The sequence below is a fragment of the Prionailurus bengalensis genome, chromosome E2 (genome assembly GCF_016509475.1).
Source record: "Prionailurus bengalensis isolate Pbe53 chromosome E2, Fcat_Pben_1.1_paternal_pri, whole genome shotgun sequence".
NCBI lineage: Eukaryota > Metazoa > Chordata > Mammalia > Carnivora > Felidae > Prionailurus > Prionailurus bengalensis.
Genome location: NC_057352.1, coordinates 28,669,842 through 28,924,122, shown reverse-complemented (window position 1 = coordinate 28,924,122; position 254,281 = coordinate 28,669,842). Strand labels below are relative to the sequence as shown.

The window sequence follows — 254,281 nt, the reverse complement described above, 5'->3', positions numbered from 1 at the left end:
CTGCAGCAACGCTGTTGTGACATGATGGTGGCTTACACCTGAGTGATAGCAGCCAAGGAGGTGAGACAGAGGGTATGACTGTATTTGGAAGTCAGAGGCAATGAGGTTAGCTAATACAGTGGACACGGGGGGTGGGGGAGAGAAAGAGGAGTTGTGTAAGATGCCAGAGCTCCTGTCCTGATCCCTGGGAAGGAGGGAGCCTGCAGATGGAGCTGTGCGCAGGGCAGGGAACCCCGGGGGCTCCGTCTGAGCAGCTACTTGGAAGAGGCCTGTTGCATAGCCAAGCAGCAAGGTCAAGTAGGCAGGTGGATCCAAGAGCCTAGGGTTCAGAAGCAAGCTGCAGGCTAGAGAGATACACCTGGGCATCACGAGCATCTAGAAGCAATTTAAAGCCTGACAGTGGGCGTGATCCCCTGGGGAGGGAGTGGAGACAGAGAACAGAACAGAACCCTGGGACCCTGCCAAGTCTAAGGGTCAGCAGGTGTCTTCTTAGAATCTCAGCACCCCCGCGACCTCTTGGACTCCATTCGGTCCTCGTGGGCTCCCCTCCTAGAGAAACCCCCTCTCTTCTCGGTAATCCTTCTCGTACCTGCTCACCACCGCCCGCCCCGCCCCCCAGGCTGGCAGATTCCTGGCTCAGCAGCTGAACTCTCAAAGTACTTCTTTGTTCCAACCAGCCCTAGAGATAAACGAGACAACGTGTGTGAAACGCTTAGGGCCTCCAGCGCAGGACCCTGGCGGATGCCAGCTCTCCCTGATGCCCTGGTCACAGCAGAGAAGCCGGCTCTCTGCGTGGGGGCCTGAGCCTGAGTTCGTCGGGTCTGTGCCGGCCTCACCTCTCCATGCCTGGCCCACAGTACGGGCTTTAGAAATGTTGGGGCGCCTGGGTGGCTCAGGCGTTTAAGCGTCCGACGTGGGCTCAGGTCATGATCTCCCAGTTCGTGGGTTCGAGCCCCACTTCAGGTTCTGTGCTGACAGCTCGGAGCCTGGAGCCTGCTTCGGATTTTGTGTCTCCCTCTCTCTCTTCCCCTCCCTGACTTGTGCTCTCTCTCTCTCTCTCTCTCTCTCAGAAACAAGCAAACATAGGGGAGCCGGGGTGGCTCAGTCAGGTAAGCATCTAACTTAGGCTGGAGTCATGATCTCGTGGTTCATGAGTTCAAGCCCTGCATCGGACTTTGTGCTGACAGCTCAGAGCCTGGGGCCACTTCAGATTCTGTGTCCCCTTCTCTCTCTGCTCCTCCCCCGCTCATGCTCTGTCTCTCTCTCTCTCTCTCTCTCTCTCTCTCTCTCTCTCTCTCTCTGTCTCAAAAATAGATAAAACGTTAAAAACAATAGTAAGTTGGGGCACCTGGGTGGCTCAGTCGGTTAAGCACCTGACTTTGTCTCTGGTCATGATCTCACAGTTCATGAGTTCAGGCCCCGCATCAGGCTCTGGGCTGACAGCTCAGAGCTGGGAGCCTGCTTCAGATTCTGTGTCTCCCTCCCTCTCTGCCCCTTCCCCACTCGCACTCTGTCTCTCTCTCTTTCTCTCTCAAAAGTGAATAAACATTAAAAAATAATAATAAGTAAACATGAAAACGAGTTTATTTTTCTATAATTTATTTACTTTTTAAAATTTACATCCAAGTTAGTTAGCATATAGTGGAACAATGATTTTTTTTTTAATTTTTTTTTCAACGTTTATTTATTTTTGGGACAGAGAGAGACAGAGCATGAACGGGGGAGGGGCAGAGAGAGAGAGGGAGACACAGAATCAGAAACAGGCTCCAGGCTCTGAGCCATCAGCCCAGAGCCTGACGCGGGGCTCGAACTCACGGACCGCGAGATCGTGACCTGGCTGAAGTCAGTGCTTAACCGACTGCACCACCCAGGCGCCCCAACAATGATTTATTTTTTTTTAAAAATGTCTGCTGTAGACAGGAATGACAGCACATGAACCCATCTGACCGGAGGGGACACTGTCCCCCATGGCCTCTTCGGGTCTTCTCCAGGCCCCTCCCACATCATTTTTGTTTCTTCTGACTCTGTGCCCAATGGGTCACTGCCACCCAATCGCTCCAAGCAGCTTCCGCTCCCAGCCAGGGCAGGGGGACAGATGGGGGCCATGCACTGGGCCACGGGCCGCGGCTGTCCTCCCCTCTGAAACCACAGGGATGGGTGTTTTCTCCTCTGTTTGCATCTTCCCACAGCTACTGGGGGTGCATCCTCCACCTGGCGCCCCTTTTAGCTTCATGATCTGCGGACTTCTCTGGGTGACAAATATCTTTGTACTGAGCGCCCCCCTCCCCAGCCCCTCCCTCTGTCCCTGGGTTCTGACTTTGTGCAGGCTTCTGTCTGCACAAAGGGACCATTGAGAGGCAGGCTGTGGGATGCCGCCTTTGATCTGGGGTTCTAATAACGTGTGTATGTTTGCGTCCCAAAACAATGCAGCAGCCTGGCTGACTGGAGGGAGGCAGGGAGGGCGGCGGGGGCGGGGGGGGGGGGGGGGGGAGAGAAGGTCCACAGGATGGTTACAACGCAGGCTGGGTTGTGAGCGTTGGCCAGCTCATTTGGAGAGCACCTCCACATTCTCGCTAGTAAGGTACACACATCACACGGAGGAAGCCCCGGCACAGTTTGGTATGCCAAACCAAGGTCTGAGAGGTCACTGGGACTGCACAGGAGCTCCATAAGGCCGGGGGAGTGGGGGGGCGCTGGTCACAGGTTCACCGGGGAAGCGCAGGAAACACAAGGGAAGTGCAGGGGCCAGGGAGGTCTGGTGGCATATACCCAGCCTTAAGAGACAGCCGCAGCTCAACACCAGCTACCGCCCGAGGGCCCGGAGCTGCTAGATCTTTGGATTTTTCAAAAGGAGCTGTGAATCCAGGTTTCTAAATGAAATCTTCGAAATTTTTTAAGTTGGCCATGAGTTGTAAAAAAAAAAAAAAAAAAAAATTAAGTGTATTTATTTATTTTCGAGAGAGACAGAGACAGCACGAGTGGGGAGGGAGGCAGAGAGAAAAGGGGAGAGAGAGAATCCCAAGCAGGCTCCACGCCATCAGCGTGGAGCACGACATGGGGCTCGAACTCACGAAACCGTGAGACCATGATCTGAGCCGAAACCAAGAGTCGGAGGCCGAACTGACTCAGCCACCCAGGTGCCCCACGAACTGTAAAGATTTTAAGTGTGGCGCAGGCCATAGGGAGCATGCATCCCTACGGGAACCCAGCCTGTGGTCACTAGTTTCACCCTCTGCTTAGGTAAACTCATCCAGAGACAATGAACACTGGAGAGGGAAGGTAATAATTCAGACCCGGTCCCAGGCTCTCTCCAAAAGGGAAAACTAGGGGTGGCAATGCCAGCCCGGTGCCTGATGCTCCAGTGTCCCCCCAATTAATGTTATTCCTTCAGTTCCTTGGCAAAGGGGTACCCAGTTTCTCCAATGTGCCGGGACCAGGCTGGGCAGGAAGGATGCAGGAATTAATCAGGTGGGGCTCCTGCCTGCCCTCGACCAGGCAAGGAGACAAGTGTGAGAAGCTAAATTGTACTGAGAGCCCACTGTTGCCAGGCCCTGTGTGGAGGGCTATGGGCATTTTGTCATCCCACACGATCCTTACAACCCCCTGGAAATGAAGGGACTCTGATTATCATTTCCACTTTGTAGATGGGGATACAGGTTCAAGGAGAGGAATGGAGCTTCTCAACACAGTTGCAGAGACTGGACTTCCCACTGCTTGCCAGCCAAGCCCTTGCGTACTGCAAGATGGTTCGTCCAGGTTTATGCCCACATAACGCTTCAAGTTGGTCAGTGTGTACACTGTGCAACTGTACATGCCAACCAGTGGTAGAAAAAATTATGACAAATTAAGTGTTTATCAACGTCTGTGTAAAGGCCTGGGGCTCAGCCAAGGAATGTTGAGTCTGAGGCCTCCCCTGAGACCCTTCTTCCCGGCACAAATCTTGCTTCTGGTGAAGAAACGAGTCCCTCCTTTACCCAGACCTTCTGCCTTCCGTGGGTACCCGAGGGAAACCAAGACCATGCAGAGCATCAGTACTTCCTGTCTCCCATATCTGCCCTCGGTTTTCTCATCTGTGTATGGGGATTACAGCTAAGAAAGGAACATGCTGAAACGATTGGAGAGGGATTCTAGGCTATTCGAGATGGCTCTGCCTTCCTCACCTGCCAGCTGAGCGGCCTTGGCTGGATACTTGGCCTCACTTCCTCCGTCTGTAAAATGGTCTGCAGTTCCCCCGCTGAGGGTGGGCTTTCCACAGACGTTATCCATCATTCATGCTGCCTTGTCGTCAAGAACATCACCTCTGTGACCTCCCACCATGGGAACCATGCTCAGGATGGGCCAGGCCTCCCTCCTGCATAGACACTCGCATGGCTCTCAGTTTCATCGGGCATCAGACCATCTTTCAAGAATTCACCAGGCTGCACATCACTGTCGACCTTTGGTGTTTACGACCTAGGAGGAAGGTGACCGAGGTCCCACACTGTGTGAGGTGAGGTGGGGCCCACACTACCTGCTGTCCTCTGTCGTCACATGCTGAGTCTTGGATGTCTGGGGGGGGGCAGGTACGGGGAAGGAGGAAGGAGGGACTGAGAATGGGGCCTGGGAGCCCCGCCCCATCTTCTTCCTTCTCGTCCCCTAAACATTAACCTGTCTACATAAGAGCATGCAGGGGGCCTAGATGGTCCAGGGGGGCAGACAGAGGACTAGCAAACCGCTGAAAAGCTCTTGGGCCTCACCAAAAACCCAGACAATGGGCACAAGATCACAATAAATAAGGTTTTAAACAGAGGAAAGCTGTGGTCCCTCTGGAAAGTCAAGGTAACCTTGGCTCTCCATTCAAGTTAGCAGGTTTTTCTGTCTTTTTTTTTTTTAATTTTTTTTTTCAACGTTTATTTATTTTGGGGACAGAGAGAGACAGAGCATGAACGGGCGAGGGGCAGAGAGAGAGGGAGACACAGAATTGGAAACAGGCTCCAGGCTCTGAGCCATCAGCCCAGAGCCCAACGCGGGGCTCGAACTCACGGACCGCAAGATCGTGACCTGGCTGAAGTCGGACGCTTAACCGACTGCGCCACCCAGGCGCCCCGTGGTTTTTCTGTCTTTTAAGTTTACCTATATCTGGAGGAGGAGGGCAGAGAGAGCGGGAGAGAGAGAGAGAGTCCCAAGCAGGCTCCTGAGGCCATGCCCTCTCTCTGCTGTTCTGCCCCCTACTCTCTCCACTCCGGGCCCCTGCTCATCCTTCAGGGCCGGTGTAGATGTCACCTCTTCCTCCACGTGCCAACTGTCCAGCCTCCATGTGAACCCCCAGCTGGAGCCCTGGGGAGGTCTTGCCTCCAGCCCAAGTGACTTAGTAGAAATGAACAGTTCCTCACGGTTCCTCACCGTCCCCAGAAGGAATTCTGGAGCCAGCTGTCAACATACTAATAGGGAAGGAGGAACTGAGGCTTGGGTTTGCAGGAGGCGCTGGAGGCGGGGTCCTTCCCACTTTTAGGCAGCCACCTCCCGAAGATCAGGCCCCACACAACTTCTGGCCAGAGGACCAAACCCAGGTGGCCTGTGGAATCTGTGCGGTAACAGAACGTCTGCACTGACCACCCCGTTCACGTCACACCGAACGCTAAGTCAGAGGTGACCCACTGAGGGGCTGTCATCAGGCTGCCCTACACCTCGTGCAGGACAGGCACCAAGCTGGGTGTCCTACACAGTGTTGGGACAAACCCAATCTCGAAGAGAGGAGATTAGGTTCATGGGAAGTGTCACCGTGCATGCAAATAACCACAGACCAAGGTGAATCACTAGCCAATGTGTGCAAACACTTGTCACAGAGCCTGCAAATAACAGACCTGTGATAAAAGGGACCATCGTATCGTCATCGCCGTCATCATTGTCATTCATGAAAACACCAAAAAATAATGTTTTCTTTAGCACTTTTTGGTTGTAAACGGCAGTGACAAAACCCAACTGAAAGTAGCCCAAGCAGAAAGGAAATGTATGGGCTTGGGGCGCCTGGGTGGCTCAGTAGGTTAAACGACCGACTCTCGGTTTCGGCTCAGGTAAATATCCCACGGTCCATGAGTTTGATCGAGCCTGGCGTCAGGCTCCACAGCAGTCCAGAGCCTGCTTGGGATTGTCTCTCTCTCTCCCTCTCTCTCTGCCCCTCCCCTGCTCATGCTGTCTGTCTCAAGATAAATAAAAGAAAGAAAGAAAGAAAGAAAGAAAGAAAGAAAGAAAGAAAAAAGTTTATGAGGTCACATAACCCAGGTACTGGGAAGACAGATCATGAGCAGCTTCAGACTTATAACCAAACAACCTTGTGTTCAGCGTGAAAACAGAATTATTCTTCCCCAGCTCAGGAGAGAAAAATCCTGGGGAAGGACTCTGATTGGTCCAGGGTGGGTCATGTGCACATTTCTGAACCAATCACTACAGGCGTTTGGTTGGTCCAACTTGAGTCAGGTGCCCAACCAACCCTGTGGCCTGATGGAGTTGAGTGGTGGCTCCACCCCCAACCACAGCATTGGATGGGAAGGAACAAGGCCCCCAAAGGAAGCAGGGAACGGGAGTCATTATCTTACCTGAGGAAGGCAGAATATCCTCCTAACTGCACCCTCCAATGCACAAATGGGTAGACTTGACCCCATGAAATTGGCCCCGGGGAAAGGGAAATAGAAAACAGTAGAGACACAGGAATGAGAGACTGAACAATCTGAGTGCCAGAAAGCAACCGTCCTTGGTGACACGGGTGAACATGGAGACCAGAAGCCACAGATCTGAAGGAAAGCTGTGAGGGAGCCAGAGGTTGAGAAAGGAAAAAGAAAAGTCTGCATCATACTCTGATCCGGGGCTGCCCTCCGAGGCCTGGTCTCAGTGTTCAGGAAGATGATTTTTGGATTGTCTCCTGGTGACTAGAACCAGAAGACCCCCTTCTCCAGATGGCCCTGGGCCTCCAAGGATAAAGGAAAACCGTTGCCATCCCTCCCGGGAACATAACACATGACAGAGGGGCCACTCCACATGAGATCCCCATAGCCACCCTGACAAACCCCCAGGGCCAGGCTTTCTGGGCATCTCCGTTCTTCCTTCCATGACCCATGAGGTGCCACGTTGCGTCCATTCTCTTAGATCTGCAGCCCCTCCCTCCACACTGCCGCTGCCCAGGTGTGACTGATTGAAGATGGCCACTCTTATGTGTCACTGTCCCTACTTGTCACTGTCCCTGTTAAGCAGAGCTGCTTATTTCCCCCTGAGTCTGGGCTGGCCTGTGACCATTGAACCAACAGAGTATATGGTGGCAGCGGTGAGCCGCTCTTGTTTTCTTCCACTTGGAATGTTTGCTTCTGGAACATTCCCTCTCAGAACCTAGCCGCGATGCCAGAAGCCCAAGCCACATGGAGAGGGCATGTTTGCGTGCCAGCAGACAGCCCCGGCTGAGTGTCCAGCCGGCAGCCAGCAACAACGGTCATTGTGGGTGTCTAACATAAGAGAGTCCCCAGATGACTGGGGTCCCTGTCGACATCACGTCGAGCAAGACTGTCCCCGCTGAGCCCGGCGAACCCCTCAAATCACCAGAGACAATGAAACGGTGGCTGCGTTGAGCCACGGAGTTTTATGGTGCCTCGTGACACAGCAGACGTACCTGAACTCCAGGCCCAAGACTTCATCGTCTCCTCTGGCTCAGAGGCGACCACACACTCACCGACTGATGTCCCCGCCTCCACATCCGTCTATTGCCCAAAGCCGTTTCCCACGCGCAGGACTGATGATGTCCTGCTTCTGCTCAAAGCCTTCAATGGCTTCTCATTGTCCCCATAAGGAGGACATACCCCACGGGAGTGCGCATCAGAGTGACCGGGACGGCTTTTTCAAAATACAGATATTCCACTCGAGGGCTTGGAATCAGGGTATCAGATTGTGGAAACACCGCTGGTGTGGTAGATGAAACGATTTGTCCATGGCTCTTCCTTGTCTACTTCTGAACGATTCACAGTGAGCGGAGGAGGCTCTCCCATACCCAGGAGGCAGGACTTGGCCGTGGGATTTATCTTGCCCCGTCGAATAGGGGCAGAGGTGATGCGGTGCCAGTTCCAAGCCAAGGCCGTAAGAGGCATTTCATATTTCCACCCCTTCCTCTCACACTTCTACTATTCACCGTGAAGGATTTGCCCCAAATAGCCTTTCAGCCTGGGTCCCCAAATGAGAGATACGCAGAGCAGATATGAACCCAACCCCTAGTCTGGCTCAGGCAATTCTACTCAGATTCATCAGTCACCCCAGTTGGTTTTCAGACCTGTACTGAGAAAAAGAAATCTTTGCTGTCATATGCCTCATGGACTCACTTGTTATGCAGCATTATTGCAGCCATATCTAACTAATGCATCAGGTGATTCTGAAGCATATCCCCGATTAAGAACCACGGGCCTACGGGCACCTGCCTGGCTCAGTCGGTAGAGTACGTGATTCTCAATCTCAAGGCCGTGAGTTTAATTTAAGCCTCACGTCGGGCATGGAGCCTACTTAAAAAAAAAAAAAAAAAAGAACGACTGGCCAAAAGGATGCTTAGCCTGGCATTCAAGGCCTTCATCAGTCAGTCTCCCATTTCTCTCTCCGGCCTTATCCTCTCACTTTCTCTTCTGGACCTGTCAGGACTCTGCGTGCCAAAGCAGAATCTAACCTTGATTAATCCTAACAGAGAAGGGACTCACAGGTAGCTGTAAAATCAGACTGAGAAAATAGGCAGGAAGCAAGAAGCGTCAGGCAGCTGGGACCAGGGTCAGAAGACACATAGGTGAGAAACAGACCACCACTGGCTACCTGGACTCTGGGTGCTGGATCCTTAGGCCGCTGCTGGCAGGGTGGGCATCTCTGGCTCCCCCTGCTTCTCTGAAGGGGGAAGCATCCCATTGGCCCAGTCATGCCTTAGCCATTAGAAGAGAAAGAACAGATATATGACTCCTGAAGAGGATAGGGTCAGATGCTAGGGAGCCCAAATCCCCAACATCCCTTGAACCTTCATACTTTTTACAAATATAAAAACTCCTGAACTTGTCCTAGAACATACAAGTGCCCTGGTAATGTTTCTCAATAAATAGTAAGATATTCTAGAATATTCTAGAATATTCTAAAACATTGCTCTAGGCCGTGAGTGAACTCAGGCCCTTTTGATTTCCCTTTCCCAATTCAGTGAGTTCAGATCCTTTCTTAGGGCAGCTCAAAATCTATCCCTTCCCTGAGGCCTCCCCCCCTCTCCAGGTGGGAAGTGGCATCCTCTCCTTGACACTCCAACACACGTGGTCTGCCTGTCTTTTCTGAGCCGCAACTGGAGTCACTGATGAATTTGTGAGGCCTGAGGTCTTCCCAGGGCTGAGGCCAGTGCCTGGTGCCTGGTAGGTGCTTAGGAGACACTGGGAGGACACCTGAGCAGGGAGGCCTTTTGCCAATTGACAAATTCCAGCATCTCTCTATACCCTCAAAATTCGAGCAGCGGGAATACGAGTTGAGCTTGGGCTGATATATATGTATATATATATGCCTGGCCCAGATTAGCGCCTGCTGGTGCAAGGCCACAGTGCGAAGGGCCTCTGGGGTCGAAATCCCTCATTCCTCAGGTCGGTATTTCAAATTACCACCTCCAGCTTTTGAGCTGAGCACGTTGATTCTCCTGTTTGGAAGTGCTTTGCAATTTGGCAGCTCCAAGGGGTGCACCCTGGAGCCAGAGTGGGTGAGCTCTGATCCAGAGAACGGAGGCTGCTGGGCCTGCCCCTGGGCCTTCTTTAACTCTGGCCTCACCATGAAAATCATTCCCGGCTTCAGGTTTCCTGGGCGAGTATGAAAGAGCCGCTGAGGCCGGTAGGTCCGCCCACGTCTCCTCGGACCCCTCTGCCTGACCCCGATGTCCGCCCTGAGTCCCGATCGCCAGAACCTGTGTCTCGTTGTTGGCAAGCTCCCTTCAGGCGACTGGAGAACTCGGCCAACACCCAGCAGAGTGAGGGCATCGCTACCCCTGTTCCCTTGCTCCTCTGCAACTCTGAGGCATGACGCATACATCTCCGGGGCACCCAGGTGGAAGGGAGCCCCCGTGACCCTCCGGCAGGTCTTTGCATGACAGCCCATCCTTGCTTTGCTTGATGCCCTATCCTTGCTTGATATCACATCACATCCTTGATATCAAATTTATCCTTGCTTGACCCGCCACCCTTTCTTGATATGACATCCTTGCTCAATACCCCAGGCTTGCTTGAGATCACTTCCCTGCTTTGCTGGCTATCACGGCCTCGATATCACATGCTTGCTTGGGTATCTGTGCCCTAACTGATACTTTCCCTTCCTGGCCCCGCTTCCCCACCTCCTACACATTCCCTCCTCTTGGGAGCTGCTCCCGGGAACCCAACCTAAGAGAGCAGAGAGGGGGGGAGACCGCAGTGATAAATGTCGCCACTGTTGATTGACTGCCACTCCACTTCAAGATCCTTCGGTGCCTTCTGTCTTTCGTTATCTCGACAGCAGGGAGTTTTCACCCCCGTTTCACAGAGGAAGAAATGGAATCTCAGAGAAGTTGAATAACCTGCCCAAGGTTATATGGTTACTGAATGTTGGGTCAAGATTTTCTCACTACACACTGCCTCCTGTTCGACAGAGGCTGTGTGTGTATCTGTAAGTTAAAACTTGAGAATAAAAGCCATAACCGTATGGCATGACCCCATAAACGCAGGGAATGACAGTGTCCCCCCACGGGGAGATGGGAGGTTGTGATCACCGTGTTTTTGTCTATCGGGCACGTCTCCCCCTCTTCGCCGCACCGTTTTGTGACCTCAGACGGGTCGGCATGCCATCAGAATTTCTTTCCCCAGACCTGGCCCTTGATCTCAGGGGTGGAAGTTGGCTGCGATCAAAGCATAAGTTGACAGATCCCCTGTTCTGACATCCTCTGAGATACAGCCTCCAGATCAAATTGTCCAGTCCTTTCTCCAGCCCTCTGTGGGGGGTTCCAATGGAAGGCCCAAATGGCTCAGGTGAGTCAGCGCCTGGGGCTGCCACTGGTCAACAAGACACCTCACGTGATCTGGAAATTGGTACCGGAAGTGGCGTGTGGAAAGCGACCCAGCCCAAAAATACGGAATTGTTGGGTACGTAAGCCAATAAATTCCCCCTTAATTGTGTCAGCAGGGTTGAGTGGGATTTTTGCTCCTACTGCCAAAAGGATCTCGAGGGATCTACACGCGAGAAGGGATGGAAAACCCCTCCTCAGGATGAAGCTTCCGTCAGCTACATCCTTCTGTTTGTTCTTCTCTTCGTGTGCTTAACTCCTTTCCCGGTGCTTTTCAAGGTCACACAGGAGAAGGAATTGGGTGGTCAGCTCGGGCACGGAGTCACGTGGAGCACCCAGGGGCAAGCAGGCGGGGTGCAACATGGCGGAGGGGTGCACGGTGCGGCAGGAAGGCCATGGGTCAGGGGAAGGAGAGTTGGTTCTGGTAGCACCCCTGACTCACGGTATACCACTGGGCAAGAGTCTCCCCCCTCTCTGGGGCTCAGTTCCCCTTTTATAGAATGAGGGTGCATCTCTAAGGTCCCTTCTAGGTCTAACAAGGTCAGGTGCTTGGGGTACGCGTGAGGGCACGTGGCCCACATCACCTGCACAGACTGACAAGGTGGGAAGAGGCATCAGTGCCAGGGTGCTGAGTCCTTGTGAGCCTCTCTTTGAAGTGGGAGCCTAGAGATGCCACGTCCTGCTCTCTCCACATTCTCCTCTCCCGTCCTGCACCACGCCCATCATGGCAGAAAGAGCTAACCCCGCCCCAGCATCTCTGTCCGTATTTGTTTTAGAAATAGAAAGGCCACACAGCGAGAGCCTCCGCTTTCCGGCCTCCCTTGCAGCTAAGTGTGGCCCTGCTTGCCGGGGATGCGTGCACCTGCCCTCTGTTGGCGGGTTAGAGCACACACAGGGGGCCAAGATCCAGCTTCAGCCATGCGGGGTGGGCAGAGAGCCAGATGGAAGTGGCCTGGGCCCCTGACCCACTTGACGGAGTCCACTTGCCCTCCACTTCCAGACTACTCCCCATCTTGGTGTTTTTTACGTAGGCAGAAGAGCCTTCTGTCTTATCTAAGTCGCTGTACTTGGAGACACTATTCTTCTGGCAATTTATCCTGTGCCCTAACTGACACCTCCTCTCCCTGCTCACACTAAATTCTCAGAGGTCTTGCCATCCAGGGCCGAGGAGCTAATCTCCACCATGAAGAGAGGGAAGGGAGGAAGGAAGGAAGGAAGGAAGCAATGAAGGAAAGAAGGAAGGAAGGAAGGAAGGAAGGAAAGAAAAAAGGAAGGAAGGAAAGAAGGAAGGAAGGAAGGAAGGAGGGAAGGAAAGAAGGAAGGAAGGAAGGAAGGAAGGAAGGAAGGAAAGAAGCAGGGGAGAGAGGGAGAGGGACAGAAGCATTTATCAGACACTCATTCCGTTCCAGGTATTTGAAAGCTTGAATTTTATCATTGGCAGCAAATACTCTCCATTATTTTCCTTGAAGTGACACGCGTTTCATTTACTGGCTGCCAGGACTCAAGTCGGAATGACCATAATTTCTCGGTTAGGTTTTTTTTTTTTTTTTCTCGAAGTAAAAGCGGTGTTCAGTTAGGTCAGCTCACAACTCAGCCTACCATGCAAAGACTTCTCCTTAAGACAATTACCGTATTTCAGTCTGTAGGAGGAATGTTTTATGCATTTGGTGACCGACAATATTAAAATGGCTGTCTCGAGGGTCAAGAAATTAATACATATTAATCCATGTCCCCACCTCAAGGGCCTTCCTCAGTGATACTGTCTCTTCTGTGTTGTTGTCATTGTTAATGGTTGCTTATGTATTTATTTATTTTGAGAGAGAGAGAGAGCACTCAAGCCGGGGAGGGGGAATGAGAAAGGGAGAGAGAAAATCCCAAGCAGGCTCTCTACTGACAGCCCCATTTCGGGGCTGGAACTCACAAACCGTGAGATCAGGACCTGAGCCGAGATAAGAGTTGGACGCCTAACCACCCGCGCCCCCAGGCGCCCCTCGGTGTTTTGTGTTAACTGTGGGGGCATCATGCTCCAGCGTCAGTGGGTCTACCCACCATTGCTCCTGCACCATTGGTGTGGAAAGGGAAAACAACAGCTCAGAATCATTAGGAAAATAGTCCTGACCTTGCAGACCCCCGAAAGGGTCCTAGGGAGATCTCCGGGCGTTCTCAGACTGTGCTTCGATAACGCTCTGCCTTTTGCCATTCTGCTTTTATATGTGTATATATATATATATATATATGTAAACACACGTGCACGTGCACACGTGCCCACACACGCCCGGCGTCTATCGTTTGATTTTTAAAAGGGCATTTAAATCTCAAAAAAGAAGAAGGGCGTCCTCTCAGAAGAAAGGCAAGTCCGTTAAACGGAATGCATTTAGATGTACGAACAACCCACTGCATTGTCCTCCCTTTTCTGGTTTTGCCAGGGCCAGGGGGCAGATGCTGGCAGGGAAAACTGAGGTTTGGAAACCGCCTCCAGCCGGACACACCCCTTCCTGTCCAGATGACAGAAATTAGGCCCTGAAGGGCGCGTGCGTGCGAGCGGGGCAGGGGCACACGGCAAGAAATGGTTCAAGAGAGCCGGACCCTGGCTTTGCCTGCAGACAGGGCACTGACTGGCAGGAGGACCCTGGGTGAGCTGTCACAGCCACCTGCTCCCTCCCCCTCCCCCACCCAGGAGAGCTAGGAGCAGAATGCCCCGGTTCAAGCCCCCTCCGGGCCTCCACCAACCTCCCCGGTAACACATGCGTGGAAGTGGGATGTGTCTGGAGTGGGCGGAGCTCTCGTTCTCTTAATGAAGATCCTGGAGAATCGATTTTATTCTTCAGCTAGCTCACCCTGCTTGGCCCCTGCCCAGCTCCTTTGCCCCCCACCCCACGCAATCCGGCATCCGCTGCCTGGGGGTCCTTCGCTAGAAGGCGCACGTGCTCACATACCTCCCTATGGGCGCAGCACACCCCTATGTGTCACCCCCCACACACACAACTCACTCTCACTCTGGAGGTCTCTGACAAAGGAGAGCACCCACCCGGCGGGATGGGGAGGCCGGAGCTGCCCAGGTGTCAGCCTTGAGGTAGAGGTAGCCGGGACCCGGGACCGGATGTGCCGGTGAAGGAGCAAACCTGGAGGGGACGGGGCCTGAGCGGTGTGTGTGCATGTGCAGTTTAGGGGGTACCAGGCGCTCACCGCCGGGAGGGCAAGACCCGAATACAGTCAGATTTACCCTGGAAGACCCCTGCCGTGGCCCGCGGAGTGGCCTATGTCTTTCTACGCGCTCAAACCTTCCCCCCAGGATGCCAAGCCAGTGGGGTAAGGGGCAGATCTCCACCTCTTCTCCGAGGAGCTGGCTTCTGTGACCGGTGGCGATTGTGAAATTTGAACCTAACTCAAGAGCTTCCAAAGTCTGGCGGATTTTAAGTCTGCAGCCCGCCAGGAGGAAACTACACATGTGTGGCTCTAGAGCTGACTCCAGAGGGGCGTTCTGGATTTGCTTGTCCTTGCTCTGAGGGGGACCCGCCCGACCTTGCAGGCTCAGTGACCTCCTCTGTTTTAAGGGCTAAATCCAAGTCCTGGTTCCACAGCCACCTGCCTTGTCCCTCTCCCTTGGAACCACCAGGAGGGTGGGAGCCTGCTGCTCCCTGGGAGTCCTCCCGTCTTCTTCAAAAGGCGTGTCTCGTGTCCTTGAACACACAGGAACGAGGCTAATGTCCCCCCATGACGTCTACTCACTGCTAGTTGGGAGGCAACCCATGTCAAGTCATACCAGGTTAGTTGAAACTACTAATAAGAAACAGAAAAAATAAAATAAAAGCTAAAAGGACTTCCATGTCGAGGCAAGAGCTGCCCTCCGGGGGGCACCTGGGTGGCTCAGTCGGTTGAGTGTCTGACTTCGGCTCAGGTCGCGATCTCATGGTTCGTGGGCTCAAGCCCCGCGTCCGGCTCTGTGCTGGACAGCGTGGGGCCTGGAACCTGCTTTGGATTCCGTGTCTCCTTCTCTCTCTGTCCCTCCCCCGCTCACACTCTGTCTCTCAAAAATAAATAAATGTAAAAAAAATTTTTTTAAAAAAAAGAGCTGCCTTCTGCTTCATACATGGTCGATAAATCCGGGTGTACTCAGGCAGTTTCCCCAGAAGCAGGAGCCCCTTGAGGGAGGAGGAGAGAGCGGGACTGATGTCTGCTGCCTCCGGATAGAGCAGGGAGAGGGGTGCTGGATGATGTGGTCAAGAAGGAGCAAGACCCCATCGCCCCCAGAAACTTCTGTTCAGGGATCCCTGCCGTCGTGGAGGGGGACAAGTGTGGTCAGGGATGGAATTCATATTCTCCCCCCAGGCTTTCTCAGACGAATGGAATCACCAGTTTGGAAGGGGATAGAAACCACGTCGGACCAAGGAGCCGGAAATAGGGTCACGATGATGGCAAGATAGTACAGTGGGTAACATCACGGGCTTTGAGCACCCAGCCCGTTGCCTTCAAGTACCCACAGCTCTGCTTACTAAATGTCCTCGGGCAAGCTACCTCCAGCCCAACCTCTGCCCCGGCTTCCTCATTTGGAAAATGGAGATGACAATCACTTACCACCTCACCAGGATGTGGAAGGATTCAAGGAATTAGTAAAGATACAGCCCGAGAAGCGTGCCTTCTAAATTCCTATTCTGGGCCATCACCTTCAGTGTCGTATCCTGATGTGGTAACACAAGGACTTCATTGGCCAGCAGGACCCACATTCTTAGCTTACTTGTCTTGCCTAGAGAATATCATGCAACCCCTCCGAGCCTCAATTTCCTTATCTGGAAACCAAAATGACTGCCTTGAGCCTTATCATGAAGAGAAATGGAATTATGGAAATAGTTACTCCCTAAACTATAAATGGCATCCTCTAGGATTGTGCAGTGCACCATCCGGGCAACCATACATAGCAGCCCCGATGACGAACATAAAGCAGTTGATGTGTTGTGCCTCTGTCTGTGTAAGCTTACATATCAAACCATTGACTTCAGCTCAGTCTTTTCCATGCACCTTCCTCCATCCTTACAGTGGACGTCAGCACGGGAGGAAGAACTGCCATCCCCAATCTGCAAGTGCCTCTGCCCTCAACAAAAGTTTCCAGCAAGAAATAGCCCAAGCCCTGCTATATTGCAGGACCAAACCCCATGGATCAGCTTCCAGAGTGTGAAGCAACTCACAGCAGGATAAGGAGAAGAAAGGCCGAGACAGCAGGGACGTCTTCCCGGTAGGAAGGTCTCTGGGGAAGGTCTTCACTCGCATGTCTCGAAGGAAGGAGGGTGGTCACCCCTGGGTGATAGTGGCAATGTCCGCAAAGGTGAGGAGGGACATGCTTCCGCAAACACGGCCATGCCGTCTCTCCCGGTGGCCCTTTTACGTGCACCCAGAGCGGGGGTGAGGGCGAAGGCAGGGAGAGACTGGCGGACCGGCCCTTTGTCCCGTCTCCTGCACCAGTCGGTTCATCCACTTCGAATGGGACAGCTCAGGGGGAATCCTGAGTGACACCATTTTTCTATTACCCTTCATTACCGTCACTTAGATCTTTTATTTTATTACAAACATTCTTTAGCCCAGGCACGGGCTGATCTCCTAATTGGAGCTGCCGCTTCCACCCCCACCCAGATCAAAGCCTCCCTGTTTGTTTGTGGAGGACTGAGGATGAACCGTCTTGCCGGCCTTTGAACATGAAGGCCCCTTTGTCTTCCAGCTGAAGTCATCCCTGGCCCCAGGCAGGGAGGAGGCTGGGGGAAGGCCGCCTCTGTAGCCTGGCCAGAGGCTTGGACCAGAGCTTGAGTGGGGGGACAGCTTTCGCAGCGAGGCCCCGAACCCCCTGCCTGCCTTGATGTGGGAGGGGGTGGGGGGAGGGGACTCAAACTGGTGGCCCCGGGGAGTGTCTTATTTGACCCCCATGATGATTTTTGATATGAATACTAATTCAAATGTTAAATGATTTTTAAAATAGACCAGATACTCAAGTATTCCTTAAATCAAGTATTTTCCTTCTAATTTCTCCTTAAAATCAGATGATCTGGCAATACTGGGCATCTATAGCTGAAATGAGATAACCAGTTTTCTGAAGGTTTTTCCTGATCCTTGGGGCATAGGGGTTTTCAAGTCTCTTCAGGTACCTTAAAAAATAAGAAGAACCTGTTGCTGTAAAGTATCGATTCCCCTGAAGTGCCTTCTTGTGCATCCCTGGGCCTGCAGGAACCTCTGCGTTGCTGTTGGAGATGGTAGGGGGTGGTGAGGAAATAATTGTGCCCATTTGGCAGACGAGAAAACTGAGGCCCTGTGCCATTCAAATAGCCAGCCTGAGGTCCCCCCAGAGGTTAATGATAGACGCAAAGAATCAAGAAGTACAAGACACAGGGAATTAGCACTTATCTGTCCTCTTCTATTTGGATATTTTGGTACTAGAGCTATTTTGGAAAAGAAACAGCCCCAAAGGTGCCTTCCTATACGTAGGGATGTGTGATGTTAACACTAAAGGTCTATTACCTGCAAGGAGCAAGACATTACCCACTCTTCACAAAGATCCTATGAGATGGTTACAGTTTCTACATTTTACAGTTGAGAAAACCAAGGCTTTAGGGGCTCCAGAACTTGTCCGAGTGTACACAGTGGGGCCAAGGGATCCACCCCCGTCTGCCTGGCTCAAAACCCAGTAAGCAGCCTTCATTCCCAGTGCATCGCGAGCTGGGTGATTAGTCTCACAGCCTTGGGTTTTCCTATACAACACGGGGGCCACCTGCTCAGAGGACAGCTGTTTCACCCAAGGCTACACTTCCTTCCCCTGACCACCACGTCCTCCCTTGAAACAGCCAGTTGGACCAGTGGGAGACACCTGACCCCAGCTGGACCCATCAGCTCCTTCCTCCTGGGGAGTAGGGACTGGGATCCAGTCTGTTAAACCATGCTAGGGCTGACCAAGACTGGACCACAGGCAAGCCGGATGATGCAGTGTCCAAAGGAAAGAAGGATGAAATTGATGTGCGGGGAGAAATAGACACAGAGGCCAGATGGCCCCAGAGAGCCAGGGAGAAACCTGCTGAGGTCCAGTCCACCCCCAGCCCTTGCCCTTTGCCATCACCCCGTACCCTTCCTGTGGAGCGCCATTTTATGTTTAAGGTGATTTGAGAGATTATCCGATCCCACAGCGTATAATCCACAACGTAAATCGTAAGACAGATCTGGGTTCTAATCCCACCTTTGCCCCTGGCTGTGTGCTTTCAGACACAGTGCTTTTTACTGACTTCAGTTTCCCCTTTATAAAGTGGGAGCAATAGATCCCTACCTCACAGGGCTGTGGGGAGATTCAAAATATGTAATGTACTTGGAAATTCTTGCCCATAGTGCCCGATACAGCAGACCCTCGGCACCTGGCTCGTGCTTTGATCACCTCTGCACCTTTGATCACTACTATATTACACAGATTCCGAGGTAGGGAGAACGAGCAATAGTTTCAACCACCTCTTAACGGTTCTACTTTGCAGGCTATTTACAAACTGATTTTCATCATCTGTTGACTTCTTTCCACCATGGGTTTCTGCAGGCTTAAGAAAGAATTGTTTTATCTTTCCATTAATTTCTTTTTAATGTTTATTCATTTTTGAGAGAGAGCGAGAGAGAGAGCAGGGGAGGGGCAGAGAGAGAGGGAGACACAGAATCTGAAACAGCCTCCATCCAGGCTCCCAGCTGTCAGCACAGAGCCCGACGTAGAGCCCAAACCCAAAAACTGAGATCATGACCTTGAGCCAAAGCTGGACTCCCAGGCACCCCGGAATTATTTTATCCTTGGCTAAAACCCCTGCAGTTGTGAAGGCAGAGGCGCTCACAGTGAAATCATGGACGGCAGCTATGAATTTTACTCCATGATCTCGATGTGTAAAATAAAGTCCTTATTTTGGTTTTCTAAAATCAAATTAAACAAGATTCCAAGCACTCTCCCAGCAGCCTGACTAGACACGGGGTCCTGATCACTTCTGACAGGTCTCCAGCCCAAGGCAGAGCCTGACAGCCCTGCAGGGCCCCCCCACCCCCTCCTCCCCCCTTCTCTCCCCTTCCTCCCCCTACCCCCTCCTCCCCCCACCCCTCCTCCCTTCACCCCCTCCTCCCCCCACCCCCTCTTCCCCCCACTCCCCCAAGGCTGCACCTCTGCCGCCTTGAGCCTCACCTGGGTGCAGCACCTTTGCGAAGGCCCGGGGCCGCGATCCAGCCAGCCCAGGTGTAGCCATGTCACTCAGAGGGACTGCCACAGCCTTCTCCCCTGGTTCTGTCCTTTAGGGACCTGAGAATCCCATACATCCCTTTCCTCTCTCAGGGCATTTCATTTTCTTCTCATGACCTCCTCTCCCTAAATTAACCTCTCCCACTCAGAATCACTCTTCTCTCTCTCCTTCCCTCTGGAATGATCTAGAACAGTGGTTCCCAAAACATGGTTCTGGACCAGGAGCATCTACATCACCTGAGAATTTGTTAGAAATGCAATTTCTTGGAGCTTAGCAAAGCATGTTTTGTTGTTGTTTGTTGTTTATTTTGAGAGAGAGAGAATAGGAGGAGAGAGGCAGAAAGAAAAGGGAGAGAGAGAATCCCAAGCAGGTTCCGAGCTGTCAGCACAGAGCCCAATGCGGGCTTGAACTCATGAACCATGAGATCATGACCTGAACTGAAATCAGAAGTCAGGTGCTCAACCCACTGAGTCACCCAGGAACCCTGGCAATCCGTGTTTTAGCCAGGCTTCCAAGAGATTCTAGCAAATGCTAAAGTTTAAGAACCACTCATCCTGTATAATCCTCTTTGTGAATTTATAAGTTTAAAACCAAAGGCCGAGAAGGTAGGGTGTCTTGAGACAACTTCAGGTTCCAGTACATGCTACATAGCATCCTCCCGTCTGGTGAGCAAACAATAAACACCTGAGGCCTGGGCTAGGGCGCGACAAAGGCCTCGGCTGGCATGTATGGTAATGTGGGTTGTGCACTGCACAACTCCAGGGGGCACCAGCCACATAAGCTACCATGTGAATGAACCACATGGTGGCCAGGTGGGGAACATCAAGGGTCCAAGGAGCATCAGCCTTGTGTTCTTTTGAAAAAGTAGGTTTTGGGGATTCAATCTCAGACAAGGGGTCATTGGGAAGATGGGAAGAAAAACGGTGCAAGGCCTGAACTCAGCCCTAGGGGGCGCTGTCTATGTGGCCAACCCCCAGGACAAGCCTTAAACGCACCATTCAGAGGGTCTGGAACTCCAAAGCCTGCGGGAGCCAGGCTGGCGTGTAAACAGGCAGGAGGCTGGGGAAGGGAGCCAATATGAAGACGCAGGCACCACCCTGCCTCAGCCACTGCTGTCACATGGGATGCTGGCCTCAACCTTGTCAGATCTTCCCTTTTTTTTTTTTAAACCAGAAAGCCAACTTTGACGTGAAATCTCCTGGAATCTCTTTGAATATTACAAACAGATTCCGATTTTTAAAAACCCCTTTATATTGTATCCAGAATATATAAATTACCCTCAAAGCCTAATTAAAAACAAACTGAACGAAAGATGTGGACACATCACCAAAGACAATACACAGATGGCAAACAAGCACATGAAAAGATGTTCGACACCGTTAGTCATCACGGAAATGCAAATTAAAACCACACGAAGATAACACTAGGCACCTATTGGCATAGCTAAATTCTTAAAAAACAAAACCAAAAAAACAGAAAAACTGACAATACCAAGTGCTGGCAAGTAGGTAGAGCAACCAGAAGAGTCTGGCATTGCTAGAGGGGATGCAAAACAGTACTGCTATATGGCACGCAGTTTGACAGTTTCTTATAAAGTTAAACATATGCTCAGCTGTGCAGCCCAGCAACCCAACTCCTTGGGGTTACTCAAGAGAGAGAAATATTTATGACAGGCGCCTCAGTCGGGTAAGTGGCCAACTCTTGGCTTCAGCTCAGGGCACGATCTCACAGTTGGTGGTTTCGAGCCCCTGGTCAGGCTCAGTGCTGTCAGCATGGAACCTGCTTGGGATTCTCTCTCTCTCCCTCTGTCTTGCCCTGCCTCCGCTCTCTCTCTCTCTCTCAAAAATACATAAATAAACTTTAAAAAAATCTACGTCCACACAAAAATCTGGAAGGATATGTTTATGACAGCTTTGCTCGTAATCACCAAAAACTGGAAATAACCCACGCGTCCCTCAACCAGGTGATGGATAAATAGTGGTACATTCAATGAAATGGAACACCAATCAGCAATAAGAGGAATAAACCACCTCCTCGTGCAGCAAAATTACTGAATCTCATATGCATTCTGCTAAGTTATAGAGCACTGAATCAAAAGACCCTTCCGTGTCAGGTTCCATTTCTATGACATTCTGGAAAAGGCAAAAACCATAGGGACAGAAAACAGGTCGGTGATTGCCAGGGGCTGGGGATGCGGGCAGGGATAGATCGAGAAGGGCATTCTGGGTATTTTGGGGAGCGATGGAGATTATCTATATGTCGCTGTGGTGACAGTTGGTCAAAACTCACAGCACCGAATACCGAAAAGGGTGAATTTTCCTACAGAGAAGTTATACAATAAAATTACACCTCAGGAAAAAGCATACCTTAATAAAACATGAAAAATAAAATAAAAATCACCCTGTGGGCCAAACAAAGCAGCACTATGAGTGGCACCTGTGGAATCCCACCGGTGGCTGGGACTGCCCGGGCATCACTGGGGATACAAGGAAGTTTGGAAGACCCAGCCCCTGTCCTCAGGGGACAGAGCTGCAGGGGACAGACCTTACACCCAGATCCTCAGGGACAGGCCTTTCTCCTGCTCTCTACTTGGGGTTATATGTAAGATGTCAAAAGAAACTTCCTTACCTAAAATGTTTTCGAAGCTCTTGGCGTCCTGGAAACAGAGACGAACCTAAGTATAAAGACCTCAGTGTGAGCTCACCTCTGCCTCTTATCCGCTGCGCGTCCTGGGGTCCTTCCTGGGCCTTGATGTCCATTTCTCCACAGTGGGAAATGGGCCCCACCTTACCGTCTGTCCTCCGAGGCCTCTAGGAGACCCAGTGAGACAGGATAATGGAAGGGCCCCGGCTCTGTGAGGGACAGAGACAGGCAGGAGTGTGGGGAAACAATCCTGGGGTAGGGAGCACCAATGAGTAATGAGCATCCCCAAAGATACCCATCCTCCAGAGTAACCAGGGAAATGCCAATGAGAACAGCAGCGAGGGACTGTTTCCCGTTTCTCAGACGGGCAAAAATGAAGCTAATACTGAGCGTTGGCCGGGGTAGCAGGGGGGGCGTAAACGGGCTCAGGGAACTTTTTGTTCAGTCTTCAACCCGAGCTGCCTATTGGAATCTCCTGGGCAACTGCCAGCAATCCTGAAGCCCAGGTGAGACCCGACCAACTAAACGCAATCTCAGCGGTGGCACCAGTATCAGAATTCAATAATATTAAAATAGGTGCTTTAAAGATGAAACAGACATCAGTGTACATATATATGCACACAAACGCGTATTTACACAGAGATTTAAGGGAAACGTGTTTGAATGCCTGTTGCCAGAATTCCCTCCTCCACCTCGTTAACATTTTGCTCAGGTCCAAAGTAATGGGTTTTGGAGGGAGTCTAGACTCTGTCCCCGGGATGAATCCTGACTGGTCAAAACTCCTCATGGCAATGGTGTCCTCTGGCCAGTGAGAGGAAAGGGGTGAGCTGGGGGTGCTTCCCGCAGGGGGTCTATTGCCCTCGAAGAGAGACACATGAGAGAAAGCTGGCCGTCTCCTCCCCACTGGATAGTGCCCATGGGCATGCAATCCTGCAGCCATCTTGAGGCCATGAGGATGGCCGAGCCAAGAGGTCACGCTCACGCTAGGAACAGTGGAGGGAACAGAGGGACAGAAGCGAGTGCGCGAGAGACTGTGGAACCACCATGGAGCTACCCTGTCCCTGGGCTTCTCTTGTGTGAGATAATAAATGACCTGGTGGTAGAAATCTCTAGTTGTTGGGATCTCTGTGCCTTAAAACTGGCAGCAATTCCGTGGCCTCCGAAGCAGAGGTCCAAGAAAGCTGAGCAGCCAGACTGCGGCTGATGACAGGCGGCTGTGGGTGCCTGGCTGAGCGGGACTTGCAAGCCCTTTGCGGACCTGGCCTGGCCTGACCACTTCCCAGGACTCAAGACCTCTGGCTCCACGAAGCTGCCTGTGTCCAACTCATTCGGATCCTATACCTTTAGGGGGATGGGTGGGTGTATGGAGTCACGGTCTTCTGGGAGCTCACAGGTGACAGAAGGCCCAGAGTTCTCTGAGGCCTCACCTTCCTGGGGGTGAGGCAAGACCGGTTTGAGTTTCCTCTGGCCTCACAGACCCGGCAGGGAGGTACAAGAGAGCAGGAGGGTGATTTCAAGGCCCAGGCTCCATAAGGAAACTGAGGGCCACCCAGCTGGAGGGCAGAGCTGCTAGGAAAACAGCAGTACAAGGCCCCACCACAGAGTTGCCTTCACTCCCCTGGGCCGCAGGCAGGCCTCCTGCGCCGAGAAGGCTAGGATGTGCACCCAGGAAATGCCCTGGCTTCCCCGTCGCCTCCTAACTGGGAACCCACAGAGTTGCTGCCAGCCAAAAGCCTGCCCAGCTCCCAAGCCAGAGGGCACCCAGCCCTGCCCCTGAGGTACCCGGTCACGGCGAGGAGCAGGACAGAGCTCGAGCTCCTGGCCTGGAGGATTTAGGCCACACGGAGGCAGAACGTCCAAAGCAAAGTGATTCTGGCCCACTGGACCTCAGTTTCCTCATCTGCAAAACGGTAACAGATACCGTGAACATCACAGGCCTTTTGTGAGGCTTAAATGATTATCACACATCAGGCACATACGTGGTTGGTGCACAGAGACGCCGGTCGCCTTGCGGAGGCCACCCCCATTCTCGGCAGCCAGTAACCCAGGGGACACGTCAGACGGGTTCCTGGGAAGCTGTGCTCCCTGTCTCCTTTGCCGATCGGCCGTGCCCGGAACTGGGAGAAAGGCCTTTGTCCCAGCCATCTGTTCTTAAAGGATAACCTCAAGGAATGTAGGAGAGAACGGGGACCTGGGCTCATCCTCGTCTGGGCACCGGGGGGCCAAACACGGAGAACAGAGCAAGAACAGGTGTCCTCAAGTAGCTGAACAGAGGAGCCAGGAGCAGGCTGTAAGGGGCCTTGAGGATCCAGCAGGAGCCCGGAGACTAGATTTAAGAGTCGGTTATAAATAGCAGCTAAAAACTGTCCATGACATGTTAGCCAGCCTCCTGCACGAGCTCCGTGGGGAGCTGTATTTTTCAGACGGAGTAGCTGAGGCCCCAGGGCTCATACATGCACCTACTAAGTGACCAACCTGGGTCTCAAACCCCAGTCCCCAGAGTCCTCTGGATTAAGGTCCCGGCTCTGCCGCTAACTCACTAAGGGAGCTCAGGAGAGTCCCTGCTCCTCTCTGGGCATTGGTTTCCCCACACTGTGGATGACGGGAAGGCCTTCCCCGTCCTAAAGCCCCAGATCCCAGGACTGCATGGTGGGCCAGCACCAGCTCTCCCTCCCCTTTGGGACTAGCCACTCCCACGGGGAACCCTCCAGCCATGCTTTGGCACTGATCCCCAGACCATCCTGCTCTGGGCAAACAGCAGCCAGGACCCCCTGCCCTTGGGGAGTTACCCCAGCTCTGAGCGCTCAGCTTTCTGGAAGAATGACCCCATTCTTCTCACTCATCGCTGTCCCCAGCGATGCCCCCAGGCCACTTCCTCTCCCTGCCCCTGGAGACAATGCCCCAGGCCCAAGCGAGACCCCTGCTCCCCTCCCAGCCCCCCGCTCCACACACCCCGGCACACACACGCTCACTCTCCCCAGGCTTTCGGCATCAGGCATCTGCTGCCCTTCTGGAATCTGTGTCAGGCAGAGCAGGGGCGGGCAGGCCTCCAGCCTCAGAGGCCCAGGGCCCCTGCATGCCCTCTGGACCCCCCAGGGTCTACCCAGGTTGCTTGGGAAACCATTTCAGGTCATTTGAGATGATTAGGAGTCTTAACTCCGTTCTGAGCTAACCAACATGAAGAAACAAACCCCTGCCTGTCAAAGTCTGGCCGAAAGAGCTCTCCGGGGGGCCTGGGAGTGGAGGCCCACCTCTCAGGGGCTGGCTCTTCTCCACTGCCTTTTCATTCAGCTCCACAAACATTTATCAGGGGAGCTCCTACTGGGCTGGCATCAGCGTCTGGGGAGGTTAGAGGGAACGGGTGGGTCGTGTGGAAGAGAGAGGAACCCCAAGAGGGAACAGCCAATTGTGTCCTCTGTTTCTGCATGGTCCTAGGATGGAAAGGAAGGACCCAAAATGTTGGCCATCACTCTCTCGTGGGAGGCAGACATTCTCATTGTCCTTCCCTGGGTGTTCCAATTTAGTGCCATGAGCAATTATGACTTTAAAATTGGACGACAAGGGTGCCTGGGTAGCCCAGTCGGTTAAGCGTCCAACTCTTGATCTTGACTCAGGTCATGATCTCATGGTTCATGAGTTCGAGCCCCGAGTCCGGCTCTGTGCTGAGCGGAGCCTGCTTGAGATTCCCTCTCCCTCTCTCTCTCTGCCCTTCCCCCACGCATGCTTGCTTGCTCACTCTCTCTCCAAATAAATAAATAAACTTTAAGAAAATGGAGGACAGGGGCGCCTGGGTGGCTCAGTCGGTTAAGCGTCCGACTTCAGCTCAGGTCATGATCTCACGGTCTGTGAGTTCGAGCCCCGCGTCGGACTCTGGGCTGACAGCTCTAAGCCTGGAGCCTGCTTCAGATTCTGTGTCTCCCCCTCTCTCTGCCCCTCCCCTGCTCATGTTCTGTCTCTGTCTCAAAAATAAATAAAAACATTACAAAAAATTTTTTAAAAAAAGGAAAATGGAAGACAAAGGTTTGCGGGCTTGTATTTCTCCAATGTAGAGAGGATTTGTTGGAGGTGGCTATAAAAGTTATTCTGCTGCCTGTAAAAATTCAGACAAAAGTGAAAACAGTAAAGAAAGTGAAACATCACCCATAATCGCTGATTGGGCAGGAGAAACCTTGGCCTGCGTTTTCTGGCCCACAGCAACATAAGGCCTCAGGAACCAATGTGGCAAGGACCTGACTGTGACCTCCCTCCCACAGTAGGGCTCTGGCCCAGGCCAGTGGGGTGCTGTGAGCCTTGGCTTCCCTAAGTCTGTGCTCCTCAGAACCACCTCCCAGGGGAGGTAGGGAGCTCTCCACCAGGAGAGGAGTGTAACAAACGCTGGCCTGTGCCTTCTCCTGATGCTAGGAGGCACACGTTCCCAGACATTGGCCATCAGGCAACAGTCAAATTTCACCCAAATCTGGCTTATCAATTTGATATTGCCAATTTTTAAAATTTGTGTCTTATGCCAAGCAAGGATTTTTTTAATATTTATTTATGTATTTTGAGAGAGAGAGAGAGATGACCGTGCATAAGCAGGTGGGGGGGGGGGGGAGAGAGAGAGAGGGAGAGAGAGAATCCCAAGCAGGCTCTGCTCTGTGAGCCCAGAACCCGACACGGCAATCAATCCCACGAACCGTGAGATCATGACCGGAGCCAAAATCAAGAGTCAGATGCTTAACTGACTGAGCCACCCAGGTGCCCCCATGCAAAAGGATATTTAAAAAGAAAATCAGCAACTATGCGTTATCACCACAATGTCATAAAAGAGTGGATATTTAAACAACAAAAGTAGGAAGGACTAACTCTCAGAAGAAAAAGCTTTATGAAAAACTCAGGGGCGCCCGGATGTCTCAGTCGGTTAAGTGTCCGACTCTTAATCTCAGCTCAGGCCTTGATCTCAGGGTCACGAGTTCAAGCCCTGCACTGGGCTCCGCACTGGGAGTGAACCCTACTTCAAAAAGAAAAAAACCAAAACAAAACTCAGTAAACTGCCTCGGCTTGCTTTATCTTGCCGTGGGGGACGCAAGCCTTAGAGGAAGCACTACATTGAGGAGCCACCCCTTTCTTTGGGCCTCAGTTCTCCCATTTGTCTAGCATTCTTTTTGCTTAAAGTTTCTGAGTCCCTTCACCCCGCTGTGATTTCTCTCTCTTCTTTTTTTTCTCTTTTCGGTGACAAACTGTGTTGTCCCAGTGATCACCTTCCAACACACTGTACCTAGCAGGTTGTTTGAAAGTGCCAGCACCTGGACAGACCAATAGAGTGACAACCTGGCAGGAGCAGACGGTGACACGTTCACGCACAGCAGGGGGCAGAGAGCTGGAAGGGAGGGAGAGGGAAGGTGATAGGTAGAGGGAAAGGCAGAACCCACTGGGGGTGAGAGCCTCTGTGATGTTCTAGAAAGAGGTGTAAGGTGTAGAAGAGGCCGTGAGAACATTTCCAGAGGTAGAGTCATTTTCTAGATGGTCTTTCTGAGCATAGAAGCCAGATGATGTCTGCCAGCGAGGTTGGTTCACAGGAGGGGCCCCACTAGGAACCCCACATGGAGGATGGAAGGAGGGAGAAGATTCTCCAGCTTGCCTAAGTTGCCCAGCACCGTTCCTCCCCTAGGAAGACCATGGGACACGCTCTGAATGCCCCCAGCCGAGGCCTGGCCTCCTGGGGCTGAGGTCTCATTAGGAACGCGTGACGGGAGCCGAGAAGCTTCCAGTCCCTACTTGTGCCTTCAGCACCCTCTCCTCCTTCAGCACCCATGCACGCTCTTCCCAGGGTCTCCCCATCCGAAAACTCTGGCCACCCAAATCAGGGGGAAGCACCGGGCGGTGGAAGTCAGGGCCAAAGGGGGTCTGGATCCTCTCATTCATCCCTCACAGGGGGAACTGAGGCCGGAGGAGTAAAGCCAACCCCATGCCAACAAGTTAGGGCTGAACCGAAACAATAATATTTCTATCCCTAATAATAATGATGATGATACATGTGTGTTGAATCCCAGTCCCCCGTGTCTCACTCCAGGATGTAAGCTGCAGGAACGGATATTGGAGCTGGTGCGCTTTCAGATCCTGTGGCCTGAGGTGAGGAAGAACCTGGGAAGAGAGGAGCTTCGGGCGCCTCTCGGATCGTCCCACGTGGGCGCCCTCACCGACGCGCGAAGCCTGCCGCGTGCAGACAGCTGAGCGCCTCCCGACGTGGACATTTCTAAGCGGTTAGATTTTCTCTTCTTCCCAACCCTCCGCCCCACCCCCACCCCTCCCCGCAAATGGATAACAGGAAACAGCCAAAGCTTCTTAACTTTTCTTTAATCTTCCCCTCTCTGGCAAACGGAAAAATCAAACGGTAATTGTCTGGGTGATCTCATTATTGTCAACAAAATCCCCGCCTTGAAGTCAGAATCTGCTGAAACGCTGACACATTAGACACAAAAGGAAACCGTGCTTGCATCTTGTTCAATAAATAAATAAGGCTGGCGGGAGCTCGGCGCGGGCCTGGCACGCGGAGGGGCCGGGCTGTCGGAAATGCCGGGACCGCCAGGCAGAGCGGTAGGACCTGGGAACCGCGGCCTCCGGGAAAGACGGGGGCCGCGGGGGTGGACGTCCTACCCCTTCTGCCTGGGTCAGTCCAGGCCCCGGCGGCAAACAGATGGCATCTCCCAGAGGCACGGCGAGGGGACTTTGTGACGGGGCCATGCACGCGGGAAGGGGAACGGACGTGGGCCGCGAGGCACCCTGAGAGGACCGAGCACTAGTGGTGGGCGGTTACCCCAGCGAGGCCCGAAAGCACTAGGATTCGGAGCGGGTACCAGAACCCAGAAGGGGTGAGCTCTGGAGAGGCCGCCAGGTAGGAGCTGAGGCCTGGCAGGGAGAGAAGCAGGGAATGAACGGCTTGACTGATCCGTGGGTGCCACGACCCGTTAGCCAAACACAAGCCAAAAGGGGGGGGGGAGCCCTCCCATCCCCCCTGGGACACCACCCACAGCATGCCACACCGGGCAGCCCATCCACGTTTGAAACATTCCACACCCCAGTTCCCGGCAAAACCAAGTTCAGGATGTGGGGAGCAAGGCACACACACATACTAGGGCGTGAGCTGTAGTTTAAGGTCAGGAGGGGGAGTCTGGGAAGGCCGGGGCCCAGCTGGCTAGGAGGCCTGCTTCCCTGGTCAAGGCAGAAAAAAATAAGGGTATCCCCCGTTTGATCCCCTTTTGATGCCTCCTGGTCTTGATTTTTCTGCCCTCGTATCAGAATCCTAAAAAAAAATAACAACAATGTCACGGCAACAGATTGCTGATCACCCTTATGGAAAACGAGATACTTTAGGGGACTGAGGTATGATGGGGGTGTCACCTCCCTGCTCCCTTCCTCTCTGGGACGTTGCCAGGTTTGCGGGGATAGACCAGGCCTCAGGAGAGGTCCCACGTCCTGCCTGCACACAGGGCTCGGTGTTGACTTTGTGCCCTCTGACCTCCATTTCGCTCTGCCCCGCGAGGCAGCCGTGGAGGGGGTGGCGGGAGGGACAGGCATCCGGAGACCCGAGTTCCCACCTGTCTCTGCCACTTCCTGGTTGTGTGACCCTGAACAAACCTTTCCCTGCTCTCAGCCTCAGTGTCCCCATCTTACAAGGGAAGGACACTTTGATTCAGATCTCCACCAGCTTAAGGCCCCAACGTGGAGAAGAGTGCCCTCCCTCACTCTGCAGAATCCCCCTCCCTCCCCCAACTCCCTTCTATCCAAAAAGGAGCCGCTGGCTGCTTCTATACTGAAAAGTCTCATCTTATTTTTTGTGAAAAAATTCCCGCGAGCGCTTTGGATTTTTGCAAAGAGCCTCTTGCGTGTTTCACATTTGGCAATTTGCAGACAACGCCCCCTGTCTTGCCTGCTCAGCCGGAGCCCGTGCAGAAAGAACGAGGGAGGACCCAGGCATCCCTGACCCACTCCTCAGCCCAGAGACTTTCCGGATCCCCGCCCCCCCCCATCCCTCCTCCCTTGTGCCATCGCTGCATGTCTTTGGCAAGATGGTTCACCTCTCTGAGCCTCAGTTTCCTCATCTGTAAAATTGGGGTACTCATAGTAACTACATGACTGACAGTACGTATAGCACTGGCTTGATGCCTGGCTCACGGTCTGTCCTTCTGTCCGTCCACAGACAGCTACTGAGTTACCAGCCTCAAGTTCTGCCCTCCTGGGAGGCTTGGTGCACTTGGATTTCCTCCGCAAAACCAGATGGTTCTGACGCTTGCCCGTCCAGTCCCTACATGGGCCTCCCACACGCCATTCCCCGTCTTCCTTCTCATACACCGGCAGGAAAAATCCTCCCCGGGAGACTATGGAAATGAGGCTGAAAAGCCTTCTACAAAATGCAAAGGACCTCATGCTTCTAAGGAACTAAGAAAATATGTTTATCTTTTCATCTATCTATGCCTTGTCACCTTGAACAGGTTCTAAACTCTTTGAGGGTAGAAAATAAAGGCAGGAAACTAATGTTTATTGAACACTGTGGGAGACACTGAGTTCTCCCCGGTACCTGGTTCACTTTTCCTCCCCAAACATACAGAAAACTGTATATCCCAATGTCCTTGTTGTTAGATGAAGCCATGTAAGTAGTTCTGTGCAATTAATTGAGGGCAAAAGGGCTCTTCCCAATTCTTTAGCTAAACTCTTCCCCTGCCACAGTGAACATGGGGGCTTCTTGTTGAAATGGGGGAACCAGAATTTGATCTTCTGGATCATGTATCACACGCATGGGGGAAAGCTGCCCTGGGGAGTGGCCTAGGTCTACAGCAAACCTTATAAGAGTGAAAAATAAACTCAGTCTGTTGCGCATCCAACATTGGCTCAGGTCATGATCTCACAGTTTGTGAGTTTGAGCCCCGAATTGGGCTGTTGTCAGTGCAGAGCCCACTTCAGATCATCTGTCCCCCTCGGCTCTGTCCCTCCCCCACTCATATTCTCTCTTTCAAAAATAAATAAGCATTAAAAAGAAAAAAAAAACTTCTGTTGTGTTAAGCTACTGAGCTTTGGGGGATGTTTGTTACTGCAGCATAATTTCACCTGGACTGACTGATACAAACATTATTAGGTGCAAGTATATTCATATACATTATTACCTCACTTAATTCTCACCACTCTTAAAGTAGGTATCTTATTATTATTATCATCATCATCATCTCTGTTTTCCAGATGAAGAAACAGACAGACTCAGACATGTTAGGTCACTGGCCCAAAGTCAATAAGAGGTAGGTAGACCCAGGGGTAGAACCAGGTTTGTTTGCCTCCTGAGCTCTGGGTCTTAACAAGTAGGTTCCACCACCCAGAATGGGGAAACTGGGGAGGCAGGCATGTAAATGGCTAACTTGATATAGAAATGCCCCTGGTCAGTTTGGGGTCTTTGGTGAGTAAATCATCATCCTTCAAGTGTGGCCTTCAAGAGTCTGGGAAAAAATGTTCCCAGCTAAAAGTAGCTACAGCAGAGGGTCCCAGCCAAAGTCCAGCCAGAGGCTGGCAGACTTCTCCGATGGCTTGAAATTCCTGCTGGCCGGGGTTCCACTGGCATGGAAGTGTTTATGCTTGCCTCAAATTAGTTCTCCCACGCCTTCCAGGGCCCTAGCCCGTATTTGGGATGGAAAAGGGAAAATGAATCCCGGTGGGGATTCAAAGGCATCAGAAAAATTCCACAGGGGCCGCAGCATCTCCACACGGGGACCAGGGCTCCAAGCAGTAGCATCTCTGGGGCTTCATACCTGGACTCTTTGCACAGCAGGGCAGCCGGCCCGCAGGACAGGAATGCCCTCACACACTAGTTCAGAAGAAAGGCACTTTTGGAAGGACCCTTATGAGGGCGAGCACACTTCCACGGCCAAATTAAGTGCAGGAATCGAGAAAGAAGAGAAGATCTAACTGTTGTTTCTTGTCCGTTGAAAGTGGGCCTTTCTTTCTCCCTTTGAGAAGGTGCTATGGGATTGGATTCCTTTGGCTGTGAGAAGCAGACACCCCAAATAAAAGCATCTCCATGGAAAGAAAAATTCCCAGAAGACCATGCCGCATGTACCCTTTTATGATGCCTAAAAGCAGGCAAAACAAAGTAACGTACTGTTTGGCCGTACATTTATATCGGACAAAACCACACACACACACACACACACACACACACACACAGGAATAATAAATATAAAATTCAGGGCACTACTCAACAGGGGGGCTCCGGGGTGGGGTGATCAGGGGGCTAGTTTGAGAGAGAAACACATACCAGGGAGTAACTACAATGGGCAATATTCGAGTTCTTGAGTTTTGAGTTGAGCGACGGGTTCCTGGATGTTCGTTATATTAATAAATATACCAGTGGCATGTCATAAACCAAGGCTTGTGATTAATCCAATTCTGTCTACCTGTTAACTTAGGTCTGTCCTTAAAGGGGGCCTAAATAACAACACTAATATACCACTTCCTGGGTGCTAGATGCTATAATAATCGCTTCACACATGCAAACCCATTTACACCTCCCAGCAGCCTTACAAGGTGGATCTTATTCTACACTCATTACAGACGAGGAAACTGAGGCAAGAGAGGTTAAGCATCTCGCCCGGGGTCACACACCTAATGAGTGGCAGGTAGCTAGGCTTCAGAGGCGTCACTCTTGGTCGCTACACCGATAAGGATGTTGACACCTCGTATAACCACAAGCCCAGAGTGGAGCCATTTGCAGGGCGGGCCAGTTCCGTGGCTCGGTGACATCATCAAAGATGCCGCCGTCACCGCATCCCGCACGGCCACGATGTCCTTGTGTTTTCAGGCAGTCACGTGCAGTTTGGTAAAAAGAGTAATTTCCTCTGGTGTGCGGCGTTTCATTGGGGAGGAAATCCTTTTCCAGATCTAACTTTTGGGACTGAGCTGAGTCCCACGCCCAGACTCAAACCGATCATGGGCCACACTAATGGGGTTAGAACATTCACAGTTCACCCCCTGAGACCGCGAGGGTAGGAGGGAACGGCTGATGGGGGAGGGCAGTCAAGAGTGTTGGCCTCCGCCTCTGCTTGGGGTCGTCCCCAAGGGCTCTGAGAGGAAAAGCTGGGTGACCCCACTTGGACTGTGAGCCACCTGGACAGAATCCTTGTCTGTTGCCCTGCACTGCCTGTCTCCTGCCCAGTCGAGGCCCATTAAATAGCAGACACGCAGGTGTAGTGGATGCGTCAGTCCTGGAGACCATCCCCCTCACAGTCCCCTGCTGAGGGAAGAGGGGACGCACCGTCCCTGGAGCACAGGTAGCTGACGTCTGTCTCACCCTGCCTCTGACCAGAGACAATTGGTCGAGGGTCGATCACCTGACCTAAGGAAAGCTATCCCACAGACTAGCAAATAGTCTGTGGTACATCGCAACACAAAGATCTCCCAAAAAGGGGGACTAGTGGGTGTCCGAGCCCAGATTCCCCAGAAAGCTGAGCCTGCGTCAAAGCTTACCTGCTAACGTTGACTGACAGACACAATCCCGGGGAAGCAAGAATGACGGGCAAGGGTAAGTGAAGCCGGGAAGGGGGGTGAGTGGATCCCCCTTCGGAAGTGGAGAACTTACTCCCCAGCTCTGGGAGTGCGGGGGGCAGGTGGCCCCCAACTGCCCGCCCTCTTAGGAATTGCTCTCCTGAAGTCCCCTGTCCCCTGGTTACACCCCCTTCCGGGAGCAGCCCCATCACTGGCTGATCAGCAGAGGGGCAGAGAGGCCCTGTCCCTCACTCACCCCGACTCAGGACAACTCCGAAGGGTGCCACCAGCCTCGGGTCTCCCACTGAGACTGCATCACCCCCCACTTCTCCTTGAGTCTCACCTGCTGGTCCACAGGCCGGGATCCCGAGTGCACGTCCAGTAAACTTCCCGCAGAGGGAAGGGAACCCAGAGGGGCAGAAGGAAAGCAAAATTCAAACGTGAGCGTGACCTAGCTGGTCCCGGCTTCCTGAAAAATCCAGCGGAGTGACATCTTCACAGAGGACCCGTGGAAGAAGACCCATCTCAGAAAAGTCTGTGGAAGCGAGGACGGTGGGAAACTTCTGCCTCCTGACTCTCACTCGTCCAGGTTTGCCTCTTCCGTGTGCCACTCGGCCCCTCCAGGCAGCTGCCAGCGCCTCCGTGGGCACCGTTGGATCCGCGCGGGAGCTGCTCCCTTCCCCACCTGGGCAAGTACAGAGGAGGCCATGCCACAGCCCGAGCTTTGCCCCCAGGGTCGCCGAGATAGCTAGTGGTGCCAAGAGATGCGATGACAAGAGATGGTGGCCGGGGCTTCCCATGCGCCAGAGCGGCTGGGGCCACTCCGGCTGGGGACGGAGCAAGGGACCCAGGGCCAAGAGCAGACAGGGTCATATGGATCTGGTCGAGGCCTGGTACACGGAGCCAATCTGAGTCCCTGCTCTGGACTGGGGGCATGAGGGGAAAGTCCGCGAAGAGCAGGAGAGTCGCCTTCAGGGTATTTCTTCTGGGCTGAGGAGCCTGGGCCCCATGCTGAGGGGACAGACAGACAGCCCTATGGGACAGCTACCTGGCACCCTGAATGCCCTTCCTGTCCCAAGGCACTCAGCAGAGCAGCGACCGTTCCTATTCTTAGAGCGTCACGAGATTTTATTGAGGTCACTTGAGGGCCTCTATCTCTTGTGGCCACAGCAGCCTCGTGCAGAAAGCAGGGGGGCCTGAGTCTCCACCTCCTGCTTCTAGAGGAGTCCAGTGAGAGCCAGGCCCCGGATTTAAGTTGGACGGTTGGGGAAAGAGACTCGCTTCGCAGAGTGTGCCGTGAAGTTTTTCCTCCAAGCGCGGCTCCGTCTATCTTGGCGACCCCTGAGGCGGCCCTGAAGCCACTGGGGTTGGGTGGGAGAGGAGACCACTGGAAAGCCAGGAAGGAAGCCACCACCGCGGCAGCCACAGTGAAGAGAGCACTGGAGAAAGAACCCAGATGAAGAGGGAAACCAGACTCAGTATAAGAGTCGCCCCTTATCCACGGGGAAGATGTTCCAAGACCCCCCGTGGACGCCCGGAACCGTGGAGATACCGAACCCTACGTACTCAGTTGGGTGTCTGACTTCGGCTCAGGTCATGATCTCACAGCTTGTGAGTTCGAGCCCCACGTCAGGCTCTGTGCTGCCAGCTCGAAGCCTGGAGCCTGCTTCCGATTCTGTGTCTCCCTCTCTCTCTGCCCCTCATGCTCTCTCTCTCTCTCTCTCTTCTTCAAAAATAAATAAACATGAAAAAAAATAGAAGTTAGGCACAGTAAGAGATTAGCAACCATAACTAATGATCAAATAGAACAATTATAACAGTTTACTGTAATAAAAGTTATGTGAAGGTGCTCTCTCTCTCTCTCTCTCAAAATATCTATTGTGCTGGGTTCTCACCCTTCCTGTGATGATGTGAGATGATAAAATGCCTACTGATGAGAAGAAGTGAGGTGACTGATGTAGGCATTGTGAGCTAGTGTTAGGCTAACTATCGACCTTCCTGTGACATGTCAGGAGGAGGACCATTTGCTTGCAGAACGTGGTTGACCGCGAGTAACTGATACCGCAGAAAGCAAAACTGACGATGAGGGGTGGGGGGTGGGGGGATGCGTTTCAGCCTTGAGCCTTTTTATCTACATTCCTTCTTCCGTCAAAAATTACCCTTCCGAACCCTTGTGCACTGTGGGTGGGAATGTGAATGGCGCAGCCGCTCTGGAAAACAATACGGAGGTTCCTCAAGCAATGAAAAATAGAACTACCCTATAATCCAGCAATCCCACTTCTGTGTACCTACCCAAAGGAAACGAAATCACTATCTGGAAGGGATATCTGCACTCCCATGTTCACTAAAGCGTGATTCACAGTAGCCAAGACACGGAGGTAACATAGGCATCAGTCAACAGGTAAATGGATAGAGAAAACATGAATGTTAGTGAGAAGGCATAAACTTTTGGTCATTAAGATGAGCAAGTTCCGAGGATCTAATGTATAGCATGGTGGTTCTAGTTGATCAAACTGTGTAATATATCTGAAATTTGCCAAGAAAGGAGATCTTAACCATTCTCATACACACATGCACAGACACACACATGCACAGGTGACCATGTGAGGTGATGGACCTATGAATTAACTTGATGGTGGGGATCTTTTCACAGTACACACATATCAAATCATCATGTTGTACACTTTAAATATCTTACATTTGTTGTCAATTATACCTCAGTAAGGCTGGAAAAAAAAATTACCCTTCCTCAGCACCTGTCCTTTGGGGCCCTCATAGGAGATTAAAACCAAGCTAGAAATAAACAATCCAATTTATTTCTTTAAAACAATCCACTTTGGGGGCACCTGGGTGGCTCAGTCGGTTAAGCGTCAGACTTCGGCTCAGGTCATGATCTCGCGGTCCGTGGGTTCGAGCCCCGTGTCGGGCCCTGTGCTGACAGCTCAGACCCTGGAGCTTGCTTCGGATTCTGTGTCTCCCTCACGTCTCTGCCCCTCCCCGCCTCGCCCTCTGTCTCTCTCTATCTCTCAAAAATGAATAGACGTTAAAAAAAGTTTTTAAACGATCGACTTCAAAAATGAGTTAAGGGCTTGAGTAGTTATTTCTCGAAAGAATATGTGCAAATAGCCAATAAGCACACAAAGAGATGCTCAACATCACCAATCATTAGGGAACTGCAAATCAAGACCACAACGACATGCTACTTGATATTATTAGAATGGCTGTTATCAAAAATATATAAAAAAAAGAGAAGTAAAACAAGTGTGGTAGGGATGGGGTAAAACAGGAGGCCGTGCGCATTGCTGTTGGCAATGTAAAAACAGTGCAGCTGCTTTGCAAGACGGTAGGAAAATCCTCAAAAATTAAACATAGAATGACCATATGATCCACCAATTCTACTTCCGGGTATTTCCCCAAGAGAAGTGAACACAGAGACTCAAACAGACGTTGGGACACCCATGTTCATAGCAGCAATATTTACCATAGCAAAATGCAGAAGCGACCCCAGTGTCCTTCAGCAGACAAATGGATAAGCAAAATGGGGAATGTGTGTACAATGGAATGTTATTCAGCCTTAGAAAAGAAATTCTGACACCTGCTACAACATGGGTGAATCTTGAAGACACAGGCACTATGGTAAGTGAAACTAGCGAGTCACAACAGGACAAATGCTCTAGGTTCCTACTCATATGAGGTACTTAGAGTAGTCAGATTCATAGAGACAGAAAGAATGATGGTTTCCAGGAGATGAGGAGGGGAAGGTGAGAAAGGGGAGTTAGTGTTCCATCGGGACAGAGTGTTGCTTAGGTAAGATGAAAAAGTTTTGGAGACCGATGGTGGGGATGGTGGTGTGTGTATCGAATACCACAGAACTGTGCACTTAAAAATGGTTGTCATGGGCGCCCCTGGGTGGCTCTATCGGTTGAGAGTCTGACTTCGGCTCAGGTCATGATCTCTCGGTCCAAGAGTTCGAGCCCCGCGTCAGGCTCTGTGCTGACAGCTCAGAGCCTGGAGCCTGCTTCGGATTCTGTCTCTGTCTCTGTCTCTGTCTCTCTCTGTCTCTCTGTCTCTCTCTCTCTCTCTGTCTCTCTCTCTGGCCTTCCTCCACTGATACTCTGTCTCTCTTTCTCAAAAATAAATAAACATAAAACAATTTTTTTAATGGTTGTCATGGTACATTTTATGTTATGTGCCTTTTACCACACACACCAAAAAAGGAGACTATTTGGTCAAGTGCGAGGCCACTGTGCCCTCATTCATTGTGTAGATGAGGCTGAGCAGAGAAAGAACAGCTGTGACAGCAGAGGCAAGAGGAGAACTTAGGTGTCCTGACACTCCAACCTTCAGCCCTGGCCCTTCAATTCAAGATTCTGAACTCCGTGACCAGCATCCCGACACACGTCTCTACACAAGACCCTGCCCTTCCAAGGCTCTGGAGATCCACCACCTGGATCACTGACCCATATTCCCATAAAGAAAGGGACAGGCGTAGGAGATTCCCAGCTCCAGGCGGTAGGTAGGTATGCCAAGACATAGCCCAAGCTTTACCAGAATGTTCCTTAACGTGAAAAACCTTGGAAGTTCCCCTGTTGCAATTCTGACCACAAATCCTTCATGGCACCCTGTTGGCAATTCATCGAGGAGTTGCGTGGATTTCACGCCTGTCTCAGCAAATGTGGTCTGACTCTCGGCTTCTCTAGCCAGCCAAAACCCTGCAAGACTGCCTGCTTTCAGAACCTATCTCAGAGCATCTCTCTGACATCTACACTGGGATGGCAAAAAGTTGGCACATGGACCACTATACACCCTCCGCTGCCCATGGTAGGCATCACTAATCAATCAAGAGTCTATTCCCCACAGAGCAAGGTAAATGCCCCTGAATCGTATCGTCATAGCCTCCAGCTGTCCAATCACTCAGCAGTGGCACCTGAGGTAAGATCCAGTTGCCAGTCACCATCTATGCCAATCGAACACATTCTAGGCTTTTGGGAAGATCCCTTCTATCTTGACCTCAATTTCTTCACCTCTAATGTGAAATGATTTTTATGTCCCTGCCAGTCCTGCCATCCAATGAATTCTATTAATGATGGACTGAACAATTCTATATTGTGGATGGCAGAGAGAAATTCCATAGGTTTCAAATGAAATTCTATGGTGTTTTTACTTTTGGGGGGGGGGGGGGGGCAATAGATCTGGCCTCCCCATTTTATTTGCATCAGGGTAGGTCGTGAAGCCAGACATTGGGACCTGATTGTGCTCCTAGCCAGCGAGGTCACCAGTGCTTTCTGGGAGCCATTTCCCAATTCCTGGAAGGCCCCAGAGCCAAGTTGGTTCCTAACACTTCTCTTCGAAAACCTCCCAGAAGGAGAGAGTTAGGATTAACATTTCTGTCCCTCACATTGCCTCCCACATGGCACCCGACTTGTCCTTTGTCCTGGAAGGGCGGCTATGTCCCTGCAATGGCGCACACATAGTGTTTCTCATTTGCCTGCCGGCCAGCCAGCCAACCAGCCAGGCGGCCCTCTCCACCCAGCCCCTGGCCAGCCAGCCAGGCTGCATCAGAGGGAGGGGAGAGGACAGGGCCGCCACTTGCCACCGCGCACTATAAAAGAGAGAGTATTAAATCTTGGCCCCCATCAGAGAACTGCCTTAATTAGGGTGGCGCCGAGCAGGACGCTGTAATTAACTGTGTGTCTGCGTTTCCATTTGAAACATCCATTTCCAGATCTTTGTGATCCAGTCTTCCAAGCGAAGCTCAGCCAGAAGCTCGGCACCCGCAGCCTCAGACGGGAGGGATGGCCGCTTTCCCTGCTCTTTCCCCTCCTTGCCCCCCTCAGGGTGAGTCTCTGGAGGTGGGAGCCGAGGGTCCTTCTGATAAGGGTGTTTATTGTGGGCTCAGCGCTACTGGCTCCCAAAGCGAGGGAACGGTGTCAGCGCAGGTAAGATGTCCGTTAGTTTTGTTTGGCCAGCAACCATCATTCCAGTAACTTTTATTTTCTTTGCAACAACAGCTCTGGGGACGGGCCATCTGTAGCTCTAGGTCCATGATCTAGGCCGGCCAATCAGAGTGTACATCCCCTGGCCAATCAGAGTGTACCTCCTCTGGCCACAGTGATTGGTTCAGAATTGGTCATGTGACCGATGCTGAGCCAATAAGTGTCTGTGGCAGGACTCTGGCTGGAATAATTGAGGAAATGGGTATTTGGTGCTGGGGGCATGTTTGCTGCCTCGATGGGAGAGTCCGCCTGAAGATAAGGCCAAATTGGAAAAGGTATTTTTAAAAGATGAAGGGTGACAGAGAGAGAGAGAGAGAGAGAGAGAACTCATGACATCCTTTTAAATAACTGAATTCAGCCATACCTGAAGCAAAATACTCGGCAGAATTTTAATTATGTGAGAGGCAATACATTCCCCCATTTTTGTTCATGGCGACTAGAACAGAACGTCACTTGCAAGGTAAAGAGATCTGGTTAAAACAGGTCACTACATGGGCTCCATGAAATGCGGTCAACACGGATGTACTACACATCCGTGGTATGCCAGGCAGCATGGAGAATACACCAGTAGACAAGAGTGGGCACCCAACCTTAGGGAGCTTCTGGCCTCATGGGGATGAGGAGACGTTAAGGGTAAAACCAGACTCACTGTTCTAGTGCCCCCCACGCATTGACGGCTTATCTTCCTTCTGGGTAACTTGAAGCACCGCCTGTAGAGGAGAGTGTCGTCTCTTTATTGGACAGCTGCTCTTGTGTCTACCCAGAAAGCAGTCCCTCTTAATCTGACCACAGTTGCTTGTGCCCGAGTGACTGGTGTGGAGTCACTTGTATGAATCGGCCCCTGGTTCCTAGAGTGGCCACATAACCAGATCTGAATCCTTAAGACGCTATGCCCCCAGCCACAGTGACTAATGTAGGAATGAGCACAGGAATCAAAGTAGACTCATCATCATCATCAATCCTGGAGCTTTTTCTGGAATTGGTGGGGAAAAGATATTTTCCCTGGAGGTGCTAAGTAGGATATGGGCCTGATGCTACGGTTAGGGAGCACTCTCTGAGAATGAAGACAACAGAGAGCAAATTAGAGCCAAGAGAAAGACAATCAGAGAGTCTCTGTCCTGGTAGCAAATATAGTTTGAGCACCTAGAACCAGCTGTGCCTGAAATCCAAACTTTTGGATAGTTTGAATGGGACTTCTGTAAGTACAAACCTAAATAATGTTGACTAATGCCCTAGGACTGAAGCTCCTGTCTATCAAGCCTCAGCCAAGCTTTTCATTCTTATCTCTAATAATGAGCTTCATACCTCAACTGACTGAACTGCTCCTCGTGCTGCAATACACCCAGCACTTTGTAGCACTTTTTGCTCCGCAGAGAAACTCTTTTCTCTAACTGCCCATGAGAATCCTGCCCATCATTCAAGACTCACCTCATGGCTTCCTCCTCTGAGAAGCCCTCTGGGGGCCCCTCTTCTGCACCATATAGCAGCTCTGGTCCCTTGGGCCTATAGATACACACCCCTGGCTCTCACCTTTCTTGTTGGCCAACGAACTCCAAGAGGGCTGAGAAATGGGTGGGACAATTTCCCCATGACCTCTTTCGAGCTTGGTTCCAAGCCTGAAACCAAATCCATTGCCAAAATTTTCAGCCACAGGCCAATGAATTACATTTTTTTTTCTTTCCATAAGACTGAGTTGGATTTTTGACTCTTAGAACAAAGAGTCCTAACGGTAAAGGTGTTTTTCCCTTGTTACAAAAGTAATACATACCATTGAAGACAAGCAGAAAATTTGATACACACACAAAAGAAACTAAAAATTACTCCTAGTCCCCCCACCCAGAAACGACTCTGAGTACAATAGAGTAAATGTCCCTTTAGACTTATTTCTGTACATATACATGTAGTATTTATTTAGATGAGATCCCACGTTAGTGCTGGTGGGTGCTTTTTATGTGTTTTACTCTTTTAAGGTTTTATTTATTTATTTTGAGAGAGACAGGGACAGCGTGAGTGGGGGAAGGGCAGAGAGAGAGAGAGGGAGAGTGAGAATCCCAAGCAGACTCCACACTGTCAGCACAGAGCGCGACGCGGGGCTCGAACTCACGAAACCATGAGATTGTGACCTGAGCAGAAACCAAGAGTGGGGCGCTTAACGAATGAGCCACCCAGACGCCCCTATGTTTTTTTTACTCTTCATTGAAATAGAACATGTATACAGAAAAGAGCCCAAATCACAAGGATGCAACTTCATCAACTTCACAAAGCGAACACATCTGTGACCAGTGTCAGCCAAGGACCTTCAGCTCTTTTCCAGTTCAGCCTGCAACTGCAGAAGGCATGGCTCTCCTGGAAATCGCCTCCTTGCCTCTCTTGAGGAACAATCCATTTGTTTCCAGTGTTTCGCTATTGCAAACAATGCTGCAGGGAACATCCGCTGTACTCACGTCATTTTGCACATGGGAGCTTATATCCCAGGATACATTGCTAATAATAGCTAACATTTCTGAAGCCCTTTCTGCCAGGCACTGTGTTAAATGCTTTTAATGGCTTAGCTCACTTGAGCCTTTTAACAATTAACTGAAATAGGGAGTCTCATTGTCCCCATTTTACAGAAGTGGGACCGCAGGGTCAAAGGGCAGGCACAGTTTGCATCTTGACTCACATTTTCTAGCTGCCCTCCATACGACTGTACCAATTAATTCTCCCTCCAGCGGCGCAAAGGGTCAATTTTCCTTCCACGCTTGCCAGAGCTGGATACTATCAATTATTTTAATTGCCAGTCGTGGCCAAACAGATAGGTGAAAAATTATAGCTCATTATAGACATTTGGTCATTTCTTTCATTTCTTTTTTTTTTTTTTTTTAGCGAGACTGTTTATTTTTGAGAGAGAAGAAGTGGGAGAGGGGCAGAGAGAGAGGGAGACACAGAATCCAAAGCAGGCTCCAGGCTCTGAGCGGTCAGCACAGAGCCCGATGAGGGGCTCAAACTCACAGACCGCGAGATCATGACCTGAGCGGAAGTCTGACACTTCACCGATGAGCCACCCAGGTACCCCGAGGTGGTTTTTTTTTTTCCATTCTTAAGGTGATTTTTTGTGACCTAAAAGCCTGTGGGGGTTTTGTGGAGGGTTTTTGTTTTGGTTTGGTTTGGTTTGGGTTTTTTTTTTTTGCATTGGTATCACGTGACAATCATCAGCCATTCTCTTTATGATTTCCCATTTGTAGAGTGAGGAGGGAGGGATTAATCTGTTTTAAATGTGATCCACTTGCCTTAGGGGTTCTGGGACTCCTCATGGGCCGCTTGGGGGGGTGGCACCTGCAAAAGGGTCTCGCCCATCTCTTTCCTGGGCTCCTGGTCCCACTCAACCCAATCACTTGGATATTGGTTAAGGGTGCCCGTCCTTTGAGCTGCGAAGCTCATCCACTTTTGCCGACCAAGCAGCGAGGCTACTCTCTCACACAGACTTGAAGATGGGAACCCCTCTCTCTCACAATCTTGGGGGTGTCTCTTAGATTTTCTCCAGCACCCCTGCCCTCTGAGTTCTTATCTGACCTGGTCAGTGTGGGGTCATGTCACCATCCTGCCTGCCACATCCTGTCTTGTAACTGCCTCAGATAGGAGCCCCAGCCGCTGCTTCCCTGGACTGTCCCTCTCTCCACCGGCATCAGCATCATTCACGCAGAGCTCTTGGTGAATATCAGCCTGGATCAGTTTTCAGGCACTGGAGGGGGGAGGGGGGGTGGCGGGGGTCATAGCATGGCACCACACAGGAACAACCCCGAACTAGGCATTCCTGTACTTAGAAGCCCTTGGCCTGCCATCTTCCTCCCCATCTGTGGTCTTCCACTGGCCCCGGTCCTCCCTCACACACTGGACACCTCTCGTTCCCCTTTGCTGGAATCTTCCCTCTAGGACTCTATCTAGAAATTTTATTTTCATTGGATTATTAGGCTACGTGTATCTGGCCCTCCTTCCACCATCTGCCTACTTATGTATGTGTGGAAGTCATAGATCCCTGGTTTCCAAAGTGTGACCCCAGGGGTCCCCACGACTCTTTCAGGGGTTCCACAGGCTGAATTATTTTTGTAATAATACTGTAGTGGGTTGAATGGTGGTCCCCAAAATGATAGGCCCATGTCCTAATCCCCAGAAACTGAATAGAAACTTCTCTGCAAAAAAAAAAAAAACAAAAAAAAAAAAACAAAAAAAAAGTCTTTGCAGATACAATTAAGGATTTTGAGTTGAGGAGACAAGCCCAGATGATCTGGGTGGGCCCTGAATCCAATGACAAATGTCATAAGATAAACACAGTGCTATGAAAATGGAGGCAGAGAATGAAGTGACACAGCCACAAGCCTAGGGACATGGACAGCCACCAGAAGCCAGCAGAGGGAAGGGCCAGGTTCTCCCCTAGAGTCTCTGGGAACCGCACAGCTCTGGTAACTCCTGGACGTCAGGCTCGCGGCCTCCAGAACTGGGAGAATACACTTCTGCTGTCAGTCACCAAGGTTACAGTCATTTGTTACAGCAGCCACAGAAAACTAATACAAATCCCGCGATGGCCAGTGCTTTTCTCCCTCTCGTTCTCCCAGGATTTGCACAGCGGAGTTTTCCAGGGGCTTCATGACACGGGATATTGGAACAAATTGAACGCAGAAGCCAAAATGAGAACCCAGCTGTCTTCTATTAAGCCAGACATTAGGAGACCTGCAAAAACAGAAACAGTGCCACTCTTCTTACCAAATCTCTTTTGTTTTGGAAAATCGGGTTCTTTTTCATTTAAAAAAAAAAAAGTTACTTATGTTAACCTAAGGTGGAACTTTTTAAGATTTAATACATAAATCTTTTTCAGCATTCTCAGTTTGAATTTCAAATATAGTAAATATTGATAGCTCCATGCCACAAAAAAACAAGTTCTTTGGAGTCCTCGATAAATCTAAGAGTGCAAAGCCGTCCTGAGATGAAAGCACTTGATTATGATCTTAAGTAGATCGTATCTCCCTCACTCTCTGGTCCTACCCCTGCAAAATGTGCAAAGACAGCCTGCATTTGACTGCAATGGACAGAACACCCAACTCGAAGTGACTTACACAGCAAGAAAAATGTGTCATCTCACAGGCCAATGAGTCCAAAGGGTGGGCCTTCTGGGTTTGGTCAGTTCATTGGTTCAAGTGCATCACCACTTCCAACCACCATGTTTCTGCTGGTTCTGCTCTGCCACCCTTAGAGACCTGTCACCTCATGGTTACAGAATGGCTGCAGCTGCGCCAAGTATCATGACCTCACACAGTAATAGCCAAAGCAGGAAAAAGGAGATATCCTGTTAACCTTAAAAGTAAAACTGCCAGTTATTTTACAAGTAAAAATGAGTTTATTTTTAGGGAATAAATGGGAAGAGCAGAGAATTGCAATTTGGGACAAGAAAGCTATAGCAAAGCCATAAACAAGTCCAGAGAACAAAGGAAAGGTACCCTCAAAGGAAAACAAAGGGGGAAGTAGGGAGGGCTATTATAAATAAGAAGTCTATGGGAGTACACTGGGAGTTCAAAGTCTAGTGGCTTTTCATTGGCTGAGTTGTGACAGTCTCCCATTGGCTGGGCTGTTGTCAAGATAAGAGGAAACCTTCCTCCTGCTGCAACAGCGAAAACAGTATTGACCTGCAGGGTCCTTCTCAGGCCTGCTGTGTCTACAATTGGCCCAAGTGGCAGGGCACAAGAGCTCCCCCTACTGGCGTCCCAATTCCATTGTTTTAAGTTTATTTATTTTGAGAGACAAAGAGAGCCAGGGAGGGGCAGAGAGAGAGAGAGGGAGAGAGAGAATCCTAAGCAGGATGTGGGGCTTGATCTCACAAACCATGAGATCATGACATGAGCCAAAACCAAGAGTCGGATGCTTAACCGACTGAGCCACCCAGGTGCCCCCTCCAAATTCCACTTTAAATAAGGTTTCCTTTATTCAGTTTCATAATCCTTACCTTGAGCCTCATTTTAAGCCAAGGAGGGCCCCTTCCCTGATTTTTTCTCATGCTTCACTGGCCAGAATCGCAACACAGGCCCATCTCTGCCAGGAGAAAGGCATTATTGTGATTGGCTTAGTCTGGTCAAGACTGACCTCTTCAGAAAGATAGTCTCCCACGAAGACTGGAGTTTTATTAACAAAGAAAGGGGAGTCAGGCTGTAGGAGATGGTCATGACACCCACCATCGTGACACAGGGATTTAGAGTCTGTGGAAACAGGCAGCCACATTCATATCAACCTGGTCCTCCACTCATCAGGTATTTAGGCCACAGCCAGACATGAGCCCCGCTAAGGCCCTGCCCTCACTCCCATCCCCCACAGCAACACCAGCCCATGAGCCCCAGACCCACGGTACCTTAGTGCCTCTCACAGCGAATTAGTTCTCCGTGCCCTCAGCCAGTGACCAGCCCTCCGGTCCTGCCCCCTTCCTCTGGGGACAACTATATCAGAGGCCTCATGCACCCTTCCTGGCCCCAGTCTTGCTTGGAGGCCACTCTTGTCTGTTTTGACAGGTTTTAAGAACTTTGAATGTCAGGAAGGTGGTCCTCCCAGGAAACACCCAGAGTGTTTTAGAAAATGTCCCATGTTTTTCACATTAACCTTAAGCTCTGCAGTCTTTATATATATATATATATTTTTTTTTTAGCTCTGCAGTCTTTAAAATACTGTAAAGTTCTCCTTACCAGCCTATCACACACACAAACAGGTGCACACACACACAGACACACACACATACACAGAAACACCCACACACACACACACACACACACACACACACACACACCAGGGTTAGGAATGACTCAGATTCTGGAATCTTTGTAATTTATCTGCTCGGCATCTTGGGCAGGTAACTTACCCAGTCAGAGTCTATGTTTCTTTATTTCTAAAAAGAGGGTTATGATACCTATGTTTTAGGATTACTGAGGATTAAATGAGATGATGTATGTAAAGTCACTCATTGTCAAGACTCAGAAACTGTCAGTTGTCACACTGTCATTGCAACTCAACATCTGTACAGTGTTTCTAAGCCCACAGAGTGCTCAACCCCATCTTATCATCTGAGATTCACCGCACCCTAGGAAGCCACCAGGGCAAGGGTTATGCCCCCATGTTACAGGTGGGGCGGTTGAGGGCCGGAGGGGCCAAGTGATTCCGCCAAAGTCACATAGGCAACTCATAACCAGTTCTAGTAGCCAGGCTCTCAGATTCCAAGCCTAGGGCCCCTCCCTGACCTCCAGCTGTGTGACCCGGATTGCTTAGCTCCCAAATGCCTGAAAAGTTGTGCAGGAATCAAGTCTGGGCTTTGGTGCCCACGTGGCCAGGAGTAGCAAGAGTGGCTGCAAATACCCGGGAGAGGGGAAGAGGGAAGTCGCTTCCAGTTCACAGCCCATGACAGGAGAGCAGTTTCTTAAAGGACCCAAGTAAGGAGAGACCTTCCAAGAATGCAAACCCAGAATACAGAAATTAAAAAGATGGCACATTTGACAACATAAAAATATTGATCTCTTGTGAGGCAAAAGATACTACAAGCCAAGTTAATAGACAAACAATAAATTCAGAAAAATATTCGTGATGCAGAGGACAAAGGGTTACCAGCTATAATATACAAAGAGCTCTTACAAATTGAAGAGAAAAGAGCAAACAACCCAAAAGAAATTATGGCAAAGGACATGAATAGGCAATTCACAAAAGAATGAAGCCAACTGGCCACAAACAAATGAAAAGATGCTCACACTCATTAGTGGTCAGGGAAATGCAAATTAAGCTGACAATGAGATATCACACAGGCAAATTTAAAAGAACAGTAACCAGTAATGCAATTGCTGGCAGGGATTTGGAGAAAGCTACATTCATCTGTTGTTACTGAACAGGCAAATTATTGTAATCTTTTTAAGAAGAAAGCTGGCTACAGGAATTAAAACTTCAGGAGTTGTATTAAAATTTTGCATTAAAAAAATATATATCTAGGGGCGCCTGGGTGGCTCAGTCAGTTGAGCTTCTCTTTTTTTTTTTTAATGTTTACTTATTTTTGAGAGAGAGAGACACACAGAATGCAACCAGGGAGGGGCTGAGAGAGAGGGAGACACAGAATCTGAAGCGGGCTCCAGGTTCTGAGCTGTCAGCACAGAGCTGGACGCAGGACTCGAACATGAACCATGAGATCATGACCTTAGCTGAAGTCAGACGCTTAACTGACTGAGCCACCCAGGCACCTGGAGTGTCTGATTCTTGATTTCAGCTCAGGTCATGATCCCAGGGTCATGAGGTCAAGCCCCACATTGAGCCCTGCACTGAGTGTGGAGCCTACTTAAGATTCTCATATTCTTTCTCTCTCTCTCTCTCTCTCTCTCTCTCTCTCTCTCTCTCTCAGTGTGCCTGGGTGGCTCAGTCAGTTAAGGTCCAACTTCTGCTCAGGTCATGATCTCCTGGTTTGTAAGTTCAAACCCTGCATGGGGCTCTGTGCTGACAGCTCAGAGCCCGGAGCCTGCTTCAGATTCCATGTCTCCCTCTCTCTCTGTCCTTCCCCCCCCCCCCCCCCCCCCCCACTCACTCTCTCTCTCTCTCAAAAATAAATAAACATTAAAAAAATTTTTTTAATTCTCTCTCTTTTCCCCCCTGCCCCTCTCCCCCACTTGTGCTCTCTCTTAAGTGTGTGTGTGTGTGTGTGTGTGTGTGTGTGTGTGTGTTTGACCCAGCAATCCATACCCTAGAAATCTATCTGATAGAAATGAAACTACCATATTCTAAGGACACATGACACATTATTATTCATAATAGCAAAAAAAAAAAACCCACCTTAAAACAAAGCATGGCAGAGACTGGCACACAAGGAAGACCTTGTTTTCCAGCCTCCCTGGCATTTTGGTTGGGACCACGTGACTGGGTCTTGGCTAACGGATTGAGGGGGAAAGAGATCTCCTCTGCCTCCCTGCTCCTGCAGTTAACTGAGGAGACCCCATGACTGGCCATGGAAGGAGCGGGAGCCCCGAGTCCCTGTCTGGAGGACACCACCCCAGGGCTGCCCGACCACGCTGCCCTGGGACAGAACAAGAAATAAACTCTGGTGGTGATAAGGCGCTGCAGTTTCTGGACGTCCACGTGGCAAAGCCTGGCACGCTTCAATGCGCAGGCTGGGTGTCCGTCAGTAGGAAATGACGGACCAAATGACGGCATAGGACACCCCAGACTCAGCCTGCACGAAGAATACATTCGAGCTTGACCCAGGGAAGGCCACAGCAGAGGAGGAGAAAAGCGACATGCAGGGAAGCGTCTGCAGTGCCTCCTTTTGGCAATCTACACAACAATCGAGGAAACCCTCTAACCGCGCATGCGTCCCGTGCACCTGCGCGCGTGTATTCTGCGTACGTGCGGCCCCCTGAGAACGGACAGGAACACGGAAGGATCCTTCTGGCTTGCAAGCATGAGTTGGAAGGGAGAGGGAGAAAAGAAGGCGGGGGAGGCCAGACAATAAAATGGAAAAAGCGCATTACCAGTTTGCACGACTACATTTTTGCATTTATGAATGGCAGATATAAACAACAACGACAATGTTTCCGTATTAGAGAACAAAACCAATCTTCTCTAGTTCAAGGGGAAAAAAGGTGCTCAGGTAGCTGGTGCATGTAGAAGAGAAAGGGCTATATAAGCACCAGGAGCGGGATTCAGGAAATCTAATCCCGGCCTCAAATCCAATCATGCCTCTCTGTCTGAAGGAGTCTGGTCCGGACATCTCCCGGTTTGAGAGGTGGCTAAAAACAAGGAGCGAGGAAGGTAACCAAACTCTAGGAACCATGCTGGTGTGGGAGCTGGAGCCAGAGGGTGGGGGCTGCCTCCCAGTCTTCTGAGAAAATAGGCAGCCTTCAAGTCAGCAGCACAAGAGTTTAGCCAGCATGTTGGGGAGAATCTTCTGGGACACAAAAGACCTTAGAAGTTACTAGAGTCCAAAGTCACAAACCAGGAGCCCAGAAGCCAAATCCAATCCATAGTCAGATTTTGTTTGATTTGCACAGTGATGTCCAAAGAATGCAAATTGATTGCCAATACACTTGAATTGGCAGATTTCTCTCTCTCTCTCTCTCTCCTTCTCTCTCTCTCTCTCACGCACACACACACTCCAAATTTAGTATCTCCAGCTTATAGTGAAAAAAGTCAGATTGTCTGGCCACATTCCTAAATGGCAGCACTGGCCCAGGAGCTGGGGAGTGGCTCCCCACTGCATACAGAGTGTGAGCTCTTCGGTTTGCTACAGTCCCCACAGTGCCCTGCTGCTGCACCCACTTATATATTAACCATCCAGCCCTGAAGTCACATTTGTGGGTGTGACTCCACACCTCCATCATGTGTGACCCCTCCTACCCACCCGCTCTGGCTAAACAAAGTGAAACTCACATTCTGTGGGCTTTGGCACCAGACAGACGGGTCCAGACTCTGGCTCTGATGCCCCTTAGTATCTGCAATGCCTGGGCACCCTGTCGGCTTGGCTAAGCTGAAACCACATCGCCCCCGAATTTCCAAATGGCTCTGAGTTAGCGTTGGCCGAAACAGACCTGTGGGTGAGCTGCAGAAGGTGGAAGTCTAGCATAGCCATGTTCTTCCTGCTCCCGAGGCCAGTGTAGGGCTCCGGGCCCTGTGGCCACTTAGCTGTGCTACCCCTGAGCCACTGCCCCACCCTGGCTTCTCCAGCAACTTCCAGACCTCCTCCAGCCTCTCCCAGTGCTGGCCAGGCTGTGGTGCAATTTTCTGGCGAAGGGCACCAGCTTCTCCTGTGGGTCATCCACGGCACCCAGGTTGGAGAGGATGAGAGACAGACCCTGCATCCAGTCTGTTCTTGCAGCCATCCGCACCCAGCTTTCCTTCCCGGGAGGCTCACAGAGAGGGACTCTGGGCTCAGCCCCAGACACAGACGCAGATGCAGATGCCTGCGTGATGCTTATGGTCCAACGCCCATAATAAATCCATTTTCTGTATCGCTCGTAGAGGTTCTGCTTCCCTGATCCAACCCTGACATATCTGGGTGATCTTCGACAAGTTACTTAACCTCTCTGAGCCTCACTGCCCTTGTGCTGAAATGCCAATGATAACACTACATATGATTATAGCGAGGACGAGACGGGCAAATGTATGCAAAGTGCTTTGCTGGCAGGTAGCAAGTGCTCAATAAATGCATGTACTTTAAAATGACTGTGTGTGTGTGTGTGTGTGTGTGTGTGTGTGTGTATGTATGTATGTATGTACTTTATTGTTTTTTAAAGTAGGCTCCAGGCCCGGTGCAGAGCCCAACCCAGGGCTCGAACTCAACAACTCTGGGGTTAAGACCGGAGCCAAGATCAAGAGTCAGACACTTAACTGATAGGTGCCCCCCACCTGAGTTTTTTTAAATGGGAGCTGTGCGTTTACCTGTATGACCCTGAGAAAGAAAGAAACTGAAGACACCTAGTCTGGTCTCTCATCATCTAAAGTAACAATACCTCTGGGGAGCCTGGATGGCTCAGTCAGATAAGCAACTGACTTCGGCTCAGGTCATGATCTCACGGTTCGTGGGTTCGAGCCCCGCCTCGGGCTCTGGGCTGACAGCTCAGCGCCTGGAGCCTGCTTCAGATTCTGTGTCTCCCTCTCACTCTGCCCCTCCCCACCCATGCACGGGCATGCACGTTCTCTCTCTCTCTCTCTCTCTCTCTCTTTCAAAAAGAAATAAACATTTTAAAAAATTACAAAATAGTTCTTTCATTTACATTTAGTACAGTCTCTCTTAGATAGGGTCCCCGGGGACCAGACAATGAAATGGAGATCTGTACAGGGGTCAGGAATCATCTCAGAACCCCCATCCTGAGGCTAGTGAGGTCAGGGTTGGGCAGAGGGAAGGCCGGGCTGCCGTGCCTGGAACAGAGGCTTCTGCCGACCCCCAAGGGAGCTTTGGAGTGCCAAAGGCCTTCAGAGCTGTCACAGACATAGGCGGGCCCTGGAGGCCTCATGGTACACTTGGACCACCCCCAGAGAGTGGGCAGAAGCAGGGGCAAGGGTGCTCCCCACGGTCAAGAGGAGGGACTCACCGGAGCCGGCGGCGCCAGCGCTCTGAAGCCGAGGGCATGAACCGCCATCCTGCAGGTGCTCTGGGCAGCACATCACAGCATCTTACTAGACCCGATGTCTTTTAATCTACTGACCATCAAACAAGATTAAGGGATGGCTGTTTATAAAGTCAGACTCACTGTCTTGCTTACTCTGCATCTCACTGCCTGGCAAGGAGGCACCTTGAAAACTTTGTGCCCTGAGTGGGAGATTCTGGTCCGTGGGGGGAACGGCTGAGAGGCAGATCCTCCTTGCAACAAGAATGTGGCACTGGTCACTGGGGTCCACAGTCACCCAGCTGAGGGTAATAAATAATCAGCATGGGAGACAGACATGGCCTGACCATCTGAGCCGGCCAGACCGTGGTACGTGCCACAGCAGAAGGTCGAGCCCGTGATCTTTTCCTCTCACCGGTGTGCCACGAGGGCACGGGCTTTGCTTTCCTTGTTGCTGGGTGGCCTGTGCATGGCACAAGACCGGCATAGAGTAGGTCCTCAAAATGCATCTGTGGAATTAATGACAGAACCACTGGATTCAGTCTTGAGCTGCATTTAAAAGCCCGTTCCTGGGGGGCCTGGGGGGCTCAGTCAGAGAAGCGACTGACTCTTGACTTTGGCTCAGGTCATGATGTCACAGTTCGCAAGGACGAGCCCTGCATCGGGCTCTGTGCTGACAGTGTGAGCCCGCTTGGGATTCTCTCTCTCCCTCTCTCTCTCTGTCCCTCTCCCGCTCGCATGCACTCTTAATCTCTCTCAAAGTAAATAAACGTTTTTCAAAAACTAAAAAAAAATAATAAATAGAAAATAAAATAAAAGCCCATTCCTCTTTTCCTCCTTATCTTTGTATCCTTGTACAGATAAAAGACACAACAGGTGCAACCAGCATTTTCTCTGCAGGATGTGAAAATGCCTCTGCTCATTCGGATCGCACCCTTTGCCCACGTTTCCCCCAAGTCCAGAAATGCGCTGCTTCTCTTCCTCCTGTAATGCTGAGTTCCCCTTCCTACAGGAAGTTTCCCACCACTATGTGACCCGCCCCCCAACACACACACACACACACACACACACACACACACACACCTCCCTAAAGAGCAACTGTGGTTTCTGAAGGTCAGAACAACCAGAAGGAAAGGCTCAGAGTCTCAGCTCCTCTCTTCCCACCTGTCTCCACAGGTGTCCGCCCCGCCCGTGTCGCCACAAACCCACACAAGGTGTTCTCCTCAGATCTGTTAGAGTCGTCCAACCAGCCGTAGTGACTGATTTCAGGATCTGCATGTGATACGATTCTGGCCAACGAGGCCTGAGGAAAGGAGGCTGGGCCTTTTGTGAAAAGTTTCCTCACTGATGAAATGAGATGTACAGGAAGAGACAGCCCCTTTCAGGGGCCAGATATTGTCACATTTGGAAGGGACCCAGGACCCGTGGCTGCCATCTCGTGCAGATGAGAGCAGCCAGCCTGAGCAAGCAGATACAGAAGAGGATTCTGAGTAACTCGACCCGACTGTAGGGACAGTGTGGCTACCCTTCTAGACCCCCTGGGTGCCTTCTGCCTTCCCGTGCAGCTGTGTCCCACTCTCGGCTTCTCTGCTTTGCTCCTAATGGTTTGCACCTGCAACTTCCTTCGGGGGCTTGCCTTTGCGCCACTGGAATCACTTGCTTGCAAAGGGAGGGCGCCATAGTCCGTGCCTGGGGCGGGGGGGGGGGGGGGGTGCTTTGCTCTGTCCTGCTGGACATGGCCAAAGAAGCCCATGGTCCCCCTGTCACCGGCAGTCTTCTTACAGTCATCTGGCTTTGTAGGTAGGAGGCAGCAGTAGTAGAAAGACAGAAAGAATGATATTGTTGAGCTGCTGATTATCATGGGCACAGCCCACCCTATTTCTAGACTTCTGGGTGGGTGAAAGAATAAAGCTCCTGGCTCTTGAAGCCAGCTTGCGGGGGGGGGGGGGCGGGGGGGGCGGGGGGGGGGTTCTGGGGCATGCAGCCAGAGAATTCTAAGTTACTAAAAGTCATACTCTTGTTAGCATGACTGCTACACACACACACACACACACACACACACACACACAATGCATGCACATACTCAACGATATACACAAAACTGCAAGATCAATTTTCCAAAATCCAACCACTTGCCTGCACACCAACCAAACCGATTTGAAGTACAATAGCACAACCACTGTGGAAACCAGTAGGTTCAAAAAATTAAACATGAGAATTATCATTTGATCCAGTAATTCCACTTCTGGGTATATACCCAAAAGAATTGAGAGCGGGGATTCAAATGCCTATTTGTCCACCAATGTTTACAGCAACATGACTCACAACAGCCAAGAGGTGAAAATAACCCAAATGCCCAACAACGGATGAATGGATAAAAAAAATGTGGTACATCCATACAGTAAAATTATTCAGCCTTAAAAAGGAATGAGATTCTCATACACCTGTTACAATACGAATCGATCTTGAAGACATTATGCTAATTGAAATAAGTCCGTCACAAAAGAACCAATATTGTCTGACTTCATTTATATGAGATACATATAATAGGCAAACTTATAGAGATAGAAAAGAGAGTAGTGGTTTCCAGGGACTGGGGGGAGAGGGGAACGGCGATCATGTTTAGAGGGTCAATTTGGGAAGAGGTAAACATCCGGGACATGAATGTGGTGATGTGGCAATGTGAATGCACTTAACACCACTGAGCTGTATACTTTAAAATGATTACAATGGCAAATTTTTATGTATTTTACCCCAATTTTTTCTAAAGATTTGAAAACCTATGAGAGAAAAAATATTCTCTTCACAGTAACAACACACAAGCCACCTTGGAATAAACCCAAAGCAGAAATTCACAGGACTCTGGAGAAAGCCATAAAACTTCACTGAGGAGATGTAAAAATTGATCTGAATAAGTGGGGATATACCATGTTCATGGAGGAAAAGACCCAATGTCATAAAGAGGACAAATCTTCCCAAATTAACCTATGATACAATGCAATTCCAACCCAACAGTATTTTTCATTGAACTCACTAAGCTGTTCTAAAAATTCCTATGGAGGACCATAACCCAAGAACAGCATACACCCAAACAAGTACACAAATTAGAAGTGAACAACTCAATGAAGTTTTACAAAGTGAACACACCCAGTCACCCAGACCCAGATCACGAAACAGAATACTGCCCCAGAAACTGCCCTTTTACCTCCCTGCAGTCACTACCATCTTTTTTTATTTACTCATTTTTAAGAGAGCGGGGAGGGGCAGAGAGAGAGAGTGACAGAGGATCCGAAGTGGGCTCCGTGCTGACAGCAGAGAGCCCAATGCAGGGCTCGAACTCACAAACCGCGAGATCATGACCTGAGCCGAAGTTGGATGTTCAACCAAGTGAGCCGCCCAGGCGCCCCAGTACCATATCTAAGGGTACTCCACTCTCCTGGCCTCTATCCTAATCAACAAGCTTTGCCTGGTTTTCAACTTTCTATACCTAGAATCATACCACATGTACTTTTTGTATCTGGTTTCCTTCACTCAACATATGATTGTGCAATTCATCCATATTGTTGCCTGAGTTGTTGATCGTATATTCTCACTTCTGTGTAATATCCCAACGTACGACTATCTCACCACATATTTATCCATTCTACTCTTCACAGGCATTTGGAGAGTTTCCAGCTTGGAGATTTCACAAAAAGCATTCTGATACTTGTCTTTTGATCGACATTTATGCACAAATTTGTTGAGCATATTCCTGAGATTGGAACTACTGAGTTAAAAAATTTTTTAACGTTTGTTTATTTTTGAGAGAGAGGCAGAGAGACAGAGTGCAAGTCGGGGAGGGGCAGAGAGAGAGGGAGACAGAATCCAAGACAGGCTCGGGGCTCTGAGCTGTCAGCTCAGAGCCCGATGCGGGGCTCAAACCCACGAACCGCAAGATCATGACTTGAGCCAGAGCCGGAGGCTTAACCGATTGAGCCACCCAGGCACCCCAAGAACAATTTTTAAAAGAGCAGAGGATGTTTGTGGAGGCCAGGGTGGGGGGGGTGGGTAGTAGGAATGGGGTGGTCTTGCCCTACTGGAGATCAAAGTAAATTATAAAGCTATAGTAATTAAAAGGCACACATACTAGCACATGCTCAGATACACACACACACACACACACACACACACACACACACGAGCACACGCAGGCATGCCTGAGGTACTCATGTACAGGCATACATCCATACACAGGCATGCACTCCCACCCCACATACTCCACGAGTCAGCAAAGACAACTCACGGCCGGACTTCCCAGACCAGATAACTGACTGTTGCGGTCCCTTTCAAGTGGTATCAGAGCACAGGCCTGCAAGTATCCAGGAGACGGCTGATGGAGAAGGGGAAGAAGAGAGAGCGCCCCCCCCAACCCGCCCACCGGCTTTAAAGGGAGAACAAAGTGAGCGGGATCAGAGGGTGCAAGGTGATGGCAGCGATGCTGAAGCCATTTATCACTGCCAGATGTGTGAAGGGTCAGGCTGCGGGGCCCACTGGGAGTGCCAGCGGGGGTGCACGGACCCCAGACACAGCGAGAAATAACCTGTCCAGTTGGCGAGGGACCAGAGAAGGGCTGCCAGGACTCTCTTCGTAACAAAATGACAATGTGCTTTCTTTTTCATCCAGGCCAAAAGGGGCCGGGGGCCAGGGCAGAGGCAGCGACAGCTTAATAAAGGGCCGTCAGTCAAAACTCTAAAAATACCCTCCCGCTGCCAGCAGGCTTACTCCTGCACCCGCCTGCGGGCTTCCTGCCGCCTGAGTGGTCCTTTGGGGACACATAAGGACAAACGTTTGCCCAGAGAGGCCTGGTGTCCAGCAGCACACATGGTCCCACTGTGGTATCTGCCCCCCTCCCCTGCCCCCACCCCTCCAGAACCCTCTAGCGGGCACTCCCCCGGCCAGAAAGGGGCTCACGAGGGTCCCGGAGAGAAGGCACACCTCCTCTCTGGCTTCTCCATCCTCTTGGAAAACGCGAACGGATACCTCTCCTTGCAGGTGGCTCTCGACCCCAAAGCCAGCCAAGTTTCACAGGGGATCCTGGGGACTGCCAGTCAGACGGGGGTGGCACCACAAGCTTCAGGCGAGCTTCCGGCCTGCGACCAAGAACCACCTCTGCTTCTGCCAGATTCCCAGTTTGATTGGGGAGGATCAATCCCTGTCCTCGGGAAGATCCCAGAAGCACAGCCTCTGCTCTGGAAGCATAGCTGGTCTGATGGAGAAGGCTCATCTCTTGCCAATCCGATGAAGGAGGTGCAGCTTCCCAAAGACAGGTTCCCACACAGTGGCAATAGCAGACTTTTAACCAGATGTTAGCGTCCTCAAACTTTATTGCGTGTCCAATTCACCAGGGATCTTTTAAAAAACAGATTTCACTCTGCAGGTCTGGGGAGGGGCCTGAGATTCCACATTTCTAATAAGATTCTGATGATGCCAGGGCTCCTGGTGGTACCTGAGTAACGAGATAAGAGATGAGATGTACCCAGGGTGTAGACAGCTAACTTGTATCGGCGGTTCTGCTGACAGAAAGAGCCCTGACCTGGGGCTACCGGGGAGGGCTCCTTGGAGGGAGTAGGGTAGAATCTGATGGATAGAGGGAGAACTCTGGAGCCAACTGGCCTTAGGTTCAAATCTTGCTTCTGGCATTTATTAGCTGTGTGGCTCTGGGCAAATTTCTTGACCTCTCTGAAGTGAGGGAAACGGCCACGCCCACCTCACAGAGTGGTGTGGGCAGACGAAGCACTAGCACACGCCTGGCACACGCCTGGCACATGGGAGGGGCTCGAGACACGCCAGCCACTGCTTCTATAATAAACTATAACCATTGTGCCCACAACGGGGAGGGCCGAGCTTCAGAAAGAGCTGGAAGAAGGCTGCTCCTAAAGGCAGGGATGCAGAGAGGCCCTGGGAGTCAGATGGCCATGGACGTGCCGGACCAGCCCTTGATCTTTGTGAGCCTCAGTTTCCTCCCCCTGTAAATGGGGATCCTAGCATCGCCGGTCTCTAGACACAATGAGAGGTCAGGAAATCACACACTGACAGCAGAGCACACAGTAGGCGCTCCATAAAGCGCCCTCCGGGGTGGGGGGCGGGGTGGGGGACCGCGGTGCGAGGGGCCGCCCGCCCCGGGCCTAGGGCCGGCCGAGTGCAGGAAGCCCGCGCGGCCGCCCCGCCCCCATCCCACCCCCACCCCCACCCCCACCCCGAGGCCGCCTTTGAGCCCGGCGCCGCGCTTTGAAGTCCCAGATGGGCCGGGAGGAAAGAGGATCCCCACGCCCATCCCCCAGCCCGCACCTGGATAAACACGCGCCGCCGGCCCCGCCGCCAGCCCCGGACCGACGGCCTGGCGGCAGGGACGGCCAGGCGGCCGGAGCGGCCCGGCAGCGGCTCACTTCAAAGCGCCCGCGGCCGCCAGCGGGAGGGGCCCTAATCAGGCCCGGCTGCCGCCGCGCGGGCGCTCCGCCCCGCCCACCCCGCCCCGCCCGCGCGGCCCGCGCCGCCCGCCATCTGCTCCGCGTTAGCGCGCACGCCGGTGGGGGCGGGGGCGCCGCGGCGCGGTCGCGGGCCGGCGGACCGGCGAGGCTGAGGCGGTCGGCGTCCCCTGCGAGTTCCTGACATCGCCACTGCATTCATTCCGTCGCGGATTCAGCAAGTACTCAGGGCGTGCCTGGTGCGGGTGGGGGGCAAAGGAAATACAGTTCGTTCATTCGTTCATTCATTCATTCATTCATTCAACGAATATTTATTGAACTCCTACTTCTAACAGAGCCTAGGGATACAATGCATTCATGCATGCACATGCATTCATTTATCCGATAAACAATTTTTGAGTGTCTACTATGTGCTGAATGCTGGCCTCAGGTTCATGTCCCTCCAGCCCCCCTCCCTGGCGGCACCGAGCTCTCTCTCACCTTCATGTGCTAGCACTTGTTCTCTTTGCCTCGAATGCCCTCCTCTGACCTGAACAAACTCCTACTCATCCTGCAAGAGCCCAATTTTTAGAAGTTTCCTCCCCATCTCTCCCAGTCCCCATCCTACACCCACAGCGTGCCTCGCTCCTACTAGAGAACATATAGCCTTGACTGACAGCGCTTTATTCCTTTGCAGGATCTGTGTGCCTTCCAGACTGACAGCTCCAACCTGGGCCCCACCAGTCACCAACTGTGTGGCTCTGTAACCTCTCTTTGCCTCAGTTTTCTCATCTAGACTGAAGAAAGGACAAGATCCCCTTCGCAGGGTTATGGGAAATAAGACAGGTCAAACACAAGGCCAGGCCTGGGCAACAGCCTGGGAAAAGGCAGGAGTGGTGATCTGATTCTCTCTACAGTCCTGTGGCTCCAAGGAATCAAAGCTCAGTTCATGCTCCCTCCTCCAGGAAGCCCTCCTGACCTCCTGAGAACAGGTTTCCTTCTGCTGAGATCCCTGCCAGTCTGACTCAGCCTGCTGGCTACTGGTATCCAGGCTCTTCTGGCTGCTTGGGACCTGCCAGGCCAGTAGGCTGAGCTCCATGCTCCAGAGAGCAGGGAGCTCACATTGTGCATCTTTTCTCCCCCTTCAGTGCCTGACACGTTATGTAGCATGTTGCACACACTAGATCCAGTAAATCAGGGTCCCTCTCAGGCTCCTGCTCTGCCCGGTAGGGAGCTCAGTCTAGTAGATAGGCCACTCAGGTACTGGGTTACAGCCCCTAGGAATGCAAGGAGGTGCCTGAAGCAGGAGCTTCACCCACCACAAGCAGGAGGTGGGGAGTCACAGGCTGTCTGCCCGTGCCAATCTGTAGGCTGCTAAGTGCCCAGGAGCTGAGAGTAACCAGACCTTTGGCTGTGAGAGCCACTGAGGACTTCTTGGAACCCTGGGGAATTCTAAAGAGGCAGCCTCAGAGATTGAGGGCGGGATGCCTGTCCAAGAGGCCAGCAAGCCAGAGCCACCAGAGTTCCCAAGGAGTCTGAATGAAAGGGACTGGTTACCCAGAGACACTGGCAGGCATACAGACAGTCAGAAAAAGCGCTGACAGCCTTGGGTCATGACCCATCTTGGGCTCTCAGGCCCTCTGCTTCCTGCCAGCTCACAGTCTCTGTCCCTGATGTGGCCTCTGTGTCTCTCTCGGCCTATTGCTCACCTGTAGGGCAGTGGGAAGGAAGTTGGTAGATGAGGTACTGGGAAAAGTCCCAGCACAGGGCCTGCAGGCCATGAATGTGCTGTGGGTGTTTGCGGGGGAAGGGGTGGTATTTGTTTTTAAGTCCTAGACTTATGGTGAAACGCCTGGGTTCAAGTCCTGACTCAGCCACTCTCTAGTGGAGGCGAAGTGAGGCTTCCCTGAGAGCATCAGAGAAGACAGGACAGCGAGTCCTCCGGAGGCCCCAGAAGCAGAGTGCACGGCCTTGGGCCACTTGCCCAGGCGCCCCAGATTGTCCTGTTGGATTCTGTCAGGGGAACGCCTCACTTTGGTAAGCTGGTTCCCATGCAAGATGGAGCAAAGCTGCATATTCTGGACTTTCTGTGGGTACAGGCTTCTTAAAGGGGTCAGCACCTTGGGGAGCAGATCCCAAGGTGAGCATTCTAGCCCATGCAATGCATTCAGGAAGTGAATCAGGGAAGCGGGGGGGGGAGGGGGGGCAGGACCAAGCAAGGTAATTTTTCAGGCCAGCCCCACAGAGGGCAGCTTCTACCTGATCCCACAGGGAACTCTGAAGGGCCCAGGCGAGGCGAGTGAGCTTTCACACACCTGCTCTAGCGGAGGACAAGCTCCCAGGCACTTCAGACTCTCCACGGTGTAGACAGAGAGCTGCCGCCCCTAGGAGTCCTCCAAAGGAGAGCCAGCACAGAAATGGGGCTTGGTGCCCAAAAATGATAAAAGGGACCCAGATGACTGTCCACTAACCCAAGATCTTCTTTGATTCTGGCCCCCTTTGAATACTTTCTGGAAAAAAAAAAAGCCTCTGGGGGCAAACCCAGGGCATGGCAAGCACAAAGAGTTCTCCAGATGTTCAGGGCAGGTCCAAAAGGTCTGATGGACCTGGGGCTCGAGGTCAGGGCACCTGATACTGTTGAGCAGGGGGCCTTGGCGCATGTGGCCTGAGGCGATGGTTCACAGAGCCATGATTTGACCCCGTTACTGCCCACTTGAAAGAGGCATCCTCTCAAAGTCAGGCGAGGCCAGGGCTGGAGGGCCCAAGAGTGGCACATCTAGCACTGCCATCTGCCAGCTGTGTGTGCTTGGGCAAGTTAATTCCCCTCTCTGAGCCTCCGCTTCCTCAGCAGGGAATAGGGATAATTATAACAATTACTGAGCACTCACCATACGCTAGACACTGTGCCGAGCTAGTGTTAGACTCCTGGGCTTCCCAGGACTTACATCTCATTTTTCACAGGGAGGGGGGCCTATCCAAGCTTACCAACCAACCAGCTATTTCAAATTCCATTCTCATCACCAATGAAAAAACTGCTTCTAACAGTCCTCACGCTAATACACAAATTCTTGATGTTGATTTTGATAACGATACTGGAAGTGTGGATTCCTGATGAGGACCCTTCATATATCACTTAACCATCCCTGGCAGGGGCACCATGTGCAGATGTACAAGTTGTACACTGTACAACTCCAGCAGGTACTGTGACAAAACCATAGGATGAATGGCGCCCTCTGGAACTTTGCACCTACTCCCCCACAGCCCGTAACCCAACAGGTTGGACTCGTGATTTTGGCAGCTCCTTTTTCTTTAATGTTTATTTATGTACTTTTGAGAGGAGAGGGAGGAAGAGGACCCCAACCATGCTCTGCGCTTGATGGAACCGTGAGATCATGATCTGAGCTGAAATCAAGAGTTGGACACTCAACCGACTGAGCCACCCAGGCACCCCCTGATTTAGGTAATTCTGATGCTGACCTCCACCCCCTAGGAAGTAGACTTATCTTGTGTTCGCACATTAATCACATGGATAAGAACAAAGCATTTTTAAGGTAATCACACAGGCAAGAAAGCAAGTACTTAACCCCAGGCTTGGCACAGGCCAAAGTCAGTAAACAGTACAGTTCTTATAGTTTGCCTCCAGCCTTTTTCTGCCCAAACGCCGGCACTGGAGTGGGCTTTCCGGGTCCTGGCTCCAGTTTGGGGAACTTGTAGGAGACCCCAGCAAGCTAGGACTCCCCAGCCCGGCCCCCAGCTCCCATTGAGAGTGACCCCCAGAAGTCAGTCACTTCCCCGGAGGGGAGATAGGGTTGGGTCACGATGTCCCTTCTCTTCTCAGGGTTCAAAGCTGCCGCCAGCCCCCACGTGGCCAGCTTGATTTGTTTCTTATCTTTAATTTTTTTTTTTTAATCGAGCAGATCCCCTCCGGTTACTTTTGGTCAGCATCTTACAGCATCTTTGGAGCGGGCAACAAAAGCATTCTTTTTGGAGCCTGCGGGGGGGCCCAGGGCAGAGCCACTTCAAAGGGAATGCAAAGCGGCAGGCAGCGATGTCCCTGTCATTGTCCGCCCCTGCGTGTCTGCCCCCCATTGTCCTGAGGCCGCCCTGAATAGGCAGGCACAAAGGCCACCGTTCAAAGTGGGCACCCCATGCTCCATCAGAAGGCCAGCCTTTGCCTCTGCTCTGTTCCCTGCACACACAGGTTTCCAGCCAGGGGAGGGGAACCGGCCTTGAAGTGGGCTTTCTTCTCCTCCCTCTCTCTCTCTCTCTCTCTCTCTCTCTAACCTCTCTCTCTTCCTCGCCACACACACCCCCACCTCAATCTCTCCTCCTAAGCCAAAACTTGTGATTACGTTTTCAAGTAGCCTCTGTTTGGCAACCTTTCCATCTTTTTCTACAGAACAAGGAGGATTCGCCCCAGGCTGCCGGGCCTTTCTTGCAGGGCAGGAGCCCAGGTGCGACTGTGTTGCCTTTTGATGGGGGCTCAAAGAGAGGGGCAAATCCCACTCCTGGCACCAGGGGGGTCTGAGACCTGCTAAGCTAAACGGGAATTTAGAAATAGACCATCCAGCCTCACTTTTATGGAAGAGGAAACTGAGGCCCAGGAAGGAGAAGCAACATGTTTATGATTATCCATATTTGAAGGCAGCTAAGGCTCAGAGAGTTTAAGTAACTTGCCTGGAGTCACATGGCCAGTAAGTGACAGAGCTGGCTGTCCCCGCTCTGCCAGACTCCGTGGGATTGGACCTCCACTCAAGGTTGGCTTGGGACACGGGGGAGGCGGCTTTAAAAAACCAAGCCTGAGCAAGTGGCACAGACTTGATGGAGCACGAACTCATCGTGCATTAACTGAGGGCCAGATTTTGATGAAAATTAATAAGAGCCATTCCCTGCCCTCAAGGAGCTTACAGTCTGGTGATGTGAGGGGACAAATACAGAGAGAAACTTGCAGGAAAATGGAGTGGCAGAGGCTGACTGGGGGCTGGGAAGGGCGGGGCCGGGGGCTCACGCTTGAGGGCACCTCAGGGTGCGTTGAGCTGACCTGTCTCCCTCTCTCGTTTTCTGTCTCTCTCTCTCTCCCAATCACACACACACACACACACACACACACACAGAGAGAGAAAAGGCCTGAAGCAATCCCTGAAACACCCCTCGGTGGCCCCAGAACCCACTCATACCCACCTGCCTGCCTGTGGTCAGAACCCACAGAATGAGCTTCTTCCAGAAGCGAAGGTGGAAAAATCCATACTTGGCACACACCAGGGTCATTTGTCTGGAACTCTGACCAAATTGTACCAAGAAGCCAATAAAAATGTTAAATGTCGGGGCGCCTGGGTGGCGCAGTCGGTTAAGCGTCCGACTTCAGCCAGGTCACGATCTCGCGGTCCATGAGTTCGAGCCCCGCGTCAGGCTCTGGGCTGACGGCTCAGAGCCTGGAGCCTGTTTCCGATTCTGTGTCTCCCTCTCTCTCTGCCCCTCCCCCGTTCATGCTCTGTCTCTCTCTGTCCCAAAAATAAATAAAACGTTGAAAAAAAAATTTAAAAAAAAAAAACCATCAAGAAAGTGTTGGGGGGCGCCTGAGTGGCTCAGTTGGTTAAGCCTCTGACTTCAGCTCAGGTCACGATCTCACGGTCTGTGAGTTAGAGCCCCACGTCGGCTCTGGGCTGATGGCTCAGAGCCTGGAGCCTGTTTCCGATTCTGTGTCTCCCTCTCTCTCTGCCCCTCCCCCGTTCATGCTCTGTCTCTCTCTGTCCCAAAAATAAATAAAACGTTGAAAAAAAAATTAAAAAAAAAAACCATCAAGAAAGTGTTGGGGGGCGCCTGAGTGGCTCAGTTGGTTAAGCCTCTGACTTCAGCCAGGTCACGATCTCGCGGTCCGTGAGTTCGAGCCCCGCGTCAGGCTCTGGGCTGATGGCTCAGAGCCTGCAGCCTGTTTCCGATTCTGTGTCTCCCTCTCTCTCTGCCCCTCCCCCGTTCATGCTCTGTCTCTCTCTGTCCCAAAAATAAATAAAACGTTGAAAAAAAAATTAAAAAAAAAATGTTAAATGTCAAAACCCGCTCATATTGACGGAGCACTTCCTGGGTGCCCAGCGCCGCCCTGTTCACCTTCCATCTGCCGTGTCACTCTCGTATCAACCCTGTGAGACAAGGACAGATATGAGGAAACAGATGAAAACAGTCGCCCTGGGCCTCAGGGAGTCCCCTCCAGGGCATCTTGTTCACAGGCTGGGCTCTAACCACTGCGCTGTGCCACTTGGGCCAGGCCGGCGGCTTCCTCGGGACAGCGCTAATTAATTTGCTAAGACGTGTGCAGAAAGCAATCAGCACTTCGAATGGGCTCCCCTTACCTTTGCCTCGTGGCCTCTTGACAGGTTCAGCTCCTGCTGGGAATCCCACCTCTGTGTGAGGCGCACACTCGCTCTGCTTAATCTCATTCCCCGCGACAAATCAGCCTAATGAAATCTTCTCTTTCTGTAAATTAATGCGTAGAGGAAACAGCTGAGTGTAAACAGAGTTGTAGCGTCGCCTGTTTAGACACCATTGACTTTCAAATCAGCCTGCTTCTCCAGCCCACACGGCAGAAATAGAGTCAAAATGCAAATGTAGCGTAAGCGACTCTATAATAAATGCTCATTCAACATTTATTCTTTTTCAAATCATCTCTTAAAGCCCTTTCATGCTAATGTCTAAGAGATGTGACATTAGAAAAATTGCTTTGACATGCTAAGGGGCTCCAAGATTAACAAAAAAAGAAAGGACAAGATAAAGCTTTCGGAAGACCTATTTCAGAGGAATTATTCCTGCCTTTGAAAGTGTTCCAAGGTTGCTGCACATTTCAGCTTGTTGGCATACATGTAAATGAAGTGCTACAAAAGTCCTCGGCTCAATTCCACTTGAATGAAAGCTCCCAGCCGCTGGCAGGGAGGGCAGCCAGCCTTCAGGATGAACACGGAAGGAGGCTGGAGGGGGCTTTCTTACCCTGAAGGCAGAAGAGGGCAGGCTCCAGCCCAAGCCACCGATGGAAATGGCAGGGGCCGCACGGTTGGTGTGGCCTTCACCCGGTGGCCATGTCAAAGAAGCCACGTCGGCGTCGTTCATCAAATGATCCGGCCAACCCACAGCCGCTGGCCCAACCCACCATCCTTGCTTCTCCCCTGCTGTGTGAACTTGAGCAAGCTGTCTACACTCTGGGCCTCTCTTCAAAGGGAGATAACCAGAGAACCCACTTAGAGAGCACTCAGTGACATAACGCACAGAGTGTGCTTAGCCAGGTGTCGAACACTTAGTAAGTGCTCGAGAAATTGTGGTTGATGTCATTATTATGGCTTGGTCTCTTAAAGCCCTGCCGAAGTACAGATGAAGTCAAGCCCGCAGGGTCAAGGCCGAGAGCACTGCATGGTCCATCTTGCTGCCCTGCCCCCCGCCAAGCCCAGCTTGGGCAACCCACTTCCCCAGTGGCCTCGCACTTGTCACATTTTATGTCATAGAGTCACAGTGTCTCTGATGTACTTCCATCAAACCATTAGACTTTGAACAAAGGGCCAGTGCGATATTCCTGGACACCACAGTTCAGAGCGAGTTGGGCATGCTGTGGACATCATTCTTAGTTACCGGAGTGTCTTAGAATTTCCTGGAGAGGAAGGGAAGGAACACTTCCTGAGCTTCTGCTATGGGCCAGATTGTGCCCCCCCCTCCAAATTCATAGTTTGAAGTCTTAAACCCCAGGACCTCGGAAGGTGACTGTATTTGGAGACAGGGTCTTTAAAGAGGTGATTCGGCCAAAACGAGGTCATTGGGGTGGGCCCAGATCCACATGACAGTGTCCTTATAAGAGGAGGGAATTTGAACGCAGGCACCCGGGGGCAAGACGAGGTGAAGATTCAGGGCGAAGGCAGACATCCACACGCCCAGGAGAAAGGCCTCAGAAGAAACCAATCCTGCCAGCACCTTGATCTGGGACTTCCAGCCCCTACAACTAAAAGAGGATGAATTTCTGCAGCTGAAGCCACCCCACCCCGAGGTCCTTTGTTATGGCTGCCCTAGGAAACTAATGTGGCATCTTCTGAGCAGGTTATATCATCAATGTTGGTGACAGCCCATTCATGTCGATATTATTCTCATTTTTAAATATTTCCACATTAGGGACGTCTGGAAGGTTCAGTCAATTAAGCATCCGACTCTTGATTTCGGCTCACGTCATCATCCCAGGGTCATGGGATTGAGCCCCGCGCCAGGCTCTGTGCTGAGCGTGGAGCCTGCTCAGGATTCTCTCTCTTCCCTCTCTCTCTGCTCCTCCCCCGCTCACACTCACTCTCTTTCAAAATAAGTAAATATTAGACAAGCAAATAAATATTTTCACATTAATCACAGTTAGATGGATGGCTACAGTTAACCTTACACTTGAGGGGCTTGCCACAGTAATACCCACACGGGAGCCCCACGGGGGTGTCCGTCTTCCCTGGTGCCAGTGGCCGGGCTCCTTCCACGTTTAGTGCAAGATGGAGAAGAGCCAGCGAAGGATGTGCCTCGGAGGGCTTACAAGACAAACCCCTGAGGTGGAGGCGTCACTTCTGCCACATTCCATCACTCGGTCACACGGCTGATCCCAACCACCAAGGATGCAGGAGAGTGTAGGTTCCCCGCGTTGCCAGGAGGAAAAGGGCACCATTTAAAACAACCAGCTAAAGGGTCTGTTACAAGAAAAGAGATTCGGAGAGATGATGTGAGCTGTCAGGAGAAACAGAGCAAGGGGTGGCTGGATGGCTCCGTCAGTGAGGCGTCGGGCTCTTGGGCTCAGGTCACGATCTCACGGTTTGTGAGTTTGAGCCCTGCATTGGACTCTGTCCTGACAGTGCAGAACCTGCTTGGGATTCTGTGTCTCTGCCCCTCTCTTGCTCGCACACACGTGTTCTCTCTCTCTCTCTCTCTCTCTCTCTCATTCAAAATAAACTTTAAAAAAAAAGAAGAAACAGAGCAAGTAGCTACAGAGTGAGACCCGTGACCTGCTCGTTGGCGACCTCGTCACCTTCACCACCACCATCCCCATGCCATCAACAAAAACAATAAGCGCTTACTGAGCACCTACTATGTGTCCGATGCTGTTCCAGGCATTGTGACCCAGAGCTGCATAAGACACAAGGGTGCTGCCTCTTCGAGGACACAAGCTACCCCAGCCAACCCAACCCGGGAAAGAGAACACCACCCTGACCCGAACTGTGTTAGGACAAAGTGAGCGGCACGGACGGTCAGGGCTCCCAGAAGCCTCCGGGGCACTAGCGCTGAGGTCCTGGCTGAAGGAGGAGGGGTTGGGGCTGCTGACCGTGCAGGAGAAGAAGTCAGGAGGAGGGACAGGAAAGGTGACGGGTGAGAGCAGAAATGACCGGGGCCCACTCTGAACAGGGCCGTGGGGTGAAGCGAGCCTGGCAAGGTGGCCGGGGCTGAGTTGTGTCCGAGCGGTGGCGAGGTTTGGGGCCGCAGTGTAGTAGAGGCTGGTGCTGCCCTGCCCGTAGCCTGTGCGTCTTTCCTACTGAGGGTTTCTCTGACAGCCAGAGTCCCACATGTCCACTCGGGCCACAGGCCAGCACGGCTGCAAAACCAGCAGTGCCCCAGGGCAGCCGCCCACCTGTGTCAGAGGGGCGGTGGTGTGGCAATACTCCGGGGGGGATAGCCCAGAGTGCATGTTCTACACTGGCTCCCAGGGCTCCCCTACCTCGCTTGAGAACATGTCCTTCCCTTTGTCACATTGCCACCCTCCCCTCCCCATCTTGCTATCCTGCTCTTTTGCTACAGTTTCCCGGGATCATCTTCCAGATAAGCCACTGGCAATCACAGTGTCACATGATTCTGTCCTCATCGTGAGAGATTGCCAGCAGATATCCAGCAGGTGACAGCCTTCTAAACTCACTCCTCATCACAGGAGCCCAATGGGCCCACAGATGCATGGTTGGGGGAGGTGAGCTCAGTCCCCCAGAGGGGACCCGGGGACCTTTCCAGCCCCCTTGCCTGCCCATCTTTTCAGAGCCCCCACTAGCTGTCCTGAGAAAGTCAGCATGACTTAGCCCTCTGGGCGGTGACCACTCAGTCTCTCCAGTCTGGCACCTTGCACATCTGTCCCATAACTCTTGAGGCCCAGGGGTCAAATATGGACATAGCCCCCTCCTCTCCTCCCATTCTGGACCCCCATGGAGCATCTCAAGACTTGTCCCAACTCTCTCCCGTGAGATCTCCACTCAGTTTTTTGCCAGCCTACAATTCATGTGCAAAGTCCTAGACTTGCCGACGGTCCATCTGGGAAGGATCTCCAGGCCAACCCCTCAAGGTCTCCCTGGGGCTCTCATCACCCCTGACTCTATAAGTCACCTTGTGCTGGCCCAGCTTGAGACAGTCACTTTCTGCAGATGAGGCCAGCCCTCCTTTGGGCCTGGGATGGGAAGAGGCGACAGGGGCTCCCTCTTGGGACAGCTTGATATAGCCTGGGGCAAGAGCGTGGGCAAACATAGCTTCAGGGGAACGCGCCCCTTCCCGATGTAGATACTGCAGACAGTTAAAACACACCAGAACTGTCAAACGCGTGTTGAAGCAGCTGGCAAAACTGTGAAACCCCAGACACGATTCTATGTTTTTATGGTGTGAAAATCACAAGTGGTTTATCAACAGGGGAAATGTAATTAAAAAAAAAAAAAAACAACTATGCGCCCAGGAGAGGAGGGCTGGATTCACTAGTGTCCCAGGGTTGGGCAATACAGTGAGGCTCTCTTGGTTTGGGGGTCATCTGTGAATAGCTTCTGCGGATTACACCCCCAAACCCATAATTTTTTAGTTCTGCTACAACTATTGTCTTAAGCGGGGCTTCCCAGAAGCAGACTCTGAAACCAGGATTTGAAACAGGGAGTGCATTCAGGGGGTGATCCTAGAAAGCACCTGCAATGTGTGGGGGGGCACAGAAGCTGGTCAGGGGGTGCGTTAGTGAGCAGGTCCCCTGTGGGCAGCCCAGGCTCACTCCTACTGGGGATTGCGTAGAGCCCACCTCAGGTATCCCACCAGTGGGGTAAGAGTGCTGTCAGACATTGCCTCCCCTGCACTTCCATTGCATAAGTCCCAGCAGCCAGAGGAAGCATCCAGAAAGAGCCACAGATGGTACAGAGTGGGGGGATTTGGAAGTAGTGAACAGGTGCAGGGTGGGGGGATTTGGAAGGAGCACGGGCTGCACCTGTTACATCTGTGGGAAGAAGGACAGAGCCTTGTGCCCCTACAAGTTCACCCAGCCCCGTGACCGCTGCCTGTGCCCCCTAAAGCAAAAGCCAAGGGTATTTTTCCGTGCAGGTGGCAGCTTCATCTTGCTCCTGAGGCCCTCACACAGTGCAAGGCGGGGCTCTCTCCCCTCTGCTCAACACCGGGACTGATGTCCAGCCTCATGCATCTTGAAGTGCTGAAATGAGCCCTTCTCCCAGGCATGGCACCCCCTAAGCACTTTGGGCTTCCTCTAACAGCACGAGACAGAGGGATCCATCCCCCTCCCAAGGTCACTGCAGGGAAGAAGAAGTCTAGGAGGAAGCTCCTGCCTGTCCTGCCTAAGACCCTGGACAAGGTCAGATGGCATGTCTCATCCATCCCTGTTGTGATGACTGTACCAAATCAGATCAGAGAGGCAGGTGACCAGACCTCCGGTTTGCTGTGACTTCCCACAACCTGCTCCCAGAACGGGGAAAGATGGGGAGAGGGCACCTCCTTTTCTGATCTTGAGTAAAAAGGGAGGGCCCCATTTTAGGGAATCTTCAGGGAACAGATTCTCAGAACCTGAAGACCAACTCACACCTTCCGGCCTCGAATCCTGAGAAAAACCTCACCCGGTGAGCTGAATGTTCCGTGGGGAATTCGGGTTGCGGGGGAGCCTGGGAGGGAAGCCAGGCCTGAGGGGAGGGCCAAGGAGGGCCTGTCAGAGCTCTACCACACTGTTCCTGGGCCACGCATTCCCTGGATCACGAGTGGACGGAGGGTCGTCTGATGCCTTGACTGCATGCTGGTCCCCAGGCAGGCTGCACCTGTTCAGATGCCCACGCCTAAGTATTTTGAGTCTTGCCCTGCTTCATCGGCCCTGTGAGTCACCTCTCTTGGGAATTGCCCATTCCTACCCTTTGCCTACTTTCTATTGGGTTGTTTGCCTTCTTTCTTATATTTGGTAGGCTGTTTGGATGGTGCAGGTAGGAACATATTTCTATTACGTGCTTACAAATATTTACTCCCAGTTTTATTTTTTTTTAATTTAAAATCCTTGTATTTTTTTAAGTTGATTTATCTTTGAGAGAGAGGGAGCAAGGGAAGGGGCGGGGGGGGGGGGGACAGAGAATCCCAAGTGGGCTCTGTGCTGACAGCAGAGAGCCAGATGCGGGGCTCGAACCCACGAACTGTGAGATCATGACTGGAGCCAAAGTCGGGCTCATAACCCACTGAGCCACCCAGGTGCCCCACTCCCCGTTTTGGCTACGATGCCTTTTGTCTCATGCATGGCCACTTGTTCTGACTCAGTCAAAGTCTGAGTGGTTCTTCAGCTGTCCTGTGGGGGTTGCATGGACTCTTGGGCTCTGAGCTAGGAGACCCATCACTGATCCAGAGGCTCACAGGCTGGTCTCCAGGTTCATCCACATGGTGCTAGAAACCACAGACAAGGCAGCATGGGGTGCTCAGAGGAGCACCAGTCATAAGTGAGTCCTCGCTGACAAACACACTGGGAGTGTCCTCTAAATCCGAGACATGAGAGCCTTGGTGACCCCAGGCAGATGTCCCGTGAGATTCGCCAGCCCAGACCTGTAACTTGACAAGGAATCTGCCAATGTGAGGCTGGGAAGGCCCAGTATGGGGAAATCAATCGATTACCGTCGTCTGCCGAGCCCCCTGCAGCCAGGTCTGGGCTCTGCCTCATGGGGGGCCAGTGGAACCAAAACCCTCCCCTGAGAAGCTTCAGTACAATTGGAAGCGAGGAGATAGTCCCATGGAGCTATTGCACAGTGGTGGAAGCCTTGGCCTCTGCATCTGACGTACCGCTGTGTTACCTTGGACTAGTTCCTTGACTTCTCTGAGCCCCGGCCTTCTCATTTGTAAAATGGGCCAATCATAGCATTTACACGATAGGATTGTTCTGGGGGCGAGATGAGATGGTACTTGTAGCACAATGCCTAGCACATGGGGTGGGTTGTACAAATTTCTTACTCTTGCCATGTGAAATCCAAGGGGGTAACAGGAGGCCACCTTTCATAGTAAAATCTAAATTTGGCGGAGTTCGGCTCGGGGAAGGGCTTGAATGGGGGGGGGGGGGGCGGGGATAGAAATGGGCCAAAGAAAGCTGAAGCGGCTGAGGCAGAAGTAAACCAAGGGATCAGCCCTGGTCCTAGACACCCAGGCTGACAGAGTGTAAATTTATATCCACGCTTGCCTTCCAGGGCAGGCCGAACAGTGCTGGCCGTGCTCAGCCTCTCCTCCTGCCACTGCTCCAAGCAGTTCAGCTCAAACTTGCACTTCTACTGAGCCATACCAAACCCTAATGTTAACAGCACTGTCCACTCCAGAGGGCAGTTTAGGGACCATCCCTTGTTACTCAAGCGGGGTCCTGAGGGGTCTTACCCCCCACCTCCAACTGGCTTATCGGAGAATTCCTTCAAGCCGTGCACGGTACACTCCTGCTTCGTTTCCAGAAAAAAACCCTACCCACTCCCTTAATAGGGCCACTTAAGCCCTATTAAGAAGCCTTTACTTTTCATGTTAGAGTAGAAGAAACAAAGACTCAGAGACTTAAGTGACTTGGCTGAGGCCACACAGCAGGTTAGAGGCAGGGCCGGGCCTCCCAGCTCTTCCCTCCCAAGAACCCATCGGGTCCCCTGCGGCTGCCCATTGTATGGCCAGTGCATCCCACGTAGGAGCGTTCACCCTCCAGGGCCCTGGAGCCGGCCATTGGGAGCTCCGATGAGGGAGCCCAAGGGTGGGCACCAGATTCTGAGGCTGGGGCCTGCACACCCAACCCCAAACACCCCCGCCCACCCCACCACCATCCCCACTAATACATATTTTATGGGGCTGGTCTCCCTTCCTCGCAAACGGTGTCATTAATCTGCTCCCTGGCTGTGCAGAATAACATCCCTCAAGAACAGACCGCTTTCTGAATATTTTATCATTCCTCATTCCTTCTCCCCAAACTAATATATATTTACACAGTCTACCTCCTGCAGGAGAACTATATTGTTTTCTCTCAGTGCCCGAGAACTTAGACACAGAATCGCGCATAAGTAAAAAAAAATATATGCCTTGCTATTGATGTTGAAAGCAAGAACCAATCACTTATCAAGCTGTGAGGAAAGCCAAGAGGAAGATTTGCATATGGTAAAAAATAAAAAAAGAAAATAAAAAAAGAAGAGGGGAGAGAATAAAACCGACCCTCTCCCCACAGAGGGACCAAATGAGAGGAGACAGACATCTTTTCTCCTCTCTAACAGGTAACCTCAGAGTTTCTGACCATCCTTCCAGCATTTGGCAAATCTCAGCAGTGGGGAGAGCAAAGTGCTATTTTGTCAGCAAGGTCAAAAACTTCCTACGTGGGGATCCAAACTGGAGAGACCAAAGTTCTTCCCAAGTTTTATAGAGCCATTTTCATCATCATGGAATATTTATTCCAAGGAGGATTCAACCATTTGTGCGGCCCTTTTGTTTCCTTGTGCATCAGTCTGTCTTGATCCAACACGACAGGGTCGTGGGATGGAAAGGTAGATACGGTGATCACCACAGACAAGGGAGGGAAGACAGACCCAGAGAGGGTGTGTACTAGGGTGCACGTTGATTGAGGGGGTGGGGGAAGCCATTTCATAGTTCCAGAATCCCATTTAAGGAGAAACTTCTGTTGAGAAAAATATCTTGCTGGGGCACTTGGTGTGTGAGGGTTAGGCTTTGATGTGCATGTTCGGAAGATGGTAATAAACTGAATTGCCCTGCATAAGGGTTTCGCAGGGATTAAGGGCTTGCTGGAGAAAACAGTAGGCGCATAGCAGGAGCTCACATAGAAAGGCATCGAGTGAAAAATGTCTATGGGGGCAAGGGCTAAGGGGCTTTTCCAGGGAAGGACGACCAACACGGATTTGAACCGGTCAGTTTCTAGAACGTGACCTTCCTCCTCCTGAAACCCCCAACCAGCTAAGTCTGCCGTGCCCGGGAATGACTAGTGTCAGTGGTGTTTGCAGGGCACATGGGGAAAGAGTCTGGGTCCGCTCTGGGGCTGGGACAGGGACAGGGAAGGATACAGTCATGGAGGAGAGAGAAAGTAAGAGAGGAGATGGGGCGGGGGACAGGGAGTCAGAGCCAGCAATGACCGTGAAACTGTCGACACCTTAACCTTGCAGAAATCTCGGGAGAGCTTGGTTGCCCACCCACCCCCCACTCCAAGATGTGAGTATAGGATCTGTTTTATGTGCATCTTATAAACGGAGTGCCCTCCGCTGACAGGTGGATTGCTCAAAGATGAATCAGGAAGCTTCAGCTCAAGGGAGCTCCCAGTTTACAGTTTAAAAATAGAGACGCAGGCAAGAGGTCAGGCGATGTCTTCCACATGAGGGGACTTGGCTCAGAACTCAGAGCTGGTGGGAAGTAGGGTAAGGATACAGCCTCCAGACGCCCAAAGCAGTGGCCATGCCCTCACCCGCCTCTCTCACGCCCTGGTGGAAGAGAAGCAGGCTGGTCTGCCTCAGCCTCTCCCTTCCCCGTCTAGGATCAGTCCTTGCCCTTGAAGGCCCTGTGCATCTAAAGGGCATGAAATAGGTCAGGACGCCTGCATTCCAAGCCTCTCAGCAACCCATGAGACTTCCGTCCCTGTCTGTCTCCAAGTGCCTCTTCTGACCAGTGAACCTCTCTCCTGTGGCCCTTATCAGTCTGTGGCTTGAGTCAGTTACAGCTGCTCACAAGAGCACCTGCCCATGTCCCCCCATCTTCCTCAGAGCCGCTGTGGATCTCTGTCCCACTCCCTGGGGTGTCTCCCCCAGCCCTGGCCTAAGCAACATGGCAGGGGCCACACAATTTGTGTCCAGGGTCCGTGGGGACGGACAGACAGCAGCCGCAGACCCACCACCAAATGGGTGAGTGGGGGCTGCTGCACAGTTGGAAGCTGAGTTCTTACAGAGGACCCCAAAAGTCATCACGACCAGCGCCCTTTCTGAAGTACTTAGTCTGCACCAGGCTGCAGGTGTCCTCACTGGATACCCGCAGTGAGGACTCAGTTAATGATGGTGGTACCATCATTATCCCCATTTTATGAATAGAGAAATGGAGGCTCAGAGAGGTGAAGCGGTTGCCCAAGGTCACGTAACTGGCCGGAGCTGGGATTTACATGGCAACTGTCTGACTACAAATCTTCCATGCTCTTCAATGCATTGAATTATAAACACTCCCTGGGGGTTTTCTCCTGCAAAGGAACCATAAATCTGGGTCGGGCTCACTTGGCCTGAAACCTTGTTCCTTTCCTACGGACAGGGTTTCTGTCACCTCCCCAGGGTCAGTACCAGGCAGGAGGGCTCCAGATGGAAGAGCAGATTTGTGTATAAAATGAAAGAGGGGGGGGGGAGCAAGGGAGGGAGCAGGTTCTCAGCAGTTTGGCAAGGTCACTGGCTGGATTGGCTTCCTGGGTTTTCCAAGCCCCAGGTTGGCATCAGGAGGGCAGTGCAGGGGGAGGAGGGGGAGGGAGAGGAGGAGGAGGAAGAGGGAGAGGGTGGGAGGAGGAAGAGAAGGAGGAGGAGAAGGAGGAGGAGAAGGGGGGAGAAAGAAAAAGAAGTAGGCAGAGCCGGTGGGGAGAGCCTGCCGCCCCAAATAACGTGTGTGCACCAGGGCACCAGCTCCCCCTTCACACACCCTCTGAGTCATCCTGGCGAGGAGGCAGGGGGCCCAGGAGGTCTGTGATGCTTGGGGGGTTCATGCCGCTTAGATGGACCAAAAGAGAAAAGAATTTTGTTCCGCCCACTTATCTCCTAACCTTATAAACTCAGGATTAGTAGATCAAAGGCGGATTTGGCACAGCTGAGGGACGATAGTCACTTCGGAGAACAGTTTGGGCTCCATCCTTCATGATCAAATGAACTTAAGTCATTGATAAATAAATGACGTTTTGAATTCCTCTAATTGGACGTGCAGATCAGGCCTGAGCCACGCCAGCCCGGCCATCCGGGCAGAGTTAATGAGCTAGAGACGGCTACAGGGGATCCCAACAGTGACCATTAGAAGGGATTTCAGGGAGCACCTTGGACAGGGGCAGGGGTCTCTCGCTCTGTGAAGGACCTGTGCTCTGAAACCAGAAGAGATGGGTGGAAACTCCCAGCACTGCCACCAATGAGCTAGGTGACCCAGAGGGTTCTTGTAACCTGTCTGCATTTCCTCAGCTGTAAGATCATGTTAACAACTAGCTTGTATTGAGGGGTTGCCACTCAACCCAAAGCGCACGCTCCCAAGCACGGCTGGAGCCCAGCCCAGGGTGGGGTGGGGGGTGCCTGCAGCAAGCAGAGTCTGAGCACTAGGCCAGCCTTTAAGCCAGTTCCCCCACTTCCTGGCTGAGCTACTTCATTACGTTGTGCCTCAGCGTCCTCATCTGTGAAAGGGTTACCATGGGAAAAAAACAGTTACCGCAGGTAGAGCCCCTGGGGAGCGCTTAACCAATGCTCGCTGTTACAGCCATAATGCCGGGTCAAGCTTGTGCTGGTCACTGCCTGCAGATCCCAGATCCTATCTCGGCTCTTCTGCTTGGCCCCGTCTTACAGGAACTACATTTCCCAGACTCCTTTGCCACCTGGCTTCGGGGTTGGTTTGGCCAATGCGAGGCATGGCAGAGAGTAGGAGGAGGGAAAAGCCGAGGAATTTCTCCCCTCTCCCACCATCTCTGTGTTTCCTATAGTGTTTCCAACAAAACCACCATCGGGTCTACGATCCTGCTCCCCCCAGATTGTCCCCGCCTAGATTCTAGCCCCTGCCCCAGCTCCCGGGCTCTGGTAACACCACCTCTGTCCCAGGCCCTGGGGTAGGAGCAGCTTCCGGCTCTTGCTAAGCTCCTGGCCGGCTTAACTTTCTCTGTTGGGCCCCTCAGCTCTCACATGTCTTACCTAGTCAATGCCCTCCGTGGAATTCTCTCTCACTGACATACCTAGAGACTGGACCTCGGTCATGTATCATTTATCAGTGCCGTGATGATCCAGCAACCTCTCCTGGCCATTTCAAATCGGGGGGGCCACACCCCCCCCCCACGTTGGATGGATGCCTACGTGAGGGGTTACTAGCCTGTGACCAATCTGCCAAACGCAGGGAGGGCTCACAGGTCCGGCACCGGGGAATTCGGCCGTCTCTTTGCCAAATACCTTCACATCCATGACAGCTTGTAAGTCGCGTTTGGATGGCTGGCCCTATTGACAGGCAGACAGAGGCCCAGGATGATGAGGTACTAGAAAATCTTGGGCTGGAGGAGGCCTGGAATAAGGTCAGCACATGGGGCAGTGCCCTTGGGCCAAGTGACCTCGAAGAAGTGCCCTCCTCCCTCTGGGCCTCCACTTCTCCATCTGAGAAATGAACAGCTTAGCTTGAAAGGAGTGCTCTCCACTGTTCCTTCCACGTCCACATTTTGTTGCTTCTGATTATTCAGCGAAAGGGAAAAAAGAGAAAAGACGAAACACCCCTGAGTTGTGGGTTTGGGCTCTTAGCCTAAACAAGTCACCAGGTCAGGCCTCAAAGTGTGCAGAGAATACTCCTTTGGGGCAGACAGGCTTGGGTCTGGGTCCTGGCTCTGCCGTAACTCCCTGTGTGGCCTCCAGCTAATCACTCTCTTCTGTGAGTTTCAGTTTCCCCATAAAAATGAGGCCCAAAGGTTGTGAGGACTAAGCAGTGATGGGCCACAAAGCTCTAAGCGCAGACTAGATGCTCCATGCACGTGAGCCACAGTGCGGCCGAAACTCATTTGGAAGCAAGGCAGGAGGGGGAGGGAACACCGGTGGGCACCTGACAGATAAAGATGGTCATTACCTAGGCTCCGGTGCCGATCCCCCTGCAATGGACATCCTACCAGGCGGAGACACTGCCCCTGGGAAGGACTGAAGCTGGCACCCCCAGCAGCCGGATTACGTTTTGCAGCAGCAGAGGGATTTCGAAAGGCTGACAAAAGTTCCATCCTCTCACAGAGTGTCAGGAACGTGCTCCCTCCCCTCCCCTCCCCAGGACTTAGCCTTACTCAGAGCCAATACCTGGACAGGGAGGGAGCTCCCCATGGGAGGTGGCCACACAGGTGTCTGAGACGGCCAGCTGCTTTATTTGGCCACACAACAGACAGCCTGGAATGATGAGACCCACACACGCACCCCCGCACCCCCAGCGGATGCGTGGCTCGGGCCGCTGCCCCCGGTGCTGGGCACAGAACGTGTTAACATTGCCTCCGGCCACCCAGCAAGGCAAGGAGTCGCTAGGTGAGGCGGCTGGACAGGTGGGTGACCAGCCTGCTTCTTTCAAGCTCCCAACTCCCTCGCATGGTCTGGCTAAAAATAATACCTCCCAAGAGACTTGCCGCTGTTGGCGCTGGCGGACCATGCATAAAACATATAAAACATCGGCCGCTCAGGTTTCCTCCTCTGAATGGCTCCATTCAGAGCATGCAGGGGTGAAAGGTTTATGGGAGGGATCACTTGGCTTCCTGGAAGGACTGGAGCAGACTGGCCTCTGCCTGGGCCCCAGCCTCCCCAGCACCTTGGCCCCAGTGGCAGCCTGCCCGGAAGGTTCCCAGGCAGGGGCTGGCTGGGGGCAGCTTTCTTCTCCCAATTGTCTTTTCCTGGACCCCCTTAATGAAGAAAGAGAACTGCCCTGGCAGGTGTCAGACAACCCTGAATTTGAATCCTGCTTCTTCCCCATTCCAGCTGTGTCCAAGCACACTCCACGTAGCAGGTGAGGAAATGCGCTCAGAGAGGTTGAGTGAGTTGCACAAAGACACACAGCCAAATGTCCGACTCTGAGCCATTTACTGCTGCACACTTCAGTCATGGTCCAAGAATAGAGTAATTTAAGGGAATGGGCCACGGAGGGAAGAAATGTCCAGAGGAAACTCATATGGGCTCCATGATTCCTGAGAGACGTGGAGTCAGGACCTTCCCACAAAAACGGTTCTCTGCTTCCTTTCTCCCTGCCTCTTTCTCTCTTCCCTTTTCTTTAATCCATGTTGTTTCCTTTCTTGACTTTCTCTTTTATTCACTCAACAAAAAAATCCTTATATGTTCTTAATAATAAAAATACATGCTCACCAATAAAAAAAACTTCAGGTTTCCAGAAAAGTAGAGTTAAAAGGATAAAAATTTCCCATAATCCCCCTGTCCCGGTTACCTGTCACCGTATAACAAACCACCTCAGATTTACTGGCAGAGAACGACCATGTAATCATGCTCACAGGCTCTCTGAGTCAGGAACTTGGACAGGGCACAGCAGGGATGGCTTGTCTCTGCTCCTTGATGTCTGAAGCCTCAGCTAGAAAGACTCAAACAGCTGGGGACGGGAACCATCTAGACCCTTCATTCACATGTCTGGCTCCTGGGCTGGGATGATTCAGCTGAAACTGTTGACCTAAGTGCCCATTCATGGCCTCTTTATGTGGCTTAGGCTTCCCCACAATATGGTGGCCTCCAAAGAGTTGTACTTGTTACCGAGAGGCTCAGGGCTCCAAGAGAGTAGGTTCTAGCAAATGAGGGAAACTCCATAACCTTTTATGACCTAGTCTTAAAAGCTGTATAGTAAAGGGGCACCTGGCTAGCTCAGTTGGCAGAGCATGTGACTCTTGATCTCAACGTTCTGAGTTGGAGCCCCCTGTGGGGTATAGACATTCCTTTAAATAAAGAAACGAGTTACATGGTGTCACTTCTGCCATATTCTAGCAGTTACAGCAGTCACGAGCCCTCCCGGATTCAAGGGAGAGAGGCCATAGGTTCTGATTCTCAGTAGGAGGAAGGTCAAAGGATATGAGGTCTCATTTTAAAATCACCACACCCCCAGGGTGCCTGGGTGGCTCAGTCAGGTAAGCATCCGACTCTTGGTTTTGGCTCAGGTCATGATCTCACCGTTCGTGGAATCGAGCCCCACGTCGAGCCCCGCGTCGGGCTCCATACTGAGTATGGAGCCTGCTTGGAATTTTCTCTCTCTGCCCCTCCCCTGCTCACACACTCTCTCTCTCTCTCAAAATAAATAAATAACATTTTTTTTAATAAAATAAAAATCACCACACCCTCGCTCCAAGATAACAAACAATGAGGTCATGGCATATTTATTTCCTTCTGGATACTTCATTTTGTGTAGGTGAGCCAAAACTGCATAAACTATTTATGACCTAATTTCTTTTTTTAACTTCACTTTGGATTACAAGCATGTTCCCTTGTCATCGAAAAGTCTTTATAAACATCCTACATAATAGTTTTTCAGACTCTAAAGTAAATACATGTTCATAATTGAAAATTTTTTAATATTTTCTTTTAGAAATTTTTTTTTAACATTTATTCATTTAGAGAGACAGAACCTGAGCAGGGGAGGGGCAGAGAGAGAGGGAGACACAGGATTGAAAGCAGGCTCCAGGCTCTGAGCTGTCAGCACAGAGCCCGACCCGGGGCCCGAACCCACAAACCGTGAGACCGTGACCCGAGCCGAAGTCAGACGCTCAACTGACTGAGCCACCCAGGTGCCCCATAATTGAAATTTTTGTTAATTATGAGAAGCCTAAACAAGAAATAAAATCACCACCCTCTCACCTACCACCCGAACAGTTTTGTGTCAGCCCGTTTGAGCTGCTGTAACAAAATACCACTTACAAACACCGGGATTGGAAACAACAGAAACCTGCTTCTCACAGCTCTGGAGGCTGAGAAGTCCAAGATCAGGGAGCCAGCCCGGGTGTGTTTTGGTGAGGACCTGCTTCCCGGTTCAGAGCCAGCACCTCCTCTTAGTGTCCTCACTGGTACAAGGGTTGCGGATCTCTCTAGGGTGGGGTCCACCCTCTGGACTCAAGTACCCTCCGAAGGCCCCGCCTCCTAACGCCATCACCTTTGGGGGTTAGGATTTCAACATTCGATCTTTACAGACATACGTTCGTACCATAGCAAGTTTTAATCCCAACTTCTTTTCCCTTAACATGATAGGACAAGGAAGCTCCGGCTTCGTTCTCCTGCAGCGTCCTTTCGAATAGCTCCCTCTCGTTCCGTGGTAGGAGTATCCAGAACTGACTGCAAAGATCGCAATTTGCTTTTTTTTTTTTTTAAGTTTATTTTGAGAGAGAGACAGAGTGCACAAGCAGGGGAGGGGCAGAGAGAGAGAGAGGGAGAGAGAGAATCGCCAGCGGGCTCCGTGCTCTCGGGGCACAGCCTGACGTGGGGCCCGACGCCATGAAACACAAGACCTGAGCGGAAATCAAGGGTCAGACGCTTCGCTGAGTGAGCGCCCCCCCCACCCCGGGCGCCCTGAAGCTGCTTCCGATTTAGCGCTGTTGTAAGGGTCGGCAACGTCGGACTCCTTGAGCACTGACCAGGTGCCAGGCACTGCAAAGAGCACTGTCTTCTCAACAGCCCTGTGATCACTGTCCCCACTTGAGAGCTGTAATAATAATATTTACTGGGCACCTGCTATGGGCCCAGGCTTTTTCTGAGTGCTTTATGTGGATAACTCATTTAAATCCTCACGACCACCCATGAGTCAGGTGCCCCTACGTGCCACAGACAAAGGAACAGTTCCAGTAACGGTGGAAACTGCACCCTCACCTGGGTCTCTCTGACTCCAAAACCGGGTCTAAACCCACTGCACCAAGCACGCCGGGACTGGCTTCTACCGGGAGAGGCTGGCCCTCAGTGCGGAGGAGAGCGGGTCAGCTCCCCGCAGTGCCCGGGAGGGAACAGAGGCAGGTCCGTCCTCGGGAGGCTTGACATGACCCCACCTGGGCATCTGGAGAGAGGCTGGGAGGTGTGGACACAAGAGGGGCTGTGTCCAGGACAGAGCTTTCTTGGCCTTTGGTGGCTTTTAGGGACAAAGAGGTGCAGAGAAGTATGGCTTGAACAGACCCAGCTTGTTCTTTGTCCCCTCTATAGGAATTTGGGGCCAGTGATAGTTTCCATCGCGGCAAGACCTTTCAGATGCACCCGCTCGGCCTCCAAAGCGCTGTAAGGCCTGGTCCCTGCCCACCTCTCCAGCCCCATCTTTCAGTTCCCTGTCACTCTGCACTCCAGCCTCACCCGCCTTAGCTCAGGTCCTTGGGGTCACGAGGCTTCCTCCTGCCACCAGGCCTTTGTAAGTGCTATTCCCTCTGCCTAGAAAGCTTGTCCCTCCCTTGTACACCCTCATAACTTCCTCCCTGTTCAGGTCTCAGCTCAGGCACCCCCCAAATCTCCCAGAGTGCCTTTCTCTGACTCCCCACGCAGTGAAATCCTATCATGGAGCTAGTTCGAGTGTCACAGGGGATCGTGTCACCCGACACCCCGCTGGACTGTAGCTCCATAAGGGCAGGGACCACATCTGCCCTCCTCGTCGGTGTGCACCTGGCAAGGCCTAGCAGGTGCCCCCAGAGATCTGTCTGGCTTGGGGGTAAGGGCTGACAGCTACAGAGCCCAAGGGTGTGCCACACTCAGCTCTCTGCGTTTGTATCAGCCTGTTTTAATCCTCACAAGCGCACCAGGGATCGTTATTATCGCCTTCACCGGTGAGGCTCAGCAAGGTTGTCGCTTCCTCAAAGTTCACAAGTCGCTGAGGTTGAGGGACAACAGCAGGCTTGGCAGAGTACGGCTTTAAAGCTGACGCGTGGAAGGGGCGCCTGGGTGGCTCAGTGGGTTAAGGGTCCGACTTCAGCTCAGGTCGTGATCTCACAGCCCGTAAATTCAAGCCCCGCATCAGGCTTTCTGCTGCCAGCACAGAGCCTGCTTCGGATCCTCTGTCTGCCTCTCTCTCTCTGCCCCTCCCCCCCACCTCCCTCAAAAGTAAGTAAACATTTAAAAACCTTTGTAGAGCTGGTGGGTGGAGCCATTGTCCTCAGTGGCCATCCCAGCTGGGCCCATGAGTGCCTGGAAATCCCAGCACCACCTGCCGCCAGCCGGCCACCGGAGTCAGGTGGCCGATGGCTTTGACGACGTGACTGTGGGGCCAGGGCGGCCCACACGTGGACAAGCCCTTCTTGTTTGCTTTGTCTCCGGTTCCCGCTCGGCAGCGCCTGCCAGAGCCTGCCAGGACTGCGCGTTTTCTATCTAATGGTTAAAATTCTTAGAAGTATTATTCTCTGCTTTGCTTGGCACGGCCACAGAACATACCTCTGATGCGGCAGGTAACTGGATAGGGTCTCGGTCACAGCAATTTGCTGAACACGAGGTTTTGTGCACAAAAACACATTACGGCACTCGGGGGTGTCACTCAGGAACACCGCCAGTCGTGGTCGGAATCTTGTGCATCAGAGAGGAGGGAGCAGGGCCAGGGGGCCCAGATAGAGGGAGGCTTGCACGGAGGATGTAGGAGTCCCAAAGATCTCAGCAAGGTGGGCCACAGGACCCACCCCAATATTAATATTCAGCCTAAGCCAGTCAGATGGGCTTGGGATGAGAACCCAGCCCTGACGTCAGAAGGGCCAGGGCTTGGGTCTAGCCTGACTGCCCCAGCTGTGTGACCTTTGAAAGACAATTAACCTCCCTGAACCTCAATTTCCTCAAATGTAAAATGAATAAAATCAGAGGCCTTACCTCCTAGGGCTTCTGCAAAATACACACAGGGTAAGAATTGTTTTTTTTTTTCAGTTTACTTATTTATTTTGAGACAGAGAGAGAGTGGGAGTCGAGGAGGAGCGGAGAGTGACAGGGGTGGAGAGAGAGAAGCACAGTGCAGAGCCTGATCCCACGAACCTCAAGATCATGACCTCAGCCAAAGTCAATGCTGAACCAGCTGAGCCACCTAGGTGCCCCAGCGTAAGATTTTTGACTTTCGGGTCACCGCTGTATCCTCCAGGCCCGGAGTAGTGCCTGACATGTAGTAGAGACTCAATAGATATGAGTTTACAGACTCGAATTGCTCAAAGCTGCGTTCCCAGTGCCTAGACCAGTATGCAGCACGTGGTGGGTGCTAAAAACATATTTGTCGAATTGACTTAATTATTCCCAGCTGTCCCCGAATACCAAGCAGAGCACAGGGCAGGTAGTCCTTACTCAAAAGCGTTTTCCGGGACACCTGGGTGGCTCAGTCGGTCAAGCGACTGACTTCAGCTCAGGTCACAATCTCACGGTCCGTGAGTTCGAGCCCCGCGTTGGGCTCTGGGCGGACGGCTCAGAGCCTGGAGCCTGCTTCGGATTCTGTGTCTCCCTCTCTCTCTGCCCCTCACGTTCTGTCTCTCTCTGTCGCTCGATAACAAGTAAACTTAAAAAAAAAAAAAAAACATTTTCCTGAATGACTGAATGGAAAGCATTCAGGAAAGGACGAAGGATATAGCGCTTAAACTACGTGAGCTGTTATTCATTGTCCATTCAGCAACTTTTCATTGAGGGCTTGTATGCGGTTGCTTTCTGACACCAACTGGGTGTACAACGGTTCCATGTAACTCTGACTCTGAGTGCCCAGAGTTGGCACCAGACTCCACAGGTTAAGGGCTCAGCCCCACGAGACCGCCCTCACTTCCGATGCCAGCCACCACTGGGGTCCCCCAGGGACCCACACTTCCACCCCAGCCACTAAAATTCAGCACAACCCCCTCCTCGGACTCTATAATTCACAGAAGTCAGGAAAGGGGGTTACTTCTGATCGCTGGTTTATTTTAAAGGACACAGCTCAGGAACAGTCAAATACAAGAGAGGCACAGGGCAAGGTGGGGGTGGGGGCAGGCACGGAGCTTCCAGGCCCCCTCTGGGCACACCACGGCCCCCCCTCCAAGCAGCTCAAGTTGTCTCCCAGCCCCGAAGCCCTCCGGAAGTTCTAGTTCAAGAGTTCTTATAAACCAGCCTCCAGTTCCCTCCCCAGAAGTCCGGGGGAGGGCTGAAAGTTCCCACTTCTAATCACTATTGGGTCTCTCTGGTGACCAGCCCCCCCCCCTCCTGAAGCCTCCTAGGGACCTCACCCTGCGTCACCTCATTAGCAGAAACTCAGGTGTGGTCAAAAGGGCCCATTAGGAAAAGACACTCCTGTCACTCAGGAAATAACAAGTTTCAGGAGCTCTGTGCCAGGAACCAGGGACAAAAACCAAATCTACCACAGCCTTTATTATACCACAGCCTGCCACACGCTGTCACCATCCTGGGCACTGGATGAACAAGCAGGAGCAGTGCGGGTGGGGGCAGCGGTGGGCGGGGGGGGGGGGAGGTCCAGCCTCCTATAGGTTACAGGCCATCAGACTTGATCCCCAGCTCCCACTCATCACAAAGCTTCTTGTCAGGGGCAAGTCTCTGCATTGCTGGCATTGAGAGAAAGACAAGAGAGGGACATTGTCCCTGCCCTTTCTGAGCTCACACCCCTTGGCTGGAGAGAAAAGACTGGCACAAAGGAAATCATCAGGAGAGGGGAGAAGAAAACCGAAAAGGAAGAGCAAAGACAGAGGAGATGCAGAGTCTCTCTGAGAGCCAGGAGATGACCATGGGTCAACCCCAGGGTCTGCCAGTTGGTGACTGAGGCTGTGGACCTGGAATGGGCTGCGGGTCCAACCGAGCCGGTCGGTCTCTGGAAAGCTCCATGGAAAGAAAACATATCTTGTTATGGGGCGGTTGCCATGGCGTGGTATCCAGCTGACATTTTTGTGCTTCTAATTGAAAGAATTGCAAACACTCTGGGCATCACCAGTGTGTTCCAGAAACTGTGGGCAAAAAGAAGGGCGTGACGACAGACAAAGAGACAGAGAGGAACCGAGGAAGAGAGAGACGTCGGCCCCTCCTTGACGCCCCACCCAATGTGCTCTCCATCTGTCCTGTTGCCAGCTGGGTTCTCTGGAAAGCAGGGCTGAGAAGTGAGAAACACAAAGTCATTATTCGGGCCAATAAACCCAGGAAAAGATGCTCGACCTCATTAGCCTGCAGGGAAATGCGAATCCAACCACAGCGAGAGATCACTTGACACCCACAAGGATGGCCAGCATGAAAAAGACGAATAAGAACAAGTCGGGGAGGAGGAGTGGGCAGAAATCCGAACCCTCCGGCATTGCTGGTGGGAACGTCAAAGGTTGCAGATGGAAAACAGTCTGGCAGTTTCTCGAAAGGTTAAGAGTTACCATACCACCCCGCCATCCTACTCCTCGAGAAACAAAACTTGGACATGAATGTCAGAGCCACCTTCTTCATAACTGAAGAAAAAGCAGACAGGGCACAAAGGCCCGTGGACTGGCGAATGGGTAAAGCGTGGCCGAGGCGGACGATGGAATATTACGCAGCCAGGAAAAGCGGCGTGGATGGAAACGCTAGGAGAAGGAAGCCGTGAAATGCCCAGAATAGGCAAATCTATAGACAAAGTACCGTCGCGGTTTCCAGGGGCTGGGAGGCTAGAGAGGGGAGGCGGGAGGGGGGTGTGACTGGTCACGAGTCCTAGGTTTCTTTTGGAGGTGATGAAAACGTTCTAAAATTAACTGTAGTGACCACCGCACCCCGGTTTGAACATACTACAAACCACTGAGGGGTTCCCCCGCCTGCAGAAGGAAAGGCAGGGCAGAGAAGCAGGACTGGGGGGCCGTCACTCCACAGTCCCGCCTGAGGAAGGCCCGCCAGCCCCCAGGGAGCTCCAGAGCAAAGACTGCCGGGTGTGACCAGGTTCCGGTACCACCCCCCTGCTCAGTCACTGGCGGGGTAGGGAGGGGGATCCCCAGAAAGGTGCGAGGTGGGCTGGAAAGCAGAGGCGGCGGCTGCGGGAGCTCACAGCTGGGGGCCCGTGATTCAACCCTGCTCCTTGCCACTGGGCCGGATCCCCCTTCCCCGCAGCCCATCATGAGCAGCGGCCCCGAGTCTGCCACACCACTGTGACGCCACACCCCGCGGAAAGGGGCACAAGGACCCCTCCCACGGGCACGGCGCCCCACAGCTCCCAAAGGACATTCCCAGGAAGTATTCGAGCCACGCGGTCGAGCCCCCGAGGCAGTCTGCAAGCATTCAGTGAGCCTCTGCTGCGTGCCAGGGTCCAGTCCTGACTCTGGGATACAGATGGGGTCCCCGCCCACACGGGGTTCACGTCTGTGGTGGTGCGGCAGCACCCACAAAATGTGTGGGCCCAGCAGCCACGGGCTGTGTGGCACCCGCCCTGCCCTTGCGTCCCAGCTCTGGCTCCCACCTGCCCACAAAGCCGCTGGAACTGCCTGAGGCCTGTACGCAGCCAAAGATGCCTCCTCTTATGTTCCTCCAAGGTCCCGTGATGGGGCTGGGCTCTGCGCAGGGGTGGGGGAGCCCTTTCTCCCCAGCCCAGTGACATCCTGAGTCCCATGGGCCCGAAGCCTCAGCCGGGCGCCCAGTCTCACAAACTCTCCCTTGGCGGCCTCGTCAGCTTGCACCTCCAACTTCTAGCTCCCCGCAAAACCCAGAACTCAGGACAGCCCAGAGGAGCAGACGGTGGGCAGCCCATCTTCCCCTCTTTCCTGGCTCCTGCTTCCTTCCAAATACCCCACACCCAGGCCAAACAGAAGTTTCCCTGTATATGTTAATGGAAACCTGGAAACCTGTGAGTGTGTGCATGTGTGTGTGCGTGCGTGTGTGTGTATGTGTGTGTGTGTGTGTGTGTGGTGTATATGTGCACCACGGGTATGTCTCCAGTCAAAAATGTCCCATTCTTCCCAAGGCCAAGACTACACTGTATACACTGTATGTTAGCTAACTAGACAAGAAATTATTTTTTTAAAATGCCCCATTCTTGGGGCGCCTGAGTGGCTCAGTCAGTGAAGCATCCCATGAACTTCGGCTCAGGTCACGATCTCACAGTTCATGGGTTTGAGCCCCGCGTCAGGCTCCACACTGCCAGCACAGAGCCTGCTTGGGATTCTCTCTCTCTCCCTCTGTCTCTCTCTCTGCCCTTCCCCCACTCTTTCTCTCTCTCAAAATAGACAAAGTTTAAAAAAAAAAAAATGCCCCATCCTCACCCATCAGACTGAGGGGCAACTAGAGCTCAGGAATCTGACTCTCATCCAGCGTCTGCCCCAGAATTATCAGGCGGGGAGGCACTGCTCATCCCACTGCTTATCTGGCCGGCCGCAGAGGTCACTCCTGGAGCACAGTGCTGGGGTGGAGGAGGGGTGCTGCCGACGTTGGGGAGTCTGTGTACGGGGAGCTGGGTGGCCGCAGCCCTCAATGGGGCCTTCTTGCCCCCAGACACAACCTGACTTGTCCCCCTCCCCTGGCTCACCCATCTACTTTATGAGCTAAGATCTGGTCTTTGGGCCCCAAGGACAGTGGCAGTCACTGGGGGGCAACTGGATGGCCTGGGAGGCTCCTTCCTGCCTTTTCCCAGGATGGATGTGAGGGCCACCCAGGCCTGTGCAAGGCTCAAACCCCCTGTTTCTGTGGTTCTGGACCGTATGTCCAATAGGGTCAAGAACATCACCTAGGGCAACCAGGAAGGGCTGTACTGAAAAGAGTCCAGCCCTTGGACTCTGACGTGGCCCCCCGAGTGCTGGGCCCCCACCCCAGTCTAGAGCCTCTGGATGCTGCCTGTGCAGCCCGGCTCTAACCCTGGTTAGGAGGAGTCCTCGCAGAAGACCATCTGGAACCAGGGTAGAGAGGGACCCAAGTGCCACACACTGCTGAGAAGGTAGGCTGGGGTCTGGCTGGGGTCAGGAGATCTGGGTTCAAGTCTCCAGCTTGCCCCAGGGCCCCGTCTCCCTCGCTAGGCCTCAGTTTTTCCCACCTGAACTATGAGACAGCTTGAAGTTCCCTGCAGCCCTTTGCAGCAGCGATGCTCTAGGATGATAAGTAGACCCACGGGACATCCTGGCCGTGACCAGTCCCCAGGGATAGGCCAGCCCAGTGAGCTCTCCAGGCTGGTGGTCTGCCTCTCAGCCTAGCAGGATCTCCCCCCCCCCCAAACACACCCAATGCATCAATCACTCCTGAGTCTCCAGTCTCTGAGAACCCCCACACTGCTCAAGCTCACAGAGGACAGGACACATGTACATCCGGGAATACTGACCAACAGTAACCTTGGGCTAACAGAGGGTTCCGTGCACCTCAACTGTTGCCACCCTCAGGGGCAGAGTAGGGTTCTGCCCAAGGGCACAGGGAGAGGATTCGGTAGGAGGAAGAGGAGACAAGCTTCAGACTTCTCAGAGATCCCCAGCCCCAGTGGCCCACTCTGCCCTTCCTGCCCTCCTGGCAGACGTTGCTGTTAGATCACCCTCTTTCCTGCAACCCTCCAGACTGTCACAGTCCGTCCATCACCCGCAGCACTTGAGATGAGACCTCAGCTTGTTCTCAGGGGTTGTCGCTTCGATAGGAGTTAGAGCCTAAAGTCCTCACACAAAAGGAAAATTCCACAGTGTCAAAGATCATCCTTGAAACCTCCTGAATCTCAGAGTACAGGGTAGGTCAGTTTTTGGTTTTTTTAAGTTTATTTATTTATTTTGAGAAAGAGTGTGTGTGCACGAAGCGGGGAAGGGCAGAGAGAGAGAGAATCCAAAGCGGGCTCTGCACCAGCAGTGCTGAACCTGACATGGGGCTCAAACTCACAGTCCATGAGATCATGACCTGAGCCAAAACCAAGAGCCACCCAGGCGCCCCAGGATAGGTCAGATTCTTAATGAAACTGACCCAGGTGGTTTTTCCTTCCAGCCTCGCCACGGATCGCTGTGCCATTGGTGGAGCACCGGATGATGGGCTCGAATGCAGTTGGTCGAGAGTCTGGAGCGTATGAAAATGCCTGTCTTTGAAAGCTACCCTCCCTCAGGGCTGTGGGAGAGGCACTAGGGGCCGAGATCAGCAAACAGACAGCAGAAACCAAGCCCTACGTCTTCCTGTTCTCTCCCTGGGACGAGCGTAGTCGCTGGTGGGGCAAACCCGCCTGATCCGGATGAGCTGTTAGCTTTCTCTCTTGCAACCAAGGAGCACAGCGCTGAGAGGGAGTGGGGAGTTTGCACGGGTTAAATGTCACATGATGCGAATCCACTTAATTGGCCATCCCCACAGTATCTCATGGCCACCTGCTGGGCACGCTTACATATTCCTTGTCTCAGGGACCTTGTGGTACAGACCTGTTAACACTGGAATAGATGTTTCTTGTTCTTAAAGGGGGGTTCCCAAGTCCGACGCCTCTCTGGGAAACTCCCCACCTTCTGGGACCCGGTGAGAAGCTGAGCCCACCGTCCACGACAGAAACAAGTGCCAGGTGCTTGCATTCCTAGACGCCCTTGCAGCAAAGGTGCAAGCGTGTGACTTGAACACTCTCTCAGGCAACCAGACATATGTCTCCAGGCATAAAGATGCAGAGATTTAGAGGCACCTAGGTGGCTCAGTCAGTTATGCGTCTGACTCTCGATTTCCGCTCAGGTTACAATCTCCCGGTTTGTGGGATGGAGCCCTGAGCTGGGCTCTGTGCTGACAGCGTGGAGCCTGCTTGGGATTTTCTCTCCTTCTCTCTCTCTCTCTCTTCCCCTCCCCAACTCACACGCACACACGTGCACTTTCTCTCTCAAAATAAACTTAAAAAAAAATCTTTAAAAAAAAAGATGCAGAGAATCAGAGACACTACTGGGTGGGGGCTGTGGTGATAGCAGGGGCACTGAATTTGCAGAGGCAGCCAGGAAGCAAAGCAGTGAACCCCACACATCAGTAAGAAAAAGACTGATGACCCAGCAGGAAAAGATAAAAATGAGCGGGCAAGTCATAGCAAAGGGAAGCAAATGCCCAAGAGTCGGGCAAAGAGATGCCCGACCACACTGGTAAGCAGGGAAGGAAAAATAGCGATGAGACGCTATTTCTCACTCGTCAGCTTAACAACAATGTGAAGGTCCAGATGCCGTGAAATGGCATCTCCTTAGAGTTCTGTAAAACAGATGCCAATATATAGACAGCTGGCAATGTCTATACCCTACAGCCAGCAGCTCCTCATCTAGGTATGTATGTACCAGATTGAGAGTTCCAGCCCTTGTGTGTAGGATGGAAATACTGATCCTTTCCGATCTGGGGGCAACCCTGGGGGAGAGGGTAACGGGGGCAGCCTGAGCCCCTGCCCACTGCAACTCAACCAGCCTACTTCTGTTCTAAACTCTGTCCCGTTTACCCCAACGAGACGTACATGTTCTGTTTATGCCGCATGATGCGCAACAGGCAGGACACCGAGATGGGCAAAGGTGGCCATGACCGCATTGTCATAATAGGGGGACATAGAAACCATTTGCGTCTCTGTAGTGGAGACTGTAGTGGGCTGCCTAGACCCCCTGCAGTCTGAGACACTCATTGCCCATCTCCTGGGATTGTTGGCTGCTAATGGCTCATAACTGAGTTCTTCTCTGAGAATGGCCTTCGGTGGAAGGGAGCTGCTTTGCTTATATGCCCTCCCTGAGGAAGCCTACCTCCAATGCCCAGCCGCTTTGTCTCAGTTCAGCACAAATCAGTAGGACTACCCCAGCTCCAGAACTCCCCACAGGACCCGTGGAAGCCTCTGAAGCATCTGTATTGCAGCCCACCTTCTCTTCCAGCCAAGCCTGCCTCCCACGGCCCCTCCTAGGTAGGAGTCCTGCGAGCACTCTCTCATGAACCACCTGCATGCAAATCTCCATCTCAAAGTCTGTTTCTCTGGAAACCTACTTGTAACAGACGTGGTCCAAGACTGGGCCCTCTAAATCGGGAGTTTAGAGCCAGATCACCCTACTTGGCAGATGGCAGTGAGGACCCCATCACTGGGGACGGGTGGAACACATAAGTACCTGGCATGGGGAAGTGTTAAAAATTTCACAGGGGGTGAAGTGGGATAGGAAAATGGTAGAAAGGGATGCACCAGTTGCTACAACACCTCACACATTCGGGAGAAACTGGATGGGTCTTGTTAGGTGCAGTAAATACACTGGAGAAAGCCAATGAAAGACTGAAGGTGATTACTTACCAACTTATAGTGAAGTGTACAACTCTCATCTCCTGCAGCAAGAGGGCATAAAAAGCTCAGAATCAAGCCCAGGACTTACTTATAAAAATAGCAGCACTCCAAAGAAAGTAGAATTCTCAACCAGTTCTGACAAATCTGTTAATGCCAAAATTAGCACCCTGGCTGGGCAGGGGTGGGACCTTGGCGCTTAAGATAGTGTCCGTGTGCTCAAGAATAATGAAATCCTAGGTCTTCCTGAGCCCTCTGGCCTCACAGAAGTGGCCCCTCCTCCCCTTTAAAGGTGCTTCCCTTTGCTTAAAGATGGTGCAGAGACCTCTATCTTATAAGATAGGATTTACACCTACCTCTCCTCCTGGCCCCCACCAATAACTAGAGCCTGGGTCGGGTGCTGGACCTGCTAAGGAGGGGAAAGTACTATACCCTGAAGGTGCTGCAGGATCTCGTCAGTCTACACTGGCAGGAGTAGATCCTGAGGGTTCTTAATTAAGGATGGGCTATAAAGTTGGCTAAAGGAGAGTGTAGTGATATGGGAGCACGGTCCCATGATCAGAGTGAACACCCTGGCACGGACCTTGGGAGATGGCACTAATGTGCTGCTAGAATAGATCTTATAACCCTGGAGAAAGTGATGGACCGTCCAAAGTGAAGGACAAATGCCAGAGCTGTCGTGGCAGGTGGTAGAGGAAGGAATCAGAATGCTCATAGACACCGGCATGCTAGAGAAGACATCCTAGGTAAAGATGGAACACCCACCAGCTGACTATGTTCCATGGAAAGCCCAGAGGGCACCACATTTTCCAACATGATAAAGAATAATATAATGAGGTGGCCCCAGCATCACTCAGAAGCTCACTGGTGGCAGACCTATGGAGACCAGGGCCAAAGGGAACGGACTCCCTCCTTGCAGTGGAGATGATGAGGTCTTGAGTAGATGCTTAACCAAAAGAAGCACAATGGTAATCATTGTAATGTAGAGCAAACCTGCAATGGCAAAGAAAGATTAAGGAAATTATTAATAGACTAAGACATCCCCAGGGGGAAGGTAGATGGGCAATTTATACAACCAAAAGAAATCAAGGGTGGATTATCAGAAAGCCGAGAGCTGCCATCCTAAGAAAGTCACAGTTCCTTGGCCAATTTCTGGACCTGAGCTAGTTCTCAGACCCAGAAACCACTGACTGAAGGAGAAGCCAGGTCACCGTGAGGAAGAATCCTGCAATGCCATGGCAAGAATAGATGGTAATTATTCCTCCAGATTTTCTCCAAAGGATCTATAGTCATTCACATGGATAACCATACACTCGAGGAAGAAGAATGCTCTGGGGTGCCTGGGTGGCTCAGACAATTGAGCATCTGACTCTTGATTTCTGCTCAGGTCATGATCCGCGATAAACATGGAACCCGCTTGGGATTCTCTCTCTCTCTCTCTCTCTCTCTCTCTCTCTCTCTCTGCCCTTCTCTCCTACATGTGATCTCTCTCTCTAAAATTAAAATTAAAATTAATTTTAAAAAGAGAAAGAAAAATGCCCTCACATTTCAGTGACTTTCATATATGGGATCTGAATTGACATTGATACTCAAGGAATTGAAGGGGTCTATCATGCCCCACCACCACCACCATTAAAGGACGTGTGGGGACCAGGCAATGAATGTGGCTTGATTCACATCTGGTTCACAGTGGATTCACTGAGCCCTAGACCCGACCAGTGGTCATTCCCCCAGCCCCAAATGTATGATGGGAAGAGACATACATGGTGGTTGTCACAGCCCCCCATTGGCTCCTTGGCCTATGATAAGAGCTAGCACAGTGGTGGGGGGCCAAGTGAGAAGCCCCTGACACCACCTTCCCATTCTAGCCAAGGATAGTAACTAGAAAACAAGACTGTGTCCCAGAGAGAATGGCAGAGATAGGTGCCACCCTAAAAACCTAAGGGATGTGTGATCTCCATCATAGTCCCATTCAATTCCCTCGTCTGGCTCCTAAATGACAGGTGGTCCTGGAAGATGACAGTGAACAATTGTAAACTCAAGCAAGTAGGAGCCTCCATTGCAGCTGCTTGATGATGTGCAGTCTCTGCTAAACACAGCCCCAAGTGCACGGTATGCAGCCTTTGATCTGGCAAATGCCTTCTTTTCCGTTCCTTTCAAGAAAAGGATCAGAAAGATTTCCCATTCGTGGAAGAAGAGCAATAGTATACATTTTCAGTCTTCCCAGGGCTAAGTTAACTCTCCTGCTGTCTATCATAATACAGTCCAAAGGGACAGGCTGGACATCCCACAGAAAATCACAACGATCTACTCTGTCAGTGACATCATGCTAATTGGATGAGCGAGCAATGGCATGCATTGTGGAGGCTTTTGTAAAATGTGTGTATTTCTGGGAGTAAGATACAAACCCTATCGTACATTCAGGATGCTGCCATACCAACGAAGTTTCTGAGAGGCCAGTGGTCTGGGACATCCCCTCCAAAGTTAAAAAGCAAATGAGGGGAACCTGGGAGGCTCAGTCAATTGAGCGTCTGACTTCAGGTCCTGATCTCAAGGTTTGTGGGTATGATCCCCATATCAGGCTTTGAGCTGATGGCATGGACCCTGCTTTGGATTCTCTGTCTCCTCTCTTTGCCCTCTCCCACTCAAGTGTGCACGGTCAATCTCTCTCTCTCTCTGTCTCTCTCTCTCTCTCAAAAATAAATAAACATTTTTTTAAAAAAGCTAATGAGTGCTACCTATACCTCCTACAAAGGATAATGTCTGATAGGACTTTCCAGGACATACCTGGGAATGTTGCATGATATGTTAGGTTGCTAGCCCCAAGTGGGACCCAGAGCAGGAAAATGCTCTACAGCAGATCCAGACTGTAGTGTAAGCAACTCTGCTTACAGTTGAGTCAAATAACTCAACAGACCCTATGGTACTAGAAGTGTTTGTGAGGGAAGAAAGACGCCATGTAGAGTTCATGGCAAGCCCCAGCAGAAGAGCAAGAGTGTACCATTTGCAACAGAGAAGTCTACACCTTTTATAAAATAGCTCCTGAAGTGCTACTGAGCCTAGTTAGAGATGCACCATCTGGCCTTGAACTTCAAATGACCATGCAGCCCATCATGAGCAGAGTTCCATCAGACCGGCTAGGTCAAAAGGTTACCTGGGCCCAACAGCAATTGGCCATACAATGGAATGGGACATCTCAGATCAGGAACAAGCAAGGCCTGAAGGTCTGAGGAAACTGCATGAGTGGGGAACCCACATGACCACGTCATTCACCTCTGTTGCACTGTTTCCTCTCTTTTGGCTCACATCAATGACCTCTTAGTTGGGGGGAAACTTGACCAGCTGATGGAGAAGGAAAAAGCCCGAGTTTGGTTCACAGATGGGTCATTTCTGCACGTGGCAGAAGCCGAAAATGATCGGTTGTTATTCTATAGCCTTGGAAGTGGTGACACTCTTCCCAGTGGCAGAGCTTTGGGGGCATGCCTGATCATTCCATTAGTGCTGGAAAAGAAGTCGCCTGAGGTTAGACTCTACATGGATCCACAGGCAGTGGTGAGTGGCCTGGCTAAGAGGCACTAAACAACTAAGCAGACAGAACAACTCGGCCAGTCGATGTCAGCCAGTCTCTGCAGTTGGCCACCCCAGTGCTGGTTAAATGGGCTCATGAATGGAGTGGCTGTAGTGGCAGGAATGGAGGCTGTTTATGGGCCCAAAACAAGCTTCCACTCGCCAAGGTGGCTCCAGCTACAGCCACTGCAGGATGTCCATTCTGCCGACAACAGAGACCAACACTGAGCCTTCAGGATGACACTATTGCTTAAACAAAACAGCCAGTCACTTGGTGACAAGTTGCCTACACTGGAGCCCTACCACCCTGAAAGAGTCAGCAAATCTTCTTGGCTGAAATCAATACATATTCTGCATATGGATTTGCCTTTCCTACCTACAGGGGCCAGTCAATACCACTATCCTGGGATGTGCAGAGTGGTTTGATCTACTGACATAGGATCTTGTATGACATCGCCTCGATCAAGAAACCCATTCAACAGCAGAGAAGGTCTAATGGTGGGCAAATGACCATTGGATCCCTATCACAAACTGCACCATTGAGAAGGTACTGGCCTGAAAGGTGTAGCCGAGATCTCATATCAGAGAGCACGTCCTGTGAGGATGGTACACCATCCTGCAAGATGGGAATAAACTCTAAAGCAGGGATCACCATGCATGGAATTCCCAACAGGTAAAGGAGGTGAGTCCAGGAACCACAGATGGAAGTAGGAGTGGCCCAATTACCATCATTTACCATAACCTAACTGGGGAATTTGGGTTTCTCATTCCTTCAACTTTAGACTTCGTGGATCTAGAAGTTCTGATTCCAAAGAGGGCATGCTCCCACCAGGGGACACTGTAAAGACCCCATTAAACTTAAAATTACAACCATCACCTGGTTACTTACGTTTCCTTATGCCAAGAGACCAACAGGCAAGAAGATGAGTCACTAAACTGACAAGTGTAATTTTGCTGTTAGCAGAAGGACGTAGGGCTGCCCTTGTATAGTGAGAACAAAGAAAAATACATTTGGAAGCCAGGTAATCTACTGAGCGTCCCTTAGTATTTCCCAATTCTGATAGCAAATGCACACGTATGGTAATTACGGCCAGGGAAGAATATGATGACCAAGCGTATAGTCCCCCAATGATGACAGTCAGGGTCATGCCAGCAGGAAAGCCACCTAGACCAGCGGAGGTGCTAACAGAGGATGAAATGGACATAGAATTGATATGAAATGAACACGAATGGACAGTAGACATGGGAGATGATGAGACCCTGATATAGCCTCAACCCTAGCCATGGTGGCAGGGGCTACAATTTGTCCCACTAACTTCCCTTTTGTCATTTCCCCTGGAAAAGTCCTGGAGGAGCCCCTCCCAGAGGCGGGGCTTTTACAATATGAAGCAGGTGGATCCAAGCAGCACAAGAGCTGGACTGTATTGGATGCTGTGGTCAGCTGAGCACAGAGGCGTTCACTCCCCCTCCCCAGCTGCCGGAAGTGTTGGCTGCAGATGGTCCCCTTATGAGTCCTCTCTGGGACTTGACCTTCAACAAACAGAGCTGCCTCACCCAATATCATGTCCCCTTCCTGAAGGCAGCCTTCATCCAATGACCAGACAATGAGGGGTCCAACCATCTGGAAACTTGTCTTGACGGAGGACAACTCTGAAAGTCTCTTCCGGCTCCAGCACTCCCCGTGGGGATCGGCCGAGGTCTCTCTCCCAACTATGTCACACTCCCACCTCTCTGTGCCCAGTTCTGCTGCCCTTGCTCCCTCCCACGTGGCGTTCCTGAGAACGCTCCCCGGGACTCTTGCTGCCACCAGTCTCTGTCTCCACATCCACCTCCTGGAGAACCTAGCCAAATGGATTCAATGGGGAAAATCTATGCACTGTGATTTATTCAGAAGTGGAAATCCATACAGATCTTAAGAGGAATGAACGAGAACCAGGTGAATCAACAACAATGTGAAAAATGTAATAAAAAAATGTGCATGAAGTTCCTGCCATGCAAGATGCGTAAGTTCTTAAGATCTGTTGGAGAGCATAGTGCCTGTGGTTGTAACAGTACGGTTTTATGAACTTGAAGGTATGTCAAGAAAAGATCTCATGATAAATGTTATTTTTAAACAACACACAAAAGAACATCAGGAAATTTTTGGAGGTGATGGATAAGTTTAATACCTCGGTTGTGATGATGGTGTCATGATGTGTGCATTTGCCCAAATTCATCAAGATTCACACACAATACGTGTGCTGTATTTTGTATAGCAAAGATACTTCAGTAAAGCTAAAACGAAATGAAACAAAACAAAAATCAGTTGGTGCCAGGAAGTCCCGTTTGCAGGGAGCCCTTATCCCAGATGATTTTACATTAAAACAGATTCTTCCCTCTAGGAAGAAACACCTTGCTTTGGCCTTGTGACACCCTGACCAGATGAACTGCACTGTGCTTGGACTTTTTCGGAAGAAACAGCAAGAAAATAAATGGCTGTTGTTTCAAACTGTATTAAATACGCACTAATTTGTTACGGCAAAAGAAAATGTAAAAAAAAATGAACTTGTGTGAAAAATAAACAAGAAACTGAAAGATATGAACATGTAAAAATGTCATACACGAGAAACAGTATTATATGCTATTTATTGCTGGACAAAACTGTAATAAAGGTATTAAAACACAGTCCGGCTCACCAAATTTATCATACTGGCAGCTTCTGCGGAGAAGAGGAAGAGACTAAATATAATGGACTTCAGAAAGGACTTTAATGTTTTAAGTGACATATTTTATGTTTTACTTTTTTTTTTATTCTTTTAATGTTTGTTTATTTTCTAGAGAGAGAAAGAGTGTGAGCAGAGGAGGGGCACAGAGAGAGGGAGACACAGAATCGGAAGCAGGCTCCAGACTCTGAGCTGTCAGCACAGAGCCTGACACGGGGCTCAAACTCACAAACTGTGAGATCGTGACCTGAGCCGAAGTCGGACGCTTAACTGACTGAGCCACCCAGGTGCCCCTTTATGTTTTACCTTTTAAAAAAGAAAATTGAAACAGAGATGTCAAAATTGTGTCATATGTTAGTTCTGGGTGGTGAGTATATTCGTTATATTGATTTACTATCGCTTTCTGTATTAAAATGGTTTCCAAGCTTAAAAAAGTGCAATGCAGTATGATCCGCATTCTGAAAAGTATGAAGGTATGCAGTGTTCACGTAATCGGAGTGATCCTTGTCTCTGGGGGATCAGGAGAGAAAGAGTCCATCAGGTGGAATCCCAAGGACAGCATTCCAGACCCGGCAGCATCCAAGCCCAGCAAATGCTCCCAGACCAAAACACACCATCTGGTGTGGCCAGACAGAAGGCATGGGTAAAACAGTGGCACGGGAGGCTGGGCAGCCCGAAAGGAACAGATCAGGCAGAGCCCCAAACACACACACACACACACACACACACACACACACACACACACCTTGGTTCTTCCTAGGAGCTGTTACCCTCATCTGGGGACTTCACACAGATGCACTGGAGACTCTACAGAGAAGAATAAGTTCTAAACTGTGCAAAACGGGGCCACGTCTGGCCCAGGCATACGTTTTTCTGGATCTGATGTCCTACAATAAAAACGCTAAATAACATATACTGTCAACACAATGACCCACGTTGGGCCATGACCCTAGAATCAGGCCAAGCTGGGTTCGTATTCTGGCTCCACCATCAATGATCCGATTGGCCTTGAGCAAGACAGTGACCTCTCTGAGCAGTGACAGTGACCTTTTAGTTTCCTCATCTGCAAACGACAGATGGCAATAGACCTTCCTGTGGTTGGGAAGATGCAGGGAGGCGGCAGTCATGCAGCGCGGTCAGTGCCCAGCACGGAGCAGGCCCCCCGTCGATGCCCACGTCCAGACGCCCAGGGAGGACTCTCCCAGAGCCTCCTGCCAGGTGCCCTTCCCGAGGAAAAGTCGCTCTGCCTTGGGAATTCGTGAGGAAAGGAGCCCTTCCTAGACAGTCCCCAAATTCCTCACTCCTCAAACGGGAGAGGATAAAAGGGCTCCTTAATTGGTACCACAAAGACTTTTCCACAGAGAAAGAAATAGAACTTCTAAATTAAAGGCAGATTTCTCTGCAGGAGGGGCAGCTGGCCCGGAGCCGGAGCCATTCTCCGGGAGGGAGGCCAGGGTGGCGGGAGGAGCGTCTGGGGAGTACACGCACCCCACCCAGACTTGCCCGAGTGTCCTCATATTTGTTATCTGATGGGCACCTCACAGGCGGGTGGCCGTGCCAGTGCTGCCCGGCCGAATCCGCAGCTGCAGGCTGGCCCAGCTGGTTCCCTGCAATGGGGCCCCGGGGAACAAGATAGGCTCTAGGGGAGTCCGATCCAGCAGGCGGGCAGAGAGCTGCCGCAGGAAGCTACAACCCCTGGCGGAGCCCGGGCTGGCTGGGACCCTGGGCAGAAGAGGGGCGTCAGCATATGAAGGTAGGCTCCCCATGGGAGCAGGTACCAGTCCGAAAGCCACTGAGAGGTCCCTCGATGCGTCGCTGGGCCTCCTGGATGGCCTCTGGTCAAGAAACAACTGGAGAACTGAAAGCCAGGTGCAGATTTCAGGAAGCTCGGGAGCCCCGTGTTCGGGCCAGATGAACATTCAAGAATGCACTTACCATGCAATCATACGTTCATTTGTCGAGAAACCCTTGGGAGCTCCACAACACAGCCCAGGGCCTGGAGACTCAGCAGTGACACGGCCTGGCCCTCCTGGAGGCTTCAGTGAAGTGACGCATGGAGCCTGACTTGCATGCAGGCTGACATGGGACTCAGTCTCCTGACCCCTCCCATCTCAGGACACCTCTGCCCCTAGGCCTGTCAAGAGTCTACGCCAGATGGTCCCCGCCGAGGGGAGCTCAGGCCTCCGGGGGCCAAAGCCGGGTAGATTTCAGACCAAACTGTAGCTTTGCAGGGCGGAAATGCTGGGTCAAAAGTCCACCTTCAGCCTCTAATGCAATCACTGATCCAGGCAAGGATTATCAACGAATGTGTTAAAACTACACGGTGAATCGTCAGTGAACCACTGGACATTCACACTATACAAAATAGACCCTACAGATTTCCTTGTGGCCCAAGAGGAAGAAATGGAACTGAAAAAGTCAGGCTGTCCCTACCCCCTCCCAGAGTCAGTCTTTCACTAGACACAATGGGACAACCAGAAATCTTGTGTCTGCCCAGTGATACCGCTTGAAGCTGTCAACTATCTCATAATATGCACCAGCCAGAAGATGTTTACTGGGTCCATCAAACTGCAGATTTGACTTCCAGTTCACAGGATGTAAAAAGGAATAAAGGAACAAGATAAATAGTAACAAAAGAGGGACACCTGGCTGGCTCAGTCAGTTGAGCGCCCGACTTCAGCTCAGGTCATAATCTCGGGTTTCGTGAGTTCGAGCCCCGCATTGGGCTCTGTACTAACAGCTCGGAGCCTGGAGCCTGCTTCAGATTCTGGGTCTGCCTCTCTCTCTGCCCCTCCCCGGCTTGTACTCTGTCTCTCTCGCTCTCAAAAATAAATAAACATTTAAAAATTGTAATAAAAAAAGAAAAAATCCCACTGATCATTTGCCAGATGATGGACCCACTCTCTTCAACCAGCCACAACAGAGAGCATTGTGCTAGACGGAAAGCAATCCGAGGCACAGGTGCCCACAGGCACTGCAAGGTCCTGGACAATCTTCTGCTTCCCAAACTGGCTGCGACACATTGCTAAGACAACTGATTCCCTCACTAAATACGGACCAGGTATAAGATGATATTTAGATGTGATTTACTTCATCAGGTGGGATAACGTTATTTTAGCTCAATAGAAAATGCCCTCATCTTTTAAAGATGCACACTTGAGTAACATAAAAACTCTAGAATGTTCATAGTTCCTTGTGGTAGACACAGTTCCAAGATGGCCCCCAAGAGTCTCATCCCCTGGTGTACATGCCCTGAGTGTGAATATGATGGGATATCACTCCTGTGATTCGGTTACATTAGGTGAAAAAGGGGAAGGAATTTTTCAGATGTCCCTAATCAGCTGACTTTAATCAAAAGGGAGATTATCCTGGGTGGGCCTGACCTAATCAGTTGAGCCCTTTGAAAGAGAGCCTAGAGATCAGAGATAGAAGACGTCAGAGAGATCCAAAGCAACAGCAGATATGTCACTGTTGGCCTTGAACAAGCAAACTGCCGTGTTGTGGAGAAGGCCACACATAGGGAACAGAAGGTGGCCTATGGTTGCTGAGGACTTCAGTCCTACAAACACAAGAAACTGAATTCCACCGACAATTCTCTAAACTCTGTAGAGGTCCCCAGGTTTCATAGGAGACCCAGCCCTGGCAGACACCTGGCTTTTAGCCTAGTGAGACCCTGAACAGAGGGCCCCCAGCCCATGCCTGGACACCTGACCCACAGAAACTGTACGATAATAGATGTGCATTGTTTTTAGCCATTCAATGCATAGTCATTTATGATGCTTCTTTACTCATAGTAGCCAAAAGCCAGAAATTACCCAAATACCCCTCAACCAGAGAATAAATAAATTGCAATTCACCCCCACAGTTGGAATACTCAGCAATAAAAAGGAATGAACCTCTGGTACATGTCACGGCTTGGGTGAATCTCAAAAACATTATGTTGAGCAAAAGAAGCCAAACACAAAAAGACTATAAGCCTATGTTTATATTCCACGATTCCATTTACATGATATTTAAGAGCAGGAAAAAAAAAACTGATCTGTTGTGTTAGAAATCAGGACTGTGGTTGCCTGTGCACGGGACAGAGGAGAATTCACTGGAAAGGAGCTTGAAGAACTGGGGTGATGAAAATGTTTTAGATCTTCATCTTCGTTCGGGCATGGATTACACAAATTTTGCTCATTTGTGAAAGCTCATCAAACTGTGTACTTAAGATCCATACCTTTCATCAGATGTAAATTACTCCGCAACTTAAACACTAATTCTACCCCCAGGTGTTTCGAGCTTGGCAGACGGCTCTTCCTGGACCTGGAGGCAAGAGAACAAGCAGTGGGTGGAGGGGATGATCCTTCAAGATGCTCATACTCACATGTTTGCACACGTGCCTGCGCACACACATGAGTGTATGCGCGCGCACACACACACACACACACACACACACACACACAGATGGCAGCATTCCAGGCCGACTCAGGCTCCCTTTTGGCCTTTGCCTCTTTTAATGTGGAAAAGGCAACTGCCTCCCAGCTCCCAGGTCACTGCCCTGTGTGTCCGCCTGTCAAGATAAGAAGTCGAAGGCAGATGCTGCTAATTACCTGGTCTGTCGAGGGCTCCCCTGGCCTCACATCTGGCGCCATCTCCAACATCCAGCTTGAGCCAATAAAAGCCAAATGAAATCACAAAGGGCTAATTTGGTGGTCAGAGCTCTGACAGGCCGCGCATGAGGAGGTGTGAGGGCAGGACGGGGACATGGCTGGGAGCGCAGGGCAGGAGAGACGTCTCGCTGACCGTGCCAGCAGGACGGAGAAGTGAGAAGGGCACCCTTTCCCCATAGCAAACTGCTTCTGCTCCGGCCGGGCCCAGGGCAGGTCCTGGGAGAATATCGGCTGCTCGGACTCATTTTACTGAGCACCCAGGGAGGGAGGCCCTGCCTTCCAAGCCAGCCGGCGGCCGGACCCACCTTGGGAGTTTCGTGCTAGATGCGCAGGTGTGGAAACACCAAACGGGAGCCCCGGCATTCCAGCGGTCCAGCCCCTCGTGGGCACCCCGCTTGTGCCTCCAGCGGGTGTGTCAGAGAGCAGGCATCTATGCCCAATATCGCCGGGGGGAGACCGGCCCCAGGAACCACCTGGGACAAGGCCGAATGGAAAATCACCCGGCAGCTGGGAGACTTTTGGAAAGCCCTCACCCCACTGCCCTGTCACTTTGTCTGAAATGCCACCATCGAAGAGAGGCATTATTTCAATTTAAAGGCTCTGCAAGTCCGGGGGAGATGTCCCCGCCTCAAGACTCCTATCTCGGGGACTAACATTCTTAAGTCTTGGAGGAGAGAGGCTGCAAGTAGAGGAAAAGATCAGTGCCATCTGTGTGATGGACCTCAGTTTCCTCATCTGTGGAACGAGGCCGTGGAGTTGGATGACCTCCCAGGTTAAAGCGAAAGGGGGAGGCTGCCCTCCCAATTCCTTATCTCTGCCGCGTTCATCGAGAATCGCCAACGGGCGGCCCCTCGAGGCAGAGTCAGCCAGCAGACATGTTTGGTTTGGCCTGCAGAGCCTTTGAAGAGAATGTGGGCCAACAATTTAAAACCGGACAGATTTCACATTTTAAAAATGCCAAATGTCTTGCTTCTTTTGGAAAATGGGAAGCTCTGAGGGCACTGGGCCCACATTCCACAGGACAACAATTGTTCCGTGCTAGGGCCAGCGGCCCGGTGCAGAGAGGGCATGCAGCCTTCAGTTTGCTCCAGTCCCCACCATGCCTCAGTGTCCCCCACCCCCACCCCCACCCAGCTCACCTGGCCCTCTCCTTTATCTGCCGGACCCTTGCAGGCACCCGAGCTGGCGAGCGCGTTCTCGATGGTCCCGGCCAGCAGCCCCTCACAGCACGGCGGACGGGTGACCCCGGGCCCCACATCCTCACGGGCTCCGCGCACGGTTCGCCTCCCTCTTTGGGAAGCCAAAATAGAGCTGGAGAGAGCGGGACGCTGAGAGCCCTTTGAAGGCCATGCCGTGGGATTATTTTGCTAAACATAAAAACCCAAAAGCAGCAGGGCCGCTAATGTGTTTTCGCAAATTCCGGCAAATTAAAAAAATGTGCGTGCAGCCTTCAATTGGGGGCCAGAGCCTGGCTTTCATGAAAGAATAAGTTGTTGGCCAAGACAAAGCAGCAGATTAGCTTTTATGGAATATGTTTCTCTCCAGGATGCGGCTCCCACAAGCAGGCTCCTCGTGTCTGTGACGAGAGATGCCGCTTCAACCTTTATCTGCAGCCAGTTGAGCCGCCGAGGCCAGCGGCAAGCCTGTAGTAGGACTTAAAATGGCTCGGCAGCAAATGTCAAAACTGTTTGATCTGCTTTTAGAAAATCACCTTTCAAGGCGCTGGAAGATACTTGACACTTTGCAAAGAGATTAGGAACTTTTCAGCTGACTTGGAAAAAGACACCAAGCAGGTTTGATTCCCGTGCAAGCCGGAGGGGGACCCCAGCAGTGCCCAGGGCCAGTAAGTCTGAAGCCAGTGGCTTCCTCGCTTTAAAGGAAAGAGCCAGCTCCCAGCAGGCCCCGGGCTGCCAGCTCCTGCCCTTGGCATGTGGGACGGTCCCAGGGAGTTTTCCTTCCTGGGCTCTCAGGGACAGGCGGTGGGTCCAGGCAGGGTTCGTGCGCAAAGTAGCAACTGGTAAGTTGTGGGCATCAGCACGCAGCCAGCTGAAAGCATCTGCCCCGCCATCGCAGCCCGCCAGCGGGTCCAGAGGCCCCGGAGAGATGTGCAGAACTCGGGGCAGGACCTGGGCTGGCTGGACCACAAGAGCGCAGTCAGATCAGTCTGTACAGGTGACTTGAGGCTGAGAGCAGTGACAGCAACTATCATGGCTCCCCAGCTCCCCCTTTCCCAACTGCGGCCCAGAGCCTGGGGCCTGCTTCAGATTCTGTGCCTCCCTCTCTCTCTGCCCCTCCCATGCTCATGCTCTGTCTCTCTCTGTGTCAAAAATAAATAAACATTAAAAAAAATTTTTTTAACTTTCTGTCTTTTCCCTGGTAATAGTGACCATTCTCTGCAGCTTATCATTCAGTTTCAGTCACGTGTTTCATATGGTTTAACTAGTTTCACACAACCTCTTTGTTATTGGCCTCGTCTTATATCTGAGAAAATTGAGGCTTGAAGAGATTGATTGGCTTTCCTCAGGTCACAGAGAGTGAGGGAGACTCGAACTTGGATCTCCTACCTCCAACCACGCACAGAACCTTCGGACCACACCCATGCTCCCTGTTCTCATGCAGCCTTGCCAGAAAAGCCACATCGTCTAAAACCATGGCAAAGATCAGTGAGACCTCAAAAACAGGCTACACTCACTCCCACACCACCAACAGCCCATCTCCATTGTGGAAATGATGCTTTAAAAATGTAAGCTCATGGGATTTCAGGCACAGCAACCACGGAATGAGAGATACTCTGAGAAAAAGGATCGTGCTGGCATCCCATGAGGACCCCACATCAAGTCGGCCCCTTTCAGAAAGCTACACATGCTGCTAAAAACCAGGAGGTAAGAATCCAGACAAGGGATTAGGGATGTGGGTGGGTCCCGTCCCTATTCTTAAAAGTAAATTGGTTTTTGACGTCGGGCAAGCTGCCGGGGCTTAGTTTCCTTACGTAGAAAACAGGGATGATAGCACTGCCTGCCTTTACCAGTCAGGATAGGCTAGGTAATGCTTCACTGATAGACAAGCCCCCAGATCTTGGCAGCCTGCCGCAGCAAAGGTGTATTGCTTGGGTACATGACATACACAGTGAAGGTTGACAAAGAACTGTGCTCTCTCATCATAGTCATTCCTCAAGGACCCAGGGTGACAGAGGCCCCTCAATCTGGAACCTGGAACCAGCATCTCAGAGCAAGCCTTCACAGTTCCCTGCAACAAGGGAAGAGAAGGCTGGAGGGCAAAACAGCAGCAATTAAATGCGTCAGCCCAATAACGAATGACGCATGTCACTTCTGCCTACACTTCATTGAGCAGAACTTGCCACGGGACCCTGCCTAACTTCACAAAGCCTTAGAGTCACAGTCCCGCCTGCCACAAAGCAGGTTAAGCAGTGGACAGGAATGAACATCAGCCGTGTCCATCACACCTGCCCCTCAGGTTGCCAATGGGCTTCCGAGGAAAAGCGATAGGGGAATCAGCTGAAGCCATGGTTCTGATCCCAGGTCAAGCCCTGCTTCAGGAAGTGATCTTGGGCAAATCCAGCCCCCCAGTTCCAATCTCATCTGTGATGCAGAGATATTAGCAACTACCTCATAGAGCGCGGTGCTAAGTCCTTGACTGATGGTTGGTGGCATGGATGAGACAAGATGGGCCATGAGTTGATAATTTTTAAAACGTTATGAATTCATGGGAATTTATTAAAATGCCCTCCCCACTATTGTGTATGCTTAAATTTCTCCATAATAAAAAAAATGTTTTAACCTGGGAGAGGTTGAGTGATGGCACACAAAGGGAGGAGTAAGGAGTAAGGAGCTCCAAGAACTGATTCCTCCACAGAAGCAATAATTAAACTAGCAAAAACTAACAAAATCTATTCTTTTGGAACACTAGAATGTAAGAAGAAGAAGAAGAAGAGGAGGAGGAGGGGGATGAGGGGAGGAGGAGGTGGAAAGGGGTCTCCTGCGTGGCTCAGTCAGGTGTCCGACTTCTGCTCAGGTCATGATCTTGCAGTCCATGAGTTCAAGCCCCACATCAGGCTCCATGCTGACAGCTCAGAGCCTGGGGCCTGCTTCAGACTCTGTGTCTCCCTCTCTCTCTGCCCCTCCCCTGCTCGAACTCTCTCTCTCTCTCTCTCTCTCTCTCTCTCTCTCTCAAAAATAAACATTAAAAAAATAAGATAAAAATAAAGAGAAAAAGAAAAAAATTACAGCAACCAGGGTGTAGCAGTTTTGCTTACCTGCCTATCATCCCCCATCCTCCAGCTCAGTGGCAACCACAGGGATAGCAACCTGCATTCCTAGTGTGATTTGCTGAAGTTGAAGGGCAATGCAGGTCTTGCTCTCAAAAATTTGTGGTCGTGCATTTTGATTTGCCTGGCAGTTCCCTGAGAGACCAGCATGAGGCTGACCTTTGCTTTGTGCCCCTACGGCTAGAATGTCTTTCTAGGGTGAATCTGCAGAAAGCACTATCTGTAGCCGCTTGCCTGCCACTACCTGGGTAGGACAGACAAGGCAAGCATAAGTCTGGGAAGGAAGAGACTAGAGAGTAAGATCCTTGGGGCACTGAGGCCTTCAAAGGACTCCTATGTATAACAGGAAAACTGGAGTACAATGTGCATTCCCAGGGCTGGACGTCTGCCCAGGAAAGATCTGATAGGACCGTATGCCTCTCCCTTAGGCTGATCTTTGGGGCCTGCACAAGAAGGAGGTAAAAGCCCAAGCAGATGTGTATAGCCTGGTTCAGCACCGAAGGAGTGACCCGGCTTAGAGCCATTCTGCAAAGAGTAGGAAAGTATTTTTCTTCTTTTTGATTGCAGGCATTTAAGAGAATCTCTCAGGTCACTGGTTAACCTCTGAGGTAAAGGAAAAGAGACTTCAGTGACCATATACAACAAGGAATACAGTCTTGCAAAGAAAAAAACAGTTGGCAAGAGTCATTAACAAACAAATGGCTGTGACGCTCAAAAATCAACAACAGCACACGGTGGGGGGGGGGGTTGACTTGGACAGTTCCCATATTACAACATTCAAAATGCCCACTTGTAACAACAAAAAAATTACAAGCCATCCAAAGAAACAGGAATGTATGGCCCACTCACAGGATAAAACAATATTGCCGGAAACTGTCCCCAAGGAAGCCCAGATATTAGACTTACTTCATAAAGACTTTAAGTCAACTATCTTAAATATGCTCAAGGAGCTGAAGGAAACCACAGATGAAGAACTAAAGGAAACCAGAAGAACAAAGTATAAACAAAGAGAGAATATCAATAAAGAGAAAATAAAGGAGTCTAGATTAGGCAAATTCATTGAAACAAAAAGGAGGATGGAGATTACCAGGGACTGGGACAGGGGAAAGGGGAAGGAGGAAATGGAGAGTTATTGTTTAATAGGTACAGAGTTTCTATCTGGGATAATGAAAAAGTTCTGGAGTAGATAATGGTGATGGTTACACAACACTGTGAATACAGTTAATGCCGCTGACTTGTACACTTAAAATGGCTAGCATTGTAAATTTTTTTTAATTTTATTCATTTTTTGAGAGACAGAAAGAGACAGAGTGTGAGCAGGGTAGAGGCAGAGAGAGAGGGAGACACAGAAGCTGAAACAGGCTCCAGGCTCTGAGCTGTCAGCACAGAGCCCGGCACAGGGCTCGAACCCACAAACCATGAGATCATGACCTGAGCCGAAGTCAGACGCTTAACCAACTGAGCGACCCAGGCACCCCTTGTAAATGTTATGTTATGTATATTTTACCATAATAAAAATAGTCAATCAAACCAAACAGAGAAAAAAGAATTAAGAGATTCCCAACCAAAAAAAGCTGAGGGACAGTTCGTCACTAGGAGACCAGCCCCACAAGAAATGCTTAAAAGGAGTCCTTCAGGCTAAACAATAGGACACTAGACAATAACTTGAATCTATATGAAGAAATAAGGAATTTCAGTAAATATAACTACAAAAGTAAAATAAAAGCCAGCGTTATTATGGGTTTTTTTTTCTAACTCCTCTTTTCGTTTCCTACCTGATTTCAAAGACAAATGCATAAAGCAATCATTAAAATTCTATGTTAATAGGCCCACATATATAAAGATGTAATTTGTGACAATAACAGCATAAGAGGGAGGGGACAGAGATGTATAGGAACAGGGATTTTGCATGATATTGAAGCTAAGTTGGAATCAACTCAAACTAGATGGTTACAAATTTAGGATTTAATTGTAATCCCCATGGTAAAAAACAGGGGTAACCTTATATTTGGCAGTGGAGTCTTAGATATACCACAAAAAACCCAGGCAACAACAACAACAACAACAAAAACCCATAAATTGGATTTCACCAACTTTTAAAACTTTTGTGCAACAAAGGACATTATCAAGAGAGTGAAAAGACAACACACAAAATGGGACAAAATATTTGCAAATCCTGTATCTGAGAAGGGATTAGTATCAACAATATATGAAGAACTCAAACAACTCAACAGTAAGAAAACATGTAACCCAATTCAAAAAGGTGCAAAGGGCTTGAGTTGACATTTCTCCAAAGAAGATCTACAAATAGTCAATAAGCCAATGAAAAGGTGCTCAATATCAGCGATCATTAGGAAAAGGCAAATCAAAATCACATTGAGATAACCGCTTCACACCCACTAGGTGGCTACATTTAAAAATAATAATAATTGGGGTGCCTGGGTGGCTCAGTCGGTTAAGCGTCCGACTTCGGCTCAGGTCATGATCTTGCAGTCCGTGAGTTCGAGCCCCGCGTCGGGCTCTGTGCTGACAGCTCAGAGCCTGGAGCCTGCTTCAGATTCTGTGTCTCCCTCTCTCTCTGCCCCTCTCCTGTTCATGCTCTGTCTCTCTCTGTCTCAAATAAATAAATAAATAAATAAATAAAACGTTAAAAATAATAATAATCAAAATTAAAATAAAAATTAAAAAAAATAAAATAATAATAATGTGTTAGCAAGGATGCAGAGAATTTGGAACCCTCAGATTTTGCTGGTAGGGATGTAAAATGGTTCAGCTGTTGTGGAAAACATTTTAGCAGCTCTTCAAAAAGTTAAACATAGGAGCACCAAATGACCCAGAAATTTCACTTCTAGCTAGATACTTAAAGAATTGAAAACAAGAACTCAAATACTTATACATGCATGTTCACAGCAACACTATTTTTGATAGCCAAAGGGTGGAAACAACTCAAATGTCCATCAGTGGAGGAATGAATAAATTGTGGTATATACATACAATAGCATTCAGCCATAAAAAGCAGTAAAGTACTGATACATGCTATGACATTATGAATTAAATATTATGTTAAATGACAGAAGGTAGTCACAAAAGGTCACATATTATATGATTCCATTTATTTGAAATATCCACAATAGGTAAAGTCATAGAGGCAGAAAGGTGATTAGTGGTTTCCAAGGGTTGGGGAGAAGGGGGAATAGGGAGCTCTTGTTTAAGGGGTATAGCGTTTCCACTGGGAAGATGAAAAATTCTGCATTTGGATGGTGGTGACAGTTGTACAACATTACAGATGTACTCAGTGCTACTGAATTCTTCATTTTCAAACACAGTAAAACCTTGGTTTGCGAGCATAATTCGTTCCAGAAACATGCTTGACATCCAAAGCACTTGTATATCAAAGTGAATTTCAAGAACCATTGGCTCAGTTGTGATCATGTGACATTCAGCATCGGGTACTACTTGTATTGCAAGACATCTCTCGTTTATCGAGTTAAAATGTATCAGAAATGTTTATTTCATTTATTAGAAATGCTCCTCTTGTGGAACATTCGCAGAACAAGTTACTCACAATCCAAGGTTTTACTGTAATTTATGTGCTGTGAAGTTCACCTGAAGAAAAACAAGCCAAAAACAAAAAAAAACCCAAAAAACCTAGAAGACAGATTTCAGTATTCTTTATTTACTGATGAGAAATCTAATGCCCCAGGGGCCAAGTAACTTGTTCAAGGTCACCCACACCTTTCTTAGCAGCCAAGGTCAGGAATCACAGCTTCCGAATCTAAAGGCAAGCTGTGGTCTGCCTCAGCTGTGTAGGAGGTGACAGGAAAATCCAGAAGATGGGGGAGAGGTAAGACACAATTTGTAGACTCCATGTGGATTTTATAGGTCTAGTGGGTTGTTTAGTTTTTCGTTTTTTTCTACAATTTTTCAAGGGCATACTCACCTTTCCAAGGGCGCACATATATTTCTGGCACAGGTGCCAGAGTGTTGAATGAACTACGTAAACCCAATCATAAACGCTGGCAATGACTTCCAGAGAAGCTGGCGAGCCACCATCATGGGATATCTCATGCACTGTGGCAAAGTCACCACCTACCACATCCAGACTCTACCACCCACGTCTCCCTCAAGTTACTGTTGCTGAGGGAGCCACAAAGCCAGTATTTTATGGATTAGGCTTTTCTTGTTTTCCTGAATCAGTCACCGCCCCTCTATTTTCACTGTTTGTGACCATACTATTAAGAGTTTTAAAGGTTTTCACATGCACTAGAGGGGCACCTGGGTGGCTCAGTCAGCTAAGCCGAAGTGCAACTTCAGCTCAGGTCGCGATCTCATGGTTGGTAAGTTTGAGCCCCACATCGGGCTCTGCGCTGACAGTTCAAAGCCTGGATCCTGCTTCAGATTCCATGTCTCCCTCTCTCTCTGCCCCTCCCCTGCTGTGCTCTCTCTCTCTCTCTCTCTCTCAAAATAAATAAATAAATAAATAAGAAAAAGAAAAAGAAACATAAATAAATAATCATCAATAAATCAATAACTGGTTTTCATATGCACTGGAATATTGTTGTTTTCCAGTTTTTTGAAGATATGTTTGAATAAACTGGAAAGTGTAGAAGAATGGACATCCATAAACCTCCTTCTGACTTTAACATATTTGTTTCTCTGTATTTTTTATTAAATTGCAGACATTATGACAGTAGTACTTCAGCATGTGTTGTTGAAAAGTAAGGATACTAATCAACAAAACTAAAAGGCAACTGACGGAATAAGAAAAGATATTTGCAAATGGTATATAGGATAAAGGGTCAGTATCCAAAATCTATAAATAACTTACCAAACTCAACACCCAAAAAGCAAATAATCCAGGGAAGAAATGGGCAGAAGACATGAATAGACACTTTTCCAGAGAACACATCCAGATGGCTAACAGACAGATGGAAAGATGCTCAACATCACTCGTCATCAGGGAAACGCAAATCAAAACAATGAGATACCACCTCACACCTGTCCAAATGGCTAACATTAACAACTCAGGAAACAACAGATGTTGTCAAGGATGCAGAGAAAGGGAATACTTTTGCACTGTTGGTGGGAATGCAAATGGTGCAACCATTCTGGAAAACAGTATGGAGCGTCCTCAAAAAGTTAAAAATAGAACTACCCTACGACCCACCAATTGCACTACTAGGTATTTATCCAAAGGATACAAAAATGCTAATTCGAAGGGATGCATGCACCCCAATGTTTATAGCAGCACTATCAACAATAGATAAATTATGGGAAGAGCCCAAATGTCCATCGACTGATGAATGACAAAGAAGATGTGGCATATATATACCTATATACAGATATATGTACATATCTATATGTACATACACACACACACACACACACACACACACACACACCACAATGGAATACTACTCAGTGATCAAAAAGATCAAAAAGAATGAAATCTTGCAACATTTGCAACAATGTGGTTGGAACTAGAGTGTATTATGCTAAGCAAAATAAGGCAGAGAAAGACAAATATATGATTTCACTCATATGTGGAATTTAAGAAACAAAACAAATGAACACAGGGGAAGGAAAAAGAAACTAAAATAAGAGAAAAAACAGAGAGGGAAGCAAACCATAAGAGACTCTTGAAGTACAGAGAACAAACTGAGGATTGATTGGTGGCGGGTAGGGGTAGGGGAGAGGGGAAAATGGGTGATGGCCATTGAGGAAGGCACTTGTTGGATTGAGCACTGAGTGTTATATGTAAGTGATGAATCACTAAATTCTACTCCTGAAACCAATACTACATTATATGTTAACTAACCTGAATTTAAATTTAAAAAAGAAAAAGTAAGGCTACTTTCCCATTATATCATTATCTCGTCTAACAAAAACAACATTAATTCCCTAGTAGCATCTAATAATCGATCCATATTCAAATCCTCATTTGTTCCAAAAATATCTTTTCTGGTTGTTTAAACCAGAACCCAGTCAAAGACCCCCTCTTGCATTTGTTGCGTCTTGTAGGTCTTTTTGGTCTAGAACAATCTCCCCTCAGTCTTATTTTTTCCCCCCCACGACATTGACTTTGTTAAAGATACTAGACCTTTTATCTTAAGGAATACTGCACAATCTATATTTGTCTTTCTTATTGTTTCCTTGTGACATCATTTACTTGGTCCCTTTGTCCTTTATATTTTCTATAATCCAGAATTGGGGCTAAAGTCTTGGTTAGGAGCAGGTTCAACATCTTTAGCAAGGATCTCTCAAAAGCGAAGCTATGGCTTCGTCATGATATCCCATCAGGAAGCCCAGAACAACCCCACATTAGTGACACTAGATAAATTTGATGCCTGGGTAGAGGGGCAGCAGCCAGACCTTGCCAATAGGCAATTACATATTTCCTTTTGCAGGTAGACTGTGAGGTCAGCAGCTCGACACTGTGCAAAAATCCAGTGCTTGGTCAACTTTCCAGCTAATGCTTGCAACATCATTGATGACCCTTGCCTGAATCAATAAATTTTATTAATGGCTGCAAAATGGCCATGTCCTAACTGCCTCATCCTTTACTTAGTAGCTAGTACTGTTGCATAAAGAGGTACTTTCCCTCCACAACTGGGGCTACTTGGCCACACCGAAGCACGGCTCCTAAAGGAAAAAGCAGCATAAGCGTTCAAACATAGTAAGTAATCTTGACAGGAAATGCAGAACCAGAAATTGGACAGCAGTAGTGGCTCAGCAGGGAGAGCAAAGCCCAACACTGTGAGGGATGGGCGGTGTGGAGGCGCTGGGTGTCCCCAAGACCCACCAGCCTCTTCCCTCTGTTTGACAGATGACTACAACCCCAGGTGAGCTGGCAGATGGAACAACGGTCAAAGCAACAAATTGTCAGAATTGGTCCCTGGGTTTCCTTTCTTTTTTGTTTAATATCTCATGGATCCTTTTTTCCACTCCTGGGTAATTTGGCCACACTTTAAACTATTTCTGCCAGTTTTTAGGATTTGGGGAAGCTCCTGATTTCTCTGGTTTCTGCTCTCATGCAACAACAACATTTTTTAAATGGACTTGTCACTCTTTTTTGTTCATATTGAAGTTTTTTTCATCCCAAAATCATTTTCAGGCGATCTTGGCTGCCACAGTGGCTTTCCAATGTTGTCATTATTGTAGATGCCCAAATGCTCAAAATGAGTTTGGCCAAAATGAACATTTTCATTGATCGTTTCAGCAGCGCCCAATGGTGATTCTTTTTTTTTTTTTTTTTACAATTTTCTAAAATGAATCTCGAATCTATTTTTGTGTATTTATTTGTTTGTTTGTTTGTTTATTTATTTATTTATTTGTTTATAGAAAGCAGGGGAGGGGCAGAGAGAGAATCTCAACCAGGCTCTATGCCCAGCACAGAGCCTGATGCAGGGCTCGATTCCACGATTGCAAGATCATGACCTGAGCCAAAATCAAGAGTCAGATGCTTAGTCAACCAAACCACCCCTACTTTTTCATTTTTAGATTGTAAATACATTTAAGCCCAATACTGCTTGCTTTATATATTTGGCAATGCTCCTCCCTTTCTCTAACATGTTGAGTTTGTGTTTAAGTCGTTTTCCTAAAGAGAAACAAAACAGCCAACAGTGACAACAGCACGAACAATCTTTTCTTGGCTATTCCTGAAAACAACATTTAAAATTGTAAATGTTATCTTAAGACTGGAATGTGAACTAAAGAGGTGAGAAATTATTGCATAAATTATTTCCAACTTCAGCATTCTGTTCATCGGAGTCGTGGCTATCACTCTCTCTCCCTGTGTGTGCTCCTCACTGTTAGATGGCACTATGACTTCGGTTGGACAGATCATTGTCAGAAAAGCACTGAGCCCTTCATTTGGCAGCAAAGTCACTACGATGAAAAAATAACTCAGGGCACCTGGGTGGCTCGGTCGGTTGAGCGTCTGACTTCGGCTCGGGTCATGATCTCACGGTTTGTGGATGAGAGCCCCGTGTCGGGCTCTGTGCTGACAGCTCAGAGCCTGGAGCCTGCTTCGGGTTCTGTGTCTCCCTCTCTCTCTGCTCCTCCCCTGCTCATGCTCTGGCTCTCTCTCTCTCTCAAAAATAAATAAACATTAGAAAAAATTTTTAATAATAATTCAAGACGCAGACTTACTAAGGGCATCCTGCAGTGAGTTGGGGACGCCTGCACCAGGCTTCCTGGTCACCCTATTGCTGCCCACTAACTTACATGGGGTCAGGGTGGGGGCTGAAGGGCTTCCCAGGTGAGGGCCAGGATCCAGAAGATCCTCTCTCTCCTCTCTCTCTTTCTTTCTCTGTCTTGCCCTCCTCCCCAGGATCCAAACACCCTTTCTATTTTGGAGAAACGTCCCCCATGGAGTCTTGGGAGAGTCTGGGCTCCACTTCAAAGGACTCCAATCTTCTCTTGATTCTATGAGCTACCCAATACTCTTCTGTGCCATTCCTTTCATGCTTGTGTTTGCCAACGCCCGCTTCTACTGCATAAAACCAGAACCCAGACTGAACTGAGACCCCTAAAATATAAATCATCTTGAAGGAAAGAAAAGTCTGATGTTATGAGCCAGCCTGCAAGTGGGGGAGGAAAAATAGTTCTTGCCCTGTTGGCTCTTATTCAAGCCCCTTGCAAGCCAGGGATTATAGCAGCAAGAGCTGAGACCCCCAGGGCCCAGGTAAGTCTGCCGTGGGATCCCGCTGACACAGTGTGGGGCCCATTCCCCTTACCCATTTCCCGTGGGACATGAGCAGTAGCTCCCAGATGACAGTCTAGGGAAGGCCAGGGGAGGGTGGCCCAGACCAGCACCAGATGGTGGCCTGGACACCAGTGACACACTGCTGGCAGCTGCCTGGCAGAACAATGAAACTGGGCCTTTCGTGGAGGACCCACAGGAGGAGGAAATGGTGGCCCAGAGACTAAGGTGCAGGAAGACTGAGCTACGAGGCACTGTGAGATCAAGCTTAAGGAGAGAGGCTCTGAAGCCAGATTTCATGGAGTTTAATAGTGGCACTGCCACTTACCGGTTGTGTTTCCTTGAACAAGTAACTTCCCCACTCTGTGTGTCAGCTTTCTCATCTGCAAAGTGGGCTGATTATTAAGTGTACCCATCTCAAAGTGTTGCTGTGGTCATTAAACAAATTCTTTTCTTTATTTTAATGTTTATTTTTGAGAGAGAGAGAGAGAAAGAGACAGAGTACAAGAGGAGGAGGGACAAAGAGAGAGGGAGACACAGAATCTGAAGCAGGCTCCAGGCTCTGAGCTCTCAGCACAGAGCCCGACGCGGAGCTCAGACTCATAAAGCACAAGATCATGACCTGAGTCAAAGTCGGACGCTTAGGGACTGAACCACCGAGGCGCCCCTAAATCAACAGATTCTTGAATAGCACTTGTGCCACATACATAGTAAGATCTCCATAAATGCCATCACTGTTGGTGATGGACAAGTACACTGTTTTAATACCTATAGCTCTGTGGAGGAAGGCAGGAAGAGGAGGGAGCTGTCTGATCAGGAAGCACCCACTGGATGTGTTAAGGGCCCTCATTTGAACCCACACTTCGGTGAACCTTGAAGACCTTCCGAATACCTATGAACTCAATAGCTGTTTGCAAGCCCTGATGTAATCATGGGTCTAGAGAAAACAAAACCCTCATGCACTGGGGTGAGACTATAACTTGTTCGGCAGTATCTAACCTGAGCTAAAGATTTGCTCCTCTAGGACCAAACTATTCTACTCCTACTTATATACCCATTCGATAATCGTGCAAATGGCCACTAAAAGATGCATATAAGAATGTTAACAGCAGAATTATGTGGAATAGTCAAAAAAGGGAAACTACCCAGATGCCCAACAACAGTAGAATGGATAAATCAATTGTGAGATAGATAGATAATAGATGATAGATAGATAGATAGATAGATAGACTATATAGTCTCACGTATATAGTGAGAACTGTATATATACAATGTATGCATCATGAAATACTTCTCCAGGAATGAGAACAAACGAAAATGACATTCAAACAATATGGATGAATCTTGAACATAATGTTGAGCAAAAGATGGCAAACAAAATAAGATAACCCATCGCTGATTCCATTTACATAAAGTTCAAATTCACAACCGGGAAAAACTGCTTTATGCTGTCAGAAGCCAGAGGAGTGGTTGCCCGTGGGAGGTGAGATATCTGGCGGGGGTGTGAGAAAAGCTTCCGTGGTACTGGTGAAGTTCTGTTTCTTGATCTGCGGTCTGAGGGGTACGTTCACTTTGGAAAAATGCATCGTACTCAGGACTTGCATACTTTTCCATATGTGTGCTATATGTCAGTGAAGACTGGCTGGAAAATATCACTTTTAATTCATTCATGTTCACGCAGTATTTGCTTGGCCAAGTAAATGCCAGGCATAGCACTGACAACAGAGGGGCTCCAAGGTGGTCCAGACACGGCCCTCTCTCCCGCAGAGTTCAGGTCAAGCCTCACACTGGGCACATGTGACCGAGCCTGTGCCCTTTCTAGTCCTTCCCCGAGCCCAGACCTGGGTCCCAAGCTGCTGACTCCACAGAGGAGTTTTCCACCGTGAGCATGACCATCCAAACCGCCAGAGCAGGATCCTGAGCCAGAGCCGCCCCTACCCTCGCCAGGCGTGTAAGAGTCAAGGTTGCCATCAGCTCCCTCCCTTTCTTTCCCTACATGCCCCACCCCCACTTGAGCTTTCCAGACCTCTTCTGCCGGGCCCCGCCCTCTTCACAGATCCCCCATGAGAGAGGGACTAGGATGGAATTGGACTTGACATTAAGCAGATGTGCTTTCATGTACTGGTTCCACCTCGTTCTTGTCGTGTGACCTCAGGTGAGTCATTCCACCTACCTGAGACTTAGTTTCCAAAACCTGGAAAAGGAAATTCTCCTCGTACCTACTTCACAGGGTTGTTGGGAGGAGGAAAGGGGCTGACACACGTGAAGGGCTTAGCACAGCACCTGGCACACAATAAATGGTAGTGACAACGGTTCGCACGTCCCAGGAACACATGAACTTAAATTTCATAGGGAAATGTCTCCTCCAAAAGATGCAGATGTCCCAACCTCGCAGTGAAAGGAAGTCATGACCAGAGAGCGAGGGCAAGAAAGACAGTCAGAGGATGAGGGCAGGGGGACGGGCCCTCTTTCTTCTCTCTGCCCTCCAAATCCATGACTTGGAGAATCACGTCATGGACTTATGTGAAGAATAGTCTGGGAGTAGCTAGCGGTATTCAGCAGCAAGTGCACTTATGACCTAGTGTGGGGGTCTGCAAACTTGCAAGCCCAATCTGGCCCCCCCCTGGTTTTTGTAAATAAAGTTTTATGAGAACACAGCCACCCACACCCATTAACATACAGCCTATGGCTGCTTTAGTGCTACGACGGCAAAGCTGAGTAATTGCAACAGAAATCGTATGGCCCACGAAGCCAAAAGTATTTACTGTCTCACCGTTTATGAAAAATTTGTGACCTCCGATCGGGGACCCAGTGACCCCTCTCGTGCGGGCAGAAATCTCCCTACTGGTCTGCAAGGGATAGGGCTCATGGCCGCATTGCCAGTTAGGGGTCCACCTCTGAGGAATCAAAAAATAAAATGTGGGCAATGCTCCCTGTGGACTACAGCCTAAAGCAAAGAACCAGAAGCACATGTAGCAGCATGGGTGATTCTCCCAAACACTGGGCTAAGTGAGAGAAAAGAAAAAGTGAAAAACAGAATAATAAAAAAGAGCTGACATTTTTCGAGCATTTCGCATATGCCAGGCAGCGCTCTGAGTGTTTCACAAGTGTGAGCTCACTTAATCCTCTGGACAGCTCCGCAAAGCAGGAACGAGTGTACCATCGCATTTCGCAGATGGAGACACCGAGGCGCCCAGTGGCTAAGGAGCCACTAGCAAGTGGCAGAGCTGAAATTTTGAACTCGGGCAGATTGAGCCCAGAGCCTAGACTCTTGGCCGCTAAGCTACACCGTAAGGAACACAGTATCTCTCTGTTCACTAATATCATGTAGAGTACAAAGGTAAGTTTTGTGTTAGGCGTTTTTTACCGTAATAAAAAAAAAGAAACACATATCCACATACAAAGCAACAATATGTATTCAAGGGTATTTACCCACCACATGGGGAGGCTGCCTCCATGCTGGCGGAATGGGGGCAGGGATGAGGGCAGGGAGGTGTAAGATACATACAAATGGCCTCGGCCCCCTGTGAACTGGGCAGGGTGATAAAGTCCATGCCGTGCACCTAAGATCCAGAATGTTTCCAGCTTTCAAGTTTTTAGAATTCTTGCACTCCCAGTCCAGCACGGGGGTCCGGTTGGAGGCTGTGGCCGGCACTGTTCGTCCCCCACCCTCCTCGGCCTGCTCCTGCGGCCCAGCGGCTCAGCGGGCTGTCCCGGCAGCCGCTGGCGGTGCGGGAACCGGGGTTGGCACAGTGGGCATGACAGGGTGCCGCAGGCTGGCTGCCTTATCGCGCCGGACAGAACAAACAGCGTGAGGCCTGACACGGGCCCTCCCCGTGGCCGCAGCGGGCAGCCGGCTTTTTCTCCTGACCATCTTTGAGCTCGAGATCAGACACAGGGAAAGATTAAAACAAATATGAATTTAATCAAGGGATTCTGCTATCCTGGGGTGGAAACAGGAGCCTGCTGACATATAGAGGCTGGAGCGCTGGGGAGCCAGAGTCGAATCAAAGCCGCTTGCTTACCACTAACCGCTCAGATGATCCATATCATAACAACAAAAAAGAAAAACAATTATTTATTCTTTTTGATGTTGCAGCTCAGCAGCAACTTGCTTTTTGAAGAGAGCAAGGTCAAAACCAAGTTATTGTTTTTGCCTGAAACTTTGACAGGGACTCCGAGTTCTTCCGTGTGACCTACTTAGATGAGAGATGTAGCAAGGTTGGAAATGTTCATTCCTTCTGGGCCACGGATTAGGGCTTCCTTTCTTCTCCTGCCCTGCCTCCTTCTCTCCACCTCTCTCCCCTCTCTTCCCATTAAGGACCTGAAGAAGATGTCGTGGGGAACACAGAGGCCACCAAGCAAAAGTTCTGTCTCCTCCCGGAGAGCTGGGAGTCAAGGTCTCCGGCTGCACTCTTCCGGGGCAGGCCAGAGAAAAGTCACTCTTTGACTCCCTGCTCCACCGGCCAGGCGTTCGCAGGGCAGCTTCAGCCCGAAGTGCCAAAGATACTCCCGGGAACAAATCAGACGGGGCCTGCTAGGGGAGAGTCCGCCTTTCCCAGGAGAGAGGGGATTAAGTAACTGAATATAATTCAGGGGATCCACGTGACCACCGGGGTTCATGAAAATAATGGGCTCTCGTCCCCCAGGCCCAGGATTCAGAGGTTTCCACGGAGTGGAAGTGGCATTTAGGCTGAATCTAAAAGGATGAGTCTGGGCTGGCCAGAGGGAGAGGGAGGAAGAAAGTTGCAGCAGAGAGAATAGCTTTCGCTCAGGCCTGCAGGTGAGAGCATGCAGATTCCAGGAATGGAAGGCAGTTCTGCTCCAAGGGCAGAGCCCAGACACCACAGACTGGGCAGGGAGCAGCTCCCTTGGGGCCTTGTGACGCCCCGGCCAGGAGTTTGGGTTTCCTCTTTATGGGGATGGGGAGCCACGGCAAAGGACTCTTCAGTAGGGAGCAATGTGGCCAAGGTTGCTTCAGAAAGAGGGGCGGCAGGGAGGCAAGACCGGGGTGAGGGACGATAGGAGAGGAGGTAGACTGGGTATGGAGGGTTGGGAAGGACTCATAAGTTACATTTTGAGCTTGAGGGGTCTAGCCGGAGCCATCCAGTCAGATGCACGGTCTAGGGCTCAGGAGACAGGGGGCCGGACACACAGACTTGGGAGGACACCACACACATAGATTTGAATTTTCACATTCTTTGACTCTTTGACCAGATGTTGGAACCCTGCTGGGCCCCTTTGGGAAACCAAAAAGCACCATGAGACACCACTTCAACCCTATCAGGCAGCCTCGTTCAGAAGCCAAGAGGGGTGCCCCAGTCTGAGTTCCCCCAAAGCAGAGCGTGAGACACGGATGTTAAGTACAAGCAACTTAGCAGGGAAATGGCCCCAGGAAGCATCTGTAGGGGTGTGGGGAGCTGAGGGAGGGTGGGGAAGGTGGCCAGTACAGGATGGGTTACTGAGCAGGTTAACTGCTGTGGGCAAAAGGCATTCAATCCCAACCAGACCGCGGGGACGTGCCTGAGTGTCCCGCACAAGGGATAATAAAGCCGAAGGATTCGTCCACCATTTCCCAGTGGTCGTCCACTAAGGGCTGCTCCTGGGATATGTGCGGCCTGCCCCACGTGGTGCTGGTCACCCTTGTGCATCCAGAGAATGAGTCCAGGTAGGTGTAGTTCTTTGCCGGGAGAAGTCAGAGGTGGGAGCTGTGAGCGGCAAAGGCATCGGCATGGAGCACCCACCGTGCCTGCTCCGTGAGGCAAATCATCAAAACGAGTAGTTTCCAATGAATGAATGGATTTTAGCTATTAACAACAACAACAACACAACAGAGAGAACTTTCTCCAGGCTTCCCAACCCCAAGAAAGAGACATCAGAGGGTCTAAGAAAAAGCAAGAAATAGACATAAGGTGACCCCATTCCTACCCCCAACGAAGACAGATCTGAAAACATTCCAGAGAAACACCTCCGCATCCAGAGAACATCAAAATGGTATATCACTGGAAATGTTAAAGGATGTTTACTCCATTTCCCGTAGGGAAGCAGGTAATGTTTCTTTCCTTTTGTTTTTTTAATTTGTTTTCATGTTTATTTTTGAGACAGAGCATGAGCGGGGGAAGGGCAGAGAGAGAGGAAGAGAGAGTATCTGAAGCGGGCTGGATGCTGTCAGCACAAAGCCCGACGATGATGCGGAGGCTGGATCTCACGAGCAGAGCCGTGAACTCCTGACCTGAGCTGAAGTCAGATGTTCAACCACCACCCAGGTGGCCCGGTAAATGTTTCTTTCCACGAGGGGGTAGTATGCTAAGGGAGAATGGCCCTGAAGCTGGTGAGGGACGCTGAAGGCTGCCCTGTTGGAGGCCGCTGTAAGGGATTCAGTGGGATGACCTCATTCTCTGCTGGGAACTCTCCCCGGGCTCCCGCGGTGGACCTTACTGCCTCTGCACACACTGGCCCGACTTGCAACATCCAGCCCCACGGGTCTTGTCCAGAAGTACCAGTAATTCACCATCCCCTGAGGGATAACTGGAACTGATGGCAGATGGAGAGCCGGTGAAGGAGCACCCCAGCCCCTTGCCCTTGAAGGGGTAACGTGAGGGCATATGGCACTCACCACTGCCAGCATCCAGTGGCACTGAGCGCTAGGGGCTTACAGTGACGACTGGCTTGGTTATGCTCCCTTTGCCAGCTCACCCCCCATCTCGGTCTCGCTCGCCACGGCCACCGTATGCCACAGCCCATTCTACCCACCTCTCCCCCGCTCCTCATTCACATGTGTCATGTCAGCCGCTGGAAATCAACCACGGTGGGAATTTACACTGTGAAATTGGCAGACGGTACAGATCGGGGTGTTGCTTTTTGGGTTTGGGTGGGGTGTTTTGTTTTGTTTTTTTCCCTAGAGAACCAGTTTACCCACATGCTATGGGCTCATTTTCCCACTTTCTTATTGTTGATTCTTGGCACCACCTCCCAAATAAACTTATACTCAAACCCTTTCTCCGGGTCTGCTCCTGGGGAAACAAAAATGAAGACAGCTCTGAGCCTGCAGACCAAGGCAGTTAGTTATCTGTCTCACGCAAGTGCTGTCACAGAGGCAGTCATGTCCTTACCTTATACTCTAGCCTCTTCTCCCCCTGCCCTCCCTCTCACCCTCTCCCTTCCCCCTACACACACAGCACAGCCCAAGCCATCCCCACCCTCCCCAACACCCTCAGTGCACATTCATTGTTTATATGCACCCGGCATCCATTCCCTTTTTGCTATCGACAGCACCCTGGTTTCCTCCAGGGACGGTGCTAAGTTGCTTCAATGGTGCCAGTCCTTCTCCCCTCTCCACATCTAAACCTTCCACCGTCAGACTTTATGGTTTATCTCACTAAAGAAGCCAAGTTTACATCCCCGCCCCTTGGGTCTGGGCCCAGTCCCGTGGCTTGGGGAAAAGAATGAGGCAGAAGTGATGGTGTGCCCAGTCTGAGCCTCAGCCTTGCAAGAGCATCACTGTTTCTTGTCTTGTGGCTTTGCCATCAACCCAAGGAGGACATTCGGGGATGATCAACTGGTCCCAGGAGGAGAAGATGAGAGGAGTGGTGGGGAAAGCGGTCCCAGCTAACTGCCTCAGACAAGCTCAGCCTGGCCAGACACTCCAGCCAAACCACAGATGTGCACGCAATAAACACTTCCTGTTCCAGGCAGCCAGGTTCTGTGGTTGTTTGTTATAATAAAGGGAACCATCCCCACCCACTCAATCCATACGGTTCAGGTGGAGCTGACCCCCATCTCCCAGCTCCAGGAAGACATGTGCCAGTCAGTATAATCTGCACCCTGGTACCCTGGCCACAGTCACTATTTCATAAATGGGACTGTGGTCCAAGCCAGGCCAATGAGACCCAACCCTGGGACATTTCCTGGAATTCCTGGGGAAGAAGTACTCGCTTCCCATTTGGGTTGCATAGATGGTGGGAGGTCAGCCAGCTGCTGCAAGCAGCCATCTTGCTACTGCAACGGTAAATGCCTTCTGGAGAATGGGGCCGTCACGTGCCAGCGAACTGGCTCTCCTCCCACAGAAAATAAAAATTTAAAAGGCCCTGGGGAGCCTGGGTGGCTGAGTCGGTTGAGCGTCCGACTTCGGCTTGGGTCATGATCTGGCCGCTTGTGGGTTCGAGCCCCGCGTCGGGCTTTGTGCTGACAGCTCGGAGCCTGTGGCCTGCCTCAGATTCTGTGTCGCCCTATCACTCTGCCCCTAACCTGCTCGCGTTTTGTCTCTGTCTCTCTCGAAAATAAACATTTAAAAAACAATTTTTTTAATTAAAAAAAAAAGGCCCTGATTTGTAGTGTTTGCCAATTTCCATGATATAAATACTCCTACCACAGACAATTTCATGCTACCAATGACTTAGCTGTTGGAGATTCCAGAAAGTCTTACCATTGGCTCCGGCACACCCCTGAAGTGGAACGTATACCGTGGAAAACAGAAGCAAAAGATGAAGAGATAGACAGTGTTCTGGTGATGTTATGTGAGCCCCTACACCTAGCCATGCCTGAAATCCATTAGTCCCTTGGACTGTACTCATATATGAGCCAACAATTTCCTTCTGTTTTTTCTTAAGGCAGTCTGATTTGGGTTTCTTTTACTTGCAACTGAAAGATGACTAATACACATGCACACACACACACACACACCCCATGAACCTCCCATGCCTTGAAAAGTAATAATACATCATTAAAAAAATAACAGTAGTGGGGCACCTGGATGGCTCTCAATCGGTTAAGGGTCCAACTCTTGATTTCTGCTCGGTTCATGATCTCAGGGTCGTGACATTGAGCCCCACGTCAGCCTCTGCACTGGGCATGGAGCCTGCTTAAGATTCTCCCTCTCCCTCTCCCTCTGCCCCTCCCCCTCCTCATGGGCTCTCTCTCTCTCTCTCTCTCTCCCCCTCTCTAATAAATAAACTAATTAATTAATAATACATAAATAAATAACAGCAGCAAGGCAAGTATTTAAGCACCAACTATGTGCCAGGCACCTTGGAGACACATCCTGCTAATAATTTCCATACCGTCCTTACAAGGTAAACGTCACTGGGTTTACTTTTCAGATGAGCAAACTCGCAGAGAAATTGAAGGACTTGCCAGTTGACATCAGAGCCTGTGACTCCACCCACCTCCCTCTGGGGCTCCTCTTACTTTAGCCGACAGCCAGTTCTTCTGCCAAGAATGTTTCCCGCCTCTTCTCTACCTGTTGCTCCCTGACTCATCTTTTAAACAACTAAGTAACTTGGGTCAGGGCTTGGTCTCACTTTCTCCATACGTCACTCTGCTTTCTTCCGTGTGACTCCATTCTGCCTCCTGGAAGCCTCTAAAGCTCCAGACCCATTGCCTCTCTGTCACAAGTCCACTAGAAAATAGAATTCCCTTTCCCAAACTCATCCTCTGAAAATAGTGGGCCTGGGGGCTCCTGGGTGGCTCAGTCGGTTGAGCATCCAACTTCGGCTCAGGTCATGATCTCACAGTTCGTGGGTTTGAGCCCCGCATTAGGCTCTGTGCTGAGTGCTCAGAGCCTGAAGCCTGCTTTGGATTCTGCGTCCCCCTTCTCTCTACCCCTCCCCCCCCCCACTCACGCTCTGTCCCTCTCTGTCTCTCAAAAGTGAATAAACATTTAAAAAAAAATTTTTTTTTAATAGTGGGCCTGACTCTCATTGAGACCCATCCTTGAGCCATTTAGTGTGGTGGAGGGATGGATATGTGAGTTGGCTTAGGCCAAGTTCACATGCCATGCCCTAGTTTGTCACATGCATGCCCAGACCACACAGACTGAGGCCAAGGTCGGATGCCACGCCTTAGGACTAGGTGGTGTGGGCTGAGTGTCACCCAGACCATATAGACTGAGTTTGAGGGAGTGGTGGTTTCCCCAAGGAAAATGAGGAAGTTCTTAGCAGAAGTGAGAGTGGATGCAGAACATAAAAACAACAAATTCCCAACATACACATCTCCATTCTAGACCACCACCCAAAGCTAGGTGGCCATGATTTCTCATCTGGTTTCTAACTAACGCCCTGACTTCAGCCTCCATATCTTAACCATCCTCTGCACAGCTCTGAATCTTTCAACTTCCACTCAAAAACAAAACAAAAAACTTCAATGACTCCCTACTGTCCAGTCCATAAAATCCAAACTCCTAGACTTGAAACTCAACACGTGCCCTGCTCTGACTTTGATGGAACTTTCCAGTCTCCTTGCCTCCAGTTTCCCTTTTCCCACTTACCTGACATTTCAGCCCAACCTATCTCATGTTTTCTCTCCTCTGAGCCTTTAGCTCACCTGGAATACTTTCTGCTCCCCTTTCCCTTTCTCCAAGACCCCAAAATCAAGCCCAGCTCCATGGCCATCGCCACCAGGAAGGCACGTATTCTGCTGAATCCACACTGACTCCAAGTCTCCAATCCAGCCACCCCCTGCCTCTGCCCCTCAACTCATCAGCGGGTCCTCCTCAGCACCCTTCTCATGGTGTGGCTTCTGTTGGGGAGAGTTTGAGCTCCTGCCAGCGGGCCTCCCAGGTAGTCAAGCCAGCCCCACCATTGATCAGGACTCTTTCAATTGTGAGAAACCCACATTGAGTCTCTTTAAGTACAAAAGGTCACTGCCCAGCAGTAAACACACACAGAACAGGGGAGCCAGCAGGCTGGATTCAAGGTACTTTTCTTTCTCTCTCTCTTTCTCTCTCTCTCCACTCCTCCCTTTCTTTTCTTATTTCTACTTTTCTCGACGTGATGGTCTCATTTCCTACTGTAGCTGGAGAAGGGGGCTTCTGGTGATTCTAGCTTACATCACGCTTAGAACTTGGGATCTCAGAGAACGGAAGACCACCTTCCCTGACAGTTATGGAGGCAAAATTCTGGGTACGACACTGGCCTGGCTTAGGTCATATGACCTTCCCAGAGCCAATCAGTCCGTGGCCTGAGGAATAGGGTTCTCTGATTGGGCAGGCCTGTGTCACGTGACCGTGGCAGGCTTTGCCCCACCTTTAGAGGTTCTACTCGGAATACGCCCCCCAGGAAAGAACGTTGGTTGCCAGAAGACAAGGCGGAACAGAGACAGAGACAGAGAGAGAGAGAGAGAGAGTCGCTAACCTCAGAACCCCCGCAACACCCAAGCATGAGGACTGGTTCACATCCCACTTAGCTGTTACCCACAACTAGTGATGGCTGAAGAACCGTGGATGGGGAGAACACCAGCTCACGTTTGGCCAGTACCAGCGTACCGGGCACTATTCTAAGCACTTCCACGTGTTAACCCACTCATTTCTCATGACAACCCTAAGAGCTGAGGACAATTATTAGGTGAGAAAAGTGAGGCCCCAAAAGGTAAGCCACTTGCCTAAGGCCCTCCAGCTAAGAAGTGGGGGCCCAGGGGTGTGGTCCCAGAACCTATGCCCTCCCCACTGAAGGATACTTTGGACAAGGGGACCTTGGTGGTGGCCAGTGCGCCCACACACAGGAGAGCTAGAGAGTACACACATGTACAGGAGTACATTCCGGAGAGCCAGAGAAACCTGCCCCCACGTGGTCATAACCTCCAACCTGCCCAGATTTTTCTTCATCAGAATAGCCCAGGAGCCTGGCTGGCAGTATCTGTCTGGCTCTGCCCCAAGAGAGGAGGCGTGATACGACACCCCAGCCCTCACCAGCTTGCCAGCCCCTCCCGCTCCAGCTAGTCTGGACTCCTCAGTCAGCTGGGGTTCTCCACCCTTGGACACCCTGGGGTTCTCCACCCCTGGACGCCCTGAGCTCCTCCCTCAGCGACAGGTGCAGCAGGGAGCAGGAGACAGGAGGCCATGGAGGCCCCAGTGACAAGAACAGAAACCAGAGCCCCAGGCCAGGACAGCACTGGACAGGAATGGGGAGGAGACAGACAGAAGGAGACAGACAGAGGAGAAGACACACAGGAAGAGAGCAAAGGCAGAATGTAGGAGACAGAGATGGGGCTGCGTCCTCCCTCGCCCTTCCCACAGGCAACACATCTCTCTCTTGTCTCGGGGCTGAAAGCAAGAAGGGGAGAGGGAAGACCTTGTAAATGAAGCAGGTGACAGTTCTGCAGCTACACGTCTCAGTTTCAATTCTCCTCGAGTCCCTGATGCAGAACGAGCACCTCCGGAGGGGAAGTGAGTGAAGACAGGTGCCCATGGGAGATACCCCTCACTCAACCGCACTTTGGGCAACAGGCCTGATGCTTAGAGGGCCCCAGAAACACCTTCCTGACAGGGCTCCAGAGACCAAAGCCCATGGCCACTGAGCCCTGCAAAGTGGCAAAAGGAGAAGGCAGAGGGACACATGCCAGACCCTGCCCATGTCTCCCCAGGGATCTGAATTCTTTTCCCACCCCACATCACACAAAACCCCCATTCTCTCAGAATATCTGATACCTCCCATGGAACAGGAACTTGAGGTCTGGCTTTGTCCCCAACCAGCTGTGTGACCTTGGTTGACCTCTTCCCTTCCGAAGACCTCAGTCTGCCCTCTCCATAGTGAGCGGCCCTTTGGGGGCTGGCGCTCTGCGGTCCTGGGACTCTGTTGGCCCTCACCAGCCTTCAAAGCCACTGGTGCTCTCAGAAGGATGCTGGTCAGCCTCCCCCAGCTGTCCACCCTACCCGTCTCCTGGAAAGCCCCCTATCCTGTCCTATGTCCCACCTCCTTCTAGCAAACCGTAGCTGGCCCATGCCCTCCGGGCCTTGCAAGGAGCTGGCCACCATCCACAGAAATAAGAGGACCCGACGTGAGATGGAAAGTGAGAGCGGCTGATTCCCCCCTACTGGAGAACACAGCGGCACCAGGCCGGCCTGGCCTTTCGCCTGACGGTCCGCGTTTAAGACAGTGTGTAATGCGGCCACAGCATAGGCTTCCGCACCCCTGACTCCCTAGAATAGGGCTGATTTGCAAAAGAGAGTAAGTGGAGGCCTAGAACGGCAGGTCAGAAACCCCTGCCCAGATGCCAAGAGACAGCCACGAAGGCAGGGGGCCGGGTGGGGAGGGAGGATGACCCGTGGGCACACTGGCCTCCTTCTCACGGATGCCCCGAGGAGGGCGCTGGGAGCAAGGCGCGTCCCGTAACCGCAGCCTGCGCCTGGTGTCAGCCGCGTGGCGCTGCGCAACACACCCCCCCCCCCCACCCGCCCGTCCCCGAAAACCAAAGGCGCCCCTTCCAGAGAAGAAAAAGGAGGGAGCCTCATCATTAATAGCGCTGGCGGCAAGGTAAAGCCACCCGCCCGCTCCGGCGCACCCTCGCCCATAATTATGCCAGCGAGGCTTTCATCCCCACGCGCGCACGCCGAAAGTTTATTGTTGTATTTCGGCCTTTTGTTCAGTCTCCTGTGCCTTTTATGCAAGGGGAAGGGTGCTGAGGGGTCAAAGCATCCTCCCCCGGCTCCTCTCTCTGTCAGTCCTTTTAGAAAAACACCCAAAGCCATAATTTGTCTTAGAATTTCTTTTGAAACAGCTACAAGAAAGACTCGCGACTGCTCTTTTCCCTCTGTTTCTGATTCCAGCCATCCCTTTATCTGGCTTTCATTAGAGCCTCGGCCGCGCCTCTTTTGTGGGAGAGACTTATGGGAACCCAGGCAGTTTCCCAGCCGCTGTGATGTTGCTAAAGATTAAAAAGGAGCTTTGAAGCTGTACCAGTTCTCTCTGCGCCCCCTCGGTACAGGGCCTCAGAAAGACCCAAGCCATCTGGCAAACCTGACATAAAGACAAAATAAAGTGATTGAGACTGGCTCTTCAAAGCCACAATGGCAGATTTGTTGATTTGGGCGTTATCTTTCATGCAAGGCCCTCAGAAATCACCAGAACACCTAGGTAATCTCGGGCAGGCCTCACTGGACTGGACAGGCCGAGGCTCAGAGAGGGACCCGGCAGCTCCTGGTGGGGCTGAGGGATGGACCGAAGGCTGCCGGAGGTGGGCCCCGGGAAACTCAACAGTTGGAGCTGGAGCCGGGCCCTGGCCGTGGTTTACAGTGAGGACTGCCAACCTGGCCCCCGCCTCGTGTCCCATCTCAGGAGGGGTGCCTGACACCGGCCAGACGGAGTCAGAGCGAGAAGCTGATGTGAGGCTGTCCTGAGCAGGAGGGGAGCGGCAGGGAGATGAAAGGCCGCTGCCCTAATTGCAACCGACAGCCCGTTAGTAACGCCCTGGCAGCTTCCATATCGGAACCTGCTTCTCACGGCTTCCGGCTGGGCAAGGCCTGGGGCAGATGGCTGTCTGCCGGGGCCCACGGGAGGATCTCCCTTCTGACTGATGCTGGGACGAACAAAGATCCTGGAGGGAAAGAACCAAAAAGCAGCCCTGAGTCAGTCCTCCATTAACACCCCGCCTGACCCCCAAGTAACCTGGAGCCCGGCCCTTGCTGGACCTCAGTTTGCCCTCCTGCAAAAGAGACCTAGTGGACACTCATGGACAGAGTCTCTCCCATCCTGTTGGGGAGCAGTGTCCAGAGCCAAAGCCTTGGGTCATGGACGCTCCTCTGGCCTGGATGGGAGCCTGGAGGAGATGATGCCAGAGCCAGCACTACACGTGAACAGACTCCCCCCACAGACTGAGCTTCCGTGAAGGAATCTGGGGGACACCCACACACACACCTACTACTGATGTGACCTCACGCAACCCACTCCCCTCTCAGTGCCTCGGTTGTCCTCGTGTTCAGGAGTTGGAAGTTCAGGAGTTGGAATACACTAGAGATATTCAGGTGCTGGGGAGAACTGGGGTTCCATGAACATTCCTGAGAGGGCCCAGGGGAGGTCAAGAGGGAGCTGAGCAGGTACTACTCTGGGGTCCTCCAAATAGAGCGTTCATCTGTTATGCACACTGAGCTTCAATAAAATCTCCAGGATTTTTTTTTTAAGGTTCCGCTGATTAAAACACACATACAACTTAAAAGCCTCAAGTTGAGAGGATCTGCTCCTTCTCTCTGACCGCCCTGAATCTGTGATTCACATCGGACCGCAGTGAGCTCAACCAAGAGCTAAACTTCATTCTATCCAGTTTTAACCAAATGATGAGCTCCCAAAGTCTGACCATGGATCAGCAACCAAGTATCTATTGAAAATCTACTCTGCACTCACACCGGGGAGAATGTAACACCTGCGTGTCCTCAAACACCAGACCCAGAAAAGATATCTAAGGGATGTTCACATTCACAGGGCACGGGATAGATCAGCATCTGCTTGCTAAACCAGAGAGAGGTGGCCACTGATCACAGGCCTGGGGGACAATTCATCTATCCCCATATTCCTGTGCCCCCTCCCTCTAGCCAGATGCAGGACTGGGGCCCCAGCTCTTTCTCCGCTGCCCTGCCCCTTTCAGAGAGTCCAAAGAGGAAACGTCTCAGTTTCCTTTCCATCACAGCTGGCCCCAACCACCCTTCCTTCCTGTGAAGAGCACAGCTGGCGCCAGGGTGGGAGGTCCACAGCAGAGACTTCCTGGCACCTTGGCAGTGACGTGCCAACATGAGATTAGGCTTCATCTGTATGTCCTTCCAAAGAGAGAGAGGAAGCCCAGCTCCTGGAGAGGTAGGGCCACAAATGAGCACATGTGGGAGGGGGCATCCTGCCCACCAAACCCTAAAGGGAGTCTTCCAGAGTAGTCCCTCCTTTTCTAATCATGCCTCCCCAGCAGCTGGTGAACTCCTACTCATGCTTCAAAACCCATCCCCAATGTCACTCCTGCCTTGAAGCCCTTCTGAGCTTCCCTCTCCCTCGGCTCATATGCTGCTTCATCCACATCTGTCTTGGGTACCTCTGAAATTAAATGGCAATAGTTTTTTCAGGAAGCAGGCACACATCTGGAAATCAAAGGATCTCGGTTCAAATCCCAGCTGTCTTATTCACCAGCTGTGGGACCTTGAAGAGGTCCATTTTCCCCTCTGAGCCCCAGTTTCTGCATTCTTAAAGTAGAGAACACAGAACTTATCCTCTAGGGTTGTGTTGAGGGTTAAAGAAAGCAATATACGTGAAAGAGTTGAAAATTCTGTCCAACACAGAGAGGCACTCAAAACCAGTGAGCTCCATTCCTTCCTTTGTAGAAAGTGACCTTCTCAAGGGCAGGAACCAGGTCTTCATTCACCTTCTCATTCACTCATTCATTCATTCACCCACTCATTCACTCGTTCATTCAGCCATCATCACTGAGCTCCTGTAGAGGAGCAAGCCCTGAGCCAGAAGCTGGGTTCTACAGCAAGTCACAAGACAGACACTTTCCAGGTGCCCATAAATCTCCCAGTTGGTCGTCCTCACCCGTGTGTCATAAAACCCGCTTTGGCTGACACTGACTCCACCCTTCCCAGGCGGCTGGACCAAGGGCAGGTCTGCCGGGTCCAGGCTGGAAGTTGCCGGCCCCACCCCAGGATCATCAGCAGACCTCTCTCCTGCAGTAGGTGTCTTCTGGAGGCAGAGCCTTGTCCAACACTCGGGGAGAAGAGAAATGAAGACACGCCATGCTTCCACTCTCAGGGAGCTCCTGGTCTGGTGGGGAAGACACCCGTTTCATCCCTGGGGAGTTGTCAGCCTGATGGAAGAGACTGACATCGTTCTCAACCTTGGAAACTCCCAATCTGATGGGAGAGTCCTAATTTCCTGATTTGGAGAACTTCCAGTCTGAGGACAGAGAGCAGAGTCACATTTTCCCTGATACTGGTGGCTCTTAGTTTGATGGGGGAGACACATTTATCTCTGATTGTAGAATTCCCAGTCTGATGGAGGAGACACATGGCTCTTGATCTTGGACCAGTCTATCACCGATGGAGGAGTGTGGAAGGGAGGGGTTGTTCCCGTCCCAGGAGGGCACCTCCTCTGATGGGAGAGGCAGTCTGTGCCCATAGATAGCTTGAGAGGCAGATAAAACAACATATATGGAAAAAAGAGATCAATCTAGAGTCCCTTTGAAAGGCTAGCTGTGCAGTATCTCTATCTGTTTGTAGACTCAGAAGTGATATTCCTGGCTCTGCTGACACACCATCCTAATCCACAGGGCAGGACACAAATGACAGAATCATTGCCTCACAAGCATCCAGCCAAGCCCCCTCACCAGAGAATCCAAGCCAGAGCTGGCCTGAGGCCCCAGTCGCTGGCATCTTGTGCCAGTCTTTGCCAGGGGAGGGCTTTCTCACGATCAGGGACATCTGGGCTGGCCCAGCTCCCAGAGGCCACCGACATAAAAAGCGAGGGGCTCAGCGGAAACACCATCTGCACATCATAAAGCCGCGTGGTGGTTCCCAGAGGCTGCCTCCAGCTGCGTCCGTGCTGCCCGGGAAAAGCAGAGGAAGGCACCAAGTGACCAGGAGGGGCAGGGGGAAGGATGGCCAAGAGGAGAGAGCCAGGCTGTAACTCCTCTCCCTAGCACCCTACGCCCTTTGGAAGTTAACGTCACCTGGTTGGTCTCCCTGTCGCTGCCCGGGATCACAGGTTCTAACCATCCTTAAAGGTGACCTGTGACGCGAGCAGTATGCAGTGGCGGTGATGCACTCAGATCTGAGGGTTGAACTGCCTGGATTCGAACCCTAGGTTTACACATTAGGGCAGGAGATAGACTTCCCTGAGCCTCTTTTCGGGCCGGTGCCTTGGAGAGGACAGTAACCACACCCGGGTCCGGAGGTTGCTGCGAGAACTAAAAGAAGTAATAATACACGTACTGAGCCGTACCCTTAAGATGTGTGCACTCGTTACACTTTAATAAAATTTTATTACAACAGAGGTAATAGGTGTCCCGTGTCTGCTTTGCCCGGTTTCAAGAAATCTCTGTCACTATTGGCTCTTACTATTATCATTGTTACCTTCCCTCCCACACACTAGCCTCAGGCTTCTGGAGGAGCAGGCACCTGTAAGGGGCGGAGGCGTTGAGGATATTTCATTGGCCACTCTCTCCAAGGCCCCGCCCCCAGCACCACGGCCACAGCTGATTGGACAAGGGGTAGGACCTGGCGTAAGGGAAAGTTTACCTATTGGCAGTTGCGCAGAGCCTGTCAGGTTCTTTGGGGAATTTGAACTCGGGATCAGGCTGTCAGGTGTAGCGGATGGAGGATCACATTGGGCCGCGAAGAGCTGAGGAAGGAGAAAGAGACGAGTGACTGAGAACAGCAGAGATGAGAGAGACACAAGGTTCCCGAAAGACAGAAAGAGATGACAGACCAGGGGGGAGGGGGGGGGGCTCCAGTGCCCGGGTTTGGGTGCGCACGTGATTTCCCAGGAGACAAGGCTGTACTGCGTCTCCTGACTTTGGAGCCTAGGAGATGAGTTTGGCCAAGAAGCACAAACACACCTAAACACACACACACACACACACAGGCCAGACATGCACACCACATCCCACCCTACCAACATGCACGCACCGCTTTCGACATTTTCTTTACAATTCCCTGCCCATGCCTGAACGACTTCCAGAATGGTGACTCCCAAAGGAGATTAATTCTGTCGTGTGGCTCTAGGAGAAAAAATACCGTTGCACGGAGAGACCTAATGGGGCGTTTCATAAAGTGTCTAAACTGTGGTGTAGGAGCCTTTGCGTAAAACTTCATTAAAAATCACATTACCTGCCGTCTCTCGGTCCTGCTCTCCTCCATGCCAGCTTGGAGGGTTTGACCCTCGTGGCTACCGAGACAGCTGCTGGCAGCTCCTAGAGCTGAACCCTCCCTTAAACACAGCCAGCGGGAGGGGTCCTTGGGTCTTGGTTTGGGCTCCCCTGAAGGGAACACTGAGATAAAGATTTGAGGACGAGTGGTTTACTGGGACGCGATCACAGGAAACACTGGTAGGGAATGGGGAAGCGAGCCAGGGAAGGGAATGAAGCCAATAAAGGATGTGTTCTGAAGCCAGTTATCTCTGTGGGCGGCCGGAGCCTGATCTCACTGGGGAGCTGTGAGAGAGAGGGTCAAGCATGCACTCGGAGGGGGATCAGGTCGTTCATCCACCAGCCTCCGTCAGCCCCTGGTTGAGGGCTGCATCAGGATGGGGTCTAGAACTCCTCACATCCCGCACACTAGGCACCTCACTCGCCTCGCCGTGGTCCCAGCCCTGGCTGCTCCTTGGTGGCACTGATTCCCTGACACCCTGGCCCGCCACCTGCATGAACACGGAGGGCTCAGGCAGCCTGAGAGAGCCCTCCGGAAGAGTCCCAAGGACTGGCAGTTGGAATCTCAGCCAGTGTTCATGGAAAGAGCAAATGCCAAGAGCACTAAGGTCGGGGCACAGACAGAGGCTGTCACATCGGCAAAAATCTCATTGTATCGCCAAGGTTCTGACTGGATTGCGTTTGTCCCTGGACCTATCACTGACACCAGAGGGATGTCCTGTGCCAACTGAATCGGTCTGGAGCAGTGAGATGGTGGGGCAGGGGCATGAGGGGGTGGTGAGGAGGCGTTCCCTTGTACTACATCCAAATGAATGGGAGTGGACCACAGCAGCTCTCGGAAATGAAATGGGTGCTGGGCTGCAACACAAACATGACACACAAGTGACCACCCCTCATGCCCAAGCCGCCAAATTAAGTGGAAGGTGACAAGGTCAAAGGTTCTTCCAGCCAAACCTTTAAGCTGGCCACCTGCCCTTATTAGAGTACAAAGCGTTAATGAAGCAGTGACTTGTGCCAGACATCGTCCAGGCTCCGGGGAGGCACCCGCGAAAAGGTGGCGCTTCTGTTCCCTGAGCGTTCACGGGCAAGGGTAGCCGCAGGGGAGGAAAGGACAACAATTACGATTTCAACTACGATTGCATCAAATCCACTCACGAGATGCCGCTGGTTGCAACACACAATTATTTGGTGGACCACCAAGAAAAACGAAAAGCCACCAATTAAATGATGTTATCCCGTGGATGGCAATTCATCCCAATTTCAGAAATATGAAATGTAAAAAAAAAAATGCCCATCTTAGAATTGATGGGCTTGTGGTTATATTTTTATCAGTTTCGTTTGCAAAGGGTGTTTTCATAGACACTGTCTCGCTCTCTGCTCACCACAAACCTACTGAGGGTAATATCACTGCTATTTTCCACTCAATGAAACTGTACTCAGAGAGGGCAAGTGACTTGCCCGAGGTCACTGAGCTACTGACTGGTCAAAGTGGAAGTCAACCCCAGGTCTTTCTGGTTGCAGAGCCACGACACCATCAAGCCTCCTGGCGAGCTTCTTGGACTCTTGATTCTTCTTTTTACAAAATGTGGGCCCCTATCTCCCCTTCCCTCCTCCTCAGGACTGACAGGGAGCCCCACAAGCACCTCTTCTCTCTGCTCCCAGCGACACACAGGCCCACACTTGAGATATTTGCAGTCCCAGGAACTCTGTTCCTTCCAGGCAAAGGACCACGGGCACACAGTACTATCTTCCACTAGCTCCCTTCAAGGGTCTTGCCATGGTGAGCACTCTTCAAACCTGGGTCCCTGCTGGAGATTCTATTTCTTTTTTTTTTTTAATTTTTTTAATGTTTATTTCTGAGACAGAGAGAGACAGAGCATGAGTGGGGGGGGGGGGTGCAGAGAGAGAGGGAGACACAGAATCTAAAGCAGGCTCCAGGCTCTGAGCTGTCAGCACAGAGCCCGACGCGGGGCTCGAACTCACAAACCGTGAGATCATGACCTGAGCCGAAGTCGGCGGCTCAACCAATTCTATTTCTATTTCTATTTCTATTTCTATTTCTATTTCTATTTCTATTTCTATTCTATTTCTAAGGAGCCAGGCCCTTGCCCCTTGGAACAGCTTACACTACAATGATTTCCTAGTGGCTTCCGTGGAAGTTTCTTCATATAAAGGCCTAAATGGCTGCAGGCTGAGAACCAGGGCTGGCTTTATAGAGCAAGCCACCTAGGCAGTTACATGGGAGTTCACACTTAGCTTAATGCTCTGGACCCCACAGATTACATAGCAGATCCTGCTCCTGCTTAAAAGCATCTGAGCAAGGAGCCTGCCTTGTTACTCCCCATCCCTGAGACTCGAGGGGAGTCCAGGTCACCTCTGTGTGCTCTGGGAACAGAGCTCCATGCTCTGGAGCATGTACTCTGGAGCATGAGTGCTCCATTAGTATTGAAAGTACTGAAAGAAATGTGTGTGTGTGCGTGTGTGTGTGTGTGTGTGTGTGTGTGTGTGTTGTGCACTCTGAGATGCAAGTAACAGAAATCCAGTTCAAAGTAGCCAAACTCAAAGAGGGAGTTTATTTTCCCACTGGATTGAAAAGCGTAAGAGGCTGATGATCCAGAAACTCCCGTACTGTCAGTCACCAGGATATTTGCTCTAGGCCCTGCTTTTTCCACGCTGCCTTTATTCTCAGGCCTCGACAGCTCTAGGCTGACATACTACAGCTTAGCAACCTCGGGAGAAACCTTCTCACCAAAACTTCCCATCAAAATCAAGCCTCAATCACCCGCCCACCCCTTGCCAGTCGTTAAACCAGGGGCTGTGATATTCTCATTGGCCAGGCCCCAGTCACATGCCTACCCCTGAGCCAATCACTGGCCCTAGAAGCTGTGATACTGCCATTGGCCGGTGTAGGTCACATGACCACTCCTGAACTAGTCACCGGCCCTGGCAGGTGAGATGCCCTCATTGGCAGGCTTGGGTCACGTCTGGGAGAGGAGGCTCTCCAGATGGAACTCAGGATACGTTCTCAGGGAAAAAAAGGAACTTGGTGCCAGACGGTCTTGCACAACCACTGAACCCTGAGGCACTGTCTTTGTCCTCGCTTGTCTCAACTGTGGGCAACCTGAGACCCCTGTTGACTGGAAGGGTGGCCTTGGGAGCCTGGCAAAAGAGGAAGGTCTGGGAAATATCACACACCAGACAAGTAAAAAGCCAAAACTGGGCAGAACTGGCAGGGGCTGAGGCCAGGTGGTCATTCTGCACAATTACCACCAGAGGGCAGGCTTGCCTAGAGATGATGGAAAACAGGACGTGGTCAGAGGGCAGCCGTTAGGTGAGTCCTGTCCCAACCCTCTGAGCATAGCAGGTGCCTACTGCTATACTTACTGCCAAGCCTTATGAAGCCCAACCCTGTCCTAAGCACTTTCCATGCATCAACTCACTGAATTATCAGCAATGACGTTGGCACTTTTTTTTTTTTTACCCCATTTTATAGATGAGGAAACCAAAGCTTTGGAGAAGTGTTAAGCAATGGGTCCAAGGCCATACAGCCAGAAAGGGGAAAGTTATGCAACTGTTCTACTAAACCCTGAGCTTCCTGAGGTTGGGGGTTGTGTCTTGCTCTTGTCTGAGGCCCCCACAGACCCTAACACAATCACTATTTGTTTAATGAATATTTCTTAAAGTGAGAATGTGGGCTCAAGGGCTGTCCAGATGTGCTGCGTCTTGGAAGATGAGTCTTAGAGGCTGTCAGGGACCAGAGGGACCACAGCACACCAACAGAAGAGACAGTTGTAGATTGGCAGTGGCTTGGCAACTCTGAAGTCTCATTGTAGGTCACTATTTATGCCTCTTCCAGGGGTGGCTAGCTGTGCAGATAGGAGAGGAAGAGCACGGGGCCCCCACTGTGGGCTAAACACTATGCTAAGTGCTTCGAGGGAGACAGAGGTAAGTGTGACACAAACCCCTACCTCTACTCCCCTCTTGGGAGAAGAAATCAGTCTTGGCCGGAAAGAAGAACCCAGAAGTAAGGTCCTGACTCCCCTAAGAGCGAACTTCAACCCTCTAATCAAAACTGTGTTATGTACATGCTAAGTGCCAGGTGCAGCAGATACAGCAGTGAACACAGCTGAAAGATAGACACAGCTCAGGGCACCCAGGTGGCTCAGTCGGTTAAGCATCTGATTCTTGATTTTGGCTCAGGTCATGATCTTAAGGTTCATGGGATTGAGCCCCACATCAGGCTCTGCACTGATAGCATAGTGTCTGCTTGGGATTCTCTCTCTCTCTCTCTCTCTCTCTCTCTCTCTCTCTCTCTGCCCCTCTTGTGCTTGCACTCTATCTCTCTCTTAAAGTAAATTAAAAAAAATAGACAGCTCTAGCCTTCATGAAACTCAGTCTAAGGGGGAGACTGATAATAAACAGATATGTAATTGCAAATGTGATGTTTAAAGGAAACAGGAAGGGGTGCCTGGATGGCTCAGTCTGTTAAGCGTCTGACTTTGGCTCTGGTCATGATCTCACAGTTTGTGACTTTGAGCCCTGTGTCGGGCTCTGTGCTGACAGCTCAGAAACTGGAGCCTGCCTCAGATTCTGTCTCCCTCTCTCTCTGCCTCTCCCCCACTCGTGCTCTCTCTCTCTCTCTCACACACACAAAAACAAATAAATTTTTTTAAAAAGTTTAAAGGAAATGGGGAAAGTACAAAGTGCTATGAAAGAAACTAAAAGGAGACTCATTTAAGCAGGGTTTGGGGAGTTACCTTTCTGAGGTGACAAAAGATGAAAAGGAGCCTGCCATATGAAGAGTGTGGGAATGGCATATCTGGCAAAGGGAACAGCCTGTAGGGAGGTCCTGCATGGTAGGAAAATGTGGCATGTTCAAGGGACTAAAATTAAGAAAATCATTTCTGGAGTGTAATGAGTCAAAGTGGGTCACGATGCAAGATGAATCAGAGAGGAGGGCCAGGGCAAAACAAAAGCTCAGGTTTTATCTGAGTGTAAAGAGAGACCACCAAAGGGTTGTGAACAGGGCACTGGTTCAGTCTAAGCTGATCTATGTTCGTAAAGGTCACTCTGGCTTTCATGGGGAGAGTGGTTTGAGAGTGGGGCAGAGTGGAAGCTGGAAGACATGGCAACTCTTACTAAGTCAATGTCAAGGGCACACAGACGGGTGGCTATTTCCTCCTAAAGCGGGCATCTAGAAAGGCTTTGAGGAGGGGTCTTTACCCCAACTGAAAACTCAACAGGCGAGGATGAAGGAGAAGGCTGCATCCCCCACTCCAATCTTTTCCCTTCTGAATAAAGAAGAAACTTCTGTTTTTCCTTTCCTGCCGCAGAAACCAGAAAGAGATGGCCATTCATCAATCAGCGCCTTCTGAATTACCTACATGTAGGGCTAAACAATAATTACAACAAACCATCAGCAGTTCCAAGTGTGAATGGCTCAATGACATTGTAAAATTTGGCATAAATAGATCTGGCTGAGCCTCACACATTTTCTCATGGGGTTAACGATGTCAGCAGTTCCGAGTCTGATCCCTACTGGCCTCTGAAAGACAAGATCACAGAAGAGAAAGAGGCAGAAAGAGCTTCCCTGGTGGCATTTCCCCAAGCAAATGGGCACATTTGCCTCTCGGATGAGCAGGGCAAGAGTCAACCAGGCCAACCAGAATGTGATTAGTCAGAAAGAGTCTCTCTGTCAGCTCTTTATTGGTGACCAGTCTCACAAGGGGCAAGAGTTCACGTTTTGTGAAGCCTGTTGTGTTTGTTAAATACCGTGTGTTTTTATTCAACCAGGTACTGCCTGCCAGCCAAGTTTATACGGCAATGTGCCTCCGGGCTCCGTCCATCTCAGACCAGTTACTGGTCCTCCCTGTTGTACACATCCTCCTCTTATCAGGTCCTCATAACTGAAGTCCCCTCAAAGCAGACAGAGAACTGAGTTTAGAAACTGTTTTTACTTCTACTGAATTGCTTTGCCTATCCACCATTCATTCACCAATCCTGTGGTAACAGCATCTTAATTTTTCTTGGGGACCTCAACTTAGGCCACATGGTTTGGCGGCACAAGCCTCCCACTAAGGCTCCAGGACTAGACAAGATTTGGTTTGTCATTGAATTCTACCACCAGCATGACCAACCCCGGCCCCACCGCCACCCTTTCATGCTAATTGGTTCAGAGTCGGCACAAGATCTAAATTGGCTCGGTCAGATAACCTCATGAGTTTTTGCTGGACCACTAGGGAAAGAAACATTCTCTTTTCTCTGAACTGGGATTTATGAGGATGGCAGCCTGGAGCCATGATAGCCTGTCTGAAAATAGGACAAGTGCAGAGGAAGCAGAGCCCAAAGACAGAGGAAAGCATGAATCTTGTGGCATCATTTGAGCCCCTGGAGGTAGCATTACCTGAAGCCCTGCCTCATTAGGGGTGGGTTTTAGATACCACCAAAAAAAAGCATTCTGATGATCACATGGACCCTGAGCAACACAAGGGCGAGAACCAGACATCCTGAATTCCCGTGCTGTGTTCTTACCCTGTATTGTATTCCAGATGACTGTATCCAACCACATGCCCAAACTTGACAAATCTGCATGACTTTATGGTTTACTAAAAGATGGATATTTTTTTTTAAACATCTGATTACAACAGTGTTTCATCTAACTGAATCACAGAGTCATGGAAGGGCCCCTAGAGATCATATCATTGAGCGGTTTTCAAAGATTTTTAACAACTTCTCATTTCAAACAAAGTCATAAGCAGAGCTCCTGTATATAAGAAACAAAAGCAGTGTCTTGTTAGTGCAAATGTGTTTTATCTTTTTGGTTACAAGTTTTAACATTTACTTTTAGAATCAATGAAAACTCAAATTTTGATTTGTTTCCAAGGTATAAAAATTGGTTATATAGAAAACCAATAAAGAAAATCAATGAGGGGTGCCTGGGTGGCTCAATCAGTTGAGTGCCTGACTCTTCATCTTGGCTCAGGTCATGATCTTACAGTTTGTGAGTTCGAGACCCGCATTGGGCTCTGTGCTGATGGTGTGGAGCCTGCTTGGGATTCTGTCTCTCCTTCTCTCTGCCCCTCCTCCATTTGTTCTCCCTCTCTCTCAAAAAAAAAAAAAAAAGAAAGAAAGAAAAAGGAAAATCAATGAAAACAATATTGGTTCTTTGAAAAGATCAATAAAATCAATGAGCCTCCAGCCAGCCTAAGGAAAAAAGAGCAAGGACAGAAATTGCTAATGTCAGAAATGAAAAAGAGGACATCACTACAGATCCTATGGACATTAAGATGATAACAAAGAAATACTGTGAACAACTCTATGCCCATAAATTTGATAATCTGGATGAAATGGACAAATTCCTTAAAAGACACAATTTGCCAAACTTACACAAGAAGAAATAGATGATATGAATAGGACTTTATCTATTAAAGAAATTAAACAAATAAACAAATAAAACCTTCCAAAAGAGAAAGCACCATTCCCAGGTGGGTTCACTGGTGAAATCCATACAACATTTAAGAAAGAAATTATATGGGGGCGCCTGGGTGGCTCAGTCTGTTAGGCGTCCGATTTCAGCTCAGTTCATGATATCGTAGTTTGTGAGTTTGAGCCCCGCGTCGGGCTCTGTGCTGACAGCTCAGAGCCTGGAGCCTGCTTCAGATTCTGTGTCTCCCTCTCTCTGCCCCTTCCCCGCTCATGCTCTGTCTCTCTCTGTCTCTCAAAAATGAATAAGCATTAAAAAATTTTTTTTAATTAAAAAAAATTTTTTTAAAGAAATTATATGAACTCTCTATAATCTCTTTCAGAGATAGAAGCAGAGGGACTACTTCCCAACTCATTCTATGAGGCCAGCGTTACCCTAGTACCAAAACTAGACAAAGACATTACATGAAAACTAAACACCAATATTTCTCATGAACATAGATACAAAAATTCTCAAAAAAATATTACCAAACCTATAATGTATAAAAGAATTATATCCTCTAATTGGGTGAGATTTATCCAAGGTTACAAGGCTAGTTAACAATCAAAAATCACTTAATGTAATTCATTGTATCATCAGGCTAAAGAAGAAAAATAACATGATCATATCAGTAGAAGTAGAAAAAGCATTTGACAAAATCCAACACCGATTCATGATTTAAAAAAAAACTTTCAGGAAAGTAGGAATAGAAGGGAACTTCTTTATCTTGATAAAGAAACCTATAAACCCAAAATAGATGAAAGACATGGACATAAGACAGGAAGCCATCAAAATCCTAGAGGAGAAAGCAGGCAAAAACTTCTTTGACCTCAGCCGCAGCAACTTCTTACTCAACACATCGCCAGAGGCAAGTGAAACAAAAGCAAAAATGAACTATTGGGACCTCATCAAAATAAAAACCTTCTGCACAGCGAAGGAAACAATCAGCAAAACTAAAAGGCAACCAACGGAATGGGAGAAAATATTTGCAAATGACATATCAGATAAAGGGTTAGTACCAAAATCTATAAAGAACTTATCAAACTCAACACCCAAAAAACAAATAATCCAGTGAAGAAAAGGGCAAAAGACATGAATAAACATTTCTCCGAAGAAGACATCCAGATGGCCAACAGACACATGAAACAATACACAACATCACTCATCATCAGGGAAATACAAATTAAAACCACAATGAGATATCACCTCACATCAGTCAGAATGGCTAACATTAACAACTCAGGCAACATCAGATGCTGGCAAGGATGTGGAGAATGAGGATCTCTTTTGCACTGCTGGTGGGAATGGAAACTGGTGCAGCCACTCTGGAAAGCAGTGTGGAGGTTCCTCAAAAAATTAAAAATAGAACTACCCTACAACCCAGTAATTGCACTACTAGGTATTTATCCAAGGGATACAGGTGTGCTGTTTCACAGGGGCACATGAACCCCAATGTTTATAGCAGCACTATCAACAATAGCCAAAGTAGGGAAAGAGCCCAAATGTCCATCAATGGATGAATGGATAAAGAAGATGTGGTATATGCACATATATACAATGGAGAATTACTCAGCAATCAAAAAGAGTGAAATCTTGCCATTTGCAGCTATGTGGATGAAACTAGAGGGTATTATGCTAAGCGAAATTAGTCAGAGAAAGACAAATATCATATGATTTCACTCATATGAGGAATTTAAGATACAAAACAGATGAACATAAGGGAAAGGAAGCAAAAATAATATAAGTACAGGGTGGGGGACAAAACATAAGAGACTCTGAAATATAGAGAACAAACAGAGGGTTTCTGGAGGGTTTGTGGGAGGGAAGATGGGCTAAATGGGTATGCGCATCAAGGAAGACACTTGTTGGGATGAGCACTGGATATTCTACATAAAGGATGAATCACTGGAATCTACTTCTGAAATCATTGTTGCACTATATGCTAACTAACTTGGATGTAAATTTAAAAATTAACTAATTAATTAATTTAACAACAAAAAAAGAATACCTAACAAAAACCCTACAGCTAGTTAACAGCATTCTTAATAGTAAGAAAATCAAAGCATTCCTTCTGAGACCAGGTACAAAACAAGGATGTCCCTTCTCACCACTCCTTTTCAACATCATACTGGAAGTTCTAGCCAATGCAATAAGACAAGAAAAGAAGATACAGCTTGGGAAGGAAGAAATTGTCTTTGTTTGCAGATCATCTATGTAGAAAATCTGAAAGAATCAACAACTAAAAAAATGAATAATAAATGATTATAGCAAGGTTTCAGGATACCAGGTTAATATATAAAAGTCAATTATTTTCATATAAGCCATCAATGAACAAGTGGAATTTGAAACTAAAAACATAATACCATTTATATTCTCACGCAAAAAAAATTAAATACTTATGTATAAGTCTAACAAATCTACATGAGGAAAGCTATAAAACTCTGATGAAAGGAATCAAAGAACTAAATAAACAGAGATATTCCATAGTCACTGGCAGGAAGATTCAATATTGTCATGATATCAGTTCTTCCCAACACAATCTACCTATTAAGTGCAATCCACATCAAAATTCCAGAAAGTTATTTTGTGGATATAGACAAACTGATTCTAAAGCTTACATAGAGAGGCCAAAGACCCAGAATAGCCAACACAATACTGAAGGAGAATGAATTTGGAGGACTGACACTACTCAACTTCAAAACTTACTATAAAGCTAGGGTAATTAATACAGTGTGCTTAGGACGCCTGAGTGGCTCTGGGTGGCTCAGTCAGTTAAGCATTTGACTTAGGCTCAGGTCACAATCTCGCGATTTGTGCGTTCAAGCTCTGCGTTGAGCTCTGCACTGACAGCTAGAGCCTGGAGCTTGCTTTGGATTCTGTGTCTCCCTCTCTTTCTCCCTGCCCCTGCCTCGCTTTCACTCTGTCTGTCTCTCTCTCTCTTTCTCTCTCTCTCTCAAAAATAAACAAATAAACTGAAAAAAAAAGACAGTGTGGTATTGGCAAAAGAATAGACAAATAGATCAATGGAGCAGAACAGACAACCCAGAAATAGACCCACATAAATATAGTCAACTGATCTTTGACAAAGGAATAAAAGCAAGATAATGGAACAAAGATAGTCTTTTCAACAAATGGTGCTGGAACTGCTGAACATCTTCACATAAAAAAAAAAAATGAATCAGGACACAGGCTTTACACTCTTCCCAAAAATTAACTCACAGTGGATCACAGACCTAAATGTAAAAATGCAAAAGTATAAAACTGGAAGATGATATGGGAGAAAATCCAGGTAACCTTGGGTATGGCAATGACTTTTTTGATACAACACAAAAAGCACACAAATTCATGAGAGAAATAATTGATAAGCTGGACTTCATTAAAATTAAAAACCTCTGATCTGTGAATCACAATAAAGTCAATGAAAAGACAAGCTACCAACTGGGAGAAAATATTGGCTGAAGGCTCATCTGATAAAGGACTGTTATTCAAAATATACGAAGAACCCTTAAAACTTCACAATAAGAAAACAAACAACCGGATTTAAAAATGGAGGGCCTTAGCAGGCACCTCACCAAAGAAGACACACAGATGGCAGATAAACCTATGAAAAGATGCTCCGTATCATATGTCCTCAGGGAAATGCAAACAGTAGTCAGGTACCACTACACCTACCACTGGCCACCTATTAAAGTGGCCAGAATCCGGAACACTGACAACATCAAATGCTGGTGAGGGCATGGAGCAACAGGAACTCTCATTCAGTGCAGGTGAACCTTCTTACAAAACTAAACATACCCTCACCATCCAATCCAGTGATCGTGTTCCTTGGTATTTATCCAAAGGAGTTGAAAACTTACGTTCACACGAAAACTTGCGCATGGGTGTTCATACTAATTTTGTACATATCTACCTAACCTTGGAAGCAACAAAGATGTTGCTTCAGTTCAGTAGGGGAATGGGTAATCCAGACAATGTGCTGATCCAGACAATGTGGTGATCCAGAAAATGGAATATTATTCAGTGCTAAAAGGACATGAGCTACCAGGCCATGAAAAGATGTGAAAGAATCTTAAATGCGTGTTATTAACTGAAAGAAGCCAACCTGAAAAGGCTATATCCTACATGACTCCAACCAACCATATGACATTTTGGAAAAGGCAAAACTATGGAGACCGCAAAAAGATTACTGGATGCCAGGGGTTGGGGGTAGGGGGGAGACACCTGACTAGATGGAGCTCAGAGAATTCTTAGGGCATACTCTGTACATCATACTCTGTATGATAATGCCATAATGGATATACATCATTATATTTGTCTAAACCCATAGAATGCACAACAACTAAGAGTGAACTCTAATAAGAACTACGAACTTCAGGTAATTATGATGTGTCAATGCAGGTTCATCAATTGTAACAGATGTACACTTCCGTCGGGGATATTAATAATGGAGGAAGCTATATATGTGTGGGAGCATGGGGTATATGGGAAGTCTATGTATCTTTCCCTCATTTTTCTGTGAACCTAATACTTCCCTAAAAATTTATCTTTTGGGGTGCCTGGGTGGCTCAGCCGGTTAAGCATCCGATTCCAACTCAGGTCATGATCTCATAGTTCGTGGGTTCCAGCCCCACGTTGGTCTCTATGCTGATAACTCAGAACCTGCAGCCTGTTTCAGATTCTCTCTCTCTCTCTCTCTCTCTCTCTCTCTCTCTCTCTCTCTCTCAAATATAAATAAATAAACATTTAAAAAAAATACTAGGCCCTCAAGAAAATAGGATGAAGTGAGGCAGAGAGGCTGGGAAGGAGGGTTTGGGAGGGAAGCAAGGAGGGAGAAAGGGTGTGGGAGGGAGGGAGGAAGGTGCTTGATCAGGGGCTCCAAGTTGCTCTCTGTCTGGTAGAATCTGAGTCCAAATGACTTTTGTGGCTGTCAGCAATGGGCACCATGGCTTGGACTCACTGCCCTCCAGCAAAGAGCTCTGAGGCCATGAGAGCAGGGGAGGCACAGGGATCACCACATGGACAGATGCCATCTGTTGCCTTTCTTTTGTTCACTCAGAGGCAGACAGCTGGGGTGGCACCACCTGTGATCGTGAGCAACCCTGGAAGCTGCACTGTCAACAGCCTGTCACAGGGAATCACCTCAGGCCACTGCCTCCCCAAAGAGCTGCCCAATGAACCAGCCTCTGCCCCTCGGGGTCTCTCTGCACAGCGCTAACAGGCTGGGGCCCGGCCATCCTTCCCGTGCCGCCAGACTCGGGCACCCGCTGCAGCTGCTGGGGGCCTGGGCTCAGGGGATGCCTCCTCTCTCCCTTCCCCCTGGGACAGAGGGCAGGGCTCCCCCAGAGTATCCAGGAGCGCCAGCTCTTTCCCTCCCCCTTTCTGACCTTTCACACTTGGGGAGGCCTTCACTGTGCAAGAAGCCCTTGTCCCCCTCCCTTTCCCCGACCCTCATGCCAACCACACTGGTGCCCACGGCTGGTTCGGCCCACTCCTCAGAGAAGGCAGAGGGGTTCACACAAAAGAAGACAAGAGAAGCAAGTAGCCCATGGACAACCGGCCTTGGGAGTTCCTGGCCCCACCTCACAGCCGCATGAGGGGGCTTTGAGGAACACCACGGGGCAGCGGTGGGGGTCTCCAAAGTCCCTGAGGTTCAGGGCTTTCAGCATGACGGGAGCATGGGGTCATTTCCCAGTAAGCCCCTTTCATCTGTCGGACCTGTGAAGAGTCTCCACTGGGTCTCCCAGAACTGCCCAACCAAGGGAAGCCACGCTTTACTCCAGGATCAGGTGCCCAGGCCATCAGCTGTGTCCCAGAGCTCTCTCTCTCCATAGGCGCGCCAAGTTCCGAAGGCCCAGCTGTGGTAGGCACCTGGCATGCTTCCAGGTCCTGGGGCTGCTAAGGGCCCGGCTTGCCACAGCCTCACACCCCCCCTGGGCAACAAGTCCTCTGCAGACTGGCCTGGCCCTGAGAGAGCTGAGCAGAGGCCATTTCCTGGGAAAGCCACCCCCCCCAGTGGCCAGCCTTCCTCACTGCCTCTCTCCTCCTCCTCCTCAGGCTCTAGGAGGCCACCAGTTACCTCCTGTCCTCAACCAAAAGACCCTCAGGGGAAGAAAGTGGGAGGGCATCATCATCATCGTCATAAAACAGTATAAGTATTCATTCACTCACTCATTCATTCATTCATTCACTCATCCAAAAATTATTTTTTGAGGGCCTGTGCCAAGCCTGGCTCCGTGCTAGGCACAGGGGACACAACTGTGAGTGATACAGGCCCCAATCATGTCCTCGGGGAGCCGGGAGTCCCATGGGGGGAGACAGTTGGCAAATACGCACACAGACATGTAACAGATACATAACATTATGTCGGTGGCCACATGTGCTGTTAAGAGAAGCAAAGTCGCTCGAGGAGGTGCTACTGTAGATCTCTGGTCTGGAAGCTTCTCTGAAGCAGTCACCCAGGAGACCAGAAGCTGGGACCCAGGAGCTGGGCCAGGAGCTGAGGGGACAGTGCTCTAGGCAGGGGAAAGAGCAGAGGCAAAGGTCCTGGGGCACAGGCAGGCTTGTGCATCAGAAGCAAGTGAGGAGGACAGTGTGGCCAGCCTCAGTGACAGGGGTAGGAAGTGGGTCTGGAGAGATGACGGGGCCAGATCAGGCCTGGAAGCCAAGGTAAGGATTCGGCTTTGATTCTGAGACAGTTTTTACCAGGGAAACAACATTACCTCAAGTATGTTTTCAAAGAATCACAAAATACAAAATTTTTTTCTGATATTTTATTTAGTTTTGAGAGAGAGAGAGAGAGAGAGAGAGAGAGAGTAAAAGCTGGAGAGAGGCAGAGAGAGAGGGAGACACAGAATCCGAAGCAGGCTCCAGGCTCTGAGCTGTCAGCACAGAGCCCGAAGCGGGGCTCGAACTCGTGAACCGCGAGATCATGACCTGTCCTGTGCCGAAGTCATGCACTTAACAGACTGAGTCACCCAGGCGCCCCAAGAATCACAAAGTTTTTAAAAACTAATATCAGCATCTGGCATTTATCGAGCCCTTGCTCTCCATGTGGTCTTACGCTTGGCATTTTGACCACATTATCTTCTTTCGTCCTTACAACCACCTTATGAAGTGGTCGGCCTGATTCCCTTGCCTTGTTCCAAGAGAGACAACTGAGGTGCAGAGGGGTGAAGTGATACGCCCAAGGTCACACAGCTAGAAAGCATGAGCTCAAGACGAGCCAGGCGGGCCCCCTCCAGAGCCGTTGGGTTACTCTGGTCCTGGTGTTAGGCCGCCTGGCTTCCAATTTTGACTCCCAGCCACCAGCTGTGTAACATAGCCGGCTCCTGTCTGGTCCTGACATTGCCACAGCTCCAGCCTCTGTAAGACGGACACACTGCATCCTCCTCCGGGGGCTGCAGAGAGGACACTGAGCAAGGGTCCGGGCTGGCGGTGGGTGGGAGGCAGATGGTCAACAGGTGTGATGGCAGTTACTCACCCCCAAAGCTTTGGGGGCTGTGGTTCTAGGGACCTGGTGAAACATATGAGGTCAATCCACCTTGGAAAGAGGAGACAGCCGTTCGGTCTCCACTACAGCTGCAGCAAAACAGACTGCAAGGGACGTGATGGAGGCCCGCAGACAGAGGAAGGTACTGGGTGGGACTAAGCAAGGCACAGAGTCAGCCTTGTCCTCTCCGAAGACTGTCTTCTTCCTCTACAGCCAATCGGGATGCATGAGAGAGAAGTCTCCATCGCCTTATGGGGGACAGCTAGCTTCTGCCACGAAGCCTCCCCACACTGCCCAGGTCAGAGGCAGCGGTGCCCAGGTATCACAAAACCAGAAGTTTCTCCATTAAAGCACTGCTCCATTCGGCACAGCAGTCACCTTTCATTGTTTGGGCTCCCTTTGTTCATTTAGCCTCATGGGACCCCAGAAATCCATAAACAGCAAACAACAACGATCTCCACTCTTTAACTTCTCTTCCGATCCTTTCGATGCACAAACATCCCTTCCTACGTGTTCGTGTGAGCATGTGAATCCTCTTGTGGAATTTATCTCTATCTGACACTATTCTAAACATGCAGGAAGAAACCTGGAAGGTTTCTGGCCCTCTTTTAGAAGAGCAGTGTGGCCTCATGGTTAGAATGTAGGGTTTGGAGGTAGACCAGCATGGATTCAGATTCTGGAGAGGCATGCTGCGTGACCTTGGATAAGCCACTTGACTTCTTCGGGCCCCAGTTTCCTCACTGGGACAGGGATAAGAGTGTTCCTCTCACCAGGCTAGGAAAAGGAGAAAAGGGAAGAGAGAGTGTGTGCAACACTCTAGCCAAGTACCCTGCACAGGCCAAGTTGTTCCTTTACTCTCACTTTAGTCCTTCTTATCGAGATATGCAGCAGGCTCAGAAAGTTCCCTCTTTGGGATAATATTTGTATATGCTATCAATTGCTATGTAACAAATCCCCCTAAAACTTAGTGGTTTAAGTAAGCACACATTTATTATCTCACAGTTGTTTCTGTGGGCCAGCAGTCTGCCCATCACTTACCTGGGTCTCCTGCTTCAGGGTCTCTTGAATGCTGCAATCAAGGTATGAGGCAGGGCTGAGGTCTCATCTGAGTGCCCCATGGAGGAAGGATTCAATTTGAAGTTCAGGTGGTTGTTGGCAGGGTCAATGGCTCAAGAGCGGCTGGGCCGGAGGTCGCCCTCAATTCCTTGCACATGAGCCTCTCCAACATGGCAGCCTCCTTCCTTGAAACATGCAAGCCAAGATGGCAGTGCAGTTGGCTAGCAAGACAGAAATCACAATCTTAAGTAACTGAATCCCAGAAGAGACATCTCATCACCTTTGCCATATCCTAATGGCTAGATATAAGTCTCTAGGCCTGTCCACACACAATTGGAGAACATAAATACCAGGAGGCAGGAGTCTTCAGGAGTCACCTTGGAGTTTGCACTACACAGCAAGGTTCAGTTCAGCTAGCATTTTCTGGGGCCTTTTATGTACCAGGCACTGTCCTGGAGCTGGGAACTTACAAAGTGGGGAAGCCAGGGTGTCCATCTCCCAGGAACTTCTGTGAGATGTTTTCTAGTTCAGTCTCTTGTTTTTCACTGCTGTGAACACTTTGGGAACCTGTGTACAATCTCTGTTGAGGGGAGGAGGACAATTACTCACTCCATAGTGTGAATGAGTTAACTAGGCCCTTTTCCCTCCATCCCAGGCTGGTCAGGGAAAAGAAACACACACACACACACACACACACACACACACACACACAGTGAGCTAGCTCTTAGGGGTATTTGCAAAGTAGTGGTCACTGTGCTGGCTGCTATGGAAACAAAGAGAATGAGACCAGACCCTTCCCTGGGGAAGCACACTGGGAGATGGGGAGCAAAGAGGGAAACTCACAGGTTCGGCCTGGAGTGAGGCATGCCACACTGGAAGCCAGATCCGCATGGGGAGTTAAAGCAAAAAGATTATAGCCAACAGCTGAAAAGTTGAACCAAGCTTTGCCCTATACTTAGTGGACAATGGTGGCTTGATCTCAGAGCAACCAAGTTCCCTTCCCCAACACAACCCCCTTCCCCCACTCTGACTCCACCTCACAGATGCCAGGGGGGCTTGCTACAGAGGCAACAGACACAAACTTCCTTTGTTCGAGGAACCTCATCTTCCCTGGCTAACCATGGCGGTCTGGTGGGGCCTGATGGTCACAGACTAACTCCTCTTGGCCATGGGGGTGGACTGGATACCCAAGCTGGATCAATCTTCCATTCCCTGGCCCATAAGACACATAACCCAACCTAAGCCAATCAGAGCCTTTCTCTGGCATTTCTTCCTGGGTGAAGCTGTCAGAGAAGAGACTATCTTCCTAGTTATGCAGGAAGCAGCTGCTGGTAACCATGTTTTTAGCCATATAGAGAGGGAAAAAGGTGGAGCCCTACATACACAGAAACAAGACAGAGAGAGAGAGAGAGAGAGAGAGAGAGATACACCAGACAGTATCAAATTCCTGGTGCCTGTCTTCAAGCTTTACTTGAAAATCTTTTTACTTGAAAATCTTTTTACTTGAAAATCTTTTTACTTGAAATCTTTTTATTTACTTAAAATAATTCAAACTGGGTATCTGTCACACTCCAACCACAGGGTCCTGAACTAGAAGTATAACATTTTACCGTTGGGAGTTCAAGCTAAAGCTACAAATCTTCCTGGGAGATGTGATCCAGAGGTCCAAATTCTTACTAAAGTATAAATGACTAAGATCCTTTCTTGAGAGAAGGCTGTGATGTGGGTTTATCTGAAAATACACAGGGCATCATAAGGTTAAAAGTAGAGGCTGTCAAGACATCCTTCACCTTATTCATGTGTAAAAAGAGCTTGTGATTCAAATCAGAAAAACTTGAATTTGAGTGCAGGCTCTGCCACTAACTGGCAAACCTACTTCACTTCTCTGGGCACCCATTTCCCCATCTTTAAAATGGGAATAATAATGTTTCTGCACTTCCTGTCTTACAATGCTGTCATATAGAAAAATATCAACATGGGGCGCCTGGGTGGCGCAGTCGGTTAAGCGTCCGACTTCAGCCAGGTCACGATCTCGCGGCCCGTGAGTTCGAGCCCCGCGTCGGGCTCTGGGCTGATGGCTCAGAGCCTGGAGCCTGTTTCCGATTCTGTGTCTCCCTCTCTGTCTGCCCCTCCCCCGTTCATGCTCTGTCTCTCTCTGTCCCAAAAATAAATAAACGTTGACAAAAAAAAATTAAAAAAAAAAAAAAAAAAAAAAAGAAAAATATCAACATTATTTTATTTCCCTGCAGCCAATGTCCCTAGATGTGCTATATTAAATACATCTTAATACTATATTTGGGTAAATGCCAATGAACAGAAATGTGAACAACATCTCTCCAGTAGGACTCAGCACCTGAGGATAAGAGTGAGTGAGAAAGTCTTAAAACAGCTTCAAGGGGTAGACGTCCATCTACAGAACAATGGTGTTAGTCTGGGCCCCGACTTGGTAAAGTCTGACATACTTTCATCGGTTTGTGTGTGTGTGTGTGTGTGTGTGTGTGCAAATTTATACTTTTCTAAATCGTCTCTTTCTTTTCATTTTTTAAAAATTTCACAGGCATGTGATGGGGCGCTTGGATGGCTCAGTCGGTTAAGGGTCCAACTTCGGCTCAGGTCATGATCTCACGGTTTGTGACTTCGAACCCTGCGTCGGGCTCTGTGCTGACAGCTCAGAGCCTGGAGCCTGCTTCTGATTCTGTGTCTCCCTCTCTCTCTGTCCCTCCCCCACTTGGGCTCTGTCTCTCTCTGTCTCTCAAAAATAAATAAATGTGAAAAAAAATTTAACATGCACGCGAGAAAAAATGTCAAAGAGAGAAGCATAAAACTAAAACAATCCACTTCAGCACCACTGGAGCCTTTTCATCCAGATCTTAACTTTTATTTCTATATATGGATCTTACCAAACACACTCGGCTTCATACTTCCTTGGTGTTGTTTTCGTTACAGTTTGGGAGGCCTTTACACATCAGCACATAAGTTTGGTGGGTTTTGGGGAATTTTGTTTGTTTTGTTTTGTTTTGTTTTGTTTTGTTTTGTTTTAAAGATTAGAATCCTTCAGTTACCAGCATCCTGGGTTTGCTAGATCTGGCATCCAGTACACAGTTCAATACATATTGTTAAAAGGAAGACAGAAACAAGGGGAAGAGGGAAAGAAGAGAGAAGTCAGGGGAGTGGGAAGGGTGATAAAAAGAAAAGAAAAGGAAGGGAGAGAAAGGAAAAGAGGTAGGAGGATGGAGGGAAGGGAGAAAGAGGGGGAGAAGAGGGAAAGAGAGGAGGGAGGAAGGGAAGGAAGAAAGGGAAGGGACACAGAGACAGAGAGGAAAGGAGGGAGAGAGCGAAAACAAAGGCAGATAGAAGCAGAGGAAGAGAGGGAGAGACAGACAGAGACAGTGAGACAGAAAACAGCGAGAGAGCAAGGGAAAGAGGGACAGAGAGGGAGGGAGGGAGAGGCGACAGACAGACTGAGTCTCAATCTCAGAGAGACAGAGAGAGAAAGGAGAGAAGGGAGGAAGGGAAGAGACACAGAGGGAAGGGAGGAAGAGAGGGGAGAAGAGGGAAAGAGAGAGGAAGCGAGAGAGAAGAGAGAGAGGAGAGAGAAACAGAGATAAAGGAGGGAGGGAAGAAAGACAGAGATGGAAGGAAGAGAGGGGAAAAGAGGGAAAAAGAGAAAGGACAGGAAGGGAGGGAGACCAGAGAGCAGAGGGCAGGGGGACTCCGAGCCGTGGACACCGCCCCGCCCCCGGCCCCGCCCCCGGCCCCGGCCCCGCCCCCGCCCCCAGCCCCGCCCCCGGGGCGCGGGCTGCCGCGCCACCTCCAGCCGCCAGGAGCCGCCACGGGCAGCCAGCAGCACCCTGCGCGCTCCGCGGACCCTCTCTCCCGCCTCAACGCCGGCCGCTCGCCGCCTCGCCGCCGCTCTCGGGCTCCGGCCGGGTCTCGCGCGCAGTCTTCTCGTGAGGGGCCCCGCGCCGCCCGGCGCACGCCGCCCCCCTGCCTCGGGGCGCGGGGTCTCGCGGGCCCCGCTCCCGCCCTCCGCTCGCCTGGCCCGGACCGGAAGCGGCGCCGCACGGCCTGGGCCTGGCGCGGGGGGCGGGCACCGGGGCCCGGTCCGACATGGGCAAGAAGCACAAGAAGCACAAGTCGGACAAACACCTCTACGAGGGTGAGGAGCTGGCCGCGGTGGGGGGCGGCGGCTCTGAGGAGTGTGTATGTGGCGGGGGGGGGGTGGGGGTGGGGGGAGGGTTCTCGCTCCTTCGAGACCACCCTCGAGCTCCCGAGGCGGGCCAGGGGCCGCACCTCCCACGGGCAGGCCGGGGACCCGCGAAGGGGGCGCGGCCCGCGGGAGGCCGCGCAGACTCCTCCCAGGCGGGGGCGGCATTCGAACCCGGGACCCCTGACCCCCCCCCCCCCCGGCGGGGCTCTTGTTGGGAGGTGTGAGACGGCCCCCAGAGGCCCGCAGCGTTCGGGGCACACATTCGGCGAGTGTCCGTCAGTCAACAGGTGCTTCGCGGGGCGCCCACTGCGCGCCCAAAGCCGCCCCGGCAGTGGCTCCCCCTTCTCCCCCTGCCCGTCCCCCTGCCCGCGGTGCCTCTGCATCGTGGATGCTGGCCGGCGCGTCCCGCCCGTAATCGAGGCTCTGTCCTTTTGTTTTAAGAGTATGTAGAGAAGCCCTTGAAGCTGGTCCTCAAAGTGGGAGGGAACGAAGTCACCGAGCTCTCCACGGGCAGCTCGGGGCACGACTCAAGCCTCTTCGAGGACAAAAACGATCATGACAAACACAAGGACAGAAAGCGGAAAAAGAGGAAGAAAGGAGAGAAGCAGGTTCCAGGAGAAGAAAAGGGGAGAAAACGGAGACGAGTAAAGGTAAACGTGGCTGCGGTGCTTCGGCTCTGCTGGTGGTGCCACTTTTTAAGAGTTCCCGCCTCCCGCTGCCAACCTAACTTGATTCTCTCTGTGTCTGGCGAGACGCTGAAACGCCTTTACGGCTGTCTTGTTTTGAGGAAGAGCAGGGCAGCCTAGAAACATGAATCAGTTGGGAGTTTCAGCAACTCTTGATTTATTTATACTTAGTTACACTCACAGCTGAGTCCTGATTTTCCAGAGCCGCGTCAAAGAGCATTTGCCCATCTTGGGGCGCCTGGGTGGCGCAGTCGGTTGGGCGTCCGACTTCAGCCAGGTCACGATCTCGCGGTCCGCGAGTTCGAGCCCCGCGTCAGGCTCTGGGCTGATGGCTCAGAGCCTGGAGCCTGTTTCCGATTCTGTGTCTCCCTCTCTCTCTGCCCCTCCCCCGTTCATGCTCTGTCTCTCTCTGTCTCAAAAGTAAATAAATGTTTAAAAAAAAAAAAAATTAAAAAAAAAAAAAAGAGCATTTGCCCATCTAGGAAAAGTGGAAGTCGTGCTCGAAGCAGCCTCAGGTTTGTCAACAACAATAGTCGTTTCAAAAGTGAACGGGATTTTGCTCCGAAGTAAATACTGTAATGCCAGATATATAATGAGCAGCTTTCATCTTAAAACGTGAATCCGTTGAAGAGGAAATCTGATCAGAGACCTTTAAGGGACATGACGCCAGTGGTAAAGATTGGCATTTTCCTAACCATCTGCAGTTCACAGAAAAGGGAGGGAAAGTAGCCGCTGTCTTGGTTCCCAGGCTCGGCAAACATGCCCGGAATTAGCCTAGACTTCTGCACTTCCCGGATTTAACCGGTCACTGAGTGGTTTATTAAATCAGATACTGTACCTTGAAGATAGATTTCCATAAATTAGTTTTATAACTTTTATGTGTATATACATAACAGAAGGGTTCTATTCCATGTGATTACCTTGATAAGTCACTAAATCTTAGAGACGCTCTGTTTAGAATTTCCTAAATCCGTTATTTTCTGCCTCAGTTTTTAATTGCCTTTGGCTGGATTGTGACTATATAGAACTATATAATGTTTTCTTTTGCTAAGTTATAAAAACTATTATGTGCATGTGATTTTTTTTTTTTTTAAGAAATTCAAACAATACACAGTGAACAAAAAGGAGGACATTTTCGGGCGCCTGGGTGGCTCAGTCGGTTAAGCGTCCGACTTCGGCTCAGGTCACGATCTCGCGGTCCGTGAGTTCGAGCCCCGCGTCAGGCTCTGTGCTGACAGCTCAGAGCCTGGAGCCTGTTTCAGATTCTATGTCTCCCTCTCTCTGACCCTCCCCTGTTCATGCTCTGTCTTTCTCTGTCTCAAAAATAAATAAATGTTAAAAAAAAAAAAAATAAAAAGGAGGAAATTTTTCCTCACCCTGGTCCCTCATACAGTCCCTCCCACTAGAGATAACCAGTTGGAGGGCACCTGGGTGTCTCAGTCAGGCGTCTGACTCAGGCAGCAGCTCGTGAGTTCGAGCCCCACGTCGGGCTCAGAGCCTGGAGCCTGCTTCCAATTCTGTGTCTCCCTCGCTCTCTGCCCCTCCCCGCTTGCACTCGGTCTCTGTCTCTCTCTCAAAAATAAACACTCAAAAAAATTACTTAAAAAAAAGGTAACAAGCTGGGTTTTTTTCTTATTTGTAAAGTAGTTTATGAACATAGTTTTTAATTTTTTTTTTTTAATGTTCATTTATTTTTGAGAGAGAGAGGGAGACATAGAATCTGAAGCAGGCTCCAGGCTCTGAGCTGTCAACACAGAGCCTGACGCCAGGCCTGAACCCACAGACCGTGAGATCGTGACCTGAGCCGAAGTCGACGCTTAATTGACTGAGCCCCCCAGGTGCCCCAGTGAACATAGTTTTTAAAAGTCAAGAGTACTTCAGAGCTTTTACACAAAAGCAGTCTCCTGCTCCAGTGGACAGTTTTACTTCCAAAATGTTTTAGTTTTTTTCCTTTGGGTATTTGTGTCTTTTTTTTTTTTTTCAACGTTTATTTATTTTTGGGACAGAGAGAGACAGAGCATGAACGGGGGAGGGGCAGAGAGAGAGGGAGACACAGAATCGGAAACAGGTTCCAGGCTCCGAGCCATCAGCCCAGAGCCTGACGCGGGGCTCGAACTCACGGACCGCGAGATCGTGACCTGGCTGAAGTCGGACGCTTAACTGACTGCGCCACCCAGGCGCCCCTTGTGTCCTTTTTTAAATGTAGTTTCTGTTATTTCCTGACTTATCAGTACGTCTTTTACTGATAAGTTACAGAAGGTGAGAACTTAAGTCAGCAGTCCAATACCGCTTCACACCCCTGATTTCCCTTCCTCCATTCTTCCAGCGTGGATGTATCACGGTTGTTGGTTAAATCAGTATTCAGTGTTTAATTGTTTTTCACTGGTGACAAGTATAGCAGACATGGAGCCAAACTTGGTCTCTTGTTAATTGCTTTCATTTGTTTGGTTTTTGTGTACCAAATCTTCCCAAACTGACAGATTTATGAAACCCGTCTGATTTCTGTTTTTCACGTGGTCAAACAGTTCTCCTTTTCTTGAGACATCTATCTTGGAGCCCTCTGTGCCCTCCTGCCCTGTCTAGTCTGGTTGAGTCCTCTAGGCCTTCTGGGATCCTCCTTTGCTTCTTTCCTGGATCCCGTGCCTTCTTGATTTGCTCCCTTATTCTGGTGGATTCTTAACTCTAGGAAGTTCCTAAGAAACCATTCATAGGAGGTAGGTTTTGGAAGTCCTTATGTGTTTGAATATCTTTATTCTGCCATCCTATAGTCTCACATAGATGGATGGTTTGACTCCGCGTGGAATGCCAGATTGAGAATTATTGTGTCCTAGAATTTTAAAAGCATCTTGTTCTCTAATTGTCCTTTTTTAAAAAATTATAGATGTTTATTCATTTTTGAGAGAGCAAGTGTGAGCAGAGGGAGGGGCAGAGAGAGAGGGGAACAGAGGATCTGAGGCGGGCTCTGCGCGGACAGCAGCAAGCCCCGTGTGGGCTCGAACTCATGAACCGTGACATTATGACCTGAACTGAAGTCCCAACACTAACCAACTGAGCCACGCCGGCACCCCTAGTTGTCCTTGTTTCTTTAGCACCCTGTTCTTATTTTTCTATGCAGTATCTTCTTTTTTTCTCTGAGGATATTTTTTTTTCCTTTTAAGTTTTCTTTTGCTCCTTGCTTTGTATCTCCAGTTCTTCAGTTTATTTTCTTGGTCTCCTCCTTTTATGTTAACAGCATCCCTTAGATACCTGTTGCGCCTTCCTAGTCTGTATTTCAGTGTGAAGCACAAAAGGGCTGATTAATAAATACTTTAATTAAAATACTTAATTAAAGTATGAATAAATACTTTGTATTTAGTTTTCTAGCTGTAGAGTCACTAAACAAAGACCTGATCATTTCATTGGGGAACCCCCAAATGTCTGTTCTCCAGAGAAAAGTCCCTTCTTGGACAAGGATTTTACCTGGCTGCTGGTATTTTGGGGGCCAGCCAGGGAAGGGGACTGAAGGTCCTACCACCCAGTGCTCTGCATTCAGTCCAGCATCTCTCCCCACTTCTGGCTGGTATGCTGTCTGGAGACTCTGGTTCCTTATGTCTCCAAGTGTGAGCTTTTCCAGGTTTCTCAGGTTTGGACTTTTCTCTAGCTGTCCACTTCTGCATGCAGGAGGTCTCTTGCTTTCTGTGATCTGCACGCTCCTACACTTGCCTTTCATCTCCCGAATGTGTGGGTATCTTTCATCCCCTGTCATCTCGTCTGTACTTTGTTCATCTCATTTAACTGGAAGTTGAGGTCACCCCTTTTGACCACTTCTGATTCTAGTTATGGCACCATAATGCCAGCTGATACACTCGTGTTCTTCATTTCTTCTTTTATCAATTGTCTCATTCCTTTTATTAACTGCGCAGTATTTTGTTATTATTGATGTACCATATTTTATTTGATACTACATTTAAATGTTACAAATAAAGCTTCATTGAGCCTCGTGTACACAAATCTTTGTATACTTTTGTAAGGATATCTTCAGGATAAGTTCCTGAAATTCTCCCCCTGTGTTCCAGCCACTCTGCCCTTTCTTGACTGTGGCTCGAAATGTCATTAGCCCTCATTATATTTCGATTACCTTGTAAATTAAGATGCTTTTGCATCCATAGTCTTACTTGGACGTAACACCCTGCAGAATAGGACAAGTAGGTTGGTTTCCGTTTTATAAAAGGTAATGTGGAAACTCAGAAGTGAAGTGAATTTGCCCAAGGTCCCGTTTCCCCAGGACTCAGAGACCATGGGACATTCCAGATTCTCTGGGGTGTCATTGGTTCTGTAGAGGCTGTTTGGGCCATCCCTTCTTTGCAGGTCAGACCAGGGATGGGGGAGGGGGTTCTTTTACTAGTGTTGTCTAGGAAGGGAGACTTCCGGACGCTCCTCTCTGAGCTACGTTCTGGATCCCTAGGGAATTTTAGGAACAGCAGTTGCCTCTGGTCTCTTCTTGGGGAGAAGCAGCTGTGTAACAGACATGGGCCTGGAAGGGGCTGGGGTATGTGTGGTTCTAAGGGACTGGTGATTCTTCTGGCCATTCTATGTGGCAGGAAGAAGGAAGGATGCAGGGAAAGGATAAAACTTGCCATTTTAAAGCGTTTTTCTGAAAGGCATACATAACTTCTGCTTGTGTTTCATCAGCTACAACTTAACCACATGGCCACCCTAGCTGCTAGGGAAGCTGGGAAATGTCTTTTAGTTGGAGAAGGAGGTGGGGCTTTGTACCCTAATAAGATCAGGAATCTGTTACTTAGGGAAGAAAAGGGAAAGGTAAAGTTTGGGGGAAGCACACACACTTACAACATAAAACCCTATAATTTTTCAAAAGTGTTGGAGTTAAATGAGTTTCTTCTCTTGAGTAGGAAAGGCCCTGGTTATATTAGTTTAAAATGGCCAAGCAGTTACTATCGATAGTATTTCTCTGTGTAGCACAGTGGCATTTAATACCAGCCAGAACATTACGAGTACAACATCCCTTTGTTTTAATCAGGCCATGATCTAGATACCACCCCTCTGAAAGTGTGTTGGCTAGTTTTTCCCCCCTGAGCATTCGAATGCTGAGTGATTGGCAAAGAATTTGTGTGCTGGCATAACTCTTAATGTATTTCCTAAAGATTCAGCTTTACATTTGCAAGTCCTTTATTTCCAATTTCCACATCATATAAAAAATATATAAGGCACCTGGCTCAGTCAGTTAAGCATCTAACTCTTAATTTCAGCTCAGGTCATGAGCCCCTCACTGACAGTGTGGAGTCTGCTTGGGATTCTCCTTCCCTCCCTCTCTCTCTGCCTTTCCCCCTCTCATGCATACACACACTGTCTCTCCCTCTCTCAAGATAAATAAACTTTAAATAAATAAAATAACAGCTGATGAATAAATGCTCCTATCATTTGGTCTAGGAATATAAGCATGAGAGGACAATGAAGTAAAACTGAGGGGCAATAAGTAAAATTCTGTGGGATGCCTGGGTGGCTCAGTTGGTGGAGCATCTGACCCTTGATTTCAGCTCAGGTCTTGATCCCAGGGTCGTGGGGCTCTGCACTGAGTGTGGAGCCTGCTTAAGATTCTCTCTCTCTCTCTCTCTCTCTCTCTCTCCCTCTCCCTCTCCCTCTCCCTCTCCCTCTCCCCCTCCCTCTCTCTCCCTCCCTCTCCCTCTCCCTCTCTCCCTCCCTCTCTCTCTCTCTCTCCCTCTCCCTCTCCTTCTCCTTCTCCCTCCCTCCCTCTCCCTCCCTCCCTCTCTCCCTCCTTCCCCCTCCCTCTCCCTTCCCCCCCTCCCTTCCCCCTCCCCCCTCTTCCCTCCCCCCTCCCTCTCCCTGTCTCCCCACCACCCCCGCTTGCGTGCTCTCTCTCTCAAATTAAAAATTTTTAAATGTCAGTGGATTTTTGGTTTGCTTCTATTTCTTGGCTATTATAAATAATGCTGTTGTTAACCCGAGTATGTAAGTATCTCTTTGAGAACTTGCTTTCAGTTCTTTTGGATATATATCCAAAAGTAGAAGTGCCAGATCATCCTGTCTTCTCTTTTACAGATGAGAAAACTTAAGGCTCAGAGAGCTTAGTCACTTGCTCAAAGTTGCATAATCAGTGCCAGAACAGGAACTCAAACCCTGCCCCTTAAATAGGTCTGTAGTGTGAAAGAGTTGTTAAAGTGGACACTGACCTCCACACCCTTCACAGTACATGGAAAATTAACATCAGTGCCCTTAACAGAGGGGGCGTTCTAGTTCTCAGTCTCTTGAGAGTCCCTGGGGCTGGGTGGGGGGAATCACAGAAGATTTTGCTTAGGCGGTTGCATTTGAGCTGGTCTTGAAAAATCAGAATATAATGATGTTACACTACATGTTCAAGCAATGGGATAAAGTATGTACTCTGAGCTATCATTGTAATATAGGGATATTCTTTTCATCTTGTACGATTACAGGTAAGGAATCATGGGGCACCTGTGTGGCTCGGTTAAGCATCCAGCCTCGGCTCAGGTCATGGTTTCACAGTCCATGAGTTCAAGCCCCACATTGGGCTCTGTGCTGACAGTGCAGAGTCCACTTGGGATTCTCAATCTCTTTTTCTCTTTCTTTCTCTCTCTCTGCCCTTCCCTGCTTGCATGTGCACATGCCCTCTCTGTCTGTCTCTCTCTCTCTCTCTCTCTCTCTCTCTGTCTCAAAATAAAAAAACAACAACCAAAAAAAAAAAAAAATTAACATTCGAGCGTTTACTGTATGCCAGGCACAGTTCTGAGTTCTTTACATTTTAATTACTATTTTAATTCTTACAAATAGCTCTGTGGAGTAGGTGCTGTTAGTATCTCATTTTATTGCTGAGTTAACTAAGGCATAGAGGATGAGGTAGCTCATAACTAGAGAGAAAAAAATGGATGACTGTAATCATTAAGCAAAATGGAAATTCTGTCAAAACACAACTCATTGATTTGTTTGGTATGACATCTGCCAAAGCCAGGATCTCCCAGCAGAAAATCCTCCCACTCTGGTTTCCTTTGGAGGTTGTCCTCTTTAAAAAAAAAAAAAAAGTTTGTTATTATTTATTTTTTTTAGTAATTTCTGTACCCATTGTGGGGCTTAAACTTACAACTCCTATAACAAGAGTCACATGCTCTTCCAACTGAGCCAGCCTGGTGCCCCTAAAGTTTGTTTGTTTGTTTGTTTGTTTGTTTGTTTGTTTAAGTAGGCTCCACACCCAGCGTGGGGCTTGAACTCATGATCCTGAGATCGAGTCAAATGTGCTTCCAAATGAGCCACCTACATGCCCCTGCTTATTTATAGTAATCTCTGCACCCAAAATGGGGCACAAACCCACAACCCCAAGATCACGAGTCACACGCTCTTCCAGATGAGTCAGCCAGGCACCTCTAGAGAAAGAAAGACTGTTATGAGTGTAAGAGTGGTGTTGCTCCTCTGATGGAAAGGCTGTTTATTCATTTATTTACTCAACAGACATTTACCAGGCACCTCTTACATGCCAGACTCTGTTATTAGACTCAAATGACGAAGGTAAATAAAATACAGTTCCTGCCCTACAGGAGGAGCTCAGAGTTGAGCTGGGGAATCAGATGTGAAAGGAGAGCTAAACTTCATGGCCTGGTAAATTCTAGTAGAGGTATGAATAAAGGTATGTTCTGGGAGTCCAGGGGAAATTGTTTCTTGTTTTCCCTTGGGGAGCCGGGGGAAGGCATCAGAGGTACAGACTAAATAGGCAGCACATGCTGTCTTCAATCTAAGGCCAAAAATGAGGTGTCACTTTGAGGTAGTAAGACTGATTTTTCAATTAAATTCAAAATCACCTGTTAAATTCTAAAATTGTTTTGCGGATTGGAAGCATTATTTGAGTATAGCTAGAAATCTCTGTATCTGTATCTGTATCCCTTCCAAAAGTAGCTGAAAGACAGTACTTATCACTAAGGACTTCAGCTGTTAATTTGTGTGCTTTCACATTCCCATTCCATGCTGCCTCCTGTAATTAATTAATTCTGCAAGTATTACGCATAAGGCATTGTTGAGCTTGGAGGTACAGCACTAAAAATGACATGGGACCCTGCCCACAAGGAACTCTAGTGAAGAGGCAGATGTGTTTATAGTGCAATGAGTGTTATAATATTAATAATATGAGCAAAGATTTGCTTCAGAAGTGTCATTCACAAATTAATAACTTGCCATTGAGTTGTGAATAAATTAGAGTCTGAAATTAAGTACAGTGTGTTTGTAGTTACAGAAATAGCCGCTGTTCCTCTCTCCTGCCTGGACCTTCTTGCGCACAGGATAGTTCCTCTGCCTGGAATGCTGTTTCCACCCACCCACCTCCACCCCCAGCCTGGCTAAATTCTGTCCTTCAGATCTCAGCTCAGATGTTACTTCCTCGTAGAAGTCTTCCCACACTTGTCCAGTCTAAATTAGATTCACCCAACAGTTATTCTCTCCATGGATTCTGTTTGGGTCTTTTTAATGAGTTGTTTAATGTGTGTCTCTGCTGTTACACTGTCAGCTTCCTAAGGGCAGGGCTGTGTGTGTGTGTTATACACCAGTGTTTATCTATACAGTAGAACCTTATTTTTTTATTGAATGCATGAATGAATGAGTGTACAATATGGGCAAGTGCTTCGCTGAAATTTCACATACTGTCTTATTTCATCCTCAGAACAATCTTCTGAGGTATGTATTGTATTGCAAAGATAAGAAAATTAGTCCCCTCCCCCAAATTATATAGTTTATCCATAATTTCATGGCAAATAAGTGGCAAAGCCAGAATCTGAGCCTATTTATAAACTATAACTGTAAACCCTTCTTCCTTGGCTACCTAAAGTTAAATGGCTCCAGTATCTTTGTGTCATTTTCTATATGTAATTGGGAAAATGCGTTAACTATTAAGCATAACTGTATTAACTTTTGGTTTTACATATCTGTGTGACTTTAATAAGGGACGTTCTCAGTAAGATTCTTTAACTATGTTCTGAATCATGAAGAAAATTAGAAGGTTGGAATCAGAATTTTAAGTGGAGAGAGAAGTGTAGAGGTCAAAGCCTCTTGTTTTGTGGGTGAAACTGAGTGAGTGAATGGGATAACTTGTTCAGGGTCACATTCTGGTAAACTAGAAGGCAGGTCTCCTAATTCCTAGTCTGGCAGTAACATGTTACTGAATATCCATGCAGTTTAGGGTACTTTCCAAGTATAGGTTTTTGTATTCTTTTTCTCTTTGGGACTGTAGCCCAGAAGGTCATATTCTCTTGCCATTCTGAATATTAAGGTGGTTAACGTAGACCAGGCTGACAGGATAAAGTGACCAGGTAGTCCCATCCTTTGGTACTTTTTCAACTTTTCTATTTCTTGACCTCATTTCACCATTCCATTGATTCTAAGATAGATAAAATCAACAGTTAAATCTCTATCTTGTGGGTGATGAGAGGCCTGATGAGAATAAGTGAATTGCTTAAGAAGGTCACTGTGTGTTAAGGATGAGGCTGGGGCTAGAACTTGAGCCCATAGACCATGGGTCAGCAAACCATGGCCAGTGCACCTGGGTTTATAAATAAAGTTTTGTTGGAATACGGCCACACCCATTCATTTATGTATTGGGTAGGGCTGCTTTCACGCCACAACAGCAAAGGTTAGTAGTTGGGACCTTAGGACCACAAAGCTAAATTATATGCTGTCTGGCCATCTACCAAAAAAAGTTTGCCAACTCCTGCTCTAGATTCCTGGCACTATAGCCCTGGTTCTTTCCACCTAGGAGAGTGCTTATTGCCTTGCAGCTGTCCTCACTTCACAATTTACATTTCATAGGAAGGAATCTGTGTCTCTAGGGGGTCTTTTTCCATTGAACAGAAGGAAATTTTCCAGCCTACAAAAGATTGATGCCAGTTGTTCTGATTGATGGCAAAAAACCCACAAAACTTTCCAGAATCAAAATTTGCTGCTCTAGAGTACGGCATGAAGTCATAAAAATAGACACCAATCAACTTGATGATAACTGAGATCAAGAGCACTATGAGTACAGTTTATATAGCGTTTTTCTCTGGAGCCTTGAAACCAGTCATATATTCTATATTAGATGCTTTGGACCCTGAGAATAGAAGCTCTGTATCAGTGATCCTGAAAGTGTGATTCCTATAGCAGCAACACCCACAAGGCCTGGAAACTTGTTATTAATGCAGACTCATAGGCTCTACCTTAGACCTATCGGATGGGTAATCCCGGAAACAGGGCCAAGACGTTAGTGTTTTAATAAGACCTTCAGATGATTCTGCTGTACACTGAAGCTTGAGATCCATAATGGGCACTCAGAATTTGCACTTCTAGCAACTTCCCAGATAATGCTGATGGTGCTGGTCAGGGAGCACACTTTGAGAACCACTGCTCTGGATACTAGGACAATAAATTAGGACATAAGCCAAGAAAATAGTTTTGGAGTCGATAAGATCCTATTGAGAAGCTTGATTCTCAAAGGCATAAAATAGACATTTTTAGACAATTTTAGTAAAAATTTAATTTTAAAAAAAAGAAAACACAATAATAAAACTAGCACCTGGATACCAACCATCCAGCTTTAGCTTTTTTTTTTTTACCTTTTACTTGATTTTTTGGTTTTTGGCTTTGGCTTTTTGTTTGTTTTTGTAAAGAAATAGGGGCACCTGGGTGGCACAGTCGATTGAGCATCTGACTCTTGATTTTGGCTCAGGTCATGATCCCAGGGCCATGGGATGGGGCCCTGCTGACAGCACAGGGCCTGCTTGGCATTCTCCCTCCCCCTCTCTCTGCCTTCCCCTGTTCGCCTGCTCTGTCTTTCTCTCCAAATAAATATTGAAAGAAAGAAAAGGAGAAAGAAAGAAAGAAAGAAAAAAAAAAAGAAAGAAAGAAGAAAGAAAAAGAAAGAAAGAGAGAAAGAAGACAGAGGGAAAGAGAGGGAAAGAGAAAGAAAAGAAAGAAAAAGAAAGGGAGAGAGAAAGAAAGGGAAAGAGGAAGAGAGAGAAAGAAAAGAAAAGAAAAGAAAAGAAAAGAAAGAAAGAAAGAAAGAAAGAAAGAAAGAAAGAAAGAAAAAGAAAAATTAGAATATAGATACAGATGAAGCTTTCTGTGTATTCTTCCAGAATCCCATTCCTCTCCCTCTGTCTCCTCTCTCTCTGCTCTGGAGACCACCATTATTGTGAGTGTCCTGTGTATCAGTTGCATACTTGTTTTTGTAATTTTACCACTTCCACATACATCTGTAAATAATATACACTTACACATTTTCAAACTACAAAACCAGTATTGTAACAGTATTCTCAACTTTTATCTCTAGAAATTATAGTTCTGAACACTCTACATCTTGATACAGTGTAACTTTAGCTTATAAATTTTACCTGCTGTGTAAATGTCATAATTTATCAATCCATTTTCCTTTTAGTAGGCATTGGATTGTTCATAATTTTTTACTATTTCAGAATGTGGCAGTAAATATTCTTATACCTGCCTTCCATGTAGAGAAGTTTCTCTAGGGTATATGCCCAGGAGTAGAAAAGCTGAGAAGTAGGGTAAAGGCATCTTCAGCCTTAAAATATTGTTAATTGTTCTCCTAATGGTTGTACTTATTTACCTACCCATCTGCAAGGTGTGAGAGCCCTATTTCTCTGTTTTCATCAAAACTTGACATTTTCAGGCATTTTATTTTTTGTCACATGGAGAGCTAGGAAATGCCTTGTAGTTTCAAACATTTATAATCCCCAGAGTTCTAGGCAGCTTGAGTTAGTTGGCATGTTTTTTGATATTTCAGGTTTCTGGGAATTACCTGTGATATCCTTTACTCATTTTCTATTGGGTTATCTGCCTTTTTACCTGAATAAATGCTCTTTGCACAGTTTTTGTTAATACTCTTGAGTTTTCTGTGTTTCAAGTACTTTATGTCAGTCGATAGCTAATCTTCTCTACTCTTGGGTCATAAAGATCCTTTACTTTTATCTGAAATTTTAAAGCTTTGCTTTGTACATTTAAGTCTTTAATCTGTGTGGAATTTCCTTTTGTGTACAATATGAGGTAGAGATCTAATTTTATTTTCTTTTTCATGTAGATAACCAGTTGTGCCAGCACTGCCCTTTTGTCCTTGATTTATAATGCCACCCCTGATATACCAAGACTTGTCTGTGTGCACGAGTCTGTTTCTGTACTCTGCAATATACTCTATTGGTCTGTTTGCCCCAGTTAGTATTACAAATACTATCTGGTCAAACACATCTTATTGTGACTTTTTTCAAAACTGTGGATTATTCTTGATGATTCACTCTTCAAGATAAATTATATGATTGGCTTGTCAAATTTCATGAAATTCTGTCTTACAATTTTGATTGACATAACATTTTATTTATTTATTTATTTATTTATTTTTAATTTTTTTTTCAATGTTTTTTTATTTATTTTTGGGACAGAGAGAGACAGAGCATGAACAGGGGAGGGGCAGAGAGAGAGGGAGACACAGAATCGGAAACAGGCTCCAGGCTCCGAGCCATCCGCCCAGAGCCCGACGCGGGGCTCGAACTCCCGGACCGCGAGATCGTGACCTGGCTGAAGTCGGACGCTTAACCGACTGCGCCACCCAGGCGCCCCTTATTTATTTATTTTTAAATGTTGAGAGAGAGAGCGAGTGCACAGGCAGGGGAGGGGCAGAGAGAGAGAGGGAGAGGGAGAATCCCAGGCAGGCTTTGCACTGTCAGTGCAGAGCCCATTGCAGAACCTGATCCCACGAACTCTGAGATCATGACCTGAGCCGAAATTAAGAGTCAGTCGCTTAACTGACTGAGCCACCCAGGCGCCCCGTCATAACATTGTATTTGTAGATTACTTGAGAGAGAATTGACTATCAATTCATGAACATGGTATATCTCCTTTATTCAGGTCTTCCACAGTGACCTCTCAGTAATGTTTCATAATTTTTCCTAAAAGGTATTGGACATCTTTTATTAAATTTATTCCTAGGTATGTTTTCTTTTGTGAATAGTATTATTTTTCTAATTGATTATTTCTGGGATATAGAAGCACTACCCGCCCCCCCCCCCCAGGAGCTGTTATTCTCTCCTTTTCCAGTAGATGGCAATAAAATACATTAAGATTTCACTATTAGAAATCTGTTTTCTTTTAAGTAGTGTCTTGTTTTTGTTTTCACTGAAATTATTTGTTTTAAAGGTATTCTGAAGTATTTCTAAATTGTTTCCCTTTGTTCCATTTAGGAGGATAAAAAGAAGCGAGATCGGGACCGTGTGGAGAATGAGACAGAGAAAGATCTCCAGTGCCAGGCCCCTGTAAGATTAGACTTGCCTCCTGAGAAGCCTCTCACAAGCTCTTTAGCCAAACAAGAAGGTTGGAATAAGTCTGAATTAACTTACTTGAATGAGGAAGCTGAAATTATTTTAAGGGTTGTAGTCCGGGAAGGTGACTGGGTTTTAGCTTTTAAGATTAAAAGCTGTATAATTGAATTTTTTTTTTTTAAGTTTTCTATTTTCTGTCACTGCATAAGAGCTTTAAAGTAGCTTCCATTTTGAATTGATACTCTAGTACTTCAATATATTTGTAAGATAAATGAAATTTCTGTATGAGACGTTTAATGATGAGTATGAGGTAAGTCATATGGAAAGAAATCAGCTAAACAATACTCTTTAGAATCTTCCTTTTGAAAACACTCTTTTCCTTTCTCCTTTACTTTAGAAGTAGAACAGACACCCCTTCAAGAAGCTTTGAATCAACTGATGAGACAATTACAGAGGTAAATGTTCTTTCCAACATTTTTTAACTTGGAAATTAAAATGAGAAATATAGGATCCAAACCACTTCTCTATTTTTGATTATTTAAAGCCACATTTTTGTGGCCTAAATCCAAATGTACTTGATTTTAAAGTGGATGATAAATATTTTGCCTGGCAATAGAAAGTACTTTAAGAAGCTGACTTTTAAATGTTCTCCTTTGGTTTGTTTTAACTGGCAACCTGAAGAGTGTTACATAATATTCTTAATGGCAAATTTCTCTTTAAACTAACTTCTGATGTTGAAGCTTTAAACCAGGAATAAATAATACAGATATTTTCACTTTGCTAATAAATGAAAATACCTTCTGTATATTTGTTTAATGCTTATCATGCTGTGAATATTCAACAATTATTAAGTCTGGGAGAAGAAACTAAGTAGGATTTGTGGCCCTCTCTTAAATGCAAAATTTTGTTCTAAAAAATTCAGTATCTAGATTAAACCAATGTTAAGTTCTTAAAGAGGAAAAGAATAACTCAGTCTTCATTAAAATACTTATTTTTGCTACTTTTCTTTACTCAGAATTTGAGTTTTCAACCCAAAGACATTTATATTATTTGCAGAGGATTCGTGGGTATAGGCCATGCATTCTAATACTGAATTTTCTTCTCACTCTGTTATACTTCTGTGTCAACCCCAGAACATATTATAAATCATTTTGTAAGTGAAAGCCTCTAGTGCTATCTGTATTCAACACCTGTTCAGCTTTGCAGTTAAGATCAGAAGTTAGTGGCCTCACTCCCTTTTTGGTGTTAGAGTAATTGAGAAATACACTTGAATAAGTCATTCACTGTTTGTCCCAAAAATATGAATAGGTATTCCAACTCTATTGGAATGCTCGACTATGAAGTGTTGGGGCTGCCTTTTAAATTTTTCTTCTTATGACATGATCAGGATGTAGGCTAATGAAATCTTTTAAGTAGATTTCTTAAAAGAAATCTACTTAACAAGGTCTCTCTTAGTCCAAGGATATTCACATTTCTCAGAACACTTTGGGAATTAGAACCCAGAGCCGCATTTTTTGAATATTCTGTAGAGATCTGTTATCCTTAAGACTCAGCGCAAATGCTGGTAAATAATGTAATTGATTAGGACCATATTAAAATGACTGGTTTTAGGGGGTGTAGGTAATTTGCTCTGAAGAGGTCCTCCAGAGATGATTAGTGTTGTTATTCATAGTAACTACTGTGGACAGCACACAGTTGTATGTAGCAGTTCCAGACTGAGTATTTTTGCTCATTCTTTATTTTTTAATCTCATTGCTTAGGCATCCTGCTAGAGAAGAACAAATATCTAAGGTTATATTCCAACTCTATCTTTTATCACATTTATGATCTAGAACAAATGATTTGCCCTCTGAGCCTTAGTTTTCTCATTTCTAACTGAGGATACCACCACCTGTGTGGCTTTTATAAAGATTACATATAAAATAAATCAAGTACTTATCAATGGGTCTGCATGTAGTAAATACATATTAAAAGTTGCTGCTTTTATTATTTTTTAAACCATTTTTATTAATATAATTATTTGCAGTATGAAAACTTTGGTATGCCAAATTGCCAGAGGAAAAAAAATCAGTCTAATGACCTAATTGTAGAGCAATGGTTCTCAACCCTGTCACTACTGGAGTTACCAATGCCAAATATTCCAACACTAATAGGAATAGTCAATCATACAAGTACCAATGTCTGCACCAGCCCTCCTTCCCAAAAGATTCTGTCATGGGTCTAGGCTGAGCCTCCTCCTCCCCTCCCTACCCCCCAACTAGAATTTTTTTTTTTAAGGCTCCTCTATTGGTTCTGATGCACAGCCAGAATTGAAAACCTATGATAGAAAGCACTGGTTCTTAAGTTTGGGGGTAATTTGAGGACCTTTTTAGTATCAGGTTTTTGAGTTCTCCCCTGTAGATGAAATAGAAGTTGGATCCATTGATTAAGAAAATATACATATTTTACATAGATGTATTAATCCTGTGGCCCCCCCCAAGAGTCCAAGCTTATAGTTATAAATCAGCATGGAAGATTGCAGATGTGCATTTGTAGTTACTATTTCTGCCTTTTCCCCTATGGTTGATAAAAGTACATAGGGTTTACGTCCCAGAGGCCAAGACACTGGTCAGTTAGTCTGGATTTTTTATTTTGTTTCATTTTTCCCTATGTGGGAGGTGCTACCAACTAATTAGATATGTATATCTTAAAAGATTCTCTGTCTTAAAGGTACAACTAGTATGTAAAACATCTTCACCTGGTTATTAGTTGTTAGTCTTTGAAATCATTCTTTCACTTTTCAGTGAAAGGTATGTTAGCATACTACACATTCTTTTTACATCTGAAAGTTTTCCTGTGACTTCTCCTAGACCAGTAGATTTGTTCGTAGTAGAAATAAGATTGCTCTTTGCGTATCTTCACAGAAAAGACCCAAGTGCTTTCTTTTCATTTCCTGTGACTGATTTTATTGCTCCCGGCTACTCCATGATCATTAAGCATCCAATGGATTTTAGCACCATGAAAGAAAAGATTAAGAACAATGATTACCAGTCCATAGAAGAACTGAAGGTAACTGTAGTTATTTATGTCGTGATTGGAAAATAGACAAACTTAGGATACAAAGTAACATGTCTGTTCAATTGAGAGTCTTGGATACTGTATGTACAAAATCTTGGTAGAAATCTACATGTTTGGTATTAGGAAACTTTCTAATTGACCTTTTATTTTGCAGAGAATTAAGTTTATTTTAATATCCAAAATCTTTGTATTTTTTTGTCTCAGAGCTTGTTGATAGGCAACCAGGCAAACTAAGCCATCTGCTATCTTTTATTATTTTGGGACATTTTTAGAAAAATTTTGAATTTCATATGTTCTACAATATATATTCTCAACCTTTAAAATGAAAAAGTATCTGATTTTTAAATTCAGACTAGTGCAGATAAAATTGATACTTAAATTTGTGGCAGAGTAGTTTCCTTTTCTGTTTCTAGTCATGTCTCTCAAATAGAGGATAAGTTGGCCTGTCCAGAAAATAGTCAACAAAAGTTTAATTACATGTTCTAGTTTGATGAAAGTCAGTTGCTTTCTGAGTTCAGTTTGGCTAGACTTATTGAGCATATTTTCTTCAAAAGAGAAGAAGGAGATTAAAAACTTTAAAAGTGAAGGGGCGCCTGGATGATTCAGTTGGTAAGCTTCCGACTCTTGATTTTGTCTCGGGTCATGATCTCATGGTTCGTGGGTTCAAGCCCCACATCAGTCTCTGTGCTGACAGCAAGGAGCCTGCTTGGGATTCTCTCTCTCTTTTCTTCTTTCCCTCTCTGCTGTTCACTTGCTCACTCTCGAAATATGTAAATAAACTTAAAAAAATAAAAAGAAGCTATAAGCCACCAGGATGATGTGTGTGTCTCATGTTACAATGGGAGTGTTTTCCATCTTTAAATAGCCTTGGCATATGTTGATTTCAATGGTAAATTTTTCATTTTGATCCTCAAAAGGAACCACGTGGTTTTTGAAATTTTCTGTGTCAGACCACCACAAACTGAACTGGTTTAGATAATATCTATTTTGCCTTTATTTTTTCTGCATGAATGTTGTAGTATTCACCTGACCTAAATACTAGACTCTAGTCAGTTACAGATCATCTTTACCTTTTCCTTTTTTCATCCACGTATCAGTTGAGATTTATGAATAAAATCAGCATTTAATTCTATCTTCGCTATCCATTTGACTACATAGATAACATTCCACTTACTCTGAAAAAACTGAATTACGTTCAGAGAAATGGAAGCTTTCCCAACTTTTCATCTGGTGAAAATTAAACTAGAACAGTTTATTTCAGCATATTTCTGACCTTCTTATTGCTTAATGGGAAAAAATTTCACAGGTTTTTTTTTTTCTTTTTGTGAATAGTTTTCTTCTGATCTTTCTCTTACGATGACAGGAGACCATAGAAATGGGCCCCCTAAGTGTTTTTGCACAAATGATTAAGACTTGTCATAAGTGGAATGAACTAATATTTTCAACGTTTTAGAGTTTTCTACATGAGTATGTTTTCTTTTGGGGAAAAATCCAGTAGTCCAATGTAATATTAATTAGCTTATTCAGCTCATTAGGCTGTTCAAGTTGGGTTTTTTATTTTTTTTGTAATTATATGGAAAGTATGCAGAAAGGTCATTCAGCTTTTTGAATGACCAAGTGCCATTACCCCGAAGTCCAGTAAAGCCTAGCACATGACACTTAAGATCATGGAATCTACAAATGCCTTATTAGATCCAGTACTCTCTTGCCAGTTATAGGCCCAGTGGTCATTTAGTATAAGTAATAGCCATCTGATGTCCTCCCTCATTCGCCTTGTTTCCCAAAATATATATTTAGTAATTCTTTGTTTTTTTAATGTTTATTTATTTTTGAGAAAGAGACAGAGCACAAGCAGGGGAGGAACAGAGAGAGAGGGAGACACAGAATCCAAAGCAGGCCTCAGGCTCCGAGCTGTCAGCACAGAGCCCAATGTGGGGCTTGAATCCATGAGCTGTGAGATCATGACCAGAGCCAAAGTCGGGTGCTTACCACCCAGGCACTCCCTATATTTAATGATTCTTAATGGAATAGAAGTTTTTCCTACTATCTGTAACAAGGGTCCTTAACCTGGGGTCCCCCAGATAGAAGCCACAGATAAGCCTTTAAGGGGAACCTACTAAAATGACATGAACAATTTAGTGTTCAACTTGGTGTGCATATATATGCTTGAGGAATGGATCCATGGCTTTCATCACATTCTTAAAGATCTGGGATGTAGCAAAATTCTGAACTGATAAGAGACTTGGCCAGACACTGAGGATCCAATTTAAATCCAGTTTAAATTTAACACCAAATTTCTTGGGACCCTTGAGTCTATCTTCTCACATGCTTTCAAATAATACTAAATCTACCTGTTTTTATCCCCTGTAAGTATTCTAAGCTGTCATCACTAGTTATTAAATAGTGATATTTGAATATTTGGTTTGAATTTAGAGGAAGAGAGTTTGTTTAGAGGGATTCTTTTTTGTTGGGTTTTTACCATTTTAACTCAGTAAGGCCTGGGTATAATCACTGTCACATTTATACAAAGTAAAAAATTACTTGACCATGAAAACATGCAGTGGAATTGAGCTCTCCAGCACATGTAGGTACTTTGAAATTTAACCCAAAAGTACAGTTTTGATAATTTGGCTATTCTAGTTACATGTTTCGACTCCTCGAGATTGTATGGTTTGTGGCACATCGGCATGGTTTTGCAGCATTCTGCAAGTTATGTTTAGCTTACGATAGTACCCAAATATTAACATTAGTGTAAATGTGTTAGTGTTTTTGATCAGTTAATTTGAATTTCTAAGAAATACTGTGATAATTTAGCCCTGTCCCAGTTTTCATCAGGATTTGAAATTATTTAATTCATAAACGGAAACTTACGATGTTTGTTTTAAAACTAAGAGTAGTATTTTTTAATTACATGAACTCAGTTAAGATTATTCTATTAAATGGAAGTATTTTCTTCTAATTCTTTTTCTGTGTAGTTAGATTATAGTGAAGAAACCCATTTAAAAATTTCATCTTGGGGGCCACCTGGGTGGTTCAGTCGGTTGAGCATCCAACTCTTGATTTGGGCTCAGGTCATGATCCTAGGGCTGTGGGATCAAGGCCCTCATCAGGTGCTGCACAGAGCGTGAGGCCTGCTTAAGACTCTCTTTCTGCCCCACTCCTTGGCTCTCATGTTCACTCACTTGCTCCCTTTTTCTAAAATAAATAAATAAATAAAAATTTCATCTTGGGATCTAAAGGTTCATGTAATTAATTACAAAATGTCTAAGAATTTAGAAAGAAATGTATAATATTTAAATTAATTTAGCAGTATTTGTTAGTGAATCTTAAAACTTAGTAAATTGTTACTAATGTTGTAAAGAGTGAAAGAAAGGTTTTTTGTTGGTTTTATCTTTTTTAATTTTTCAAAGGCCTATATGATTTCAAACAGACAGGAGGATGCTTTGTTTTGTTTTAAATGCATTTTTCTTCTTAATATTCTCTCTCCAGGATAACTTCAAACTAATGTGTACTAATGCTATGATTTACAACAAACCCGAGACCATTTATTATAAAGCTGCAAAGAAGCTATTGCACTCAGGGATGAAAATTCTCAGCCAGGTAAAGGAAATTCTTTGTCATAAATAATAACATAAAATCTATATACCTTTGTTTTTTGGTTAGAGTTGATAGAGATCCAGTCCAGTACAGTACTAGTTTTACAGGCAGATTTTATTAAAGTAGGAAATACTAAAGGGAAAAAGTTTTCACATAAAGAAGAAAATTAAAGCAGGAAAGTTCTCATTTGGAATTGATGCAAATAAATACTGGCATTCACTACTAATTATTTATTTTAGAGGCTATTGAATTGGTAGTCACCAGATAGATTTATATTTGCTATGAAAGAAACATCACCCTGAATTCCAGGGTAAGATTGATTAGATGAATTATGAGAGCTTTTAGGAGAAAAGCTGTCTACTTCCCTTTGTACAGATGGACCCTGATGCTTTGGTGAGGCACAGGAACTCCTTGCAGTAGAAAGAAACAAAATTTCAACGAGCAGTAACTTGCTGGTTGCCACCTCCCCACAGGAGCACTGTCCCTTGAAAGACCACAACTGCTACATAATAAGGTGTTGAGGTGGGAGGAACATGTGCACATGCACAGACACTTACTTCATCATCAAGCTTCATGAGAGCACATAAACATGACCGTGTGTTCAAAACAGGTTAGTGGCAGAAAATGACACGGGATGCCTCAGAGCTACGGTTTGAGGAAAAGCCTTGGGGTAAATTGAGGTGATTGCTGTGCACCTGCTGGGAGAAAAGGAGAGCTCACAAGATAAGTCGTGTTCTTTGAGGTTTTACTCAGCTCTGAGTAGGGTGGGAAACTAACAGAAATGATCCTGGCACCTTACCATGGCAGGACGTTGGAGTTCTTTGAACTTGTGGACCTCAGGCAAGGCATTAACCACGCTGGGCCTCCAGTGTTCTCGTGTGTGGAGAAGAAGGTTTCAAGAGTGATCTCCCAAGATGATTGCTAGCATTAGGGTGCCAACTCCATAAGAGCTAGAATTGGGAGGAGACTACAAGAAAGGAGAGCAAGACAGGAGAGGGATTTTGCGAAGAAGGAAACGAGTGGGTATAAGACAGGAAGAATGAGAAGGAAATCAGAATTAAGAGCTTGGGCCCAGACTCAGGAGAGTTATAGGATAGTAGGAATGAGTCATGTGTAGCCGCACATGGCTTTCCAGTTGTTGTAGTGATCATCTGTATCACACTTTCACGTTGAAAGAATTGTCGTGGTGTGCAGATATCTGAGTGTCTGTGTGCTTGGCCCTAAAAGATTTCTTGGATCCGTTTAACTGGGGAAAGAAAAACATTTGGATTGACAGTTATTCTTGTGCAGACAGCATCAGTTCCTACCCTTTCCTAAAGACTTAAGACCCTGTAATGTAAGCCAGTTACACATCTTTGGCAAAATCTGTTTACCCCTCTTTGCAGGAAGGTTCAGAATCCAGAATGAAGCCATATTCCAGATTTAAAAATCTGCAAATGCTCGTTACTACACTTGAAGTAAAAGTGCATCCTGCAAGTGCAGTCGTTAGTTACTCCAAAACTGGATATTGAAGTTTTAGGAGAAAGTTGAATTTGCAGTATTCCAAGTAAATTTATCAACTTTCATTTCCCATTATTTTCTTTTCTTCAGATAATGTAGTTAATATAACATGCAAAAGAGTCCACTGTCTCTTGAATTTTCCTGGGGATGGGATGGCTGGAAGCACAGAAAATAAACATTCTTCTCCACTTTCCCTTTTCTCTCTCTGTTGTCTTCCTTTTTTCAGATCTCTTCCTGTTGAGGAGCCCTACCCATCCTGTGTTATAGTTTCCTGTTGACTGTCCTCTCCACCCTAAGTGGGAGGGATCCTTACAACAGTGATTTTTAAACGTTTAAATTTAGACCTGAGTTAACTCTTGTAACAGCAGTGCTCCCAAGAGAGCCCAGTACACCCTTCTATGATTGATGTCTTTTTATAATTTTTTTTTTCAACGTTTATTTATTTTTGGGACAGAGAGAGACAGAGCATGAACGGGGGAGGGGCAGAGAGAGAGGGAGACACAGAATCGGAAACAGGCTCCAGGCTTCGAGCCGTCAGCCCAGAGCCTGACGCGGGGCTCGAACTCACGGACCGCGAGATCGTGACCTGGCTGAAGTCGGACGCTTAAGCGACTGCGCCACCCAGGCGCCCCTATGATTGATGTCTTTTAAAAGATCATTGGTTTTGAATGTTCAGTGTAAAGATTGTACAGTCATTTATCATTTTTTTTTCATTTACACACAAATAGTGACTATTAGTAGACCTTTTTACTTATTTATTTTTTAGTAGTAGACATTTTTATAAAGGACACGTGTAGAATAATTTGTTTGTTCTCCTAGATAAATACTAGCATGCTGCGTGCTAGCACAAACAAAGTAATAGAATCAAGGTTCAGGGCCTGGCTGTGCCTTCGAGATGCTGAGTGACCTCAGGAGACAGTGTTACCTTTCTCAGCCTAGTACTTCACTCCTAGAATCATGCCTGACATGTGGGAAAGCACCAAGGGTTAGCTGTCATTAATGGCAAAGAATCAAGCCCTTTTAGTCATTTAATATTGTTAAAGTGATAAGTAGTATGCTGATTGGGAGACATCTTAATTATTTTTAAAAAAGACTACTTTCAAAGGAAAATTAAATTCAACTTTTTCCAGTGATTTGTGTTGAAATTTAGAAAATTTCTCTAATTCTTTTAATTCTGTGCATGTTCTGGGTTTTTTTTAATTGTTTTTAATGTTTATTTATTTTTGACAGAGAGTGAGAGACAGCATGAGCGGGGGAGGGGCAGAGGGAAAGGGAGACACAGAATCCAAAGCAGGCTCCAGGCTCTGAGCGGTCAGCACAGAGCCTGATGCGGGGCTCAAACTCACAGACCGCGAGATCATGACCTGAGCCGAAGTCAGATTCTCAACTGACTGAGCCACCCAGGTGCCCCTGTGCATGTTATGTTTTTTAGAATTCCAAAATGTTTTTGATGTAGGTTCTCCTCTTTATAAAATCCAAGAATGGAAATAAAAAGATAAGTGAGAGCTTCATGATCTGAACACTTAACAGTGCGCCAGACTCTGATTTAGATACTAGAGAGAGATGGGTGAGAAATTACCTAAATGATATACACAAGGGAAAACACAAATGGCCAATAAAAAGTTACAGAGACAATCATACTAATATTTTTTTAAGTATGTATTAAAATAGACATTTTTAAAACTCAAACTGGCAAATTACTTTAAATACTGTTAAATTTGGTAAGGATTCAGAGAAATTGTCAATCACTGACGTGTATATATAATGTATACACTAACATGTAATATAATGTATATTAATAAAACTATTCTGGAAAGCAGTTTGGCAGTAAATATCAAAAGCCTTAAAAATACTCATTCTTGTTGACCTAGTGTTTTCACTTCTAGGAATTTTTTTTTTAAGTATAGTTACATACAGTATCACATCTAGGCATTTATCCTAAAGAGATCTTCTTGGAGAGATTTATTTACAGTGATGTTCATGAGACTTCTATTTGTAATAGTGGAAACTTGGAGATAATCTAAATGTCTGATAGCGGGATATTAGTAAGACCATGGTACCTAAGATAAAGTAATATATATATATATATAGTTACTGAAAACACTTTAAAGAATACTTAATGATATGGAGGTCACATGCTTGTAATTTCTTAATGAAGAAAATGCATGTTACCAAATATTCAGTGTAATGCCAATCTGTTGATATGTGTAATGCTTAGAGAAATACTGGAATAATGATAAATTAACAAGGTTTTTTTTTTTTCTCCTCTACCTAAATCTTTGTCTACAATGAAATATATTACTTTAATAGTTTTAAGGTTACTTTAAGATAAAAGTTCAGTAAAGATAGCTAGTCCAGGGACACCTGGGTGGCTCAGTTGGTTAAGCGTCCGACTTCAGCTTAGGTCACAATCTCATGGTTCTTGAGTTCAAGCCCCGCGTCGGACTCTGTGCTGATGGCTCAGAGCCTAGACCCTGCTTCAGATTCTGTGTCTCCCTCTCTCTCTGCCCCTCCCCCGCTCACACTCTGTGTCTTTCTCTCTCTCAAAAATAAACAAACATTTAAAAAAATTTTTAAATAGTCCATGTTCTTGAGGCTCTCATATTCTGCACTACTAATATAGCAGAGTGTGATGAGCCAAAGCCCCTTAGGAGACACTAGAGGCCTGGACTTCATCACTGGTTCTTGACCTTAGGTGAGTCATGTAGCATTTCTGGGCTACATTGTTCTTATTCAAATGACCTCTGGTCTTCTCCAGTTCTTAGTTTCTATTATTCTGCAAAAATCTTCCCAGCCGTTGCCATGCAGCCCTAAGGAGACTGCAGTCCATATTTTATCCAGGGACAGTGCTCAGTTGGAAGGCAAGAGTAGTCGCTAGAAACAAACATGCCTCCAGAAACCTCAAGCCCTTAACCACAAAGAAAATTTCACAGCATATCAATGCAGTGGAAAATTAAGTACATGTTTCACAAAATATAAACAAGGCTTCTTTGGTTAGAAGAACATTATGCTTTCTGGGAAAGAAACTACACTAGCAACCTTTCATTCTCCTTGAAGCGTGTTGTTTTCACACGGAGTAAAATGCCAGAGTCATCAGTGATTATCCTAGGATACCAAAGTATAAGGGTTCTTAACATGTTCACATCATCTAGCTTTTGAATTACCTGATAATTCTTAAGTTTCACAAGATAAGCCATTCTGTGAAATCTAAAATTTTAACGTGCTATTAAATTAAATTCTGCTTTTTAAATTTAGTACTGCAAAGAATACTTACTAGTATTTATTCATACTTTCTCTGAACGTTTTGATGATGTAGTCAGGTTGCAAAGCACTCTCTTATGTTGGAAATTAAATGATCTGAATTGAAGGAATAGACTGTATTCTGGTCACCAAACATTTCTCTTGTTATAATTATATTTAATTGCTTTTCTTCCCTTTTAAGTGCGAACTCACATTGTGAGAAAGAAATGCATTACTTTAAAAATCAATGGCAAACATACAATGAGAATGTTCTTGAATATTTTTAGGAGAGAATTCAGAGCCTGAAGCAAAGCATAGAATTCATGGCAGACTTGCAAAAAAGCCGAAAGCAGAAGGATAGAACCGACCAGTCTCAGAGTGGGGAGGACAGCGGCTCCTGGCCGAGAGAAAGGGAAGACTCCGGAGACCCTGAAACCCGAGCCTTCAAGGGTCCCAGCAAGGAAAACAAAAAGTAAAGAGTCTTCGGGATATTGAAGCTAAGCTGTCTTTTTCAGCCTAGGAAGGGGGAAAAATACTAATTCGGTGCCTGCCTTGGGAAATCCAAGTCCTGGTCCGCCCGTGGTTGGTTGGTTGTGGCATGAAAGTCCATTTTGGTGATGTGATACCCTCCTCTTCTCATAAAGGCACTATATGGAATCGTTTAAACACAGTTCAGAACAATGGTTCTGAATGTATATTCTTATGAAAGTAGTTTTAAAATCAAGAAATTATCTTTAGGGACTCATTGTCAGTGAACTTATTTAAATAGAACTCTAAGAAAAAATTTGTATTCGTTACCTCATTCCATAGACAGTGATTCAGCTTACCTGTAGTTAAAGCCATTCCTAAGCAGATGGGCTGTTGCTGAGGTGCGTGCTGTCCACCAGACATCGCCTGGCGGGACCAGTACCTCCCAGCAGTAGCCAGCGTGGCCAGACGCACGTGCGTGCACCCGCTCTCACCTCTCGCCAGCGGCCCTCATGCCTCGCACCTCACCGTCCTTGCTGGAAGAGGGTTCTAGGGAGCGGCTTGGGATTTCTGCGGTTGCAGTGCAGAGAAAGTAAACTTGTGACATATTTTTGTTCTGTTTTTAAGATTTGTACAATTTAAATGTATTTCATTTTAAGTTTTAAAAATCAGGCTTTGAAAAGAAAATTCCATGTCTCTCTGCTTTCAAAATACGTTTGAGGTAGAATCCATTTGTGTGATGACTGTATTGAGAAAAATGTTTAAGACAAATAGCACCAGATACCGAAAGGAGGGAAGTAACCAGGGTGTCGGGTTTGCTTTACTTCGAGTGTGGCACAGGCCCTCGGCAGGCCCCTAAGGAACAAAGCCATAGTTGGTGATTGTAGTGCCATTGTCACCCTTTGAGTTGTACCCCTATTTGGAACTCATTTTAATGTTTTCACCTTATTATTTTTTTTTACTTAGTATTAATGTGTGTTTTCAGGAAAGACAAAGATATGCTTGAAGATAAATCTAAGAGCAGTAACTTAGAAAGAGAGCAGGAGCAGATTGACCGCATTGTTAAGGAATCTGGAGGAAAGCTAACCAGGCGGCTTGTTAACAGTCAGGTGATTGGACTTTTCCTTTCTTTTCACTACCTTCTGACTGGTCGTCTGAGACATGCAGTTTTCACATTGCTTGTGCACTTGTAGCCCGTGTCTGCCATAGAGTTGTTCAGTACAACACTCCGAGGAGGCAGATTTAATAACGTATTTATAAAGGACATGATTAACCTTTTTCTCTATTATTGGCTTTTAGTGAAGTTAATGTGTTCTAAACTTGGCAAATGAGCATTTATACTCTGGTCTCTTGAATTCATTGTTTAGCACATTGCTCTTAAAACCGAATAGATTAATACGTAACTTCCAGCAGGTGACTTCCCTTCCCTGGTCTCCAGTATCCTCCTTTTTTTAACAGAGGGGACAAAACAGAGTGGCCTGAAGGCCCCACATAGCTCTTTAAAATTCTCATGTTTCCTTAACCTTCATTTCTGCAGCCCATTAGCACCTATGTATATGGAGCCAGGTGGGAAAGTTAATATCTAAGTGTAATGGTAGCAACTTAGTATATTGGTTTGATTAAATTTAGGGCATTGTAGTGTGATATATATACATATATATGTATGTGTACATGCACATGAATGTGGTACATATAAAACTGTTGAGGACATTTGGATACTTTGGGTCATTGCAGTGTGAATTTGAAAGGAGAAAACCAGATGGGACGACAACATTGGGGCTTCTGCATCCCGTGGATCCCATTGTAGGAGGTGAGTTCACAGGTCACACTGTGCATGAACTTGCTGTTTCGCAGGCAGTAACCTGGGTGACGTTTTAAACCAGCAGGCCTAGTGCTGTGAAATCCAACCGTATTGTCAGCCACAAAGAACTTGGCTAGGCATCATGTATTTCATGCTAATAGCATGAATAGCTTTACTTCGTCTTTAAGTAGATTCTATATAGATCAAGTTTTCTTTAAACTACAAAGTCCCAGGGCACCTGGGTGGCTCAGTTGGTTAAGAATCCAACTTCGGCTCAGGTCATGATCTCACAGTTCAGGAGTTCGAGCCCCATATCGGGCTCTGTGCTGACAGCTCAGAGCCTGGAGCCTGCTTCAGGTTCTGTGACTCCCCCTCTCTCTGCCCTTCCCCCAGCTCGTACTCTGTCTCTCTCAGGGGGAAAAAAAAGTCTGGAATTTAAATGTATTTAATACAGAATATCAGACCCACAATTAAAGCCAAAATTTTACAGTTTCTAACTCTGGCTCAAAGAGATTATGGTATGTATGCTCAGTTATTTCTGGAGGTATCTCAAAACCTTCTTATAAAACATCTGACTTCTTAAATTTCAGTGACTAGAACGAATATGTATGCCATACAGTACCATATAGGAATAATAAAAACCTGCTGATGTGATGGCTTTCACTGTAGTTGGTAGAAAGTTTGTAAAGGTTGGGAAGCAGGGGCTCCTGGGTGGCGCAGTCGGTTAAACGTCCGACTTCAGCCAGGTCACGATCTCGCGGTCCGCGAGTTCGAGCCCCGCGTCGGGCTCTGGGCTGACGGCTCAGAGCCTGGAGCCTGTTTCCGATTCTGTGTCTCCCTCTCTCTCTGCTCCTCCCCCGTTCATGCTCTGTCTCTCTCTGTCCCAAAAATAAATAAACGTTGAAAAAAAAAATTAAAAAAAGAAATAAATAAAGGTTGGGAAGCATTGCTTTAGAACCTCCGTCATGTTTTTTATTTCCCTCAGGTATTTTAATGGTAGTAGTATAGGGAATAATTTTAAAATTTGATATAAGAATTTTTTGTCATTCACCTGAGAGGAAAAATCATATATTGTGGTACGCAAATGTGAGCATGCTATTTTATAAATACCCATTTTCCCCACCGCCATTATGAGAGAGATCACTGGGGATACAAAAATGAATGACGCTTCAGTTAACAGTCTCCAGTATTTGCAGGCAAGGCCTGTCTTGGGTGCCGGAGGTGGAGCTGGGTGTACAGCAGGGAACAGAACAGAGATGAGTCCCTCCCCTTTTGTCTGTGGGGTGCGGAATGGAGGAGCCAATGAGAATAATCGCGTGAAGAAGAGCAGCTGTGACGGGACACAGGTGGGGGTCAGAGAAGCCTTCCTTATTCCTTAGCAAGGTGACGTTTAGGTTGGTCCCAAAAAGTGAGTAAGGAGTGCGGGGATAGGAGGTAAGAGACTTTGAAGCAGTGGGAAGAGCCGGATGCATTTGAGGACTAAAGAGGGGAGCCTGTTCGTGTCTTTCAGCGTTTCCCTCCACTCTTGAGGTGCTGACGGAATCCCTTCACGTAGAAGAAAAGTGCTGTCTGCGAAGCAAAACTCACTTTTTGCTTTTATGTGAACTTTTCGTTTTATGTGAAATTTATATGGTATTGAGTCAAAGTGCCACGAGATCGGGAATGTTGTTCTTTCTAGTGTAGCTGTGGTGAAAATTTGGTAATTAAGAGGATAACGATGCAATTAATGATTTAGGTGACACCTTAAGATCTGCCCCTTTCTCCATGTCCAGGGTCTGTCTCTGCCCTTGCTCCACTTCCTTGCATTTGCAGCTCCTGGAGCCGGTGTGGCCCAGGCTGCTCTGGCTCCTCACGTTTCGGCAGCTCCCTGAGAGGCCTGAGCACTGGTCTGAGGTGGAAGCTCTGCCCCTGCTCACTTCCAAGTTCTTCTTCCAAATTCCAGACTGCTCGCCAAGAGGGAGAGAAGATCCAGTTTAGGTGTGCAGAGTTTCTCGCAAGTGCTTTCATTCCCCCAACGCTGATCACCTGTGGCCTAGCCTCTGTTCAAGGGTGGTCGTGGTGCAAAAACCGAACTCTTCACTAGAGATCGTGTTTTCTCCTCATACCAACCGTCCTTCCCAGTTCTGCTTATATCAGAGTCCATCCAGTTACAGGGGTCTGCTCCTGGTTTACAGAGCACATCTTTAAGGACCGTTCCTCACTGCATTGAAAGTATGCCTCAGAGATCCTAATTCTTCTCCTGAATGTACCATGAGTTCTTGTCTTTAGTTGGGTGTTGTCCCCTAGTCTTTTACTAAGCTTTTCTACTCGTTTACTTTCATCACAGGTTTCAACTTTTAAATCCTTAATTTTTGTTTTTAAGTGAACTGCAACATGATTATAAAGTATTCCAGGAAGCAGGAGAGGGTAATGAAAAGGACCAGGTCTGGGGCCTGGCCACATTCCTACCTTGCTGAGCTGCGATTTTCTTACGTGAATAAAGCCTCCTGGACAGAGTCCCATGGATGGCACGAAGCAGCGTACGTGCAGACACCCTGCAGATCACCCATCGGCTCCTTACCACATGCACCTCCCACACCGAGCCCGGTCTTCTGTTTCAGAACCAGGCTACTGCCCTGTGAGACTGGGAATGACAACCGGAAGGCTTCAGTCTGGAGTGAATACTTTGCAGGGGTTCAAGGAGGACAAAAGGAACAAAGTCACTCCGGGTAAGGTTTTTTCCTCAAGCAGATAGCGGGGGGAAAGTGTAATCACCACTTACTGCTTTATTACTAACTCTTTTGGTGGCATTTTTGCAGTATGAATCAACTCTTTTATTAACTTCGGAAGAAACTGAAAAATCAGTTACTAGTATTCAAAATGACTTTTGTTCTTTCCTTCCTCGGGGGAGGAGTCACTTGAGTTGTGACTTCATGAGGATCCAGGAGGGGGAAATACCTACCTTCTATTTGTTATACCAGTCATTGAAGTAGTAAAATTAGAAGGGAATAATCTTTAATAAAATAAAAATCAGTTTGACACAGAAGTTAAAGAACAGTATTGCAGTACTTAATTTCTGTCAACAGTGTTATACTTGAATTATGGACCCTACAGTTCTTATGCTCCACATTACGACTCCACGTTTGCAAATATCAGCAAGGACGACTCTGATCTAATCTATTCAACCTATGGGGAAGAGTCTGATCTTCCAAGTGATTTCAGGTGAGTCACCAGTTCATCAGTCTGTTGAGTGCCATGTTCTAAAATCCTAATAAACGTGTGTATATACAAGGGGTGTGGTCCAAACTGGAGGTATAACTTTTGAGACCCCGTGGATGTGTTAGTCCTGAGGTGAGTAAGGTCACCTTAGGGAGGAAGTGAAGGGCAGGAACAAGTCCAGGACTGAACGCTGACGCCTCTGTCATTGAGAAAGTCTTCTTTTTCTTTGACGGTTTCCCCAGGAGCATTTCATTTCACTGTGTTCTTGATCTTGTTTGCTTCTCTCATGACGGTAAAGTTAGCACTGGCAAGGCTGTAAGTATGCTATTGTACCTAGACGGAAATTTTTACACGGTGGCGTATAAATTTAAGTCGTGTCTGGTGGAAACCGTTGGCTGGGATGGGAAGGTGAAGCCGACAGGTGATTCATATGGAAGTGACTTTCCCAACATTCTCTCTTTCAGCATCCATGAGTTTTTGGCCACATGCCAGGATTATCCATACGTGATGGCAGATAGTTTACTGGATGTTTTAACAAAAGGGGGCCATTCTAGAACCCTTCAAGAGTTGGAGACGGTAAGAAGGCTGCTAAAGAACCGGGTAATTTATTATTGGCTCTCAGCATTAGTCACTGAGTGTTATGAAACCATGGGAGTCACCAGGGTGACAGCTGGGCTGCCTTCCCCTGAAAGACAGCCCGGCCTGGGTGTGGACCGTGGGTGGAGGACAATGAACGGAAACGAGTAAGCCAGCTACCAGGGTCTGTGAGGGCCAGAAGACTGTCGTTATCTCCCGATCTTGGGAACATAAGAATCAGGATGGGGCTGACTGCTCACAAGTCAGCTGGTGCCATGTACCCTAACAGAACAGGGGGTCTCGCTCACTGGATTGAAACCGAGTTGACTTACAATGCTAGCGAATGTCCTTTTCTTTCTTATGTGGTAAGAACACAGTGGTGGGGCCCCAAGGAACAAAATAAGAAACTTCCTCTTTGCTGTCACTAACACTTGTAGACTGTCTCTAGTTCACTTGGACATAGTTGATAATCTGGCAGACCCACAGCTCAGAGACTAGAACCAGACAGTGTTCCTGGTGCAGAGGAGAGTCAAGCTCCACACCGTCCTTGTCACCATACTTAGAAGAACCTTACGTCTCTCAGGGTCCTAGCTGTTCCCAGTGGCTGTGGCTACTGTCGCCTTGTCCTCTGCCCTCACTGCACATGTGGCTGCTGGTCCCTGGGTGACGGTCAGCAGCGCTGAGTCGGCACCTCTGGCTCACTGAGAACAGCTGTACAGTCTTAGTGCTCGATCTGCTTTCTTCGCATGACCTAAAACCACGCACCTTCGCATCAACTCAAAAATATTTTTCCTCTAGCCTTCCCATCAGTTAACTTGAATTAATTAGTAGTATTCAACTACAATTCAGTATCTTTCATTTGGTTGATAGGGCAAAAGATTTCAAATGTGAAATTTCTCTGTCCACTGATCCAGCAGATATTCTCAGAATAGATCTTAGAAAAATTTAAAAAGTTATATATAAGGATGTGTTGTTTATAATTTTTAAAAATTGGGAATTGGTTTTAAAAAATCATAATAAAGCTTTTTTTTTTTTAATTTTTTTTAATGTTTGTTTATTTTTGAGAGAGAGACAGAATGAGCAGGGGAGGGGCAGAGAGCGAGAGGGAGACACAGAATCTGAAGCAGGCTCCAGGCTCTGAGCTGTCAGCACAGAGCCAGACACAGGGCTCAAACCCACGAATAGTGAGATATGACCTGAGCCAAAGTTGGACACTCAACTGAGTCACCCAGACAACTTTTTAAAAAATAACATCATTATTTTTAACTTTTTAAAACTTTTTAAACTTTTAAAACTTTTTAAAAGATAACATCATTCCTAATGTTTGTGCATGATACCTTTGTCTGTTGTTAATATGTGCCTGATCTCTGAAGGCTGGTATTATGGGAAGCTTTCACATTCTGCATAGCCTTTGAATATTTTACAGTAATCTTCTGCTACCCGAGACTATTGCTCTGTTAATGCAAAATAGTCCCTAGAGTGCCTCCTATTTTCTCCTTGTCATAGACTCACTGGTTGTTGAAAACCGACTCCATTTACTAGGTACTTTTGTGCTATTTACCAACTACTTTCATACCTTCTTGCTCAGGCACAGAAAGATTAGTCTTGAAGTTACCAGTAATAGGTACTCTTGACTCACAAATACTCTCAAAATGCTACTTATTGTATCTATTTCATTTTTGGTTTAAAATAAATTCCAGGGGCGCCCGTGTGGCTCAGTCAGTTAAGTATGTGACTCGTGATAACGTCTCAGGCCATGATCTCACGGTCAAGAGATCGAGCCCTGCATCAGGCTCCTCACTGAGCATGGAGCCTGCTTGGGATTCTATCTCTCTGTCCCTCCCCAGCTCCCTCTCATGCGCGCTCTTTCTCTCACTCTCAAAATAAATAAAAAATTAAATTCCAGTAATCCAGGGGCACCTGGGTAGCTCAGTCTGTTAAGCCTCCGACTTCATCTCAGGTCACGATCTCATGGTTCATGAGTTTGAGCGCCAGGTCGGGCTCTGTGCTGACAGCTCGGAACCTGCAGCTGCTTCAGACTGTGCCCCTCCCCACTCACACTCCATCTCTCTCTCAAAAATAAACATTAAAAAAATTTTTTTTCAATGAATAATTTCCAGTAATCCATATTCTTATTTCTTGCCTCGAAACTCTTAATATTTTTTGATTTTCCTTGATATTTACCTTTTTAATATATCTTTTAATGAAAATTGGTTTTCTTTGTCCTTACAGCCATCACCTGAAGATGAAGGTCAGACCAGGACCCTTGACACAGCAAAAGAAATGGAGGTGATTATATTCGTCATTAAAAATATTTAAATGGAGGATAAACTCAAAGGCCTAAATGATAATGCTTTATTTTAAAAGAAAATTATTTATTATCTCCTTAGATAAAAGAACTCTTTTTGCCTGTGGGGAGCGTAGTAGTAGCCAGTGCGGTGCACAAGCATGTACACAAGGGAGCCCAAACTAGTTACCGCACCGTGGAAATGTACACGTTGTAGGAACACAGATCAGAAACCAGCTGCTCTGGATGGCCAGGGAGATCCTCACAGAGGGGATGCCAGGTGGACGGGGTCTAGAAGGATGGCCAGGCAGTCTCCCAGCAAGCAGCGCCTGGCATCTGAAGTGGGCAGAGATGCTGAAGTGGGACAAACGGATCTGAGAGGACAGGGCACGTGTGCAGAGAGCGTGGAAAGTGTGTGACCCTGGGGTGCCGGGCAGAGGAGGAAAGGTGGGGAGGCTGCATGAATGAGGGTCTAGTGACAGAGGGCCATACGTGCAGTCCGAGAAGCTGAGAGTCCACCCTTGAAGACAGGAAGCTCTAAGAACATGGGGAGGGGAGAGAGGCTGGAGGAGAGGACCGGTGAGAAGCTGTGGGGCTTGACAGCCATATGCTGATGAGTGTGGCAACATGGAAGAGAATAAAGATCTACAGTAAAGAGAAATACAGTAGAACTAAAGTCGACAGGACCTGGTGCATGAAGTACATCATAGCATCGTGAGCGCCCGTCCAGGGTGGGAACAGGAGCTCCCCTCAGTGGGAGAGCAACTGCCTTCAGTTCCCCACGCGGCAGTGATTCGAGACGTGGCTGCAGGGGAGGCCTAGGACTCCCGGATCTGGCGGCAGGCGTGTGGATCTGGAAGTTGTTGGCATAAAGGGAGAGTGTTACTGTAGTCATTCAAGTGAATGCGATTGTCCCGAGAGAGCACGTGCCCTGGCTAAAGGTTGAAGGACAGATCCGGGTGCATCCATGTTGTCACAGTGATAGCATTTCCTACTTGTTAAAGACTGAGCGACATTCCACTGTGCGTGTGTACGTGTGTTGATTTCATCCGTATACCTAGACGTAGGATGATTGCTGGATCGTGTAGTAGTTCTCTTTTTGGTGGTTTGAAAAACCTCCGTACTGTTTTCGGTAGTGGCCGTACCAGTTCGTATTCCACCAGTAGTGTACGAGGGCGCTCTTTTCTCCACGTTCTCACCAGCACTTGCCATCTCTTGTTTTGTCGTCATTGTTGATGGCCATCCTGGCTGATGTGGGGTGATACCTCATTGTCATTTTCATCTGTTTCCCTGATGATTTGTGGTGTTGGGCACCATTTCACGTACATGTTGACCATTTGTGTATCTTCTTTTCAGAAATGTCTATATCAGTCCTTTCCCCGTTTAAAAAAGGTTTTTTATTTGTCTGTGTTTATACTATTGTGTTGTTTGAGTTCCTTATATATTTTGTACATTAACTGATTATCAGATACATGGTTTGTAAATATTTCCTTTTATTCCATAGGTTGTGTCTTCATTCTGTTGATTGTTTCCTTTGGTGTGCAGAAGATTTTTAGTTTCATGGAATCCCACTTTATTTTTGCCTCTGTTGCTGTGCTTTTGTGTTCATATCCAAGAAATCATCACTCAGACCAAAGTCAAGAAATTGTTCCTATACATTTATTAAAGACACTATTCTTTTCAAAACAAAGGGAACAAAAAAAAGGTTGAAGGACAGAACTTTGGAGAAGACCCGTAGTTGAGGTAGAAAAATCACGGAAGAGGGACATGCAGGAAGGAGTCCAGCGGTGTCAGCCGCTGCCAATGAGCCCAGTAAGAGTGGCAGGTGTGGCATTTGTAACCGGCAGGGCAGTGCTGGTAAAACAGTGGGGTTGGAGGTAGACGTCAGGGGGCTAAAGGAGCGGAGGGAAGCTGGGACACGAGCGGACAGATGTGTGCCCGGTAACTGACACGGAAGAAAACCTGAAGAGGAGATCAAAGACAGATGCGGATGTGGTACCTGCCAAACCATGTTTTCAAGGAATGAGGAGCAGGCAAGGTCATGTGCTTAGTGAGGGGGCAAGAATGCGAGAAATCTTGAGAATGGGAAAGGCAGCTGGGTAAAAAGGGAACAGCTGCGGAATAGGGTCGTGAGGGCCCAGCCCCGATGGCAAGCCGCAAGCACATACCCATGGTTTTCCTCCACACACCTGCCCGCGTGTAGCTAGAGAAATCGGGGGTTCAGATACACGTCTGGAGTGCCATGCCAAAATCTAAAGGGAACCCTTGACTTCTGATAACTTGTTATCTGGGGCAATCTCTTCCTAAAAAGCAGTGTTGAGGTTATAGAAACTCTGAGTCTTGTAATTCCAAAACCAAAACCCCACCCTTTTTAGGATTTTGTTTCTCCCATGCCATACTGACAGCCTGGCTCTGTGGCAGGGAAGAGACCCAGGAAGTACCTCATGCACATCTGCTGTGGGTTTGCAGGTGCATGGACCGGGGGCCAAGACACTGCCTGTGAGCCTCGGAAGCGTGAGGCATTGTCACAGTCCCCGAAAGTTCTTCATGGTGCAGATATCGCCAAGGCCCTCATTCCTGTAGTCTTTTTAGGTGGCTGCCACATGGAACAGGTGATGTGTGATGACACATCATTTCACTATAGAGAAGTGTGCGTATTCTGGAGAGACATTTTTTATAGGTAGCAGAACTCTAACTGCCAAGTAAATAGGTGGGACAGCTTGGCCTGCACACACAAACCATCTTACTGACGTTTCATTGCAGCACTGACGGGACTTAACAAGCTGAAATAATTCCTTTCTTCCTTTCCTTCTTTTTTTCTTTTTTTTAAGCAGATTACAGAAATAGAGCCAGAGGGGCGTTTAGACTCCAGTAATCAGGACAGGCTCACAGCGCTGAAAGCAGTAACAAATTTTGGTGCTCCTGTTGAAGTGTTTGACTCTGAAGGTGAGTGTCATTTCATGACCCAGGCAGTCCAGGTTTAATGTCACATTAGTACAGATTAACATAGCCATTCACCACAGGAAATCTTGGCTGGCCGTGCTTCAGTGAGTAGTAAAGCATGTCTGTGGTGGTGATCTCATTTGGAGGGGATCACTCCTTTGAGGAGAGAAGACTAGGCAATAAACAGCAAAACCCCAGAGCACAGGACTCCCTTTACTACACAAGGTGGAACCCAAGTATGTCCCTGTTTTCCTTAGCGTGTTATTCTTCGTACCTTACAGAAGCTGAAATGTTCCAGAAGAAACTTGATGAGACCACCAGATTGCTCCGAGAGCTCCAGGAAGCCCAGAACGAGCGTCTGAGCACCAGACCCCCTCCCAACATGATCTGTCTCTTGGGCCCCTCTTACAGGGAAATGCATCTCGGTAGGTCGCACCTCCGGGAAAAGGAGGCTTGGGGGATATTTAAAGGGAAAAACTTCTGAGAAGGGACACCGCTGTGAAGCAGTGCTAAAGTGAACTGTAGGTGATTTATTTTTTGCATTTACACAGTTGACCCTTGAACACGTGGGGGTTAGGGATGCTGACCCCAACCACCCACCCTGCACAGTTGAAAATCCATGTGTGATTTTTGACTCCCCCCAAACTTAACTACTGTAATAGCCTTTTGTTGCCTGGAAGCCTCACCTGTAAACAGTCAGCTGACATTTCGTATGTTCTATACTAATTCATACAACAAAGCTAGAGAAAAGAAAGTATTAAAATCAGAAGAGAAAATACATTTACAGCCCAGTGTTATCGGGAAAAAAGGCAATGTGAGCGGATCTGCACAGTGCAAACCCCCATTGTCCCAGGGTCAAGTTTGTGGTGTTCCTATGACTTTTTTTTTTTTTTTTTTTAAATCTAAAGGAACCACGTTTCAATACCTAGAGCTGTGTTTCTTTTTCTTTTTGTCTTCCTTCCCAGCTGAACAAGTGACCAATAATCTGAAAGAACTCGCACAGCAAGTCGCTCCAGGTGATATCGTGAGCACGTATGGGGTTCGGAAGGCGATGGGGATTTCCATCCCCTCCCCCATCATGGAAAACAACTTCGTAGATTTAACGGAAGGTACGTGCCTTGTGTCTCCGGGAAAATGGAAGGCTGTCGTGAGCAAAAGGGACATCTCCTTTCAAATAACACTGGAGAGGTTTTTGTCTCTGCATGTTGATAGTGTAAAAACTGCTTTTGTTCTTTAGACAAGATATAAAGGAAATAAAGCGTTCACACATTTGCAGACAGAGCTACAGTGATGCCCTAGTAGCACATCTAGTCTTTAACCTTGAACGTGGTAAAGAAGGGCTGTCAGCACTTATTCTGGATGACACCTTTACTTTTTACTTAAAAGGGGGAAAGTGCTGAATGAAGCCGTAACTTTCTCTTTCAGATTTTGAAGAACCTAAAAAGACTGATGTTGCCGAGTGTGGACTGGATGGGGTTTGAAGCTAACTGGTACTTCATTATATATTATGTACATAGTTTTTTCATTCTTCACTTGGAAATCCTTTTCAGAAGATAGTAAATATTTGTAAATTGTGTTTTTAATTAAACTTTGGAACAATTAATGTTCCAGAGATTGGACTTCTATTAGGTAATAAAGCTGAGCCGGGACTGCGAGCTGTGTCGCGTGTTATCAGCTGAGCTGTCCTTGACCTTTCCCCGGGGCTGGGTCTGAGGATAAAGTGATAGAGAAACACTTAGGAAGTAAAACAGCCTTTTCAGGACCATTCGTTAAAAGCAGCAAGTCCCCCAAATAATTGAAGTCCCTCATTTTTCCACGTTTGCCACCCTCCTCAGAAATTACAACCAGCTAGTTCCTGACTTACAAAACATTTCATCTGGATGGTTTCTTCAAAGAATGGCCTTGTGAGGAAGGAACAGGATGGACTCTGACCTGTTGCCCTCCGAAGCAGAAAGGAAGAGTGGACCTGGGCACGTTTGGGTCAGATGGTGATAAGGCCGCTTCTTTGGGGGGCACAGACGGAACCAGAGCAAAGACATTTCTTTCAAATCCCCATCCAGCGAGATTTCCTATTGTTACATTGTGGAAACAAATACACTTAACATACTTTTAGAATCTGCGAGTACGTCCCCTGCATACCTGCTGGGAATGACACTGTGTGTGCAAGGACGAGGTGCTTCCCCTGTGCCCCCCTCCCCCTCCCCCAGAAATCACAGCACTGACTTGTCTGGCGGTCCTGTTTGCTTTGCCGTTTTCCATTTTTGAGACAGTCGCTTAGAACTGCTGTAAAAGGATAAGCTAAATAAGGGAATCATGGAGCTTCAAGTTCACATTTCTTTTACCGTTTCTCACGGGTCACCCGTGCCTCAGCCTGTCCCTTGCCCTAATAGTCATCTAATTTTATCTGAAATGCAAAGGTCAGCTGCTCAAGCAGGCAGCTGAGCAGGAGACCGTGAGACGTGTGGCCCCCTCCTGTAACAGGCGCCACACTGCAGCCTTGCTCAGTGAACGAGGCGCATTTAAGACCCTGCGCGGACTGTACATAGCCCTTCTGTAAAACCCCCCAGCTGGAAGTCGTGTTAGTTTTATTGTCCTGACCCTGAAACTAACATTTAGCAAGAACAAGTAGGGTGAAAGAGAAGGGATTCTCTCAAGAGAGTTAGAAATGACCCAGTCTTTTAAAAACCTACAGGGGCACCTCGGTTTCGGCTCAGTTAACGTCGGACTCGGTTTCGGCTCAGGTCATGATCTCGGCTTTGTGGGTGCAAGCCCCACATAGGGCTCTGTGCCTGCAGCACAGAGTCTGCTTGGGATTCTCTCTCTACCCCTCTCACTCTCCCTCCCCCACTTGCACTCTCTCTCTCTCTCTCTCAAACTTTGAAAAAATAAAAGCCTACTTAAAACTGTATGCTAGAAGACCTTTAAAATTGTGCAAATACACATTTTATCAGGTGTTTCTAGAGTTTAATTTTAACCTTTCAGTTAGAAACCAAGAAAACATTAAATTCAAAACACTAGGACATTAACGTTTTCCAGTTTGCTAATTTAATGAATGAAATGCTAAACAAAGTAGAAACACTGGTACTTTATGAAAAGAAAATACATTTTGAAACAAATGTTACAGATATATAAATATTCAGGATACAGAGTAATTCCTAGTTGTTTGCACCTTCTCAAAACCTGTTTCTGTATGTTGACCGGTTATATACACAGTGTAGAAGCTGGTTAATGATCTTCTTCTCTATTAGGAAATTTTCTTAATGAGTAAACCAGAGAACTTCAGGTGCGATTGTCACTAGAGTCAGGGAGGCCACCTTTAAGCAAGCCCTTGACCCTTAGAAAAGGTCAGTGTTAGCAAAGACGCTTGTCCTAAGACAGAATGGCGCCTGTGAAGAAAGGGCTCAGGGATCAGAAAACAGGCAAATCAAAACTATGTGCTTTTTATGGTCAGTTATGCACTAGGGTCTGCACATGAAAAACTAAAAACTTACAAAATATTTTTATCTGAGCGCAGTGCTTGAATTGGAAATAAAAATCTATGGTAACTACTTTTTAAACTCCTAATTGGGATTTCTGGTGCCGGAAGAGAAAAGTAATTCGAATATTGCAAGAGTAGAAATATGTCCACCTCAGAGAGGCCCAACACGGCTGTGTGTGTCTATATCGCATCAGTGACAGAACCTCCAGGAGAGCCCTGTTGAGCAGCCCTGGTCACTGCTGAGTTAAGTGGACGCATTTCAGTGTAGTGCCCCCTGAAACCAGCCCTTTATATGGAAAGTCGGTGCATAAAACAGTTTAAGGTTATTCCCCTTAACAGAATTTTCGCCACAAAATTCCTTTATCCAGCAAGTTCTTATACTTCGCCTCTATTCTGGTTACATGCGGGCCTCAGAGCTGCACTAGCGCCCCCAGCACCTCTGCGAACCGGAGAAGCCCCTTCTGAGCCTCATAAGCCCGTGGACACGTCCCAGGCAGACGGCGGACAGTGGCTTCAGGTCCAGTCCTCCCTGCCCTTGGCTGCAACCCCGGGTAAGCCTTTGAAGTCTCCTACGGGCCAGGTTTCCTGTACTTGCGGGGGGTTCCTGGAGGACTCCAGCTGGGAATCCCTGCTCTGTAGTGAACTTCAGCCATGTTAGAGCCCCAGGTGTGCTCTGGGGATGCAGCGGTGAAACTGATTCAGAAACAGGAACGAGCAGTTTGGCTCCTCCTCAACCTTGAAACGCAGTGAAGGCTGACTTCTGATTCTCTTAGACTTGCAGCACCATAAGACACCTCTCGCAAACCTGGCTTTTTGCACTTGATTTGATTCCTCCCGTTTGGAACAAGTCTGTCTCCGCAGCTCTGAGCGGGCTGACTTCCCAGATCCGGGAACCTCTTCTGCACGCTTGTGGAGGACATGCTTTTCATCTTGAAGCTCTACGAGTGAGCTGTGAGGACTAAAGAAGAGAAAGGGAGCACTACAGGTTGTCTGCCTTCTGTCTACACAGACCCCCTTCCTTTCCAGGACAGGAACTGAGATGTGAGGACAGCAGGAGGGCGCTCCGAGTACACACGGTGGTCAGGGAAGGGCTGAGAGGCCGTGCCTTTCTTTCCGGGCTGTGCCGCTCCTTGCCTTCTTGCTGTGTGACAGCCGTGTTCCTCAGCCCCAGCGGGGCTAAGTCGTCAGCGGACGTGGTTAAAAAGAGAACACACTGGAGGGAAGAGATTTTTGTCTGGCATCTAAGAAGTCATTAGGGTAAAACTCCACTAATCATATACCCATTTAAATCAAACACCTGCCAGAGAGGACAAGTAACAAGCCTCTGTTGTGCTGTTCTCTCCCTACTGTGTGAAATCATAGATGGAAAACCACATTTTCAGCTCTGTTTACCGGGGTGCCTGTGTGAGAAACGTACAGCCCTGTTGCTGCTCCACTGGGAGAAAGGCGTGCCCAACCCATCCCGGACAGCTCGTCCTGGTTCTGTACCTAGAAAAGACCAGTCCCACCCGTGCGGCTGGCAGGCCATGGCCAGTTGTGTGTCTGGCTCCCCCTCTGAGATCTCCACAGTACCCAGGGGATCCGCATGTCCCAGCTGCCTGTGCATGGCGAGGCTCGGTGGTAGCCTCGGGCTGGAGTCTGGTGCACGTTCCGAGAAATCCTCTAGCACAAGTCCAAGGAGGCCACACACAGCCACCTTGTCAGGGTAGTGATGGCCAAACCCCTGGAATGCCTCTGTGACTGGCGTAGGGCCGAGTGCTCCCCGTGGCTTGCTTCAGGGACGGAAAATCCGCTTCCAGCATGTTCACCTCCCAGAAGCCCTCAATTCAGTCCCAACCCTTGGAACTTTGCCGTGTCTGTGCAGACAAAGTAAGTCCTCAGCTCGCCTTTGCCTTTGACGTTAATCAGTCCCCGGCACTCGCAAGAATAACCTAGTCCCTGGAGGATGGTGCAGGTCTCCTCAGTAACCTGAAAAGGAAAGGACAACAAACTCTTGGGATGCAGGAGAAACACCTGCTGTTGGAGGGATGGCCAGGAACCAGCCCCGAACACACACGTCTGGTGTCCCTCAAGCATGTCCGGGCTGGAATCACAAAGCTGACGGATGCCTGGGTCCCCCACCCCCGCCGGGAAGTTCCTCCCCCGGGTCATGGGTTTCCCCAGCTGGGGTGTACCTGGATCTTGCCAAGTTCTCCGGTGCTCTCCATTCGGCTGGCGACGTTGACCGTGTTTCCCCAGATATCATACTGAGGCTTTCGTGCCCCGATCACTCCAGCGATCACAGGCCCGTGGTTTATGCCTGAAGATGACATTTGCGGTTGGCAGGTCGGGGAGGCAAAAAGCCTCAGGCTCTGCCCCTACAGGAGGCCACAGAGTCCAGCGGCAGCCCCAGGAAGCACCGACCAGCAGCTGAAATGCAGGTTGGAGGGGGCTTCCCGAGCCTGTGACAGCACCTCTCACTCGGGACGTGGGAGAGGCGCTCCCTGGGCGGCCCTCTTCCCAGCCGCTCGCTCCCGACGTCAGGCTGAGGTCATCACTTTTCCAGTATCCGCTCATCTCCCAGCAAAGAATAAACGGGCTTTGAGCCCCAACCCCGTTAGCTAACACGGAGCAGTCAGGCTCGTAACTGCTTTGTCCTCAGTATATTTTAAGGATTCCAGCCCGATTAATGGTTCTCCGTTTTCTGTAGTGATACGTTCTGACGTAAACTTTCAAAGGTAACTTCATTAACAGTATGCAAAGAAAGAGTAGTTACCCAGTTGCTGGGGTTGTGTGGCCAAGAGGGATTTCTCAGGTGCACCGACAGACTCGAGCGTGGGCTTGCCGGGCTCCGGGACCCACCGCAGCCTCCCACCCCGGCGTGGCCCGGCCCGCCCTACCCTCGGGCCCTCACCGACTCGCAGGCGGAAGGAGTTGAAGGAGTGCCGGTTGATGCCGTCCAGCTTGCTCATCAGGGCGATGCTGAACTCCACCATGATGCCGATGTGCGCGTGCTGCCGCTCCAGGTCCTGTGGGACAGGGCGCTGCACGGGGGCCGTGGGATCCCGTGTCCCGTCTTCCCTCCTCCACGGGGTGTTAGCCACCTGCACTCCCCACCAGATGCCTCCCCCGGGCTGAGTCGTGAGGTCCTCTGCCCCTCCCTCATAGGACAGGGCAGGAAGGGGTGTCCCCTCGAAGTCAGGTGATAGGTCTGGGAACTGTTGAGTCCCCCGAACGTGGGGCTGGGACCCGCGGCCACCAGCTCAGCTCGGTACCTGGTTCTCAGACCCTGAGGGGACGCTGAGCCCCACGGCTGCCATATACGTGCTGCCAATGGTCTTGATCTTCTCCACACTGCTGAACTTGGGCTTTAGGAGCAGCTGCGGGACGAAGGGACACAGAGCCGTATGGCCCAGCCGCAGCCCCGGCCCACCCCAGGGTCTGAGAAAGGGGTGGGGTCCCTCTCGCCACTGCTGCTAAGTTCTCACGCTCGGCCTCCCCATGTGGGCAGACAGCCGGTCCACGCAGGGACACGGCCTCTGGCTTGTCAGCCCTGCTCCTCCTGACTCGGGCTTCCCAGGGTTCGTCCGTCTGCTCCTCGGCCCCTCCTGGGGCACCTGGACTCTCCTTTTTAAGGACCAAGCACAAAGCACAGCCCAACAGTATCTATCTACCCAGGAATGTCGACTGCTTGCAGCTGAGAATCAAGTCCAAACCGACTGACTTCCTCTGAACCAGCTGGCAAGTGTAGACTTGCTGGAAATCAAACTACAGGGGCCCCTCCCCTTACCCACTCCAGGACCCCCAGGGGATGCCTAACACCTCAGACTCCCGAAGCCTGTACGGTGAGTGCTCCCGCCTGCACGTACGTCCCTACGATGTTCAGCGTACAAGTCAGGCACAGGGAAAAGGTCAACAACAGAACAGAACAACGTCCTGTAATAGAAGCTACGTGAATGGTCTCGCTCAGAAAGTCTTTACTGTATTCATTCATCCTCCTCCTCGTGAGGACACGAAGCGAGGTGAACGGCCTGGCCGTTGTGACATGGTGTCAGGCTACAGCTGACCTTCTGACCACACGTCAGGCGGAGGGTCCACTCCTTCCGGGACACAGCTGACCCGGGGAACTGAAACCGCAGATAAGGGGCTGCCGAGTTCTTCAAGGACCTAAATCTAATCTTCGCAGGCTGCCCGTCCCAGAGAAGATAACAACACTTACTGAAGAAGCGAGGAGAGGCAGATGTGCACCTTCGGCCCTGCGTGTCGCTCCCCACACGCGGCTCGCCGCGCCCCGCCTCCCCCCAGCGGCTCGGCCCGGAGGCCCTACCTCGTCGAAGTCGGAGATGATCTCGTTCAGCAGACGCAGGCACTCCAGCCCCTCCTTGTTGACATCGCACTCCGTGTAGAAGACTTTGAAGTCCGGCACCGACGCAAACATGACACACACGCAGTCGTAGGACTGATGGTACCAGTCCTGGGTGGGGGCGGGGAAGGAAGCAGGCCACCTTAGGCCCCCCGGCCTCGGAAGGGACCGGGAGCAGACAGGGACACGGCTCCTCGGCCGCCCCACCAAACTCGGGAGGGGGCGCCAGGCAGGTGCCGCTCCGCCCGGCTTCCACGGAGACCCATCTGGGGGCTGTTACAGAAATAAGGCCGTGAGTCCGCTGCTTGGGGCAGGCCAGGCCCTGGTTGGCTTTGGCCCTTCGGTACCCTGGGTCTCCTGGCTGAGGCTGAGAGCCCCTGGGGTGGGAGGAGGTCCCAGATCACAGGAGACCTGGCTTCCGCACCCATTGGGCCTGCTTCCTTATCTGTGAAACGGCGACCCAGAACTGGCGGAGCGCACGCTTTCATCCACACGGATTGTCCGGATGACAAATGCCTGGACGTACATCCAGTCCTCACAGCCACCCTGACCCGTGGGCCCCCTCGTACAGGGGCGAGGTCCAGGGCCCCGGGACGTGAGATCCCAGGGGCTGCATCCGGACCCTCAGACGCCCTGCCCTAGTGACCCAGGCCCCGCTCGCACCGCACCTCATTTAACTTGTCACCAATGAAGTGTGCGGCCACGTGGGCTGGCAAGACGTTCTCCAGAAGGAGGCGGTTCACGTTCTCCATGGTTTCAAACTCCTCGTGTTCCTTTTTGAACTTCTTCTTCCACAAGCAATCCAAGCGGCAGTAATAGTCAATCTGCAGACGATGGGGGAGCATCAGTGTCCTGGCCGCGGTGAGCGGGGGCAGAACGACATAGGCCGAGAAGCAGCAGGGCGCGCCCGTCACCCTGGGGCTGCGGAGCCGTCCTGTCCGCCCTTCCACCCTCTGTCCCCGGCAAATGGCTCCCACTCAACAGCCACCTCCCAGTGGCCTTAGAGTCCCAGTCAGCCGTGACTCAGTTCTCAAGTGACCCACGTGACCAGATGTCACTGGTGTCCTGATGGGAGGCGATAACAGGGAGGTGAGGACGCAGGGACCCCTCCCCGAGGGACCAGAGCTTCCCTGCAGGGCTGTCTGCCCCAGATCTGCGGAAGTTCCCGCCCCATCCCAGTTCTCTCTCCGAGCTGAGCAAGGGACGCCGGGGGCTTCCCAGGCGGTACCTGTCTGGAGAGCATGATGAGGGTGACGTAAAACAAAACCAGGTAGAAATTGATCATTGCCTTTGGGTCCTTCCACAGACAGAACGGGGAGCTGCTGGACACGAAGGGAAAAAGCAGGAGTCATCTCCAGCCTCCTGCCCAGTCCTCAGATGCAGGGGGCGGCGGGGGGCGGGCCAGAGCCAGCCTGCGGGAAGGCGTGAACGGGACAGAGATCTCTGCCATCCGAGCTCATGTCCTCATGGCGGAGACGCTAAAGGCAGCATCAACTTGTACAGAAAAGGGTTTGACGGGGCGGTGGGAGAGGCCTCACCGCGGCGACCCCACAGCTCACACCCGGATGCCCAAGGGTAGCCACGGCAAAGTCTGCACGGAAAGCACTGCAGGCAGGTGCGTCCTCAAGAGTGAGTCAGGGACTTCCAGGTTGGCAGATGGGGTTGGCAGGTGCCACAGACCCACAGGAGCAGGTCTTGTTCCGGGTCCCGAAACTCCAGCCTTCTAAGTTCAAGGGGAGCCAGGCCCCTCTCCTCCACCCACAGGGGCCGAGAGCCCCCAAAAGCACCCACACGCCAGCCCTTCGAGTGTCAGACAACAGTGCTTTCCAGAACTCTCTGGACCTCCAGGACACGGATGAAGGAGGGGGCCTGGACTAGAGCTGAGGCCTCCCCCAGACCCACCCCCCGAGCGGCACAGAGACCGGATGACCCAGGAGGCCTCCGTGCGACCAGGGGCGTCCCCCAGAGAACCTGCAAATGAGTCCCTCTCCAGCTCTGAGCGTAGCGGCCCGAGACCGTCGCTTGCCTGTCACATGGCAAGCGTGCCACCTGCAGGTCCACCCCACAGGCGTCCAGTCCAGATGGGACCCAACGCAACCGTCCCGCAGCTCGAAACAACGGCGGAACCAAAGGGAGGTGCTGCTGTGGAGCGCGGTCGGGATGGGCGCCGCGGGCCCCACCTGAGGGTGCCGTTGGTCTTGGTGAGGTTGGCCAGGCTGTGGCTGCAGCAGTCCCACTGCCAGCACGGGGAGATGTTGAAGAGCACCAGGTAGGCCACCAGGGCCACCGTCAGCAGCACCACCTTCAGCTCCAGGCTCATCCGCAGGAAGACGGAGCAGGCGACAAAGGCCAGGATGCAGCTGCAGGTGTAATACTGGGGAGGCGGGGGGACGTCGGTCACCGCGAGGCACCCCCCCGGACCGGGGGTCACCAGAGAGGGCCGCCTCTAGCCGCGGCACACTGACCCGGAGCCCCGGCCCCACTTGGGGGACCCGTGAGGAGCCGGCCTGTCTGCGGCACTGCCCTCTTGCCTTGACGACCCTTCTTAACAAAGCAGACAACAGAGTCTAAAACTTCACGGTGTGTTTGCTTCTACCTGCGGCAAACGGGCTCCTCTAAAGGAAAGAAGGCGGTGGCATGTGGACGTGACCAAGGTGGTACACACACACCCGAGTGGCCTCCCTGCCTCCGGCTCGGCCAGGAGCCTGCCCTTCCCGAAGTGCATCTCTGCCCACGTTCCTCTCCTCAAAATCATGCTGTGGCTCCCCACTGCCCCCAGAAGAGAGACACTCATGGTCCCCCCTGATCTAGATCAAAGCCACCCCTGGCCCCATCTCCCAACTGGCCCCGCTCCACCCCCCTGTCCCATAACCTTCTTGCCCTTCAGAGACCAGCTCCCAATTCACCACCACTCGGGATGAGTGCCTTCAACGTCCCGAGCTGTGCGGGAGCGGTCCAGGTGGGGACACGCGGTGCCCAGAAGTCCGGCCGCACTCACCGGGAGGAGCTCGCACGGGGCCAGCTCCCTGCTGCTCACATCCCCATCCGCCAAGCTCTGGTTGCCTGCAGGCTGCCTCAGGGCCGGGAAAGGCATCAGCGGCTACAGAGGAGACAGGTCACCATGAGGGGTGGTCCAGGGACCTGGGACTCCAGGACCTGCCAGGACCAAGCAGGGCTGGGGGTGGGGAGGGGCCAGAGGGCTGGGCCCGAGGCCTCCGCGACATCTGCCAGGCCCAGCTCTGAGTGTGGCCAGAGTCACTGCCCCGATTCCCCAGCACGGTCCTCAGCTCCACAGTGGGGACGGGTCTGGGGGAGAGAAGGGTGTAGAATGAAGCCATACGTACACTGTCCCCAGAGCATCAGAGGCTGGTGGTGGGAGGTGTGGGGGATGGAGGGAGAAGCTGGGATCAACATGGACAATGAGCCCCCTGCTCCCCGGGTGACACAGTGTGGTGGTCACAGTCTCCAGGACACGGAGACACCCTAGCTCTAGATGTCAGAGCTGGGAGGACCAGCAGGGACAGGTGCTGTCTGCAGCACTGAGCACGCGAGCAAGGCCTGAGAAGCAGGGGCTCAAGTGTCCCTCGGGCCTGTGCCCGGACAACCACTCCTTAGTGAGGAAATGGAGTCTCAGAGAGAGAAAGACAGGGCCTCCTCAGGGGACCACAAAGAAAGGCGAGGATGCCAAAACGCTGGTGATTCAAGACATCGCAGCCTCGTGGGGCTAGCCACGGAAGCTCTATGGAGTCCCCAAGTCTTTGTCTGCAAACCGGGCCTGCCTCGGGAACCTCCCAGAGCCTGCCCGCTGCGCTCTGCAGGGGCTACACCAGATGCAGCTCTCAGGCAACAGGATGATGGGATTCGAGAATCTGAAGCTTCCCAGGGTCAAACACTGGCCCCCTCCACCCGGGAAGCGTGCGCAGGCTCGAGGGGTCCTTGCCAGGGCCCGCCTCTCCCACCCCCGGAACCCACCAGGTTGACGATGGCGATGCTGAGCAGACTGCCAATGGTCAGGATGGCCAGGGACAGCCGCAGCAGGGGCTGGGTCTCCACCCTCTCGGAGATGGCCTGCAGTGTCCCTCGGGCGGGGCAGCACCTCTGTGGAGGCACGGGGTCAGGTGGCTGGCGCCAGCACCCGGACAAGGAGCCCACGGTGCAGCGCCCCCGCGGTTGCGCAAGCTCCCAAGAGCTCCACTAGTGACCATCAGCAGGTGCACTGTGCCCGTGCCCAGCCCAGAGCTCAGCACTCACGGGGTGCACAGACAGAAGGGGCGTTCCCACCCTTCGGGCCGGGGACGGCCACAGCCACTTGGGGGCCACCAGCAGCCTGGGAGGGCAGATTACTGGGAGAAGCACCCGGCAAACTGTCATCCAGGCAGGAGGGGCGAAGTTGAGCACGGAGGGCTCCGGGGAAGGGTGGAGGCAGCGGGAGGGCCGGTGGGGCAGGGCCCGGCCAGGTGCCCGCTCGGGCTTTCCCACTCACCAGGAACTCGTGGGCAAAGCACAGGCCTAGCACCAGCCCCAGCACACAGGCCACCAGCCCGAAGGACACACCCAGGGCCGCCATCCTGGAGAGGAGAAAACCTTAGTCCTGGAGGACCGTCTGCCCAGGGCCAAGCCACAGGCAGGCCCCCCACCCCCCAGCACCCCATTCTCCAGCTCCCGGCCACTTCCTGCCCCTCCCAGACTACTGCCTACACGCAGCAAAGGGGATCTTTGAGAACTGTGGTCCAGCTGCCCACTCCCGGCACGCAGGGCCCGTGGTTACACAGACTTTAGACTCCTGTCCGGCACCAAAGTGCCATATAAAAGTGCTTCCTATTTGGTCTTTATTAGGCACATACTGAACCCCAATCCTCACGGACCCTTTGGCCAGACCACCCTTCCCGAAACCGCCAAGTAGCTGACCTTACTCCTTCCCTGTGACCTCACCCCCAACCCTTCCCCCACCCAGCAGGGCCTTTGAAGCAGAAGCACGAATCTCCGCGGTTCCTGATACCCTGGCCGTGCGCCCGGAGAGGGCCCTAAGCCCACAGGGGACTGGGGAGGGGAGGCGTGTGTGGGAGGGGGAGGCCTGCAGCCGGACAGTCAGTGACAACAAAAATCAGCTCTAGTGACCCCAGGTGTGCGGCCACAACCCCAGTCCAGCTTCTCCCGTCTCAAAAACCAGCCCCCTCCTGCCGGTCAAGAGCGCCGGCAGGTCCTCTGGTGAGCCCTGCAAGGTCACCGCCCCTCCTGGCCCGACCCCAGTGGGCTGGACGGTCCCGCCACGCCAACTGACCTGGGCAAGAGCAGGACGTGAACGAGCAGGATGCAGACGAAGACGAGGCTGGCGCAGGCGAAATAGTGGCGGACCCGGGGGATGGGCGCCAGGCGGTACTGGGGGCAGTGGGGACTATCAGGGGTGGCAGAGGCCCTGCCCACAGGGCCACTTGCTCTGACCCCTTCATCGCCCACCCCGGCTTGAGTTAATCACCTTAAAAACACCCTCCTTGAGCTCCAGGTGCCGATGGGACATCATCACGACCAAATAACCCTCATGAACTCCACTGGGCATGGCTCCTTGATGTTTAGAGCCGTCCCTGCCCCTCCCCCACCCCACCCGGGGTCTCTGACTTGATTTCCCAGGTCCCTGAAAAGCCCATGGCCCCAAGCCTGTGGATGGGAACCAAGTCTGAGCTCTGGGCTGGTGGTGGGTCCGTCCCCAGCCCAAACCAAGGAGTAAGGCCGGGGCTGAGCCCCTAGCTACTGCTGTCTGCCCCCCTACACCGGGGACAATCTCATGGTCTCCAGCCACAGGGCTCCTACTGCAGATGAGCAGACTGAGGCTGGCACACTTGGACAGCTCAGTCGACTCGTGATGTTGGCTCAGGTTGTGACCTCGTGGTCGTGAGATCGAACCACACATCAGTGGGAGCAAGCCCCACACTTAGCGCAGAGCCTACTCAGGATTCTCTCTCCCTCTCTCCGCCCCTCCCCTACTCGTGCTCTCTTTCTCAAAATAAATAAATAAAACTTGAAAAAACCAACCAACCAACCCTGAGGCTCAGAGAGTCCAGCAGCCCACCCGGGTCACACAGCTAGTGGAAGGCTCGCCAGACAGGTTTCCCGATGACCACATCTCCCCCAGACCCCAAGCTCCTATGGAGCCACCAGCTCAGGGAGCCCCAGCTAGAGAAAGACCCCCCCAGTCCTGGATGCTGAGAGGGGAGAGAGGTCCCAGCACTGGCCACACAGATCAAGGGTCTATGAAGTAGGCAGCAAGCAGCCATCTGTCCCACCACGTGAGGTTTCAGTGGCATAACGTGTGTACCTGGGACACTGCCAGAACCCAGTAGGCGCTCAAGAAATAAGTAAACACTTGGTACAAAAAGCATGTCGTCGTGCAGCCAGAAGGAGAAGCACTTTTTCCTAACTATAAGGCTGATATTGTCAGACTGAGGCATGCACTGGCCCTTATGGGCAAAGCTCCTAGCATCTGAACGGAGCCTCTCCCAGACCCAAGAGGGAGAATCACTGATGGGGGCGGGGGGGGGGGCATGTCAGCAGTGAGCCAGCAGGAAGAGAGTCCAAACAGAGCCAGACTGGGCCCCACCCCCACCCCCACGGCCAGCCGGGGTGACTCCCCACCACCCTCCCTGAACAGACGTGGGAATGTTGGCTGTCCCACAGCCACCACCCCCAGGCCTTGGAGCCCTCGTTCCTGGGGCTACTCGGGGGCCCTCACCTCTCGCTCAAAGCCCTTCTCCAGGAAGATGGACCCAAAGGTGTAGAAGTCATCAGACTTGGAGCAGCAGGGCCTGGGGGGTGGCAGACACAGGCCTTGAGACCTGGCCCGGGGGACTAGGGGGCCCCACCCTTGGGAGGAGACGGGGGAGGAGACGGGGCCCACCCGCAGGAGGTGAAGGAGCCACCGTGGACACAACTGGAGCTGAACCTCCAGACACCAGGGCGCAGGGTGGGCCTGGCCAAATGGGGAACCCCCATCTGAGGGGGACAGGACAAGGAGAGGCCTCAGAGTCTCACCTCGTGGAGCTAAGCCCCTCGATGGCCGAGAGGATCTCCTCATCGTAGGAGTCGTCCTCAGACCTCCCCTTGGGGGATGCACTCCTGGATAGGAAACCCGGAAACCCACAACTGCATCACCCCAGGACCACAACTTGCCCAAAGGCAGGAGTGTAGACGAGAGGGCTCACCCGGATGGGTCCCCAGATGCCTGCCAGAGGCCCCAGGGACACAGGAAGGTTCCACTGAGGCCCAGAGAGGGCAAGTGGAGACCCCACACCAAGCAGCATCACCCAGCTGGCCAGCAGCTCAATAAGAAGCAAAGGACAGACCTGGGCCCCCAGGCTAAGGCCTCTTCCGCTAAGCACACACGGGTCCCTCACACCAACCCCACTGACCTGACCGCGGGGTGGGTACACAACTCTATTATTGTAAAGTTCTGATTCCTAGAAACACTTTGAGCCAAGCCATGGCAAACTCCATGGTCAGGGTTGCCCTCCTGGATAGAGGATGGTCAAGGCAGCCTGCCAAGGATGGGGGCAGGATTTGGCCAGGAAAAGAGGCCACAGGTTGACAGAGAGGAGGGCACAGTGCATGTACCTGTCAGGGGCCCGGTGGCGCCGCAGGGGAATGGCCTGGAAGAGAAGGGAGAGAGGAAGTTATTCTGCAAAGCAGGACCCGTAAATCTGTCCCAAGACTGGGTCTATCATCTCCCGCACTCTCGGATTCTCAGGGCAGGTGCAGAGCAGTCTGGGAGGGAGGGTCCTACCTTGGGCCTACGTCCGTTGGGGATAGGGGTCTCGTTGCTGCTCACGCTCTCGCGGTGGTTGAGGTGTGCAAAGGGCCGTGCGGCCCCCCAGGACTCGAGGTAGCGGGTCATGCGCACGGACGCCCTCATCTTCAGGGCCACATCCCCCTTGGGCTTGGGGAGGTGCTGGCTGGGCGGGGGCGGCTGCTGGCTCTGCGGGCAGACGCAGACACAGCCTGTCTAGTCCCCTACCCTCAGCCCAGGAAGGGGCCACTGTCCGGATCCTGCCCAACTCCCCCCCCCCACCCCGCCCGACACTGAATGCTGCCCAGAGCGCTGGCCAGGCTGGTGGAAAGAGAAAACGGCAGAAACACTACGGGTCTGCAATCTCCTTGGGGACTGGCTGCGGCCCAGGACCCTCTTCGGCTGGGCTGCAGGGCAGGTCCCGGCTCCAGCCCTGTCCTTCCAAGGCGGGCAGGACACTGGGGGTCACACACAACTGTGCACAGCCCCTCAGATCCTTCCCCGTGTCCCCAGGGAAAGATCGTGTTAAAGTCCTAAGCCCTAAGGCCCCACTGGGCCCGTGAAGCTCTGTGGAGCCACTGTCCTCGGGGCCTGAAAGCCCACTGGCCTCTCCCCGCAGAGACACCCTGGGGAGACAGTGCCCAGGAAAGCCACTGGCCGCCTACCCTGCCCACCCACATGTGGCCGGCACATGTCCTTCCTGAAGGAACAGCTGCAGGAAGAGGACTGTGGGCCAGGAACCTGAGAGACAGAGCGCCGGCCAACAAGGGGCCAGCCCCACCCCTTGGGGCAGCGTTCCAGGGCATTCCCCTCATGTGGCCCCCACGCCACAGCAGGGACCGTTACTTGCAATGTGCCTGCCGTGGCCGTGGCAGGCCCGGGGTGTCTTAGCCAGGCCCTGCCTCTCCACGGCCCCCTTCCCCCACAAGGAACAACAGCTGGGGACCCCTCCCTGCTGGGGAGGGTGGGCAGGACTAGAGAAGAGAGAGATCGCCAAGGCCACCAAAGACAAATTTGGGGTCATCTGCAAGTCCCCTACCCTGTGAAGGTTCCTGCCTTCCAAGAGTCCCTGTCTCCTTGGGTCCCTGCAAACACCCACATGGACCAGCACCTACAGCCACAAACACTCGCTAAGCCACAGGCGGCAGCTTGCCTGGAAACTTCTAGCCTCCTTTCGGGATAGAAACATTTTTAAACCCTGAGAAATGTCCGTCTGCCCCACTGGAAGGAACAGCTGGAGTCCAGCCTCTGTGAAGAGTTTTGGGGTCCAGAGAATGTGCTGTGCCCTGCAGACAGCGGCCTGCCCTGGGGTCAGGGGAGGCCACATTCTCTGTCTCCCCTCCACTGGTGGGTAACTCTACCCACACAGCACCTGGCTGCTCAAATTCAGGGTCGCTAGCACTTTCCAGACACCTGGGCTCCCCAAGAAATAAATGTCTATAAAGATCCATCAGCTCAGGGGCGCCTGGGTGGCTCAATGGCTTAAGCGTCCGACTTCGGCTCAGGTCATGATCTCGAAGTTCACGTGTTCGAGCCCCACGTTGGGCTCTGTGCTGACCACTTGCTCAGAGCCTGGAGCCTGCTTCTGATTCTGTGTCTCCCTCTCTCTCTGCCCCTCCCCCGCTCACATCTGTCTCTCTCAAAAATAAACATTAAAAAACTTTTGTTTAAATAAAAAAATAAAGATCCATCAGCTCAGAGTAAAAATGCACCTATTCAGAAGCAGAAACGGGGAGGTGACTTGTGACCTTCAGCAGCCCACAGGTGACCCCACCTGCCACCTCTGGACACTTGTCCCCCAGGGGTCCTCACACCTAAGAAACGGTGTCAGAGCCCACAGAGGCCCAAAATGGGAAAGGGCCTCCACGTCCACAACAGGAGACGACCCTGAGCTTGCGTGTGGTGGCCTCTGTGCACACACAAGGACACGTCTCCAAAATATGTCATCAGGTGAAGAAAGCAACAGGGTGGGGCACGCTACCCTGGGCTTGGCAAGGGCAGATGACCGTCTCTCAGTCTATTTACATGTGCACAGACCTGTCTGTGCAAGGAACTCAAGAATCTCGACCACGCCGGTCCCCTTTAGTGGGGACATGCCAGCTGCACACAGGATGTGAGGGCGACTGTCCACAACACCCCCTTCGTGCCCTCTGAATTTTCAACTCTGTGAATGAATGACATTCAACCAAGATGGGGGAAGGCAGGGCTGCTGGGGAAAATGTCAGACGCCCCGTGAGATCCTGCCCAAAACACGCTCATGCTAAAAACTTCTTCGCTGTTTATGTGAAACTCAAGCTCGCCTAGGAGCCCCGTGGTTGCCTGGCTGAGGCGGCGGCCCGGTGGGGCCGTGCCCACCGCTGGCCTGCAGGACAAGGGCTCTGCTTCATCGGCTCACAGGCTCTCCGAGCACCTGCTCCACTGTCGGGAAGCACTCAAGGTGCAGCCTGGAGAAGAGGGGCCCCCCTGCCCCAAGGTGGCCCACGTGCAGCTCACGCAGACAGTAAATAAGCAGAGACGACAAACAAATGGGAGCATCTGAGCCCTCAGAGCGAAGAGGGCTGTGGGCAGAGACAGCAGCAGTGGCAAGGGTCCTGGGGTACAAAGAGCCTGGCAGTGGAGGGACAGGGGCTGAAGGGCTCTCAGGAGGGAGGGACGGGGTGGGTGGAAAAGAGGGTGGGGCCCAGAGCTGTGGGGTACAGGGTGAGGGGCCACACCGTATTCCATGACAGCCCCAGGAACCCGGAAAGAGTTTCCCCAGAAGCTCACTCAGCACCCATGGCCCACATTAGGGGAGGGGACGCTGCTGAGCAGTTCCCATCCCTGAGGAGCAGGATGGCGCCCCTGGGGCCTGGGGAGGCTCACAGGCCGGCCCTCTGCTCCCCCACAGACTGTCGGGCCAGCTCTGAGGACGGCCAAGGCTAGAGAGAGAGGGAGCTGGAAAGAGCCTGTCGGGGCTGACATTCTTGAGCAAGTCCCAAGGATGATTCACCAAGGCCGCCAGACGAGCGGGCCTCCCGTGGCAGGAAAGAAGGCCTGTGTGGGCGCAGGGCAGGGCCAGGGCCTACCGGCCTTACGGCAGCCCAGCAGCTACCCCCGCCACGGGGTCCTGAGGAAAGTGGGGTCCCCCCACCCCCCAGCAAGTGACGGCACCAGCCAGTTAGGCGGCCACTGGGGGGCAGAACCCTAGGCTCCTGCCTAGTCCCACTTTCCTGACTCAGCCAAAGCACATTTTAAAAATGTGTCTTTTCAAAATCGAGGAAATTAGTGACAACCCCCCAGAAAATAAAGTAACAGCGACTATCATTTCTGGGACGTTTATGAGGTGCCCCTTTATGGTGAGGGCCTCACTCAGACTAGCTCCTCCTCCTCCTGAGGTAGGCACTGCTGTTATTCCAATGGCACAGACAGGAACACTGAGGCCCAGAGGCACTGGAGCCTAGAATGTACTCTGTGACGGGGAGCTCACTCCTACCCTGGGCAGGCTGCTACCCCACGTCTCCACAGCCTGGAAGAGAAAAGCACTCTCCCCTCCATGGGGATCTTCCCCCAGGGTGTGGACCCTGCTCCCCCGCACAGCCCCGGCTCCCAGGGTCTCCTGAGCGAGGCCCTCCCGCCCGGCTGCTTCTTCTGAGCCCTCGTACCCGGGGGTCGATGACCAGGTAGGTGTGGATGTTCATCTCCTTCAGGTGGGGGTCCCGCTGCTGCCCGTGCCCATCCTCCACCTCATACGCCTTGTCCAGGTGGTTCAGCGTGGCCTCTGTGATGTGCACCCGGCTGGGGGAGACACGAGTCAGAGCAGCAGGGCCCAGAGGAGGCTGGCGTCCGCCGGGGGGGGGGGGGGGTGGGGGGGCACCATGGGGGGGGCCAAGTAGGCCAGAGCCCGGACTGGCTCCCCCAACGCAAGGTCACTGCTCCCATCTCTGACCCCACCCTAAGCCCCCAACCCAGAGTTGGCCCACGGCCTCTGACCCCACCGCCGTCCCGCTGCGCCTCACCCAGGGACTCCAGCCGCCTCCATCCTGTTGGCCAGAGACACGTCGTGGGACCACACGTCGTACTGCCACTTGCGCAGCCCAATGACACCACACAGCACGTTCCCCGAGTGGATGCCCACACGCATGCTGATGTCCACACCTGTGGCCTCTCGCACCTGCCTGGGCAGAGCAGTCCAGTCACCCCATCCCAGCCAGGGCTGCTGAGGGACCCAGGAGAGCCACTTTCGCCCCGAGCCTCGGTTTCCTCAACTGCCAAGTGGTTCCAGTGCACTCCCTACCGCGCGTTGGGAAGCAGGACCCGGTGCCCCGGTTCCGCCCATGGTACCTACTTAATGGCCTCACACATGTCCAGCCCCATCTTCACACAGTTCCGGGCATGGGTGGGCAGGGATACGGGCAGGCCCGACACACAGTAATAGCAGTCGCCCAGGATCTTGATCCGCATACACTCATTGGCCTGCAGGGCAAGGCAAGCAGGGGCCTGGTCGGCAGATGGCTAAGAGCTGGGGTCCACACGTGCCAGGCGCCTCCCCATACTCTCCAGAGTGAGCCAGACTCCTTCGTGGCCAGACGCTTCCTCTGGGGTACCAGCCACCAGTAGCCGCTTCTGGGCCTGACAAAAGGACTGGGGATAAGGAGGACTCTCCAGAGGGAACCCCTAAGCAAGAATCAGGGGCCAGAGCGGGTATTACCAGGGATGGCCACCCGAGTGCCTCTGGGAGAGGCACTGTCTTTGCTTCATCCGGTCATGCAATGCTGAAATGTCCGTGAGCTCCCTGCCCCACCCCAGGCACTGGAACACACAGGGAGCAAAACAGACAAAACTCCCCACAACGTGGGGCTCACACACTAGCGGCAGTTAGACACTAAACTAGACATCCAGCGGTGAAAATGCTAAGGAGAAAATGGAGGGCTAAAGGCTGGCTAACCTCCTGGAACACAGGTATCCTCGGCCTCCAGATCTGGTGCCCGTCCCCTCCCATGCCCAGCCTCAGTGACCAGGTAGGGCACCATCCCTCCCATTCAGTCCCTGTACCAGCCACGCCTTTATGAGCAGTCCCTTTACTAAATCTTCTTCCAATGACCTCATTTGAGTGAGTGCCAGTTGTTTCCTGCTGGGCCCTGGCTGCCAAGAGATGGGAAGACAGTGGCTTTTCTAGAAAGCAGCAGGAACCTTGGAGAGGGCCTGGAGGCCCAGCCTGGAGACTCAGGCTCAGGGCTCCAGCCACCCTCATCTCCGCCCCAGACAAGCACAGCGCTACCCTCTGGAGCTGGGCTGTCTGTCAGGGACTTAGGGGAGCCCACATCCCCCAGGCTGATGCCCCACCCTGACACTTAGAAACCAGGGAAGTTAGGGGCGCCTGGGTGGCTCAGTCGGTTGAGCATCGACTTCAGTTCAGGTCATGATTCACGGTTCGTCAGCCTGCGTCCGGCTCTGTGCCGTCAGCTCGGAGCCTGGAGCCTGCCTTGGATTCTGTGTCTCCCTCTCTCTCTGCCCTTCCCCTGCTTGCACTCTGTCTCTCTCTCTCTCTCTCTCAAAAATAAATAAAACATTAAAAAAAATTAGACAATAAAAAAGAAACCAGCGAAGTTGTGTATGTTGGGGGTGGTGGGGTCCTGAGCCCAGATGTGGTGCAGGTGCCTCTGGAAGGGTCGGCCCTGGCTCTCAGAAAGAGGGTACGGATCTGGAATCTGCTGATAGGACAGAAGTCTGGGACCAGCCCTGCCCAGGAACTAGACACTCCAGCTGGAAGGCGTCCCTCTCCCCATCTGTACAAAGGACCTGCCTCCTGCGCCTGCCACAGAAGGAAGGTGGCGTCCAAGAGGACAACAGCAGGTCCCCAGGCTTTGTGGCAAGGAAAGAGCCACCTGTGACTGGAAACCCAGGCCCTTGGCCCACATATGGCCCATCTACTGGGAACTCCCACCTGCTGGTTTAAGAGATGTCATGAAGGAAGGAGGCTCCTGAAGGAAGGCTCCAGACTAGGCAGGCTCTCTGAGTCACTCGGTCCACAGTACCCCAAGGGACAGTGCTCCAGGGCACCCCTGGCCATCCGGTAGTTTAGCCACCCCCCGTGGTGGTCATTCTCTAAGACGGAGGCCACTCCTGGGGGGCCAGTCCCTCCTAGAACAGAGCAGCTCTGACCATGAAAGAGTCCTCCTGCTGCGGGGCCCGCACTCACCTCCCATCAGGGTCCACACCACTGGTTCTCCACACACGGAGTCACCCGGGAGGCTCTTAAAATCTCTCCCAAGTGTGGGCACGGGTGCTAGCATTTTATTTAAGCTTTCAACCTGATTCAGGTGTGCAGCCAGCATAGACAGCCTCGGCCTTCAGTGTTAACATTTGGGTCTCTCCTTAGTGGCCACCACTAAGCCTGTCTTCACCGGAAGCTGGCCCAGCTGCTCCCCAGGCCCCCCAGCTCCCTGTGCCCCTCTTCAAAGCACATAGCATATAGGCTGAGAGCAATCTGAGGGCAGGGCCAAGGCCCCCACTTGAGCTCAAGGCTGCCACTCGGCAGGTCTCAGGACCATTCGGTAAATTAACGAGTAACAGTACACACACACACATGCACACACGAGATCCCCCGACCCACAAATGTTGGTTCCCTGCCCCCTCCCCCAGTCCCAGTGCTGCTCGTGAAGATGAACAGTGATAGCCTAGCCCAGCCCTGCTTAGTCTCCAGACCTCTCTCTGCTCAGCTGTACCTGGGAGACCCTCCTCACCCAATGCCCACCCCCACTCTGGCATCTGCCACATTCCCCAGGGTCCCCGGATCAAGTTCTCCTCATCTCAGCCCTAGGTCCTTGCATGTCTGACCCTGGGGCTTCGTCTCCCTCATCTTCTGTCCACTCACACTGAGCCACGCTCACTTCAAGGGCCCCCAGAGGTTTCCTTTTATCCCAACCTTTTGCACACGCTGTTCCCTCTGCCCAGAACCATTGCTTTTCCTCTTCAGGGTCTCTTTTTAGGTTCCTCAAACTCTAACGTGCACACGGTTCACCAGGGATCTTGTCAGAAGGCACCCTGTGGGTGAGGCCCAGCATTTTGCAAAGGCCTCCCAAGCTCCCTGGGGAGGCCTGCTTCTGATGCCCTCATGCAGTGAGATAGAGCCATCTCCTCCTCCAGGCAGCCCTCCTGAGCCCCTGTGCATCCCCCGACATGTACTGGCAGTCTCCCCCCTGACCTCACACTCTGGGGACAGGATTCTGGCTGCCACAGGCACCACTCAACCTCCGCTGCCACCGCAGAGCCCTCGGAAGTGTTTGCTGACTGAATGCTACGATTCAGGCCTCCGCACACCCATGTCAGCACAGCACTGGGCACATGCCACCCGTGGGGACAAGGGGGGCAGCACAAAGGCCCGCAGGCTCACCTTGGCGATCTGGTCGAACTTGCCGAAGAGCTCGTTCAGCATCACCACCAACTCTTTGGGGGAGCAGTCGCTGGCCAGCCGCGTGAAGCCCACAATGTCGGCATAGAGGATGCTGGGGGCAGGGGTGCAGCCGGAGGGTCAGAGCCAGGTCCCTGGAAGCCCCTGAGCACCCGCCAGCCCTGAGCCCAATCACCCCGGCCTCCGTAGGAACAGGAGAGAAGCTCGGGGCCATAAAGAGGAATTAACGTTCCAGAGGCTTAGTATCAAGGCAAAACGCAGCAAGCCCCAGAGTCACAGGGCCATCGAGAACTGTCATCCCCAGGCCCCCGTCACTGCAGACCACAGGATGGTGCTCTCACAGGCGCCTTGGAATGCCCTCCTCCCTCCCCACCTTTGCACAGACTTCAGAACCAAGCCTGCTGGTGAGACGAGACTCCGTGCTCCCTCAAGCCAAGCTCCACACCCGACACTCGACATACACACACTACCCTTGTAGGGCTCCCATTCCACAGATGAGCAAACTGAGGCTCTGGTTAAGGGCCGCTTCGAAGCCAGAGCTTCAGTTTGCACCAGATCTCCCAGCTCAAAGTCCATGAGTTCCAGACCAGCTCACAGACAACCTCACTGAGGTTGGTGCATTCAAATAAGATTCTGAAGCCGCTGTGAATCTGCCAAAGACGGCTGTCAGGACCAGGGGACTTCGCCTCTTTTTAGGGGGGCCTGTGCCCCCTTGCGGATCACCTGAAAGGACCCCTCTCTTCCTAAAGGCCCCACTTATGTGCAGAGCTTTACAATTTTAGGGGGCTACTGGATCTCTCCCGACACCAATCTGGTCTGATCCGACCCCCTGGGGAGACAAATGGGGAGAATGAGCTCAGATTCACCTCCCCCAAACCCCCTGTGGGACCCACCTGACGTTCTGGTGCCGCTTGACGTACAGGCTGTGGAAGTTGTTGTCGGGCATGTAGCGGCGGTCCCCGCGCTCCTTGAGCCGCTCGATGATGGCCAGCTTCATGCCCATGGAGATGTGGGCGGGCAGCACCGACAGCAGCAGGTTCTCCTGAGCACCGGTGGAGGACAGGCAGGGGGGCTTGAGGCCCCAGCCTAGGTGACTGGCCTCTGTTTTCTCTACGTTCCTTCCTGCTTTGCCTGGCACACCCTCCATCTCCGCTGGCCTGTGTCCTGCCACCAGCCTCCCATGTCCCCAGCAACCCCCAGGGGCGAAGCTTGCATGGTTGTCCAGTCATGCGGCCCATGCTCACACTGTTCAGTGAGTGTCTGACATCCACCGAGAAAGGACACAGGGCGTGGGGCCTGGGAGACAGCCAGGCAGGGCCGGGGAGGGCCAGGCAGGGCTGGGGAGGACCGGGCTGTGGCTCTAGGGGGAGGCAGGGTCCACACCTGCTGACGCTTCTTGACGCGCAGTTTACGACGGATCTGGATGCACTTGACAGTGTAGGTGAAGAGGTCTCGGGAGGCGTCCTGCATCTGGTGCTTGTGGAAGGCGCCCGTGAGATTCCCACACAGGAAGATGACAGCGTTGGCCAGCAGCTGAGGGCGGGCGGAGGGCAGGCTCAGCATATGGCTTGGCCTGTGCCCTCGGGCTACCAGCCACCTCAGCAGGCTGGTGATGGCACCCCCAACCCCATTCTCTGACCTTCGACCCACTCAGGCTGGCACCCTTCCCAGACAGGCAGGGAAACTGAGGCCCAGACAGGTGCTGGTCCTCTAGAGTCACTGTGACGATTAGACCAGGTCTCAGGCTGGGGACCCTGAGACCAGGGAAGCAGAAAGGCATCATCCCAGTTCGGCCCAGAGGACAGTCACAGAAGGCATGGCATCCCGATAGGCGCCCAGAGCTCCGGCTTCTGTCTCCCAGAGCTGACACCAGGCCTGGTCAGAGGAAAATACCTCTCCTGGCCACCACTAACTGTGAATGTTTCACTCAATGCAAAGACACAAGACAGGGTGCCCAGGGATATGCTCCCAGCCCTATCAGCATGGGACTCTGCAGGTGACGCTGAGCTACACAGCAGGACTGGAGAAGGAGGGCCAGATCGTCAGGGGCACCACAGGCCAGCAAAAAAAGGCCACAGGGCATGGCCCTGCCCAGGGGGGCGGCTTCCCCAGCCGACTGAGGGAAAGCCTAGCCTGGAGGCCATCTGTCTGCAAAACAGGGTGCTGAGGCCTCAGGACCGACTCGCCCACACAGGTCTCCGCCGCCCTCGGGACCAAACCACAGCCCCTGCCTCCACCTGCCCCCCTCCTGGGCCCCTGTGCACACCTCACCTGCAGCCCTGCATGGACACTGGGCGTCGTGAAGGCCTCCATCAGAGTCCCGATAACGAGGAGGTGGGAGATGCTGGAGACTGCCCCCGCCACGACGGCCCCCTGCATGCTGAAGGGCAGCAGCGTGTACACCACGAACACAATAAAGAGGAAGAAGGGCACCTGGGGGCAGGGAATCGTGAGGCTCAGGGACTGGCCCCGCCGCCCCCGCCCCAGGACACAGCCCCAGACCGAGCTGACATCAGGGCCCCTGCAGTCTCTATTCTTCTGGGGATGGCCCCCAAAACCCGAATCCTGAGCCCTCTGCCCCCAGGGCGGCCCCTTCCCCTCCCAGTGGTGAGGGACAGAGACAGACTTGCAATAGAACGAGAAAAAGCCGAATTCTGCTTCTGGGTCAGACCCAGACAACAGTATCCATCACTTCCTATGAGCTGATTTATGATCTGGGGCCGAGGCCAGGCCTCCCCAGGAGTCAGACTCAGGCCCTCGTGGTCGAGGGAATTCCCGCCTGGCACCCACTGCCGGGGCTCTCCCTCCACAGGAATGGTGATTGGCAAAAGGCTGGAGCAGGGTCGGCTCACTGACCGCCCCCAGCAGATCAGCCCAACCTGGGGATGGCCCGCCTGGGAATGAAATGGCACAGGGGAAAACAGAACAGAGGGCAATTGGGACCCGGCCATCCCGCTGGAGCCCCGGGACTGGCGCCCCCAGCCTTTCCTGGCACACGGGCCCGCTTGTGCCTTTCTGCCTCTCTGAGCTAGAGTTGTGTCATTTCCAATCAAATGAGGGTCCGCCTGCAATGCTCCAGCCGGACATTCACAGGGACACTCTTCCCAGTTCACCCATCTCTCCAGCTCAGAGAGCTGACAGGGGCCCAAGATCAGCCCAGGGCCCACCCTATGTCACAGGCCCATGGCCCATGGCAGGAGGAAGGCCCAAGGCCAGCACACTGAATGCAGGCACGAGTTTCTGGGTGCACAGCTGGGTGGTGGCATCCAGCCCCTGGGGACACCAGGGTCCCCCCACCCTGTTACCTGTGCCCCCATGTGGGTTGTCTTTATCCATGAGTCGAACACCAGCACATAGCCCAGCATCATAAGGCAGACCCAGATGAGCAGCGCCGAGGCCCTGAGCCACCGCCGGACGAGGCACTCAACATAAACCAGCACGTAGAGAACCACAAACACAGCAAGTGTGAAGAAGGTCGTCCCCAGGACAGTCTGGTGTCCAGAGGGGTCCTGGGCAGGGCAAACATACACAGAAATGCCTCAGCTTTCCCCAGTGAGGCACTGCCTCCTCCAGGAAGCCTGCCAGGCTAGCCTGTCCAGCCTGCCCCGAGCAATGTCACCTGTGTTCTCCACACGGGTGACATCTATGCTCCGTCTAAACACCAAGCTCTTCCTTACCTTCGGGCTTTGTGCTGTCTTGGCTAAGGTTGCCTTCACCACCATCTTTCACCAGTCGCTTCCTGTGCAGCCCTGAGATCCTGCACAGCCCAGCCCTGTGATGCTACCACTCCCCAACCCCTCCCTGTCAGGCCTCCTCTGCTTCCAGGGTGCTTTGTGAGGACCTGCGGGGGACAGATAGCACCAGAGTGCAGGAGCAAAGCCGTGGAAAGCCTCCTGGAGGAGGCCACTGCTCCTGTCTGTTACAGAATGAATGGAGGTTAGGAGCAAAGGCTGACCAAAGGCGTCCCAGACAGGGGAAGAGCTGGAGCAAAGAGACAGAAGTGTGACACTGGGAGGTGGTTGACAGGAAAGGAGAGTCACAGCTGGGACAGCACCTGGTTTCCCCCAGGAGCCCCTAAGCTCCACGGGCACAGAGGCTGATCTGGGGGCCAGCATACAGTAGGTATTCAGTAACCATTTGCTGAATGCAGAAACCAATGTCCTGCGGTTTCCAGCCACAGATACAGGCAGCACCAACAGTGCACCCACTGAGTGCTGGCTGCTGTACCCATATCACCCTGATAACACCCTGTAGTCTCTGAAGTTTTCTTCTAGAACTCTGCTGCTGCATACAATGGCTACTAGCCACGTGTGGCTATTCAAGATTAATTTTACACCAGGGGCGCCTGGGTGGCTTGGTCAGTTAAGCATCTAACTTCAGCTCTGGTCATGATCTCAAGGTTTGTGGGTTCGAGCCCTGTGTCTGGCTCCATGCTGACAGTGTGGAGCCTGCTTGGGATGCTTTCTCTCTCCTTCTCTGTTCCTCCCCGACTCATGCTTTCCCTCTCAAAATAGATGAATAAACTTAAAAAAAAAAAAAACAACAACAACTCAGTTCCTCAGGGATACCTGGGTGGCTCAGTTAGTTAAGCATCCAACTCTTAGTTTTGGCTCAGGTCATGATCTCTCGGTTCATGGGATTGAGCCCTGCTTCAGGCTCTGCAGTGCTTGGGATTCTCTCTCTCCTTCCCTCTCTGCCCCAAGGGTGCTGATGCTCTCGGAAGGAAGGAAGGAAGGAAGGAAGGAAGGAAGGAAGGAAGGAAGGAGCGAGGGAGGGAGGAGGGAAGGAGGAAGGGAGAAATTAATTTACTTTTTTAAAGCTTCTGTTCCTCAGCCACACTAGCCACGTCTCAAGAGCAGTGGTGGGGCAAGGCCTAGGTCAGAGATGACAGCAGGGGCGTCTGCCTCAAGACCGGGGTTGAGAAGGACTCTGAGGCCAGAGAAGGAGTGCTGGGAAGAGGGAGTCGTGACACGCGAGCTGTCCCAGACCTAGGTCTTCCGTAGAAGTTTACTTTGGAGAAAAGGAGTGTAGTTTACTTGGCCAAATGGACGTAAGCTCGCAAAGCACCCCAGACTTCAAAATTAAATTAAAATTAAAAGCCTAACTATGCTCCCGAGCACGTCACAGATGCAGAGCTTCAGGCTGAGAGGAGTCCACGACCTGCCGGGAGGCCTCGCAAGCCCAGAGCGGCAGAGCCGGGCCCCGAACCCGCCGCGGGCCGGCCGCCTCACTCACCCCGCAGACGAAGGCGATGACGATGAGGGCGACGCAGGCAGTGACAGCCACCAACAGGAGCGTGAGCAGCAGTGGCCCGTGCTGACTGGTGAGACGGTACTTCTCGTAGAGCACGTCCTGGTTCGGGCCCTCCTCGCCCTCGTTAAGGAAGTAGCGCCCCTTGGCCGGCATCTTCCCCCCGAGGCCCACCCGCCCGGCAGTGCCCTCAGGAGACCCCACGGCCTGGGGAGCATCTGTCTGCAGACACCCTCCCTAGTGGGCCTAGGCCTCCGGCCTCTCGGAGTCTGGCAGGCGGGGCTGGGCAGGGGCCCCCTCAGCAGGCAGCCGCGTGGGCCACACGGGGCCCGCACTGCTCCGCGGCCAGGCCGGCTCACAGCACCACTGGCCTCTTCCTCTGCATCCGGGCCGGGCTGACCAGACACACGGGGTCCTCGGCTCTGCGGAGACACAAAGCAGACCCGGGTCTGAGTCATCAACCTAAACCCACACCTAACTCCTAGGTCCCGTTTCAGGCTCTGCGCACAGGGCTGGTTCCCTGTGTTTCCCAGGACTGCAGCAGCCACTAGCCACACGTGACTATTTAGAGTTAACTGGGTTAAAAATGAAATTAAGGGGCGCCTGGGTGGCTCAGTAGCGTAAGCTGGTTTCAGCTCAGGTCATGATCTCACAGTTCGTGAGGTCGAGCCCAGAGTCAGGCTCTGTGCTGACAGTGCGGAGCCTGCCTGGGATTCTCTCTCTCCCTCTCTCTGTGCCACTCCCTCCTGCTCTTTCTCTCTCTCTCAATTTCTTTAAAATGAAATTCAATGTTCAGTCCAGCCGTCACACCAGTCACATTTCAAGTGCTCAAAAGCCACACACGGCTAGTGGCTATTATATCCGGCAGCACAGATAAAGAGCATTTCTATCATCTAGAAACTTCTACTGGACAGCACTGCCCTAACAGTTTGACTTGCACAGGGAGGTGGAGGTCTCTGATCCATCCCAGCGAATTCTGTGTATGGCGTGAGGCAGGGATCAGCCTTCATCCCTTTCTTCTACAGGGGCATCTGATGACCCCAGCAGCTTCTGGAGAAGCCACCATTCTCTCCTCAAGAAGTTCAGTGCAGCCACCTTTGTAACAAGTCAGGTGACTGTGCACGTGGGGTCTGTTTGCAAGTCCTTGCCCAAAGACCACACCCACCCAACTACTGGGGCTTTGTAGTGAGTTCTGTGTCTCAGACCCCCACGCCCGCTACACCCAGACCCTCCCCCTTGCGTTCATGTTACATTAAGCTTCCACGAAAGACTGCCTTTTTTAAATACATTTTTTAAGTTTCCACTGACAAGAAGTTGAGAAGTTTGCAAGCTCCACTTCGTAGAAAAGGAGTCCAAACCTCAGAGAGGGAGCACAGCGGACCCTTTATGGCAAAATTGGGAGCAGATGCCAGGCTTGCAATGCTCAGCCCAGATGGACTCCCTCTTTCCCAGCACCATTCATTCATTTGCTTATTCATTTTTTCCAAAAAGGCAGTTAATTGTGCCTGTGGCCCCCTAGGCCCACTACATACCTCCCGTGTGCCAGGCAAGCTCTCTCTCCCCTTGGAACTCCCAGTCCCCAAAGAGAGAAAGTTACCCAAAAAAGTGCCCTCCCTACATGCACGGGCTGAGGCCTGCGGGCAGCTGCCATATTCCCAGCGGGAACCCTGTGTCACAGGAGCAACCCTGGACCAGGAGTCCAGGCTCCCAGCATCCTCCAGGCCTGCCTGGGAGACTGGAACCAGGACAGGGCTGGTGGCAGAGGGCAGGGAGGAGGTAAGAGGTGGGAAGGCTCAGGGCAGTCACGAAGGGCACGAATGGCCACTGGCAAAAGCTGTGAAAGAAAGAGTCCAGAGCCCCTACAGGTAGAAGAGCAGGGTACCCAGAGTCCCTGAGTCTGAGCAAAGCCCCCTAGTGAGTGCCCACCTGGGATCCGGGAGCCACCTCAGACCCTGGTTGGGCCCACAGCTACCAAAGAGCCCAAAGCGCTTAGGCAAGTTACAAAGCTGATTTCTACATGAAATTCTGATTTATGAATGAGGGCGGCTAATTTAAACACTGGAGCCGTGCCACCCACTGGTTGACAACCTCTAAATCTAAACCAACCAGTCTTTATTCCACACGGAGTGTTTCTGGAGTATTAACCACGTATGCCTCGCCCTATGTGGTAGGGTTTACAAAGCAAGATCAGGTCCCCACCCTGAGAAGCCCCCACTGCAAAGCTCCCCTAAACCAGCTCTTTGCGGTCACAACAGCAGAAACACTGTCAGGCCAGGTGTCCACACCCACATATTCGCTCTCAAGTTCATGACCTGCAAAGGCCAAGGTGGTACAGCCGTTTTACAGATGCAGAACGGAGCCCAGATGTCGAGTGGCTTGCATAAGATCACACAGCTGGAGCTGCTTGCCGGAAGGGCTGGGATTCTACCCGCTCCCGAACGAGGGCTCCTGGCCCGACCTTTCTGTCTCGCTGAACTGAGCCCTGTGAGCAAGGGCAGCTCCCGGGAACTGAACCACAAGTGCACACACTGCCCATCTCTCTGGCCTGGCACCAAACTCCAGTGCCTCGGGACTGGACTGACAGGCTGAGAAACCCCAAACACCACGGGGCCAGGGCAACGACTCCCTGCAGCTGCTCTAAACCCCAGGCAAAGCCCTCAGACCAGAGCTGTGGGCGGCCAGGACACACATGCACACACACACACACACACACACACACACACACAGCACCTTTCACCCCACTACTGACCTGCCTATCCAGGCACACGAAGCCCAGCTGAGGCAGGGGTGAAGAGAGAGGAGCAGTTGGAGGGTTCCCTGGGGGAAGGGGGGGAACCCTCGCCTGGTAAACACCGCTCTTGGGGATCTAATTAGGCCACTTCCTGGGCAATGGCAGGCGGGCAAGGGCGTGGACAATAGCCCTGGACACAGGGACTTCGGCCCATCCAGGGACCGGGTCCCACTCCTGGAAGAGCAAAGCAGGGCAGGGCTGGGAGGAATGACCATGTTTATCGCTCCTGGTCAGAGGCCTGGGAGCCCATGGCGGCATCTCCAAAGGCCAGCGGCTCCCTAGAAGCAACCCCCCCAAAGCTGGACACAGAGGCCCCCCTACCAGGGAAGGCTTCAAGGCCTTTCTGCCCATTCACCAGTTCTTCTGCTGGTCACTGACAGCTGGCAACTAGGAGGGCCCCACAGAGGCCCTGAATGAAGGAACTCCTTTGCCAAGCCTCCAACAAATGACCCTTGGCTCACCCACCTCAGTGACGGGGAGCTCATCGCCTCTCGGGCGGTCTCCTCCAGAAGTGAGCACTCCTTCTGGCTGTAAGGCCCACCTGAGGCCAAGTGAAGCCGACCCCCGTCGCTCCCTCACCCCCACCCCAGTGGTTCTGTCCCAAGTCCAAAGACACCAACAGCAGAGACACACATGTGGGACAGTCGAGGCCCCTTTACCTGGAGGAAGCAGAGCCCAGGGGTCAGACCTCACGATCACCCTGGTAGGGGGAATAGGGGAAGCAGCCCATTTTACGGTGGGGGACCCCCAAGGTCCAGTTGGGAGGGAACATTATTTCTTCTGCTGCTGGGATTGTCTCTCCCACTTCAGTCCCTTGGCTCAGGGGCCACGTGAGCCGGGCTGGCTCATCATCATCGTCCCTCTCAAGCCCCAGTGACTGGTTTAGGGACAGGCATGTGACCACAACCCTCTGAGAACCCTCTTTGGGACTTCTGCTGACCCACCGAAAAGAGATACTCTCTTTTGCTGGTGGCCTACAGCTGCTCGTGGCCACTGGAAGTCACCACAGGAGATGGCCCAGTGAGAATGAAGCCAACACAGAAAACTGGAGAGAGACAGAGACTTGAAAATACCCCCCGAGCCCCTGGATCCAGCTGTGCCTGAAGTTCAAACAGCCTCCAGATATTTCAATCACACGGGACAATCATGCCTTTTTCGGGTAAAGCCAGTTTGTGCTTCTGTCACTTGCAACCAAGAGGCCTTCTGCCCCAGTTTACTGTATCTGGGAAATGCTCATGGCCTCCTGATGGGTCCAGGGTCAGGGGGCAGAGTCCCATGCAGCTCAGGGGCAAGAGCGGGTGCCCGCAGATACCACTGGCCCCAGCTAGGTCTCCTGGAAGGGGGCTGGGCCAAGGAGGGGAACTTCCCTTGCCCATACCTCTGTCACCACATCCCGGACTCCACAGCCCAGAGCCAGCCAGGCTGCATGGGACCCAGTCCAGCAGGAAGCTGGGGCAATGGGCCTCTCCACATCTTCTCCAGTGGCCTCCAGAGACTCCCTTCTGTGGGATGAATTAGGGAGCCCCGGGGCATACTTGCATAGAAATGGATACCAAAGGAATCAACCTCACTCCCCCAAAGCACTCCTGTTGGGCCCTGAGCTTCCCACAGCCCTGTGCCCCATGATAGAGGGGGGCGGGCAATGCCATCAACAAAATCCACCATGTACTTACTGCGTGCCCAGCGCTGTGGGCTCGAACTCGGCACACCCGCCCCGCAGGGCAGTATGACTACTGCTTCCATTTTATGAACGTGGGAACACAGAGAGGTTCAGTCATTCTCCTGAGGTCACACAGCTAGTAAAAGAGAGCTGGGACTTGCATACAGGCCACCTAGGCTCACCTCTCATCCTGCCCAACACTCTCACGGTGCTGACATCCCCAGAGCCCATAACCTCTCAAAATGCTAACCCCTTCCTGCCCTCCCCTCTCAAAGCCTAGGACCGAGGGTGGGAGGAGGCAAAGTGTACTCCATCAAGGTTCCTCCATCCGCCTTGAAGAAGTAAAGTCAGAAAGCCACATCAGGAGGCCTCCTCTAAGCCAGCAAGATCCAGGAGCACCTCTTCCTACAGGAAGCCCTCCAAGCTACCCACACACACCTTCTCCTCCTTTTCCTACAACTGAGGCAGGGCTGTGGTCTCCTTGCCAAATACTGACTGGGGGCTCCAGGTTCCTCAGCCAGAAGAACCGCCGGAAATAGGGAGGCTGGGACCTCAAATTATGAGTACAAGACCGGGCCCTTTGGGCTGCTCAGGTATCCTTCCCCAGCAGAACTGGCTGATCCCGCAGCACCCTCAGTGCTACCACACCCCTTGGGGAGTTCTAGCCCACCCCCAGCTTTCACAGACACAGACAGGGCACCCACTTCCTCACCCAAGCCGCACTGGCAGGAATCCCGGCCTGGCTTCCTCTGGCCCAGCCCAGCAGGCCTCGGAGCTGCACAGGGCCTGGGGCCCCGGTGGCCTCAAAAGGAGGAAGTGGGGGCTTTAGGGTGTGCGGGAGGGGCAGGCAGGCGTGAGGAGAGGCCCCACCTCGGCCCCTTGGGCTCAGTCCCTGCACCCAACCCAGCCTGGGGTCCATGATGCTGCAGCCCAGAACCCACAGACACAGCCTTAGCCTCCTCGGCTAGCCCAGCACTCAGCTTGCTCCACGGGCTGTGTCACAAGCAGATTTTTATTTGCTGGGGGCGGGGGGCGGGGGGGGGGTCTCATGTTAGGGCATCTCCCTCAGGAGACCCAGAGTTTTGTGAAGGGGACCCAGAGGGGCTCTGCCTGGCAAAGTCCCGGCATAAAGGGGCACCACCCAAGAAACCTCATGGGACCGAGGGATTTCAGCCTGACTGCCATGCACGCCCTCCCCTCCACCAACACCAGAGCCGAGCAGCCCTCAGGCCTCTCCCTCTCCACACCTTTGCTCACGCAGGGCCTGACCTCTCTCCCCACGCAGGTCTCTCCCAGGCCTTCCCAGAGTCCTGCCAACGGTCCCATCTGTCAGACATCCCAGCACCTGCCTCACCAAGGTGAGGCAGGGTCTGTCGTGGTAGGATCTGTGTCTACATCCTGCAGCTGGGCCCTGGTCATTGCATGTAGACCAGACAGAAGGACAGACAGATGGATCGATGGACCCACGGATGAACCAACCAGCTGGAATCTTGAACCAGGCAGAAAAGGCAGGGGAAAGCAAACAGGGCAGCTTTGGAAGAAGGAGGGAGAGCCCATCAGGGCAGAAGGAGGTGAGGGGCACCTGGGTGGCTCAGTCGGTTCAGTGTCTGCCTTCAGCTCAGGTCATGATCTCACGGTTCACGAGTTTGAGCCCCTCATCAGGCTCTGTACTGACAGCTCGGAGCCTGGAGCCTGCTTCGGATTCTGTCTTTGGATTCTGTGTCTCCCTCTCTCTCTGCCCCTCTCCCACTTGCACTTGGTGTCTCTCTCTCTCTCTCTCCCTCTCTCTCTCTCAAAAATAAATAAACATTAAAAAAGTAAAAATAAAATAGAAGGAGGTGAGAACATGAAGGAAGTGTGTCCCTGAGAATGGGAAGTGCTGGTGGAGGAAGCACAGGTTCAAACCCCAGCTCTGCTCCCATGGCCATACGTTCCAGTCGCTCACACTCTGAGCCTCAGTCCTCCTCATCGGTAAACTCGGGTGCTGATACCCAAGTCGTGGGGAAAAGTGAGGTGCAGGTCATGATGGCCAACAGGCTGTTTGCGAGGACAAAATAGCCAATGAGCCCAGAAAGAAGGCTGTTTCCAGAGCTGAGGAAGCCCATGGAGTCCAAATAGAAGAGACAGAGGCATGAAGCAGGCAGGGTCCCCCCACAAACCTTCTAGTTCATCTTGCCACCTCCTGGTGACAGCCTACAAGGCCACGAAGCAGGGGCAAAAGCCAAAGTGCCCAGTGATGTGAGCCCTCCAGCCAGCCCTGCTCCCCATCACGCTTCCCCAGGACCCCCAGGCTGACTTTACACTAGCTCCCAGGGTCCACGGGCTACCCATCAGTCTCAGATCCAGAAAGTCCAGCTCTGCCACCAACCTGCTCTGTAACCCTGGGCAAGTCCCTTGCCCCATCTGGGCCTCGGTTTTCCTTCTTGCAAAGGAATGGTTCTGTCAGACCTCTGAGACCCGGAGCTGGGCTGGGCTGGGCGTGGAGTCTGAATCATAAAACGACAACAAGCCTAAGGGGACAGCCTGGGTGTTGTCACCTGGCCCCAGAGGGCTTATTCTAGGGGTGGGGTAGGGATTATTCTTTGTACCTGAAATCCTCCCTGCCACTTCTCCTGTGGATTAAGTCTCAGCATAGTCAGTGTCTCCTTTAAAATACAAATGCCTCATTCACCCCTTACCTCCCAGGCTCCAGCTGGCAGGGATAAGAAATGAATTTTGCTATCTCCTATGCCAATTCGAATGATGGTTAGTAACTGCCTGGGGAAAAATCATTCATTCATTCATTCATTCATTCATTCGTTTATTCATTCACCTTGAGAGAGATCCATGCATTCATTCTTTTAATGGACGTATACTAGCACCTTCTATGTGCCTGGCACCAGGCCAGATGCCAAGAGGAAACTATGCTCCAGGCAAAAGTTCCCCGAAGGCAGAGACCTCAATGCCGGCCTCTCCCAGGTGTCCGTACAGAGTGGGGGGTCCATGCAACAGTGCTTATTAACTAACTAATGGATCAACCAAGGATTGCCGGAAAGAACATTTTCCCTGGCTCTTGCTTGAAATCCCACCGTCAGTGATTGATTCCTAAAGTTAAGCACTGCCCTCACGAAGCTCCCTCCTTAAAATGAACACACTTTGGGGGCACCTGGGTGGCTCAGTCATTCAACTCTTGGTTTTGGCTCAGGTCATAATCTTAGGGTTCATGAGTTCGAGCCCCACATCAGGCTCTGCGATGACCGTGCAGAGCCTACTTGGAATTCATTCTCTCTCTCTCTCTCTCTCTCTCTCTCTCTCTCTCAGAATAAACTTAAAACATTTTTTAATAAATAAAATAAAATAAAATAAAATGAACACACTTTCATGCCCCCATTCAACACATTTCTGACCTCTTTCCCCTTGATAAGGAAGGACAGAAAGGGCTAGTCTACAGGCACCTTACCAGGTGCCAGTCCTGCCCAGGCTGGCAGGACAGAGGTCTAGCCACTGACTTCACACTTTGCCCAGGGCCCCACCCAGACAGCCAGTGGTGAGGAGGCACGAACGGGGTTGGGAGATAGGGGACGGGATCCATTTCACAAAGCCATAGATATACCCCAGAGTAACCACTGAACTGGAGTGAGCAAGAAGGATGTAACTACCCTGCCAGTATCCTGTTTAAAGAGACAGCAGAGCCCAGAGGAGAGAGGACAAGCTGGAGTCATAATTTATACCAAGATGATTTCCAAAGAGAGCAAGAAACCATGAAAGAATGTTCATACAATGCTGTAGTGGGTCAGTCCTTTCTGACCTGACACAGAAAAGACTAATCAACTCCCATTACATTTAAAAAAACTACTCCAGGGGTGCCTGGCTGGCTCAGTCAGACCAGCATGCCACTCTTGATCTCAGGGTTGCAGGTTTGAGCCCACTCTGGGCATAGAGCTTACTTAAAAACAAATAAGTAAATAAACTTATTAAAAATCTACTACATTAGGGGTGCCTGGGTGGCTCGGTCGGTCAAGCATCTGGCTTCAGCTCAGCTCATGATCTCACTGTTCCCAAATTCAAGCCCTGCATCAGGCTCTGTGCTCACAGCTCAGAGCCTGGAGCCTGTTTCAGATTCTGTGTCTCCCTCTCTCTCTTTCCCTCCCCTGCTCACACTCTATCTCTCTCTCTTAAGCTATTAATAGCAAAATCAAAAGATAAATGAGAAATTGGGGAAATATTTACAACTCTTATCATAAGGAGCTAACCTCTCTCATATGTAAAAAGTTCCCACAGATCAAAAAGAAAAAGACCAATCATCCAATTAAAAAAAAAAAAATGGGAGAAGGGTATGGATAGAAAGTGCACAGAAAGGCAATACAAATGGCTGTTAAACATTTAGGAAGAAGTTAACCTCACCCGTAATAAAAAAAAAAAAAAAAACACACACACACACACAAATTAAAACTACTACGGAAAATCATTTTTACCTATCCAATTGGCAAAGATCAAAGCATTTATATGCAACACAACAGGCAGTCACACAGCCTTGGCAGGAGTGATTCAGCATAACCCCTGGGGTGGGGCTGGCGATTTAGTCGTATGTAACAAAATCACTCCTGCACACACAAACCTTTGATGTAGCAAAGTAATTTACCTTCAAGTAATTTACCTTACAAACACTTTCACAGATGTAAAATGACACATGTACAAGATTATTGTTGCAGCATTACAATAACAAAAGAAGATGGTGTGTCTGCCAGTTAGGAGATAGTGAAATAAATCACAACGCACCCTTCCTGTGGAATACTATGCAGCCGTCAAAAGGGTGCAGCGGTGTGAACTGAGCTGTCCCAGGGTGTTCTGTGAAAAATCCACATGGCAACAGCAGTGTCTGGAATGGGTAATGCCTAAACCAGGATACAGGATAACCAAAACTGAAGCTTTGGTGGAACGAGTGAACCTTCAGTTTGTTTCTATTGTCATAATGCAGCTTGTGCAATTAAAAGGAAGTTCTTGGGGAGCGCGTGGATCAGTCAGTCATCCGACTTTGGCTCAGGTCATGACCTCATGGTTCGTGAGTTCGAGCCCCACATCAGGTTCTCTGCTGTCAATGTAGAGCCCACTTTGGATCCTCTGTGTCCCTCTCTCTGGCCCTCCCCTCACTCTCTTTCTGTCTGTCTCTCAAAAATAAATATTAAAAACAAACAAACAAACAAACAAAAACAGAAGTTCTTGGGGTGCCTGGGTGGCTCAGTTGGTTAAGCATCTGACTCTTGGTTTCAGCTCAGGTCACGATCTCACAGATCGTGGATTCAAGCCCCACGTTGGGGTCTCCACAGACAGTGCAGAGCCTGCCTGGGATTCTTTCTGTCTTCCTCTCTCTCTCTGCCCTTTCCCTGCCCTCACGCTCGCTCACTCTCTCTAAAATAAACAAACAGGGGCGCCTGGGTGGCGCAGTCGGTTAAGCGTCCGACTTCAGCCAGGTCACGATCTCGCGGTCCGGGAGTTCGAGCCCCGCGTCAGGCTCTGGGCTGATGGCTCAGAGCCTGGAGCCTGTTTCCGATTCTGTGTCTCCCTCTCTCTCTGCCCCTCCCCCATTCATGCTCTGTCTCTCTCTGTCCCAAAAAATAAATAAACGTTGAAAAAAAAAATTTAAAAAAAAAATAAACATTTTTTTAAAAGTTCTTAATACAAGATGCAAGATCTACTGTATACATAGTGCCTACAGCCAACAATACTATATTGTATGCTTCAAATTTTTCCACGAGGGCAGACCTTACGTTGAGGGTTCTTATCACACTACTACGATTATTACTACTAGGAGTAATAATAACAATAATAATAATAAAGGGGGCAAAAAGAAACTTTCGGGAGTGAGGAATACGTTTATGACATAGATTGCCATGACGGTTTCAGAGGGGAACACTTATCTTCAGCTTATCGGCTGCATATATTAAATATGCACAGCCTTTTCTATGTCAATCATACCTCAATAAAGTGGTTTTAAAAATAAACTAAACACGTGAGGCACCTGGCTGGCTCAGTTGGAAGAGTGTGCAACTCTTGATCTTGGGGTTGTGAGTTCAAGCCCCACGTTGGGTGTAGAGACTACTAAAAACACAAATAAATAAACTTAAAAAAATAAACTAAAAAATAAAGACTCTATTAGAAAAATTCAAGGGCAACAGAAGGTGACTGATAATTAAAGGGACGCATATACAAACATGGAAAGACACGTTCCTGGCATCTTTATTGGCATGGGGGTGTGTGGATCTACATATATAAGTATGTATGCAAATACATAAAAAAAATAGGACCTGTTTACCGGGCACCTGGGTGGCTCAGTCGATTTCGGCTCAGGTCACAATCTCACTGTTCAACACGGAGCCTACCTGGGATTCTCTCTCTCCCTCTCCCTGTCTGCCCCTCCTCTGCTCATGCTCGCTCTGTCTCTCAAAATAAATAAACTTAAATAGAACTTGTTTTAAAAAAAATAAAGGAAGGAAGGAAGGAAGGCAGACAGACACACAGACATCCGTCTCAGGCCCATCAAGTGTCAGTTGCACACCCCGGAGAGTTACTTCTCATCTCTGTGCCTCAGTTTCCTCATTTGAAAAAAGGGAGACTAAGTTCTGACCCTGCAGGGCTTTGAGAGGATTCAATGGGGGTAAGGCAGGCAAGGTGTCGAGGCTCCACCCGACACAAAGTACCCAAGTCGAGATAACAAATATTACCAAGTTGGCAGAAAGGGCTGTGGGGTCTGGAAGGCAGGGAGCGGGGCACCTGCCCCTTCCCCTCCCCGATGACCCAGTCGTGAGCTCCGGCCCCCTACTCTGCCCTGGGAGTGGCCTAGCCTAAAAGTGGTCAGCACCTAAAAATTGCTACCTGGGGCCCTGAGCAGCAACAGGGGCTGACGCCCCCGTGGGGTGCCTGGCGGGGCCTGGACAGAGAGGCCGTCCAGCCCCCCAACCTGGGCCCTAGGGGAGGTGGACAGTGTCAGAGAGAACTGCCATCTGGCATCCCAGGCAGCATGGTGACCCCACCCCAAGCCTTGCAGGCCTGCTTTAAGGAGAGAAAGCAGAACACCTGCCCTCAGGACAGGCTCTGCAACCTCGGAACCCAACTAGAGAGACTTCCAGCGGCCTCTGGCCTCCCTGGCCTCCCTCGTCTGAGAACCTCCACCTCGGTGAGCGGTGAGCGCCTGTCAGGAACAGGCAGGGGCAAGGCCCACGCAGCCCATCCCCCTGCAGCCCATCCCCCCCCCCCACCCCGGGGTGGGGGTGGGGGTGTGGGTGAAGCTGCTCTCACTCTCTTTCCAGCTGGGGGCTGACTCTGGAATCCTAACCTACTTGTTCAAAGCCCCCTGGCTGAAAAGCAGGGATTTTCAGAGAGCTGGAATTCAAACCCAGACCTGCCCTACTCCAAGGCTCCAGCTCTTTCTTAACCCTCCATCTACATTTCCTGAGGCGTGCTGCCCACCAGCAGAGCCACGAAGAGCTACACACACATGGCCTGCCCCACCCACACTGGACTCTGGTCACAGGCAGTGCAGGGCTTGACATTCTCCTCCTCCTCCTTTAAAGAGTCCCTGTATACATTAGCAATTAAAGGCTCTGAGAAGTCCGGCAGAAAAGAAACCTGCTGAGTTAAACACAGCTAAACATTCCCCAGTCTGTTTGGTTCAAGGGACTCTTTTTTGCATTAATTTCCAATGAACTCCTTTTGGGAAATGCTGACTGTGGAGTCTCGAAGATAGCTCAGAGCTCCTCACTGGGCAGCTGTGGCCCAGAGAGCCAACTATCTTCCCCTCTCCTGACAGCCTGGGGAGCTCCCTCTGGCTGGGGGCCCCGCTCTCCCACCTCTACCCAACCCTGGGTTGGGCTGGATGGACACACAAGGGAAGGACAAGCCAGTGCAACTGCTTGTGGGCCAGGGGACGAGCCCTAAGCTTGGCCTCTGGGGTAGGGGTGAAGGGAAGAGGGGAAGAAGGCCTGGATGCACAGCGGCCTCCCTCAGGCAGTTTTAAGTTGGGGAGCAATCTGCCCTGCGGAATTGAGAAAGTAAGAAAGTGCTCTAAATACCAACCAGGAAAAGACCCTCCTGCGTCTCTTGGCTACACTTCCTGCCTCTCTCAGGCAATGCAGGGAAGTAGCCCACCAGCCAGAGGCAAAGCAGTGCAGGGGACAGAGCCCTGGGCCGAATGTCAGGAGACCCAAGCTAGAGTGGGAGCCTTTACCCACTCTGGTCCGGTCCCACTCAGACTAGCAAGCTGGCCACAGAGAGGTCAGTGGGAAAACCAGACAGTAAGACATCCTTGCCCAGAACTCAGCAGGCCATGCTGGAGGGGCCATGGCCTCCCCCAGCCATCCATGGAGCCCAACAAGACATCACTGTCTAGTCTGGGCCCCCGAAGCCACTGCTTCATCCACAGACCCTCCCCCCGCCATGTGGCTCCCACAGCACCAGACAGCAGAGTGCCCGGCTCTAACCCAAAGTGCTGAGATCCCACTTCCTCAAGGCTTCCTGAGTACCTGAGCGAGGCCAAGGGGGCACGTGATGGGCAGGGGGGGTTGCCTGGTGAAAGCCCAGCCCAGAGCCTGGAGGAGCCCTTCTGCAGGGGAAGCAGGCCTAGCCGACCTCCCTTACCCCCAAACCACAGCCTGGCCTCTGTAACTACACCCACACGGGGGGCTCAGGAGACCCTCCCTACAGCTCAGTTGTCCCTAGAGCTAGACCCCCCATTCCTGGTTACTTACTCCTTCCTGCCACAAACTCCTGCCTTCCAGAGCCAGGCTCTGGCTGGGTACAGGAAGCCACTGTGATGGATCCCCAGTCCACAGCAGCCCCATGCACCCCTAAACACAAGCTTCTCCTTGGGATAGCCTGCCAGAGCTTCTTGCACCTGTCTGGGTCCCCAAGAACACCAAGCCCAGTTGTGCTCACCCTCTGGCCAAAAACCTCCTCCGGGGCTTCCAGAGGCCTTCTTCGAGACTGCACAGTTTGACTTATTTCAGTTCCCCAAACAAGCCCCACCCTCTTTTCTCCAGGCTCTGGCCGCTTAAAAGCACAGCCTACCTCCCCACCCCGAAAACTCCCTCTGCCCGGCAAACTCCTGCCCAACCCTTCAGAGCCAGGCCCAGCCACCACCTTCCACAGGAGGGCTGCCCAATTCCCTCCTAATCTGGATTCAGTGCCTGGCTCTCCCTTCCCAGTGCCTGTGTCGAAACACAGGACACCTGGCCTGTCACTGCCCGGCTACCTGATGCCTCCCCCAAGGCTGATGTCTGGCTACTCATTGCTCAGCTTCCAAAATCTGACACCTGCCTGGTACACAGGGGACACTTAAACCCAAGCCCCACAGACTAAGACAAATACAGCCCATGCTGAGCAGGCACTGGGGGCTGGTCCCAACCCCGGGGTCCCTGTCCCCATCTGCATGAGCTTGGGCAGGTCACCTGCCTCTCAGCCTGGGTTTCTCACCTGAGCAGTGGGGAGCTTGCCAGTTTATTCTGGCCGTGAAATGACCTCATGGCTATAAAAACTCCTCCTAAATCCAGAAACTTCACACACTTAAGGGGGCCAAACTTGTGTTACTTCAACGACAGGAAAGCACCCCCCCGCCCCACCCCCCACCGCCATGGTGCCCATGCTCCTCCATCCAACAAGTGCTCACTGAGCCCCTGCCCACTCCAGGTACCAGGTGACAGGCTAAGGCCATGATAAGCAAGGTCCCTTGGAGAGCGTGTGTTGTCGGGGAAGAGGAGACAAATGTAATAAATGAGCCACATGAGGAAGAGAAATGCTAGAATGGGCAAGGAGCAGCCTGGGGCTGAGGAGTCAAGAAGGCAGGAAAGCCTCAGGGACCAAACATCAGAGGCGCTGTGTGACCATGGGCACATTCATTAACCTCTCTGGGCCTGTTTCCTCACTCAAAGAATGGGCTGGTAATGGTACCTAATGCTCAGGGACTTCACAGAGAGGCTAGTACACAGGGTCTGCCATCAGGTGGGGTCACCCCAGTGGCTCCAAACACAAGTTGGGGCGGGGGGAGGGGCGGGCAGCCTGAGAAACCTTGATTGATATCAACAGGCACTGGGAAACACCGTATAAATCCCGGGGGTCCTGACACCCCCCCCCCCAAAGGTAGCCCTTCCCTTGCTCCCCTGCCCAGAAAGCAGGGCCAGACAAAGGATGCAGAAGTGCTGGTCCCTGCTCTGGGCACTACTTGGTGCTAAGGCACCCCCTCCCCGGGGGGCCTCAATGGTGGCTCCAGGGAGTCTGGGTGTTTCAAAAGAGGATGCCTCCCCATTAGTCTGGGTCCCCCATTAAAGCAGTGCCTCCAGCTGACTTCAAAGGGCTCCTCCTCCCCGAGCCAGATGGGGCCCGAGGGAGACAGGTGTGGGAGGCCGGGAGCAGGGACTGGCAGAGCCAGAAAGACCCTGGCACACACTGGCAGGGGATGTGCAGGAGGGGGGGCAGCCTGCCTACTGCAAAGATGGGGAGGCTGAGGCTAGGAGGGGGAGACAGGTGGCCCCTCGTCCACATTCCCACCACTTAATGAGGCCTGAGGAAACCGTGCCTCCAACAGAGCTCTGATCAGGAAAATGCACACCAGCCCCAAAGCTGTGAAGCCCGTTGGGGCTGTTTTCCCATCTGTGCAGGGAGGGGCTGTGCCCCATGCTCCTGGGCCTCTCCCTGCTCAGCCAGCCAATGACACCAGGAGCCATCCACCCAAGTCAGCTGGTCCCAGAAGCAGGGAGACTGAGCCACTAACCAGGGGCAGGAAAGGTCCCTGCAGGGGACGGCAAGGGCCGAATCCTAGAAGACAAAGAGGTCCCCACCAGCATATTCTGGGTCCTAAGAGGTGGTTGGTGGCACTGCCTACTACATGCATCCCCTCGGGGCCTCCTGTTCCCTAGAAGCCAGGCCTGCTGTGCTGCAACCCCAGGAGGACACAAGCTCCTCCCTGGGCCATGAGTACTTCCGTCCAGGAAGAAGCGGGAGGAGGTAACCCTGGGGGGCCAGGTACATGTCTGAGAACTGGGGTACCCGCGGCAAAGACCTCAATTTGTTTCTTTTCCTTTGGGCACAGTCACAGGTAAATGCTTCCAGTGGTTGCTGTAGGGAGGGGTACACACAGGGGAATAACAGGGAGAACGGACAGAGGAGGGTGCCCCCGGTGTCCCCTGACACCGGCACCGACGGGGGGATTTTCACAGAGCCCGGGCAGAGGGAAAGCTGCCAGGCGACTGACTCCAGAGCAGACCACTCGAGCCTCCTCAGCCCCCGAGCTTGAAGACCCCGAGGAGGGGGCCTCCACATGGGTGACACGGGCCAGGATGGGGTATGAGGTAGGGAAGCCCTGAGCAGAGGGGCTGCGTGGACAAAGGGCAAGAGAGAGGCAAGCAGCGTGCTGACCCCGGAGTGCACGAGAGGCCACGAGAGGTGGGACTGGACCAGCACGGTGGGCTGGGACCAGAGGACCCCAGAAGCCAGGAGAAGGGGTTCAGATGTGACACCAGACAGGAGAAACTGGCCAAGTGTGTGCATCGGAGGAACCCAGGAACCCCACAAACCCCTTCTCCAGGGCTCAGGGTCGGCCATCCTACCCCATCTGGACTGTCGGTTTCCCCTCCCATACAGCACTTGGCTGGTGCTCAGGCAATGCCCTGTCTGTCAACGTGATCAGCAGATGGTGGGAGAAAGGATGACCTAGTATCATGGGGAGAAGGGTCACCAAAGAGGAACTGAGCCCACCTCTGACCCAAGTCTCGTCCTACCTCACCCCAGCGCCTAGGGGGCTTCCAGGGGAACATCAGGGAGTGGAAGGTGCTTCAGCCCAGGTCTGCACCCAGGATCTGGCAACACCCCAGGCATGATGTGGCCGGTTGTGAACTCCGTGGGCAGCGGCAGGTCGAGCCAGATGCCGACAGTTGCTGGGTGGGCGCCCTGCCACCCTCCCTGGGGGGTGGGGGCTGGAAGAGCCCTGTGGGTGAGTGGAGACTGCAAGCCAGGGCAGGGGCAGAGCTGGAGGGCCACCGGGCGGGGGAGCAGGCTGGCAGCACTCAATACACACAGGCCGCCAGGGAAACCCCAGACATGGGTGTGCTGGTCTCAGACGGCTGGGCAGAGTTTTTCATGTATATTCCAGTCCCCCAGCAACCTGCCTGGGCACTGCCACCTCATAGAGGAGGGGACTGAGGGACTGTGAGACAGCAGTTAGCCCAAGGGCTGCAGGCTACCAGGGAGGTCTCTCCCACCTGAAACAGGACAGGCAGAGGAGAGCCCCCAACACAGCTACATGACAGCGATCACACCTCCCCCGGAGCCAGGGCTCTCCTGCACCAGGTGCAACATGTCCCCCCTTGTTTAAGCCTATAACCGCCTGAGCGGGAACCACGAGAGACACAACTTACAGATGCAAGAAACTGGCTCAAATCACCGGGCTCACCTCACATGCTGCTGGAAACAGGCAAAGTGGGGCCCAGAGGCAGGGGGCTGGACCCAAGGACCTCCAGAAGACCCCTGGCTTCTCTGGCTGTTCAGATGTGATGGTCTCATTCACTGAGCCAAACTAACTCCCAGCTCGTAGCTACGCAGGTCTCTTCAAGCACACGAAATGCCTAACAGGCCCACCACCCACGCTTCCCTCCCATCCCTGAGACCCGACCCCACGCAAGGCTGGAATCAGCCACTCCCACTCGAGCGTCCAGCGTGACCCGCTCTGCCTACTCCCTCAGCAGCCCCAGAACAGTCCCAGCTGGGTGAAGCACTGCCCTCTGCCCAGGCCCTGGAAGATGGAAAGTTGCCACCAGCGGACTGTCAATGCGCCCCACACCCCCTTCCTCCAGGACAGGAGAGAGGTCAAGGACACTGAGGGATGGGCCACCCATCACCTCTTGATGACCTCCAGTATGGGAGGATGGCAAGTCATGGAAAATCCAAAGGGTCAGATCATCTACCGCCAGCTGAAGCAGGACCCCAGCACATGACCCAGGAGGCACGGCCCAGCCGCGAGGGAGCCCTGACCCAGCCCCCGCCACCTTGCAGTGGGTGCAGACAAGGGTCAGGCCAGGCCTGCAGGGTGGGGGACCCAACTCAGAGGAACCTGATTCCTCCTTCCCCACGGTGAGGATCATGTCCTACTAACTCTTCAAAGCCACCCAAAGCCCCTGCTCAGCTTTGCCCCACGCAGCCTCTCCAAAGAAGGGGCACTGTGCCCTGACCCCCTACAGGCCTCAGACATGGCGGCTCTCCGTGACAGGCAGTGTATACACCTGGACAGCCCTGGGGACTGACTCGCTGTGTGACCCGGGACAAGAAAGTGCCCCTCTGGGCCTCTGTCTTCTCCTCTGCAAACTGGGGGGCAAAAGGCACCTACCACAGGGTAGAGGTGAGGGGAGCAGGAAATGGGTTAAACCAAGAGTTATAAACGGTAAAGGGGGGTACATGTTCTCACAACCACATCAAATCTGACCGGTATCTCCTCCTGAAAAGCACCTTTGGCCTATTTAGAAGCCCTGCTCCTGCCCCTTCCTTCCCACCGCTCACTGCCTAGGCCCTCCCTGCACCAGCCCCCATTGCCGTAGGACCCACAGGAAGACCTCCTCTCTTGAGACCCACTCCTGGCAAAGGGGCCCTTCGAGGCCCCCAGAAAACGGCTGCCAGTAAACGGCCACTTCTTTTCACTAAAACATTACAGGAGGCTCTTCCCCCACACAGTTCACACCTTCCCTTCTGAGGGCCCAGAATCCGGAACAATCTGACAGCCTCCCCTCCTCTGCACCCACACCTCACATCAGAAGCCACAGGAAAGCCCCAGAAGGCCCCTAACCTGGAGGTGGGGAGACCCACAGCTTGGTTAGGAACAGACCCTCCCAGAAGAAACCCTCCCAGACTTTCAATTCCGCGGACACATGCACATCCGGCCGAGCCGGTCACTTCACACTTCCTCTTAAGTCTGCTCACTTCTCGTTTCCGTATCTTCTTTAGCTTTGTCCCAGGCAAAGGGACATCATGAAGTCACAGATCCAAGGTCCTATTTATAGGATGTGGTTTTTTTTCCCTTTTCCTAAAACACATTAAAATAGATACCTAACAAATTTTAAGCATGTTCATCCACATACGGCCTAAAACCACCGCAGGGCCCCCATCTGAGAAAAGCTGGCCTAGTCACTCTCTAGGCGGCCACCCTCAGGCCGTCCACCCGCATGTCTGTGGCAGACAGCCCACGGCCACACAGACATCGGAGCAGAGCCCGCCTGGACTCCGGCCAGGCCTCGGGGCCAGGGGCCCCGTGCATGGAGGCCCAGCCCAGCCCTCTGCTTTCCTCACCCCTCCGCTCCCCTCCCCCAAGCGCTGGCCAGAGAGGAAGCGCCCAGTGCCAGCTGCCCTGAACCCCAGGTAGTGACACAGAAGCGAAGCACCTGATCTGCCCTGTGTACATGTGTTTGGAGGAGCACACAGAATGATCCAGAAGGACCTAGTCCCAGTGGTGCACACTGGTCCCCGGGGGCCTTAGACTGGGAGGGGCTGGAGGGAAAGGGAGACCCTTCCACTTCCCGGGAAATCTTGCTTCTCTGTCTCTGGGGCATGTAGCACTTTCAGAGTTTGTCTGAGGGCTATTCATTTTTACTTCACAAAAGAAGTTCGATTGCCCTTCCCCCGACGATCCTTCCGTCACTGAGAACAGAGAAGCGGGTTTGTAAGTGTGAAATTACAACCCTGAAAGGCAGAGCGGGCATCTGCAAGTCCACGGTTCCCAGACCCCTCCCCACCCCACCCCGCGGTCATGATGGCACCTCCTCGTCAAGCTGGGCAAAGCCCATGACCAGCGGTCTCTGGTCCTGTGTCCGGGAGCCGCCCCACCTCCCGCGGCCCAGACCCTGTCCGGCCCCCGCCCAGCCCGGGGCCGCTGGGACAGATGGCGCCCCGTCCCCACAGCCCGCTTTACCTGGCGCTCCTCCGGGGCCCCCGGACGGCCAGGCCAGGGTCTGAGGAGCCGGCGTGGAGGTGGGCCGTCCCTCGCCCGCCCCTTCTCGGCCCGCGTCCAGGCTCACACATGCGAGGCCGACTTCGCCCGGCTACCTAACGAGAGCAAGTCGCATCTGGGACCCACAACTTCCTGCTCCGCAGCAGCCGCCTCACAAAAGCTACAGCCGAACCCTCAGCTCAGCGCCTCCGGGGCTGTAAGGGGGGGGGTGGGGGGGCCCGCTCCCAGCTGCAGCGGGGCCCTCAACACAAGTGGGGGGAGGCATCGGGCCAGGCTCCTGGCTCCAATGACTTCATGGAAATTGGAAGCTTTAAGCTGGAACAATTTTCAACAAGTGAAAATAAAACGAGCACCAAGCCTCCGTTAGAAGGCCCGAGACGACGGCTGGAGGCCAGGAGCAAATGCATCCTTGATGAGCATTAAAAGTGAGAGAGCAGCCTGGCACAGAGCCTCGTGCTGGTTCTGCCACTCACAGACAGGCCGTGAGCCTCAGTTTCCCCACCCACCTAGTGAGGGGGCTTCATCCGTCTCTGAGAGGCCAAAGGTCTCCGGCCTCATCTGCTGCCTTTCCATCTCCCAGCTGCCCCCATGCCTGGAGCCCTATTCCAAGCAGCTCGAGCCCCCAAAGAATCCCAACAGCCCTGGGCCCCAGGATGCCAGGAATCAAGCCCCTTCTGCTTTGCCAGCCCTCAGTTTCCCCCACTGGGATCATGTGGTGCTCAGCTGTGAGGCGGCAGTTATGAAGGGCTGGGAAGCAGGGAGCGGAAGCCTCCCAAGACAGAGGAAGAAGGCACTGCTGGTCCTCAGTCACCCGCTGAGCATGTGACCTGGGAGCCTGGGATCACTTTCTACCTTTTATCCTGACAGCAGAACCTACTGTTTGGTAACAAAGTGGAGAACAGAGCCCGATTTTCCCAGCTCACACTCCCACCCTCCCCAGACCCCCCTTTCAGCTCCCTTCTCAGAGGAGGCAGTGGTTAGACCCTTCCCTTCCAACCTGCTACATCCCCAACCCTGGCCACTGGGCACCTGACACCCCAGCCCTCAGACAGACTTCAAGGTCCTGGCAGACAGGATCTGTGCACACAAGCTAATGTGCTTTATGACCAGCATTTAGACACTGACTGTGTGCTGGCATTGGGGACGGCCTCACATAACTGCCCATCAGCTCCATGAGGAAGGTCCTGCTATTATGCCCCTTCTACAGAGCAGGAAACTGAGGCTCAGAGACGCCACTCACTTGCCCAAGCACACACAGCTAACAAAAGGCACAGCCAGGATTCAAACTCAGGTCTATCTGACTCTGTGGTCAAACACTCACCCGTGACCATCCTGGGGCCAAAGAAAGGCTTCCCTGAGGACAGGCTACTCCAAGCCCCACTACCCCCTCCTCAGTGGGTACCCTCACCAGAGACCTCTAAGCCCTGGTACTCAGCGCTCCTAAACTTGCCAAACAAACTCCCCCAAAGGAGGGGCAAGCTCAGGCTTTCTCAGCATCAGCCCAGGAACTGGTTTCTGTTCACTCCAGGTGCCAGGGCGCAGGCATGGCCCCGACCCTCTTCTGTTCCTCTCAGGAACACCTGCCCTCCTCCCCATGGGCAGGACCCCTCTCTGGTGCTGCGGACACAAATGTGACTTGGACACAGCCCCCATCAGCCAAACCCCCAGGCTGAGACATGCCCACAACGGCTTGCCCAAAGGTCTGGGACAACCACCCATAAAGACAAGATATGTGGTCCGAAGCTCAGGGTGGAGAGACCTCAGCCACCTGGGAGCCACAGGCTGTAGAAAGTGGCAAGGCCACGAAACAGTGGGCAAGAGGGCATAACACCGTAGCAAAAACAAGGCAGACAGGGCTGTCAGGCGGCCAAAGGACAAATAACGCAGAGCCCGGAGCCAACAGCTTGGCCTCGTTTGACACCAGATGACAAGCCCCTCCCTCGGGAAGAAACCCCATAGCACCCATCGCATTTCGGACTCCAGGTAGGCTTCTGGGAGGGGGTGTGAGCAGGGAAATACTTTTTCCTTCCCCTAAAGTCAGGGGGCTCACCATACCCGGAAAGGGGTCTGAGCAACCAGGCTGGCGATTTACCAAGCCAGCCTCTTGTCCCACGGATGCGGGATGAAGAGGCTTCAGAGCAACAGAGTCAGAGACCCCCTGAGCAACCTTGGCAGCCCAGGAACCCACCTGTAAAGTCACCCAACTCCTCAGAAGGCTGGGAGGCTTATGTGAGAAATTCGTATAAGGCACATAGTAAGCACTAAGTTAAAGTCAGAAGCGGAGGGAGGCCAGAGGGTGTTCTCTCAGTTCCAAACCCCAGATCCCACTCCACTGCATGCCTGCCCTGGTCAGAGGCCTTCCGTGGCTTCTCTGTGCCTCCTGAGTCAAGTCCTGGCTCCTCCTCCTGACCCCCTACAACTCATCTTTCCATTCTCCCTGATTAGGAGTTAGAAGGCCCTAGCTCCATCCTGTAACTTGTAACCAGTTGCATGACTTCAGCCAGCCCCTTCTCCCCTGGAAACCCAGTTTCCTGCCTGTTGAGTGAAGGAGTGAGCAGAGCGTGTCCCTATGTTCCCAGCCTGGGAAAGAAAAGGATCCCAGCACATCCCCGAGCCCACATTCCACACCTCGTTCTTTCATGTCCTGACTCAGACCACCAGGGCACAGCCAAAATGAAATGGTCAAAAATGCCACCCATTGGGGCGCCTGGGTGGCTCAGTCGGTTGAGCGTCCGACTTCGGCTCAGGTCATGATCTCACGGCTTGTGAGTTCGAGCCCCGCGTCGGGCTTAGAGCCCGACTTAGAGCCCGACCTCCAGCTTAGAGCCTGGAGCCTCTTCAGATTCTGTGTCTTTCTCTCCCTCTGTGCCCCTCCCCTGCTCACACTCTCTCTCTGTCTCTCAAAACTAAATAAACATTAAAAAAATAAAAATGCCACCCATCTTGCCAAGACAAGTACAAAGGTCACCTCTTCCAGGAAGCCTTCGCCAGTGTCCCATCATTACTGCCTTTGGGCCACACAGTGCCACGGGCCTCTCCAGAGACGGTTTACAGTGCTACCCTCCTTCTGCAGCATCCACTTCCACTCTGGTAACAGCTCCTTGTTCCTGTGGGGAACCAGCCCTTTAGGGGTGGGCCCAGGACCACTGTCCAGTGAGGAATGGGCATGGAACTTGATCGAAGTGGCCCAATGAGATTCAGTTCTGGGACTTCCGTTGGAACTATGTGGGAACAAGATGCATGCCATCTCTGCCACTCTGGTAGGCAGCCTCCAAACGAGGCCGACTCAGTGGTCATGCCCCTCCTGTACTACCTTCAGAAGCAACAAAAGAGTGTAGAAATCACAACGCGTGACTTCTGAGGTCACGAAAGACACAGTGGCTTCCACCCTGGCCCCCTCTTGGCTCACTGGCTCTGGGGCAAGCCAGACACCATGTTGTGAGGACGCTCAAGCAGCTCTGCGGCAGGGAACTGAGGCCCCTCCCTCCAGCCAGCCCCACACCACCAGCCCTATGGCTGAGCCACCTTGGAAGCAGAGCCTCCAGCTCCGGTCACAGGTAGAATGATTCCCTGTGGCCACAGCGTCCCTGCCTGCTCAGGAGCGACCAAGTATCACCTCTTCTCTCCCATGAGACGCACCTCTCCCCAGCACCAGGCACTCCAGAGGCCCTCAGGGACATTTCTGCCTAATTGATCCACACTCAGATTCTCCCAACAAGAGCATAGAGCAGAAACCCAGCACCCCCTCTGTGGCACCAGCAGCGCGTATGTCCCCTTTTGCCCACCTGCCTGGGAAGACAGAGCAGGCTGGCTTAGCACTGGGAAGGCCCGTCTACTGGCCCCAGCTCTTCCAGGCTCACTGAAGCAGACACAGCCCTGTGGCCCCATTACTCACCCTACTCCCAGAATCATCTTTCACACTCGGCGGGGCCAGGGGTGAGGGGGGGTGCATTCCAAAGCATCGACTCACCTCCAGCCCCTCTGCCTTCATCTCTTCCTGGCTGTGGGCTCAGGGATGTGCTGGGATCCCTTTCTTTCCCAGGCTGGGAACATAGGGACACGCTCTGCTCACTCCTTCACTCAACAGGCAGGAAACTGGGTTTCCAGGGGAGATGGGGCAGGCTGAAGTCATGCAACTGGTTACAAGTTACAGGATGTAACCAGTGGTCCTGAGGGGCGACTTGGGGTGAGCCTCAAAGCCACTCCAAATAAACACATGTGCTAAGTAAACAGCACCTTAGCTATTAAACTCAGCCTCTCTCAACCACTGTCCTTCCTTGTGCAAAATCTGCCGCCTGTCACAGGGCCAATGCCAGGACAAGGAGAGATGAACAACACCACATCATGTTGGTGGCACGGCCTACCAGAGCCCAGGGGGCTGGCTCCCACGACCCTGACGGCCCCAGCCCCTGCCAGACTCGGGCGACGGGGCTTTGGAGAAGGAAAGGGGCAGCCAGGGTCACAGTGCGTTGAGCAACAGCAGAGAATCCTCAAAGAACAGATGTGAAAGCTACCGCCCTGCCAACCAAAAGTCCTGATTTCCTTTGAAAAACTTGGCAGCTGGGCCTCGCCAGCAGCCGCCTGTCCTCCCCCACGCCCGGCTCTGCTGTGAACTGCTAAGGGGCAGGGAGGAAGGCCATGCTCCCCGCTACAGTCCCCAGGAAGGGGGTCACCACCGTGATGCCGCAGCGGGAAAACGCCAGCCCACGGACCCGCACGTCGGGTGCCATCTCTCATTTAACAACACCACAGACGTGCATATAGTTGTTTGCACACAAGAAAATCTAGAAGGATGTACGTAAATCTTGGGCGTTATCACCAAGTGACAGAACTTAGCAGTTTTATTTTCAGATCTGTCTTATTTATGACTTTTTTCCAATTTTCTCTAAAGAAAAGAAACTACCCATGTTATTAAAAGGTACCAGGTAAGACTACTATGAAGAAAAAAAGCAGGAATAAAAAAATATATAACAACACCCCGAGCTGGAAGTACTACCCCAATGCCAACCTCAGCCCCACTTGTAACCAGGTGGAAAACGGAAAGGTTTATAATTTAAAATGCTACTGCCTTAAAGCCACAGGGCGTCATTGGCTGCCAGCATCACAAAGGAGATGCAAACCTCCCAGCAGAAGTCTGCAACCCTGCCTCTGTCTCCAGTGTACTCTTGTGCAAACCGAAACTGAATTAGATCAAGCCTCCAGATCCAACTACATATTTCCAGGAGGTTCACAGGAAGAAGGAACGTGTTACACATGATAGAAGCTCTACTGTAGGAAAAGGGACCCAGCTTCTGCTTCAATAAATAAATAGATAGATAGATAGATAGATAGATAGATAAAAAATAAAAAATAAAAAAAATCAACATGGCACCTAGGAGAGAATGAATGAGTATCAATCCTACAGAGGAAAGAAGACTTGAGAACAATACCATGCAATCTCATTATATAGACTTTATTTGGACTCAAATTTTTATTTTTTAATTTTTATTTATTTATTTTTTGGACTCAAATCTTTAAAAACTAAAATACAGGGGCACCTGGGTGGCTCGGTCGGTTAAGCGTCTGACTTCAGCTCAGGTCATGATCTCACGGTTCATGGGTTCGAGCCCCACATCAGGCTCCATGCTGAACACTCGGAGCCTGGAGCCTGCTTCGGATTCTGTATCTCCCTCTCTCTCTGCCCCTCCCCTGCTCATGCTCTCTCTCTCTCTCTCAAAAATGAAAAAACATTAGGAAATTAAAAAAAAATAAAATATATATTTGATGTGTATAGAACAATTGGAAATTTGAACTTTGAATGGATACTTACAATCTTAAGAGACTATTGCTAGGTTTTAGGGGTGGTAATAATACTGGGAGGGGGGCTAGTCCTTATCTTGTAGTAACATATATGACAACTTTAAATTTTCTTTGGTGTTTGTTTATTTATTAATTTGGGGAGAGAGAGAACATGAGCAGAGGAGCAGCAGAGAGAGAGGGAGAGAAAGACAGAATCCCAAGCAGGCTCCACAAGGTCAGCACAGAGCCCAAAGTGGGGATCTCACCAACCGTGAGATCATAACCTGAGCCAAAATCAAGAGTCACATATTCAACCAACTGAGCCACTCAGGCGCCCCTATATACACTACAATTTGTACAGAGTAAGTGATGATAGGTCTGGAGGGGACAGCAAGTGGGAGCAGGGATGACTCCAGGCTGGCCAAGAGCTGGAAAGGGTGGCAGCTAGCCGATGGGTATACGGGGGTGGTCACGCTGTTCTGTCTTCCCCTGTAGACATGTAATTTTTCCACAGTGAAATGCTGAAACAGCTCTGGCACCTGTCGTCTCATTTGAGTGTCAGCAGTGAAGGGGTCCACTCACGAGCGGGGGGGGGGGGGGGGGGGGGGTTGTCTCAGAACTAGAACCTAGTGACAAAACCAGACTCACGCCTGCTCCCTGCTGGAAGGGGGATGGGGCTGGGCGGAGACAGCTCCCCACCCCGCAAACCACCAAACCAGGGTGAGCTTCCAACCTGAACCCCAGACCGCTCTGCAGGAAGCAGGGGCGGCTGCAGGGTCCCAGGCTCCAACAGTCACCACCAGCACCGGGCACAGGCACACGGCCTCCTTGGCCTCCGCCTCCGCTCACCTCCCCCACGGGAGCTTAAAGGCTTCCAGTACCAGCCAGCGACAATGAACCCCTCTCCCCGCAAAGCCCCTCCCCGTCTCATCCTCGGACCACAAAGCAGTTTCCAGGGGGCGGAGCGCCCTCCACGCCCCCAGACGCCGCCTTCCGCAAACCTGCGTCCTGTCTGCAAAGCCGCCCTGGCGTCATTTTACCCTCCGGGAGAGAATCCCCACACCTCGCTGCCGGCTCTTCAGGGGACCGCTCCTACTGCAAAGCTATCGGGCACAACCTAGATGTCCAGCCACAGGGCACGGAGAAAATCCACCAGGGCGGCTCGTGTAGCAGATGCTGGGCCGGCCTGAGGGGTCTGAGAAGCCCAGCGACGGCACTCACAAAGCGTGGGGGCGCGTTGGACACACCGAACTTTCCTTAGAGGACAGTGAAGAAACTTGTCATGAGCAGTTTGTTTTCGTGTCCTTTGTTTTAAAAAAAAGAAAAAGTCCTCTGGAAGGACATACGCTGGTACGTTAGTGGGTTACTTCAAAGAGTACAGATTCTAGTTTTTGTCCTCACTTTATTGCTTAAGTTTTCTGATCTTTCAATAATAAATGTGAATTATTTCTGTAATTAACATAAAAAATTAAAGCCACTTAAGATGCCAGCTGATTTTGTCCTCCTCCTGGGAACACAGCACAGAGCCTTGGGCCGAGGAGGGAGAGGTTGAATGGCTATGGGCCATCTGAAGGTCACATTGCCTTGCTAAGCCTCAGTTTCCCCATCTGTTGGGGAGACTCACCAAGTGAGCTCCTCCCACCATCCCCATGGAGCCTGCTCCCTCCTCTGTGAGATGGGGACTCTAAGGCATACATACCTACAAGGTCATGTGGACAATGCCTGCCCAGCCTTGCCCTCCTGCAGTCCCTGTGGACAGGCTTGCCCATTTCTGACCTTCGTGTATGCCTTCTCCTCCTGGGCACCTACTGACCCTGCACCCAGGCTGGTGGGGAACCAGGGGCTTCAGAGGCTGGACACTGGGGCAGCCACATATGCAGAAATCCACCCTGCTCAAGGCTGACATGCTGTCCCCTTGAATCCTTCTGATCACCCTCCAGAAAGGTGGTAAAACCCCATTTTATGGAGGAAGAACTAGGGGTCCAGGGGGGATAAATGACTACCCACCTACACACACCAAGCCGAGATGAAGACTGCAGGCTGGGAACCCTTCAGTGAGTTCCTCCAGCACTCAAGTCATGGGGCGGGGGGAGAGGGGTGGTGGGGTGGGGGTGTCAGCCAACCATTCCATGCATCCCTTTGGAAAAGCCAGGCACACTGCTTAGGGCTGCAGGTAGGATTGAGGGAGGACCGAGCTATGACAGGGCATAGCAGGCTGAAGCCACAAAGCCTCAGGCTCCTCTCCCTCCTCCCTGGCAACCCCCAACGCCGCCCCCCCCCCCACACACACACATAATACACACAGTGGTTACTTGAGTATGGGCCCTGTAGCACCCACTGGATGGAGAAGGGTGTGGGAGGATGCTCTGGCCACTATGCTGGAGGGGACCCCAGCCTTGGGCACGACAGGACGGCAAACTCAGAACCCCGGAGGCCAGACAGGATATCACAAGTGAGACTGGCTGGCCTCGTGGGAATGTAGGCAGTCCTACAGGCCCTGTGAATTGGCAAACGAGACTAGAAATCTGGGTTTTTGTGTAGAATCCCATAATTATGGATTCTGGCAACGAATCCAAACTAATTTGTACACAGTTCCCCTATCAGCGCTCTGGACTCACTGCTATGTGACCCGGAGCAAACCACTTAACCTCCCTGGACTTCAACTGTGTCATGTATAGAGTGGAAAAATCACACAGGTTACTGTGACAATAAGATACACTTTGCCCATACTAATGACAATAAAAGGCAACAGTGACAATAACAGCTAATGTGTCCTGAGTGCCAGGCACCATTCTAAGTAACATGAATCAATCTCATTTCACTCTGACCATTAGATAGGAATTTTTTTTTTTAATTTTTAACGTTTATTTATTTTTGAGACAGAGAGAGACAGAGCATGAACAGGGGAGGAGCAGAGAGAGAGGGAGACACACAGAATCCGAAACAGGCTCCAGGCTCTGAGCTGTCAGCACAGAGCCCGACGCGGGGCTCGAACTCACGGACCGTGAGATCATGACCTGAGCCGAAGTCGGACGCTTAACCGACCGAGCCACCCAGGCGCCCCGATAGGCATTTTTTTTTTTAACTCTGTATTTTGAAATAAGTACTACTTTCAGAAAAGTTATAAGAAAGGCACAAGGAGTTCCCCTACACTTTTTTTTTTTTTTGCAGTTTTGCCTATTTCTGTCATTTTGTCTCACTTTATTATCTGTCTGTATAGGTGTTTCTCATCAATATTTGAACTGTGTCCCTCTACCCCTAAATACTTCAGTGCATATTTCCTAACAACAAGGACCCATATAGATAGTTACCAGGATATTTAACATTGATACAATGCTTTTTATCTATAGTTCATATTCAGTTTCATCAACTGTCCCAATAATGTCCTTTACACGATTTTTTTTTCCAGCTTGGGTTTCACATACTGCATTTGGTTGTCCTGTCTCTTTGGTTAACTTTAATCTGGAACCGCTCCTTGGCCTTCAAGATAATTGCTCTTAGTGTCCCCATTTCATAGATGAGAAACCAGCTCAGAGAAGTTGAAGCACTTGCCCAAAGTCACACAGCCAGGAAATGTGGAGCTGAGACTCAAGCCCCAGAAGTCCCCTCCAGAGGTTGCCTTCTTGTCTGACAGGCACAGGCCTTGCAAATAATAGCCTTTGTTGTTAATAGCTGAAAACAGTGGCTCCCTCTGCAAACAGCCACCTCACTCAGCAGGTGGTCATTAACTGAAGGAGTGGCCTCCTGCTGCCAGCTCTGTGCACCTGGCAATGGCCCTGGCCCAATTCCCACCACCGCACCCTGTGGCGCTCCATTTAGCCCCCTCTATAATAAGCTGGAAGACAGAGAGGGCAGTGGAAGGCTGAGGGTGGAAGGGACGGCTGAGGGTGCCTTTCTTCTTCCCCCTATTAAAGTGACAATTCAGGCTCAAATGTCCATGTCCAAAAGGCAGAGAAAGGCAAATGTCCCAGAAACAAAGCCTGAGGTCAAAGGGGTCCCCAGGCCAGGTCCCTGACCCACCGACCCAACCCCCCCACCAGCACTGAATGGAACCCCTGAGGTCAGCTGTCTAAGAGGGGGCTGATCCCACACACTCTGCTTCCTCAGTGAGGACCCTCAGGGATATGAAGTCATCAAGTGCTCTCTGGGCCCAGAGCCCCTATCCTCAATTCCAATCTAGGCCAGGCAGCAGCTTAGGAAACCACTCTCTTTGGCTCCCAAATGGATGTGGCTCAGGGCCTGGAAGCTGCCATCACCCCGAGCTCCCATCCACCTGCCAGCCAGCCCTCAGCAGCCCCCCAACAGGTGGTCGTGAGCCACAGATACCCTCCGGACTCACAGTGGGAGAGACAACACTGCCAACAAGAAGTTCTGCAACAGACCAGCTAGGATGTGGTCTTCTGCTGGAGTTCCAGGCAGTTCTGTTAGTTCTGAGGCTAATCTGTGCTGAAATATTCAAAATCCTAGGACCTTCCCATTGGACACCCTATTAAATTTGCAAGTTTATGTCTGCCCCCAGACCAGACCTGCAAACTCTAGTGAAAGTTCCAGAGGCAGCAAGAACTGCCAGAATTTCTCCAGAGCAAATGAAAAGGGAAGAACGTTTTGCCTTTCTTCCTCATTGCAGACAACTTTGAAAATACAGAAAGCATGAATGAGAAAATGATCTATCACCAGATTCCCCCAAAGATGTCCCAGTGTGGCCTCTCGCTGTCCATCCTCCTCCACTGTCCAGTGCACAGACTGGCCCGCCTGCTGTGTGAGGCTCTCCCTACAGAGGTGTTTGGGGTCAAGGTGCAACCACTTTGTCTCCCCAGTGGGCTAATGGACTTAGGAGGGCAGGTCCCCTGCCTAACTCAGCTCTTTGCCTCCTGCCCAGGCTGGCCACTTGAGGCTCCCTTACTGGAGTCAGCCATGGACCACTAGAAGCCACTATCCCCCAACACCAGTTCCTGTGTGCCCAGGTACAGAGGAAAAGGATCCAAGAGGTGGGGATCAGCAGCAAAGCCCCACAGCACCCTCAGGTAACAGGTAGGAACAGGAGGAAGGGAGAGGTGGCCAGGCAATGTGTTTTCCCCTTGGGGAGCATTTGAGACTCTTCCTGTTGGGGTAGGGTCAGGCTCCTGATGTATACTCCAACAGATTTCACCAGAGCCACACCAGAACAGGATGGAAAAACCAGAAGCCAGGCCCTAGTCCCAGATCCAGGACTGACTTGTTACGAGACCTTTGATGACCTCAGCTTTCCCACCTATAGATGGGGCTAGTCATTCCAGCCCTAACTCACAAGATCAGATGATACAAGGGATGTTCCAGGGCCCTGTAAGCCATCTGGCCTCAGAAATCGGAGAAATCCCACCTCTCCCTGCCCTCCTCCATAAAGGGCCCAAGAGCTCAAAAGCCTGAGAACATCGAGGGCTGAGGGAAGAGAACCCAACGTGTGTGTGTAGATCCTGAACATTCAGCACTAGGGGAGGCACCTAGTATCCACCTCTGCTGCCCCCACCCCACCCCAGGCGCAGCTGGCCACTTCTGTGCGGCCTCCTAGCCACACCTGGGGTCTGCCCCTCACAGCCCAGGTCCACACCAGACAAGTTCTCCTCCACTATGAAGGCAGCTGCCCATGTGTCAAAGCAGGGACTGAATAACAGCCCAAAGCCCCCTCAGTCTCATGCCCTGCGACCACTGCAGTCCTGTTGGTCATTCATTCGTACCTCTGTTGAGCATCACCCCGGACCAGGTCTGAGGGTGCTTCAGTACGCTGGTCCAGATCTGGATGTTCTCTGCACAGCCCAACCACCCAGGACAGCTGTGTTCCTCATCTGAAAGGCTCCAATTCTAGTAATGGGGCCTACACTCTCATGTCCAGCCTTGACTCAGAAAGCACATGAGTTCTTGGCCTTTGAGGGAGGGGACGCCACATAAAAACCAGAGAGAAAAGACGTCAAGCCCCACTGAAAAAGGCTCCAGCATCTGGGCCCCAAGCAGGGTCAACCCACTTTCTCCAGTGAAAGGGTTAGGTTTTAGGTTTCCCCCAGTGGGGATCCAAGGCAGGGGCCAGCAGCTGCTTGCCTTGCTGGCTTTCCCATCCCCACCCCCCATTAATTGGTGAGGGGTCCTGCTCACCCTGGGCTGTGGTTGAATTGCATCCAACCCCATGCCCGGGTCTGGACCTCACTGAGCCTTCTCCCCTTGAGGTATTTTTACTTTAAACAGCTCTAATGGCCCCCAGAGTCCCGGGCCTTGTCCAAGTCTGGGAAACCTAACCAACCAGCCCCCTCTGTACCATCACAAGCCAACCAGCTTGCCAACAGAGGTCCGAAGGTGACGGGCCCGGGGTGGAGGGCGGGGAAGGCCCACAGCCGTGCCTCTCTGGCAGGTCTCAGTTTTGCCATCCGGAAAGTGGGGCTGGGCCCCAGCTCCTCCCAGCGGGGTCTCTGTCTGGGAAGCGTCTCCCCCCGCCCCAGCTGGGAGGGGGTAGAGGGCCCAGAGAGGGAGCATCCGAGAAGACCCACACCAAACCTGGGGAGGAGGAGGAGGAGGAGGAGAGGGCAGGGAACGGGGATGACTCCGAGGGTCTGGGGGCCGCCCCGCCCGGCCTCCGACCTCCACTCCCCCTCCCTCGGAGGCTCCGCCGGCCGACACCGCCCCCGCCCTACACCCCCCCCCGGGGTCTCCGCCTGGGTGGGGCCGGGCCGTCGGGCGGCGAGCAGCGCGCAGACACCCCGTGCGACACCCCCCACGACGCGGGGGCCCGGGGACGCGAACGGCGGCGCGCTCTCCCCCACCCGGGGCCGCTGCCGCCGCTCCTCCCCCCCCGCGCTGGGGCCAGACCTCAGCCGCCGCCGCCTCGGCCTCGCTCACCTGCCGCCGCCTCTCCCGCTGGCGCTCTGGCCGCCGCCGCCGCCGCCTCCGCCGCCCGAGTGGCCGCGCCGGCCGCGGGCGGGATCCTGCAGCGCGGGCGGGGGCGGCGGAGCGGACGCAGGCGCCCCCAGCTGGCCGCCCGAGCCCCGAGCCCAGAGCCCCGGGCCGCGGCAGGGTCCGACGCCCGGTCCCCATTCAGGCGCCGCGGGCCACCGCCCTGTTCGATTTTCACCAGAAATGCCGAGGACGACCACCCTGGCCCCCGCCCCCCCCCCGCCAGGCCCCCTCAGAACGTGAGCAGGAAACCAAACCTTTTCCAAAATTACTGTTTTCTCGAAGTCCCGCACGTGTTTGGACGCACCTGGTGCTGCTCCACCCCCAGAGGGAAACACTTTCTAGCAAACTCGTTCAACTGTTTCTGCTCCAGATCGGTCCTCTCTCCCTCCAGGAACGCCCCTTTCTAGAAGGAACTATAGACTTCGGGCTAATGCACTGCTGCCAAGATGAAGGAAGCTTAGGTTGAAACTTTCTGCCTCTCTCAACTCCTGGGGGGTCCGGAGGTGGGAACCGCCCTGAGCACCGGAGACAAAGCCGCCTAAGAAAGTAGGTATCCTCAGAAGGTAGGCGGCTAACCCCATGGTGACCCCACTCACAGCTGCCTACAACCCAGGGTGGGGCCCCAGAGTTGGCAGCAAAAACATCTGCCCTGTTTCCGAGGCACCCAGGCTGGGTGAGCAAGAAAGCACTCCTGAGTCACAGCTGGGAGGGACAAAGGAGACCGACTGAAGGGGTAATCAAGACCAGGAGAGCGCTTAACTGACACCTTCATGAGTCCACTTGTCCAAACAGCACTTATGCCTGTTACGGAATCCTAGGTGCCCACTTGGCTGAGAGTGGGGTCACGTGGGCAGGTGTGAGGCCCGTTTCTCCGGTCCCAACCCTAGAGGCCCCAGCCACAGTTCCACAGGAAAGATTACTGAGAATGTGCAGTTTAACAAACAGGCAGGTGATCCTATGGCAAGCAGTTGGAGAAACTCTGGTCTACTAGGTGCCCCGTGATGAAATCCAGGAGCCGGGTACATTAGTGACCCTACAGGGAAGAGACACCCAGGGTCTGGTGGTTGTGCCTTGACCCTGCAGGAGGCCTAGAAGCCAGCCCAGAGGACACCTGCTTTGGAACTAGGCCGAGGAAAGGAATCGGATGGTGGGATGCTGAAAGGTGAAAATCTGATTTGCACCCCAGATGGTCCCCAGCTGAGACTCCTAGCTCCTAAATGCAGCAAAAGCGCCCTGATTCCCTGAGTTCAGTTCCCACTGCCTCTGGGCGTCCAGAGGGTGGCACTTGGCCTTGCGGGCCGGAGCTGGGCCCCTACCCTGGCGAGGTCACTGCTGCGTCCCAAGTGCTCACAGGTGAAGATCTGAGCAGCTGGAGCTTCCCTACGCTGGAAAATGGGAATCCCCGCTGGGGGCGAGGTGGTGGGCGCACCTAATCTTCATCAGCCCGCTTCTGCACCTCGCCCCGCCCACCCTGCAGCTCCGCCCCCGAGCAGAGCCCAGGAAGTAAGTTTGCCCCAGACCTCAAGATCAGCGGGTGCCTCAGTTCCGGGCTGGTGTGACCTGCGAGCCAAGGACAAGCCTGAAGAGAGTGAAGGGTGAACCCTGGGCCCCGGGATGGACGTGCCGGGCTCGCCCTCAGGCCTCTTCCTTCTGCCTCTTCAAGCACAGTGCAGGGACCCCTGGGCCCTTTGTGGCACATGGGGGGTGTGGGGAGCGATGCTGTGACTTCCCACCCTGTGGTGTGTGTGTCATGTTTTTGCAATTCTATGACCAACTCTCCTGACAGCAGACAGGAAAACGGAGCTGGGGAAAGCGAGTTCAACACAATGCTTGCATCAGTGCGAACCATTAACTTACCACTAATTGCTGAGCGGGCTCCACCCTCTGTTCTGCGGCCAGCTCCCAGTGCCCCCTTGCATGTTGCCCTCGGTTAGTGACTGGAAAACTGGAGCCAACGTCAGAATGGAACGGAGGCCTGGCAGAGACACACATTGCTGGGCCCCACTCGGAGTCTGATTCAGCGTGTCTGGAGTGGCTACCAAGAATTTTAATTTCCACCAAGCTCCCCAGGGGTGCCAGTGCGGCTGGCTGTCGGGCCAGCCTGGGTTGCAAGGCTCGAAGGCATTGATTTCCAAATACAGTTGGAGTCCCACTCCCAGAGGTTCTGATCCTGGGGAAGGGTCTGCAAATATGCGTTGTTTAAAAATCCAGGTGAGTTTATTTAGTGACAAGGAGGGCACTTCAAATCCTAGAGGAAAAGGAGTGACTTCTTCAGTGTCTAAGTGTCGCATGAATTGCCTACCATTTGAGGAAAAACTGTCAGCGGGACACCATCAAGTCATGATCTCACACAGTTCATGGGATTGAGCCCCACATAGGGCTCTGTGCCAGCAGTGCGGAGCCTGCTTGGAATTGTCTCTCTCCCTCGCTCTCTGCCCCTCCCCCACTTGTGCTGTCTCTTTCTCAAAATAAATAAACTTAATTAAAAAAAAAAAAAAGAGAGAGGGGCGCCTGGGTGGCTCAGTCGGTTGAGCATCCGACTTCGACTCAGGTCATGATCTCACAGCTCGTGAGTTCAAGCCCTGCATCGGGCTCTGTGCTGACAGCTCAAAGCCTGGAGCCTGCTTCAGATTATGTGTCTCCCTCTCTCTCTGCCCCTAGCCCACTTGCATTCTCTCTCTCAAAAATAAATAAACATTAAAATTTTTTTTCTAAAAACAGTATCAGCTACCAACCTCACATCATACTAAGACAACAGTAATCAACCAATCGATGAAAGATCTTTGTGTTTGAAAACAAACCTTGTGAAAAACATTTTTTAGTAATTTTGGAGCAGAGAAGTCTGCATAGGGAATCAAATCCACACTGAAGGGCTGTGGTTAAATTTCAGTGTCTCTATCCAGGTGAGGGGGTAGTCTCCAAATGTCCACATCTACTGTCTGTGATCTTAATTATCCACTCTGTTGGAAAACTCCAGAGCACGTTTGCCTGAAGAGTCCCTTATTAACTGGCCCAGGGGCAGTGTCCACCATGGGAGGCCAGCTCCTGCTGCTAGAGAACCATCAGCATTCGTTGCCTGAATGAATTTCTGGGGCAGGCAACAGTTCGGGGGCCTTGTCGCACTTGTGCAGAGAGAAGACTTAAAAACCTAAAATAAATCACTGTCACAGAAGCTGTGAGTCACTTATTTCAGCAAAACCAGCCCTTCTCTTTAGCAGGCAACGGGCACTTCAGCCAAGGCGGACAGCGCACAAGGTTCCCGAGGGTGGTGCTGATCGCTTCGGTCCTGGTTCAACCTCTCGCTCATCACTACGTGGAGCAAAGCTGGCCTTCCCAGCCTGGTGGTCCTCGTTCCTCACCCCTAAGAGAGGAGGAGCTTCCTTCCATGAGGACCTGTGGACGGGCTATGCAGCTAAGGAGTTTCAGTTAGCAGGGGGTTATGTACCTCATGGTAGAAAATGAAACAACCCAAAGATAAGAACTGGAAATCATCTCCTCCATGCCACTCCCTGAGGTAACAGATTTTTAAGGCTTGAGATAGACTCTTTCTCTACCCTTCTCCCTGGC

The 254,281-nt window shown here is 50.7% G+C and overlaps 2 protein-coding genes and 1 long non-coding RNA gene across 11 annotated transcripts; 2 read left to right on the top strand and 1 right to left on the bottom strand.

Annotated features, from left to right (window-relative positions):
• The first annotated feature begins 28,242 nt into the window (after positions 1-28,242).
• Positions 28,243-30,773, top strand: LOC122494187. The gene is made up of 2 exons (XR_006300116.1): positions 28,243-28,789; positions 30,095-30,773. It is a non-coding gene; the product is annotated as an uncharacterized LOC122494187 (long non-coding RNA).
• A 122,558-nt stretch (positions 30,774-153,331) lies between these two features.
• On the top strand, positions 153,332-195,551 carry BRD7 (bromodomain containing 7). 5 transcript variants are annotated; one of them, XM_043599174.1, is made up of 18 exons: positions 153,332-153,651; positions 154,144-154,352; positions 167,624-167,753; positions 168,099-168,156; positions 170,605-170,749; positions 174,248-174,358; positions 179,383-179,567; positions 180,549-180,672; positions 181,298-181,373; positions 183,965-184,072; positions 184,430-184,565; positions 185,027-185,138; positions 187,371-187,427; positions 190,260-190,371; positions 190,650-190,793; positions 191,334-191,477; positions 191,794-191,858; positions 192,204-195,551. In XM_043599174.1, the coding sequence occupies exons 1-17, from the start codon at positions 153,603-153,605 to the stop codon at positions 191,847-191,849; spliced, it is 1,956 nt and encodes a 651-aa protein (XP_043455109.1). In that variant the 5' UTR covers positions 153,332-153,602; the 3' UTR covers positions 191,850-191,858; positions 192,204-195,551. The 5 variants fall into 5 exon arrangements, with proteins under 5 accessions (XP_043455109.1, XP_043455106.1, XP_043455107.1 ...); XM_043599171.1 differs by having other exon boundaries at positions 185,027-185,162; positions 194,261-195,551; XM_043599172.1 differs by having other exon boundaries at positions 185,027-185,162.
• ADCY7 (adenylate cyclase 7) lies at positions 193,394-238,501 on the bottom strand. 5 transcript variants are annotated; one of them, XM_043599166.1, is made up of 26 exons: positions 237,977-238,490; positions 218,591-219,027; positions 216,661-216,864; positions 215,627-215,788; positions 214,739-214,888; positions 214,249-214,397; positions 213,338-213,449; positions 210,290-210,417; positions 209,961-210,119; positions 209,607-209,739; positions 205,963-206,154; positions 205,794-205,828; positions 205,215-205,298; positions 204,916-204,988; positions 203,470-203,567; positions 202,672-202,756; positions 202,161-202,286; positions 201,187-201,288; positions 200,369-200,562; positions 199,417-199,507; positions 198,857-199,012; positions 198,153-198,299; positions 197,101-197,205; positions 196,740-196,854; positions 196,021-196,145; positions 193,394-195,814 (listed from the first exon to the last, which is right to left on the bottom strand). In XM_043599166.1, the coding sequence occupies exons 2-26, from the start codon at positions 218,759-218,761 to the stop codon at positions 195,668-195,670; spliced, it is 3,243 nt and encodes a 1,080-aa protein (XP_043455101.1). In that variant the 5' UTR covers positions 218,762-219,027; positions 237,977-238,490; the 3' UTR covers positions 193,394-195,667. The 5 variants fall into 5 exon arrangements, with proteins under 5 accessions (XP_043455101.1, XP_043455100.1, XP_043455103.1 ...); XM_043599165.1 differs by having other exon boundaries at positions 199,417-199,510; positions 237,977-238,210; XM_043599168.1 differs by lacking the exon at positions 197,101-197,205 and having other exon boundaries at positions 237,977-238,501.
• Positions 238,502-254,281: the final 15,780 nt, after the last annotated feature.

Bases quoted from the DNA above. Each gene is read 5' to 3' on its own strand.
- BRD7 (XM_043599171.1), top strand. From the start codon at position 153,603: ATGGGCAAGAAGCACAAGAAGCACAAGTCGGACAAACACCTCTACGAG. The intron at 185,163-187,370 runs GTAATTTATTAT...TTGTCCTTACAG, and splicing joins GAAGGCTGCTAAAGAACCGG to CCATCACCTGAAGATGAAGG. The intron at 191,478-191,793 runs GTACGTGCCTTG...TTTCTCTTTCAG, and splicing joins CTTCGTAGATTTAACGGAAG to ATTTTGAAGAACCTAAAAAG.
- ADCY7 (XM_043599165.1), bottom strand. From the start codon at position 218,761: ATGCCGGCCAAGGGGCGCTACTTCCTTAACGAGGGCGAGGAGGGCCCG. The intron at 203,568-204,915 runs GTGAGGGCCCCC...CACTGCCCCCAG, and splicing joins AGAAGGGCTTTGAGCGAGAG to TACCGCCTGGCGCCCATCCC. The intron at 196,855-197,100 runs GTACCGAGCTGA...CCTGTCCCACAG, and splicing joins CCTCAGGGTCTGAGAACCAG to GACCTGGAGCGGCAGCACGC.